At 40.1% G+C, this 288,358-nt stretch overlaps 3 protein-coding genes across 6 annotated transcripts in view; all 3 read left to right on the plus strand.

Moving 5' to 3' along the window:
* Positions 1-27,365: 27,365 nt before the first annotated feature.
* On the plus strand, positions 27,366-183,244 carry RAPGEF4 (Rap guanine nucleotide exchange factor 4; the record flags this gene model as incomplete). 4 transcript variants are annotated; one of them, XM_082483724.1, is made up of 31 exons in its annotated part: positions 27,366-27,430; positions 41,967-42,109; positions 43,255-43,343; positions 52,225-52,371; positions 103,407-103,479; positions 104,540-104,604; positions 127,594-127,647; positions 127,945-128,051; positions 129,928-130,049; positions 131,459-131,642; positions 137,745-137,829; positions 140,849-140,909; positions 141,643-141,719; positions 143,529-143,675; positions 144,974-145,089; positions 148,368-148,456; positions 150,726-150,814; positions 155,293-155,430; positions 156,744-156,832; positions 157,306-157,336; positions 157,581-157,659; positions 159,489-159,635; positions 160,855-160,952; positions 164,128-164,253; positions 164,671-164,849; positions 169,535-169,625; positions 171,886-171,936; positions 172,572-172,659; positions 172,996-173,060; positions 181,521-181,575; positions 183,117-183,244. In XM_082483724.1, 31 exons carry the CDS (start codon positions 27,366-27,368, stop codon positions 183,242-183,244), a joined length of 3,078 nt encoding a protein of 1,025 aa, XP_082339850.1. The 4 variants fall into 4 exon arrangements, with proteins under 4 accessions (XP_082339850.1, XP_082339852.1, XP_082339851.1 ...); XM_082483726.1 differs by lacking the exon at positions 104,540-104,604 and having other exon boundaries at positions 103,407-103,487; XM_082483725.1 differs by lacking the exon at positions 127,594-127,647.
* Positions 183,245-195,023: 11,779 nt separating this feature from the next.
* Positions 195,024-264,108, plus strand: MAP3K20 (mitogen-activated protein kinase kinase kinase 20). The gene is made up of 12 exons (XM_082483360.1): positions 195,024-195,187; positions 201,584-201,773; positions 226,919-227,006; positions 231,223-231,324; positions 232,125-232,190; positions 233,177-233,205; positions 233,321-233,458; positions 239,534-239,620; positions 243,243-243,317; positions 248,761-248,867; positions 254,605-254,740; positions 259,104-264,108. The coding sequence occupies exons 2-12, from the start codon at positions 201,615-201,617 to the stop codon at positions 259,467-259,469; spliced, it is 1,353 nt and encodes a 450-aa protein (XP_082339486.1). The 5' UTR covers positions 195,024-195,187; positions 201,584-201,614; the 3' UTR covers positions 259,470-264,108.
* A 2,801-nt stretch (positions 264,109-266,909) lies between these two features.
* The window catches only part of LOC309671987 (mitogen-activated protein kinase kinase kinase 20-like), a 23,267-nt gene continuing 1,818 nt past the window's right edge, over positions 266,910-288,358 (plus strand). Inside the window, exons 1-7 of the mRNA XM_082483359.1 lie at positions 266,910-267,144; positions 267,265-267,404; positions 268,583-268,645; positions 269,647-269,739; positions 280,842-280,958; positions 282,511-282,585; positions 283,652-283,802. Coding sequence (XP_082339485.1) covers positions 267,033-267,144; positions 267,265-267,404; positions 268,583-268,645; positions 269,647-269,739; positions 280,842-280,958; positions 282,511-282,585; positions 283,652-283,802 — 751 coding nt within the window. The 5' untranslated portion in view covers positions 266,910-267,032. The remainder of the gene's footprint in view (positions 267,145-267,264; positions 267,405-268,582; positions 268,646-269,646; positions 269,740-280,841; positions 280,959-282,510; positions 282,586-283,651; positions 283,803-288,358) is intronic.

A 288,358-nucleotide genomic window follows, 5' to 3' on the forward strand; every position in this document is an offset into this window, starting at 1 on the left:
GATTTATTGCTTTTTTAATATGAAGTCTACTGCAGATGCTATTATATTAGAATGGCACCTTTTCTATTTTTTTTTTATTAGCCATGATGCTTGTGCAGTATCCTTTCCCATTCTAACTGTTGGACCAAAAATTAACTCAGCTTGAACTTTTAGATCCTCAAAATCTTGTAGGGCCAGAAATGCTGTTGTCGTTGCAGATGATTGAGCTAGAGGTACTACATCATATATGAAAGCCAAAACAGATATTAATATAGCTGGAAGGTAGTAGTACCATTTTTACTTACTGGCACGTTGACTCTTAATGCGAGTTCCTGGTTTTAATGAGGAAATGGGGAAATAGTTTGTGTTAAGAGTAGTAATATTTTCTTTACTGCTGCTTCTTGTAAAGAACATTAGAAAACACCTGGCTTTCAAAACAGTTAAGTGTGTTACTTGTGTGGGGTATTGTATTGCTGTCATGCTCAGACAGGAATTGTCTCGCCTTCTTTCTTTCTTTTCCTCTTTCCTGTAGCTTGTATGTGTCATCTGAGCTGCATTACCAAAAATATAAGACACGTTTAAAAATGTGATTAGAAATGATTGAAATTGCCTTTCCTTTGGAAAAATAGCTTTGCTGAGCATGAATATAATAAAGGACTTGTTAAAGTTCTTCATGCTGTCTTTGGAGATCACTGATCATCAGGAGAGCTATTCATGATAAAATTATATGTACAGAAGAACACGGTTTGGAATTTGAACTTACAGGGCATTTTAAGCACATATTTTATTAGTCATTTTCTTTGCCTCAGCATTAGTACATGTGTAATGAAGATCTGCTTGTACGTAAGTAGTGTTTTGTGAGTGGGAAGAGAAGTTAAAGCTGGTGTAGTTAGTAGAGTTCCTGTTTTCTTTTATACACCCCCACACTGGAAATATTCCATAACTTTAAAAGCAAAACTGAGGTCAAGTAAAAGTCAGTTTTATTGTTGTTATGCTCTGGTTCCAACAGTTCTATATTATCATTGTTTGCTTTAAAATTATATTTTTGCGGGGGGGTGGGGTGGTGGAGGGGAATTGTTCTTGGTTTTTTTTTCATTGTTATTCACTTTATCGATCAAGCTTATTAGGTCTGGAGGTGAGGGAAAAGCCTAATGAATGGATAAAAAAATAAATAGGGAAATAAAATGGAAATAGCTTTGGGCCATGCTGATAGCATGAAACTCCTATACGGGCACATATTGTAAATAAGTGAAGTAGTAGCACAATGAGTAGGAAAAAATTCCATATAAGGCAATGGTAATTAAGACATTAAACCATAAATGTAATAGCTTATGCAATGTTCAAGCACTGCATTATTTATTTAATAAATAAATAGTTTTTACTTGCTTTTTATAACATATATATAACTACATTACATAATTATAATCTGAGAGGTGCAAATTTCAGTAGTGTGACCTATTGCCTCACCAAAGCAAATCCAAAAGATCCATTTGAAAACATTGTATTTGAGTAATTAAACAAGATTGATGCTTAACTGTGTAAAAACTTTTGGTGAAAGCAAATTAATACAAACTGAATGTGAACAAAACCAGAATGTGTCCATTCAGACACTGTAGACTCAGGAAATTTCACAGTTTATGAGGGAGGTTCATGTCTTAGCATGCCATCACTTGTCTCAACAAATCATGGGCTTGTAGATCTGGTAGAAACCTCCAGAAGTCACCTAGACCATCCTCCTGCCTTGTAATGGGATCAGTTATAGTTCTGCCATTAATGATAGCCATTTACCTTATTTCTTCCTAAAAAACCTTGATAACAGACAACCCACAATCTCTCCAGGCAATCTATTCCAGTCTTTCAGTACATGCACTGTTAAATTTCCCCCTGCCCCCTCAATGTCTAATTTTAAAATTTGTTCCAGTTTATTACTTCTTGCCCGGTGCAAAGTAGGCAGGGAAGACAATATTATTCTCCTCTTTACAATGGCCTTTTATATCTTTGAAGACTGTTACCAGGTTGCCTCTAGTCCCATCACACCGAAACCTTTCTGAAATACAGTGCCCAAACTGGGACACAGTGCTTTAGCTGTGGCCTGAGCAATGCAGAGCAGAGGGATTATTTCTCGTGCCCTGCAGGTTATTCTCCTGTTTATGCATCTCAAGATCATGTTGCCATTTTGCTTTTTTTTTTCTTGTTGAAAGCTTTCCTGTTTTGTTTTGCTACACTGTGCTCAGATGTAGAAAGTTTTTTTTTCCTAATGCATGCTAGATGTTGTACATTCCCAGGACAAATGTCAGTTATTTTTAAAATATGTCAAAAACAAATTCCGACTCTAATTTTAACCTTCTACATGCTGATTGTGAGCAGCACTACATGACTTGCCACAGACTCCAGCTGCCTTTTTTTGTCATTTTCTAGGCAATGCAAACACACAAAATGTTCTGATCTGGCAGCCAGAGCCTGAATGCTAATGTGTAGAACAAAGCATATTATATTTATTTATTGTAAAGAATAACTGTGTGCAGGCATATATTTAGATACTTTCACATAGGCTTTACATGGGTACACACACACACAAACACATTTTGTTGTATTCCATCCTATGGGATTAGAAAAGCAGAGTAAATGCAGAAGTGCTGGAGCTTGGCTGGTCCGTCTTACGCTACCCTGCTTAGGCTCCATTTTCCATTTGTTTTGGTGGAATCTGCTCAGTGCCTTTTACTTTAAGCAGCAGGAAGTCAACACTACATATTTCGTTCAGCCAGAAATAAAACTGAATTTTAAAGTCTTTGAACTCTCACCCTTCAGTTGGATGGTTCTAAGAAATTCTTGACTGAGTGCCATTTGTATATGGTTCCATCCACATTGGAACTGTTTCTTAGAATGTTTTTATATCATATTCCCTTTAAAGTTTTCCTTGACCAGTGTCTCAGAAGAAAAACTATTTCTTAATTTAAAAAATATCACAAACTGTTACTGATTTTCTGGTTATACAGACCTGTTAAATTCTGTAAGCACTGTCAATAGATTTAAATGTATCATTTTAATCTGAATACAAATTGGGTGGAGGTGCCTCAAAGGTTGGTTCAGTCTCAAAGAGAACTGCATCACAGGCAGTGGAGTCTGATCCAGCTCTTCCTCAACTTGATGAAAAAATTTCTCTGTATCCACACAGAGACTTCTAAATTTCTGTCCTGTGTACACAGACATTAATATCTCCATGGGCCTTTTGAAATCAGCTGGATTCCAGAAAGAGACCATACTTGTTTGGAATATATCGGCGTAGCAGAGATTTACCTATATTTTTTATATATATATATATAAAAATAGGCTAGCCTTCACTAGGTGCTACAAAGGTAGATGTTATTTCTCTTCAAGAATTTCCTACAAATCTTTATATGCAAACTTTCTGATAGACCAAAGTCATCTGGGATGAACTAATCATGTGGTACTTTGCAATGTCAAACTTTTTTAACATTTGATGCCTTTCCAAGCATTTCGGGAAGCACAGAGTAGAGTATCAGTGTGGGTTTGGCGTTTAGTAGTAGTGACCTGGAGCTATATGATGGGGGCACACTACTTTAAAAGAAATCCAGATAACTGATTATGAACATGTTCTTCCAGGAAGGAACACAAAGACAACTTCAAGAGGGCTTATAAATCTTTTCGGCTTGTCTGCTGGGAGACTTGGCTGCTCATCAGTCTCTCTTTTATACTTCTGGTTCTGAGTAATGCACTCGCTTCTAGTCATGTTAAAACAACTCCCTTTGTATATTTCCATAAGATGCATTCTTATAGTTCAGTAAAGTTTGTTTGACAGTTTGTTGAAAATACAATTGCTGAATCATCACTGCCTGTCTATTATGAGTAAATCCCTCTTACTTTTTGAACAACATGACTCATTTTGAAGGATACAAAAGGTATTTATTATTGTTATTGCTTCTAGGCCTAAGTGGTTATCCAGAGTTTGAGATCCTGCAGACTGTTTCTGTTGGAAAACAAGCTCATTATAAGAGCAGGGGATCTCTGTAGAGAACTGCATCGAAGAAAGTATGAGGGAGGATCTGAACAACAAGAAGCAAATATTTTTGCTTGTAGCATCACTGTGTTTCTGCACATAATATATGGAAGTTTTTCTAACAATCATCCTCCATTCTCTCCATTTCAAGCTGTATTTCATGTTTTCTTTGGTTTTTTTCCCCGATGTCTTGTGTTTCTCTTGTTTCTTCCTTACGCAAAGGTAAATAGATATTTCCCGAAATCACCTCTTCCCAGCGTGTTTAAAATCATTGCAGTCTCACATGTACCTTTGGCATGATTACACAGGCTTGCACTGTGATTTGATGCCTCTCTTCTTTAATTATCTACAAGACATTTGTTTCAGTAGCCTAACCGAACTTAACCCATGCAATTATTATTATTCTGTAGCAGCTTGGAAGAAAAGAGCACGGTGCCTGTGAGTATCACCTGGACCGCCAGCTCAGATTTAATATTACAAAAATTTAGTCTCTTTTCCTTCTGTTTTAGATGTTCTGCCTTCTCACTCTGTCCAGACCAGCAACCTTGCTATCATATGAGATTCTCTTTTTGTCCTATGTCCAGGTTACAGATTTGCCTGGTAAGTCTGTGAATTGCCTCTTTTCTGTGCACTGACCACCAAAATGCCTTACAAGATGGACTTTGGAAAGCCATATCAGTTCTGGACTCCAAAGGAAAGTAAGTGTGGAAAGGAGGAAAATTATGCTGCCATGAGACTGTGTCTCCCGACAACATGGAGTATACCATGCTTCAACTGAGCTATGAATCTCCATATTTCACATTGCTCAAATTACATGACTGTGAGCCTTCATGTCAAGCCAAAAATTAGATGTTAATCCCTGCAAAGACAACAAGGTTGCGCAGATCTGACTGGTCAAGCTCTCTCCTTTATGTCTATTCTGGTGGAATCAACCTGTGCGTTGGCCTAGGTGTTTCATTGTCCTACTGATGGCTGATGAGTACATGCACAAAGTGTTAAAACATGTTAGTTTTCTGTGGTATCCTGAGATAAGAAACCACCTTCTGTACCATGGGCCCTTTGAGTGAACACCTGAAAGTCTTGAGAACCAAACTCCAGACAGCTTTCCCCCATTCCCTGTGCTGATCCTCACAGTTTTTTCCATTTTTTTGCTTCCACCACCCCTTACCTCGTCTTTTTTCCTTTTCCCTCTCTCTTCCCCCTGCTTGGATCTCGGCTGAATGGTAAACAAGTGCCTTAACTAACTCTGCCTGTGGCCTGGTGCTATCTCTTCCCCAAGCCCCTCCTAAGGTTTAATTACTGTCACAGTCTATGGCTCTATCATAAATAATCTATAAAGCATCCAAGTCATCCCTCGCTCTTTTCTTCTTACTTGTATCACACGACTCCCATTAGTATACATGTGCTTCAATCCTCTGCCCCACTCGCTGTGAGCCTTCGGTCACTTGCCAGGAGGCAGAAAGGTGGTCTAAGGAGGCCAAGTTTGGATACCCTCACTTTTGTTCCCTGTGGGGCTGGAAGGCTAGGACTTGATTGTGGGAATGATGAGGCAGAGGAATACACAGTACTCATGTTGCAAGATGAGACGGTTTGGCCAGACAGCGGCGGTTTCCTCTCCTGTTTCAGCCATGACTCAGACTAAGCCAGAATCGTAGAATGTGTGATGGAAATTGCAAATTGGATGGCTACAGGCCAGTTACATCTGTAACTTAGTCAGGGAGAGTGCCCCACCTGCCTAAGGCAGATGATATAGTCTTTGCAAGGACCTTCTGTGTTTTGTACAATAATGAGAATCAATCAGAACCAGAAATAATGAAACACATGCTTTTCTAAACACCCCCTAGACCACAACTTCCTGGCACTGTTAGGGTCCTGCTGGACAGTGGCAGTTATTACATTTTAGCCAGAAAGAATGCTAATATTTTTTAGCAAATGGATGTTGAAACCCATGTAAAATGTTGTTGATCACTTTGTTTTTTTCCTTACACTCCCAATCCAGCAGTCTGTAATTCTAGCAGAGGTAAATCCCATTGTCAGTGGAATTTTCACCTGAGGAAGGTTTTTGGAAGGCACGTTTGTAGCAAACAAATGCCGACCATTCCTCTTCTCTACTGCAGCGTAATTATGTTACAGTGAAAGGCTTTTAACTACGAATCTGACTGAATTGCTCAACCCCCCTAGGAGACATTCCTGAAACATGAATTTCAGTCTGGCATGCTGAACGCACTGTTCCTGCAGCTGCTGCTATTGCTGACCAGACCCTCTGTAGGAGGAGAGCACTTTAAGACAGTAGTGGCAAGGCAGTCCTGAGAGAGTGTGGGAGAGAATGGTGCTGCTTCAAAGCCTGAATGGCATTGATTAAAAGCTTCAGTATAGATTTTAAAAGTGGTATAAGAAGTAGCAATTTTATACACGAAACACCCATCTATGTAATAAGAGTTACTGACTGTCATTCTGCTGACCACAGCCTTCTAACTGCTTCACTGTTCTGTTAATCAGAGTAATAGAATAAAAAAGGATGCACTTTTTAATTTTTCAGGTTAATTGCAAATCCCAAATCAATTAAATTCTGACATGTACTGTACTACTTACAGCAATGATTAACTGTGCATCAAAGATTGCCTTTTCTCAACAGTGTCTGGTTCACATATTTATTTAATGAACATAAGCATACAAAGGTGCTCATTACAGAGTACCTGTCATAATTTTTATATATTCTTATGAAAGCATGGTGTTGGCACCAAGGTGCTGGAACCTTTTGCTTTTCATCTTGATGTCCTGCCCAAAAGAAATGAAGAGGCCCTGTTGCAGTTCTAATTTTCTTCTGGAAAATAATAGAGAAACACACATCAAATAATATTATTCTCTTACTCTAAATAGCTGAAAGGACATACAGAAAGGACAGAAGACTTAAGAGTGTCTTTCTATGGATACTGTCTTTTATCAGCTCTTTATCTGATGTCAATTACTACATTTCCTTTGCACTTTCCCAAACTGAGTTTACTCTTTAGAAAGTTCAAATGATCATTTTAAATGTTATCAGTGCAGTTTAGGAAGCCCTGTGCTGTTCAGCATCCTCCCGTCCCTGCCCAGCCTGACCACTGTCTGAGCAAGGGAATCTTTCCAAGAACTAGTCCTAGCACACAGCTCTTTAGGTAGTGAAACACAGCAAACTGAGAGCAATGTTTTAATTCCCCATTGTATCATCTGTGTACCAGCACGTTTGTGTGATTAATCTTTTCTTCTGCTCAGGAAAAGGTAGGTGCAAACCTAAACAAAGCAATGGGAGACCAGATACTTACAACAAAGTGACTCATCTCTTTTTGGTCAGTGGACTGAGATGACAAACAAAAGGTTTCTGAAGCCTCATGACACACACAACCACTATCCTCCTTCTCTGAGGGTATTTCAAAGAACAGTAATGCATGAGAAAAACCCTAAAACTGTTTAACAGCATCTTTCACATAATCAACTATAAGCGCACTCAGGGCTGAATATTGTTCTGACAAGCAAAACATTCTAATGCACAGGATTTTAAGGTTGTGCTGGAAGATAAAGGGATGGGCAGGGGAAGTAGAAATTTCTGAAACTCTTTACTGACTAGTCTGATAGACCAGAAAAGCTGAAAAATGTTTTGTTACATCTCCCTTGCTCTCTTTCATAACGGGATCAGGATATCAAGTATGCAGGTTCTGGGCTGTATCAGGAAATCTGCCAGATCTCATGTGTTTCTTCTGCTTTCAAGCCTAGTAGGACTGACACCTACTTTTCTCAAGCCTGTTGAATGACACAGGTACTGGTTGCAGGGACACAAAGAACATTCTGGCTGATGGGATTATTTCTAACCTAAATGTGGCTCTTGGTTGAGGTAGGAGAAAGAGAACTTTTATTGGCCTGAAAACAAGTCTCAGAAAAGCTGCTGGACTGCAACCAAGGGGGAGGACGACAGCCTGAGAACACTAGGCTTATAATTCTTTTATTTCTCATTTGCACCATTTAAAATTCTGAAAGCTCCTTGTCTTGTTGGCAGGACTCTTTCCAAGCTCAGCCAAGAAGCAGCCTATTTAGTTTGCTTTTTGTTGGAGCTCTTTTTTGCCTATAAAAACATTTAGGGGGATGTTAGCTTATAAAGGTAGATCTGAACCCTTTAGAAACCATCATGTTAGGTACCTGTCTTACAGAGGTCCAATGACAAGGATAAAAAGAGCATAGAGAGGAGTTGTTCTCTCCCAAATATAAAAAAACCCTGTAAGTGGGAAATCTTATATTGCTATGATGTATGTAGCCCATACAAATGTGATTAATATATAACAAGGGAAGGGCCTGTGTAAGGTTAATTACTGTGCCTGAGGAACATGCATTATCCAAAAGAGAACAGAATAGCTGGTTACTCCTGGGGCTCTCGGTAAGCTAATCAAAATACATGTAGGTCAGCACTACTGTTGTGACATGTTTCCCAGGGCTCAAGATAGCTCAGGTGTCCCATTCTGTTGTCCAGTCTCTTAAAGAACTATCTACAATAGTTACTACCGTTGGTTAAAAACTTGTGGTTTTTTTTAAGTAAAAAATGTATTCCTTTTCAATGAAATTCAAAATAGTACCTTTTTGATGTCTGTGTCAAAACATGAAAACATAAACCAAGTTCTTTAGATGGCCAAAACAGATATTTATGTTTTAAAAATTTAGTTATTTTTTTAAATCTGAAACTGCGATAAAAAATGGTATAAAAATTCAAACTGCATAACTTGTTCAAGAAGTAATTATAACAACAAATGAAGGATTTACTTGAATATTTTTGAATGCTCATTCTGTACCCTGACAATTTGGGAAAAGAGATACGGTATTCTTCACACATATTAAAGTGATGAAGCAGAGACATTGTCTTTGCTTTCAAAGTGCTCAGCATATTTTAACGAGATGGTGAAATACAGTCATATGTGCAAGCATATTTCTTTTTTCAGTTGAAACTCGTATCTGTTTCCGTTTGAAAAAGATGAAAAATGTCTACCAGAGCCCCTCAACAACTAAGTAGTAGCTGTATATTGCACATTTCATATATGAATATATGTATTTTTCCACACTAGAGCTAATTTGATGTGACATCAGCGAAAAGTAAAACAGACTTCTTTTGCGGTTTTAATGACCTTTTGTTTTTTTCAGATTTAAGGTGCTATGACAAAAAACACCTCACAGATACAACCCTGCAAAATTCCAATAATATTAGCATTATGTTTTCTGACTTAGACTTTGCACATATTCCAAGGCAGCAACTCACAAGTTGATAATTTCATTTCTGCTTAAAATTCTGGACTCAGAACTAAATTTCGGGTGCAGCCCCCATTTTTTCCAGTGGAGTTGTGAACATATGATACTCCTTATGAACCCCTTGGTGACTATTAGCTTGAAAAGCACGTTTCAGTGTACTTTGCATACTTGTCTAGAGACAGCAGCAGAAATACTGGTGCAGATTGTAGAAACATATAATTTCATGTGGAATGACTCATGGGATAATTACCATGGCATTCTCATGGAACATGTATTACTGACCATCTAGATCTCTTTATACTTGAAAGGTATAGGAAAATTTTGACTTCTCAATAAATGCCTATAGATCTCAGTTGTATAAACCAGTACATATACCATCCTGCCTTTGAGAAAAGTGGCTTCCTGTATAATGCTAAATGCTCTATAATAATTCCTAGCTCAGGACTGAGTTGAACAGCAGCTCTGCTACCTTTCTTCATCCACTGAGACACAGAGAAAGGGGAGAAGGATCAGGATTAGTAGGGATGGAGAAACACTAGGACAAACATTTTGCACAACGTACTGCCTTAAAGTCACAGTAGAAGTTCACATTGCCAATACTACTCTAGTGTTGGGAAAAAAGTATTTTTGACCCGATTCAAGTGATGAGGTACTGAGTTAGGCACAGATGCAAACCTGTATTACTGGGATCGTAACATTGGCATTGCCTGTGAAGGTGTCCTTCTAAATCTCTAAGTAAAAAGCCACTTTCAGTTCTATAAAGAAAAAAGGTAATTAAAAAGCATGCCTCTAATTTATGCCTTATCTTATTCTCCATATAACCACATGAAACTATTTTAAGTTTTTGCAAACGTTGTGCCTGGACTCAGCGTTATCAAACTGCTCTACAATGTTTTGTTGTGAGGATGATTCAGTTTCATATTGTTTTTTTAATTTTTAATATATAACATATTGCAGATCAGTGAAATAAAGCAGCCAAGTAAATCTAGAAATCTAGACATTTTAGTTGGGGGGGGTGAGAGGAAGGCAGACATTGGTTAAATCGTGTTTCCGAGTCATGAATAACTGAAGTGTTGTTTCTGTGTTGCTTAGTTACAGTTTCTGTTTAGTTGGCAATGGAGTTCACTGAAAATATTTTAGCTTCTGCTCCTGACAGCAACAAATATGTGTTCACATGTAATTTTATAAACTCAAATACTGTTAAATGCACGCCTAATATACCTCCTCAAATGTAAGCAATGGATACCATTGCCAAGTTGCAGAGTCAACACTGAACAGCACAGTCGTACTCAGCTAATTACAAAAAGTTTTCACTGGTTGGTCCATTTCTTCAGCTGTTAATACTCTGCCCTGCCATATGCAGAACAAAGTTCAAGAGCAAACATGAACAATTTGCTAGTCTGGTTGGCAGAAGCCAGGCAGTACTAATGGCCTCAGGAGGCTGACACTGACTTTATGCCAATTTCAAATCTCTGCTCAGTCTCCCCAGTTTACCAAAAAAGCTACTTTTCCTTCCAGCCACACTGATAAGGGCAACATGCAGAAGCCTGGTATATGACTAATGCTCACCAAGTGTTGCAAGGCTTGAACGGAGGGAAATATGAAACCTTGTGACCCTGACTCAGAATAGCCAAACTCCATCTGCTCTGGCGCTTCAAATGGTAAGAACGCCTCCATTTTTTACTGTGGACATTTTTGGAGGTAGGGTAGGGAATGGTGATGATTTCAGTCTTGTTCATTTTAAGCTGCAAAATTTTCATGAAAATAACTGAAAAAATATCTGTTCTTAACTTTTCCGGAAAGAACTAATCTTAAGAGATTGAGAAAATCCTCAGATTTGAAGCTTAAGTGATGTGTTGGATTCAAATGCAGTTAGGAGTCTTAAAGTAACTGGTAGACAAAAGACTTGGTTGTATTGTCAGCTGAAGTAACTTCAGAGTTCACAGTAGCTGCAGGAGCACAAGATGTAAATAGAGCAAATGGGTCTATTAACAACGTACAGGCAAAAATGATGTATGAAGATGAGGGGTTGAATGACACACCACACATCGCTTGTTGTCAGGACTAAAATATCTTTGGAATTTTAAAAGTTGTCTGGGAGCATTTCACAGCTTGAGGAGTTGCATTCAACACAGTGAAATTCCATGAGATCCTAACTTGAAAAATAAAGAGGGACTAATCATAGTGTGTAAAATTAGTGGTAGCTTATCTTGAAAGGATCATATGATCACATTTTTATCTGCAAATGGAAACAGTGAGAACTACTTAAATATATACAGTTGGTGAACTTGTGGCAGAGTCAAACGATTATAACAACATTCTTTAACTTTCTTGGAGTATGAATCATCTTTCACATAGTTTTACATGGTAAAATTGTGATGTTATAAGTCATGATTAATTCCGTATTTTTCCTTTTTTTAAAAAACAACAACAAAAACAAACAAACAACCAAAAACCCCAAAACACAAAACCACGCGACTTTATCCAGCAGGGAAAGCTCAGAAACTGCAACTACAGAAACTCATAAAACTAGAGAAGAAGAATGAACAGGTATTATAGATTACAGCATATTCATCAGTGACTGATAGAGTCTTTTACATCAAAATTTGGTATGACCCATCAGCTGGTATTTGGTGTGGGGAATCATTATGACAGATATATTAAAAACGCCAGTGAAATATACCACCCATTCCTCCTCACACAAACTGTCATCCCTGAAATCTCACGGACATTTTTTCCCTGAAATATCAATTTAATCCTTCTTTCACTATCCTGAATACTTAGGTAGATTTAAAATGAAAAATATTAAAGGATTAGCATGATGTAGAGGAAATACTAGTAACAATTCACTATGATTGTGCAGTTTAAGTTCAGTTCAATTGTTTCGTCATTTGTCAGTCTGATAGTTGTCAGTTTTGTGCATCTTGTTGGCTTCTTTGAAACTACCAACCAGGGAAACCTAATCATTGTGTACCATGTTTACAGAATGGGTGCTTGTGGCTATTGTTAGAGGTCACTGGGTTTTTTTGGTGAGAAATTATTTATTTATGAAATTAAATAACCTTAATTTCTACAAATATGCTTACAATTGCTGACAAAAAGTAGGTTTATTGTCTGTAGTATCTTCCAGGTTTGGCCCTAATAAACTGGATGATAGTGTCAGAGACTTCTTGTTGCTTTTTAAACTATCACCTTTATAGTGATACAACAATAAAAACCTGAAAAGAAATTACAAAAAGAATAGGAATGACATCCCTGATCACATAAAGACTTCAGCATATGCATACTTGGCTCTCCCTATTCCACTGGAATCCAGGAAATTCTCAAATGTTCTAATGCTACAAATGTGTAAAAATTTTCAGAAACGAACGTAAAATGTTAGTTAGCTTCTGTGTGCTTTTTTAAATGATTTGTAGATCCTCTTTTACAACAGCTAGAATGATAAGTGAAGTAACAAACAGTGTTTGGCTTAGAATAATCTAGGAATATACTTCCATTGTCTTATATATTTAAACCAGACAATTATTTCCTAGATCTATATTTTTCTAGATTATTTTTTCTTGTTCCCATGTTATTTGCAGAAGTGTAGTCTCATACTGAAAGGCTTTCTAATCCTGCATTTGGAAGCAGGACAGAAGGTTGCCTTTTTTTCTGATGATAATGAAGTCAGAACATTCCTGGTGACAGCCAAAGCCTCCCTTACCTCCAGCAAGCTATTATTGTCCAGCAGCTTGTCAGCTGATACTTGTACCTGTCTTCAAACAAAGTCTGATTTAGTTTTCTCTAAATTCTCCAGTCTACGAAGATTTGCTATTTTTATCAGAAATTGAAGAAGCCCAGTTTCATAAATGAAGAAAGTTCTTTTCAGATACTTTGTTTTGAAGAGGATTTCTGGAATTCTCGACGTAAGCTTTTCAACACATTTCTCAGTCAGATGCTCTTTGCATTTCTGGTTTGATACACAGCTGTGCAGTTCACTTAAAAGTATTTATTCCTCTGTCTACTGTCTGGAAAGCTAAATTTAATTATATTCATCGAGTGAAGAATAAAAGCACGGACCATGCACACTGGTGAATGCAATTCACTTTACAAATTGTTTTTATGGTAATGTTGGAGAAGGTAGCAGGTATTCACTTTGCAGTGGTAGGAACAGGGAGAACAGTTCAGTTTCTTGCAGTGGAATATTAAACAGCAAAAACATTGAGAATAATAATGATCTTTCTACAAAGCACCACTAGGGTCACTTGGCTGATAAGGTCACTTGGCTACGCTTCTGAACTAATTCACATTCAGTTCCCTTTTTATTTAATTTATGAGAAATGTAAAAAGCTGTTGTTAAGATTGCATACAAATCCTACTTTACGCACCATAAGGAGATAAGTGGTTTAAGATAAAACTAAAATTAGAACAATAAAAATGCCAAAACCAAAAGGCAATAGTTGAAATTTCTAAACCAAGGCAGAGTAAAATTTAAAGAAAGAAGGAAAGTATTATCAGAAGAGATACAAATCTCATAAACTTCTTGCACTACAAATGAAGACAAGTGAAGCACAAAAGCATTACTTTCAAATCCCTCTTGTATAGTGTCTTATATTTGAGGTGTCTGCTATGGCATAAAATATTCTTCTGCCAGAAAATGAGCATCATTTTCATGAACTGTGCTTTTGAAATAATTGAAAATGTAGAATACATTAAAGTACATTAGAGCATAATATTAGTTAATCTGATTTCATGTGGTACCAGTTGCAACTGCAAAAGCGTAATGCGACGGTACGATCTATATCAAGCACATTAATCCTGTCAGAGTGCTTGTTAATAGTACCAAAATGCTGGCAATTTTTGTATCTACAAAGTGAATGTGTTTATATTTTTTGTACCCAGCAGCCTTAGGGTAATGGATTACAGATCCCATTCCACTTTCTCCAAAATCCCATGTAAGACAGTGATAAGCAATGTTGTTTGTGTCCTATGTTTAGGGTCTACAGGATCTACAGGGCCACTTCTGCATCACTTCCATGTGTGTAACATTTATATTCCACTCCTACTCCAATTTCACTCGGGTTAATGGCAAAACTTCTGTGTCCAGGAGAGCTTTTACTTGGGCTCTTGTCATCATATGGAAGCAGTGCTGCTAGCTTGGTGTGGATCCCCTATCATACTGCTGCTGCACACTTGCTTCCCATAAGAATCTGTATAAAACAAAAGCTTTCAAGGTTTTCCTTTTCCTGCGCCACACCCAGCCATTAGCTTTAAATAATATCTTATGGATAAACTTATATGGTCAAGATAAGATATTGGGTACCTGTGTCAGCTAGGAATGCATAACAGGTTTGTGAAGATAAGTAGCTCTGGGAAGGAGGGCTGACTGCCTGCTGGAGTGCGTTTTAACGCTGAGGCTAGTGTGTTAGTAAAGTACACAGTTAATAGAGGTAGATGCTTCTCACTAAATATCTCTGCTAAATATAACTGTATTAAGTCCTGTAGACTCACCAGTGAGCAAACATAAGAGCCCCACCGTATAAGTAATTAAGGTTACTACTCTAAAGCCACCTCTCCACAGCTGCCTAAGTCTGGAACTCATACATGCTTGAAGCATTAATACTAAAACCCAAGCACGTCCCCAAAACAAGGCTGTATTATAACATCAGTGTAGGTACACTTCATCACTGGGAATAATAATGTGACATCAAATATTTTCTTTGTAAAGAACAATACCAATAAACTAATGCCTGAAAATGTTTTGTAGGAAGTGAGTGTAGTGCTGCAGCATTTTTATATTAATTTGATCCTGCACCATGCTGTCCCTCCCTTCCTTCCTGCCCAACACTATTTTAGCAATATTCAAGGTTTTTAAAAGATCAGGCCAGAAATCAAGAGCGAGGACTTGATTTCCACACTACTTACAAATGGCAGCTGTAGGGCAAATACAAAATGTCAAGTGATCACAATCAGTGCCTTTTTTCCTACTGAAAAGACTCTTTCCGTATTCACATAGGGTAAACTCAAAGGAAATGCACATAAAAATGCATTTTGTCTTCATAGTATTCCTGTGGCATGGATAAGAAGTATTTAAAGTACAGCAGATGTGCTTCTGCTGTACAATGGAAATGAAGTCTTTTATAACATCTGTTTGAATATTTTTACTTCAATACATATATTGCTCTAATTGGACAGTGGCATGTTATCCTCATGGTCTTCCCCAGAGGGAAAGAATCTCTATGTTAGTTTCAAATATTTAAATGTTTTACAAGATTGTAATAAGGTGACATAATATTTCTTGGCTTATTGAAGGCAAAACCAAAAATGCCTTAAAAAATGAAAGTTGTACGATTTGTATATTTCTCCGGTTTGTCTGCTAGCAAATATTAACTGAAGCATTTTTGGTGGATTTATGTAATGTGTTCTCAATAGAAGGATACTGTAACCTCGTATGTTTCAGAGAGGAGAAAGCCTAGAATAAATCAGTCCCTCTGCCAAAGTGAAATGAGATGGGTTAGTCAGAGGCAATGTATGCTTGTACAGTGTACATCCCTCAATACTCAAAAACCTTAGCCGAAAGCCTAAAATCTTCTATGTAAGTAAGTCTGAAAAAGATCAACAATCGCAGTGAATCATCACTTTCCTTGTTTAAGTTTTCCTGGGACCATGCTGTAACAGGAAGAAATGTGCAGTATCTGTATCCCTAGTCACACTGATTTCACCCTAGAAAATTTATTAGGCTGTGTAAAAGGCACAAACACGACAAAATTCCCCAAACCTTTTAATTACATTGTTTAGAAATTGTTTTGGCAAAGGTGGGCTAACAAACTACTGCTATTTTGAGGGCCTAAGTTACTAAGGAAAGCAAACGTAGTTCTGTGAACTTTTCTTTTGGGAGGTCTGCTAAGGAGGTAAGGCAGAAGGAGGGTACATGTGCTTCTAAAAAATGTCTAGGGGTGACTTAACGATTTTTGATCAGCACACGGCTCATAAACTGACCAGTTTTTGCCTTCATGCTGGGGCTGTGCCACATGGCCATCCCTGGAGCCCAGGGCAACATGAGGGCTGTTGGATGTTCTGAATATCCAGTGAGGGCTGGAAGTATGACAATAAGGTCAGCTGAAGGCAATATTGCTGCGCTGTACTGAGGTCTAGCCCACCCCTATCCTGCTGTGAAGTAAAAGGATCACAGGGAATCCTGGACTGAACTAGGGATCCTCTTCCATCCTAACCTTCTGAGGTACCCAGTAGGTTCATTTTTATAGCTTTTGAACTAGAAGAAATATTTACATGCAGCAAGGAAAGCTGACCGCTATTGGTGGTCATGAATAATGTGTATCTGAACGATATTAAAATTGCAAAGTCAAGCACCCAAAATCTAGGAAATGACTGGATTAAAATAATCCATGGCCAATCTGTACATATTGATTGAAGTTATCAGTGAACAAATGCACTATGTTTCCCCAATGAACTTTGTTGCTCATGTCTTATGTTTAACTTAATACAGTCTGTTCAGACCTTATTGTGACCACAATGGCATCTTTATAAGCTTTTCTCTGTGCTCATCACTGTAGAATCAAGGTGCTTTTCAAATATTATTAACTTACACAATAGTGCTAGGAAATACAGAGGTATCACTGTTGTTCCCTCTTTTCAGATGGCTCAGTAGGATGGACTTAGAGACTTGAGCTCCAACCTCTAAAAGAAACATCCTGCATGTGTGTATTCTCACTGGAAAAACCAAAAACGTGGAAAGATTTTCAGAAAGAACATCCTTTCAGATCTCAGGTCCCTGTTTGAGACCAGGAAGACAATTAAGGTTCTTAAAAAAATGTCACCAGAATATTCACAATAGCAGAACAAGGTATATGTCCTAAGCTGTTTGGGTGACTGAATGGCATTGGCTGAGGCTTTCTGACAGAAGATAGACCCCAAATATTGAAAAATTCGGTTTAAGATCTTAAAATTTGACAAAAGCAAAAATGTCTGAAAAGAAGGTTTAAGTGTGAAACATGTAAAGCAACCTTAGTTTTGTCACCAACATCACCAATGGTAGCTCTGGCAGTACTGGCCACGGGAAGTCTGGCAGGTGAGGGCCCAGAATGTGCCTTCCAGTCCCATTTCCTTTTCCACCTCCTGTGGCTGGAACACTCCAACGATTGTGCAACAAACTTTAAGCTTTCTAGGAACAGTCATCTAAAACTAACTCAGGGAATTTTGCCTTTCGACAGGGGGCTGACTGTACAGGCCTTGACTTGTGAAGTACAATGCATTTCAAGATCCAGACTTGGAATAATGAAAGATCTATTTCTATTTCTCATATCTGTTTTATCTCATTTTATTTGAACATGAGCCAGCAAAGTGCCCTTGTAGCACAGAAAGCCAACAGCACTCTCGGCTGCATTAGGGAGAGCCTGGCCAGCAGGTTGAGAGATGTGATTATTCTTCTCTACCCTGAGGAACAGAAGACTCAGGGGGGATCTTATCAATATTTATAAATACTTGATGGGGGGTGGAATAAGGAAGACAAAGCCAAACTCCTCTCAGGGATGTCCAGAGACAGAACAAGAGACAACAGGCACAAACTGAAATGTAGGAAATTTCACCCGAATGTTAAAAAAAAAATACTGTAAAAGTGATTGGATAATGGAACAGACTAGATTGAATAGAAATAGAACAAGAACACAAAAATCAAAATGTCAAAAATTGTTGACATGGAATGAATCCCTGCCTTGTCAGGAGCAAATTGTGGTTATGGGAGGATGATACAAGCTGGCAGCAATTATGCAATATTTTGTCACTTCTCTTTCCCTTTTCAGGAACGCTTCCAAATGACAGATAGTTGATGAGCCATTAGGTCAGTGAGGAGGTGCTTCCTCACTGCATTTCTTGGCTGCTCCTAGAAGCCCAACTTCTTCTGCTTAGTGTCTAAGAGATCTTTGTCTCCTGTTACTTTCCAGTGGTAACTTCATTTTTTTCTTTATCTGGATGGAATTTTCTAAATGAGATTCTTCTCTAAGATCCTCGAAAAATTCAGATCCTGTACAAAATTTGGAGTCAATGAACTTCTGACCCAGGAATCTCTTTTCTTTCCATTCTGATGCTCACCTTTTACCCTCTTTTTTTGCCAGCCTCTCATTTGCTTTTTTTTCTTAGCATTTGTTTACCTACCCTTCCCATCTTTCCACTATGAAAGAAGCATAGAAAAACGAGCGCTTCAAGATAATTTAAAAGCTGCTGTCATTCATGAGTGTTGTTAATTTCAGGGGACAAGGGAGAATCTAAAATGCAGAATCTTTCTTCCATCAGGAAAATCGGAGAACACTGCAGACAACAGAGCATATCTGTGAAGATTTGCTGCATGTTGTTCAGGTTCCGCTTAAAGCTTTTCTCTAGAACCAATGCGACTTACATGTGAAAAAAAAAATGCTTCAAAATAGCTATTTATTGTTTTTATGCTACTGTCATGTCATTAACATATTTTTAATCCATCCAGGTCTCCTCCTGTTGTTTTTACACACATGAAGTAGCACCTCATGATTACTATTTGACTACCAGGCTACTATAGCTGGGCTTTCTATTACACAACTTCACAGCCTGTTTTTTAACCAACAAATGCCACCTGTCTGTACAGCCAGGATGCAGTCCACAGCCACCGCGGTTTCTTTCCCAATGTGTCAATTGGTTCACCTTTTTTTCTCAGCCAGAGTACATTATTAGGGCTGCCTATGCTGTATTCAGCTCACTCCTTAGCCATTTGGTCTGAATTATTTGTGTGCCTAAGCCTGCAAGTAAATTTATTGTAAGGTGTATTTTCAAAGCTGTTAAAAGAAGACTATAAAAATTATACATAATCTGAGGTGTACTGTGTCATTTTTACCACATAAATAAATGATTGAAGTTGTTGTTTTGTTGTTGGTTTTTTTTTTTTTTTTCATTTGCCTAATCTCATTATTCGTTTTTTATGAGTGTGTGTTGGTGCCCCCAGCAGGCTCTCAGAAAAACTAAATCTGTAATCCTGTGAACCAAACCTTGCAGAAAGAATAAACTTGTTTACTGTATTGTGATGAATAAAACAGCTGCACTGAATGCATATGAAGCTGCCCAATGAATTACTTTATAAATGTGTTGTCATGTGCAAATGTGAGTCACGTGATCTTTATTTATAACGAATCATACTGTGCTGTACAAGTAAATATAAAGCTCTGAACGCCTTCATTAGAGTACTCTTATGATGCTAATTACAACCCTGTCCTTGGAGCAGTGAAGAAAACCTATGTAAACAGGACAGTCTCAGACTTACTGAATCTCCTTGACTTTCATTGATTGTATTTATGAAATTATAACTTGCACTGAAATAATTTGTGGGTTTTACCTGAGTTCACTTTACAGAATTGGACTCATAGCTGTTTGCCTTCTTGACTGAAAGGATTTGCAGAAAACTAGAGTTAGCAGAAAATAATTAAAAGACATGTTTCTTTATTCACTTAAGATTACAAGTCATTATTTCCTGTAAGATCTAATTAAATTACATGTCCCAATTATATAGGACTCATTGACAAAGCTTTTTAGAAGTGTTTATTTTGTGATATGGATAATATTTTAATGATCTCAATTTTACAAACAAGAATTCAGCAGGACAGCTAAGGTTGCTCCTTTCTATTTAAAAAGACAGGCATTGGGAGCTAGAGAGGGAAGGCTATGGAAATCACCTGTGAACCACAGGACAAGAATTTTATTTGCCAGGAATTAAGAGTATTTTTTCCCTTGAAAACCTCTTAATTCAAAAGATAGGTGTGGTACTCACATAGATAAAATTCTCTACTACTGAGAGGTTGTTTCATGAATTATCATAAAGGAGCTCAGGGGGACTGCAATCAACTGATTTTATGCCACACATCTTGTGAATAATACAAAACCAGAGATAAATAGAAGAATCTCAACATTGCATCAGAGCTTTGTTTTTTAAGTACCTATGCATCAATACAAAAACAAAATTGTGAAAAGAATTATATAAATAGATATATTTGATTTCTGGAACTGATTGCTAGAAGAAATGTGGAACAGACTTTAGGAAAAATAAATTTCCTATAGTGATCAAGTAATGTTGAAAATGAAATCTACTTGAATGTAGTCGGGAAAGATCAATATTATGAAATTATGAATATTGTGAAAATAAGGGACCTAAGGAAGATCACCTTCTACCCAAATTTTCTTGCTGAGCTATTGTCTATGAGGATATAGTGACCACAGGGATGTTTAATGGGATACCTTGCTCCTAGGAACTCCCAGGCTTTCCCTCCTCAGACTCCACCCAGTAAAATGATGGTAACTAGTTATTTCATAATAACAAATTATGATAGCCTAATGTCTCCAATAGCAGCTGTAGCAAATCTAGGAGCAGGCCATGAACTAGTGCTCTTCCTGCTCAGAAGTATATTCATCTGTACCTAACAGAGAGAGCTGACGTTAAGTTGTGAAGATAAAACTTAGCCCAAACAGTTTAAAATGTGTTCATCTGGCTCTGCAGCTAAGCAAAACTACCTTTCCTTTGATGAAAATTTATGATTGTTGAAATACAGCAAAGCTGGCAAGGAAGGATAAAGGAATAAGGAATTATACATATAGACAACGAGAAGACTTTAATTTGCTTTTGTACCTTGGGTGAAAGAATGAGTGAATAATTACAGTCTAATGATTAATTCCATTAGCCATGGTAAGTTAAGTACGTCCCAGAGAAAGTGAGAAATTTGAGCTGACAGTGCGGTGCGGATAAGGTACAGTGAAGTTTCTAAGTGCATGTTGTTGTGTTACAAATGAACACTTGTAGGGTCAGGTCAGGCCCAGAGGCAGCACAGCTGCTTTCAGGCAGTGGGGAGCTGAAATAACGTACATATCAGGCCCTTGTGGGTATGTAGAGAGCCAGCTTAGTGCTTCATGGACCCTATTCCTGCGACTGGGCATAACGCCAGACCCTCTTGACCACATCTGTGATTCAGCCCCAGCTGATCAGTTCGATTCAGGTTCATTAAGAATCACGGATGTGTCTGTCCTGTACTCATGGAATAAGGAGCATGATGGCAGGCTGTGTGGATCCAGTGTGGCACTAAATTCTAATGCCTCCTGAATGTTGTACTTGTTGCCAAAAAGGCCAATGGAATCCTGGGCTGCATAGGGAAGAGTGTGGCCAGTAGGTCGAGGGAGGTCATTCTCCCCCTCTACTCTGCAGTGGTGAGGCCACAACTGGAATACTGTGTCCAGTTTTGGGCTCCCCAGTTCAAGAGGGACAGGGAACTGCTGGAGAGAGTCCAGCAAAGGGCAACTAAGATGATTAAGGGCTTGGAGCATCTCCCTTATGAGGAAAGCCCGAGAGAGCTGGGACTCTTTAGCCTGGAGAAGAGAAGGCTGAGGGGAGACCTTATTATGGCATACAAGTATCTAAAGGGTGGGTTGAAGGAGGATGGAGCCAGGCTCTTTTCAATGGTTCCAAGTGACAGGACGAGGGGCAATGGGCACAAGTTAGAACATAAGAAGTTCCGTTCAAATACACGGAAAAACTTCTTTACGGTGAGGGTGACAGAGCACTGGCACAGGCTGCCCAGGGAGGTTGTGGAGTCCCCTTCTCTGGAAATTTTCAAGACCCGCCTGGATGCAGTCCTGAGTAATGTGCTCTAGGCAATCCTGCTTTAGCAGGGGAGTTGGACTAGATGATCTCTAGAGGTCCCTTCCAACTCTGAAAATTCTGTGATTCTGTGATTCTGTGAAAAGAGACATAGCACGGTTTGAGTACTGGCCTGCCTCCTATCTTTGGCAACTGCAAAGAATTTTGCTGATAGTTACCGCATTGAAATTCCTTGTGTTGTCCTGAGTTGTGCATACAAAGTTCTGTTTAAACCCAGTATGTTGATGTGTCTGTAGATCTGAACACTAATAAATCCAAAGAACTTATGTAAAGTATTGCATCTTCAAAGAACTATACTTCATCAGCTAATTAATCTTTATAATACTCTTGTGACTAATTTAGAACTTGCTTATTTATTTCAATAGATTTATTTTTCCTGTGAAATAAGATTCTGAGATTCTGCCTTCCGTTCCCAAGCCCAGCTATCTCAGTCCTGACATAACTGGGGAAGTGGATTAAACAGAATAGCCCCATTCATACCTTCCCCTGCTCATCTAGTTTTGTAGGACTGGAATAATTTGACAAAAATCCTGTGGAGAAAAACCCTATTCAAAAGAAAGTAAAGTAAAAATACGAAACCTATGTATACCCATAATGTTGTCAACATTAATAATTTGAAGCATATTTCTTACTGTGTGGTTCCTCTGAGTCTTTTTGGAATTACTCTCAGGATATGGCCTTAGATTTCAGGTGTGCAAATCAAATGACCATCTGTTCAAAATGCGACTCCACAGAAAGGCTTTGATATTGGTCATCAAACAGAAAAATGTTTATAGCACTTCTGTGTAACATGCTGCTAAACCTGTGACAAGTAATAATACAAATGGTAACTGCTGCATCGTGTTTTCTTAATGAGAAACGGTATCACAGACTTATTGTAATTCACACTATGAATTTGAGAGTATTTTATTTCAAGGAGTATAAACTAATACAATCCTCCTTGTGTTGGGTCTTACTATGATACAGCCAACGCTTTTATTTTACATTCATTAGGAAGGACAAAGTCAAATAAGGATGGGTAGAATGATGCAGAACACAGCACTATATGCAGGGAATAAGCAATCCTTTACTGTTCAGAAAATCTGCACCAGGGGAGTGCACTGGTGGCTGGAAGCCACACGTTTCCCTTATGTACTCTCTTGAACACAGATGGCCAGAACTGAAGACCAAGCTTCTGAGGTTTTGTGTGTTTGCTCTGAAATTAAATTGTTTTAGTTGGCTAGCCACTGGGATGCCAATGGGCAGGTTATAGATTCTGTGTTCACTAATTCCTCACTATATCTGCACTATATAACTGCAGTTTCGTTAGTATGGAGTATTATACATAGCATCTAAAACTGCTGTAGAAAACAGGGCACCCCCTACTGTTCTTTGTTTTAACAGTATTATTGCAGTTGCTTGAAACTTCTTGAAGTTCTTGATATAATTAATGTGTAAAGAGGTTTCCACAGTAGCCCTCTTTTGTACCTTATTACTATGTAACACACACCTTAATAAATACATTTAGTATTTTTTTGAAGCTCTAACAACTACCATTTATTCTTTTGGTTTAGGTTTTTCATAGCAAGCTTCTGTTTGAGGGGAATTTATTTCTTTCTGAAAGATTTTGCGACAAGTATTTGTATTGGCAAGAAAAAGCAAAGACATAGTCAAGGTATGAAATTCAACATGATCTGCCTTGTGTGCCATAATGCAAACAATAGTTTGGACCCTACGCTTTCTGACTCCTAAGTCTTACAGACACAGGATAACTCGAAGGCCAGTTGATTTCTGGTTTTCTGTGGCTTAAGAGCTTCTGTATATCCTGTCACTCCTTTGTAAACTGTGGAAATTTAAAAGGCCAGCTGATCTTTCACATACCTCAGCTGGCAAACTTCCATTTCCCAGCAGCAATCTCCTTTGAAAACAGCTGCCATCCCAAATTTTTGGCCACATAATCAAGTCTCACAAATCAGATTGTAAAAAGTCCCATTAGCCTTATGTTCAACAGGGAGAAATTAAATCTGAAACATTATTGTGGAGTTCCACAAATGATGAAAAAGAAGGATTTGTTTCTGAGAAAGATATTTTCGCACCACCAGTCATTTTAATGATGCATAAACCTTTGTTTTCTTAGGTGAAACTTCACAAAAAGTGTAGTAGAAGGCATGTGTAGATAGGTGAGACTGAGCATAAACACATTTTTGGCCGTTTACAATGCTGGGTCTCAAATATCTTTCAGGTCATCTCTTTTTCACACAAGTGTGTAGCTTTGAAAAGTAATGAAGAATGGGCACTATGAAGCACCAAGAGGAGCTATGGTCCTTATACTAATGAAGTGTGCTTCAGCATTTTCCTTCTAGCATAAGCTCTTACTCGCAGGTGAATGGGCACTTGACCCCATTAACATAAGGCCAGTACTGTCAAATGATATGTTTTCTAGCCTTCTTATGGTCTGAATTCTTCGGAGTCACAGGATAATCTGCATTCTATTTGATTCGTCATGTGAGATATATACTGCTTATTTGGTACCTTTTATCTCAGGAGAACATGCACTGAGTCAGGGTCCAGGATTTCTGATTTCAGTAGTCAGGAGCTCCTGACATTTCTGTGCAGTTTGGAGACCCTTTTGTTGACACAGGCTGACCTCTGAGCCAATCAAATATTTATTCCCTGCTTCCTAGGTTTCTCCGAGAAGTTTCACTCATGTCTTAATCAGAAAGCTATGTGATTACTCATAATTCAACTGCCAGAGGTATATTTTGGCTGTCTTGCTCTAACTGCTCTGTAACTGAGACACTTCTGAATGAAGTATGGATATGGCCAGGGTTCCTAGCCCACTCTGGGCCTGTCTAGCTTGCACAATCCACAAAGTGTTAAATTCTTGTTTAGTGGTTAGTCCACAAAAAGGTACATCTGCCCACAGCCAGGCATTTGTGGAACATCCCCTTCATGGCTACAGACATTGTATTCCTTGGAATCGAAAGCATTGGTAACTGCAGAAGGCTGTCGGAGGGCAGGTAGGTTGCTTGGTCAAGGGTAGGTTCATGAGCACCAACAAAGGTTTTCGCAAGTTGGATCCCAGGAGAGCATTCCAAAGATCTTGTCTCTTCAAGCTCAGCCTATTTTCTTCTAGCCATCCGCTTACCAAAGAAATGTGCCCGCTTGCTACCTTTTATGGAGGCCTAGCCTGTCCTCTAGTGGTTGGGTCATTAAACATTATACGGATGGGAACGGACTTGACAGAGGCGGCTTGAGTGAACACTGAACAGTTGCAGCACTGTGGTTTTGCTGACTGAGCTACACTGTTGCTATGTACAAAATTGCTGGTACTGGTATGTGTAATGCTGTTTGTGTCAGTGAAACAGCCCGTGAGAAAAGATAAAGGCCTTCAGCTAGGAGTCATTTCTGGCTCCTTCTCAGGCCTGATGTCACTTAAGAGGAAAGAGCATCTACTGCAGCTTAAACTGGGATGAGGGGAGAAAGGGCAGTAAAAGCTGCCTTGTGTAATTGCTCTGGAAGGAAAACTGCAATTACGTGGAATAATGTGATGAATGTTTTATAATGGAAGTACAAAATTAGCAAGCTTTATTGATTAATCTGTAATGTACATACTATGTTATAAATCATTAATTTGAGAATTTAGAGTTTCTTACATTTAAAGCTCTTGTTCTGTTGGTTCCCAAACACTCACATATTGAGGAATGAAATCAAGTAGATTGATTGCTTCGATGCAAGAATTTATCATTTTTTTCCCCGTGGACTATAGCAAAGGAAGAGCTGCAGCTTTGATCTCACTGACTGGCAGCCTCTTCTATTCCTCTGGCACACACTTTAATTTTTTTAAGGCAAAATGAAAGAACCAGCTTTTGTGGCATTTTTCTCTGCTATGCCAATTTCTTAGCTGTATCCTCTCAGCAAAAGGGATTTGTAGATATATTTCCTTAGATTTTTCATCATACTGTTCAGTATCCTGATGTTAACATCTATTTCTGTTAAAGTGCTGAAGAAGCTGTGGCAACAATGAGGTTGTTAAAAGGTAGATGTGATATGTGATGTAGTGCATGTATGTAAGAAAATTACACTTGGTATAGCGAAAGAGATTTAGGACAGAGCGCAAAGAAGATAGCCCATGGAGAACTGTAAAAGGCACTGGCAAATTATCAGCATCTGAATTAATCATTTGTGTCCACACTGTAAAGCAGAGAGGAGTTATAAGCCTGAAGGAAGGCACAGTTAGAGTTTTACTTTGCTATCATCTACATGTAACCCCAAACATCCTGCTGAGATTTGTGTAGCTTCCTACCCTTCTCCCACGCTACTCAAGGCAGGTTGTGTTGACTGTGAGCTGAAGCTTATGGTTACACACAGATTACTTGGGAAGATATGATCTAGATCCTGAAATATTTTGTAGAAAATATTTCACATTTACAATATTTTGTAGAAAATATTTCACATAGAACTTTGCAAAACAGGGAAACCTGCTGCTCTGCATTCCTTCCTCTGCTCATCGCTTTTTAAATCACGTATGTATGTAAACTGCATCTTGCAAGCCATGCTATCACAACAGAAGGGTGTGGATGGTTTTCATTGTGTGCTAGACTCACCCTTCTCATGCTGTGTGTTGGGCTCCTTCCAATTGTTAAATCCTATTCCCAGGCTGTACTGTCCAGCTCATTTTCTCACCTACAATAAACCAGAGCCTTTATGATACAGTTTCATGGGTGATGCCAAGATGGACAGCAGGCTGCAGGAAGGCTTCAGAAAAATTCCTGATATGTGGACTGCACCTTCCTTCCACTCAGCTACTGTGGGTTTACTAATGGGGGGGACAGACACTCAGGGCTCTGGAGAGCTGCTAAAATGAGCTGCTTATTGTAACTAAAATGCCTGTATTCTCCCCCCGCCCCAGTCAAGGACATCTCTGGTGAAGCAAGGGCAGGGACCAGTAAGCGGGGTTCAAATGTGGGCACTGAGGAGCTCGCAAAAGCCGGACGACACCACCTTCCAGGAGGGCAGTAACTCCGCTCCTGCCTGGTCTTACACCCCTGCCCCAGCCCAGGGCTCCCCGCCTGGCGGCCGCCCCCTCCCCCCCCGGGCCGCTACCTGCCGGCTGCGGGGCGGCAGGGCCGGGCGTTCCTCCCGGCCGGGCCGGCGGGTGCCCCCGGGCGGCCGAGGCGGCGGCGCCAGGTCACAGCCCGGCCGCGGACCGAGGCGGGAGGGCCGCCGAGGCGGGCGGCGGCCGGGCAGACCCGCAGCCCCGCGCACCGCTGCCTGCGGCGGGCAGGGCGGGCTGCCGCGGGGGCCTGGGCGAGCCCATCGCGCCGTGCGCGGAGGGAGGGAGGGAGGGAGGGAGAGAGGGAGGGAGCGAGGGAGGGGAGGACGGACGGACCGAGCGACCGGCGGACGGGCGGGGGGAGCCGCCGCCAAGCCGGGTGCGCGGCGACCTGATCCCTGTCCAACATGGTCGCCGCTCACACCTCCCATGCCTCATCCTCCGGCGAGTGGATCGCTTGCCTGGATAAAAGGTATCGGCATCTTCACAGGAGCGGCTGCGGGGGGACGATGCTGTGTGCGCGTAACCTGCCCCCCTGCATGCGTGCATGGAAACATGTATGTATGTGTATGTATGTGTGTGTGTGTGTGTATGTGTGTGTGTGCCGACATCCCCCGCGCTCCCCATCAGATCCTGCCTTACATAAGGAACGTGCAGGTGGGAAGCAAAATGCCCGGAGGAAGCAGAGCCGGGGCGGCGGGGCAGGATGAGCGGCTCGAAATGCTGCTGGCAGCGGAGGGGTCGGGCAGTCCCCACGGGGGCAGCTGCTCTCCGCCGGGCTCTGCTGCCCGGAAAATGCCGCACGTGGTGGAGGAGGGGGGAGCCCCAGGGCGGGGAGAAGGCGACGCGGCCCAGGGGGGGCATGGGGGACCCGCCGTGCCGGCCATGGCAGACCCGCTGCCCGCGTCGTTCGCGCCCCAGACCGCCCCCGCCTCGCCTCGCAGCCCCTCACTTCGGCACACCACCCCCGCCGCCTCGCATCACCTCGGCACACCGGCCCCTGCCTCACCTCACCTCACCTCACCTCAGCGCGCCGCCTCCCGCCTCGCCTCGCCTCACCGCCCCGCGCCTCACCTCAGCACACGGCCCCCCCCTCCCCCGCCTCACAGCCCCGGGCCCAGCCGCCTCACGGGGCGGGCGGGAAAGGGCAGACCCTCGCCTCAGAGCGCTCCGTGGCACAAGCAGGTGCAGGACTGTTGGCCGGAGGTGGGGGGAAAAAAATAATATGTCCGCCCCGAAAGAGGCCGCCGAAGGCTCTCCTCCTCAGCGGCCACAGTCTCTTTTCCCCGCTGCGGCGTCCTGGGGGTCTGGCGGTTGTGTGTCCCCCCTCGGCCAGCACCGCGGGGGTGGGAGTTACGGCTGGCTAACCAGTGGTGAGGTGGTGTGCTCGCTTCTAAAAATACCGGCAATCTATTTATTTATTTATTAAATATATATATATATATATATTTGGAGTGCTTTCCCTGGGTGTTGCAGCAGAAAGTGAGTCTGGAGGTGTCGAGTTGCATGGCAGGGGCGGTTTGGACGTCCTTTGCTCTGCTCCGACCTTCTGCGCTTAGTGGATGAGTTCAGAAGTGAAGTCATTCAATTTCCGAATGCTCACTGAGTCTCCTGTAGTCTAGGAAAATAGTTGGCAAAAATTTAGACCATAAATATGCTATACAGTTCAAATAAAGAGATTACACGGCGCATAGAAGGTTGCTGCGCATCCTTAGCCAGATTTTGACAGGTGATGCAGCTCGGGGCTGCGCTGTGGAGAGAAGCCTTTGTGCACTCAGAAGGAACCTTCCTCTTCTCATCACTTCTGCCATTTCCAGCTAACCTCCTGCTGGTGCAGGCCTGCGCCTCTCATAAGGTGTTCCATACCAGTCCAGGCAGCAAACTGTAAGAAGCTAATGAAACTTTTGGTCTAGGCACCTACCACATATACTGATCCCTCCCTCTAACAGATGACTTAAAAAAAGACAAACCTTTTAGAGGTTAAACAATGTGTATAAATGTTGCAAGTAGTCTAAATGTAAAACCAAACAGAACTGGTGATGGTAACCTAGCCCTATAAAAACTGCAGTGAAGCAGAGGGCCTGATTCTCTGCTCTGTAAACTGACATTGAGCGGGTGTGAAGAAGCAGAGTGTGAGCCCCAGTAGTTCTAAATAGGTGATCCTGTAATTTCTCAGGTTTCTTAAACGCAGCACATTGTGAGATCTAAATTGTAAACTAAAACTCAGGGATTCGTGCTTAATGAGGCGCATAGCCTTGGAGAGTGAATGATGTTTTCAGGAAACACGTGAGACATTTCATTTAGAAATCTCTCTGCCGTTATATTTATATGAATCATAGAATCATCTAGGTTGGAAGGGACCTTTAAGATCATCGAGTCCAACCATTATCCTAACACTGCTAAAACCACCACTAAACCATGTCCCTCAGCACAATGCCTACCCGTCTTTTAGATACCTCCAGGGATGGCGATTCAAGTGCTTCCCTGGGCAGCCTGTTCCAATGTTGGATAAACCTTTTGGTGAAGAAATTTTTCCTAATATCCATCCTAAACCTCCCCTGGTGCAACTTGAGGCTGTTTCCTCCTTCAGAAGGGTTTGGTAACTTAATATTGACCATTTTTATAATGGGAATTTAATGACAGCTATTAAGAGGAAAGTTTTTTCCCCCTTTTTGTTGCTTGGAGTAAGCTAGTAGCAACAATTTGTTGAGTGCAAAGAATCCCTTCTAGGTGCCCTGAAGGACTGTATATTATTATCCTTCTTTTCCAGAAGGCAATCTGAATGTAGGACAAACCCAGGACATGAGAGATTGTGGTTTTTTCCCTTGGTCTCTGCTGTGCTTTGCTTTGTGATCATAGGAAATACACTTAAGCATTTTGTTCTGGTTTTCCATTTAAAAAATCCATTTAAAGGTATGTTGGAAAAGTACTATAGGAATCTAAGTACTATTAGATAAAGCATTTTCAATTAATTTACACGTTTGTATTTCTAGAGTGTATTTCTTTTCTGTAGATGATCTCTCAGTGTACTCATTTGAATTATTATGTAATTTCTATGTATTTTAAGCCTTTTAAAAAATCTTATAACATTTTCTAACCTGGGTGTAGATTCTGTAAATATAGGATCACTTAATGAGCCAATTCTCTGTAGGAATGTGTTTTTATTAAATAACAAAGATAGTTTTAATATGGTTTAGTTAGTGAATATATTTATATTTTCAAGAGGAAGGTAGTCCTAAAACTGTTATGGAATTTTGGGTAAGCCTCAGCAAAGACAATTAAAATGGCATGTAATGTGGATTATACAACTTCATTCTTTAAAAAAAGGAGAATTAAACTTTAAACAGAAATAATAATGTTCTTCATGTTTTCCCTAAGTCACATATCAAACTAGAACTACCAACATCTAAAATGACAGCACATATAAAAATGAAGAACCACCAAAATATTTCAGGATAAGTGTTATTACTATGTAGGGTATTGTGGGCTAGAACCACCAGTGCTTCGACCATGCGGCTTCCATGTGTGGTTACTAACTACAAAAGCCAAAGATCAACACTTAAAAATCAAATACACAGGACAGTATTTATATATGAAGTCACAAGTGCAAAGGTAAGAAAAAGCAGGAACAGAAAAGTTCGTAACACTGTGCTCTATCAAGAGTATTTTATTTTTGAAGGAGAGAGAGAGAGGATCAGCGGTGTACAACTGTACATCCTGGGTATACCTGGAGAAGTAAATAATTTTTCTGCTAAGGAAACTGGTCCTTTTATCTTTGAAGTAAATAGTTGCCTTATCACTGATTTCCTAGGGAGCAGAAGCATGCCTACCATCTTAGTGTTGTCTGTATGTCTGCTCTGCACGTAATTAAAAGAAAGTTGCTGATTTATGCAAGTGTGTATAATTAGCTCAGGAGCAATGTCTTCTCTCCTCTCATGGTTTCTTTCACACCAAAGGCTGTCTAACCAGGAAATTTCCACATCGACATAATCTCTACTGAATGGTAGACAAAGTATTTTTTACATAACTGTTATTTCTCTAAACCTGATCACAGTTATGAGTTCAGGTAAGTGTATTAATTGGATTCAAATACAACCTTTTTAATGATGTACAACATTCACAACAGTCAGGGTTCCTGGGATTTCATACCTGCCTATGGCATCTTGTGTTTGTCTCTGTATTAAATATAACCTTCAGTGGCTTAGCAGACTGGAGGAGCGGATCAGAGAGCAAAGCATGTAACTTTGCTAGCCTGGTGTGCTATAAACGTTATGATCTTTGCTCTGCTATTTATAAATTATTTAAACATGAACTGGCGTTTCAAGGACATATTGTACATACTGAGCTTTTATATCCTTGTCATCCTTGTTGGACTTCCGACTTGCATCATTTACATCTAACAAAACCAAAATAGAGGATACTACCTCAGATCTGTACCTGAAGCCAAACTCCCATAGATTCGAGTGTAAATTGAGACTGAAGCTATGTAACAGCAACATATTTGAATCAGGATTTGTTTTTTAGTTCATTGTAACATATACTTGAGGTGTAAGTTGTTTGTATGTGGTTAGTAGTCAACAGGTCTCTTGTGAGTATACCGATAGGCTACAATGAAGAACTGATATTCTGAAAGAATTGTTGTAAAAGAAGTATGGAAAATGCTTGTCATCTTCTTTAAGCTATAATTACGTCAAAGATAATAGGATATAGATTTATAATCGGGCCATATTGTGAATATTTTAGAATTGCTTTATGATGCTATTTTATTTACTTTAAAAAATATATTTTTATGTTTTTGGGAAAACATACACTGACTTCTATATATTTTAAATTTCTATCCTTGCTTATTATTAGTAACAAATCCATAGAAATAACTCCAACATTTTTCACGTAGTTTGGATCTGAACAAAACCATGTACATACACTGCAGCTCCTGTTGGTCTGTGTGCTTGGTGTTTTCTCTCTGTATGTAGTAAGTAGCTAAGCTGGTGTATGCTTGGATCAAGTGTGGGGTTATATCAGCAGCTGGCACCGTGGTGGAGGTGGAGACTAGGAGATGGAGCAGTACAGACATAGCCTAAGTGCTTTCTAGCATACATGCAAAGGCTCAGTCTTCTGAGACTGATGAATAATAACAAATTTATCTTTCGACATCATGCAACTAATTTTCTAGTCCAGTGCAAAGGTGCAGTCTTTCATGAATAATAAAGAAGTCCTTTTTCTTTCCATACCTCCTCAGAAAGACCAAAATAATTGTTAATATAGCTTGCCATAAGCTTGTACGTCTGTGCATTTTATTGAATATATGAATTCAAAATAACTCATAGTGAGACAAGGAATTGTGCTTTAAACAAATTTAAACTGCTTTATTCTCTGCTCATGGGCTTAGGCATTTCTAGTATCAGCTTCCATTTGTTACATGTGGTTGCAGTAAGTTACACATTTGTCCTACAGACAGGTATTAAGAGGGAGAAAAAGTGATTGCCCTAGCATACTTCTGTATAAACATTGTCATGGCCCACCAGTGCAAACGAGTACATGCATATGCCTATTAGGACATGATATATTAAAATTTAGTTGGTAGTCTTGTGAGGTGGCCGAATGATTGGTGTGGTACTTGTGCAACTGTAGGTTTTCTCTTTTACCAGATGATACTGGAAATTGTCATTGCTTGAGTAATTTCTGGCATGTTGTTAGGATTTGATCTCTAAAATCCTGTATTCTGAGCAGATTAAATTTCTTTTATAACAAAAACTCATATTCTAGCAAAGGATCTGGAGCCCTCAGTACAGGAAAGACATGGACCAGTTGGAGTGAGTCCAGAGGAGGGCAAGAAAAATAATGAGAGGTCTGGAGCACCTTTCCTATAAGGATGGGGTGAGACAGTTGGGGTTGCTTAGCCTGGAGAAGAGCAGGCTCCAGGGAGACCTTATTGTGTCCTTTCAGTACTTAACGGGGGTTTATAAGAAAGATGTGGACAAACTTCTTAGCAGGGCCTGTTGCAATAGGACAAGGGGTGATGGTTTTAAACTAAAAGAGGGTAGATCTAGACTAGATATAAGGAAGACATTTTTTACAATGAAGGTGGTGGTGAAACACTGGAACAGGTTGTTTAGAGAGGTAGTAGATGCCCCATCCCTGGAAACATTCAAGGTCAGGTTGGATGGGGCTCTGAGCAACCTGATTTAGTTAAAGATGTCCCTGCTCATTGCAGGGGGGCTGGACCAGATGACCGTCAAAGGTCCTTTCATACCCAAACTATTGTATGATTCCATGAATAAAAACTCAACAAATCAGCTAATTAAAATCATGCCCTCAAAGTCAGGTGGCCACCAGATATTTTTCAAATACAAGTATTTTTCTTATCCAGTGTAATATCTGTTTTCATCTGCATCTTACAATTTGCTGTATTTAACAAGCTCATCATTCTTATGATACTTCCTTTGTTCTGTTAGTCTTTTCTGCACTATATTTGTTGTGATCACTTACTACTCCTGCTGCTTTGTCAGTGTCCTCAATGAATGTTTCCTGAACTGACTTTCCACTTCATCTTTGAATTCAGCAGTTGTCAAAATGTATGTCAATGTAAATCTGTAGAAGTTATTTCGTAGTTGCTGTAAGTTTTAAATTTTCATTAGCTGTAACAATGCAGATCCTAAATTGGTAAGGGTGCATTTAGCATAGCGTATCAGCGGATGGCAGTGGCCAGAGTTTGAATCAAAGGATATCATCACTTGTGCATATTGTTCAATTATAAATTTCATTTGGAATGTATCTCAGAGTCTGTCTTCATATTGAAGTGCTTTTAATGTCTGTTACGAAGCTACAGTGCTGGTTAATGTAATTTCATCCAGATCTACTTCTGTCAAATGGAATTTTAACTGTCCTGAGCTCCAGTTCACATTTATGAAAGTTGGAGGGTTTATTCAATAAGATTTAGTCACACCCCGGTTGCAAAGCATGCACCATACATAAAAATTTTCATAAATGAAAGGAGAAAATTTCCTTGCAATTTTATTTTTTCTCTTGAAGTATTTTGTCTTCTAAAAAAGCATATGAAGATGAAAAAAAATCTTTTTATGTTTTGTTTCCTATTATAGCTGTATTGTTCAGGTAGTGTATTTTTAACTTGAGATAAATCTTTATGAATATCATTACTTAATAAATACGTCTTTTGACATTCCACCATTTATACAGATCTAAAAATTTACCTATTGGAAGGATGCATAATTTGTAGACCAGTGTATGTAAAGAAATGGAGCACACTTGATTGCTCTGTTTAACCCCCCAATAATTTTTCGGTGCATTAGACACAAATATAATTGAGTAATATGAGAGATGAGTGTGTAGGTAAAGGAGAGACCCCCATACTTGCATTCTTTTGGCCTTCACTGAGGAAGATAGAACTCAACTATTACAAATTCTGTCTGACTGCAGCTGACAGCCAGTCGGTCTGGCTGGTCAATCAGTATGTGTATGGATCGGGATTATATACAGCATTTCTTGTGCAGGACATGAGAGATTATCACAGGGGTTCTGAGTGTAGATAACAGTAGTAATTTGTTGGAAACTAAGCATCAGTGGTTTTACTTGCATTGCATTTTTTTAAACTCTATAATGATTTGTGTATCTAAGAATCCTAGGGAACGAGGTTTAAATAAAATTTGATTTCCTGTGTGTCAGAGGAAATGTGAAAACTGGAATGCCAAAGTCTCATAAAATGGAAATCAAAAGAAAAGAACTGTAATTTGATTATGGTTTCAAAGCCTCATGATGAAGCTTTTCTCATGAGAAGGGAAAGAGGAGCTGAAATGTGAATGCTGAAAACGTGGATTTGGTAATACTACTGTAACAAGTGCAAAGTGCCTCTTGGGGAGAGTTTATTGCCTTCTGTCCCCATGGAAGTAAACACTTATCTGGATGTTACTTCAGATTAACAGTAACATCACTTATATCTAGCACATAAATCTCTTACCACAGGTGTAAAGTGCTTTGATAGGGCACGGTTATCCCTTTCTTAAACTTCCCTTTCTCAAACTTCTCTTTCTCAAAGATAAATTAAAAGTCAAAGAGCCTTACGGCATTGCCTGGAGGAGAGAGGTGCTTCAGTGTTGTCCTGCTCTCAGTAAGGGAAAATGGTATCTTGGTGCTTGTATTCTTCTGCATCCTACCGCTTTGCTTTTCTGCGTGCTTTTCCCTTTCTGCAGGAAAGGGAAGGAGAAAGTACAGGGAGCGTAGAGGCGTGATCTATTTCTGATTCCTTGCCGTTCTTTCCTTGCTCATGTTTCAAGCAGAATATACTTTAAAATACTATTAAAATTCACCAAATAGTCCATGATAGTGGTTACTGGTTCCTTCCAGCTCATAGAATTTGCCTTTGCATCTGTAAATAGATGTTTTAGTTTCAGCCCAGAGGTGAACTAGTTTTATTTGTCTAGTATGTAGTGTGATACTGTTTTCTACAGCCTTGCCAATGGAAGAAATAAATCATATCTGCTCATCCTTCATGGACTGTTCATTGCTGTCTGAAATGCAATATTGCCCTTTTAAAGACTTAAGAAGAGCAAGGGAAGGGAATGGACCTCAATGTTTTCATTCAGTTAGAGCAGGGTTCAGATGTTACAGAAAAAGCATTTTAAAATTCTAGAGGCATCTTGGCAAAGAAGGCAAAACTACATATCTTCTGTTTTTTCTTTTTCAAGTGTCAAACCAATTATGAGGAAGAACCTAAAAAAAAGTACATATGGTAGAAAATAAAGTAATAGGTTATAGTTAGATAAACTCGATAAAAACAAAACAAGAACTCCAACTTGTTCTTCTAGATTACCACGTCTTTCACAGCATACATAAACATTCAAATATTTAATCTTAACACCACCAAAATAGTTTCTTTTGTAAAGCCATATATGCTACACATGAACAGAAATACTTGCCCAAATTGTATATGTGAAGAATTGTAGCAATTATCCTCTGTCTCTATTTAAACTTTGAGCTTGAATAGTTTGCACTTAAAAATATGAAATAGCCTTCTGAAGAGACACTTCTGGCAAGCTTTTTTATAATCTCCTTTTACAGATAGTCAAGCAGACATTGTCAAGAAAATTGTTTTATCTCTATAAAATACGTGCCTGAAATTTTCACAACCAAATAAATCAGGGGTAAAATATCCTTTAAAGAAGCTTTATTGACATAATTGAATAGAGATGTATAACTAGCATTGATGCTGTCACTTGTATATGTATGCTTTGATGTTGTATTAAAGAAGCAGAAGGAGAAGATAGATGACATGTTATGTGAAAATATTACTGTCAGATAAGACTTGTTATGGTCTGAAAAGTCAAATTAGTAATATAAATAAGGAGCTGGATAAAGCGTTCAGTGGTCAAACAAAGCAGAAAGGCTTGTAGGGTAGTGAAAATAAATTAAATACTCTTGCTTTTCATCATGTCCTAATAATTTTGTAGCCCTGCTTTGCAACACTAGAGATTGCCCACCTCACTTTGGCCATAGTGGAATGGGATGTCTGCACAGTACCCTGCTGAGATACAAATTTAGGGACAATCATAATAAATTGAAGATTGGAGGAGGGCTGTAGGACTGTCACCCATGTGTTATCCTTCATGGTAAGAGACACTAAGTGTGAAGTTTTCATTTCCAAATGAGTCATTCCTCCTGCATGGTTTTGTCCTGGCATTTGCTATGCTCATGGCGTGATACCTACTCAGTTATGGTTGCCGGGCCAGTTAGTGAAGGGTGGTTACTACAGTGGGTGGTTACTACATCAGCTGCTAAAGCTCTTTCTGGGCTTGTACCCTGCAGACAAGGCAAATAGAGATACAGCAGCAACTGCCCCACAAAGACACTGAAAAATTGGGAGAAAAAGAGTAAGAAGCTGTTTTTTTAAGCAAATACGATGAAGGCAAATATAATAATTCCACAGTTTGTTTTACTTCAGATTTATTTTAAATTGGGTGAGGCAGCCTAGGCTGTGTCAGCTTCACTGAGCAGAGTCACAGATTTTCTACAAGAAGGGTGGCCTTGCTTTAAAATGCTTCTACTCTAGCTGATATCTCTACCAAACTGTTGAGAGCAGAAGATTTTTAATTGATTTAAGAGAGTTGTCTACACTTTTAGATTCATCTATGGTCCTAGTCCATACATTGGGCTAAGAGGTTTCAGAAACAGGAGTACACTTAGGAAAGGACAGAAGCTTTAGTAGAGTCCAGTGGTAGTTGAAGTCTCACTGAAATGCTTTTTTTAACTTCTTATGCTCATGGATATCAAGTTATAGCTCTGCAGCATCAGCAGTGAGGGGACACTTCAGAAGCATACCAGCGTCAGTGTCACAGAACAGAAGAATACCAGCACTAGTTCAGCAGAGGGGGACTAAGCTCAGGGAGATTGCTCTCTAGTGTAAACAGCAGTGGTGATCACAAAGGAGTGACTTCAGACGATCTGATACGGTGTCTGGAAAAGCCTTTCCAGAGACTTTTGGAGCCATGTTGGGGTGTAGGGAGATTAACCTGCTTGGGGTTGACTTTTGAAGTGCATCTTCCTGGTTTGGGGAATGGTTTCTTTCTGGATTAATACCACTGCCTCCTATCTGTGTGACTACAGTGACATTAAAGCTTGAATAATTCTCCATCTGCCATCAGTAGTACTTTTCTAATTAATAGGTTTAATCATTAATGTTCTAAGGAATATATAATAATATTAGCTGTTTAAGTATTATTCCAAACTATGCTTTAAAAAAGCCAAGTTTACAGCAATTTAGTAAGATAGCTGCAATGGGGAAGTAAATTTATGTTGCCCTGTACTGATGTTGTTCCATGCTAGGCAGCTTGTACTTAGGAAATAGAAAACAAAATTTGGCATCATAAATAGCTTCACGAATGTTAATTTAAAGATGATGACAATAGTTACAATGATGATAATTTTATTAGAAAATACTTTGTAAAAAGTGATCAAACTTTGCCCGAGTCTTGCAGGCATGTGGAAAAGCAGTTAATTGACACCATGGTATTTCATTATTCTCATTATGCTCTCTCACTAAGTAAAACTATCCTTTTAAAACCAGTCTCATTGTTATAAATTATAAGCACTTGATAGAAATGAGTTTGAGTGCTACTATTACCGTTACACTGCAATCTGGAGTTTTTACAAAGGCAAAATTCCATGTCCTAGTAAGAACTAAGGGCCACCTCAGCTTGGGACACCTACTGTTAGTTAATTCCTTACTCCTAAACATTGAGGAAATTTCCCGGGAGCTCTGATCAATTCCAAAGGCATTGCTGTCAAACAACTTTCACCTAGTTCATTTTTATGCTTATTCATGATCTTAACAGAACAGCTAAATCTTAAACTATGTGGTTGTCTGTGTGTCTTATTTGAGAGACATTAAGTTGTTATTCTGGGGTACAGTTAAGATTCTGGCTGCTGCTGGTTGGTTTGCTTTTTTTTTGGTAAAACACAGTTGGAGGAGAAGGTGCCTTTTCTAAGATAGATTAATGGTTAAATCATTCACTGAAAGCCTCTCCCAAATTCTGGCTTTGTTTCCAAATGCGCTGGATCAAAATTTGTGCCCTTCCAGTAAAAATATTCGTGGAAATTTAGTTGCACACAGTAGTATTCAACCCAGTATATTTCGAAGAAAGGCTACTGAAACAAATGGGCTGCAGTAATGAATTATTAAGACACATTGTAAGGAATATAACAATTTTCAGATTACTACTATGCATATTGCTTAGAAGTTTGGATTCCTCTTTGCGTTTAGAGTGTGTCTGTGTGTCCCCTTCAAATGCCCACTTCGTGTATTCTAGGTGGAAGTAACTGGTGCTAATACAAAGCGCTGTAGCTCAGCTGCTTGCTAAAGTAAGCCACTAGGATCACACAACTTTAGTTTGCTTTTCCCAATAAATATGGAGTTTGGTTTCTCACTGCTGTGCTGATTAGTGTTTAAAACTCTGCAAAGCATGGCTCAGCTACCTCTGTGAATGCTTGTCCTTCCATGATGACTCACTTTATTGGGGTCATGAAGCAGTTTTGTCAGAAGAAAGAGCTTTTCCTGCAGTTCATCTTCCTGACACAAGACACTCCTTGCCACATCAATGGAAGTAAGCCCTGCTCTCACCTTCTTCTGAACTAGATGGAAACTCTGTCTCTTGAGCCTTCAGCTACTCTCAAGAAAAAAAGCTACACAGTCTATGAATTAAATCCCCACAAAGCTTGTCCTTTTGACAGGTATTGTGGTTTGGGCTGGACTGGCCACTAAAATGAACAACAGATGCTCTCTGACTTCTGTCCCAAGTGAGAGAAGAGAAAGAGAGACTTATGAGTTGAAAAGAAACAAAACTACTTTAATGAAACAGTAATAACAAAATAATAGAAAGAAAAGATAATAATATTAATAAGCAAATAATGAAATATAAACAATATATACAAAACCATATAGAGCTCCCAGGATGACAATCACATCAGTGGCAGGCACTGGGAAAATCCCAGACTGGACTCAGTGATTGACAGGAGCTGAACTCAGGAACTGGATTCAGGGGCGCACAGATCGGGATCAAAGGCAGCGTCCTCCTTGGATGCCGGCCATTGAAGAAAGCGAGCTGACCCTTTGATCCATCAGCTTTTATACTGAGCATGAGGCAGATGGGATGGAACACCCCGTTGGTCAGTTTTGGGTCACCTGTCCTGTCTGCTCCTCCCCGCAGGTGGAACCCCTCTACGCTCTTCCGCTTCTGACCCTCCAACAGGGCAAATAACAAAGTTAGCCGGCCTTGGGTGTTAGAGCAAGTATAAGCAGGACCCTCTCTGCACACCATTCCTTGGTATTAATTATAAACATCAGGCCTTATCTCTGCTAGAAGCCGACACCGGGAAAAATATGTCGTTAATTTCAGAGAGTTCAGTTGGTTAGAAGAGGGTTAGCAGAAAAGTAAAATTACTGAAAAGAAAATTGGTTTTGTTTTACCTCAAACCAGGACAACAGGACCAGAAGTGGAAGAGATTTCTGCACTCGCATTTCAGAAAGAACACTGAGAGAACAGTGTTGGTGAAGTTCATACAACCTGCTGCACGTTGTTTGCTAACCCTGTTTGGTTTTTCCCTGTCCGACTGCATCAAACAATTAGAACCACTAAACACTGAGATCCTACCATCTGTTCTATGCAAATGAACTGATGGACTTGAATGGAGTCAACTATGAGCAGTTGTATGAATGAAAGAGTCTCAGACACAGTTTCTCTAGGAAAAGGGGATATTCTGAGAATGATCTCCCCTTTTTTCCTTGTCGGGTTTTGCTGTTAATTTTGAGACTCCATAAATTAAGGGAGTTAGTGTTTCAAGCGCCAATGTAGTTTGGGTAGGGACCTTGTATAAACGTATTTTAAGTCTGTTTGCAAGCTGTACCTCCTAATCTTCTTAAAAGGATTTTGACAAGAGGGTTAATGCTTATTAGTACCTGTCAGCTAGCACACAGTTAAAAAAAAGGAATGGGTGAAAATCTTACTTGAAATATTTCAAAAGGGAGCTGTTGTAGTTGTTTGTAGTTTGAATTGGTAGGAGGATGTCACTGTTGTGTAGAAGCAACTGTATACACCAGAGCGTTATTATTTTCATCTGTATTTAATAATGGTAAGTTGAGTATAAATGAGGATAGAGATTTAATCCCTCCTAAACTTAATTTAATAAGAAAGATGAGAGACAGAGATTCAATGTGAATAGGACCTGGGCTTCTTCCCTGACACAAAGATTTGGATCCCTTAAGTCTTTGATTCCAAAGAGGAATCTTTAAAAAAATTCTGTTGGAAGGAGTGCTTACATTGTGGGCATAACAATAAGATGATAAAGGTATGTACGTGTGAACTTAGTCTTGGTTCATTTTAAGCTACCTGACTTCTGTTCATTTAGAAGCTCACTGGCTAAAAGAACAGTTTTGTCAGTAAAATTAATAGCAGCATTTGAGTGATAGGTCTAACGATCGCAGACAGTTGTCTGTCTTTCTGGTACCCCTTTATACATAAATGATTTTTGCATCTGGTCCAGCATGATCTAGGAATGTGCTATGCTTCTTTCTGTACATAGTGGTAGGCATTTAGTCTGTTATGAAAGAGTCTTTCTAATGCTGTCAGTTAGTGGTTGGCTTACCTGCTGGTTCGTAATGTTTGATAATCGCATATAAAATGTACATTATGGAGCTAATTTGCTTGAGTTTCATACACACATAGTAGTTTTCTGATCCTGCTGAACTGCTGGTCCACATGCTACTTTGTTGGAGGGAGTTCTACAATTTTATTTTTCTCGAAATCTTGGTTTTTTAAAGGTGTTACTGTCATAGATTTAAAATATTTTAAATATTTGGATTAAAACTCTTTACCCTTGCCAATGAAGAGTTAAGATTCTTGCTTGCATATTTAAGTTGTGCAACATTAAGAGACAGGAACTGCATGAAAGAGAATGTACTTATTGCAGTTGGCTTTCTTGCTTGCAAGTGAGAAGAGAAAACAGAACAGTCAAGCTAGTTTGTATCCAGTAAAAGGTGGAAGAGAGATGTGGATATAGGAGTTACTGCTGATATCTAAAGCTTTCCTTTTAGCCAGATAGAGAACTTCTATTTTGGGCATTGATTCCACAGACCTCTTGTATGTTTGGACATCTGTTTATTCGTTGTTCCCTTACAAACTTAAAACTATGTATCATTCTAAGCTCTTTAGGATAAGGACTGTATCATATATATTTTTACAGTAATTGCTACAACAGGACTTTGGTGCTAAAGGGGGCTTCTCGACACTGCCTGTGTTGAAATGATAATAATCATGCTCAAGTTGATAACGGACAGTTGGTAGGATATTTTGGAAGGGTTTAATTATGTACCTGTGAAATGCATTTGAATTGGTTTATATTATAGTATGACATTTAATGCAAACATTTGTAAGTTTAGTGCATGCAGGTGGGGATGTTCTCTCCTAAAGCCCTTGAGAATTTTGTCCTTTGTTTTCTTGCAGACCTTTGGAACGTTCCAGTGAAGATGTAGATATAATATTCACACGACTGAAAGAAGTGAAAGCTTTTGAGAAATTTCATCCAAACCTTCTCCAGCAGATATGTCTCTGTGGATATTATGAAAATCTGGAAAAAGGAATCACATGTAAGAGAGCTTTGTACGATGATCTATTTTATGTAGATAAAACTGGGAGTTAGGGGATTGTCTCTAGGAGATCAATGAGAGAGCACAATTAGTGGAACATCCATAAAAATGTTTACAGTCGTAGTCATGGGGGAAGGCAGGACTAAAGTGCTGCTTGCTCTACAAATACATTGTGTGGTGAATCTATGGTAACAAGGCACACATTATTAGATATAGGACTCTGCCACTGTTTTCTTGAAAGATTAGAAGCAAGTCATTGCACTATAACCTCATTCTTCCCCTGTAAATGTATTATTGATCTCTTTTGTAGGTGCTTTGTGATGTCAGGGGCAAAAGTATATCACCTAGGCATATCATTAATAGCATGTGGTTTGCAGTGACTCTGGATAACCCAAGATGGATTTGCAGAGCTGCATAACTGCTGTGGGGTGCAGCAGCTCTGTGCCTGCTCTGGCAGCTCACGTGCCAGATGAAGGTGGACATCTGTTCTTGGTCTGTGAAGCTGAGATGGAAATAAGTGGTGGTCCTGGGATGGGAATGTGTGAGTTCCCAGAGTTGTACCAGGGGAGTAGCTGATGGAGACCTGTGGTGTTTGGTAGCGTCTCAGGTACCCCTCAGGTAAATCTGGCGTGCTTTAGCCACACAGCACTGGGATTTGCTTAGAGTAATAGGAATTTTGATGCTCTGTAATCACACAGTTGGAATGCCTGAACGTCAATGTCCTGCAGTTGCTTCCAGCCAGAACCCTTACTGAAGTCAGTGGCAGCTGTGTTTGCATTGGAATATTCTGAATTTCAAAGGGACGTTATTCAGAAAGTATTTTTTTGGGGGGAGGAGGGGGATGTTGTTTGTTTGCCTGTTTGGTTTGTTTATTAACTAAGCAGTAAAAGAGAAGCAAACTGGGGAGAAGAGTGAAGAAAGTCTATGTGCTTTCATTGTTTCTGTAGTGTATTGACCAGTTTACTAAAATATGTGCTTTCCAGTGTCATTGGAAATATTACTGTAATAGTAAGTAAGTAGTCTGATATGGCAAATTCTATAGTGCCAGAAGTGACTACAGTAGTATAGTAATATGAGGGAAAATGTTTGTTAATGTTGCTAAACTTAAAGAGATAACTCTTATTTACAAGTTTTAATCTTTCCAGTATTCCGTCAGGGTGATATTGGGACGAACTGGTATGCTGTTCTGACAGGATCACTGGATGTGAAGGTTTCTGATACAAGCAACCACCAGGTAAAATATGTTTTTCATTGAAACCATCCAGTCAGTAGTACAAAGAAAGGGTGTGACTTCTGCTGACATATGACATACATCTTATGGATATTTTGTCTTACCACAAGCATGTTTCTCTGAGTCTCCTTTACTCTCAGTTGTCCTTTGTCTATGGAGGCAAATCATGCAATTGATTTCAAGAAAACTGAAATGTAATGCTCTGAAAAGGGGTCTACATTTTAATACGAAACAAGACTCCTCTGTCTTTTCTAATAGTGCCATACGGAGTTAAGGTAAAGATCTAAGAGATGTTAATTCATTCCCTGGAAATATTTTAATTCAGTCCTTGTTCAGAAAGTTCAAACAAAACCTACCAACAGTGCAGTCTGATAACAGCATACTGCAGTCTCCACTGTGAGAATGGTAAAGTACTATAGAATCATAGAGTCATAGAATGGTTTAGGTTGGAATGGACCTTTTAAAGATCATCTAGTTCCAACCCCACTGCCATGGGCAGGGACACCTCCTACTAGACCAGGTTGCTCAAAGTCCCATTCAGCTTGGCCTTAAACACTTCCAGGGATGGGGCATCCATAACTTCTCTGGGCAACCCGTGCCAGTGTCTCACCACCCTCAAAGTAAAAAATTTCTTCCTGGTATCTAATCTAAATCTACCTTCTTCCAGTTTGAAGCCATTCCCCCTCATCCTATCACTACATGCCCTTGTAAAAAGTCCCTCCCCATCTTTTCTGTAGGCCCCCTTCAGATACTGGAAGGCCACTATAAGGTCTCCCTGGAGCCTTCTCTTCTCCAGGCTGAATAACCCCAACTCTCTTAGCCTGTTTTCATAGGAGAGGTGCTCCAGCCCTTTAATCATCTTTGTGGCCCTCCTCTGGACCCACTCCAACAGGTCCACGTCTTTCTTGTGCTGAGGACTCCAGAGCTGGACGCAATACTCCAGGTGGGGTGTCACAAGAGTGGAGTAGTGGGGGAGAATCAGCTCCCTTGATCTGCTGGCCACGCTTCTTTCGATGCAGCCCAGGATACGGTTGGCCTTCTGGGCTGCAAGTGTGCATTGCTGGCTCATGTTGAGCTTCTCATCCAGCAGTACCCCCAAGTCCTTCTCCTCAGGGCTGCTCTCAACCCCTTCATCCGCCCAGCCTGTATTTGTGTTTGGGATTGCCTTGACCCATGTGCAGAACCTTGCACTTGGCCTTGTTGAACTTTGTGAGGTTGGCATGGGCCCACTTCTCAAGCCTGTCCAAGTCCCTCTGGATGGTATCCCTCTCCTCCAGTGCGTCTGCCACGCCACACAGCTTGATATCGTCAGCAAACTTGCTGAGGGGGCACTCAATCCCACTGTCCATGTCGCTGACAAAGACGTTGAACAGCACCAGTCCCAGTACCGACCCTTGAAGAACACCACTTGTAGTAATAGCAGAGTATTGGAACTGCTGCCATGTTTGTCTGTAAGTAATACCCTATTCAGTGTTAACGAATAGAAGAACAAGTAAAATTCCCCCCAGATTGCAAGCAATGTCTCAGTATCTTGGCACTCCTGAATTTACAAAATTGGGAATGTAGAGTAAATAATAGTAAAAAAAGGATGAGATATTTCTCGTGGAGACAGTTTCTCACCCACATTGTCTAATGTCATGCTGACAAGTCATCCACTTGCTGCTGTTAGCTGAGTCTTCTGGGAAGGCATCATGTCCCATTCCCTGCTCCCATGTTTGAGATCTGGGATCGTCCCATCATGTAGCTCAGCATGGGGTTGTACCTCTGACATGTGACTTGTTGTGCCTTCACATGAGTGGTGTAGCTACCTAGGACCTGAAGTAGAACACTACCTCTTTTCCCTCCTTTGATTGAATATAGCATGCAGGGGTGAGGGTGGGGAAGGGGTGGTGGGGGTGTATTCTTTGTCCAAAATTTGTCTGATTGGGGAAGGCTTCTTGCTCATAGAAGATTGGCAGAAATTGGATTTTTCACTTTGTTGAGCACTGCATCACCAGTGAAATTCGGTCAGAATGCAAGTCAAGGCAGCGTGCGAGCACAGGGTCTTTCTACTTGCAGTAAAATGATACAAAAGGAACTTCTTTCATCTCATTATCTTTAGCAACCTCTTCACTATACTAAGTAGAGACTGATTGAAAGTATAATTAGCTTATCATTGGTATTGTTACAATTTGGAGCAGTACTGGGCTCTTATGAGACCCTTTTCTGTGCAGGTCTAAAGCAATCAGGAATATTTTCCGGTGTTTGCTGAAAGATGGCACTACACTGTTGTTAAGGTCCAATGCTCTTTACTGAATCAGAAAGAAATCTATCCACAAAAGTGTTCTGGATGTGGAAGTTAAATTAAGAATATGTTTGGAGTGTTGATTTCGATGGAGGATGGAACACTTCAGCCTTTTAAGAAATTTCATGTAAATATTGTTTTCTGCTTATTCAGGTTGACTGCATTTTCCTGCCAATAGGAAACTAAAGAACTACAATTAATGTAGTGCTAGTTCTAGAAATTGTATTCTGCAGTAATTTCTTGACCTTGCGTTTCCTTCTCACAGGAACAATGAACTGAATTCTTACCACTACCTAGTTGCCGTAGGATACAGCCTCACTACCAAAAGCACAACAGCTCATGCATTTACCATTCCAGTGCTGGATAAGTTTGGTGTTTGGGGACTCCTAAATAGTATTTGAGTCCAGTATTTTCTCTGGTTTTGCTCCAGCTTGGAGTTTATACCATGTCCCTTCCCAGCTAGGGATGGATGACCAGTGCTTAAGATAGGGATGCTTGTAACCTGCCCTCGAGCACATTTTCCAATGACAGCACCCAGGAGCCAAAGCTTCCTTTGCAAAGTCATAGTAATGATTGATTGCTCTGCTGTTACTATTATACCATAAATGGCACTAATGCTAATGAGAAACTCCAGCAGAACTGAAGAGATACAGAAGTTTACCTGAATTCACAAGTTTAGAAGTTTGTATTCTCATGTGAAAGTACAGAAGGACTGTGCCATCTTTTCTAGGAATAGAGAAGCTAACTTTGTATTTAGGTTCCTATTGGTTAAAAAATCTTTAGACATGACTAATAATCTTTTAATATTTAAGATGAGCAGGAGATTGTACTAGATGACCTCCAGAGTTCTCTTGCAGCTTGAATTATCCCATAATTATATGATGATGCCTGTAGTGTTAATGTAAATATGGAAAATCAATTATCTTGATTAAAAATACATTAGTCCCACTTTTACTAGGTGTTTACCTGTCTACTTGGGGAAATTAAATTTCAGCAAGCCTGGGAATAAATGCATTGTGTGGCAGCTACCATGTGCTAACTCTTTATGCAGCCACCTTTGGTGTCTGGTAGCTTTCTCCCATTAAAAGTGCAGCAAGTTATTGTGCAATTGATGCTTACTAAGAAAGTCTTAATGGCCTTTGCTCCTACAGAGGCATGTTGTTACATGTCTTGCACTAGAAAATGTATCTAAATGCACTAATGGGTCAAGACTTTTAAATGTTTTAATAAACACAAACACATGTATTTAGGATCTCATACATAAAGCCTTGTTTTCATCTTGGTTTGGAACAATCCAACTGTTTGCAAAACTGTATTATGTCACAAGAGGGCAGTGTTAGAATACATAACAAACTGAGTACAGGCACTATTTAATACTAAAATGGCTAGTTTGAAAATCACATTCAAGTATTTACAGTATACCTGTTTGAAAGAGTTTGACCAGAGCAGATTTCTCTGTTACTGTTAGTTCTGTTCCACTGAGGCAGTAAAATATGCTAGTTGCTGCTGGTCGTGATGGTAATTTCATTTGCCATTGAAATGGGACACTACAATTTACAATACAGAGTTCTGACAGGATTACCCATCCAGTACATCCTGAGTGGTGGTTGGTCTGCTTTCTATACAAGTTATTTGTGAATTTTCTGGCTATTCAATGATCAAGAAGACACTGAAGAGGACTTTTTTTTTTTTAAGGTAAAAATGTCACACTATGAATTGCAGAGGTAAGTGTAATGAACTGTTTTGGTCTTGCCTCAACTTGTTTGTAACAAATACCCTGATAAATATTGTACTTAAAAGTCACACAAAGACTTAGTAAGTTGCCTTCAAAATAAATAGAAAATGCATCATTTAGATTATCAGAAAGAGGTCTTTACTCTCAGTGATGAATAAATTCTGAATTTAATTTTTATTTGGCACTGGTACTTACCAAGCTATATAGTAATAGAAGTTCTTCTTAGAGATATTCCTAGTTTGGTGTTGTCCTAAAATACTGCTGCCTGCCTTGTGTATGTTTAGTCTTTTAACTCTATTGTTAAAATGATCAGGTTCTGAAGGATGTCTGTTGGTAATGTCTCAGAATAAAGCTGGAAATAAATGCATTATGACAAAAGCATCAGTGTGGCTTCTTTGATAGATTCTGCAGCATTGTGTTTTACTGAATTAGATTGAGAGCCTTTTACCCCAAATGATTAAGATTTATATTCCTATCTGATAAAACGAGAAGGAATGAAGAGAAGAAAGACAAAGACTTAATAGCAATTTGATCAGCAATTTTGCTGTAGTCTGCCAGCTGAATCATAGTGTGTACTGGGAGCCATTTCTAGGTTATCTTGCCTGTGTTTGGGTGGAGTTTATTTAAGCTGATCAGATTTTAAAACCAGACCAAACTGAACACAGGGCATTGACTTTACAAACAATTAGCCTTTTTCATTAAAGCTTTAAAGGAGGAGCTGTGGGTGCTTGGGTGGTACAGCAGTGTCAGTTGTGGGAAGGTGCAGAGGACTGGGGATCAAAAGCCAAATAACTTAGTGGGGTTGTTGAGAAGAATGACTGTGAAGTAAGAGGTTCAGATGTCCACATAAGAAAGGGAAGAATTTTTTGGCTGTTTGAAACTGAAGACAAAGGAGGTATGTGATAAGATGAAGTGGAAATAAGGAAAGGGATTTAAACTGGACAGTGCTTGCAATACTGCTTTCTACATGTAATTGCCATTATGTATGCATGTAAATAGCCGTTATGTATTTTGGAGATAACCTATGTGAAGTTGCAACATAGATCTGTACTGTAGTCTGTAGTGTAGTGTAAATATGCCCAAGCTAGTTTTAAATTATTTAGTTTGAGCATGAGAACCACTCTACCTGTTATAACAGAGAGATTGGCTGGACTAATTTACTCAGCTGAGAAGCAGGGTTGTTGGCCTGTGCTGAGCTCCACAGTGTCATGGTTGTACTAATTTTGGTTTTGAACTTAGCTTATTGAAAGTTAATAAATAGAAAAATAATTTCATTTCTATCTGCCAGGTAACCTAGCAAAAAGTCCAGGATATTGCAGGTAGCTTTCAGAGGATCAGATAGAAAGGTATGGAAATAATGAATATGTTATTACAGTACAGTTAATCTGATCTGTAAGTATTTTAATTAGGAAATAGAAGAGAAGTTGTTCTCAGTCTTTCTAGAAGCATAATGCCTCCTTTAAGCAAATCGCTTTGTCTTGTGTAAAGAGGATGACGTAATATACGTCGGAAAACTGCAGTTCTAGTGTGGGAAGATATTTCTATGTCATCTTCAAAAGTAGTTTGATAAGGATTTCCTGTCTGAATGGCCGAAACATACTCCAGTGGAGGTAATGTAACAGGAAAATCACTTCATAGATAGTTTACTTTTCACATGTATACTTCGATTTCTCTGTTATACAAAGAAATTTTTGCTGAGGACAAACTGAACTGTGTCAAAGTAATAATAAGCAAACTTTTCAAAATGCCAGCTTTTGCAGATCTCCAATTAAACATGGAGATGGTATGGAGTCCTGGAGGGTCACAGGTGCAGAGGTACAAGGTGTAGGAAAATGATGAAATTAAAGACAAACTAGCTGCATCAACTCTCTTATAAACTCAAAATACTGAATAAACTAAAATTTCAAAGAGTGCCCAATCCCTTTCAACCTAGCATTCATATTTTTTTTCCTGTTTTCTTAATTTCTCTTTCAGACACCATGATTTTTTTTACACACAGTACAAAAATTCTGTTTGCCAGGATGTAAAATAAAGTGTCACAAGTCAGGGAGGAGCACGCAGGGATGTGCCTTGTGATGGTGAGTGAGGGAATAAGGCAGAGCCTTGTTTCTGGTTCTCATCCATTCCATAGAATGGTCTTATAAATTCAATAATGTTTTAGATTGATGGGGGTGGAGGTTTAACAACTCTTTCACTGCATGTGTCTCACCTGCCAGTGAGAGTCAGTGAAACTGAATACACAAACAGCCTCTGATATGAACCATTTTATAGTGTGTTCAGAGGACAGATAGCAATGGAAACAATCTCACCTTTTAAAGTCTTTAATACTGCCTTTTAAATAGCTGTGTGAATTTTAGCTGGTTAGCAGCAGCTAAAACCCCCTGCTGCTTCTGGGATTGCAGAGGGGAACAGCAAGTGAGTTTTGAGCTGCCAGCAATCCTCCTGAAGTCTCCAGTGAACAGCAGGAGATTCTTGAGTGTAAGGTTAACAGGCGTAATAGGAAAAGCACACCTGATTCCCCGGGAGGCTGGAGATACATAAACAAGGAGCAGAGAGAAAATGGGGCTCTGAAGTTTTGGAGAAGACACATGGGCTTGCTCCCTAGCTGGGTGCGAAACTGCATCTTTATGGAGAGCAATGACGGCTAGGGAAAAAAACTGAAAGAACTTTCACTTGATAGAAGCCTGGACTTTAATGAATGTAGATAGGACCATTCTAGCTCCTTGACTTAACACCCCACAATGTTAATTCATTTCTCAGGCTGAACAGCTGCCTAATCAGAAGTTGTCTTAGGAAGTAGTTCCTTAACCAACACCTTTCCTTTTCTCCTCTATTCTGTCTTTAAAGATATATTCTATAGGGTTGTAAAGAATCAAAAAAGGTGAAGCGTTTCAAAGGCATTTATTTTTTTTGGAGGAAGGGAAGGGAGTGAGAAAGAAGTTGGAAGATGTAAATACTGTTTATGATCCACCTAGTGGAAAAGTTTCTTTTTTCTGCCAACCTACTTGGTTATTCTGCCCTAAACAGAGACCTTTTATCTGAACTTTCTACATGAAGTTGAGAATAGTGTATTGGAGACCCGGAGATCAAATTTTGTGTGAGCAGTAGGCACATTTTCTCTGTAGATCCTTTGAGTGCAATTGTGAGTATGGTAGCATAGTGTTTCAGCTCTGAAAGGTAAGATTGTTAAGGCAGAACATTCATGTATAGCCTGTATTTATAGGCTGTTTATAGAGACTTCTGTTTAGGTGCCTAGGTGCTCATTCCCAAATATTCTTTCTTTTAAACAGTGCCTGTCCATATTTGCCTTCCTTGAAAATTTACTTCTGAGAGTTAGTAAATTCTTCCTAGATCTTTTCTAAGACATAACTGATTTTGTTTTCCTGAACACATAATTTTATATGGTTATATCTGTGTAAAAGCAATTTGCTATGGTTCAGGGAACTGGACTATTATGGGCATTTGTCTTTGTAATGCGATTATAAAGCTACTAACTCGATCTTAATAACATTTGCCTATTACCACTTATTAGATGCATGAAAGGAAAAGAATGCCATTTTAAACACAGAAAATGATGCTGAAATATGCTTATGCATCTCTCCTGGATTATCAGCCACAAGGATGTAGTGGATGGGATGACAAAATTTTCTGCTTTTATTTTTGTAGACATTTTGTGAATCCTACATTTTAGAATTAAACTGTATTTCGAATGTTGTATCAGATAAAATTAGCATGTGTATATATATGTTTAGGTGTATTTGTCTGTGTACATGTATGATTTCCTTAGTACAATGCAGTTTGTATCAGTTTAAATTTTTTAATGCTGTTGCTATTTTTTCTTTTTTGTTACTCAAAATACAGTCAGTTAAGGCCCAACTTTGAAAGAGACATACGTAAGTGTTCAGCTTCAAGTTTGTGCTCAGGAACATAGCTTAAAATAGAACATGTATCTGAAGATCTTGATTCAGCAAGTTATTTAATTTCTAGTAGTTTAATTTTTTTTGTCTGCAATAGCTCATAATTTATGTTGGAACTGTTACAGAGGAGTTCCTGGCCAAGGGGGGGTGATTTAGACATCTTTCCATCACATGAGTGGCATGTGCTCAGATAGACTCTTTTGAAGTGGACTTTACTGCATGTTTGGGACCATCCTGAATACTCTGTTCTAGTTGGTTTTGGACTCCAGTAGTTTTCTTGAAATCCCCAATTTATGTGAAAAAAAGGTACTTTTTTTTTTTTTAATCTGGCACTTAATCAGCAGGCATCCATTAACAATTGAGAGATTTACTGGCATTTTCAACAGAAAGGCCAAGAGTTGATTAAACTGTACAAATGTATTGTGTGCAAACCCTGTACAACAAAGAAATGCATTATAAATGCAAGAGAATATTATAATTGAAAGTTATGTTTACTGAGAAAACATAACAGTCAAATTTTCTTTCTGATGAAGGTAGCCTATATAGGGCAGAAATTTATATTCCAAGATTGCATTTCTGATGCTAGTTATCTTCTGATCACCTCCGACATTTCTAAAGGATCTCATCATCACAAAAGTCTTTAGATGTAGATGAACAGAAGTCAGAACTTTCTTCCAAAGTTGAAGGTGACTCATGTTCTCTGCTTTGCAGACAGAAATGTCTAATTCAAGTGATGGTCACAGAAAACAGCAGTCCTGCTTGCTTCCACATTGAAGCTTCCTGTGTTGTTAATAAGCATATTGATTTTTTTGTTGGCACTTTAAATTAATTTTCTTTTAAAGCAAATTGCTGAAGAATCTGAAGGCAGTGCTATTAGCAAATGTGACATAAAGACTCTTAAAACATCCTGGAATACTTAATGTGTGTCCTTTTATTTTTAATTCAAAGGATGCTGTGACAATATGCACTCTGGGAATAGGAACTGCTTTTGGAGAGTCCATTCTGGATAACACTCCTCGCCATGCTACCATCGTTACCAGAGAATATAGCGAGCTCCTTCGAATTGAGCAGAAGGACTTTAAGGCACTTTGGGAGGTAAATTCAGATTTATTTGCAGTTTATGCAGAAAAAAGTGATTTAACCTTTTAAGTGTTTTTAATGAAATATAAGCACATTTATACCGCAAGCAAAGTAATGATTCTTTTAAATTAGTTTGGACAAAAAAGAAAGTGTTTTTAGTTCTTTTTAGTGCTTCATATTCTGTGTGATTACAAGCTCCTGTATTTCTTTCTTGTGGGCTTCTTCTAATGAAATAACTTATGTGAAATTTCTGGTGGAATTTATTTGTATACTGTTTGTTTAGCCTTGAACTTGCTTTTATTGCCAGCATTTATGAGGAGAGTCTGTCCTTAATATACTCTGATATTTTAAATTATTCTCCTTTACTCCTGTCTCATTGCCACCTGTGAGGGGTTTAGAATTTGAAGGTCACTTAAAAATTAAGTTACTGATTACGTGCGAATTCCCTTAAAACTTTCCTTTGTGGAGAAGGTACTGCTGAGGTTCTTCATTCTGTAATCTGTGTGTACTTTGATATCCATGCAGAGAAGACTTCATTAACATGTTACTGTGCTAAGTTCAATCGGTTTGCATTTTTGTAAGCATAACAGTTGATTTGAAGCGTGTTCTGGGAATTGGAAGGCATGGTATTGGCCTGGCCTACACTATTGCCAGTTTTTACTGCCAGCTTGTTTTAAATGGTGACTGTACAAATTTAGATGTTATGTAGATCTGTCAGATGGTGTGACAGTGTCCTAAAGTTGCAGATCTAGGGACACCAACTGCATTTAAGAAATAGATGCTGGTTGTAGCATTTTAGTTCAGCTTGTCTCCTAAGTGCAAACAGATGGATTTTTTTTGGTTTTCTCTTTTCCTGAGAAAGAGCAGTATTGTGCTCCAAATAATTGTCCTAGAGCAGTACTAAAGTAAGGCTATCAGAAAGAAAATAAAATCCACAACTAGCTACGCTGACTGAGGAAACAGAAATAGCCTGTTTACAAATATGTTGCATTGAGCGTAGACCATGGTGCAGCATGACCAAGGCATGAAATGTGTGAATGAAACATGCTTCCCATTGAATGCTCTGACAATCAGATTTCATTCTTTGAATTACATAGCCATAATTTGTGCCCTTTTTTTGGCAATGTCTACAGCTAAAATAAAATGCTAGTAAAGTCTCATAGCAAATTTGAAGAAATTCACAGTGCAATATTTTTCTGCAGTTCATGCATTTTTCTCTACAGGAGCTGCATTATAGTTTTAGACCCTGGCATTAAAAGATTAAATATGCCCGTGGTCTCATCTGTTTTAACACATGCTACTCTTGCCAGTGTTCAGAATTTTTTAAAGTAGATAGTACTTTGAAAGCTGATGATGGAGGAGAATAAATCCAATTGTAGGTTTCTCAAGTAACTTATTTTTTTTAATTCACTTTTAGTTGGTATAAACAGAGTAATTTCTGCTATGTATATGATTTTCCTGTTAAGCATTCAGAGATTGTTAGTTTCATCTGAGAAATACTGGAGGAGTTGAGGTCAAGTTCCCTTTTTAAAAAGTTTGAACCTTAAAACATAGAGTTGTTTTAAAACAAAAATTCCGATGTCATTTGCTCTTTAATCACTACTACAATGTTGTTTCTAATAATTTGGCTGATATTGATTAGTTTTTGATGATAGATGCTTTTGGAAAAGGTTATGTCTGTTCAAAGTATTGGGAGCTATCATAGGGAGCATTAATGCACATCTGGTATGTTGCAGATTTTATGAAATTGTACAGTAGAGCATGTCACAGATGCTGCAGGTGTCAGTCACAGACCACAGTTTAGCTTTGTGGTGCTTCTTTGCCTTTTGTACAGTTTTATAGTGAACTTTTCATGTATTTTGTTGTACTTTCTTTCAAGGCGGCTATCCCTGTGCTCCTAGTGAGTGGAAAATTATGCCACGAAATATAGCTTTGCTGTTTAGTTTGAGGTAGAATTAAGTTGTTCATTTTTTTTCAAGGCAATATTTGTTTCCTTACTAATCCCAAAGCCTACATAAACTGCACCTAAGATATGATAAAGAGAATGGTCAAAATAGACAGAAAATTATTTTCCTAAAATATACTAGCAATAGCAGCAATCGTATATTATTGTTATCTGAAGAAAAGTAAATACTTTTTTCTCCCATGAAGAAAAGTAAGTACTCTTGTTCAGGGAGGCTTTTTGCTATGTTATGGATGCTGTGTTGTTCTGTATACCTTATTCTAAGATTCATATATCTTTGCTGTGACAAAGCCCATATGGGGAAACTGTTATTGATACAGTGGCATGCCATTCAGATAATTTTTCTTATTCGATCACAGGTATTTGTTATCAGTAGTACCATGGGAAAGATGAGAAAAGGCAACAATGTCAGTGTCATTACAATCCAGATATGGTTAAAACTAAAATCTAGTGCATATAAATATCAGCTCTCCAGATAATGAAAATTTAATTCCAGAAAGAAGCAGTTTCTCCATTAACAAAAAAAAAAAAAGTAGAATAATTCCAAAATAATGTAGTTTTAGAACAACCTAAATAAACTCTAGGACTGGAATTCTTAAAATGGTTAATGCTTTTATGAATGAAGGATTTTTATGCTTAATAATAGAAGTACAAAAAATACCTTTTATATATAATTAAGTTTTGGTGTGTTTTTTTGGTGTTTTTTTTTTTTTTCCAAAATTTACTTTTGGGGAAATGTACTTTATTCCCTCTTTTGAGGGAAAGAACAAATGAAATCTCTCTGTTAGCTGATTAAAGATTTTTGGCATACAGAGCATGGAAATTCCAAGACTGCATTTTTTAATATTATTTTTATTTTTAGGTTGTGAATACAATCTTGAAAATGAACCAGTATAAATTGATTCAGTATTGACTTCAATTTATTATGCAACTAATCTGAAATGATAGGACTAAGAGCTATGAACTATCTTCCTTTATAGTAAAAATTTATTAACACTGAAACCTACTGATGATGAAGTTCATGTTTGCAACAATGTTTTTCTACCACAGATATATGCAGTTCTTTCAAAGACAAATAAATATCCGTTTATACTGCTTATGAAAATTTTAGTATAAATCCTGAAACTAGATTTTAAGAGCAAGAAAGATAGAATACCTATTTTAGTTACTTGTAAGTTTAGAAAGAAGCTTCAGAATATCTTTAACGACGTATTATGAATTAAAGAGATTCTGTAAACTACATATTATGAATTTACAGATTTTTCTGAGTTTTGTTTAAATTGAAAAGTAAGTTTTCCTGTCTTAGCTGTATTGCGCTAAGAAACAATTGTATTGATAGAGTGTTTCACAGACCAGATGTGGCTTATTAACATGCTTAATGCGCAATATACAACAAAGTGTATTAATTTCTTTGGGTACAATTACAATTGGATCTACATCTAAAAAAAAGAGATTGCTACTTATAAACACACTTTTTTCTTTTTTATTGCTATTTTTCTGTCAATTTTATAAATAGAGAATCATAGAATCATTTCGGTTGGAAAAGACCTTTAATATCATTGAGTCCAACCATAAACCTAACACTGCCAAGTCCCACTAAACCATTAAATACTCCTTGAAGAAAAGATAGATATTCTTTATTAAAAACATAATAAGATGCCTTCTGTAATATACCAAACCACATACTCATTCAACCTTTTTTCTATGACCTTCATGTTTAACAGTCAGGGAATGCTGACCAAAACAAATGATATTGTCCTGTTAACAACAATTGCCAGTTGAAATGAGCTAGTTTTTTTTCTCTAATGACTATATCTCTTGAAGTAGCATCCTGTTTGGGAACATCTGTTGAACTTCTAAGCTTACTCATCCTTGGAGACTTGTTTGTATCAATGGCTGCTATAGCAGATTGGAGGTGATGAAATTTCTGGTTAGGTTCTCACACAGCTGAACACTGTTCCCTGATGAAAAAACTCTAGGAGGATATGGGAGTCACTGGTGATGTGCCTCTGTGCACCGATTGTCCCTGGTTCTCATCTCTGAGGAGCACTAACAAACATGAAAAATGTTACAACACTGTAGACTTCCAAGGTGCTCTATGAATCCGTACGAAGAGGTACTCTGTGTGGGTAAGAACTTGCTTTCCCTCTTTAGCATCAGTGAGTTAGTGTGGTGCTAGCTACCTTGCCCAAAAACCTGTTGCAAAGCACAGAGGAAAATACACCCCAAAATAAACATGAAAGCAGAAGGCTACGCACGAGGACCTCTGGTCATGCACATCCTGTTGGGTCACTGGCTTGCTCCACCCCTAATAGTTGGGTTCTTTTAAACTGAGTAGGAGTGAAATGAATGTATTTGAGCAGTGTTATCGTTACAGAAGTTCTCTGTAGTTCAACCTCAAGCTTTGTCCTTTCATGCAGTTGCAAACTGATTCAAAAGCAGACAGGAAGGGAGTGAATCTGCTGAGAGGTGACTTATTTTTAGAGGTCTTTCCTACCGCAGCGAATTACTCAGCCTTCCTTGGATAACATACAAATAACCAATTTCCTCTTGTGTGGAATAAGATTATGTTAGAAGTTACTGAACATGCCTTGAGAAACATTTGATCTCAAGTAAATGAAGAACAGCTATTACTTCGGTATGCAGTAACTTTGGAGAGAGGGAATCTTGGCCCCTATAAGGTCAGAATGAATATTTTAATTATTTTTTATTCATATTCAACGGCACTTACACGTCTTGTAGTCTGATAAGCAGTAGCGTAACTTGCTTCCTGCTTTTGCCCATCTGATGATAATTCAGAAGCCCTCAGCAGACTTCACGGCTCTGAAATGATAGCTTTGGGAGAAGCAGCTTTCTTATCGTCTTTGTTTTCTGAATACTGTGAATGTTAGTTTTTAATGAGCTAGTTTAAAAACTGATCCTCTGTCAGAAAAGGAGAAATTTTACATGCCGTTTCAGTGGAATGCTGTGTAGGAAATACGTGTATGAAATGGCACGCTGACTTAAACGTTGTAGCACTCTTCAGTGAGAGTTCTGAATAAGGCTTAAGTTCATCAGAATTGACACCACAGCTCTCAGTGCATTTCTGTGTAATATCAGTTTGTCTTTTTAAGGTATATCTAATAGTGTCCCTTGTATCAGGGTATAATATAATCTTATGCCTCATTTTATGCATCAGGATTATGGCAATAGGAATTATGAAGACACTGTAAAAATACATTAATGAAAATGAACATGTAAGGATTTTCATTTGATTTATCCATTTGGCCATGCTGTAAGTACTTTATTTATCAAAGTATGTTACTAAATCTCATGTAGGTGTTTTGCAGTGTGGTGTAGCAGGCAACATTTCAGAGAGGCAGCCTTTTCCTTGCCTTAGGCTGCTGGAAAATATATGTTACATTGTTACTTGAGAATTTTCTTACTTCTTTCTCTGGAAGACTCCTGAATACTTCAACATGTTTAAGGAGTATTAGGAATCTCATGTAAATGTCAGTACTTTATAATGCACCTTTTCACCAATGAGTATTCCATACCAGTATTTCTTTCCAGCTCATTTAAGTGAGAGATTAAATTTGATCTTAGAAATGAAATATTGGGAGGGGGGAATCAAATAAAAATCAGATTCATGTCCAGCCCCTAAACTATCAACTTGATTTATGGTATGCTACTCTGCCAGTTTATTACCCAGTAATCAGTTGCAGAAGTCTTTGCTCTGATTTACTGATTTCCCATAGGTGAACATAGTAGAGGTATAAAACTATAGTTAATAAAATACAGAATATTTAGCTTTGCAGGATGGATGATCATGTGATTTAAAATAGTGAAGTGCTTGGAGACCCACAAAAGTATAAAAAGGTTGTCATGGAACATTCAGCTGTCTTCACCTGCTTCATGTCACTCTCCATTGGCTGCTCAAACTCTACCTTGATGATTTGTCTCTCTAATGGGGTTTTATTTGAGAAATGCAAGTGTGATCAAATTGTAGCCTGCATTTGCAAGGTAGCTGGAATACTGCGTTCACCAACCACTCAAATAGCCATCTTGTCAGAATAAGGAAGAATTATTCCATGTTATCAGATACAGAATACAACACAGAAGGAAAACGTGGAAGGACCCAAGTGTGTGGAATCTGTTGCCTTATGCTGTCTGCAAATCTTCAGTTGATGACTAATTCAAATTTGTATGCAAAAAGAAAGAGATCTAGTGTGAGAGACATTGAAAAATGAAGTGGTGATAGGCAAGCAGGAGATTTTTTCCTAGAGTAACACATGGAAGGAGGAGGAATATAAAGAGTCCTCCTCCCCTCCCCAACTTTAGAATATGATGGTAAACACAGAATTGGCGAGATGTGAGCAAAGCTTTGAAAGTAACTAACATCCCACCTTCATACCTTCTGTGTTAATACTGATAAAGCAAGCTAGTAGCAGGGAGAGATTCCAAAATTGTTATTACACCAAGAAGTGGTGCCAGATTGTGCTCTCGGTTTTGCTGGTGTGAATTGGGTATATTTCAAGTGAATACAATACAATTGCTTTGATATATATGGAGTTAAGTAGGAGCAGGGTCAGGCCTTTAGTGCTGCTGTTATATTGGTTTTGACCATCCTGTAATATGGTTTTAGTTCTTTTTCTCTTGCTTTGCTTTGCCAAACATTTCTAATTTTAATGCTCTGTCTGGTAGAGCAGATTTAAACAAGTATGGAACAGTATTCTATCCTCGGTAGCCAGACTTCCATCAGAACAAGCCATGTTTGTCAGCATAGCAACACAGTGACTGCTGCTTTCATTTGGGTGTATTAATAACGTAACGTTTTAAAAAATGAATACAGATTTTGTAAGCACTGTTTATGACTGTATCTCCTAAAATAATCTTCCGGGCCATTGGCAGTGGAAAAGCATATCTGGGAACTAGATTTTCACTTCAGTAATGCAGCTTTCCTCTTGGCGTGATAGGTACTGATGGAAGTGTACAGGTCTTTTGATAGAATCTTGCTATGATGTGTTCTTTTCTAAATAATGGCATTATGATGGAAAAGTTTATAGTCAATAATTGTCCAATGTTTCAAATAATTTGCTGTGCCATTTTGTACGATATTCAATATTGTCAATGAGGCAGAATTTCTGCAGAAGATCAAGGGATCCAGTTAGTTTTAACTCTGGGAGTTTCCCTTTCTTTATTGATATCCTTGGTTTAAGGTGACAGACACAGGCACTTCAGACACCCCTGAAGCGACTGAAAAGATTGAAAAATAACAAGCTGATTGGAAAGGCCTGATCCTTCCTCGTGTCTCTCTGAAACAAACTTTCCTGGTGCATGTTCTTGTATGTCATCCTTACAATCAGTTTGCACCTCAGTCTCCCTGTTTATTCTGAATCTATTTAAATAGCAACGTTTTTTGTCTGTGTCACTGATCACTATGCGGGGGTGGAATAAGGCTTTGGAGACCTGATCTCTCTTAAACCATACCAGCATGTCATTTCTCTTAGGTATAATTCTGTATCACTGTAGTAATGCCCATCAGCTTGAAGCCCCTGTTGAATCCTGTTATACCAGACACTGTGCAAAACTATACTGTCATTCCTATTTACAGCCCTTGTAAATGTTTATATGTTTATTAGCACTTCAAAGAGTCTTAAATTATATTGCAGAAAGCTTGACTTATTTGAGGTTCATTCTTGGATAAAAAGAAATAGAAACATCCAGCAAGCGTGTCAGTCTCCCTGTTAAGTAATGTCTTTATTGGTTTTTCTCATATTTTATCGTGATTAGAGGTAAAGTTGAAAAATACGAATTCAACCGATTTTCAAGAAAAGATATTATTTTGATTAATTCCTAAAATATTTAAATTACAGAAGAACATCTGACAAACTGAAATGAATACACTTAAAGTCTGCAGATGTTTTTGAGGCTGCTATTTTTCTTTGAAGCTTTACTGCCAAACTTGCACTTTCTATAACCAGCTTTTTTATTAGCAAAGAAAGTGCTTTTCATCCTCAGCAGATTGTATTATTAAATGTGGTATCTCTAAGCATGATGTGCTAAATGGCAAAAACATATATTGCAAAGCACAACTGGGAGCCTATGAATCTTATTTCAGGGAGCAAACTTCTGGTCTTTCATTAGTTCATTTTTATTAGGTAAAAATGTTTTTCAGAAGAATCATAAGATTTGAAGCTTATAAAATGGTTTCTGGCTTTTTTCACCAACATATATTTTAACTATCAAATATGTGTCTCATTCTCATCTTTCACAGAGCGAAAACATGCATAACACAGAATTATGTCTTTGTAGATATGTGTTTGTATATAATCTACTATTTATCTAATATGTATTATGTGTATATATTACTACATTAAATTAATATTTAGCTTGTCAAACCTCTGTGTCAGATTGCCTGGAGCTGTGGTTCTAACTGAATTTGTGGTTGGCAGTGTCCTTCCCTGCCTTAGAATGGATACCAAAGTGATCATCTGCATAAGGCTTTGCTTACACTTCTAAACTTTTGCATTTGACACAGACTGTCTGTTCCTAAAGTCAACCATGGGATCATACGTGGATGAGGTTATTTTGGAGATTGATCCTTTTTGATCTTCTGGTCAGTGTTATCATCTCAATCCTTGGTTTCTTTTCAGATGACTCGTGCTTTTTCTTCGTTACACAAAAGGTTAATCTATTATTACTGGTTTCTCCAGGTTCTTGAGAAAAATAGTAAGCCCTTAGAAGCTTCCTTTTAGCAATGAGCTTTTGTTGCTTTACAGCAACGGATATGGTTGTGTGTTCCTCCAAGGCATTCCTATAGAATGCGTGCTTGCATGCTGCATTTGAATGGGTGCTTTCTGCTTGTACTATATAATCGGTCAGGCAAATAATGTGATACCATTTGTTAGATCAATGGATATGTTTTAATATTGGCATTTTAAAAAAACATTAGCTTGAACCCGCTGGCATTAAAAAAAGTTAGAGATCGTTGACAATAAGATCTGTGGCAGTGGAAGATCTTAGGCAGATTAACACAAACCAAAAGCAAGGCTATTGTATTATATTATATATTATTATTTTTTATTCTGACGGTCTTGTGTAGTTTATAAAATATTTTGTAAAAATACTGTAAAAGTGTTCACTTTCATGAAGCAAGAAAAATGAAACCTTAAAGTCCTATTTTGTGGCATGTAAATTCCTCCTTCCTTAAGCAAACACTACCCTTGACTGAGCATTCAAAACCTTAAAACTCAAAACAAGCTGAACCCCAGACATTATAAATCAATTAGGTGCATGGATTAATGAATGGGCTCAAAAAGGGAGTGCCCTTTGGTTGCCTTAGATAGTACAGTTCTGATAGATGTCTTTTCCTGGTCATAATCAGAGCTGTGAGGTTCGATGTTTGCCCCTTCCCTTAGACCGGTTCCTCCCCTCTTTTCATCCATGGTGAAACCCTACCTTATTGAAGTCAATGAGCACTGTGGGATTTAAACCCAAATAATTACTAATTTCTTCCTTCTCCTTGTATAATATGCAGCAGAGGCTGTTGGCTCTAGGTTTAAATCCTTTTTACCCTCTTCCCTTCTGTAACAGTTTCTATCCACTGACAGCTGATGCGACATGAGAGCATGGGGCTGGAATCACTCAAATGATTTTGTGGCTTAGTAATTCAGGGGTACTTAACAAAATCGTCAACCCAATACTTGTACTGAGGTAAATTGTATCAAAGCCTTACAAACTCCAGGCTTCCCAGAGGTACGCTTAAAAATGAAGATATATAGAAGTCTAAGACCTGAATATGGGCTATCTTTCCTGTGCCAGAGAATAAGAATTACAGGGCCCAGCCTGTCATCTGTGCTGATTATGGTCAGTTCCAGATATCAAGAAGAGAAAGAGATTTAAAAAAACCCCAAATAATCCATGTGTTTGCTCTTGAATCAATCCTTGTTTCAATCTGAGCAGTGGAACTCCAGCACTTACAGTTCTCAGGGTTAGTGGGTGTTGCTCTAATTGCATTAGTTCAGTGAGCTACAAAATTCCTAGAAATCTGTTCACCAGCAATGTGAAAATATTAGGCCTGAAACATGCCCCGAGGGGCCTGCAGGCCCTCTGAAATGTTTCATTCTCAAGGGAACATACGGAAGAACCTGTTCATGGATAATTTTTTTTCTTTCGGTGAATGATTGTTTATGCCACAAATATTCAAGAACAGCACATCATAAGGCATGTTCTCCCTCTATTTTCGTAGTCTTTAATGAAGTGGATGTTCACAGAATTTGTGTTTTCATCTAGTATTTCTGTTACAGGCTATTGAAATCAGTGGTTTATCAGAATTTGTGGATTCATACCATCAGTCTGGTGTGATGCTTAAGGCTCAATTTCTTTATCCTTCATCTCATGCCTGATTAGATAAGACCATTAGTGTATATTTCCTCTGAACTCTGCTTAAAATAGTTTCTCAGTTAAATCTCAAATGAAGAAGTTAAAAGAAAACTGAAACTCACAAATAAAAGTTTACACACTAAAAATCTTCTGACTGAACTTTACTTGTGTTTATTTTAAATTACCTTGATAAAATACTCTTGTTCTTCTAGATGCTGTACTTAGCTCTAAGCCAGGCTTGTATACCATTTGTTTGAGGGTGATAAATAATCAGCATTTAAAACTAAATCTTGCCATCCTGCAAGTACTTGTTGATGTAATTCAGCTTGCTTACATTTTAACCTCTGACCATTTCTTGAGTAATTTCTATTTAATTTTGCATTCCACCTCTCTCTTGACCTTTGAAAAATATCTTTTCTGACTAACAATGCAAACTATTTTCTTGGAGTATTAACCACTTCATTTTCCAAAATAGACAAACAAACTTTGTTCTGTTAATTTGCACAAAACTCTATCCAGACATTACTGAGTACAGGTTAGTAGAAACAGGTACAATATCATTATTTTGTTTTAGCATAATAAAAATAAGCATTCCGATACAATTTTTGTATGACCTGGTCTTTGAGAAATTGAGTCCTTCAAAGAAATCATGCTGTTCTGAAAAGACTGAGCTATAAGGGAACTTGTTTGAGTTACTCAGGCTTTTATGCTTAATTCTCTCTGGGGATAATGCTGGAAACTCTCAGTACAATTAAGGAAAGATTAAAAGCTCAGTACAGGCTTATTTTCTCTCTTCTTTCTTTCTGCCAATACCCTTCAAGTCTGTATCCTCTAGAAGCATGAAACAGTTTTCAAAGCCGTTTTTTTTTTTTTTTTCTGCCATAATTTCTCAGGCAGTTTTCTGGTATGTGTCTCCCACAGATTTATGAATATGGTTTCTCTTTCTGCATTTGCCACTTTTATTTCTGCTAGAATTTAATGCCAATTTTGTTGATCTCTGGTTAAGAGTTCATTGGTCATTTCTCCTTAGGTTTGTCTGACATTTAGATCCTATTAGGTAACCAGGGATCACCAAGCAGTTAGGAAATAATTCTTGCACTGCTGAAGTTGGTGAGAATTATGCCATCACTTAGTATTTCTCAGTACATTCGCTCTGCAGAGCTAAAGGAGTGAAATGTAGTAAAAGTGCAGACAATTAAGCAGATATGTCTGAATACACTGATGGAGTAGCAGATTTATTACTGAGAAGTTACCCACTCTATATAATGCTTTATCAAAGAGCTGCACTCCAGTCTGAGCATGTAATAGCTGGGGGATTTACCTATGCTGTTCTTGTGGTACTGTTGAAAAAATAATCTGCTTTGAGAGTACAACAGAAGTTCACATCAAAAATCTCATCTTTGCAGGTTGTTTCTGTCTGAGGTATTTACATACATCTGCCATATGGAGTTGCCTTACAGAGGGTGTTGCTTCCATCTGATCTCATATACAAAATGTACTTTGTGTCATTTTATTCTGAGACAGACTTTTCCTGTTTTAACAGGAATGTGGATTTTTATTCCTTTTAACCTTTTTGAAGAATTACTTGATATGATTTCAGAAAATGATGCATGCTACTAGCCGGCCCACAAGTACTGATGCTTGAATGGATTTTTGTCAACTTTGTACTCTAAAATTATGTATGTGAGGCACAGGAAATCCTGGAAATGCTTCAAGCCCTAGCAATGGTAGGAATATAGATTGTACTACCATAAGAATTCTCTAAGGGATTGATTTTACGTGGGCATCCATACTGTTAATCCAGGTATCATTACAGAATGGTAGGTGAATTACCTTTTCTGGTATCTATTAACTGGACAATGTCTTTGGATAAGAATTGAGTTAATCTGTATTGAATAAAATGTAATGAATGGTTGTGATACCCAGAAGCAGACCATAAATTATATTTTCCCTCATTATTAAGAAAATAATTCATACTGGTAGTATGAATTTTATGCTTTTTAATGTGCGAGAAAACACTAGACCCACAAAAAACAACTCTTGTGAGGTTCCGTTGCAAGTAGCTTTTGCAGGGAGATGGAGAAGTACTTTGTATTTGCCTACTCCCCCGAGGGAGGACAATGGCAAAGCTCTCCCTTTATGGTGGTATGTATATGTAGAATAATATCAAATGTCTAGGAAGAAATAGATTCTTGACTGTGATTTACTATTTATTCAACTTTAGCAGGTTTCTTCTGTCCTTGCCAATTAACATTTCTGTTGAATTTTCCTTTTAAGTATACCTTTACTGCTAAAAAGTTTTCTTTATTTCAGCCTATGCATATCTTTGTTGTCTGATAATGCTGTTGCCATATGTACAAAAGTAAATTATTAATTTAATATGCCAAAGAGCTTTATACAGGAGGAAAAAGAAACTCTTACTTTGAAAGCTGTTAAAGTAATAATGAATGCTATCTTTACATTAGATGTGTTCTTTTAATATGAACATTTTTGAATGGCTTGCTTTGTGTTAGTAGAAATTACTATAGGAGATGCCCATGTGATTGTCCCCAAAATCAGATTGCTCAGCAGGATGAAAATAAATAGTGATGTATATGGAAGTTTTGATAGTATAGAAAAGAAAATCTCTTAATGTTACTAGTTTAATTTTCGAACTTTAAACAGGGCATGTGCTGCATTACTGGCCATCAATTTGCTGCCTTCTGTAGTGGCACCTTTATCTTGGCCTTTTTACTGCCACAGCACTGCTCATCTATTTACAGTTGGCATTAATCACAAGCTGTGACATCAGAGAAGTGGGGGAAAGATATTCTTATTTTGTTAGATACTCTGCATGGTGAGAGAGCAGCAGCATGGATTAAGTATTTGGAATCTTAAAACAAGATGGTGGAGTTCCATTAAGTTGTGTTTACTCTTGTTAATAGTATATAGAAAGGCACAATATTCTTAAGCCAAACCTGTCCAATTACACTAATTTCATTACAATAATGGACAGTAGAATTTGTCATGCGTGGGGCAAAAGTCTTGACATACTGTCTTCTCTCTCTTGCTGTGACCAATACCTCCTATTTCAGAGAAGCTTGTAGAAGAGCCCTTGATGAACTGTTTATAAAAATGGAGTGTTAGCAGTGTAGCATCCTGCATAAATAAAAACCTGTCATGCTTCCTCCTCATCATTTTTCAAGAGCAGGACTGGTTCTGTCCCTGCTTTTGGAACTAAAATGATGACTTTATTTAATGAGATCTTTATTTCCATTTCTGTCATTCCTTTCATTCTCTTCATCTCCCCTCCGGAGGGTTATTGGTCCGTATTGTATGCTCTCTAAAGCTTTGTCTTTGCCCATTTTAAGTATCCATGGCAGAAGGCTTGTGAATGGTGCTGCTTTTGGAGAAAGCTTTCATGCCCCTCGGATGTCACCAGTATTTGTATCTTTCATTATTGCACACTGTGGTCATGTCTATGTTTTGCCATAACTTAAAAAAAAATAAATCACATAACTAACTGTTCTTAATTTTCCTGAAATGCCATCATGCTTCTTTGTATGAGCTCTCTGGAACACAAAATTATATGACCCTGTCTTTCATATATATCTGGAACATACCTAATCTGGTGTTTACTATCAGTTTTACATGCCAGAATTTGATAACTGTTGAGCTAACAGCATTTTGCTATTGTATTAAGAAAGGCTGTTACTGTAGTTAACTTCCTATACAGAGCTAGAAATGATGGCAGTGGAAGGTATGCTGTATACTCCAACTATGCTCAGGATGATTACTTCCTAAACTTTGTTCACTCTCTAGCCCTACATAAATGATGTCTCCATTGAATTTTTCCAAATGCATCTTTTCCTCACCATTGCTAATTCCCTAGGGACTTATGTATTATACTTACTTTTTGTCCAGTGTTTTTATCTTCTTCTCTAGTGTTTTCATAATATTTTATCAAGTTGTTTATTCTCCCTTTGAGATTATGAGTAAATAAAAAATCAGAACCCAATACCTCAGTACTTCTTTAGACACCTCCTTTTTATGTGTTGCCATGTTTCATTATCTTTTGTTTGCAGTCATTTAGCCAATTGTTAATTTGCATGACAGTGCTTCTACCCAGGCATTTTCAGTTTTTTTTTAAGATGAGCTGACTATTAAATATTTTACTGATATCCAAATATGTGACAGCTACTACATTCCTTTCTTCCACTACTTGAGTGATTAAAAGAAAAAAAAAAAAAAACAAGAGTAAGTCAAATGTAAAGCCTCCAACTGTTTTGCTGCTTTACAGATTTGTTTTTGTTACTATGAGTGAGGGCTCTCTGATCTAACTGTAGTAACGTTTACTGCTTCACTCCTGAAAAGTAATTTCCAAGTATTTTTGGTTTTATATTAGTTGTAAGGTACCTTAGTACGTGGTGCTAGATACAGACTGGTCTGAACTAAAGTGGTTAGTGGTGGTGTAACTTCTGTCATCCATGTACATTTGATGGCAAATAGCGGAAAATTACTGCAGTTCTAGTATTGTAAAGGTTTACAGAATCAATTGTGAAAATTCACTCTCAAAAGAAGGAAAAGTGTATTAGAAAACATGATATTGACAGGAATATATAATTCCAATTCTTTTTTCTCTTACTCACCTGTTTTCATTCCTCTCCCGAGTTATTCCTGGCTGTTCCAGGACAAAATTAACCACAGCATAAACTGGTGCAACCTGCATTCTATGATTCTTTGTCACATTTTGTCACATGCTAACATTTAAATTAAAGCAAATTAAGGTTTTTATGGCACTGCCTCAGAATCCTCTCTTATCATAATTATTGTTCTGCTACATTTGCCACTCTATCAATATGTACATCATTAAATAAATAAAACCCATAAATTCTGAATGATCTCTTGTCTCAGTGAATACTGTTGGTTACTCTGTAATATGATGAAGTATTTATTTCTACACGTTGCAAATGTATTCTCGTGGTTTTGGAGCATCCCTTTGTGCCCATGTTGCAAGAAACCGTGAGGAGGAAGGAGTGACCTCAAACTCACCTTCAGCTTTTTGCTTCATGTCGTATTTTGTTCTCCAGTCAAAAATTGTCTGGCTAACTGCTTAGTAGCAGCTAATCAAGGCCAGGAAGATAAAGTAGAAATATAATAATTATACACTATATTTGGAGAAGCTGCAACATTCAAAGTACGCAGAGTTGATTTCAGTGACTAGTAGAAAATATTTCCAATCCCCTTCTATGAAGGATTTCTGTAAATATTCAAGTGGAAGTATACTAAGTAACTTCATTCTGTTTTCAGAATGAAATTGCTCATAAGAAATTTTATTAATGTTATGCTTATCCCTCTGACATGGCTGAAACAAGTAACTCTTGTTTCTGTGCCCACTCAACAAACCTGATGCTTGTTGACCTCCTGACGATTACTCATTTATGTTCTCACAGTGGCTTTGATTTCCGAAAAGCAGTAATGTTAAACAACCGTAGCTCATTTTTCAATAATGTTTTAGTACTGGGTCCATCTCCTCTTTTGACTCTTGGCTTTTTACTAGTACATTGCCTTTACCTTTTGTAATACAGTTCTTTGAGAAAACTGCTTTACTGATTGGGATTAAGGGTGGTGCTAGGAAGCATAATCTTATAAAAGCTTTTCTGCATAGAAAAGTGAAGAAAAACACACCTCACTATCATGAGTTCTCATAATCAATTCAAGCTTCTTAAAAAAGAATAAAAATGTGAGAAGAATCCCCTACTGAAAGGAAACAGCGTACTCAGTGTGTCCAAATTTACTTATTCCAAACTTAGTTGCAGATGGAGAAAATTATGCCTAATGAACAGCTCATGGCATTGATCTCTGGGTAAGAAACCTGTCCCACATTCACTGTATGTAATGTTACTTCTTTACCTAGCATTCCTGTCTATATTTGCCAAAACAATTTTTCCCCGTTCTCTTCCCCCAAGTTGGATTTTGACCTTCTCTAAAGTTTTTTCTAAGTGTGATCTAAAATGTGCCTCTACATGTGGGCTTTTGAAGTTTAACTTTTTTTTTTTTTTTGTGAGGCCATATATGTCCATTGGGCAGATGCACTGTTCTCGATTGAGGAAGCTATTTCACCTGGCTGGGTTTGAAGGCTTTAAAGCTAAGTTTAGCTCTCTTTGTTATTAAATATACATTTAATGATAGATTCAGCATGCCAAAGATTCTTTAAGGGAAAACAAAGGATGGAAAACTTATATTGTTACGTTGCCATACAGTAAGACAGTTTATAACTGTCATCCTTTGTTTTGTCTTTAACCTGCAGTCTGATCTGATGTATGAAGTGGAAAGGACATTTCACAACACTGCCACTAAAATGCAAGCAGACATACAGGGGCATTTTGAGAAAAGTGAGAAATTCAACTTCATTGTAACACTGTTGTTCTAGGGAAAAACATGAGGTTGATTGTTAGCTATTTAGAAGGATAAAATGTAGGCTTGTTCTTTCTGTTTATTCAGCTTTTTCCAGTGATTCTCAGTACAGTGTTTGGAAAGTGGGTTCTGTAGTCCATGGGACAGCATATATTTAGTCTCTTCTGTTTTGTTCTTAGTTGATCCTTGCTGCTTATATAGCACGTGTTGTGGCTTGTGCAGTTTGCAGCTAGTATACTTCCCTGATTTTTAGGGATCTCTGTATTTCAAATCCCATCTCAACTTTTATTTTGAAAGAAAGGTCCCTGTTTTTCTTGCAGAGAGTTTTTCTTGTTTTCCCCTGCTGTTTTTCGTGCAGAGAGAGCCTTGAAATGTAAACTGGAAACCTGGGGTTAAAGTGTTCCTACTGATTTATTTTCCCTAAACATTATTGATTATTTGGTCTTCTATTCACTAAAGCTGGGTCTATACTAAAATTTTGCTGACAGGGTTGTGGGGAAAATGTCATAGCGTTAGCTTGGGAGAACAGGTTTTCTGTGTGGTATAGTTAGCCTAATGAAGGACTGGTATAAGTGATAGTTGTAAAGCAGCTTTTGCTGGCACAAATTATATTATCCCTAGGATAATTTGCTGACTGAAGTTAGAATGTAGGGCAAGCTCTGAGTTGGCCTTTTGAAACTTGTAGTATATTCCCTTAATTTTTCCATGTCATGGCAGTGCTCCATGGGAGGAATGGGCTGCCACTGATTAGACAGAGTACCAGTGAATTCCTGTGTTCTTCCCCATGGAAAGCCTAAGATTTGCCAGCTCTGCTATGCAGCTATTGTGATTATTAGCTGTAAAAGAGACAGGCCATATAAACCTGTCTCGTGAAGACCATAAGTCTTTTTTCAATTTTCTTCAAGGCGTTTAATTTTACCCTCTTGTTTTCTCCATATGCAAAGTGAGAAGATAGTATATATTTGTTTCCTGAAAGCTTTTTGATGATTGTTGAATGGTTGCACAAGCTATAAACATCCAGATGTATCATATGCAACACTTACTTGAACTCACAGACTCTCAACTTCTGTGAGGAGTTGCCCTTTACTATATGCTTTCTTGGGGCATCAGCACAAGCCGCTAGGTGCCCTTTCTGTGATGGGACTCTGTGGCTTAAAAATTCTGGGATTTTTTTTTTTTTTTTTTGCAGTTTTTGCTAGGTTCTAGATGTCCCCCAAACAATAATCATCTTATCATTTAACCTCCAGAATGCTTCCTGCCTGTCTCAATCTAATATTTGACATTTTAGATGAATCAGTCACTTGTATAAGTAAGCACCCTGATATCTTATCTGTGGTTTTGAGAACCTACATTTTTTTTTTACCTGCATGTATTCATTTGCTTGAAATTAAAGTGGGCTTGAAATCAAGAATAAATTAGAAGTACATTTAAAAGTCTGCTTTTTAATGTTTTTTTTTTTCCTGAGCAACACCCTCTTTACAAAACATTGTTTTGTTCATTTCTTTTTCCCCCCAATTAGCTGTCTTCCCTTTTAGTAAGGTTTTAATGTGTTTTTTTTTTCAGTAGAGAAGTCATGTTTAATTAAAAGTTACTTGCATGTTTTCAATTATAGATGGTAATTTGTTTGACTTTACACTCTCAATTGCCTTGAGTAATTCCTGTAGAAATACATATAATCAATTTGCATGTTTGAAGTATTAGTGTGCCATTTGCATAGCTTGTGTGTAATACTTAGGCAAACCACTGGGGCTTAGGAAGGCCAGATGTTGCTTTTTAGTGGCAGTGATATGATGGCTATTCTTTCTTCTTTCTGCTGAATAGATATGGAACCAACTTTGTTGAGAGAACGGGAAATTATGTTATCAAACCAACATGTTTCAGTAAATGATTGGGAGTTAAGCAAGTGGGCCAGCAGTAGTGTTATATTCGTATTTTTGCTTGACATAAGTCAATGCAGATTGATGTTGATTTTTACTTCATGGTCTCATGTAGTGTAGCAGAGAAAATATATATTAACACATCCCAGTTGGCGTATGTCAGAATTCCATCACAGATAAAGCTGTTGTAGTTTTTAGCTGCTGGAGATGAGATGGTAGGAGGTTTAAATTTTATTGCAACCGTGTGTTAAAACCACAGTTTGTTTGGTCTGCTAAAATAAATTCAGTGGGAAGTCCCTGAGTGGAACGTAGTATATATGGTTCAGCTCCCCCATGTTTAGAAGAGATGAACTCAAACTGGGATGGGTGCAGAGAAGGACTACCATGGTAAGGGAGATAGAGTGTCTATTTTATATAAGACTAAAAGAGCATGTCTTGGTTAGTTTGTTGTTGTGAATGCTGATAGGGAATATGACTAGCATTCAGGGGAAATAAACTGTTAAAGAACAGTGCTGCTCAGGAGCAGGTGGGTGCTAATGCAGTCGGAGTGCACGTTATAAGTTTCTTTCTAACTATCAGAGCAATGACGTTCCAAAATGGGAACTAATGGGAGTCTGAGGGGCAAAAAAAAATAATGTTTAAAGTGGAATTGAATTTTTTTGAGTAATTTTCTGTGTGTACCTGCAACAGCAGCTGCAATGCTGTTTCTACACTAGATTTCAGTCTTTTGGCTAACATACCTTTTTCCTAGTACAATGAAACCATGAGGTTGAAATTTTGTTTCAGTTCTTAGAGAAAATGGGTCCTTACAACTGATATTACCTTTAGAATTGACAGCACTTTTCACTTTCGTTTGCCATATCCATGTCACGGTGCTTTTTGTTGGTGGAAGCCTGTCTCACCATTCTGTTACCTCTTTGATGTACTGAATCTTGAATCCTTTTTTGATATTGTAGCATGTTTCTCCACAAAAGAGGTGTGGTTTAGAGCACGGCTAGCAGAGTAGAGCTATTTCTTTAGGGCACCGTCCTGAGGCATAAGAGTTGGGAATTTGAATCTCATTACCCAGAGGAGGCAACTGAAGGTACAATTACTGCTCTTTGGGTGAGTCCGGTCCTGAGAAGGATTCAAAGCCAGATGGAAGCGCAGCACCCCAGCTCCATCTTTCTTGAAATACAGATCTTCGCTTCTTTGAATGTGTGGTGGTAGGCACCTATCATCCACAGAGACTTTTCAAATTCAAAATGACATGATGCTTACTCAGGATTTGCAAGGAGCTGTGTGAAGGTTGGGAGGGCATGAGGTTGAAGGTACATCAGCTCCTCAGTGTTTCTGTTTAGCCAGCTGCTGGCAGCTCAGCACTGGGGGTGCTTTGAAACTCTTTTCAGGTACCTTTCCTCAGGAGATTCTCACTCTGGCTTCTGGATGCCCTTCTGCAGCCACCCGTTTGACTCCTTATCAACAACTCACAAAAAGAGGAGGAAAGCTGGGGAAGCTTGAAGAAGTCAGGTGCAGTCCTGCACCTAGATCTAAAACTGCCTTTGTAACAATTCTGTGCTAATGACTATGGTTAGGTCTTTGTTACATTCGGTCCCCGAGGTTGCTGTGCTCCTGTCGCAGGTGTAAAAATAAGTATATGTAAAATCCAGAAAGCACTTTGAAACGGATGTTGCCACATTTTGCCACAGTAGACTTTCACATTAGAGTAAAAATAGCCCCTCTATGGTTTAGGGTTTATTATAAAGTAATGAGTTAATTCTATTTCCTTTTTTCTTTCTTTCCTGTTTTCCTGTTTAAGGTAAGACACTCCATGTAATGTTTTTTCTAAAATGAATGCTGATAATAAACAGAGAATAGGTCTTTATGAGCAGCTGATTTTTTTCTGCTATTCAAATATTACTAAAATTTAAGCGGCACGCATTTCTTGTTTAATATTCAGGTATGGCATTTGTTTCTTAAAAACAGAGAGGCATACTTATCTTCTGTGATCAGAAAGAGGAGCAGCTAGGAACAGCAGTGATGTGAGTCATTTTGACAGTGAGCAAACTTGTCAGAATGTTCACATTTTCAAGACTAGATGGTCTAAGACATCCATTTTTTCCTAAATATTTTTCAAAGTCCTAATGAAAATTTAAACAGCTGTGTCTCACGGTGTCTTGAATTGAAAAGATCATAAATTAACAATTGCAATTCACTGCTAAAATACTACTGGTTTACTGGAAAGTCAAAATAGTAACAAGGTTCAGTCAGGTTCTTTGTAAGACTTTTACTAGCTGAATTCGACAATCCCACAGTGTAAAATACGTCAGTCCTAGGGAGAAAAGAGAGAATTTGTAATGAACGCATGCACTGTAAGGCACTGAAGTAATTTTTAACCAACAGAGCTTGTATGTTAAGTACCTTTAACATATAAGGTACTTAACTTGCTTTTTTTCATAAGCTCTGTTTGCATTAATTAATTTTTACATTGTTCACTTCTCCAGGATAAACTAGAATTTCACTGCGTGCGGATAATATCTTTGTGTAACACTTTGTGTTACAAAGTGAAAATCCCATGTTTTTGGCTGAAATGTTGGTGTATTACAGCCGTCTCTTGCCTAGGGCCATCTGCATAGGAGAATATTCCTTTAACAGAATAAATAACCGAAAGACTATAGCAGACTTATTGGAGTCATTCTTTGTATGTCTGACTACTGTTCTTGCCAAAGATATTAAAAAAGAGGCTCAGTGGATAAAAACATGGTATTTGTGTGAGACTACCTGCTTTGCAATGGTTTCAGAAAGAAAAAAATATTGTGCTACATTCACTGGCTCTTTAATTCGGATTGCCAATGATAATGCAGAGTCTACCGCTAAAGAAAGGTAGGATGCAGAAGCAGAAACATTAGTGCTAATCTGCTGCAGAAGGACTAGATAAATCAGCACAGCTCTCATACATCACTAAGAGAGAAGCTGATTGCAACTTGACCATGTGCCTAAGTGGTCACATCAGCAACAAGAACGGAGCATGGATAAAAAACCTAAAATGTACCCCTAGGACTACTTGCTGTGCAGGACCTATAATAACACATCAATGTAAGTTTAAGATTTCTTTATTTTTTGTTTCCTTCTGTTGTAATTATTGTTGTTTACAAGATGATTGTATTTTTATTTTGCATAGATTTAGTGGAAATATAATGGAGCGAAGTATAATACTAAGCAGATAATAGTTTGATACTGTTTATGTCTGTGAATAATAATGGGCTTTATTACTGTGTGTCTCAACATAGTTCCTTCTTTGAAGATGTTTTAATATTTAATCCTAACATTCATATCTCAGAAATTGAGTAAGGTTTTGGGTGAGGTGATAGTGAGATCTCTCTTAATTTCTGTCATCTTACATTTCAAAATGATTTGAAAGACAGAAGGCTACAAATATATATATATATATATTTCTTCTACCGTGATAATTTTTGCATTTTTTATTCTTTCTGTTAAGAAAAATGCTGATAAATAGTGATTTCTGTGGAGCTTTTTATTCCTGATTTAAGTACAGATGGTAATTTTCCTACAATTTTTAAAATTTGTGCAATGCTTTAATTTAATGTCACTTAAGCATCTGCAAAAAGGGAAGGCAGGGATAAGATGGAAACTGAATAAGCATTGATTGCTAGTCTGAAAATTAAATTTTAAAAGTTTTTGCAGTAAATCTGATTTCAGTTCATTTTTTACTAAATTAGATTATCATATTGAAATTGAGGCTACTATACAGCAAACAAATGTGTGAAACTATCCTGGATCCCCCACATTTCCTGCTGTATCAGACTATAAAGATGTTGTTGATTGTAGCTACCCAGGAATACTTTAACTGTAGAATTCAGTGCAGCATGTTTAAATAATGCATGGGAAAATAAAAAAGAAAGGTGGAATTTTACTGTTCAGATGTTAAGGTGATGCTTTGTTCAAAGAGAAAAAATGTATAGTAAAAGCTATTGATGTGGAATCTCGGGCTCTCTCTCATGGCTTTAGGGAAGGAGGCAGGGAAACCCAAGACAGGTCTTGCTATGCAGTCTGAAAGTGAGGGAAATTTGGAAGCACTTTTTTTTTTTTTTTAATAAAAAATACCCCACCAATAATGCTTTATTTATTTACTTATTTTTAGGGAAAGGTAGCGGCTTCAAGCAAACCAATTTATGAAATATGAAAAAGGACTGAAGGATGCTTCAGTGACAGGAACTTGATAAAGTATGTGTAAAGATACAGAACAACAACCATTTATTTTATATTGTTGTAGCTATGGCCAAATGTAATAACAGGAGGCTTAGACGCAGAAGTAGCCTCTGTGTGTTTAGTCTACAAATGGTTTATTTTTGTGGCAATTGGAAAATGTAGGGATAGTTGTATGGCGATTGTCCCCTTCACAGAGCTAAAATACCCAGAATGTGAGCCGGTTTCATGTCTTGAGACACACATATTTTGTGTAGGTCTTAACCAAAACAAAAGTTAAGTTATTAATAGTTGCAACTTCACTACAAGAATGACAGATGGGAATGGAGAAAGGGGAAGGTAAAGCTTTATGGCCAAAAGGATGCACATTCTTCCCAGCAGAGTAGATAACCAACCTGGCCAACTGGCAGATGAAACATGGACCAAGTGCAGAGTTTATTTTTGTACAAAATATGCATATGCACGATCACACAGGCTCTCGGTTGTACTCAGGCCCTGAAGCTGAGGTCCCATTGGGAATCCATAGCTTTAACAGTTTGACTTACAAAATAATAAACACAAAAAGAGAGGAAAGCTGTATGGCAATAGGAAGCAAAGAGGATTGGTGATTTTTTTTGACCTCGTTACTTCTGTTCTAATGCACCCAATGTGGTATTAAGTTGTAAACTCCATGGCAAAGATTCCTATATTTTTGTTCTGTGAAATATTCTCCTTTCACATGTGACACAATAATATAATCAATCTGGTTCCTCTTAATGGACTTGGGCTTCTGTTGGTTAAATAAAGGCATCCTTTTTTCCTGTGATCTGTATTTGTTGGAACAGCAGGAGATTATTCTGGTTTACAAAGATAATGAAACAAGTAGATTTCTTTTTCTTGTAGCTGGACACAATTTATAAAGATTCCTACCAAAGTTATTTTGAACAGTTAGAAGTGCTATGTCTGCTAAGATAGTATACAGTTGTGTTTGTATTGTGATCTTAAAACAAACATTTGTTTCTGTGAAGTCTCATAATGCAGTCACACTTAAATTAGATGCTAAATGAATTGCATTGCATATGACAAAATTGGACTTAGGTTACTGCTGCTTTTAAGTTTCCTTTTTAGTTGAAGAGACAAAAGTCTATTGAGTACCTTTTATAGGCTGAATTTGGTCTTGGATGCAGTTTCCATTGGTCAAAACAAGGCACATACTCTTTCTCAGCATGAAATTCTGAGTTTATCTATTTATTATGATGAGTGTTTCACTGTTACCTGTAAGCTCTTTCACTAGACTCTGATCTGGTCTTCATTTCCACCTTCAGTTTTAGTCAAGAAACTCACGGTAATTATATTTTCTTGTACTTTAGAGAAAAGTGTGCTAATGGACGCTAATCCCTGCACTTTCAGAGCTGCAGGGTGCTCACTGATGCCAATTTCAGTATATTGAATTTGCTTATGCCTATGATATTCAGGCAAACAACATACAAAATATTCTTGCTCCCATTGAGTTGAATGGAAGAGCTCCTATTAACCAAAGTTACCAAGGCAGGGCCTGAAACCTTAAAGCCGCATAAGCCCTGTGGTGGTATCTCATACAAACAAAAGGCTGTCCTGAGAAAAATACCTGAGTATAACCATAGGGGTTCAAACTGGTTTGATTAAATAACATTTCTTCTAGTTTTCTGTCTACAAAACTGTACAACTTTCACTTAAAGTTTAATGTTTCAAGTCTGGCCTCTGCTATCTCTGTGTTGGTCGCAAAAGAAAACTGTATGGCCCCAAGGAGAGGCCCTCCAAGTTCTGTGAATACCAAAGCAGAGTGCGTACTGCTGTATTGCTGCAATGAGTATGTTGTGCTCCCATCCTGAAACTTACCAGTTCTGCTGGCCAGGACAAGGACTGACATGGCTTTCCTTCTTTCTGCTCCTCCTTGTCTTTTCTGGCCTTTCATCACTTCTGATAAAAGGAGACACGATTTTGCACCTATCCCAAGAGACCAAAGAACTGTAGATCTTTGAAGTACACGAGAAAAGCTCCCATCTTGCTTTATGCACACAGGCCTAAGAGCTCATTGATTTCTTCCCTGAGTTCAATAATCACTAATCCATCCACTGAATTGCGTCTGGAATATCCCATAGCACAACCAACTTCCGGCATAAAATGTTAACTCACGAGCTACAGTGTATAAAGTAGCCACACATCAACTCACCTACTTTGAAAGCACCAGTTACCACCTGAAGTACACTTAGAAAATTGTGATGAACGACTTTGCCCTCAGACAGTGTTGCACATGCTGTGAGGAGAACGCATGTGGTAACTGTCTCAGCAAAGTGAACTCTCAACCAAGTATCATTTTCTTCTAGGGAAATAGCGAATCTCTGGAAGGAGCAAGAGAATTTTGCATGTAAGTTGACTTTAAAAGAAATAGTACCAATTACAGACTACAAGAAAACCAAACAATTTATACCCTGATTGGGTCCTCTAACTAAGTCTTTGAACCTGTGCTGAAAACCAGTTAACAGTTATAAGCTATTATGGAAGAAGATCATACCTGGAAAGGAATTTCCTGGGTACCTCCCCTCCCCGTTTTCAGGTAGTCTTCCCAGCCTTGCTAAATGCTGCCTCTGAAGTGGATTTCTTCCAGAACGTAGTGAACTGTATGGCATCAGACTCTGCTGGGGCACACACAGCAGCGATCTCAAGCAGATAGCTCCTAAGGACAACCACTTGTCTGATCTTTCAGTCTTGTTTAAGGGAGGCTTATAATGAGAATATGTTCCAAAAGGGGATCATGCAGACTGACGTCTAAAACTCTGCTATTTGGTGAAAATCATAGACTCCTAATTGGGGTGACAGTGTCTCGTGAAGTTTTGTGAAGGTTCTAACAATTTTTGTTACCTCTCTGTTATTATCCTGGAACGTAAATAGTTACATATTGGATAACCATACGGATGATGTGTTAGTGTATTTTAAGAAGATTGCTCAGATGGCTCAGAGCCCGTAATGGCAATGCCAGGATTTTTATGTACTGAAAATCTAAACAAATAACTAAAAGATGGAGGGAGCAATCACTGAAAGGAAGAGTAAGCAATAAAAGGTAGAATTGACCGTTAGCATCGGTGACAGAGATCAAGGCCATGGGAGAAATATAGTGTGACTTCTCGTACTACACTTGGGCCATGTCCCAATTAGCTTTCCAGTTTGAACTGGGGGAACAGTATGGGTGCTTGTTTCCAGTCACAGTACTAGGCTGCCAGTGCTCCAGTGCTGTTTTTAAAGCTCCATGTTCCTGCTTCTGTTTTGTATTTCCTCAGCGACTCCAGCTGAACTGCCCAGCAGAAGGGGTGCATTTTCATTGCAAGGTTGCACTTTTCACTTCAAGTCCATACAAACCCCATTTCTCAACTTACCAACTTACCATAACAACTTTGTGCGATAACAAGGCCATTGAATAACCTGACATTATTTTCCTTGCACAGATGATGAGTGGCGGGAGGAAGGAAGGAGACAGAAAGAAAAGTGGTAGGAATAATGCAAGGAAAATTCTTGAGGGACTTCTCCTTCAGGGAGGCGTCTCTCATAATTTTTGTTTGGTGCTTGAACACTGCTTATACAATATATACATAAATTTTCAGTCTGAGTCAAAAAGGATCTTGTAACCCAAGTCCACTCATTGGACTGTAATTGTAACTTCACTGAAGGAAAGGAACTGTTTGAAACACTGACACTTTCATATTTCAGTCGAGATTTATCATGATCTGTAAAGCACATACATAATTCTTATAACAGGAAATCTTCAGATGTTTTAAACCCTGGCAATTTTTCATCCAGCAAAGAGATTTGAGAAATACCCAGGCAGCAAGGCTTCTCTCAGACGAGACAGAGTGGGCTGTTTTATGTCAGGAGCTGCACTTCCTACTTTGCTTCCTCTGCCAGAAATTCTCTTGCCAGAAACTCTGTCATTTCAGCTTTTATCTGTTTTTGAGGGGAAGGAAGTTAACCATCCCAGTAACATCACCATCACTACAACACTACAACAAAAAATCTGCAGACAGTGAGAGGCTATGGAAAACTGATAATTGCACACAAATGTATAATTTCCCCAGGCCACGATAAGCAGCGATAAAAATGCCAGCTCCATTTTACAGCAGGGAGATACTTCAGTACAGATCTGTGCCTTTAATGTTAAAGTAATCTGTGGACAATTCTGAAACAACAGGGTGCTAAATATGTTTGGTTTATGTCTGCTGCTACTTTTGCTGTATTGGTACATATACAACTAACTACTACAGCCAGTACCATGTTCTGGTACTGGATCCGTGTCCTTGAAGGAACACACAGGCACAGGTTAGATTTTTCAGGAGCTTAAAAAAATTAAACGTAATCATGAAATTTTTCAATGTTAGGCTACAGGAATCAATACTTTGTCCTCTTTAATCCAGATATGTATGCACAGACCACATAGGCTTCAGTGGGAAGGCCCTTGCAGGTGTTCGACGGAGAATTTGACCCCAAGGGTGGTTGATAACTGAGCAAGCAAGCTGGAAGCTTAAGCACATATGAGGCGGCCTGTTTTATATACCACGTGATAACAGCGTTTCTGATTGCTGAGTTCTTTACCCTATGGGTACTCTATGTTAGTAGAGAGTATTTGAATGTAAGTGTGGAGTTCAGCTTCCTGAGAGTTAGTACGTAGTGCTCAGCAGTCAGAAACCTCTCTCAATTTGTTGCTAGTCATGTTAAGAATTACTGCTGCGGTGAATGGCAACGTTCCTGATTGCATCTCAGTCAAATGGGCTATTCTTCAGAGCAATCCTTTTCTGGGGAAGAGAATATCCAGGGTCCGGATTTGAAGTCTTTTGCAGTTTTGGTGAACTCACCAGAGAAGAACAGTCAATACTTCATGCAAGTGTAACGGCTGAAGGTCTGTAATGTATTTGCTGCCTATGCCAAGAGGCAGTCGGTGAATGCTTGCAAAAGGAGTTTTTTGGGTGAGGAATAAAAAAACATAACAGAGAAGAGGCTGTGCCAGGGATTAGAGTAATGTATGATGTATCAGCTTTTTCACCTTTTTTTTTTTTTTTTTTTTTTCTTTCTTCAAATTAGGATCTGTAGTGTGCTAGTAACGTCATGGCAATGATGACTTGATGACTAAAGTGGTCATTATCTTTGTTGTACATGCATTATAGCCAATTTTGAAAGTGCCTAGCACCTATCCAAAAGATTCAGTGACATTTACACAGCAGAGGTAGTAGTAGTGGTAGTGGTGTGGATTGTTGCAAAACAAGAAATTTGAGCAGGGGTGAAGCACAGACTTTCTGAAGGAGCTGGAGCACTGGAAGACTAACAGAAAGCTGTTAATGCATTATAGCTCTCACTTCAAATGTACAGAGAGCACGTGATCAGAAATACAAGCCCATGTGCATTCCTTGTTATCTAAGAACATCTCTTCCCATTGAATGTAGTCTTGAAGGCACTGATACTGCTTTTCACCCCAATATGCTCTCCCTAATTCACTGTATTTTTACTCACATATGTATCTAAAGTCTTCCAAATAATCTTAAGAACAAAAATCCTGGGCGGAAAGGATTTTATAAAAAAGCTGGATGTTAATGCTCCAAAGGAGACTAGAGTATCTCCTGGGATTAGTGAGTAGGTGGGAGGAGTTGATTGCCTCAGGCATAGCCCAGGGCCGTTAATTCCAGATAGTCATTAATCCCCCCCTAATGCCCTATGCTGATGCCACAGTTCCTGTTACAACAGAAATAGAAAGCTGACTGACCTATGGACTTTAATGGGTTATGTTATTCTTATAAAGATTGATTATATTTCTAAATGCTGATCACTATAGTGTTGGACAGAGTTTCAGTTTGTAAGCTTCGTGTTTTTTCAGAGAGTTAATGGTTGGTTTGTTACTCACAGGAAGCCTGCAACAATGTTATTAGTATTCCTTTCTGTCCTAAATAAATCTTGAAAACATTGTAGCCTATATGAGATATGCTCTGTGTATTGCATCCTGGGAAAGCAAAATGCATATAAATGCTCTCTAAAGGTAATAAGCATATATATTTTCATATTTAGAGAAAATGAAAATTGAACATGTGGTTCCTTTACTCTGTGGTTGCCATGTAAGGCAAAGTGCAGTCTAAGTTGCATTTATTTTAGTTTTTAGTTTGATTTAAAAAAAAAATCCTGAAAATTTAATGAATTTGTTTCAATACCCCAAAAAATGGTTATAACAGACAGACTAGTTATAAACCATTTATAAGCAACGGCCATCACATGCCCTTTACATGCCTGCTTATGTACTCAGAACTACACAATAAAAGCATTGCTGAGCAGATCTTAAAGTGCAGGAGGAAAAAGTTCAAGAGCAAGAGGCAGCTCCCAGCTTAGCAGATCATGTGAACACACATGACTCTAATCAACACAGAGTTTAGGTAGCAAACAGCAGCTGTGAGAATTTCCAAAATGCTAGACTTGCCTGTCTGTTTAATTTTTCCTAAAATATTTTTTTTCTCAAGGAGAAAGTTATTATTCTGACCTTTACATAGAGTCCTTCTTTGTCAGGGATCCCAAAGTGTTTTACAGATGCAGAGATTTAGTACTGACATGCACATGTCAGAGGGAAAATTAACAGACTGACTGCACCACAGTTGCACAGAACTTTGGCAGTGCAGAAGTATGACTACAGATGGGCTTCACTACTAAGTTCCCTGAAAGACCAATACAGCAATACTGCGTAGCAGCTCAGGTCGGGAAGTGTGGGATACTTTACTCAGCTGAAAACATAGGTGAGTTAACAATGCTAGACTCTATGAGAACAACAGTAAACGGCTTTAACAAGAGAAGAAGCAGCAGCTGAGCTCTCTATAATTAGCACTTGTGGTGAATACATAGATTGTATTGCTGAAATGTGAAATTCCAGCACTACATTGATTCCAAGAAAGAGGGTATGAGGTTGTTTGAGGGCTGATTTAGGATAAATAACCACTTCCTAAAGTGCTGTCTGTGTTCATTATTTACCCAGCTGGGCCTTGTTTAGTTTAGGAGTTCAAAATCTATCACAGCAGAGTGTTGGGGCATATTAGAGCAAAAGAGGATGCTTAGGATAGACTGTCTTTTGGTACACTCAAAATGTCTGAAATTTATAGAATATATTCATAGGAGAAGTTGTACTTACAGTTAAGCAGTGGCAGTATGGAAGAAGGTTGTTTTTTTTCCCCCCACCTTATATGTGAATCTCATTGACCCACGTGCCCATCTCATACACATAGAGGGGAAAGAACCTAGAGCCAACATTCTTTCATTTTAGAAAGACTAGTTCTTTTCCATCCAGTTATGTTTGCTAATTCTAACATTTCAGCACCTTTCCCTGAGAACCAGTGTTTTCAGAATGGGTGTGTTTCAAATGCTTTATGTCGTTCCTTTTCCTTCCTCTGACTTTACTGTTATAGTTTGGCTTGCTGCTGTGCAGGAGGAGAGATGAGGGAAGGAGGAGGTGGTAACTCACTTTGCCCTGCTTACTGCCCATTCTCCGCCTTTCCACTGATTCAAAATAAATTCTGTACTGTTTACAGAGCTGTCAGAGAAAAAGAGGGGTGGGAGGGAGGAAGAGGAGAGGAGAACAAAGTGAGAATGGGAGGAAACCTTTGCCCTCTGGGGTCATTGTGAGGCAAACATGCATCCATTCACCCATCTGGCAATCACTAATGTAAATTAGACCATCTTAGTGCATAATGAGGATTCACTGTCCTACAACTGGGAGTTAGCTAATAGTCTTAATTTAATTTCTCAGTTACCCAAGAATTTTTAAAAACTCAACAAGTTAAATGAAGAATTGACTCAGTAATCTAATCCCTTAGAGGCTGTATTTACCAGGTGAATCAGGGGAGCTGACTGAGGTGATCCTGATCTTTCACGAAGGTATGGGTGAGACTTTATCAAGTACTCCCCGTTGGCCTAAGCAGTCCTGCAGAAACGCACAGGGGATTGTGCTAGCCGGCAGTGCATGCATGGTACTGAAAAATCCATGTGGAATTAGGGGTTTGTGTCTTTATCGCAGAAACCTGAAAGCAGTTTCTTCTGTTATGATTCTTTTTCTTAGCGGATCTCCTGTCTGTTAGCTTTGATTGTCTGTGGGGACTGGAATATTCCAGACTTCTCTTTCAAAGGTTGTTCTATAGATAGGAGTGTCTGAAAGTGAAGGAAAGGTGTATGGAGCTCTGTGCAGACCAAAGTTTAAAGTCTGTTGGACACAGATGGAGGTCTGCAGTAGCAATACGTACAGGGACAACTGGAAACTACTGGGCTAAACCCATCCAAAGATAGTAGTTACTTCCTGCGCCCTGTCTGAAATGTTCCAGAGAGGGACGAGCAATCCTTATGTGCTCTTTCTAAAGAGACATGTCACAGCAGTTTGATGCTGACTTATTGCTATTTGAATTTGTCTGGTTTGAGTTTCCTTTTTCTTTGAAAGGACTTTTTTCCAAATATTTTTAAACTTCCTTCCTGATGTTTGTCTTTTTTCCAGATTCCAAAATTAGATCAAGTCACATTTCCTCATGGAACTTCTGCTGCAAGGAGGCATTGAGCTTTTGCAGCCCCTAGTCTGAAGGTGCCTGCTCCAGTGGATGACCTGCACTGTCATGCACGCTGTCCAAAAACAATTGGACAATGGCAAACTTTAAAAGTTAATGCATGTCCTGATTACTGTCCCATCCCCCTCAGCTTGTGCTTTCTGACTCTTGCTCGATGTCGCTGAGTCCTATTTGTTCAAGGTACTATTTAATCCATGACTTGCCTGCTGTGTTCTCATTTTACCTGTTAAATGTTAAAGCAAAAACATTATTTAAGAATGGGCTTGTCAAAGAGAGCATATCTTCTCCCTTCAAAGACCTCTAAGCATTAATATTTGATTAAAATGTGACTGCAGCATTAACATGGGTGCCCTGTGTCTTTTTGTAAATGAATGACTAGCAAACTTGTGGACTGTCTAGTTTTTAATTGGCAAATTATTCAGTGAATGCTCCAGGGGGAATTGCAGGGGAGGCTGAGGAGTTAGTTGATTTTTAGATAAATTCATTACTACTTTTATTCCTAGAGATAGTCTGAAGATGACTAAATCCCAAGTATATCAAATGCATCCACAGATTCAGTTTAAATTTTCTCTAGGGAAATGAGGAAGAGGACATGGGATAAAACCCCAGGTCCTGACTTGGGCAGTACCACATCAAAACCAGGAGGTTAGATTTGTGGCCATGTTAGCAGTGGCTGTACGTATGGCCCATGCAGCTACTGCACCATTCTTTTTGCCTGCTTCTGTTTGCCTGCTGCTTTCTTTATGAACTCCAGTGAATGGCTGCTGATAAAATCTGCTCTCAAAAGGACTTGGAGACCAAATGCCTGTCCATTATAATACTCTGATAGATCAGGACAGGCAAATCTTTAGATATTATTATATGCTCTACGCAAGACTCTAGGACAGTCAGTAAGGAGAGGGAAAATAATGGGTAGGCTTACTGTACAATTACCTAAACACTACTTAAATACAATCTTAACACTGTATCAATCTGCTGGAAAGTACCATGGAATGGAGTACATGGAATGGGCTCCATGGGGACATGTGAAGGGGTTGGGTGTGATCTGCATTTGCACTGGTTCTTCAGAAAGAGAATTCCAGGATAAGAGATTTATAGACAGAGTAACATCATGCATTGTCACTCAATATCATCAGTATCTGCTAAAAAGTTTTAAAGCTGAGAATGTAGGTAATTAGATGCTGATGAAGAACAGACTGCAGAAGGGAGGGGAGAGGGTTGCAAGAGGGTGGTATTGAATAACTACATCCATTATTGACTTCAACTCCTTGAAAAATACATTAGATGCAGTTGTACCTGAATGAAAGCTTAGCATTTGAGATCTTTGTTGAAGTAGGGCTTACTATGTTAGGGGAAAAAGAACATTTCCAAAAATGTTTTGTTACAACTTTTTGTAGTTTCAAGTTTAAAAAAAGTGCGGCTGCGATGACTTCTATAGCTAACATAAAAGTCTCAGTGGGTCTCCAGGTGCACTCCTCTCTTAGGACTCCCTGATTTTAGCCAGCAGCTTTGGTTTTACTAATATTGGTGATTTCTGTCACCTCTTAAGAGGACACTGAAGTGCCAGGAATGGGTTTTCCAACTACCTGCAAGATATATTTTGAAACACCACAGAAAATTTTTGAATCTGGGCTGACCTTACTGTTGGGTAGCAATGCTGCAAACACAACAGACTGGCTGTCATTGTCCTTGTAGGGCTGCTCCTCCTGGAAGTTTCTAGGATTGGTCATATAGCCTGGTAATAAGACATATGCAATAGGACCTCATTCTCTTTAACATTAACAATTTAAACTCAATATCAGATGTATGTATCATGTACCCTTGTAATTTAAATTTTAATGGTGTGCACCATCAGCAATAGAATTTAGAAAAAAATGCATACGGTAGAATAAATTATTGATCTAACCAACTTGTTTAGACTCCAGGTATGTTGTGTTGAGTTTGGACAGAATGGAGTCCTGGGAGGAATATGTAGTCCCTGTAACGCTACTGGACAGATTTTTTTTTAGTCAAAATGGAATTGTAATTAAAATTCTTACGGGTCTTTCACTGATGGTCTTGGCCATCCTCTGTACAGAACGCTTCTGAAATGCAGTTCATCATAACAGACTTTCTTCAGCTTTCCCCCAGCTTACTCACAGTGGGAAAAGGTTTTCCAGTTAGCCAGGAGAGCCTTGTCAGTCCCTAGCTTCTGGTTTTGAGCCAGCTTGCTTGCTGACCCTTAGCCATATTCATCTCCCGGGGAGACAGTGCTGGCTTGCCAGACTGGAGTTGCCCTGAACAGCAAGCATAATGGTTCAAATTAGGGCTGCTGTTTTCAGAAGCTGCCTCTGACATTAAAGGAAACAGAATTGGCCCAGTGCTTACCACTTTGGAGAAGCCATCCTCTTTGGAAAAAGCATTTTAATTCTGAATAAAACATTGGGTTGGCTTTTAGCTCGTGAATAGCACTTTATTCCACTTCAATAAATATCAGTACCGACAAGTAACCACATCATGTCACGACCTTACGTAAGTGCATGGCAACGTTCCAAGTAAATTTTGGCTTTTATTTCCACAAATGCGTAGGACAGGTTTTTGTGGGTATTTGACTGCTAATTAGGCAGTGCTTTTGCATTCAGAGGCTGTAAAACAATCTGACAGTTACCGAGGCTCCATGGACTAGTCCTGGCTTCAGACACTGACAGTATCTCAGGTACTTCCTTCCCAGACTCCTCCTGAAGAGTTTGCTTCTTCAAGAAGCACATGACAGTTGTTTAGTGTTGACAGAAAACTGAAGATCTAGAATTCTATGGAAAGGTTTGGAAACCAATATTGCTTTATTAACAGGGAAAGTTCAAGCAATTAAAAGTCAATGGAAGACAAATGCCCTCTCATCCTACTTGTGGTCTCTAGAGTCCATGAGGAAGGGATTTCTACCAGTGCACAACCAGGGAAACAAGTTTTCTTCTTGCCTCACTAGGCCCCTGATTCAGGCGATCTGCTTTCTGCTCGGACAACTGAATGAAACACCAAATGCCTCATCTTTCTGCAACTTTAGAAGCTTCTAATTCTACTGTAAGATGAGTCCCAACTGGAAGTTACGTGCCCTTGTCATGTGCTGTCATTGCAGAGGTGAACTTCTCCATCATGGTTCCCTTCTTAAGATTGTATTTGAATAGAGGGTCATCTTCACTTAATAAACCTCTTATTGGAGTTGGAGGCTTGGTAAAGATAGGAGTTCATAGTCTCATATGGAAGTCCCAAGTTGTCATATGCTTCTTGTGGGATTGTTAAGAGGGCCAGAGCTTAGGTAACTGTGTCTCTGAATGCCTAAAGATCTTTAAATTCTGTCCCTTGGGTCACTGAATGTTAGTGCTGCGTAGTCTCTGAAATGCCTAAGTCATTGCTATAAATGGAGCACGGTTGCTTAAGTCATTCTGGTGCTTTGGGAAATTTTGTGCTCTCAGCTTGTTTACCAATTAAATATCGAAGGTTATTTTGTTGCGGATGCTTTTGTGTAGGCTATCACTCAAAATATTAACACTAGAAAGTGTAGACTCCTGCCAGATTTCTCTTGACATTTTTTATTTAGTGCAGAGAAAAGCAGATTGAGGTTCGTCATTTAGTGTTTGATGGAAGGCCCTCTCTCTCTCAGTGCTCTGTTTCTATACAGCAATCAAAACCCACATACTGTACTATATTCTGCCAGGAAATCTGCTAACCTTTCATATAATATGTAATAGGTTTTATAACCAGTGCAGCAGAGCTGTTTTCCATACAGGAGGATTTTCAGCTATTTTTTTCTGCTGCCTTGGTAAGATTTGCAGTGGTTCTTTCTACAGTGCCAGATGTTGTACATAAAACAGGAAATTATATACTGTTCTCTTGCTTATTGAGCAGAGAGAAGAATCTACTTTTAAAACCTAGCTGGGAGAGGTTGCTAGAAATGCCAAGTTTAAAGAGGCAGATCAAGTGTGGGAGATGAGAAGGCAAGACAAAACTTGCCTGAATGTGACGATGAATGCTAAATCTCAACTGAAAGACAGTTGATGTACTGACATTAAAGGGAATGTACTGAATATATAATCATTGTGGATATATGCAAGGGGTTTTGTATTGTAAGATAATCAAATGAGTAGTTCTTTGTACGTACATTTACTGACACTGGTGGGAATCTCAGGAGAGCTCTAATGATCTATATTTAAAGAGATAGCAGGCCAATTACATACTGTAGCATTTGGCTGTCTATTCCTGAAGGAATTCAATGTCAGAATAATATTATTTTGGTGAGTACTTCTATGAGATCCTTAATCTACATCTCTTGAAGCATTTTACAAATATTAAGCACTTAATTCAGTAGCACTCCACTGGGCTGCGTTCACAGGGATGATGATGCACTAATTATAAAGTTCAAGTTAAAGAGTCCCTCACGAACAACGCTGGTGCCAAAGTGGTCATACCTGGCCTGCAGGTTCTTTCTAGTGGGCCTATGGCTTTTTCCTGTCAGGTACAGGGCAGCAGCTGTTTGGCCGCTATGCTGCCGAATAGCCAAGTCCCTCCTGCTGCCCCTCAGGCTGTTTCAGTGTCTGCAAACTGGACTCTGCCACCTGTCTGTGCAGGAAGAGAGTATGGCCTGGGCTGCGTGACAAGGGGACACCGCAAAACTGCCCTCTGGATGCTGTTGCTGCAGAGATTTGACCATTCTGCTGCAAGGCATGGGAAGAGAACCACAAAGGAACACATCAAACATAGTATTAATTCTCATTAGTAAGCAATGCCAAACCATGTGACACTGAGAATTACAGTTCTAAGGGGATACATCTTTTATCTTTCAGAAACTTCTAAAACATACTGATAAATTCAGAGATGATTCAGGTCAGGCTCTTTGTAGCATTTTCTACTAGACAGAGCCATTTTGGGAGTTGTTTATAAGCATGTGTGTTACTGTTCTTTGTACTGGTTAGGGTGATGGTGAGAGATCCAGATAAAATTTAGCTCTGTGCAAGTTAGAGAAAAGATAATCAACTTTCTACTGGGACTGCTGCTCCAACAACGAAAGTGACAGTTGAGTCCAAAGTCTTGTCACTTTTACCTTCATCTTCTGGTAGCTTGAACCAGCTTTTCTGGCCACCAACATCTCCTTCTGCTACTGGTATACCCTTTGGGAACCTCTCTTGAATAACATCTCTGTTGCCTGGTATATGAGCATTATTTGAGTTTGACGTCTCTTGGAGAAAAGTCACACTGGCATGAAATCAGAGTAACACATTGGTGCATCAGACCCTTAGTTTCTGTCTTGAAGCAGAGCATATCAGTAGGCCTGGGCTGGCAGTGTCAGTCTTGCTTGGCATCTTAGTTAGTTTTACATCTGCTCTTTTTTGCTCTTTTTTTTTTTTTTTTTTTTTTATTAAAATGGTACCTTTGAACACTTGTAGCGATTTTCCTTTTTAAGAGGCCAGATTTGATCCATGCTGTTGTTGACAAATTATTCCCTATGAAGTATTTGGGCACTGACACTTTTTTCTTTTTTTCTGGATTTTCCCACTTGTCTCTGTTTGCAGGAAGGATTAGGTCTGTCTGAAGGTAGCTCTACTGACAGTCGCTGGGCGCTGCAGTCCTCAGTAGGTCTGCAGGCCTGTTTATGCTGCTCTTTCTAATCATGTCAGATTTGTAATACCTGTCAAGTTTGCTAAACTTAGGTGATACCAGTGATGTGAAAACGTTGTGATTTCACCACGAGAAAACACCACCAGGTGTGTTTTTCAAGAAAGCAGCAAAAGAATGTCATACCTGGTTCATAGAGCTTTTGTTTACTGCTTTTGGAACCTACTGTGATTTCCTAAAATTTGGAGGAGAAAACAGTATCTGAAATTCTTATGTGGTTCTTCTGTAGCATCAAGGCTGTGGTTGGGGGCCTTTTAAATTCTGCACTCATCCACATTACCTATTGATAAGGCAATGCAACAGAGCCTGGGAATAGAAGAGGGCCAAGACACAGCTGGAACGTAGGCTGTCTGCATGTGGCTCTTCCCAAGGATGACACTTCCTTCTGCAGAAATGAACAGCAAATCCCCTTAAGGCTACAGGGTAGTCAGACTTCATATTTCCCAGTTTGCATGGGTTTTGGTTCAAGTATCAGTTATGGTGAGCGAGTGCCATGCTTGGGAATACGGCAGAGGTCTCCTGAGATCTAGTCTTCAGTACTAGTTAGTGGAAAATATGCCTTCCTATCGAAAGATGGATTATATCCAATGTGTTTGATTTTTATTACAAAATGGTTTGCAAATCTTGTTATTAGTATGGTTTTAGAGTTGTAAGTTAACAGAAGAATTCTATGAAGTGGGTTTAGATGTGAAGGCAGCTTTTTCTCTCTGTTAATGAAGCCTTGCTTAAAGGCTGTTCTATAATTACACTTGTGGCTTGGTGGATAATGCCTTGTTCTCATATGCAAGTCATTTGATTCCTCTGGTGCCTCATAACACTCAAGAAGCTTGGACTCTTGCAGTGTGACTCATGCTGTAGCTTATTTTATTGCATATTCTATATAAAGACTTTCTTTGAACGGTGAGTGGATACACAGTATCAAAGTGACAATAACAAGCTTTGTCTGTCTTGCTTCACAACAGAGAAAGAGCCCTACAAAAATAGACTGAAGTACAGGTCATTGCAAATTAGGTAGCCCTTCAATTAAGAAGTGTTCTAAATGTAGTATTACCAGTGACCTTGTCTTGTCTTCTAGAGGGACTGAAAGTCTCATCCCAGTGTAGCAATACACTTGCTTCAAGAAGTAATCATTCTTGTTGCTGTCAGAAAAGGGGTGAAGTATAGCAGATTACTTCTCAATAAAACCTGCCTCTCTTCTGTCAGGAGAGCATAAGAATGCCCATGTGTGTTTTTCACCACCGCAACAGCGGGCAATGGCAATGCATTCCAAGCCAGAGCTGCCTGTTTCAGATGCTCAGCACCTTCAATACTGGTGTCCACAAAAACCTGAAAAATTGCAAGTTTAGGGCATATGTGCCTGCTCATAATGAAAACACTTAGAAGAATTGCTAATAATAAGAACTGAATTTGCAAAATAAGTTTGGGATATAAATGTAATCACAGTCAATTAAAATGATTGAAAAGTTTTTCTGTGAGTGGAAGGACTGAAAAAGCTTATTTCCTTTCCATTTTTGCTCTTTTCTGCCACCAATACTTACCATAACTTCCATGATGTATCTACTTGATGGTGGACAATGTATGTGGTGTTTGGAGTTACACCTTCGAGGATTAGCCAGATGGTGCGTATGTACAGAGTGCTCAGCTGGCTGTTACCCAGGGAAGTGGGTGATGAAGAGTTCTGCCCGCTTTTCCCTTAGTAGTGACACTATATTTGGGACATCTCTCCTGCCCCTAATTTTTCTTTAGCTTCTAGGACCTTATTTGAGCCCTATCTCAAATTTAGTTAAAATTTTTCCACTGTCTTTGTGCCCACAGCTGAGTTCAGGAAGCCTGGCACATTGTGGCCACAATTATAACACAAACAACAATTAAAGTTTGTTTGGGTATGCTTTTAATGAGAAGGTTGGGAAAATTACCGGGGACTGTTCAGTGTAAGAGAAATGGACAGAAAGATGAGTGGACAAGATGCTCTGTCTTCTCAGCTGCTGCTGCGCAGTCAGACCCAGGGTTGTTTACTGCGTCTTTGCTAGAAGCAAGGCCTTTTTAAAAGGAATTTTGTAATGTCCTTGTTGAGGCTCTTTGAATTTTCAAAATGTACTTGTGCAATATAAATCTTAAACAATCCATTCATCTTCATTTGGTAATCTACAGAAATTATTTAAAATCGTAGTGCAGTAATATTTTGCACTGTTATTTTTCCTCCTCTTCTGAAAACCAATATAGTTTGCTCTCCATGTAAAAACAACATATTTATCTGCTACTGCTGTTTGCTTTGTGTAAATATTACCCCGTGTAATACCTCGTTTCCAATAGGTTTGGAACAAGAACAGCTAGGGTTCATGAGAAGCAGGTGGTGGGGCCTCCCCAGCACAGCCTGGTGTATTTATTTTAATACCTTTTTGTCATCCTTTAAACAAACAAATAAAACATGATTCCATAAGGAAGGAGCAGGAAATACAAAGATATCTAAGAAGTGAACAATTGAAAGCAATGGACTAGAAAGATGTTCTGCTTTCAAAATTAATGATCTACTGTAAGTCCTAGCTGTAGTAAACCTATCCATCTGGTGAGGTAGGCTGAGATTTCAATATGCTAATTGAATTATTTTTAGCCATGTGCAAGGGGGTACCCCAGAAGAAATGGCTGTTTGCCCAAGTGGAACGGAAACATAAAAGTTCAGAAAATGTATTCAGTTCCTAGTGAGCTTTCTGTCAAATAGATAACTTTTAAAACCCAGTATAAGTTTTAGAATATATTTTTAAAAGCCAGGTCTTTCAGCATGGCGAACTAAGTGCCATGAATGTTTCGCTGGGAGCATATTTTCGCCAGTTTGACAGAAGTTGTCTCTCCCCCAAGAGGCTAGTTGGGGCATTTGTGCTGACAGGTTTTGGATGCTTGGGCTTGGCAAATTGTTTCTGGAGGAATCTTAGTGTAAGAATCAGCTTTTCTCATCGCCCCTCAGATGTGGAATTTCCTTGCCAAATTGCCTCACAGAACTGCTGTGTTTTACATATGTAGTATATGGCCAAGTTTAATGGTCTGTTAGGGAGTTTGCAGCAGCCCCCTTTTTTCTCTTACAGTTGATTGTTTACAGTCTTCCATCATCATCATTTGTGTAGTCCTTCCACCTGAACTTAATAGTAATAACTGTGTCTCTTTGAATCTGGTTATGTCTAGTTAAACCTCTGGGATAGTGTTGGCTCAGTTTCTTTATTAGTTGCCTCCCTTTTTGGTGGTATAGCTTTGGTGCGAGAATGTAACTAATATCATTCTTTCATATGGGAGAGTGTTTCCTAAAGCATTTTCATTTCAGCCTTTGAAGATCTGTCCTACAATGGATGCCAAAGCTGTGAACTTCTTGTTCTCAGTTACCTCATGCTCCAATATAATCTTACTTGCTTTATGTGAACAAAAATCCCTGGTGAAACATCCTCTTCTCGTATTTAGTTAATTTGTGCCATTCTGCACCTTTTGTGCTGTGCCACTTGCCCACTTGCATCCTGCCTCTAAGTGCACTGTGAGCCTTTCTGGACAGGAGGAGGGAGAGACAGGAGCTGACCTTTCATTTTATGTGTAGAGCTTAGAAAAGCTGGACCCCAGTCAAGCTGAGAAGGGGACTGATATGATGTTGCACTTTTCTCCTTCCACCCTTCTTTCTTTTTCTGGAAAGATTATTCTTCATTTTAGTTCAATACTTTACCCTTCGTTATCTTGTGAGTTTTCTCCATTTTTTCCATGTTCCTCTTGTTTCATTTTTCTCTTTTGGTTATGTGTAGGTTCAGCCTTAAGATCTCTTTACTATTTTTTCTACTTAAGAAAATCTACAGTGCATCTTCATTACTGCGCCCAGCTGCATATCTCAAATGCTGTTTTAATCTTGATGGTAGATAACATGACAGATCATAGGGAGAATGAAGGCTGATAATGAGGAATAAAAATCAAGGTGACCATTTTTTGTGATTATATAACGTACTCTGAAAGAAAATCCCATTCAAAAAATGGAATAAATAGAAAACAAAGGCTTTTTAACACAAAATTCCTGCCCACACTGAAGTGTCAGCTTAGTCAAACTGGGCTACATGCTTGATACTCCGCTCAATTGGAAAAAAACCACTATTTGAGTTATTTTTAAATGGTAACCAAAATAATTTGGATTAATTTTACCCGTCTGAATTAATCTGGGAGAATGTTCTGTAATTTCTTTAAACAAGTCCCTCCTCAGAATCTCAGAGTGTTTTCACTCTGTTTGGCTTATATCATTTTAATCCTTTACAACTCATGTTTTCTATTCTATTTTCTTCTAATTTTGCTTATAATTGACATCCTGGTGCCACAAGCTAAAAAATAGCAAGCATAAACAAAGCTTCACTATGGAAAATAGAGATTAAGCTTGTGATTGGAAAATTGTCTGAGGCGTGATGTTGTATTTTCTGCTGTTCAGCTCGATCTGCAGAATCTTTAAGCCTAAACTGTCTCAACAACAGCCAGATTTAAGGAGCGTAGCTTCTGCCTATTGTGAAATTGCTTATCTTTTTCTAAGACATCAACAGGTAGAACTGCTGTTTTGGTGGCAATAAGAGAGAGGAGGGAGATCGTTTATTAGCCATATCCATCAGCCAGGTCAAATTGTCTCTTTTTCTTTTTTCTTTTTTCTTCTTATAGTTGTGCCCTCTTCCCTGAAGTTTCTCCACTCCTTGTGATATCTCATCTGTTCAGTGGACTGAAGGAATCTGTTTAGGCTATGTATTGTGCTCCCCTCCTACCCTTCACCCATTGCTCCCTAAAACATTTTCACTTCCTTCCTTCTTCTTTCTTGTTAATGTTTCTTTCCTTTCTAGCATTTAACTTCCAGTGGGACTTTCTTCCTTCTTTCCCATCTCTGTGTGCCTCCGTTCCTCACTGTCCTCCCTCGTGATGAGGTTTGAAACTATTTCTAGGGCTGAGGTGAAATGAATAGTGTTACTTTACTTTTTGCTGAAAGAAAGGATCCTGTGAGAAACAGCCACAACAAAACTCTGGCTTGGAATCACAGAACAGCATTTGGTGTGTGGGCTTTTTTAGTCTTGGTGAGGGATGGGCAGCTAAATAAAGTGTCTTTGGTTTGAGGAAGTCACTTGCACTGACTCCAGGCAGAGGGAAAAACCTTGAAAACTGCCCCGTCCTCATAAGGCGGTTGCACTGCAGATTGTTAATGCAGTTTACCTAATCCCTATGTTATGGTGCAGCTGAATCACCATTATTAAAGTTGTTTGCATTTCAGTTTGATAAAAGTCAGTCATTGTAATCCAATATGTTTTGTGATCTTCAGATAAGATGCTGTTGTACAAGTCTATCAGAACAGGCTCTGTTTCACCGGCCGTACTGAGAGCTTCAAACACGAGGGCCACAGGATGTTGGCCTGTGCATGTCAATGTAAGGCAGTATAACCGTATAGCACTGTGCTACAAAATAGCTGAAATAGTATTCTGAACTCCAGTGCGGAAGTACCATAGGCAGCATTTAATATACTACACTGTGCATTAAGGGGACTCCAGATTGATCCATGAGAGATTTATGCTGGCAAGGTAATTCCAGTGGTGCCATTGCGATGACTGCTGGCTGAGTTGGAGGCCCAGGTATTTTGGGGTCCTGTTAAGTGATGTATTTTCTGTGTCGGAATACGCTCTTTTCTGTGCACTAGAAGGAGTAGACTATGTTCAATCATATTTCCTGAATGATAATTATTTCATTTGTCTTTAGGTTTTCCCCTCTTATTTTGTATTGTACTTGTTTTGATTTCACAGCAGTGTTACTGAGTGAGCCGCACAAGCTGCTTTTAAAGCAGCTCACACTGTAATCAAAGTAGTATTTAAAAAGCGTTGAAGAAAGGCTGATGTTATAAGGGAAATTTCCTTGTATGTTTACTTATTTACACTTATGAAATATCTTCATTATCGTTAGGCACAATTGAGTAGAAACAATCACTTAGAGGGATTATGCGTGAAAAGGAAGCCTTTAATATTAGAAGCGTATTGGAAGTTGATATGCGCTCATTTCTGTGTGAAGCAAAAGCAGGCATTAGACTGACCCCACTGAACTCATTAAGAGGTTTATATTATTGTAAAGGAATTAATATTTAACCCAGAGTTTCCTTCCAGATGAAAACAAGTTTCTAGACCAACATACTTCTGTGCTTAGAGATTGTAAATATGAAAAGCAGAGTTACATATCAGCTCAGCATTTGCTTTTTCTTTCTTTGTTTCAAATTTCCTTGTGAAAAAATACAAGGGGAGGGAAGAAAATAAGCTTTTTGTGAACAACGGATAGAGCCACTGCTGCACACAGTGTCAACATAAGGCCAATGTGTCATTTCAGTTGCACTTAAAACCTATTTTTAGGACTTAAGTACTGCACAGACCTTGTGGTGACCTTACAGAATTTCACTACAGAGGAGCATGACTTCAGCCCACTGTCAGAGCACAGCCTGCACTGGGAGGTTTGCAGCTTTTCTCTATGTTGGTGGTACATACCTAGTTCCGCATACATTTCTTCAGATGAAGCCTTTTCCATAACATTCATGCGAAGATATGCTGGTTGTGTGCATCGGGCCTTCTGTATTTGTAAGACCGCTGTCTCAGGGTGGAACGATAACTTGGTTTAGAGGCTCTTGCTGGCTTCTGACTTCTCTGGTACACACAATCCTTGCTTTTTGCTTGCTCTGCAGGTTAAGATATGTAGTCAGAAACAAGACGTGTGTGGCTGCAGTTACAGAATTTACCATTCTGTCAAAGCACTTTACAAACATGAATGTCTTCCTCGTGTGACCTTTTGTCTCAGCTGAATCTCTGCTCCAGAAAAATGCTAAAGATCAGTTCAGGGAGGCATACCATATGGAAGAAATAGTGTAGGAGGCAGCCCCGTAGCTGCCCAGGCAAGGAGCTGAACAAAGCCAACCTCATCCTGTATTGGCAAGTCTCATATTACCTGTCTCTGATTTTCCTTGTACACTGTCTTCTTCCAAAGCACACCCGGACCAAGCTCACCTGAGAAAGCGCATCTTTGCTTCTCCCCTCATTAAAATAGTGTATCTGAAAATAGGAGGTGTGGCTGCCTGATGGTAAAAGGAAGCATTTTGTCCCCAGAACTTTAGGAAATTGTTCTTGGAACAGGTTTCCCTTGTGCCTGAGCCATGAGATGACGGCAGACTTAGCTTGATCTAAGCGCTGTCAATGTAGGTTTAAACGTTGGCTGTAGTGGTAAGAAAAATTGTGTTAAAACAGTACTTTTTTTTTAGCAGTTCTGCTCTTTGTTTTTGAGACATATCTGATGGCTTTGCTAATAAAGATGCAGGTTTACAATTGTTAGCATCGCAGAACAGTTTGAAGAGAAGTGAGCTTCTGTTTTGCCACTTGCATCATTCAGAAAATTCCAGTGAAGGTGTGATTTGCTGGCTCTCTCCTACAAGTGATAATGAAAGGGGAAGAAAGGAGAGCACAGCCTGATTTTCTGATCTTCAATTGAGTTTGAAGCACTGCTGCTGACAGTCATCATCATCTGATTTTAAAGTGAACAAATTCAACACAGATATCACTGTGAAAAAGTAAATATGGAATTGTATAGTGCTCTTTTTCAGCCACTTTTGAAAACTTGAACTACATGTCAAAGGCAGTTAAATTGTTACATTTATTTCCTATAAATACATATCTATTCTATGGTTACACAAGTGTAATAAAAGAACAAACATAAATCAAATGGACTGTTTGTTCTTCTTTATATATTTGCTTTGTGCCCTATGCAGTCTTTCCCACCCCTCCCAGCCAAGTCCTGTCTCCACCCAACTGCATTTCCTGAGTGGATTCCTCTAGGAAACAGAATTGGAGGACTGCATGATGTCATTTCTATATTTAAATTAGATGGAGCAGAATAGGCTGTGTAATTTGTTTAATCATTGCTCATGCTCTAATTTCCTTGGATTTGATTTTTTGCAGTGCAGTCTTATCTTCGGGTTTCTATCTGGTAGCCAAGTCTGCTATTTGGCATTATTTCAGGGAGCTGGGTGCATTTTTTCTTTTCAACTAAAACTCAAGGGGATTCTGTGATCAAGCAAATTCTGCACACAGAGCTTTTCAAGCACGATAAATTGATTTAAGTGGGAATGTGACAGAAAAATATATGCTTCCAAAACAAAGAGATCAAATAAAACCTAAAGCATAGTTGATTAGAGCCATGCAGAAACACTCAGAAGATGGTAAATAGGTAGATGGAAAAGATGCAGATTTATCTGCTATTATATAAACTGTACTAATTCTGGGATCCGGATTCAGCAATTTCAGTACAGGCATTTCCTGTATTTGTTTTATCTAAATATGACTAAATGGTGCTTCACTTCTGCTATTTCAGGCCTTGTCTATCTCATTTTAATGACTTGATAGACTGACGTATGCAAACCAGTCTCTGTTCAGTAAGTCGTGGTAAGATCATCAGAATCACAGAATCATAGAATGGTTTAGGTTGGAAGGGACCTTAAAGGTCATGTAGTTCCAACCCCACTGCCATGGGCAGGGACACCTCCCACTGGACCAGGTTGCTCAAAGCTCCATCCAGCCGGACCCTAAACACCTCCAGGGATGGGGCATCTACAACTTCTCTGGGCAACCTGTGCCAGTGCCACACCACCCTCAGAGTGAAAAATTTCTTCCTGGTATCTATCTAAATCTACCTTCTTCCAGATCTTCACATGGTTTATTTTCTAGTTTTCCACAGTACATAAAGATATGTTTTCAGTATTGTAGCATTATTTTTTTCCTAATTTGTCTTTATCCTTTCCTTTAGAAATATCTCAATTCTGTTCTCTTACCTATACTGTGAGTGACAGTGAATATATATATATATATGTATTCCATGAATGACAAAGGCAAGTATTTAGTAATATGCAGGATACTTGATGTTCTAGAGTGAAGCACCAGCTTCAAGGAATGATTTACTATCCAGTGTTAAACAGCCATGGGTCAGGTCCTTTTTGCGTTATCCAGTTAAGTGGCATTGACCTGAAATGCATGGAAATTTTCTGATAGAGCTTGGTTAGAAGAAATACGCGTACTAATTTGTAAATGTACTAAGAAGGCAGTATCTGTAATCAGAATTATGCCAGAGACTTCTGTGGGTCTCAGCACATACCACACTATTGGGCAGTAGCAAGTGTGTTGTTTGGTTTCCCCTTTGTAACAATATTTGGGTAAAAAACAACTATGAATATGATTATCAGTTATTTTTCTGGTGAAATTCTGTAAGAACATTAGGCACTTTTTATTGGAAAACACTAAGAGATAGCAGGCAGATGACCTGTCGGTTCAGTGAAGAGCAATCTTTGGAGCATCAGATCTAAAGGCAAAGATCTAGACTTTGAGACAGTAATCTCTGCTTGGTTTGGTGGGTGAAAAGAGGATCCAGAGATCTTCAGGGGCTCTTTCACATCTCTCATTGTTCTGGAGAAAAGAGAAGAAACAATGCACCATGGGAATGACGCACCCTTGTGAGTAATGCTCACAAGGGAGGTGGTTCGTTGCCAAAATGGTATGACTGGTGCAGCCAACTTAGAGGAAGAACAGAGTTGTGCTGAGCGCATCAGTGATCAATTATTTATTGTTAAAAGAAAACAGAGAAGCTCTCCCACATTGTCAAGCTACAGCATATATTCCCCAAGAGAAACTGTTACAGGAGTATGGACAGCTAGTACAGGAGGACTGCAGAACTCAGGTAACAGTCAAAATAACAGCGTCTAATAGAACAGTTACACAAGGTTCTGAAAAGCATGTGTGGAAAGGGCACCTTGATGTTTGGCCTAGGATTTCTACAACCGAAATGAATTATTTTCTGTTGCTGGCAACTTTGCAAGTAATGCAGGCTCTGCCGTGGCACCTTCTCTGCTGCCAGCGGTAGGCAGAACAGGAGGCAGCAGAAGTGCATCTGGTCATAAGTGATACCATGGGTTGAGAGCGTAAGTCGGGGATAAAGAGAAGGAGAAAGACATCATGTATTGAACCAAGCACCTGTTGTGGTCTACAACACCTGCTCCAACGTTGCAAGACACTTACTACTGTCCGGCCACATGTAGGTTTACCTTGGGAAGGGGAAGCATCAGAGGCCTGACTTGACTTCCTGGTGCTACAAACCATCACTGCCTGCGTCCTTATTACACAACCCATCAGGCACCCTTTGCTGATTGGAGAACTGCTGTGCTTGGGGGAGTATCTGGTGTGGAACCTGCGTTCAAAACTTTATACTCAGGAGGTCTTCCCTTCATGAGTTCTGAGTCTTTCCCGTTCGAGTGCTGTGGTTTTGCTGTGCAAAGCACATGGAAGACGGCAAAGGCTTGTCTATTTTCTTCACATCTACGTGGCTTGTTTTGGAGTGTTTGTATTGTATAGATCTCTTTTTTGCTACTTTTCCCCCTTTGAACAGGTATTGGTTCTTCAGTACTTGCAGCAGAAGAGAAGGGATTAACTACAAAGACATATTTTATATACCTTATATACACTAGAAAAATTCATAAGTAATTTAGACATAGCTTGCATCAGAGTTATAGTAATTGCCTCTAAACTTTAACATATAAAAATTTACCAAATTATGTTCATGGAGCAGAAGAAAATCTATAGTAGTCATGAAAACCTCTGAGACTAACTGCAGTTAACTACAAATAAAGTCTAAATACAAGCGTGCGAAGGAACACAGTGAAAAGCCTGACAATGAGTGGCCTTAAAACCGTTGGGATGAAAATTCCCCCACAAGCACCTCTCCAGTAAGGCAATGGGCGGTTCTCTTTCCTCCTTTTCTTCCATCCCCAACTGTTCCTTGTCAGCACTCTTCTGTGCTTTAGGCTATAGCAGTGGCTGAAAAGGTCATGTTAATTTTCACCACTGCATGGATACGAGGCGGTCAGCAACTGGAAGAAAAAATACTGTCTTTATTACTGGTGCTGTCAGATTAGATGCAGGAAGTGTCTGATCTTTAAGCTGTTGCATGATAGAGTTTATAAAGTCGTAGAAATCTGGAGACAGAGTGAATAGGTCACTGAGTGTAGTTTTAAAACATGCTGTCATGTTGGATTTACAGAACTAGAAGACTTCTGGTAATAAACAAGCTTATGATGATTTGATAGCTGTTGTTGTCTTTCATAAGGAAAGCCTTTCCAGAGTTCATACCACCAGTGGAATACATTTTCAAAAGCCTTTTGTAAATATTTAGTCTGCTAATCTTCAGGATGATTTTAAATGCCACCTACCAGTACAATTTAACTTAGTGCATTTTCTTTTCATTTACAGACATTACGGTAACAAGATAGGTCTCACAGTCAGTACTGTGTTTTCCTCATTATCTCAGCTTTGAGAGATCTCATGCCTGGAACTTCATTACTCCATCTGATACTGCGAATCTCTATGCGGTTACTTATGTCTTTCTTTGCATACTTAGGTTTCCCAGCAAACACTGTTTCCCTGACTTCTTGACAAATAAGTGTCCCTTGACATTTAATTTGGCTGATGAAGTGACACAATTTTAGGTGTAAACTATACCTCCTATGTCAGCCCACACCCCCCCGAGGTATCTTCCTGGGAGACTACACGTAGGCAATCACATCAGCCTTCTCTCCAGATCCTCAGATATAGAAAGTAGTTTCATTTATGCTGAGGTCCCCTGGAGGAGTCTGAACAACTCAACTTTCTGAGGGCATGTCTTGAGTTAGTCCCTCTTCTGGTAATGCTGCCTGAACTCCTTCACATGCAGCACTGCTCACGGGTCTTGCTGTGTCAGACTCATCCCATGGCAGGGTGGGATCTTCATGTGGAGGATGACAGAGCTGAAGTCCGTGGCAGCTTGTGCTTTTGTTCCTGGTGGCTTTGGCATCCTGAGCATGAGGTGGGGCTGAATGGGGTTAGGTGCATCCTTTTTTTTTTTTTTTTGTATGCGTAATTCCAACTTATTCTACCTGCAGACATTTTTGTTAAGCTAGGCCCCAAAATCTTTTGGAAATCATATGGTGTGTTCTATGTTTTGTTTCATGAGAAGAATAACCAGGAAAAATGTTAGAGAATTAATCAGAAGGGAAACTGCCGTGTAGTGCATGATGACTGTGAATGTGGTATAGGAAAGAAAAGAGAAAATTACCATCTTCCTACAATTCAAGTTCCTTATCAAGGTGGATTAAATGTGGACTAATAATGTATTTCTTGGAAAATGTTATTTTCAGAAAAACAAAACAAAGAAACAAATATCATCTGAATGGTGAGGAAGAACAAAAGATAAAAATCCTACACAATTTGATTTTATCATATCATAAGTGAAACGTTTTTTTCCATTTCTAAATCACATTTCAAGACCAAATTCAGTAGAAGGTAGAACAAAACATTTATGTACTGTTTGAATAAAATGTTATTTCAATCTCTTGTGACATGCTTTCCCTTTTTACATTTGGCCAACCAAATGAGTTTTTCTCTTGTTTTATGTGTGTGATTTACTAGTTGAATTGAGAAAATAATTATTTCTCGTGTTCTTCCTCTTACTGAGTTCCAGGCGTAGGACTGGATGCAGAGTAGGGGAAAGTGAATGGTTTGGGAAAGAAGATAGGAGACTTTTATCCTCAAATGAAGTTGTATTTATTTTGTGTGGCTGACCAGGGATATAACATAGTTTTGCTCCTACGAGTTTTCAGCTGGATTATGGGTGAGATTTAAATAATATGTTACTAAGCTTTAGGATGTAATAGCTTGTCTAAAAATAGGATTGGATTATTAAGATTAATGTAATCTCTGTAGCTGTTTTTATTATTTAGAATGCAAGATACTCAGTCTTTAGTGCTAGAATTGATGATACTTTCATATGCATTTCTAAGAAAAAGAAATGTTAAAAGGATAATTCAAGCATCTGTTAAAATCCAGCAGAAAACATTTTAAAAGTGAATGCATCCAAACATCTCCGTAGAGCAAAGGATAAAACTTTAAAATAAAAATTTTACTATGGGGGAAATTTTCTGTCTCAATTATTACGTGTGCTTAGTTGAAACCTACCTGAACTTCAGCTGGTTGGTTGTTCGCGTTCAGCTCACTGCACACCCTAAGGACCGCACGACACATTTTATTTACGCTGATCATCAGCATCCCTGTTGCACAAGCTTGTTTTCTGACAGTTCCAAAAGGGAATTATCATTGTTTACCCTTAAGCATGACATTAATATAATATGATTGAAAACAAAAACGTCTCACTTATTCATTAAATTATTTGTATTTGATAAAAGGACATTTTTCCCTTGTTGTTATTTTTTAGCTTCTGTGAATTTCTTAAGCCCTAGAGAGAGCTTCGAACCTTATTGATCATGTCACCAACGTTCACTGAAGAAAAATACCAGTTCCTGACATCAGTTACAATTATGTAGTTTACAGTGGTACAAGGAATGTTATTTTTGCAGTTACAAAGTTTCATGTGATAATACAGTTTTTGTGAGTGTGTATACAGAACATGAGGCTGGGTTTGTGTGTTTCATAACCTCGTAGTTTCTGAAAACCAAACTTTGTGTATTGGAATTACATGCTTAGAGTTTTTGCACTAAATCCCGTATCTGACACCAAATCTGACACCAAAATTGTAGCGGTACGTGATTCTCATGAATCCTTAGTTAACAGCCTTGTCTCCATCCCTACCATAAAGTAGCTTTCTAGCCTGAGTTCAGCTGAGCTTTAAAACAGCCTTTATGGGAAATCACAGAACTAGGTACAATTTTGATTTATTAGAACCCTCAAAGTCACATGTTGGGGAAGATGAAGGAGGGAACTGTTTTACCGCAACTTTTGATAAAATAAAGGCAGCGTGCTGCAGTCAAGAAAGCAGGCCTTGTAGCGTTAAGAGTAAAGGGGTGTCTGACTGCCTCAGATTGCTTGTGTGCATGTGAAGCACAAGACGGCAGATACACAAATGTAAGTACCACATCGTCCATTGAATGGCTTTATACATCTGTACCTGACTGAATGTGCCATCGCTGTCTTTCAGAAATATCGACAGTATATGTCTGGACTTCTTACTCCTCCTTATGGTGTTATGGAAACTGGCTCCAACAATGACAGTAAGTACGTGAAGATAGGCATCAGATGTTAGAAAAAAAGAGAAAAGAGAAGAAAGGGGAAGATGAAAGCTTTTGGATGTTGGGATTTAAATATTAAATCCAATTCAGTGTTATGACTGTATTAATACTGCATACAGTAGGAAATACTTTGGAACTTGCCTAACTGCATTCCCAACTGTATAAAAGTGTACACAGAGCTGTACACAAATCTGCAGTATGAGCCAGTCCTGTTGACTAAAGCATACTCTACGTTGTCACATAACATTTAACTGGTTACAGGTGTTGCATGAATTCCAGGGAACATGGCAATGAGTCCTGCTAGTAAAGTAAATTTACAAACTGGCTTAGTTTTTTTAGTTAGGATGGGCTACACAACTTGCTTGGGAACCTAGGTTAGTGTTTGGGCAGACAGCCTGCAGTAGGCATGCTGCTGTCTGACCTTAGTTACATAGCTAAATAAGTTTGGCTACGTCTCTGCCTCATGAGCACCTGTCAAACTGTGGGATAGTGCTGTAGACGTGAATCCAAGGGCAGCCTTTGGAACTCACCACTTCTGTAAATCAAGGTACTTTTATTCAGTTGTCAGAGGATTGTTTAGATGCCAACCAGGACAATATCCGATGGCTAGCAATTGCATCTGCAAATTTTGTCCCATATGTTACGTGTTCAATATGTTCTGTTTGTGGAACAATAGCATAGCATAGTAATGCTAGTGAGTGCAAACTCAATGACACATTTGACTTCCAAGTACTATAAAACAGATAATGTTAAATGAAAAAATATAAATAATTCCTGTGTTCTTAGTTCAGATATTAAGTTGTGAGAAAGTACTATGTTTAGCAAACTGTTTATAGTATTGACACAAGTTAGCTTTTTGTCTTTTTTGTGTTCGTAAGAGAAAATTTTGTCTGAATAGATGTATTTTGCTTTTAAAAATCGTAGATTAATGTGTATGTTATCAAAGTATTGAACCCTCTAATTCCCTATTCTATTGATAAATATATCCACTGTTACTTAAAGAATGTACAGTATGTATTTATTTTCTGTATTTTGTTTTTAGGAATGCCAGATAAGGACAGTATGTCAAGCGGTGCTCTTTGCCAAGTTTCTAAAAATTGTAATAAGGTAAACCACACCTAGTTTTGCCTCTTTTTTTTGATGGTTGTGGGAGATTTGGTAATGAAAGATACAAAAGTACAGCACTAAATTGAAAAGAACGAGATGCAAATCAAAGCATGTGATTGATGCATGTGAGTACAGTATACAAATTATAAGGATGTTTAGACATTGTGTCATATAACTGGAGAAAACAACTTGTTCAGGATCAGCATTATTAGAAATTGTACTGCTGCCAAAGTTTGTGTTACAGTCTCGTTGTCCTATCTTTGTCAGAAAGGTGTAGAGGGTAAGGAAGAAAAGCAGCACTGTGACAAGACCAGTGCGTAGCCAATGGAACATAAAATTCATGATTAAATCCTATTTTAAGGCTTAACTGAGTCTTAACTGATGCATAGGCATTGTTCTGGCCCTTTGCTCAGGGTGAATTTTCTCCTGTGTTCAGAAAGCAGCTTTACGTCCTAGTTCCCCTTTGTAAAATCGTTCTGTGCCTTCAGTCTCGCCAGATGAGGATCCACATGAAAGAACTCATGAATATTTCTATGCTGTGTTTAAAGTAATTATAATAGTGAGAAGAAATAGTATCAGGCGTTGCTGTAAAGATTAATAACTTTTAGATTTTTTTATGGCAGGAATAGAAAAGTTACAGTAATAAACAGATGGTTGGATGCCTTCTTTCTGGACATAGGAGGTCTTTAATTGGATGCATTTGTGTGATGTTTTTGAAAGGGTAAAAGTATTTTTGTTACACAAAAAACATCTCTTGACAGCAGATAAAGACAATGAATATTTTAGCGTGTTTCCTTAATGCGAAAATAACTACTTCCACCTCTCCCTGTCTGTCTGTCCTGCTTCCTCAAGGGTACTGACCTTTCTTAATTGTCACATTCAGCCTTTATTAAATGTATAAATGCAACGGTACGCAGTTCCTTTTTCTAGAGTCTTATTCACTAATGCTATAATACTTCCTGACACAGTCTTAGCCTGGATGAAAATAAACATTTTTCCATGCACTGAGTGATAATTCTTAGATGCTTAGATAGCACCTTTCATTCTGTAAGCATTTTACAAACACTTATGAGTTAAGTCTCAGCGCTTCTCTAAGATCTTGGCATTTCAGTGCTACACTTGGAGTTAAGCCAGATCAGGGGTCTTGCTTGACCTCTTAATGAAAGCACCGGGCATAGAATCCAAACTAAAAGATGTTGTTGTGTTTTCTGAAGCAAATAGAGGTAACAAACGATAGAAGTAACAAGGTGAAAACAACCGTCTTTCCTAGAAGGTGATATCCCCCCCAGTAACGGGCAGTGATGCTCAACTAAGGATGGTATACACTTTCAGGTACCAAGTATTTTAGAAAGTGAGCAAAGTTTAGTGGTTAATACTGCTGCCAATATCTGGGCTTTTCTAGCACAGCAGGACTCTTCCCGCACAAAGTAATGTGCACCTGGGTAGGAGACAGAACTTAGCTGGGGCAGGCTCAAACTGTTCGATGACTTTTACAGGAATAAGGTCGTTTGCAAACCATATTAACTTCCTTTGCCAGACAGATATATAAAACAGCCATCCTTCTCCCTCCCACACTGTACACATTTCTGTGGAGAGAAGCTGAGAGAGTAAATATGTGACAGATGCTTGTCACCTTCTTTCATCCTGGAGGAGCTCAGACAGTTCCATGACAAATGTGGCAGAAGAACCTAGACAGCATAGAAATGGTTTGTGAATCCTAGTTCTGTGGTTTTGCCATATGGCCATGGTTCTCTTAAATTATGTTAAGTGAAAGGTAAGTGCAGCAGAGATAAATACTCGAATAGTTTGTTCACTGCATGCAGGCTTCATTCCTGCAATTTTAAACTGTACAACTGTTATAGTGCTTACACGACATGTCGATCATCATGCCCTGCAGTCAGTTTTGAACGATCAGGAAGATACTGGGATTGCAGGACCAAATTCCCAGAATTGTTGCCAGCTATTTGAAATTCAGAGTAACAGTGTAGTAGAAAACAGCCCTGTGTTTGTAGTTTTTATATATTTTTCTTATTTTAGGATGATATATAACTGTTAAAGTGACTACTGCATCAGGGAAGGGCATTCATCCAGGGAAAGGGAAGTGTTCGCAGGACATCTTTAGACTACTTTATATCTTTAGATTGCCAGAATGATGTCTGTGGGGCTGGCAGCAAATACTGCCCGGAGACCTGCAGGCTATGCTGTAATGTACAGAAAAAGACCGAGTGAGGAACTTTCTGAGATTGAAAGTTCCTCAAAATCTTTCACACGGCAAGAAAACATTACACTCTTAGACAGAAGGAAATAACATAATGTCTTCAGTAGTTCTGATCTTAATGATGCATTTATGTTGGGGGGTGCGTGTGTTGTTTTAATTTTCCAGGGAAGTTTATAACTACAAATAATTTGCTTCAAATGAAATTTAATATATTCCACTCTTGAAATTTGAAATGCATGTTTTTCTCTTTTAGCTTGTGCCGAGTCTTTTACAAGCACTGTAATAAATGATTTTCCATATTTTGTGATTATTTGAGTTACCTCTTCATAGCTCAATTTTTTTGTCCTGTCACATCTATTAGTTTTTGATGAGTAACATAATATTTTTCTTTTAATACATGCCTTGAAATTTTCTCACCATATGGGGATGTTTAGTTTTCCTTGTTCATTAAAATCTATAAAAAAAATCTGTTTGGAGAAGGCAGCAAAGAGATTTTCTTTTACCAAACACAAATTCATTTGCATTTAGTGTTACATTATTGCACATCATTTAATGCAATATAGCAGTTAAATTGAGCATAAAATACTGAGACAGAGTATGCTACTGTCCTCAGTTGTATTTTGAGGAATGGAAACACAGTCAGTTTAAAGCTGTCTTACATAAAGGAAAATAACACAGCTTCGATCTTTTTAACTAGTCAGTCTTAATATCTGTACACCAGTCTCTCTAGCTTTAGTTTTGGAAAATTCTCATGGGGTAGAGTTGGATATAGCTGGCTCTGTGAGATGAATATAACCCTAAAGCCAAAATGACAAAATCAATAATAGTTTCAAATAGATTTTTGGAAAAGATACAGAAGAGTACTTAGAACACAGGGGAGGTCGAGTTCCAGCATGCAGGCGGAGTAGATAGTGGTTCTGTTTCCATATATTACCAGCAGAGCTGGCAGCAGGGTTGCACGGTGCTTCCCGCTACAAGATACTGTTCTTTCAATTTGGCCACTTTTTTACTGCTTATGCTGAATTTGCCATGCTGAGAGTATGCTTCTGGCTGATTTTTAAATTGAAATGGATCAAACCTCTCTGACATTGAGGTTGGGGGAAAATACATAGCACATTTTAAATAGCTTTTACCGGTGATACACTAGCAATCCTGTCCTTTGGACTAGGAGCTCCACATTTCGGGCTTGTTCTGACAGTAAGGAGTGCCATTTGCGACCCCCTAGAAAGTAAACCATATTGTTAAGCCTTGAAAAATCTCAGTTAGAACCAGCTCACTACAGGCTCATTACAGCTTTACTGCAAGCTTGTGCACACAGGCTGTGCGTGTTGCGTGTGCAGAATTCCCACACTGTTCGTCTTTGGTCCTGGGCTCCTTGGGCATTCCTGTGTTGATGCTTAATGGTGTGGGTTTTCTCGCAATCACTCATTCGAGTTGCTAGAGTAACATTTTGATTGTTTGTTCTAGAGCCAGACACTAACTGAAAGCCACAGTTGTCTCCCCTGTGCTTTTCCACCCTCTACTGGTGCCCAAGTAGGAAATGAGTAAAGAAATAGCCCATTCTTCTCTGGAGACGTGAGATATATGATAGTTTTAAAGAAGAGGGCATTGCAGAAATGAATTGTAGAGACACAGGAATGAATGCGGGTAAGAACCGAGAACAGACCCATTGAGATCATGAATCTCCACTCCCCTACGGAGTGTGGTGCTGAATGTTTTTTTCTGCTATCAGTAAATGTCTTAAACTCCTTTGCTAACTGTGGATGCTGTACATAAGAAAGCATAGGAATGATCCACGGAAAGAATAGGAATCTGTGATTAATAACAATTATTCTATTTATTCAAGTAGTTGATACTAAAAAGGTCCTAACCCTGCTAGTGATCCAAATGGAAGTTTTATATTATTTTCCATAATGTAATCTCCATATTGCAGTTTGCTAAAAGAACCCTCACATCCTCAAGAAACTGCACCAAAAAAAAAAAAAAAAATCTGCTTGAAAGGAAGGCTGCAAAATTAATTGCTCAAAAGCAGAGAATTTCAAGAATGGAGGCTGACTGAGCAGTGTTAATGAGGTCCTCTTATCCATGTTTGTTATGGTACAGACTTCAGTTCTTCCTGTTTATTACGGTACAGACTTTGATTACCTGCTTACATATATTTTTCCTGTGACGCACTCAATTAAAACAACGCCTCACCTCAAAAACCATGCTGGCTTTCTTTTTGTACAACTTAATCTCTGTGGCTGTTTAAAACCTACATAAATTTGTGCTTTCTTCATTGAAAGCATACATCCTGAAAGGGGGAAGTGCTTCTTCATCTCCTTTGTACTGAGGAAACCATACTGAACACAAAAGATAATATAAGCAGATTAAGTTGTGTGAATTCATAGTCATTCTTGCTATTGGGTGAAGAATACATCTTTTTTTTTCCCCCGAAATCTCTCTCATGCCTTATTTCCGTTATGTTCCCTATATATGTCTTTAGGTTTCTATTGTGATAACGAGTTGCAGGAGCTCCCCCTAGTGAACGAAGTAATATTCGATATAGCAAAGCTCCTATAGGATGTGCTGAAACACGCCTCTGAAAGTCACCTTTTCATCCATCTTCTTCCCTGGTTAATTTGATGTGATAAAATATAGATTCATTTTCTTCACTGAAATTTCAGTAAGGCTTAGGTGCCGTGCTGATTTTTATGCATTTAAATAATTTGAGTGATTGTGAAAACATGATTTGCCATTTTATCAACTCTAAATGCATTTAATAAAATTACATTGGAAAGATCTTTCAGTTGACAGAGAAGGACATAATCTAAGTGTTAATCCTCAAAATATTGCAATTTTCAACATTTCCAGGCAAATGAATATTCACTTATTTCAATTTTCAAGCACTTAAATACAGCTCTGGGCATTTGAAAGTACACTGTTTGTAAAGATGCCATTACAATTCACTAGATGCAGCCTTGAAGAGCCCACACAAGACACCAGTAATAATCATGTTCATTCACCATATTAGCTGCTGTAGCAATAAACACAATAATTTTACTTCTGATTTCCCTATATTTCAATTTACTTTTCCCAGATGACCGAGGAGAAAGCTTATCTTTTAACATATTCAGTAGATTGTCAAATGTGGAGTTTTTAGAGCATTAGCAGAATGCTAAGGGAAATGTTCCACACGCTCATGAAATTGTGAGCCTACAAGAAAAAGTAAAAAGAGCAGGAGAGCAGGCAGTGTTCTAGCAAGATTATAGGTGCAACAACAAGGTGTTGGGAAGTGGTAACCTCTCCAACATTCACATGAAAACTGTGTTATAACAGAACTGATTTTCTGTGTGGATGGTTTATATAACTGCCCCGTGATATGTGCGCGTTAATTCCTATCCTTTCTTGGGATCTATGTCAGAGCCAGTTCTCGTATACAACGTTAGCATAGGGTTAAAAAAATAATTCCCTTTTATTTTCTGTTTTTAAAGTGGTCACATAAAAGCAGTTTGTGCGAGTATTTCTAAATAATGTCTTCATGCAGTCCTAACTGTACCAATTACTTTTAGGGGCTGCTCTGGTATTTTGGCACCAATTTCACATATGTGAAAGTAATTTGCTTAGAGGTCTGTTCAAGTTCTTCAATTTGCTCTAAGTGAAAGTGCTCAGGGTTCAGTCATTATCACAGCCTGTAACAATGTGGCTAGTGCAGAGGCTGTGCATATAGTCCCTGGCAACGAGTCACATGGCGACAGCATATGGCAAGGGAGATAACAAAGACAGGAGTGTGAGATGAGTGGGAGTCTGTGAAAAATACATTTTTCATATGTTAGTAATGAACTGCATGAAAAATGTGAAGGTCTTTATATGTCATCAGAGCTCTTTAATGTAAACAAAGTTGTTAGTGGGTTTGCTGGCTTACGTAAGTAGGCTTTGCATAAATTAAATTGTTGCAGAACCACCAGGGAAGGTTTTGGTACATCACTATCTCCAGTTCCAGCCATATGGAGGTGATACACAACTGTAGGCTTCTCTTCCAAATGCCAGTGTGAATAGCGAGGCCTCAAAGAAAAGCTTGCACTACCCCATCTTCTGTTATCCAGTTCAGCTACCTGATAATCTATGAAATATCTAAGACCCATGATTTCATTGTGTACCCTGAATACTGGAGACCCTAATGGCAGTTTCTTTTGGGAACAGCTTCTTCTGCTGTACCTAATCCTATAATTGAGCTCCAATCTGACCAATACAGAATTAGCCAGAGTAGTCCCAATATGAAACCTGCAGATGCTATTAGTGATTCTCATTTGATCTATTATTACTAAACAGGAATGAGTATTTCATTGTGGAGAAAAAGAACAGAACACTTGGTCTAGGTTGTTGTTTATGTACCAGTGTATGTGTCAACATAACTTAATTTCTCTTCAGTGCATACTTGATCCAGTTGAGGGATCCCTGGTCCTTGAAGCCCTTCTGTGAATTTGGAAGAAAAAACGTGGGCCCTTCTTTCAGATTTCATTGTGGTGGTTCTAAGGACAGCTCTAAGAATAAATAGAGCTTTCTACAATGATAGCGAGATTGGTAAGAGACGGAGGCAAGACTTCTCTTGGTAGACGAATTAAACTTTTTACAGAAATGGGCAGAATTTTGCAACCTAGAGATGATAAAGGAATATTTTTATTTTAAATTTTACCCTCACTTTCTAAAAGCAATAACAAGGATCAAATATATGTCGGTATATTTCAGTTTTAAAATATAAGCAAATTGCCACATTTGTCTTGGGAGAAGATGAATAATGGAAAACCAGAGAACAGTGTCCAATAGCACAGCACAGCTGAATTGTCAGCACCTGAAGGCAGAGCCTCCCTTTCCTGTCACAGCTGCAAAACATTCCAAAAGCAAACACTGCCCTTTGCTCAGGAATGGAAAACCAAGCTTGGAAAAGCGTGTCGGCATCTGTATCCTTCTCGGATACAAGTGCTGCAATGACTCTCTGAGTCGATGTGAAACTCCCTGCAATGTCCAAATCAGGGTAGTGTGGGTTTTATCATGAGTGAGGAGTGAAAAGATGAAGAATGAGAGGTACAGGAGAGAGAGGGAGACCTCCTCTGTTGCTAGAAGAGCAATCCAGATGCTCGAGTCAATGTTTGAGCTAAACTGTATGAGTTTTTAGTTGCATGGCTTTTACATCTGAGTATTAATACTTATGATCTCCACAGTATTTGTCTGAATGAAGAGTCCCATCAAGCAGTTATTGTTGTTATTTTGGTGCTCTCCACTTCTCTTGCCTTTTTTTTAATTTTTATGTCAGCATTTATTGCAATTTATGTGTACTGTAAAGCCTTGTAATTCTTGTTTGTGCTGGGTGCGGTGATGCAAAGGAGGGTTGGAGGCCTCTGCTACAGAGAGCTTGCAGTCACAGAAAAGGTAGAGTGACTGTCAGAGTGGGAGGACGAAGTTCAGAAACCAATAGACAAAGGAAAAACTAAGCGATATGCATTTCTTGTTTAAACTTGTAATTTGGAGGGGATCTAATTCACACTGGTGGCCGCCTAGCAGAGTAATCAAGTACTCACCTCCTCCCTGAGTAACCTTCTCCCTGCAAAAGGGTTACGGAGGTGCTTAGGGTAGCCTGGGAAAGGCAATTCGGCTGAAGAAACGTTTTCCCTTTCTGGCTTCTCTTGCCTAGCTGAAGGAGTGTTGCTTTCATAGTTTAGATAAATAAAATAAATAACGGAAAAATAACAGAAATTCCTAGAAAATGCTAAATTTGTAAAATACTCAATATTGTGAAGTAAGTGTGGGACCTTCTTTCAAGAGGAACGTCACTCAGTTCCAGTTGTCTGGGGAAACAGCATATTGCCTTACCTGCCAGTGCTGGCAAGGGCAGTCTGATAATATATACTGGGGAGTCACATTCGATGACTCTTGCTCCTTGGCTGTGTCTTCTGTGTGATTCTGTCCCAACCCATAAAAAACATGCACATATGCTCCATTTATCTCTTGCAGTTGAAAGGCAGAAAGAGTGGGTAATTATACTGAGAAAAAAAGATAGTCCTTTTCAAGGTTCATGTCTTCAGACAAATCAAGCGTACACAAGTAACACATTTGGCACTTATATTTGAAACAGCAAAATGAATTTTTTCGAATCTTGTAATTATTTTCTCAAGTTTGGCAGAAAAATTGGATCGGGGATCTTAAAATCAGATTCCTTCTAGTCACTCAAATCATCTCTTGCAGAGCATTTTGACTGCCTGTCCTACAATGCATGCTGGAAATTGGTATTCCACAAAGTCAATTATAGTTCTGAGTCAGTAAGAAGTAATCAATGTGTCTGATCTGATCATTTAGCAGCATCTTTTTTTGTCTGTGCACAGATGACAAGAATTTGAGAGGTTAATAAATAGTGGGGAAAAGCTGTCCAGTGATTTTGTTCTTCCTTTTGTGTTAGCTGGTCAAGAACCAGGAGCCCATTGTGCTGGCTCCGTGCAAAGACCACCACCACCACCAAAACAAGTGTTTGGCCTGTGGTGTTCATTTAGAGCCATTCTGAGTTAGAATTGCTGAGGCAAAAATGTCAGATATCTACAGCAGCCGAAAACGTAATTGGACTATTATCTCCAGTGATGGTTAAGGAGTAAGTGCAGTTCAGGTGTTTAAAGATTTATGATTTATGACTTTTCATTATTTATTCTTTTTGTAAATTTCCTGCTGGAAGAAAGCTTGGCACAAGATTGTGAACACGTTTGATCTTTGTGTGCTTTATCATCAGTGATGCAGCTGTCTTAAAATTAAAGATAGCAGTTAGTGAAGAAATACAGATCCACATAGCCGAGTTGACTAGTAGAGAAATGAAAAGAATACATAATTCAGGTTCCAAAATAAAAATGAAAAAAAGGGTCTTACTTCCAATACCAGTTATTACACTGCTTCTAATTAGGATTACTCAGCCACGCTTGTTTTCATCTTGGGAAATGAAATTATATAAACAATTTTTATAATAACCTTAAATATTAACTGGATGGAGAAAGAGCCAGTAGCTTAACAGAGGAGAATTATGATTAGGTGTTTGTAAACTTCTCAGTCCTGCGTTGTCCATCCTCGCTCTTTAAGGTAGCTGACTTCAAATGCATGAATCTGAGGGGGCTAAAGAAACATCGTCATGCCACTCTTTCCTTGCAGCCTTTTGCACAATGTCTTAGGTAGTTACTTTTCACCCAAACACGTTTTCTAACGCACATGAGGGCCAGCAGTGACACCGGGAGCAGAGATAGGAGAGGGCGGCTGTGCAATAGGAAGATGGTGGGAGCATCAGGTCCCAGAGCAGAGCACATTGGTGCCCAGGGAGAACCGCAGAGCTGTGGCTGCCCTTCCACCGCAGCTTCCAGTGACCTGCACTGAGATGGTAGGGCACTTGTCCTCCCCCATGTCTGCCCTCCAGCATCCCTTTTCTCTGCAACCAGCTACGGGTGCCCTCTCCTCCATCACACTGACGCTCCTGCTTCCCTGGTGGTAGGGTTGCAGAACTGTCAGAAACACATAAACTTTTTATCCGAGCTTAATTTTCTGCCCTTTTGGATGAAAATTAGCTTCCTGGCCAGGGCTAGCACTAGCAACAGGGCAGAGCCTGGGTGTGGGGTTCAAGGAGGGGATGGACCACAGCGGTGCTGTTTGAGGCTGCTGTGAACTGTCTGCAGCCTTAAATGTTTAACCTCCACACAAAGCACTACCAACTCTGTCAGCTATGAACTGAGACTCTTTCCTGCCTGAAACTGGGCATTTCTGCTAGTGCAAGTCAGCTGCAGGGGAAGCAGAGGGACAACTGGCAGGGGATCGTTTTTTCAGGCCAGCCTGCAGCTCCATTGCAATTCACAGCTAAATCACAAATGAGTCTGTGTGATTTCAGCCTCCTGTGTTTAAATACAGATTTGTATAATGTATTCTTGTTATTGCTGTAATATACATACAGATCCAGGCAAATATTTGTTCCTCTCTCCCTCCTTCCTCTTGAATTGTCTTAATTGTGTTCAGAGCCAGTCTAGATTAGGGATTTTCAGCTTGTGGTCTGCAAACTGCTGGGTTCTGGCAGCTATTCCAAATGAGTTTGGGAAACGAACCTAAGAAAAGCCTATTGTCACTCGCTGCGCAAGGTTCCTCATCTTTACTGGCAAAACTAGAGGGGTCCACAAGATAAAGGAGCCCAACACCCCCCCTCCCCTTTTGTTTCCCCCAATTCTGTTCACACTCTGCTGTCAGTGTTAGCTTCTGCGGATTCCAGGGAAATGTTGGAAAAAAACTGTGTCAACAAAACTGTAGCAGTAAGGTTTCTGGCGTTCCTTATACTGTAAATGCATAACCACTGCTCCACAGCAGTCCTGGGCCTGTGTAATAGAATGGCTTTCTCATCTTCCTGGTATACTGGTCCAAACTGGGGGAAGGAGGAGGGAGAAGAAAACAAGGAGATTGCCTCACTGGAGCTCCTAAATGTTCCTTAGTCTGTTCGGTTTCTTCAGTGTTACAGACAGTGTTCTTGAAATACTGTCTTTTGTGTTTTGTCTGGCTTTTCTGCTATGAGGTTTGGGGTAGCGAACCTGGATTGCTGCCTGGGAAGTGCTGTGTGACCTTGTGCCAGTACAGACACAGGACAATCTTCAATAATGCTGGACTTCACTGTACCAGAAATTCCTCTCAGGAGGATTCATCTTCCTTTGCCCAAGACAGTCTCCTAGACCAACTGTCATGGAGAAGCTGAAGATCCCTACATTATTGCAGAAATTATGTTTTTTTTAACACGAGTTAGCTGGGAATACTCTATGTACGTTCAGCATTTCCAGGCAAGCTGGTTTGGATTACAGTAATTAAACTTCTCTGGAACAGCAAACATTCTCACACTGTGATTTGCTTAACACAATGCAACAGTCCTTATCGTTTATACAGCCCACAAAGAGTCACTAAAGAGTCAATTAAGCCAAAGAAGATTTTGAGATTATGTTTAAAAAGGAGGTGAGCGGTTGACAGATGGCAGGGACAGAATTTCAGCCAGACGAAGCAATATTTTTAGCGATGATGTGAAAATTAATGCCAACATTAAAGAGAAATAGGAGAATGGATATAGATTACAAAATATATACAGTAGATCCCTTTCCATTTCACAAGGACAGGACTGGTTCTGTGATATCCCTAAAAGCCAGACATCACAGAATTTACACAGCTTGGGCTACATACAGAGAGAGGTAAAAAGAGGTCATCTCTTTCAGAAACGTACTATGGTGAATTGGGGTGTAAAGAAATGTGGTTAGCTAGGGAAAATGTCAGGTAGAGTAATTTCACCTCTTCACATCAGTCTTGGGTTAATTATTGCAGTGTTCTGTGTGCATTTGTGGAGCCAATTTTTTCTCAAGTTGCAATAAAGATTCATTTAGCAACAGAAGCAGCTCAGAGTATGTTTAGAAATGTCTGTCCCGTAGTAGTTACCAGGGAAGATGAGCTGAAATTCAAAACAGTAACAACAAATGTGAACAAGCCTGGTTTAAATGGTAGCAAGTTAGGCAGCTGCAAGCTCTGTAGGAAGTTAGGAGGAGGGAAGGAGCAAATTTACAAATATGAAATATTTACTGTTTTTCGATGCTAATTTTTGCTCAGATTGGCAGGATTTAATAGTATTATTCTTTTACTGTTTTCTTGGGGAATGCCTACCGTTCACACAGATGCACATTAACTCAATGTTTGTATTTTATTTACTGATTGCTCCCATTGCATTATGGAATTAATGTGAAAAATAGGGCATATTAATCCATGTTGTTCAGTTCTAATAATTTGATTCCAAATGCCTTTGTACATTTTTAATCAATACAATTACTGCCACTAAGGTATCTGAAGAACACCGAATTAACTGATGAACTAATACAGCAATGAGTTTCATTTCATGCTAGTTAAATGTGTGAGACCACAATTGGATTTCACTGTAAAAGAAAAAGAAAAGCTCTTACCCTTCATAGCCAGTATTTCCCCCCTGAATTTATGCTGTTGGACTTTGCTCATCACTGAGTCAGATGATGATATGCCCTCATAGCAGGAGGAGGTAACGATGTTGATGGGTTGCCCTCAGAAGATGCACGCTGTCCCTCGTGATCAGGTCCTTTCTGTTTTGGTTAGATCTGTCTCGTCATGAAGGTTCATTGTGGTTAGCAGACCTGTGGCAGTGCAAATGCATCCCAGTCAGGAACAGGAGCTGTGTCTTGCATCAGAAGCACTAGAAAGAAGAGTGCCAACCTAATAAGACTACAATCCCATTTTGAAAGCCACCCAACAGATAAAGTGCACAGTCTGAGAGACTTAGATGAGACAGGATAGGGAGCAGGTTCAGCACATCGGCACCCTCCGCTTTGACAAGCTTTTTGTAGACATCATGGGAAATAGAAGTTTTAAGGAAGATAAGGTTGTTCTGTGGATATTTGCCAAGAGCAGAATGCTTGTCTTTTCCACCGACGCACAAATATGTAAATTAAACAGAAGTGCTTGAATGGTTTTTATGTTTGTGACAGGAGACAAAGCTGTTGAAGTAAAGAAATACTTGGCGGAAAGAATAATATTTGTGCTTTTTTTTAAAATGTGTTCTGGTCTAGCAGTCAGTGTGGGATTTCTTTCCTCTGTTTCCTTTCATATACTACAGAAACAACCATTTACCTGTTTTAGGAAATATATTCTATGTAGATGGAAAACATCGACATAGATCATTAAAAATCTCCTGTGAAGTAGGATAACGGGTGTTGCACTGGATATTGTTAGATCATTCCTTCTCAGTTTCAATTTTAGCAAAAATTTGTTTCTGAAAAGAATGACAGGAAGAAGAATAAGGAGTAGATAGGGCAGCTGGAATCTGAGGCAGATGTGCTGCACTCCTTCGATATTTCTTCATTTCATGTACATTCACACAGTGCACTGTCCTGAACTCGGAGAAGAAGGAACGTGGAATCACCAGAAGAGACACAAAATGCGTTTAAATTAACTTATCTTCCAGAGAAGCCTCTTCCAGAGGCTTTACCTTGTTGCTGACCTTCCCAGGGAATTCAGGAGGTAACCTTCAATGCCCTCTAGCCGTGTATCACTTTGATGACTTTTCCTTTCTGTGTTAAAAAATCATTATAAAATGCTCAGAATGAATTTGTAGACACTAGACTTCCAGTTGCAGCATTCAGCAGTGTTTTCATTTTCTCGTCACTAGCCAGAGATGTGAGTAGATACTGTCGTCCCTGTTTTATGGATGGAGAAGTCGAAATACTCAGAAGTGGAATGACTAGCTGGGGTCACACAATACATAAACCGCTATCACCCAGGAGACAGTGGTGCTCTTGCCTCACTTGGGTGGCATGTTGACTACAATGAAGGCAAGAGTTTTACCACTGATTTTAATAGGTTCACAATTTCACCCCCTAATTCGCACTCCATCCGGTTTTTGGCAACCCTTATGTTTGGCATGAAACCACTTCATACAAGATTTCACCGTCTGGTCCTCAGAGGGCAGTTCTGGCACCTGGATGTGATCAAAGCATAGGAGAGCCCATGCAGTCCTGTTTGTCTAGGGGTGTGCCTCCTGGGAGACTTGGGAAGTGAAAGGTGTGTGCAGAAGTTATAAAGGTATCTGGAAACAAGTGACATAAATCCTCCAGAAGATCATTAATCTTTAACTTCCCTTCAGTTTGCCTTTTGAATAGTTGCTGTGTACCTACAGCATGGGTGAGAGGCAGGTCTTAAAAACCAGTAACCTCACTGCCTATTATTTATCATAGTTTTTCATCTTCATCACTATAATTAGTTTCTCAAGAAGTAAATAATTTCAGGTAAACATACTGTTGAAGCCATAGATGTGAAGAAACCAGTAATTCTCAAGAGAGACAATGAAAAACACGCTTTATTCTTTTGTAGGTTAAAAAAATGAAGCAGCAGAGAAACGTGTGACAACGCTGGCTTGAGATTCCTTATGACAACTATAGTCACACCTCTATCAGAATATCAGGAATGCTCATGGCAGAGTTAGCATTTTCTGACATTTTATTCAATGCATGCAGTGTAGTTATAGCAGCTGTTTCATTGTAGCAGGGAAGTAGAAAAATGACAGGAAAATAAGACATCATTAGCCGTGTTCTGGGGGGTTTTGTGCACTGGTCATAGTCTGTTTCAATATTCTTTTTCCCTTTGACATTCGCAGTGAAGTATCATTTTTAGTAATGGCTGAATCATTTTGTGTTAAAAGGACGGACATTTACAGTTTGTCAAAGAAACGTTGTAGAAGTGTTAATAATGCAATTTCAATTTAACTTCCTAAAATAAATTTGCTACACTGATTGTATTTGAGAATTTAAAGGGACGCACTTTCCTGTTTATGCTATTAATACATGTAGATTACTAAAGAAATGCAATTTTAGAATGTATTTTAAAATACAGCTTAGTCTTCACTTTGTATTACATTTAAAGAATATAGATTTAAAAAGTCATCATTACTCTGAATATTTTGATAGTAGCCCATTCATAGCATTTTACAAAGGTAGAAATTATTAGTATTCCTCTCTCCAAAAAGGGGAAAATGAAACACAATGTGATTACATTATTTTTGCAAGGTCATGCAGTCAGAAAAAAAGAATAAAACTGAGCTGTCTTAACCACTGGTCCTGACAATTTCTACTAGTCTATTTTGCTCAGTTGAGTTAGTTAAATCTATGGGTATTTAAATTACATGTGCTGTAGTTTTATGAAACTCAGAGGATTTTTAAAATGTGATTAATTCCTATTTCTGTGGAAGTTCACTAATTTTGCAAACATCCTTGTGACTGTGTGTTCTGTCCATACCTTGTACCGCTTCCCACTTTTGTTGTTTATGGATGTTTCTTAAGAAACCGTATGGTAGTCTTTTGTGAGCATCAGTGATTTGAAGATGCTTTGGTGATACAATTTTAGACCATCTAGACTGGCTACAGGTTCTTTTAATGCTTGCATCATTTGGTAAACATATAGGAAGAGCAGAAACAAGTGCTTTTTCTGGCTAATTTGTCCTTTGTTAATTGCAAAGTGTTGCTGAGTCACCTGCAGTCCTGGCATGACAGCAGTCATCGTCAGTTTTGGGCTTTTCCAATTAGGAGACAGCAGGCACTTTGCTCTTTGGCTGCCAGTACTGTCTGTGAAGAGCGCTGGGGAGCACAGGTTGGTTCTCTCAGCATTTGTGGGGAGATAGTGAAGAGGTGACTGAAATGTTTCCAGCATGGGAGCAATGATTGTATTTCTGTTTCCAGTTTTCTTGTCTTCTGGAGGGACGTGATGAGGTCTCTCTGCAGATACTACTGTGGTCTGGGTTGGACAGAGCTCAGTCCTGGTCATGTGTCCCAACCATCAGAAGTCCCTGTGGCAGGCAGTGTGTGCCAAGGTTTCTTACGGACTGTGCCCCTGGAGGGGTTGGTTAGAGGTCAAGACATAGGTTGTTTTCTGACAACAAGCGTTGGTGAGTGTATCAGCATGTTCTACATAGGGCTACTCCAGAGATCCAGCCTAAGCTAACAGAGCACAGAAATTCCTACAATATCAGTTACATTTTCCTTCAAATTTTGACAAAAATGCTTTTCAAATGACCTTTTTATGACAGGATCTTTGTCCCGCTGCTTCTCTGATGTTTTTCAGCAAGCTGCATTCACTAAGTGTATTGTTTTACCTGCAGCATCCTAGCAGAGGTTGGTGCAGTCTGCATAGAGACACTCTTTCTCAGCAGATGGGAATAGGACCAATGGAGTTGACTTGAGGATACTCTGTCCAAGACTGCTTTCCACCTGGAAATGGACGCCCACAGCTATGATACTGTATGCTCAGCTTTATGCCTGCTATATGGTTATTCTGTAGCATTGGAAATACTGGTTTGTATTGGAAAAAGAGTCATCTCTATAAAGGCTTCTCATCTTTGGAATTCTTATCTATGCCTTTGGTCTGAAGTAGCTCAGATAGATGACATATTACAAAAAAAAAGGCAACTTTCTGGAAGTGGTTATATGGATTTGAGAAAGAATGATAAGAGTAGAAGGAAGAGGCATTTCGTGGAAGGGCTGTGGGAACTTTTGCTAATTTTCAGCTGTATCTTACTGACTGGCTATACTTTCAACAATACTGTGGGAATGGATTTTTGTATGTTTTATTTCCTCCCATGTGAACCAGGCAGGGCACTGATACCCTTTCAGGAGATGAGTACAAGGATATTCGAGAATGACAGTCATAAATGGCAGTCATCAGAAGTCATCTGGAACCCATAAAAGCTAAAGATGCAGAGCTTCCTGAAATACACTTAGGAGAACCAAATGCTATGGGTCTGACTCAAAACCCCTGGAGTCAATTAGGGATTTCCCAGTGATTTCAGTGGGCCCCAAATCGCCAATGGCAGTAAATACTGAGAATGTAAAACAAACATACCTCTTAGTGATGTGGCTGTTGCTGCTGCCACCTTTCCACTTGTGTGGCTTTTGTCCTTTGTTTCTTCTGGATCCCTTGCCAGCCAGCAGGAAAACAGATGTCACTTGCAATTCTTTTCAGTGTCCCTGTTGGAAATAAAGGGATCAACAGTACTGCACAGGTTTATCTGATCACCCTGGTAACCTCACATGCCATGCTTAACTCCAGAAATACAGAAACTTGTTCTCTGTTCAGAGATGAGCTACACTGACGTCATGGGAAAAACATGATTCTTTGGCTTTTGTTTTATTTGATCTTAGTTCTTTGCAATACACATTTCCTACGTTAACATTTGAGAGTAGTGATTTAGGTCCCCTCCATCATTTGATTAATTAGATCCAAATTGCTGCAGATCTAAAGCATTCATTCATATGTAAAGGCTCAGAAGAAACATCCCTTTATGGCTTTTAACAAGGGGAATAGAAAAATGTATTTTTATAAGAGATGTTCTTGGGTTTTATTTGGCAGATTCAAATAACTTGACAAATACAGACCTCATGTTAGGTCTCTATTATTGTTGTTCATTATATTATTTATTTGTTTGCTTGCTCAGTGATGTAAGAAGCACAGAAATAAAGGCAGCCCTTGCCCTATAGTTTTTAATCTAAGGCCTATTTCTCCAGAGATTAAATGTGTGCATATAATTATACACATGAATAGTCCTATTTAAATTTATGGTATTGCTCTCACGCATAAATATTTGAATCTTCAAAGGAATGGAGGCTAAAATTAATACTTTCTGTGCTTCATGGCAATTTAAACAGGGAGTTTTGTGATTGGCTTCATGAAGGGTTTGTTTGAGTGGCCCAAATGTGAATCCATAAATGTACAGATATGGATTTTGTCAATGTCTCATTTTGTCTCAGTTTCTTGTGATCGTTTTCTGCTTCCCCCTACCAACACCTGCAGCTTTCCTTTCTCTACCCTCCAGACCCCTATACACCTTCTCCCCTACAGGGGGGATCAGCAGATCGTGTTAAACTCTCGGTGTGTGCACTAGTCGGAAAAGGGCACGAGGTAGCTAAAGATCAAGATGGTATTGCTGTGTTGCTTTATCTCATGCTTAAGGAAAGCTAAGAGCACGTTCTCTTGTAACCACTGTGGCCAGGAGATGGGTAATAATTTGTAAACTGTACTAATTGGCTCACACATTTCAGCTCTTCACCTGATAAGTTTTCCCTTATTCAGAAGTCCTGAAAAATGTGATCAAGTAGCTGCAGTCATACAGCTCCATGCAACATGTATGTACTTTAGTCACATTCATTCTTCAAAGATACCATAATGTGTTAAGAAGGTAATTAAACACTCTGCTTACTCTCTGCTGTTTTACAGGGAGAGCTACTTCTTTCTTTCCAAGTGCTTTCTCAGCACCCCTTACTGAGAGATCCGAGATTGTAAAGACTTACAAAACATTTCTTGGACTTCAGCCAAGTTGTGACTATTATCCTAAGATACAATCCCTTATAGAATCTTTTTTTTTTTTTTTTTTTCTGACAGGAAGTTGTTGCAGGAGCACCGTATCTCCTATTAACTAATTGATGTTACATTTCTCTGCCTTTGAAGCATGGCTTGCCTTTCGATAGCAAACTCAGCCCAAGCCCTGTGGTTCCATTTGTTGCATTTCATCTCATCGCTACCGCAGTCAGAGTTCACTGCAGTAGATTTGAAAGGCTGTAACTTTGGGGGGGACTCTTTGCTGGGCATGTCTTTTGGGAAGTGAAGTTACTGAACAAAATTGGTCCTGTTTTGCCTCAAACCAGGAGAGATGGTTTTCCTCAGTAGGAGTGACTGCCTTGCTTTCTTGAGTCCTGGCTTGCTGTTCTGGGGGTTGTGTTACTGATCGTCTCTTTAAGCACCACCTTGTGGTTGAACTAATTTCAGACGGGTAAAGGTGTCCTCGAATATTGCACAGTGACACATAGTGAGGCTAAAAGGTACTTCAGGAAAGCATCCAGTCCATCCCAGAGCCACATGCACACTTCGCTATAGCTGTGTCACTCCTGACGGATACCTTACACATCCTCCCAAGCCCCCGAAAATGGAGGAACCACACCTCCCTGGCAATCTCTGCCAGTATTCACTGTTTGCGCTGTTAGAAAAGCTTCACCGGTGTCTAACCCGAATCTTTCTTACAGCAATTTAAACTCTTTATTTCCTGATCTCTGCACGATGGACCAGATCACTTCTTTCTTCTTTTCAAAGGCCTTTTAAATCTGAAGACTTTTATCACACTTCTGCTAAGATGTGCATTTTCCTTAGCTGAACAACTTTGATTATTTATGGTGTGCTTTCTGATTATTCTTGTTGCTCTCCTCTAAATTCTGTCCAGTTGGTTTAGATGCTTTTGAAGTAAAGTGGGCAAATGAGACACAGTGCTTTAGGTTAGGTCTTATCTAGGCTGACTAAAGCAGAACTGCATTATGTGTATAATCTGTTACTACATCCCAGTACGGTATTTGTTGTTTTCACACAAGTATGGCACTGCTTACTCAGTTCTGTTTAATATCTGTTATAAACCTTGTTTCTTTTTCTGTGGAGCTGCGCTAAGACATGTTCCCTACCGCGTCTTTATCTCGCTGATTCTGCCTGCTTCAGAAAAGTAGTCAGCACTGTCTGTGTTGCATAACAGCATCATATTTTTTTCAGACCAATGTCAAAACTGTGTCAAATTGTAAACTTCTTCTCCACTGTATGTGCAGTCCTTCCCATCCTGAAGTTTTGTGCAGAATCAATCAGTGTACGTTTCTACTTTATCCCATCTTAATATTTAATACTATCAGATGTGATATATTCTTGAGAACACTGCTCAGAACAGACCTCTGGTATGACTGCCAGTTTGACTTTGCTTCACTGGTAATTGCTTTCAAAATATACTTTTCCAACTGGCTTCGCACCTATTTTGTGATAATTTAATCTGCCCTTTGCAGAAGAGAGTATCTTATGAGAGAGTGCCGAAGTGTTTCTTCCCTAATCTATCAGTGTTGCTACCCGGTCATGGAAAGAAGTTGGTTCAGTGTGGCGTGATTTGTTCTTGATTAATATACATCACATGTGACTCATCTCCCTGTTCTTTTCCAGATGCTTACAAATGGACATTTTCTAGGAAGACAAGTTAAGCTGACAAGTCTATATTCTTTCAGCTCCTCCTTTTCCCATATTTCTGTCTTCTGCTGCCTTCCTTAGTCCCCAAGACTTGTCAGAGGTGGCTGCTGATGGTTCCGAGATGGCTGCAGCCCTCTTTAAATTTCTTCGAGCTCTTCAAGTTTCCTGCATGAAATCCTACAAACCCAGCCAATCTGAAAATAGCTAATTTACGTAATATTTTCTCATCCATTCTCTTGTTTTTTCAGGCTGAGATTTTACTCCCGTCACTCTTCTACTTAAGATATTAGCCATTTCTCTGCCACTGATCTTTCTGATGAACACTGATATAAAAAATAGATCAGCTGCTTCTGGCCTTCTTATCTGTCAATAGATTTGCCTCTGTTGAATAGTAGATCAACACTTTTATTTTCTTTGTTTTACTACAGCGGTATTTCTGGAATATTTTTTGTACTTCTTGACGTTTCTTTGTAGATCTGTCTCATTTTATACCTTTGCTTTTCTAATTCTGTCATTTGTTATTCAATTTATTTTTTATACTTGCCTTTTGTAAACCCCTACTTTCTCCTTTCTGTGCATTTCCTTCTTGTATTTCAGTGAAGAGCTTTCTTTAGCTAAGTTGAGTCTTTACTACATCTTCTAGCTCTGTGCTAGTATATATTGTATGTGTGGTTAGTATTGTTTCTTTAAGTAACTACCAGTTCTCTTTAACTCTTTTTACCTTATGCTTGCTCCACCATGACCTGCTCCAGGAATTTAGCTATCAGTATTCTGGTTTTGTGGAAATTTTTCTTCCTAGTCCATTGTTTCTGGTTTGATGTTCTTACTTCCTTCTGTAAAGTTCTGACACTGGATCATTTCATGATCACCTTCACCCAAGTTACCTTCTGCCTTTGCAGCTGATCCTTCTGTATTGGTCAGGATCGAATGTAGGTGGACAAGCCTTCCTGCTGCTTTCTGCAGATTCTTGTGCTGTGCCTTAGCTTTCACCTTGGGTTTTTCTGTACTTTTGGGTTGAATCAAATTTCTTCTAAATGCTCTCTTTTATTCTGTCTTGATTCGGATGGGAGATTTATTGACAGATCTTCATCCATATTCAGTTTTTTCACCTATTAGTTTTATGCATTTTTGTTGGAGCTTAATGGAAACTCTAAAGAACAAAAATGTGTATTCATTTTCACTAGTCTATTGCTGTAAAAGTCTCTTATATTTTTTGTCTTACACATTTTATCTCTCCTTTGAAGTATATTCCTAACTAGAATTAAAAACTGGAAGCTAGGTTGAGTATATTGTGCTGTATTGATTTAAAAAAATAATAATCTTTTAAGAATATAGAATGTAAAAATAATATTCATAATTACTTCAGTGCCAATTTAGCCAACCATTTAAGTATATGTTTACCTTCAGTCTCATTGAACTTGGTGAGGACTCGAAATCCTTTTAAAAGAAATGGAAGCAAAAATTATTAATAATCAGAGTGATATATCTGACTTCATTGTTTATTTATATACCTGTTTGAAACTGTTATTCAGTGGTTTTGTTTGCATTAGAGTCATCTTTCAAAAGATTCTTGCTATTCTTGGCATGCTGTACCTACAAATGTAGACTGTCTAAAGCATGTTCCACTCAGTTCCAGAAACCCAGAAAGATTGAGGGATGTTCTACTGCCCTCCTGGTGGGACAGAAACGTTTATGACTTAAATGAGTCTTTGAAAAATCGTTGACTTATTCATGAGAAATATCATCAATCACAATTTAATTGTACTGGTTTGCCTTTTCGGAGACTGCTTGTAAGGTGTGAGTAGAAATGAAAAGCCATTTGCATCGTTTGCCATATACAGGCCTCTCCATTAAGATTATCTTATCTTTATTGGTTTCTGTCATGTGCTTCCCTCATTTCCACCTTCCCGGCTGACCTATAGTCTCCTGGTGCATTTGTAGCTCCTAGCACTATTTAATTACGACAAGGACTTTGTCACATCATTAAAATCCTGTGGGAGCTAACGAACGGATGCCCATCTTAAGAAAACCGATACCCGGTAACGCAGCAGTACATGGCATGTGTTTCACCGTACTTCCGACCCAACTGTCCTGCCTTTGCTGTACAGGTGTAAGGGAGCCGTGGCTGCTATGGGCCGAGGTGCAAGATCTTGCCCTTGTGGGAGACCTCTGTGTTCAGTATGATCTCCCCTGTCGGCAAGCCCAGAATGCCAGCCAAATTCAGCCCTCATGTCATGTCTCCTTACATTTCACAATAGAAGTAAATTTGGTCCATGCTGTTAACTACCAGTCCCAACAAAGCCAAATGTCTTCCTGTCATTCTGAGGCGGCTGCTGAAGTTCGGTTTTGTTCTCCTTTGTCTCGATTTCTACTGTCCTTTCACCCTCTGCTTTCCTTTTTCCTCTGTGTTGTGCCATGTGCTTCCTGTCTCCCCTCTCCTTTCCCCTGTTCGGTACGTGCCTGTTTTCCCATTTCTCTCATCCCCTCCTCTGCTTCTCTCTTGTAGAGCCCTGATAGTCTTCCCTTTGCAGAACCAAGTCACCTGCTCTACTCTTTTCTTTTTCCTTCACCAGCCCCTTTGTGAAAGTCCTTACCCAGGTCTCCGCGAGTGGCCTGCATGCTCTTGCATTTCAAAGAGTGGCTATAAAAGGGTTGCCAGCCAAGCCGATGGTAGTTTAGAAAAGACAGATAGTGGGAGCAGAGCTTTTTCTTCATTCCTTTTTGTTGTGCTATGCTGTAAGGGAGAAAAGAGCTGAATAGAAAAAGGTGCTGAAGGAGGAGAAAGTTTCTGTGGTGGGACACGAGGGCTGAATGTCAGAGGCAGCTGCGTGCGGAGGAATGCGGTTGTGCCCACTGCGGGTTGAAAGCAGCAAGCAGAAGAGCTAGCTATGTCCGTGTAGCCTCAGGTCTGGTGTGGTGTTTGGGCATTGCACACTTCAGTAGTACTTTGGAAAGCTTAACATGCATTTGTTATTCATCTTCACGCGTCATGTCACTGGTTTAATTTGCTGAGCGTTAAGAGCCAAGTTTGTCTTTATGATGTCTTCAGAGACCTATTTCTACTCGCATCCCTTGGGCAGAGCTTGGACTTACACATCATTCTTTGTTTTTACAGATTCTTCGTTCATTTCTTTTTATTTAGCCTTTATTTTATTTTACTGCTCAACCTTTAAAAATGTATTTAATTTCATTTTATTTTTCAGACACCTCTTATTGAACCTCACATCTCACATCGTCCTACTAAAACCATTACACAGGTAATAGGAAATAGGTGTGTTGTAGACGTAGGCCACTAGACAAGTGAAAATAACTCCTATATCCAACAGAGTAATGTGTATAAGCTGAAGTGATGCTTTCTGTTAGATGTGATAAGTATGTGAGACTTAAAATCCCAAGTATATACTACATTGCTCTGCGAAAGTAAGCATCTGTGCAAGGACTTTTAATTTAGGGAAAAGAGAACTTGTGTTTTGTTTTGCAGAAGGCAGTACAGAGATTGCGGACAGTTTAAAATCTGTGTGTCTTGGTCCCTTTTTTTCTCCATGATCACCAAGGTTCCTTCAGAAAAGATCCTCAGAGCTGGAAAGATTTTGCGGAATACAATTCTGTCCCGAGCCCCTCACATGATAAGAGATCGTAAATACCATCTGAAGACTTACAGGTGTGTGAGCTGATTGTATAGAGGTCTCTGAATTTTTATGCCTGCCATCCTCTGATTTGTGATTTATGCCTTACCATACTTGCAGGTCTCAAAAGGTCTGAAATTATTCTGTGATGCTATTTGAGTCTGGATGTTATGCAGTCTTTAATGGGCCTGGTAAATCTTTTCTGAAGTAATTTGGCTGGAAATTGAGTCCATGATTGTGAACAGAGCATTCACATACAAAAACTCTTCCAAAGTTAATAGCATAGTTAGCTGGAATATTCTATGCAATATCAAGTTAAAATGTAGATTCTCTTCTCTTCGTATATCAGTAAGGGATAATAGGAAAGTTCACTAATATATTATGTTACTGTACTGATTGCTACAGCAGAGTTGCTCAGTGTGGAGTTGTGAAAATTCACCTGGTAAGAAACATTCCTTATGTAGATTTTCTGCTATATTTAAAATCTTTTTTTTTTCACTATATTGCCAGGCTTTCTTATCTTCCTGCTGGTGGCAGCACTGTCTTGCCGAAGTGGGATAACAATGGCACTTATAGACTAGGAATCTGAGTTCAAGGCTTAAGAAACAATCAATCTGTTTTAGTGTCCAATGTTTAAATCAAATACCTTATGCATTATTCAGAGTATATTTAAATAAACATTGGTTTAAAATATCCGAGTATGTCTTTTTCTAAATAGTAAATCAATATGTTGCTGATCCGCTTTTGAGAAAAGTGCATTGATTTTCCATATTTCAGTCCAAAAAGTATTTAGTATGATGCAAGGTATTTGGATCCTGTGAGTTGATCTGAGAATATATCATCATATGACATTGCTCATTGTTCTAGAAAAACAAAAGAGCATGTATGATAAATGAAGACCAATGCAGGTCCAAACAACTGCACTATTTTATCTTACACATAACTGGGAAAAACTCTTAGTGTTGTATCTTTGGGGTTTTTAAGTAGGGAATGCCAAAATTTAGATTGGATCCAGGTGAGGGAAAGTTTTTTCATGAAAATGAGATTATAACTGGAAGAGCATTATTTAAGCTAAGTTTCAGCAATTTCAGAATTATCTATTTCCTTGGTCTCTGAAAGTGATGCATGAAGTGTGGAGCCATGAGAACCTGTTGAGAAGGACTAGCCAGCTTCCTCTCTGTTCTGTGTGTGATCAGTTACAGATTTTTAAGTTTTTGATCACATTACTTACTTGCTTCTGTTCTGCTGAGCTAGGGAGTGTTATGACAAAGAATTTTTCTTAGTGATCATGTGGCTTCCGCCCCCCACCTTCTTTGGGTGTTCTCCAGAACTTGAGGCCTGCTGTTGTCTGCCTCTGGGTCAGTCAGGATCTGCGAGGTGACATGACAGAGCCTCAGAAACACTGTAGACCTACCATGTCCACAAATACAGTGTGGCCGGAGTTGGGTTACAAATGGGGGAACACTCTCATAACACTTACTCTTCCTGTGGAGGCTGTTCTTGTTGGCAAAGCTTTTACAGTGTTAGATGATTGTTTTCATGCAGGAATCTGAAAAGCGTGAGGCTTTTGCTATCCAGTGGTATATAGAGAAAGTTTCCTTTGAAATCTGGGTTGAAGGTTGTTGCACTGGTGCAATAGGTTTTGTACCAGGTGGCACAGGCTCGCTCTGATCCTCTGAACTTTGCATTTCTCAAAACACTTGTTGTTGTGCTGAGGTGATCTTCTCAAAACTGAACAACTTCACTGGTATTTCAAGCACATAGGCGTAGATGGTGACATTGTGTTTTCTGTAGGGAGATTTGAGTAAGGTTATACAGAGTTTCAGATACCACTGTTCTTGGCAGACAGTGTGTGATCTCTCTCTCTCGGCTGGCTCCCTTTTCATTTCTGTCTATTTATTTGTCCTTAAGGCAATGCTGTGTGGGGACAGAACTAGTTGACTGGATGATGCAGCAAAGTACTTGTGTCCATTCACGAACCCAGGCTGTTGGCATGTGGCAAGTATTGCTGGAAGAAGGTGTTCTTAATCATGGTAAGATAAAGAAAATCAGCATCTTGACTAAAACATGGGCAATGTGTGACATCAGTGCCTCTGTAGATCTCTTTCATGAGAAGGAAAGGGATCATGAGCCCAAAAGAAATGCTGCAGAGCAGCCTGTTCATTCATAAGTGCAAGTGCAACACACAGACAGTATTATATGAATCTTGCTACCAATATACCTTTTTAACTTATGAGAATATAGAAAAGTAAATGAACAATTTATAATGATAACTCTAATTATAAGAGTACACTGGCTTGTGCTTATACTGCGGGAGCTGGATAGCACTCAGGCTAAAGCCAAGAGATGCATTACCGTACACAAAACTGATCTTCATCAAAGATTTGCAGCATTCGGAAGTGAACATGAGCATTTGTGTTTGCTCAGATCCATAATTTTGGAATGTTTTTCAGTGGTTTTGGAATGGTTCCCAAATTTAGAACTCCAAATATTCCAATGCAGAGATCTGGGATTTTATGTTAGTTTTCTGACTGTATTTTACATTGACTTTCAGTTTCCATTTGGGAGGATTTACTTGCTAACAGCCCTCAAAGGGTAGCTTTCCAAAGCAGTTTTATTAAGTTCAGAAGAGCAGCTCTATTACAGTACACTTCCATTTATCATCTGTTGTACTTCCCATATCCCAGGGAAAAATTGCCACACTAAGAAGATTGTTTCTACCACTTCCTTACCCTAAGGGCTCTAGCTTTAATTCCTGCCTAATATTCCCTTGAACTCCCAGGGGCAAGCTGTTACAAGGTGCATCACAGTAACCAACTCAACACATCACTCTGACTTGCTTGGAAGACCAAGGGTTTGTCCTTCACTATATCATAGCCTGCCTTTAGAAGTCTTCTCTTGGTAGTCTTTCCATTAGTTCCCCTGGGATTGTATCTTGATGATGTACATTTCTGGTACATCAGAAAGAATTTAGATGCTTCTGTTACCTTTTAGCCCTGTCTGAAACCTGTAGGGCAAGGTGTCCATGCTAGAGAACACCTCTTCAAAATTCATGATGTAACCGTTTCCCCGGGGGGGAATTGTTTGCTTAAATGAAATGGTTTGAAACAATAAGAACAAACCCAGATCTAATAAGAAAGAAACCACACACATACACGCGCGCGCGCACACACACACGCGCACACACATGCATGTATGTATACACACCCACACCACACATAAAGAGAAGCCTTTTGGAAAGTATTTGTACTACACAATTTAAAAGTGTACCCATCAAGCTACATAATTTGGACATATGTGAGAAATAAAGGTGTTTCATACTCTTGTAGTTTCTCTGTAGCTTTCTTTCCCTTCCTAACTAATATATCTGTGACATATATGATGCTACACAGACTTCTACAAGGTTAACTTTAATGAGAGCTTTATGTTATGTTGTTTTCAGTGGATCAGGAACACCACTTTCAAGACAAATACTTATTTTATCGATTTTTGGATGATGAGCGTGAAGATGCCCCTTTGCCAACTGAGGAAGAGAAAAAAGAATGTGATGAGGAGCTACAGGACACCATGCTGCTTCTGTCTCAGATTGGGCCAGATGCTCATATGAGGATGATTCTCAGAAAACCGTAAGCAGATTAATGAGTTAATGTTATACATGGGCCTTCCTTGTGACATGGAAACAAGAGAAATCTACATTTTCTATCAGGCATCCTTTGGCCAGTTATTTCACTTTGGTGCTAGTTTGTTCAACCTCTAAAGTTTTAAAGTCCATATTTAGTCATTTCCAGGCCTTATTAATGCTTATATGTTGAACTGTGGGTTGAGAATAACCATCAAAGGCCATGAATGCCATCGTACTCACCTTGAGGAAAATGCTGCATTATAAGTTTTTATTTCATTTCTGAGTCTTCCCAAAAGTGAGTTGCAGGTAATAGAAGAGTCCTGCTCCATTAACACTTTCTGTGTAGATGAGCCATTCAATTAACTATGCTGCTTTCAGTTATTGTGAATGAGTAGAGTGGTAGGATGGCAGCACAGCAGGTACCTTTCAATTACAGTTGTCAGTGGCAGCCATTAATTAGATTAATCCTTGGTAGAACTTTATTGAGTTAAGATAGGCTGGACTTGGCCTGTTGTAGTTTGCTAGCAAGGTACGAAATGTGGCTCTATAACAATTCTTATTGTTATAAAATCAATACATTGAAAAATAAAATGCTTTCTGTACCTAGGCCATGGAGAATGTCTGCCTAACCTTTTCTTAGCTATCAGATTGTGTCCTCTCTCTCGTCGGTTGGCTAACCGTCCTTTCAGCAGTACATTCTGGTCACACTGAAAACTGTGCTAAAGGCCTTTTTTACAGGCAACTTCATAGTGACTTCAAGCAACCCGTATAAACTGTGTTTGACCCTCCATCAAAGGCAACCTCTTCATTATGCAGGTAGTGTTTAGGAGCCGCTGAAGACATATTTTACTGCTAATTAAGCGCACTGAGAGTAATGAATTACTTAAGGTCCTCTTCACTACAGATTTACTTGTAAAACAGTCAGTTCAAGAAAGATAAGTAAACAAAGCTGGATCCTGCTCCTTTGAAGCCATTGGGAAAGTTTGTCTTTGCTATGGGATAGGATTGGGCCTTGCCTACAGTGTGAGAACATTTTTTATACTAAAAATGTTTTGAATCCACTTAACACAAGTGCTTGTTCCTATTCTGTTTCCATCTGTATCCTTTCCCCGCTCCATTCTTGGCCCTCTGTTGTCTGTTTAGATTGTAAGCTCATTTAGATGACACTTTTCCAAAACCTTGCTAAAAGCACTGAATTTCAAAAAGTGCCATCAGATATTTGCGCTTATAAAAATAGGTAGCACCTCCCTGCAGCAATAGTTTTAAAAGTATAAATTCTCTTTCCTCTGTTTATTAAAGGTCTAGCCAAACACAACCAAAGGACCGCTCACTCCCTGTCACAGAAAATACATAGACAAACTAGACTGGGAGCACGGTGCTTCTATAAACCCTTATGCTGTCAGGGAAGTGAGGTGTTTTCTCCTCACAGAGATGTCCTGCGCATTCTCCGCTGAGGAGCTGAAGAGGGCTTCTTGCACCTATGAGCAGATGCCAATCATTAGTAGCCCATGACCAGTGCTGTGCGTGCTGTGGCCCTGCACCTCTGCACTGTCTCCTTTGCCTCAGGGTGACTGAGCAGGTTGGCTCTTAGAGAATTGCCCCTTTAGGTTATTATGGTTTTTGGCTGCCTACTACATTTGCTTTCCATCTTGACCTTCAGAGCAGCCACTGTAAGTTTACCCTGGCAGGGTCAATGTTGATTATCACCCACACTCCTTGCAGAGAGCTGAAGGGCTGGAATGATGCTGTGGAAAGTACTGCTTTCCCTTCTGTGTCGTCACTTGCACAGCATCATCTGAAAGAATATTCATAGGAGATTTTTCATGCAATATAGTGAGGGGAAAGAGGTTTTCTCAAGACTGGCAGCCATCTGACATCTCTCCCTATCCCTGTCCCTGAAGGTGCTTATTTTTGCTGCCCTTTGCTCATGGAAGCAAGCTTGTACTGCCAGGCACCATATTAACTACTGTTCTAGTGTTCAGTTTACATAGGTTATGATTTTGCTAGTTGAAAGTCCACCCTGGGCTGAGCTGCATCAAAGCTGTTAAAATCTCCATGAATCCTCAGAGTCCTGCTAGTTTTGACTAGGCACTGTTACAGCTGCCAAAAGTTCAGGGAATCGTCAGGGCTTCAGAGACTCTGGCTCTAACTGACCCAAGCAAGACCCACAATTTTCAAACTAACACAGCTGCATTTTATAATAGTAACCATTTCCGGAGAGGTTGCAGAACTCAGATAATTACCCTGAAAGAAATAAGACAATATTCTTTGATGAGAAGATTACTTTGAGAATTTGATTGTATAATGAAGCTGTTGCTTTGAAAGGTACTTTCTATTGTTCAAAATCTGAAAATCTCTAGCGAAAAGTGTCACTTGTTTTGACAGTCGACTTAAAAAATTCTCTGTTTATTACATTAACTGCAGCATTTTAACTGTCAAACTGTGAAAGAATGTTCTATAGTTTAAAAAACAGAATAGAGCTCAGGGAAATTTTTGGCAGGCTCTTGTTGCTATTGGGTGGGGTTTTTTTCTTTGGAAACACATACACTGAATGTGAAAATAGCTTTTTGTGAAGTAGCAAACATAGCTCTCTGCTCCTTATAATGCCTGGAGCACAGGTGCAGACCTTGAGCAGGTCCCTGGAAAAAATATTGTAGAACTAACACAACTCTTCGTCACAAATGTTTCAGTCCTTCAGTGTGAAAATACATCCTGAAAACATTTTTCCTGTTATTTTTATTTGTTTTTAATGGTGTTCAGATATAGCTAACTTGATGGTAAACTCTAATTAAATAGGATGCTGTAATACAAAGCTAAACACCACAATAACAGAAGTCTCTAAAGGGAGAATGATATTAATCAGACAACAGTATTTAACTCATGATGTTGTGGATTATATTTTTTTTAATACTCTAGGCTACAGTAAGTTAGCAGTATGACTGAAACAAAAAAATTGTGTTACATATTCATGGTGACTTCACTCAGCAAATTTTTTTCTCAGTACAAAGAGTATTTGATTCCACATGTGATCAGTAATCAAATTTTAGTGTCACTTATATAAGTAAGCTTGACAGGATGCTAAGGAGAGGAAGTGAAAACAAATCTAAACATGGTAAACAGCACAAAAAAAATATATATTATAAAATATAAACAAATATAATCCTAGAATTACAATTTAATTATCGCTAAGAATCTATAGCTTCTTGAAGGTCTTGTAAAAATTGAGCAAGATATATTTATTCTCTGGTTCTTAAAATTTTTTATTTAGATATTTCACCCAGCTCCTAGTAGTAAGAACCATATTGGATTTCTCCATAAAGCCTGTATTAAGTTCCGTAGTCTTTGGTGGAGTTTCCGGCCAATGATATTTAATAAACTAAGTGTTATTTCTGGGGCAAGAAGTACAGATTATCTTTCCACATATCAGTTCACTGACATTTATGGGTATTATATGTGGTAAATGGTATGTATGAAGTTAATCAAGGAGCACCGATTCAAGTACAAAGATTACATAATTAGCTTGTATGCTAGAGTAAATGAACATGCATTCACTTTCACGCTCAGACACAAGTAGTAGGTAAAATTATTAATCTCCTATATATTCTTTATGGTACTTGAAGACAAAATTTGTTCTCTGGAAATGTATGTTTATTTGACATATAATCACTATGTTATGGTGTCTCTGATCTTTTCCTTTGTTCTTATTATCTGAGAATTTTCTGGTTAGCTGTACATATATGGTTTATCAGTGGCAAAGTACTATGTTACTGTCAACACCTTAGTCACAGAGAAGCTCAGTGTCTCTGACCTTGATAAATTCTCCAAACACTGAACAGTTTTTATTGATCACTTAATATGACCTGAGTTCTCCTGTCCATTAATGTGTAGCCCTGTTCTGTACCTATTCCATTTATTATCCTGTCTATAACCAGCTATTGCTGTTAGAATGTGTCCCCTGCAGAAACTAGGTCTTTACACAGCAGGATCCTACAAATCAACATCAGTGGGTCACCACACAGGTTTTACAGAAGCAGTGATGCCTAATATCTCTCCACGTGACATCTGCAGGAGCAGAAGTAAAGACTGGGTACATCCACTATAGATTGTCAGTCCTCCCAAAGTGCTAACACGGGAGGCGAATGGACATACTGAAAAGAGAGTGTACCCTTTTGTCTCGATACAGAGATGAGATACTAAGACATCATCCTTTTATATTTTTATTTCATGTAGAAATTTTTTAATCTGTTATGCTGTGTTTTCCGTTTTCCAAGACATGCTGGTTTTGCAAGCATGTAATAAAATGAAATTTATTGCTTCCTATGGGAAGTGTTATTTGTTAAAACCATTAACCTGTGTTTCTTAAATCTCTAGTGAAAGGTAGCTAGTACTGACTTAGCTTTATTCTGTACTTAATTAAGCTGCTACTCCTCCACATAAATCACTAGGAGTGGCAGCCTACAATTTCAAGCCAGATTCAGTAACAGTAAAGAGTATTTTGAGTCACTAGAGGGCATAGCAGTACCAAACCAGTTTCTATTTCTCCCTTAACAGTTTATTCCATTCTGTATGAGAAAAGAATAATTTCATCCAAAACGTTTTGGGGTTGGTTTTTTTTTTTTTTTTTGTCTAAATTGGTCTTTAATCTGGGTAATACTAAATGCATGTCATTGGTAAGTGAGGAACAGAAGAAAAATACAGCTTGTTTAGCAGAGATGTCAGTTGTCCTTATGTTTTCTGTGGCTTCTTCAGTACTTCTTTCATCCAAAAGAAGTCTCCATCAAACTTCTTTTGCAAAAAGATGCAATATAACTCCAGAGTGACACAATTGCTGGGTGCTCCCTCTACCTCACACATGATTTAGACAGACTGTTGAACCAAGAGGTGATTAAGCAGAAAATCTGTAGAGCACTGTATTTCTTTATATGACTTTTGTGATCATCTAACCTTCTCCTTTGAAACTCCTGCCCCTGGACTGGGCTTCCTGTATCCCATTTCTGCACATCTTAAATTTATCCTCTCTGCCTTCTTATGGACTAGGTTGCTCTTTTCTTCTCTTCTTGGCCATTTGATTTAATTACTTATATTCTGCTTTTCACATATCTAAAACATTGTTTGAAAGGACTTAGTCCTATAAAAGTAATTTAGGATAAAGCTTAAAAGGATTTTTTTCTGTGTTGTGCGTGTACGTAACTCCAATGCGCTGTCTGAAATTATATCACAGGTGAATTTGTCCTTTTAGAAAACAAACTTGTATTAGACACTTTAACTGAAGAGAATCTTGTGAATGGGAAAAAGATTAGGAGTTACTCACAAGCTCCTGCGACTCCTTCTCATGAGTACTACTTATTAGGTCCCCCATAGCGTCTCTGACACACTGCAGTCCTCAGAGTATTTGTGTCCTTTTTTAGCAATCAGAAAATTTTCCGGTGTGTGGACTACAGAAATGCAATTATTTCACTCACAGTGGCAGCCGCATCCCTTGTTGTGCTATAGGAGAATTATTCCTTCATCAATGGCAGCTTCTTGTATTTTTCAGTGAGAGAAGTGGTTCACACACTACTGAGTGGTTCTTATTTACCTTTGTGGCTAAACAGCAGCACTCAGCATTAGTTTGATAGCAGTCATTTACTGTCCTCCAAGATGCACTGCTGCCTCTTCCAACTCATGCAGAAATTCACGCAGAAATTCCATGACAAACCACTACTACCATCTGTTTGCTACAACTAATTAGTACCACACGTGAAATACAGTGCAGGTCCCACACTCAGGAGTTCTTTTGAAAGGAACAAATCTTTATGTACTATTTCTGATTTATCTGACCATTTTACATATAGAACACTTGATTTCATCAGGAAAGCTGCCTAATCAGGATCTCTCTAAGGTGGTTGCCATGGCTGCTCCTCGGTGTCATTCAGGTGGTTTCATAGTGCTTCCATCCTTTGTGTGTTTCAGTCCTCCACCCAGAACCATCGTTCAGTCCCTGTTTAGTGAGGATGTACTCTTCAGTAGACAGTACAACAGCATTTTATGTTGTTTTGTACTTCTCTGAAGTGTTTATTTTGGGCATTAATTGCATTTTGCTGTCCTTTTAATCTTCCCTCTGTAGGCCTGGCCAGAGAACTGTAGATGACTTAGAAATTATATATGAAGAACTTCTTCACATTAAGGCCTTATCTCACCTTTCTACCACAGTAAGTATTTTTAAAAATATAACTCATCACTAGAAGGGGGATTGAATTTTGACTTCTGGTACTTTATTAGAGTTGGAGCGCCTACAACCCTTTCTATTTATACTTACCGTGCAAAGAAGTTATTCCCACCTGTGAGGACCACCCAAGCACTATGCAGATGTAGGTTGTCTTTTGGATATCAGATATAATTCTCTTCATGTGTTTCTGCACAGCCCCTACCTTGCTCACTTGACACAGGCGCCTTCGTCTGGGTCCACACCTGAGTTTAAATGAAGGTGCATGCAATCTGACCTGACACCTGGGACCGTGGCCCTAAAGAATTTTGCAGAATAGATGTCTGATATTTGAACCATAAGAAATCTTGGCTTGAACCAGGAGGAGGAATTACACAGTGCAGAAAGGTGTACTGTGCAGTGCTGGCTGGTTGGAGTTTGGCACTAGAGCGAAGGGAACTTCATCAGCCACCTTCTCTCTGAGTGGGCAAGAACAGTGCAGAGAACCAAGAATAAATGAAATAGAGAAAATGCCTGGAGGAGAGAATGCAACTGTTTAAAGTCTCACCATCGTTGACATGCTGTGTAGGCAACTGAAACAAGCTTTACAGGGTAGCAGCAAGATGTGGGTGCTTTCAGAAAAAGAAAGCTGGTCAGAAAGTAATTTCTGTGTGGCAATAGCTTCTTTGGAAGCTCTTGATCTTTTCAATAATTCTCAGGTAATTTGAGCAGATGCAGCTAATTATGAAGCTGCATTACAGAAAGATAGTACTCTGTGGAAACATGTAACACCTGTGTTTCAAAAAACATTGAGCTGGTAACAGAACTAAGAGGGAACAGCCAGCCAAAATTGTTAAGCATCTCTGGGATGTAGGAAAAAAGTATTTATAGAAAGACTTCTGTAAGATCCAGAAATTACCCTTTTCAAATAAAACAAAAGAAACTACCCAAGACAGACAGATACTGAGAAGGAGTGGAGAACAATCTTGATACTACAGACATAACCCAGAACAAAAAAATCCAAACCACAAAATATTTCCAGCTCAGAAGAAATTCAGACTTGAGGTCAGAATCCGCAGCAAGTAGCGTATAGAACAAGGATGGCAAATGATACAAACTGCAAGAAATACTTGGCATTTTGAAGAATTGCAGTTGATTCCACTGTTTTAGTAAGAATTTGGAAATGCCAGCCCATTATGTGCAGCATGAACTAAAGCAGAGGACAGAAACCATGGCTAGCTTAGAGGAAATCTTCAGAGGAGCAACAGACAGCATTGAGCCTATGAACCAGAAGATTAATGGTCAATTGACTTGAAAGCAAATAGAATTTTTATTCATTTAAGCAAGGCATAATTCCTAAAGTAATGAGTTTTCTAGATATGCCATGAGCAGCAGGAAGTAAAATGGATAAAACTCAAGTTGCATGGTGATGAACTAATCCCTGCTAGAGAAGCCTGTAAAGTTCATATATGAATGAAAAACAATTATATAATACAGTGTAAAAACCAAATCAAATTCTTGGCTTCGTCGAGAGGACTCATTGACTGCAGAGGCAAATGACTGAAACAACTGAGAAGACATCTGAGGACGTACATGGATAGGAACGCTTTCTACAATGTGCACAACAGTGCTAATGGGGTTGTGTTTCCTGTCCTTATGAAAGTGTCATTGCCTTCAGGCAGAGGTTATAAGAGTTTGGTGAGCTAATTGTTACAGAAATCACAGGCCTGTGGGTGCCTTCACTGGTCAGTATACTGAAAAAAACTGTCCAAACACTTCTATTTATCCCTCTTCTTCTCCAGACTGCAAACAGGGAGTGCTTTGCACTGGCTGTCAAGAAAGAGTTCTGGGAGAGGTGGCTGGTGTGGTATGTTTGTGCTTGGTGCCTCTTGCAAAGGCTTGGTGGGTGCCTTTAGCGCATCAGAGCCTGAATTTGTCCACCCATCTTAGCAGGTACAGCCACCAGACTCCCATCTGGGTTGTGTCTGGAATTTGAGAGTTCCTCCCCAGGTTTTTCTTCATGGCCTAAAAATTGTTTTCATTTAAACAATTGGGAGAATGGTGTGAAAATACTACTAATAAATATATGCTGGAGACAGCTTTTGACCTGTATTTGGCACGGTTAATTTACATGGCAGTACCTCTGAAACATGGATTGTCACCAGCTGACATTCTTGAAAAACAAGAATCCCACTGCTTGGAAATTGGCCTCCAAGTCCTTGGAGACTTGCGGTTGTACGAAGAGAGGGATAAAGCACATAGGAAAACTCAGGATAATATGAGGGTCCTAGGGCTGCTACTATTTCATGAAAGTATCACTAACAGTGTTTAAAGTGAGAAAAAGCGGTTTTAAACAGTGTCTCACTGGAGGCAACTGCCCAGTCAGTTGTAAGAGCTAATCACACCAGAGTAATACAAACCCAGCGAGGAGCAGGCTGGCACCAAAGGCAGTGTCGCATTCTTCAGTTCTGGAAGAAGTAGTGAGCTGGACATTTTGCCTGGGAAGCTGTCAGGCGTGGAGGGGCCTCAGCAGGACCAGATGGCTCTGCCACACAGCTCGACGCAGCAGAAGTGGCCAGACTTATGTCAGTAAGGGAAAGGGTACTGATTTCTTAGGGAAGAACAGGAGTAGCACAGAGCCCCATGGAGTATCTGACAATTGCTAGCTATCTTCTCTAATAGATTAGCTGTTACCATTCGAAATTCTCCATCATGTTAATGTTATTTGTTAATGATGGCTTCACCTGTGTGTGTGTATGAAGAAAGATGTGGAGACTTGTATCTTAAAGATGCTCTTGTCTAAGCCATTTGGAGCCAGGAAATGTAGGGGCTCATGTTCTGTAAAGCCAATCAGTAGGAAAGAGGACATCAGGTGAGGCAGCCCATTGTCTGGCTGTGTGATCTGAATGAGTGCTGAACGATGCAGAGGGAAGGAAAGCAGCGACTGGGATATAGTATGTGACTTCCTTTCACCAGGAAGAATAAGATACATATAAAAACTATAATTTCTCTCTCTTTATTTTAAGGTAAAGCGAGAATTAGCAGGTGTCCTCATTTTTGAGTCACATCCCAAAGCAGGAACGGTCTGTAAGTAAATGAAATCCTGTCAGATCTTCTTTCTCATCTGTGGCATGAACATTTAAATTCTTAATGTTTAAATGACAAGATCAGGACTTGGATGCACTCTTCAAAATTGACTGGCACTCAGTGTTTAAAACCCGAGGTAATAGCTGTTGGATTAGTCTGTTGCTGATTGCAGGGACAGTACCAATATCAATTCTATATCCTTGGTTGATATCACCTACAATTTGCATGTGGTTTTACCTAGAATTTTGGGTTGGACCAGTCTCTATTTAAAACGTGTTTTAATATTATCTTTGTGTTAAAAAAAAAAATCTTGCTGCACAAAATAAAGGTTTTAAGATGTTAGATTACTCATAATTATTTCTCCAGAGTTTTAGCAAATGAATGTCAAATTCACAGCCACTAGAGAACTGGGTTAGAACATGGTGCTACTGGTGGGATACAAATCTGTGTAATTGATAACCTGACATGTATCGATAAAGTAGTTGTTGCAATTGTCATGGAAAAGAAAAGCAACTTTCACATCAGTGTAATAAAATAATTACTATATAGGTGTTTTGGGTTTTTTTTTTGTATAATCTGAAGGCAATTGCTAAATTGTAGTATGCCCTTTTTCAAGATAGACATTAATATGACTGCAGTAGAGTTACCTTGAACTCTACTGAGTGCAGAATCTGGCTCATTTATATTTTGAATCACTATATTCTCACCATAAAATCTTTTCTCTCTCTTGTAGTATTTAATCAGGGAGAAGAAGGTACTTCTTGGTACATTATCCTAAAGGGATCGGTAAATGTAGTCATTTATGGCAAGGTATTTTTTTCACACCCTTTTTATATGATTCTTATTATTTAAATTGTAAGAGTAAATTTTGAAGGAATACGGTTTAATTTAGAGCAAAATTTCTTTGTCTAGGGAAACAAATTGAATGTAATTTTATTAAGAAATGATCCAGTGGTTTCACTGATTATACTTCCAGTTGATTGCTGTATAATTTTGGGATATATTACACACTTTCTGAATATAATTCAGCAGAGTTACATCAGTACCTTTAGGACAAAGTAATTTGCTGGAATTTGGTGAATTGCCAGATTTCTGTCTCATGGAGATTTTGCCCTGTCCCTTTACCACCATATTATCTTGCATTTGTATGACTAACTTTTCTCGTGCACGTCAGGCATGTCGGACAGAAGTACTGCTTTGTGAGTAGTCGTTCTCAGGTGGGATGAACCCCTCCCAAGTTTATGCCAGCTCTTCATTTTAGTTAAGCTATAGACTGAAAAGCATCTCTATTAAATTTCCGGTTTATGAGATAGATTTTTCAAGGCAAAAAATAGGACTTTGGTACACAGCAATCCCCAGAGTCTTTAAAAATCCCTACTTCCTGTTATGGTTTGAAGAACCTGCAATTTTATTGTCGTTTAGGCAATTAATTTGTCATCCAATGACCCCCGCTCACCCAGGAAGGGGAATCAGGAAAAACAAGGAAACCCAGGGGTTGACATATAAGCAGATTTAATCAAATAAGACTAAATAATTAACATTAATAATACTAAAGAATCAATATTGATCCTGATACCAATATAAAATATACAAGGATTGTACTCAGCCAGCTGTATCAGTAGGAAGCTGTGAACTCCCAGCAGTGGACAGTAAACGTTGGACATGGCGAGCACTTCGGTTTTGGGAGGAAGGGAAGGCCCCAGCTGTCCAGCACCAGGGCAAGAAGTTCTCAGGCTTGCAGCCATCAAGGAAGAGCATCAAGGAACTCCTCAGCAAACTTCCTAATTTATATTGAGTATTACATTCATGGTATGAAATAATCCTGTTGGGCATCTTGGGTCAAGTGCCCGGGTCTTGCTCCTCCTCATCCCTGCATCTGACTAACTCGAAAATGTTGAGACCTTGAAACCTGCATACCATAGCTGGCTGTGAAGTAAATATTTTCACAAATTCAGACAATAGAGTCTTCTAAAAGTACAATTTTCCCAGGCATTAGAAGAGACTTTACTGAAAAGTAAAATTACTGAAAGATAAATTAGTCCCATGTTGCTCATACCAGGACACTTCCCTATTGATTTCTCATTCAGTGGCTGAGAATCGTCTATTCTGAACACCAAGCATTTCACCAAAATCTAGCATAGCAGCCCTGATGCTAACTCTGTTTCTAAGTAACCCATATTTAGCTACATTTTTTACATCACTGGGTGGGCCAGATCCTCTGTTACTATGAATTGGAGTAAATGGAGCACTGCTGATTTACACCAGTTGAGGATGTGGTGTTATATGTTATTTCTGCAAACTTGATATTATTTTTTAGGGCCTCTATAAATAAAAAACAAACAACTCAACAACTTTCTGTCTTCAGCAGGGCTAGAAGAGTCCTTCGAGCTGAATGTAATTTCAGAGAACAAGCCAATTCTTTTCTATTCTTGCCTTTCTTTAGTAATAGTAATAACCAGCTATCAAGTATTGTTTCCTAGTCATTATTTTGGCTGTTGATTTCCTGCCAAATAGATTTGTTTTGGTATTTGATTGTGAAGTCCGGTGTTTGTACAAAGACTTTCAATAGAATCCAGAGTAATGATGGGTTTCTGCATGTAAATGTTTTGCTCTGTGCAGGGTGTGGTATGTACTCTACATGAAGGAGACGATTTTGGCAAGCTAGCACTTGTGAATGATGCTCCCAGAGCAGCATCCATTGTTCTGCGTGAAGACAACTGCCACTTCTTGAGAGTAGACAAGGAGGACTTCAATAGGATCCTTAGGGTAAGAGTGGGAAGGGCTGCCCCGACAGCGTGATCTCAGAACTTGCAAATTTTTCTAGAGTTTATCTTATTTCTGTGGATATATTGATATTGATAACCTTGTTTGAAGTGTCCCTAATTGCACAACAGAAATCTGACAGTCTAGAAGATCAAGTAAAGACTATATTAATCATCTTTCCTCCTTTTCTGTTCCTAGCTCAGCCATGAAAATGGGACCAAATGGAATCTTTTGTCTCTTACATTTCTGTGGTCTAGAATTTGTCAAGTGCTCAGTTTTTCCTTATACAGTCCAGGATTTCTGGGTGATCTTCCACCCAAATACTGAACAAAACAAGATCTCCCGTTTTCCCAGATAGGTCAGTGTCAGGTACCTTAAACTCAATAGTTTCAAGCCAGAATCAAGTGGCAAAGTAAATAAGCTACAGTAAATAAGCTACACAGATGTCTTTATCATAGAGTCTAGAAAGATATTCCCAGACTAATTTTAGTTATTCATGTTAGGGCAAAGGTGTTCCAAAGTCCAGCTGCAATTCTGTAAATACAGGCTGTTTTGCAATCATCCATAGTATAGGAAGTCAAACCCAATATCATCCTGTACTCAAATGTATACATGCCCAGTATTGCAGCATTAAAACCAGTCCAGACAGAGTACTCTGCTAGAAAAAGTGACATAAGCTTGTGTTTACTGTGCAAATGGGAACAAAGATCCAACTGACAGTAAGGCTGGGTTGGCCTTGGAGACTCCCAACTGATTTAGCTTTGGTCAATACTTCAAAGAAGATGACAGGCTGTGGTCTTACTGATTTTCATTTATGTTATTTGAATGCACATTATTTAATTCTTTTTTTCTTTTTCTACTATGATCTGGTAGTAGAAAATGAAAAGTTTACTGACAGTTTACTGAGCTATTTTTAAGTGCCCTTTTCTTTTTTTTTTTTAAAGAGAAAAGTCAAATTACAGATAATAATGTTCATATACAAGTGGGGATAGAGATTACATTTCATATGGAAAGTTTGGGGGAGGGACTCCGGTTTTTGGCAAACGTTTTTTCCTTTGCCATAGCCAGAGGTTTTTCACCTGGTTCTTGCTCTAGTTCCTCCCACAATTCTCTGCCTCTTCCCCAGTGCCAGTGCTTCCCTCTTGATTCTGCCTGTAAGAAAAGCAGAATAAAGACAGGTAAATACAGTGGAAAAGAACCAACCTCAGTGTCTTTTGTGTTTGAAAGTCATGCACTTTTTCAGAGTAACTAATCAGCCAAATCAGGTGCAATTACTTTATTAAAAGCAACTTGTCTTGCAGGATGTGGAAGCAAATACAGTAAGACTCAAAGAACATGACCAAGATGTCTTGGTGTTGGAGAAGATCCCAGCAGGAAACAGAGTTTCTAATCAAGGAAATTCACAGCCTCAGCACAAGTATGTTTTCATTCAATAGTGCAAATGTCAGACAATGATTAACCTTTTCATATGGTATTATTATCCAAACAATAGCATATTCCCCCTTTCTGTGGAAGAATGCAGCATATATAAAGTTTTCTTTTTCTTAATCATCATCTGATCACATGCCCCATACTGGATATAATATCCATTTTCAGCAGCACACCAGTTCTATGTCTTTACACAATAATTCTCTAAAGATTTCACTGTAAATACTTATCTCGTGTAATAGCTTTTAAATAGACTGCACACGGAGAATGCTGAAACCCTATTAAGCTGAGCTACTGTGTAAAAGACGTGAGGAAAATACATTGTTTTACTGTTAAGTACAGATATTTTCATTTTGGATTTTGAGCTCTGGATTCTAATAAGAGTTTGCTAGGTACAATTTATATACAAAACGAAGATCTCATGCAATGAAAGCCACACAGCTTATCTTACAGAATAGGTTTGCACTGTAATAACAATATTCATTATATTTTCTTTACTTTCTCACTGAGAGGGAAAAAGTACAATTCTGTTTGGATACTACTGTGATAAGAGTACAGTGAGGCTATTATCATTCCAAATGTTGGTAAAACCCCTAAAGGCTTTCTAAATGTGTTATTTGTAAATGGATGCACAATTTTCTTCAGAAATGCTTGAACAAGTCCAACAAAATAAGCACCAAGAAGTTCTGAATCCTTTACCCTGGGCTTTACTTTCTCTCAAAGCAAGAGCTAATTTACTGTGAGATATTTTGGGTACAGTGTTTATGTGTTCTGGGTTTTCATATACCTATTTTATCTGCATAAGGGAATAGGAAGATTTGTAAAGGTCTGTGAAGGGTTGAATAAACCATTCCTTGTATTTTATATACAGATTTCACATATTTAAAAACCTGATGTTTCATCTTTCACTTGATCTATTAGAATAACAAATTACGCTACCAGGAAAACATGTACTCTCACAACAATTGTTTTTAGTCTAAATGAGGGGAACTTGACTGCAGCCAGTGGATTTGCATCATCACCTGCAATGCACAGCAACTTGGTCATAGATTTAAATCCATTTTCTTGATTCTGATATATTTTTCATGCTTTCAAAAATGAAATTTTCATTTAAACATATTCCAAACACTACCTTCCTTGCAAACTCTTTGCGCCAGCATTATTTGTATTATTTAATATTTTCTTCTTAAGAATTTGATAAAAATAGCTTAGAGATATTTATGGTCCCTGGTTAAGTTAGGCTGTATTTTAGAGCTTACGTTCCAGGAATATTTTCAGGTAAAGCTCAAAATTTCATTCCTGTAAATATTTTATGCATTTGGTCAACTTTTGAGTACTATAAATGTGCCAGCAAGGGAGCTTTTGCTGATAGCAATCACAAATAGACATAAGCTACACAAAAAAGGAAGCTACCTTGAAAGTTCACTGCCTGATTTTCAGCAGTCAGATTACTTTGTTAATAGTGTGTTGGCAGTGTCTTTTTGTTCAAAATCTTTTGAAGTGAGCTCAGTGGTTTTGAAAAAGACCTTTTTTTTTTTTTTGTTTCTTTTTTTAGTAAATAAAGTGGCTACATTTATGCTTGAGAGTACAAATTGAAGTTACTGATGTATTCTGATTTCCAGAATGTGTTACTGGAATATCTCAGTTGAGTGTTCAGTACTTTTGAAAATCACTGTGCCCAAAAAAGAAGCTTAACAGGGACCTCTTCTTAAAGGCTTGCTGCTTTGCCCTTAATTGAGTAGCTTACACCTCTGATACCTCTTCAGATGAGCTGCCTTTTGGACTTTGCTCCTAAGCGGGTACTTAGCATTTACACTGAGAAATGTTCTGCATCCAAAAGTTGTTCCCTGAGACATCCAGTCAACCAACAAACTAATTTTCCTCATCTTAGTCATGGGGAAAACTTCACTGCGGGAGCAGATCCTCTCAGTTGCAGTTTGGATCCTACCGCCTCCTCTACTGAGGAGGCATAGCTCCTACACAGCCCCCCGAGCCATGCTTTCAAACAGTGACAGTTTCGCTTCGAAGGACTAGCTCTGAAGTTCTCGCTCCCAAGATCTAACTCTTTATGGGTGATCACACTCATGCAGGATGAATTCGGTAGCCCTGCAAGTCACTTCACTGTTCATTTTCACTTTCATATTCAGAGTACAGCAACCTGTGATTTCTCTGCTTCACTCACTTAGATACTTGGTTAGTATCTCTGCGAGAATGTGCACTGGCTTAACAAGTGTTTGTGTTCTTGGGACATCAATACAGTTCTTCCAAAGAGGTTGGCAGGTAAAAGAACTGTGACGGTCAGTGCTCAAAGTGAGGAGGAGCTCCCAGGAGCTCAGCTCCACCACTTATTTCTCAGCAGGAGCAGAGTATCTTCACTTCTCGGGGTTTTTTCTTTCTTTCTTTCTTTTTTTTTTTTTTTAAGTTTCATACTTTATCAGTTGGATTCCAAAAAAAAAGAAAAAAGATGCAAAGATTGAAAGAATGGAGGGAAAGATAAAAAAATCCAATCTGCAAGAAAAGAAAAAAGAGATGACAGGACAAGTTTAGCAATATCCTATGATATTCTGCTGGTACTGAAAATCTTGCTGATGTTTTTGCATGAAACAGAAAACCCTGACTATTGCACTGGTTCTCTCACCTCCCTAAATTTGCTCCAGGAAATGGTACAATCCTAAGTTTATCCACTTGAAAAACTTTCTTACTTCAGCTATCTAAAGCATTGCACAAATTTGAAGATACAATGTGCTGTTTCACTATCTGCCCCCATCTTCTCAGACCAACCCCTGTCAGTGATGCTGAAGGAAATCGTTTCCTTGCTCTGACACTGATACACACCAGTTCTCATTTCATGCTCATAGCAAGTCTGTTAAGACCCTCTAATGACTGCAAATTGCTATCATTACTGAGATATTTATTCTCAGTAGAGGAGCATTTCTGATTGCACTTCCCAAGGTTTGCACCAGTGCAGCTTTGCTGATTGCGGTGTAACTGTGGTGGTGTTTTACTGGAGTACTTGTGCGGGGTGGGGGCCATCTGCCATCTCGCTCTCCGTGGGTAGGGTGGCGAGTGTTATTGCTCCCGTTTTACAGGGGGAAGCCCACAAAGATTGTGAATGGTTTTGTCCCAAGCCGCACAGAGATTCTGGTCAGAGCAGGTATTTGTACTCTGGCATTCATCACTCCTGGTCTTCTCACTGGTACACAACTGTTTCTTGATTAGCTGTTTTGCCTATGAGATATTAATTAACTGCTTCTTTCCCTCCCTCAGGTATATTGTGATGTCAGGAACCCCAGAGAAAATTTTAGAGCACTTTCTAGAAACTATGCGCCTTGAAGCAACTTTAAATGAAGCAACAGGTATTTACATGACAAAGGCTGTGTTATTATTACTGCATAAGATGGTCTTGCTGGTGGAACACTGCAATGCGATGCTTTGAAAAGCAGCTAGTGGTAGTTTTTCCCAGAATGAGAACTGCTCGCTGCTCTGAAACAAGCCCAAGAAAACCTAGGCAATCCAGAATTAAAGATAACAATTCTCTGCTCCTTGCTCACTCTATTGTATTTGTACTTTCAGTTCAGAGTAGAACAGCAAAATCTCAAAAGGTGGCAGTCATGACTTTAATTAGGCACAACTGTAAGGCCAGGACAGAGCATGCATTATCACCTGGCAATAATGGTACTCATACTTCTCGATCTGGATGTCACTTAATACTGTGAACTAGCTTGATACCTCCAGCCATTGCATTATACTAGTATAGGTATTCCTGAATTTTCATATCCATATCATATTTAAGTATCAGAATTTAAATTAGTTGTCTGTGATACCTTCCCACGTGCAGGGAAAGAAGAATTCTTGCTTAAAAGAGAAGAACTCAGCACACGATGGGCCAAGTCCCAAGAATGCAGGTTGCTACAGCTGCACTTAATATGCTGCTTTTCATTAGTGTACAGAGAACGGAGAATTTACATCTAGGGGTATAGATATTTGCTGACTTACTATTTGTAAGTATTTTAATTTTTAAAGAGAGTCAGGCACAAAAAAATCCTCCTAATTACGATATGCAGAGACTTTTATATTAAGCTACATAATATGGCTTCAGCAAGTTCTTTTTACATTGCAGATGTCTAAGAAGTATATATTCAAAGGTGTTAAATCCAGTTAATCTGTTACTGACCTCATAGTATTGGAGAAGGCTGTATAGTGGTCTATAAATGGAAGAATTTAAAGATTACAGAAATCCTTTTATGGTGTGTGTTTTAACCACTTTTAAGAATAAAAATGATCCTTTTCCTAGATACCTGTTTATTAGGATTACAAGCAGAATATTGTTCTTTAAGCCTGCAAGTATATAATCACAAGTTTACTATTCACAGTATGCATGTATTATACATTTTTCTAAAACAAATTATTTTTTAAATCTTTCAAAAATTTTCCCCAAAACATCCAATGACAAGATTATACCTATATCCTAATGAGATACAAAATGTTATAATTCAGAAACAAAGCTATTTGTAGGATATAGAAGCTCAGAGAGCTGGAAAATCGAATTTTTAGTTTATGCATTCTTTAATTTAAGAACACTTAAAATCCACTTTTCTCTGGCTATTACGCAAAGAAAAAGTCCCACCCTTCCGGAGGTGAGTTATGTCAACTGAGAGATATTTTCATATATGAATCATGGTGGAAGCAATGATGTAATATTACATTACACTGTTATCTCCCCGTATTTTTTCTGACATCCCTTCCTTACGAGGCTTTTAAATATTTCTCTTATCTCAAAAGTTGCATTGTAGAAATGATAATCCAGGGTGTTGTGTTTATTGTTTCTCATTGATTCCATATCAGACTTGCAGAGTTTAAAAGTAAAATAAAGTTTATTCGCACTGCCAAACTTATTCTGGCCTCTGCAGCCAGGCTTTATAAATCCTTCTTGTCACAAATATAAAGACAAGACAAACTGGGTTTTACACCAGCACTATCACAGATGATTTTAACAGAAAAATTAGCTTGCTATTTTTTGCCAGAGAAAATGTCAATCATACTGTTCATATATATTTTAATGTAAAAGTAGCAGCTGTGATACTTTGAACCAAATAAAATCAGAAATTTGACTGTCCATTTACCTCTTTTAGGCCTTCTGCTTATTGCTAGGAAATCAGCAAAGAATTAAATTATTTGCCTTCTCCTGTGTAGTATATACTAAACGTGCTTTCTGGTATTGTAGTTCCCTAAAGCCAAATGCAGCAGCAGTTCTTAGGTACCCAGGTGTGGCAGGCCTGATTCTTCTTAGGCTAAAATCACTTGTAGAGAAGTATATCCAAATATTTCACTTTAGCACAGATGGTGGGGTTTTTGCTGTGCCAAATTTCCCTTTGGACACAGGCAAATGCCTGTCAGCGTAAGTGCAATAAAATTCATGCAGACAAGAATAAAAGGTTAATGTTTCAGCTCATATTTGTTTGTTCCCCATTTTCATACTTAATGCCTGCAAACAAAGTGCAAAAAACCCCTTTATTATCTGCAGAGGGCTAATAAGATATTTTAGCCGAAAGAAAACTCATCCTTGTGATCCCCAAGTTGTTTGCAGGGGCTTAATTGACTGTTTTCTTTCTTCTCTTTTCACAGATTCTGTTTTAAATGATTTCATTATGATGCACTGTGTTTTTATGCCAAATAGTCAGCTCTGCCCAGCCTTGATGGCACAATATCCTTTTGTAAGGGAAAAGTTACTTCCCTTTAACAGCTATCCCTATCTGTGATGAGACTGAAGCTTCTCTCTCTCAGGAAGTACATCCCGTTTCCTGGAGGCTGTGCCTTGTGGTAGGTTCTCTGTGTCTGACTAACAGCTGTCCGTAGCTCAACTCTGAAATGGATCGTGTATACCCATGATGAGATACAGCCCCCGAGCATGAAAACTCTCTCTTTCCTGTGCTGCTTACTATTCCAAGGGAAAGAAATATACTGTCGCTCCACCAGATAAGTGAAATTACATAAAAGTTTGGATTACCCTTCCTGTATCCTTTCTGTCTGTCTTTTTTTTTGGCTGAACTACAGCATCTAGATTTTAACTTAGATCATTATGTTTTGGTAGTTTCAATGGTGCACTTCATAGATTACAAGCTGCAAACTCCTCAAGCAAAAGGGTGCCTAAACTAGGAGAATAATGAGTAAGTAGTTCCTAGGTGCTGTCATAATAGTTATGAATAAATATCATAATCTATAATAATACTCTATAGCAAATGTTAACAAACTACAAGAAACTTCAATTGCATGCGAATACCTAGGAGATGAAAGCTTGCAGTGGATAGCATCGAGAGCTGGAGGTGATTCTCGTACTGTCTACATGTTTTACAGAAGGAGTCTGTGAAATGTCCATCAGTCAGTTCCTGGCAGGTCATTTAGTTTGGGGAGCTGTTGGGCACTAAGAGTTTTCCTTGTGCGCAGTGACTTGAAGCTATCAAGTGACTGGGAGCATTAAATAAGCATATAATGTTTTCTGTTTTATAGACTTCTGACAGGGGTATAATAACTTCAATTCCCTATTTATTTTTTTAGAATCAGATTGGTGTGAAAGTGTGCTTTCCTTGAAGCTCAGCAGGGCGAGTGACATCTGGGAAAGCTAACACCCTGAAACCACAAAATAGAGCATCGTGTCCTTGTCTGGCAAGCTTGAGAATCCATTTGTGTTACTCCTAGCAAGGACAGTAATTGTTTTGAAAACCTTTGGACCCATGAAACTGGTCTGCAGAAAATTGTTCGTATACCTGAAACAAAGACATTTTCCAAACCCACATAGTTTTGGATATCAAAAGTATTATAAAATGCTGTTGCTGACAGCTTTGAGAGGAGAAGAAAAGGACAGCACTTTTTATGTTTGGGGTTTTTTTTTCTGATTTATCTAGCTCTTATTATTCAATCAGCCCATTTGAGTCTTGGGCTTGTCTATCCTCAGTTATAATGGTATACCTCCCGATATCCAATAACTGGGAAAATCACATGCATAAGCAAAATGTACCTCATTGTTCACAGGGGAAAAGCTTTCCTGAAGATCAAAGTGATAGTGGCACTTATGTGTATGTATTCACTCGTGATGAAATCTATTCTGGAGAGGAGGCGAAGACCATGGTCTTAAGTGGGTCATGGCAGGCATCGTGCTAATTCTTTTTAGAGAGGAGGAGGAGGGCTGGAAGTAACTGGTATCCCACTGCTTTAGTGTCAGCTTTTCCTAGAGCTGAATTATTGTTTATTTGGTCTGTTCTCAATATGGGAAATCAAACTGTGCTCTGTTGATTGTACCATTGAAATTTATTGTTAGAGTTGAAAGGCTGCTAAAAAAGCTTATCTTTTTTAGCAAAATCACTCTACAAAAATGTTTGCCGGTGCTGTGAGACTAAGGAGAGATTAGTTATGCTCAGTGAGGAAACTAAAATAGAAAAAGAAAAAGAAGAAAGGTGATTCAGTCAGAGACACTGGTTTTGCTCCAGCTCCCAATTTTGAATCAATATAAGTCTATTTGCCTACACCCACTTAGGATAACATTTTAGCTGGCAGCATGCAAGTATGAGTAGAGCTAGACCACAGTAGTGCTTTCAAGCATAGTACAGGGTATAAATTATTTGTGTTTTCACTTCTTTTACAGGGGCATTTTCTTGTCTGTATGTTCTTTAATTCTGAAAGGAACAGACAGGTGCACCATTCCAGCTAAGTAACATTACTGCTTGCTGCGGATTCAGTGTTTATATTGTGCTGTCCCTTGGCACACCATTTTTTTTAGTCATTAAAGCATATGGATCCTGAAATATTAAAAAAATCACATACTTCTTTTTTATAGGGAAGCAAAGGACATGCTCCCCTGTCCTGGATCGGGACAGCAGCCCTGTGTGTTGGACCAAGGCCCCTGTTTCCCTCTCTTCTTCACAGGGATGGAAATGGACATTCTCAGAGCTACAGCTTGTGAGAAGGAGGCAGGACAAAGTCCAAAAGAAGACTTGAAATAGAGTAGCACCTCCGAAAGTGCACTTGGTATAGTGCAAGTGTGCGAGCATGTGTGCAGGTGCGCATCTTTAAAGGACTGCTGTAAATATTTACAAAGTATAAACTCCTCTTTTGCTCTCCCCTTGGCTCCTCTTTTGTGAACATCCTTTAGCATGTTTCTCTATGAATGTTTTATGAACCTCCTTTACCAACATCCCAGCAAAATAGTTTGTGTTCTACTGTAGTAGTGGGTGCTGATTTTGCCACAGCTCCTGATATGGTTAAGTGTTCCCACGCAGGGAAGAACAGACTTCAGAATTGCTTCAATTTCCTAGCATGTGCCAGACATAATTAGAATATATATATTGAACTCTAACCATGTTGATGTTGATAAATATTTTACAATTATCTGACACTTGTTGCAAGTATACGTGATGTTTTACTTCTGATTGCAGTCTGCAGTGAAGCTGCATCCTCTAAGTCCTGTAAAAATAGAAGAACCGTTCATTGACTTTCCCTGTGATGTTAATGAAAGAGCAATTAATATAAATAAGCAGTAAAAATACAGAAAAATTACCAGTGCCTGTGGTGAGTCAGTTAATAAGAAAGAAAAAATACATTAAATAATTGCAGTATTTGAAAGGTAAAAATGGCATAAGAAAAATTACGCAGTAGAATATTAAACTTGTGCCCTGAGACATTAAAGCACATAGCTTACCATGTGTTATTTACTTCTTCTGACCCTTTGACTTATGTACTCCCATAAATGTATGGGCATGTTTAGTGCTCTAGTCATTTTAAACCTTTCTGAATGAAATTAAAATGCAGTTTTCTAAAATTTTGTCAGTGAAATGAGTGCCCCAGTAACCTTGGTAGCATGCGAAATCTCTGCAGGGGTTTTGGGCAGGAAGATCATTTGGAAAGTGTGAGTTAATAGATACGTTTTCCCATTATATTTTGTTAGTATAAAGTATGTTAGCATTTGGTAGAGAAATGCTTGTAAATGAGAAACTTAAATATCTCAGATAATTTTGATTTCTAATTAGTATTTTAAAATCTTTTGTTAGATTAACTGAAAGTGCAGGTTGAAAGGATGCTGGACTTCACTGTGAGTGAAAGAATGTCACTATTTTAACATTAATCATTGCGGTATAATTCGGAATAGTATTATTCATGACAATCCAGAATCAGGATTTTGGTATCTGGGAAGAAAAGTTGAAGATGTAACTGCAGTCATTCTGTGCTTACTTCACATTCAGCCATCGCTTATTGGGACACAGTTTAAACATATATTGTTAACATCTGATCAGTGAGAAGTAGGCACACAAATTGTCATATCCTGTTTCTGCTGGGGATTCTTCTTTTCGCGTAGGTTAAAGGCCGAAATTGTCTCAGTTTATTGCCCATTGTGCCTTTACTTTTTTCTTGGTTTCTTCCCTTCAACAAATGTTACTTTTTGGTCTTTTTGCTATTTGCATATTTTTGTAATGTTCACATTTTGTTATGAAAAAAATCAGTGAAACGTTTCCCATTTTTAATTATTGTTTATCACAAGTAATTATCACAAAGTATTGTGTCCCAAATACACTATATTTGATAGAGTGGAAACTTGTCATTTCCTCATATGTAAAATGAGGCTACTACAGAATTTATTGTTTTACCTCATGTCTCTATAGTCAGTCTAGGCTGTAAACTTCCAGGTCCCCCTACCATAATGGGACTGAGGGTTTCATCTTGGGCTACAGTAACTTCTGAAAATAAAAGGAGTGATACTGGGGGTTCATTCCAGTAATCTTCCTCAAAAATGGAAGACTGGAATTGTTAATAAACACAAAGTGACATTTTTCTTTTTCTCCAACCATCTCCAAAGAAGAACAAGGAGAAATATCCTTCTTCAGTCTCCACAGTTAATCCTCTTCTCTGTTGTTCCAAGTGTCATTTCTGTTCTGCTCCCCTACAGCAACCGTCTCTGTGGTGGGATCGTGATCATTCCTGTGCTCTTTAGAGAATTCACTGTCTTTTTACTTTTTAGTATGAACATGAAAGGTTCGCAAGTCTTTATGCTAGCAGTAGTCAGAAATCAGAAGTATATATTGGGAAGTTATGTTTGACCACCCTGAAAATGGTTTGGAAGTCAGTTGTTTGTGAATTCATACTGGGTTTGATATTTTCAATCACTGAGCATTTTCCTTGACACCGTGGCACCTATCATGCCCAGCCTTCCCAGGGTACAGAGCAGGAGAAAATGGATTATGCCCTCAACAATAAAAGGCGAGTCATTCGACTGGTTCTGCAGTGGGCTGCTTTATATGGAGATTTACTACAAGAAGATGAAGCAGCAATGGCCTTTTTGGAGGTATAAAGGAATTGTTGTGCCATTGTACTGAAAAGTACCTACCAAGCAAGATAAGCTGAAAGCCTGTTCCCGGCCTGTAGAATTCTGTTATGAACTAAGAGAGAAGTGGGTCATTTCAAAGTGCAAACTCGTAACTCTGTTTTCTCAGTTTTAGCTGCAGACAGTGTACGCACTACAACAGTGCTTGAACCATTGGCAGCCTCCGGACCTCTGCGCATATCTGCCGGAGTTGCAGACCCCTTTCAAAGCGCTGTGTGGGTAGATGGCTTTAAAGCAATAGATGAATTTGCTGGTTTTAGTATTTTCCTTCTGAATAGTTCAGAAGCTCTACAGATTGAATTGAGGGGCTGTTTATGCCTGCCTGAGGCGTGCCAGGAAGGAGCTGGAGGGTTCTCGCTCTACAAAACCAAAAGTCCTTTCCATTTGAACGAAAGCTCTACTGCAGCTATTGGAACTTAAGATCTTTGTCTTCAGAACACTTCTGATCCCTTAAAATAACTTAATTCCTCAAACATTGGCTGTAAGGTCTTTGTGGTTGGTGCCATATCCTTGTATTTCTAAGAAAAGGTGCCATTATTATTACATGTTGTGTTTATGGAAAACAATCCCATATGTTACTGGCTGAATGGAAGTTCTTGCCCCAAAGAGCTTGAAACTGAATCTAAGATAAGAGTTAGCAGAGGGGAATAGAGAGGGGCCTTAAGTATGACAGACATATAGCAAGCCCACATGGGAAATCTTTTCATAATAGGCAAGCTCTGGAGACAAAAGTAATGTCTTTCATTAGTCCAGAAGTTAAAGTTAAAGAAAATTACTAGTTGCAAGCACATAGATCCTTCTTTGGCTCTGTTTTATGTAGGTGTGGCAGGAGGAGGTTTGAGTAGGGTTTAAGGGAGGGTAATACTGTAGTGAACTGGAGTAGCTGAGAGTTGATAACCAAGTAGCAAACGAACCACTAAGGACTAACAACAGCAGTGATTAAAAACCAAACTATTATGCCAGATTACTTGTGAATTTTATAGTCATTGTCCTCGATAATCTGAAAATGCAGTTTTCACACAAGCAGTCAGCAGTTACACAGTGAGCTAAGGAGCCTCATCAGGCTTCCCTTCTGCATGTGTAACTCCTGCTTTAAATCAGCTGGAGATAAACAAGTAGAAGTAATAGAGGGTTGGGCCCAGCATGTGTTCTTCTATGCAGATTATCATTCTTTATCATCGTTAAGCTATCAGATGTCATCTCATAATCCTCTATCCAGAGTACTGCTCATTTACCCCTATAGTTATTTAAAGACTATTCTGTATCATTTACAGGAATTTTATGTATCTGTATCAGATGATACTAGAATGATTGCAGCACTAAAGGAGCAACTTCCAGAGCTAGAGAAAATTGTAAAGCAAGTGTAAGCACAGTTTTTGCTTCTTTCCTCCCCTCACCCTTTTTCTTAGTAAATAGATGAAGAAAATTTATTGCTTATATCTATTAAGAATACATTCTATGAATGGCCCTTTGTCATACAAGACTGAAGGTTTGCATGCAAGCTTGTTTGGATGAATGTCTATGGCCCTCTCTTTCCACATCATGCTTGCAAACACCAAACTCTCATTAAAAGGTAAACAGAAGCAATAAGAAATTATGTACACACCATTGAAACCAAATTGGATGCTTATTTCATGCTTACGTGGACTTTATATAGTATTTTCCCTGCCTTGGTCGTAGACTAACTGTGGTATCATATAGTCGTCTTTTCATATATGCAAACACGAATATGTCAATAACGTAGTTTGACAAGCGGACATATTCTATAGGTGATTTTGTACACAAAGTCTTCCAGGTAATATTTAATTATATATTCTATGCTTTACCTTTTTGTAGTTCTGAAGAACCTAAAGCACCACAAAAGAAGGTAACATGATTTATTTGTCCATTTTTTAAAGTAAAAGCTTTAGCACAGCAAATCCATAAGCATCTTCTCTTTGGTAATCATGGATATATTAAAACAACACATTGAGAAATAGCTTTTAACATTATGTGTCAAATTTTGCATTACTACTCTTTCTCGTGCCTTAGATAAGAGACCTATTGTAGTTCATGTCTACCCCATAATGTTTCTTTTTGCATTAATGTGAACCTTGATGATTCATTTTCAGCACAAAGTTCTTCTGCAGCTGTTCAACACAAGCGATGACAGAGCACAGAAACGCCAGCCTATCAGGGGCAGCGATGAAGGTGAGTTCCTTCTCTGCAAAGTTTTCTTGAGCCATTGAGATTTACTGTAAATTTGTCTCTCTCAAAAAAAAATGGTCTTAAAATAAACAAAACTACCTACCTACAGTTTTGAAGCTTGGCCTAAAGCAAACTCTGTTTGCTTTTGCTAGCCCAACATTCTCCATCATTCATTTGAAGTGCCCCTGGTCTTTTCCCTCAATTACTTGTGCTATCAAACACTGTGCTTCCTCAGAGGAAGATGGAAAAACCTTTAAATAAGGAGTGAACAAAACAGGTAAGAACCAGTACAGACAGTGTCCATGCAGGTAATGGCGGTGCAAAAAATAGTGGGTGCTGAAGGTCATGTTTGAGCCTCTGTTACCCCTACGTAGCTTGAGCTAACATGTACAGCTGTTCCTTTGCAAGATAGGAGTGGTGCAGATAATCATGCCATGGATTTCTGCCCTGTGGCACACAGCCTAGAAAAGAAAATCTGCTGATTTGCCCTATTGCTATTGTTTGATTCTCTGAAGAGATGAAGGTAAAAAAAGCAGTGTATCAGAATATCGTTTTCAGTTGTATTGGCTTTTCACAATGTCCTTTACTTCAGGCAGGCTGAACCACTGCTATGCGAACAAAATCCTGAGCTCTGCTGATGAGATCTGTTCATTGTAAACAACAAACAGCCCCTTAAAACTCATAAATCTGAGGATTTCTTTGCAACTGCTAGGGCCAGTCTCTCAATGGTTGTTTTGCTGCATCTTTATCACAGAAAATAGCTTCTGCTTCAACGTGTTTCATATTAAAGGATAGCTCTTGCTGGCGAACAACAGTAAAAGTAAGGGAATTAAATGCAAGGTCATATAGCTGAGAAAGCTGGTGGCATAAATCAAACCAACGGAAGAGCCAGTTCAAAAGCTGAAAGTAACAGCATATGAACAGCAGACATTCTGCCAGGCATGCAGCTTCTGTTGTCCATATCAGTGTTTTTTCTAGGTCTACAAAGAGTGAAACAGTTGCTGCTGCCAGGGAAGTACTACTTGTGTCTGTGTGGACAGGCAGTAACTGCCCCTTCCGTATGGCTGCACCTTTCTCATTCGTAGGGCAGGCAGCGCAATGAACACTGAAAATCCGTGGACAGCTGTAACCTCAGGGGCTGCTTGGCTTGGCTTGACAGCTGAGCTGAAGGAGTATTTTGCTAACTTCTGTCTTAAATCCATGTCACTTTATGCTGCCTAGCTTTTTGCAGGCTAATGTACTATCATATTGATTTCTAGGCAGCCAGAGGCCTGGGTTCATGTATTACTCTGGGAGCCAATTTGTACCGTACACTCAAGTGTGTTCTTATTATTAGGGTATTTTTCTTTATTATCTACAACATTCTTGATTCAGCAATTATATACTTGCTTGTAAAAAATGGTTTGATTTAAGTTCTGATTGTAACCAAAGCTATTTTCAAACCTATTTTGTAAATATGAAATGTTATTTTCCTGTAATTAAGAGAGTTTGCAGCCAGTTTTCCTGACTGGTGTAAAGAAGTGTTGATTTGAAATATTATAATGTCTGGAACGTAACAAAGTGCCAGATTAAATTGGCATCCATAAATAATGTGGCAATACTGAAACACTAGTACTTCAGGGTTTACTAAAAGCTCTGGGAAATCAGAGATTTCTGTACTAAAAATTGTAGAATATCTGAGGAATGGGGAGCTTTCAAAACTGTAGTGGTTTATTGTTGCTTTATTTGCTTCACTTGTGAGGAGTGGTTACTGAAGTGAAAATAATTTGTACAGTAAAGTCTCTGTGGTTGTTACACACGGCATACACAGCGCAATCTTTTTTTTTCTTTAGTTCTGTTTAAGGTGTACTGCATAGACCAAACCTATACGACTATCCGGGTGCCAGTGTCTTCCTCTGTGAAGGAAGTGATCAGCGCAGTAGCAGATAAGCTGGGTTCTGGAGAAGGCCTCATCATAGTAAAGATGAGTTCAGGAGGAGGTACTGTATTTGCATCATCTTAAGCGCATCTCATGGTGAAGCAGAATGTCAGGAGGGACTGAAAGATTAATTCAGTCAAGCCTTTTATATCCACGTGCATGTTCAGCTGGTACACAGGTTCTGTCTTAGATCCAAGTCCTTTCCCTACTGCAGGCACAGACCGGAGCACAAATGGGAGACGGGAAAAATGGGGAAGCTTGTGTATCTGCATGTTACAGAGCAGAGCTGCCCCATTTCCTTCACTGTAAGACTTGTAAGAGTTTTTTAACAACAGACATAGGAGGTAAGCATGGATAATGCCAAGCTAGACAAATGAATCAGCAACAGCGGAAAACACTGCAGTGCAGACGTTCCAGTAGTGGTCGCTACCATTCTGGCTGCTCTGTCCATGCAAACCACTACTGAGCAACTTATTGCCAAGCCCACTGACCCAGTGCTGGCCAAGGGTCAGGAGTCAGCCCCCTGCTATAGGCTGTGGAAATGGGAGAGTAACTGCAAGGTGAATTCGACTGGAGAACTGGTGTTGCTGAAGTGCTCTGGTTGAGTACGACTGTGTGGACACACACAGAGCTAATGAGAGCTGTGTTGGAAGGCATTTTTGCAAACACTGATGCCTGCCAAAACCAGCTCACTTCCTGAGAACTGACACCAGGCGGGTGTACTTTTTGCAGTTGCAGCAAATTTTTATTGTCAGATTTGCTGACAGCCAGCGCATGCTGGAAGAGACTGTTTTGTTAAGTTACTTCATTATCTTTTCTTTACCTGTGATGTGATGTTCTTTTAGAACTGCTGTAATGAGATTTGAATACAGTTGCATTTCAGCACCTCCTTGTGCAGTTACTGTCTTCCAAGGCAATTTCTATTAAGAACAGCTCTCAAAATGTTTACAGCTCAAAGAAGAATGAATGGAGTCCCTAATTATGGCTGAATTTTTGCAGGTAGTTTCTAGAGGTGGCAGCACAGGCTTCTTGACCTCTCTGTTCAGTTTGGGGCTGGGATTCCAGTTCGGTATGCCAGATCTGTAGGAGGCTTGTTTGGGCTGAGCTTGTTGTCACATTTCTTCAATAGAGAGGACCTTGTCATCATCTGTTGTGTATCCTGGACATCGGTTTACTGTGCAAAATCTGTTCCCAGGAGGGTGATCTGTGCAGCTGTTGGATCAGTCGTGCTGTAAATTCTACATGTACATAATAAACAACCTTCTGTTTCATGTTTACAGAAAAGGTTGTGCTCAAACCTCATGATGTTTCAGTGTTTACAACTCTCAGTGTTAATGGACGGCTGTTTGCTTGCCCACGTGATCAGTTCGATTCATTGGTATGTATGTATGCGGTTCTCAGAAAGTTCAGTTCTTCAGTTTATTTGAACACTTGGCTTTTTTTGCATTATCAATGCTTTAGGTAAGAACTAGTGGAAACATTCACAACAAAGGGCTTGTCTCAGTGCTATGGGATGAGCCCTGAAATTAAAACAAGGTAATGTTATAGATTCCAAAACTAGAGCAGAAATCCATCCGATCTACATGACAGTTTTTGATCCCAGTATTCTCTTTGTCACACTGAGCATATAGGAAGAGCTGAATATCGTCACTAAGACGTGCAGTAATTCCTGATTGCAGAACTATTTCCTCAAGGCCACGGGGATATATTGTTGAAAATAGATGTTACCAATTAAAGCATTCTGGAGACTTGAGTCCAACAGTAAATTCCCTAAAATTTTTTCTTTCTTAGCCGCACAAAATACTGTGTCAAAATCTCAGATGATTCTAAGTAGAATCACAGAGAATATTCCTGGTAGAAAGTCTGTTTTTTCTTAAGTAGAATTGTTCATAAGTACTTACAGTAATTCTAACGATCTCCATGGGGTCTGCTTTTATAGAGTTTGATTTGACTGTACTTTTTGTTCCTTTTATTTCATTAAAAACAAACGTCATTGCCAAGTCATGTCAGCATGAACTCTATTACTCCTAGCCTTGTTTCAGCCTCCTGTATGCTTTTAACAAGCCACTTAGTATGTATGCCTGATTTCTTTTATAGATATGGTAAAACCTATGCTTTGCTGCTGCTTTCAATTTAGTAACCAGGGAATGCACATCCAGCGTACTGTAGTTCCATGCAGAGATACCTCTTGTTCAGTTTATTAAATTCTGGTGTTCCCTTAAGGTTAATTAATCCAGCCAAGTAGATACCCTCATGGGGCATGCTACTCTAAAGCAGGGGTGTTGCGTCAGTACAACTACGCTGGGTACTTTTATATGGCTCTGCATCGTCTGTGCAGACATACCTTTGGCAGCAAATTGTCGTGACTTTCTGTGCCTTTTCCCCTGGGCTATTTACCATGGATCGAGTACTCAAAATGCTACGGGGAGCTCTAAAATACCGGGCAGCAATGTGCTAGTTTTCATCAAGTGGACTGACTTCAGTAGGAATTAGGGAGGAACACTCGGCGCCTTTAAAAAGGCTCTCAGCACTGCATAACAGAATACATCCCCTTACCAGCTGCATTTTTTCAAAGAGGTGTAAACAAATTGAAAAACGTTACAACCTTACCTCCCTCCCAGTTTAATCCTTTCACGTTCCAATTTCTGGCTGCTGCCTGTGCATGTACAAGTGTTCACATTACACTGGGCAATTCCCATGTGAAAATTGTTCTGGGTTAGATGAATTTTCAAATATGCAATGACTTTACATCTAAGTGCTTCTTTCCTAGCCTTGGAAAATATGTGTTTGTTATAGTAACAGCTATGTTGTGTTTGTCTCCAAATAGGGGAAAAAAGCCCTCTTTCAGTCTGTGGGCAATTCTCTTTCCACAGATTTCTACAAATTAGTTTTTTCTACACAAAGCTGCTGTACTTTTAGTTCATACTCTGTCTTAAACTAAAGAAATTTTGTGTTTGTGCAAATCCCAGTTCAGAGCAATCTGCAGGCTGTTATAAGATTGATGGCTGTCCTGATTTTTTTAGATAATAATTTGCTTATATATACTATTTTTTAAAATTGTAGTTCGAGCTTTTAAGGTAGTAATGCCTGTGGTTTAGATGAATTATTTTTAATTAGTTTGTGCTATGATGATATTTGAAATGTAAGTTTTCCCTAGAGTACAAAGTAAGAACTCGTACAGAAATAAAGCTCCTACATACTGTGTGTTACCGAGAAAGTGACTTGATGTACTAATCCAGTCAGTCCTTTTAAAATTGGTAATATAATGTTCTTATACGAAAGGGGATTCGTTTAGTAAGCTTATTTTTGATATTGTAGTGTGTAAATATGGTCTGTTGATTTTGCAGACTCTATTGAGTTTGTAACTCAGAAAGGAGCCTGTTGACAATTCCCTGCTGTGTAATTATCTAACAAAGACCCTATGAGAAATTGAGAAAGAAACTTGTAAGTGAACTCTACTGCCCTCTCCTGGAAACAAAACAATTAAAACGTGGGTTCACAGGAAACTTTACTGATGTAACTTATTTGAGTTTGCAAGAGGGTTGGTTGGTAAATACTACAATAAAGCCACCTACATGTTTTGAAAGTATAAGGCATTCTTAATTTTATAGGCAAAATGCGAAAATAAAGTTAAACTTCTCCTGAACATGTGCTGCTTATTGAATTAGTTATGCTTTTACTATGCCTCAGCTATTGTCTACTGGATTTGCAACCTGAATCTTAGCAGCGTTGATTCAAAAACTTTGACCCTAATATATACGACTACTTCAAATCTGCCTTGATCTCAAGCCCTGTTTTAAACCTCTCTTTAATATAAGATTTACTTGTGTGCAAAACTCATTTATTGGGTGGTGTGGAAGTGTCTTTCAACAGTGTCTTTTCAACTTGAATGATTTAAAGTTTTCTTTCTCATAAGACTATGTGCATATAATTTTAATTAGCATAGTCAGGAGTTTTGCTATCACAAGTAGTACATTCCTGTTCTGTCAAAGAGAAAGTATGGGGCTTATTTTATAAATGTTCAGAAGATCTTGCAATCACTGCAGATTTCTGTAGTATGGCAGTGTAATAATTCTCATCATTCGAATCAGTAATTTGCAAAAGTATTTGGCTTGTGCTTTGTGGCCTAGTTATTTGCGTAAGTGAAAAAGGAAACCGATAACAAAAGCTTTGTGGAAAGACCTATGCTCCTAAACAAACAGACATGCTTTAGTTAGCATAACATGTATTGAAGTATTTATTTCTGGCTTCGAATTTTAGAACAATGCTAAAAATAACACACTGAGAACAGTCTGGTTTATTTCCTTACAGTGCCTCTGAAAAGCTTCCAGAATTTTCCTGACTATCCTGTGCATAGTGGATACGATTTTGCACAGGACTTCTCATTTCCTAATGCCAGTCTGTGATTAAAAGCAAATTTCAGTTTTACTATTAGAAATATGCTTAGGAAAGTGGTCACACTGAAAAAAAAATCAGAAATATTATGGAAGAAAAGCACCAATCATGCAATTTAGTATTTCTAACATATTTTTATACCATTTTTCCATTTGTAGGCACCATTACCAGAACAAGAAGGACCATCTACTGGTACAGTGGGAACATTCGAACTGATGAGCTCCAAAGACTTAGCACATCAGATGACGATTTATGACTGGGAGCTTTTCAACTGTGTGCATGAGGTATGAGGATCCATCTATTCAGCAGATTAGAATCTATTATAAAATGTTTACTTGTACATTTAAGGGTTGTGCATTATCTGCAAAACTTTCTCTAACCTCGATTTTGAAAAATACTACAATAAAGCCACCTACATGTTTTGAAAGTATAAGGCATTCTTAATTTTATAGGCAAAATGCGAAAATAAAGTTAAACTTCTCCTGAACATGTGCTGCTTATTGAATTAGTTATGCTTTTACTATGCCTCAGCTATTGTCTACTGGATTTGCAACCTGAATCCTTGCCATGTGTACAGCAATAAACGTAAACTGCAGAGCAAGTTTCAGGCTAGATACTTACCTGGTCATTCTTAGCCTTTTTCCTCTGTCCAAAAGATGAGATTTCTAAAAAAAAATCCCCAACTGTTTTCTTTTTCCAAGCTGGAATTGATCTACCACACTTTTGGAAGGCACAATTTTAAAAAGACCACAGCAAATTTGGACTTGTTTTTAAGAAGATTTAATGAAATTCAGTTCTGGGTGGTCACTGAGATTTGTCTTTGCTCTCAACTCAGCAAGCGTGTTCAGCTGTTAAAGAAGTATATTAAGATAGCAGCCCAGTAAGTATACAATCATCTGTGAGCTGGAAATGAGGTTCGGTATGGTCAATTTGTTGTTATTTTTCTTTTTTATTTTCAGACAGCCACACACAGTAGAGGTTAAAATGTTCTCTATTTCGCAATTCTGTCCATTTCGTTATAGGGCTGTATAGAACCTTGTTAATATATATTCTTCTTTCCTGTCCTACTCGCCGTTGTTCCTTGATCTGTGATCTCTTAGGGCTGTGTTTTCACATCAAATTTGTGAGTAAATATATTTCAGTTCATTAGGAGAACCCTTCATTTAGCCTTACATGCATTAGGAAATATTAATATGCAGATTGGTACATATTAACAAAACTGAGCCTTAATTTTCCTGAGAACAGAATTATTTCTGGTGCTGTTCAGGAAAACTGTTCTCAGAATTGCCACAAGTGGGAAAACCGAGAGGTGAGAGCAAAGAGATGTAGTATGGAGATAACGAGGCTCATGTTACCTTCAGTCTGCTCGGGATATTTTTCTAATACTTTTGTTTGAAATGCAACAATGTTAATGTCCTTTTTTGTTACTAACTGCTGGGTCTGAGGTTGGATAGCAGGCAATTCTTGCCGTCTTCTATTCTTTCATTCGTATTAAAACTTAAACTCTTTGGAGCCTTCAAGCCAAAGATGTTGGCCTTGACTCCTTATCACTGAAGTCAAGGGCAAGGGTGTGACTGACTTCAGAGGGAGCAGGGGCATGCTCCAGCCCTGCAATGATAAAGTTTTTTATCACTGTTACCCTCTTCCTTCCTTTCCAGTTGGTGGTGTATTTATTACATCCATCGCTGTCTGAACAGTTTGCAGAGGTATGTAGTGAGGAAGTGCCTGTTTAAGTGTTTGCCTACGACTTTGGGCATTGCGACTAGAGGCCTTTAGGCTGTCTTCCTGAACAAAGGAGTTATTACCTGCAGTTGAACCATGCGTTTTTAACTTTTGCATCGTTAAACGTAGTTGTGTGAAAGAAGAGATCACTACTACTGCTGTGATGCCGCCCTCCTCCCAATTAATAGTTCCACGTAGCTGAAATCAGTGTTCACACGGAAGCTCTGCATCAGCGTGCCTCCCTCCTCTGGGAAAAGCCCCCCTCTGCAAGTACCCTCTTCCTTCCGGGAACTGCTTCGGGCCCTCCGGTCGGATTACGGTTGGTCGAAGCTGAAGATTCTCAAAATCTAGTGGTAGGCATGCAGCATCAGGTTTATACTCAGAACAGAGGACAGAATTTACCTCCTTAGTTTCTAAAAATAGGAATGCCGCTTATTCCATTATCTCATTCGAGAGAGCACGAGTGGGAAGCAAGCCGCCAGCCTGGCGGGCTGTGTCCAGGAGAGGGCAGTGGCACCCACGCACAGACGCGTCGGGGTCTTTTCTAAACTCAGAGGCGTGAAATGGGAAAATGTTGAAATGTGGTAAATTAAGATATAATAGTAATTTCCATAAACACTTGAAATCAAGTATCCTAAAAATTACAGATAAATATCTCCTTAATAAACTGCCCTAGCCTGTGGGTTCCTCAGTGTCATGGGTTTAATCCTATGCTATTTGCAACGGCCTGACAACCTCCTGTTTACTTCCATGTTTCTGGTATCACTACAACGCTAAAAATAAATAGCTAAAAGCGGTCTGCTCTGCTGAGTCCTCTTTGTCTCCTAAAAGCGGACAAATCTGAAGCACAAGATTTTCCTCCGTACAAACCGAGCGGGCAGGTTTAATTGCAGCCGCTGGAAAGGCGCTGGGAAGTTTTGCCAGGCTGCTGCCCTCTGCGCAGTGCTGCCATGGTAACAGGTGCTACAGCATGCGGTAAAACAAACACAAAGTGCACCGAAGTTAGAGGGGAGAAAAAGCCAAGAAATTGGATCAAAACACGCGGGCCCAGGCCTTGAAGCAATATCTTTGAGGAAGTTTTGCTTGTGAAGATCCTTGAGACCTAATGAGAACTTTACCCTACCTAGAAGTACTAGACTCATTAGAAAAGTGTTCCGGGAGAACAGCTCAGTGCTGCACTATTAATCTTCAGCATGACTGGTGGTAACAAGATGCCTTGCACGTACCGGTTTTCAAAAAGATAACCGTCACCGAGAACCCTGTTTCAATTCTGTGACGGGGGGCTCAGATGATATTGCAGAAGGCGCATCATTTTGTGTCTGCCACCCCGCGCACCCTGTGATGTGTGCTCCCTGTCTGTGCGGGCAAGCGCGAGGCCAAGTGCCGGCTCCAAGTGCTGTGCATGCGTGCTTTCAGTTCCAGGAGCTGTTGTTGCCTTTGCGTCTGCTGGGAAAGGATGTAGAGGTTACCAGGTTCATCTCTTTTCTCCAGCCGTTGTAGGATTAAACTTTCAAACAAAGTGGAGAAGCGAACTATATTTCCTACAGGGAGTTCTTCCCACATTAATTGTATTAGAAAGGCCTTCTACTTGCACATACTCTTATGGATATCCACAAACCCAGTTTCTGCATATTTCCTCTTTGCAGATATACCCACAGGCTGTTTAGAGGCTTTCTTGTATATCACTGTAATCAGATGGTTTCATTCAGTTTTTGAAAATCGTGCTTTCCATACACATGCATATGTTATAAGCCCTAGGAGCCTGTGAGAAATTTTTGAAGGGTGTGTGTTTACAAGGAAAATGCCAAGATGAAGTAAGTACCAAAGAGATTTTAACCACCTGTGTGTTTTTGTTAGAGACAAGAGTGTGTGCCTATGTGTGTGTTCACAGTTCGTACTAATAGGGAGATTTTTCCAATACAGTTTGTTTTGGGAGGCAGAGTGACCTCTGCTCTGAGCACACTGTGGTGCTTTAGAGGATCCACTTTCTGACATTTTACAGGCAGCATATATGCAGTGGAGCCACGCAACACTGTTTATCCTTCCTTACAGTGGTCCTCTATCTGGAACTGAGCTATTTAGCATAGAGCCTGTAGAATTTACGGAATATTTGGTGTAGAATGTCATACATCTAGATGTATTTTAACAGGGCCTTTGTCAAATTACGTTGCTTAATAGGGTATTTGGCAAAACACTTCCCTTTTGAAATGAAAGATAGATTCAAATTACATATTGCAGATACATTTGCAGCTGCCTACTATGTTCGAGCACTACTGCTGTGTTGTACTAATTATTTTTACCATGCCGCAATTTATTCTCAGTGTCACAGGCACAGATATCCCTTTCTGGATTTAGTTGTGCCTGGGGAAGAAGTTATCCCTGACAGCCTATCCTGGATGCTTTTCATCCTTATCTCCCCTCAGATCCACTAACGAGGCACTCCCTGACCTGCTCTAGTCAGAATAAGTGTGTGTGTGGGGGGGGCTTTAGGATTTCAGTTTATCTTTGCTAAGCTTGCACGCTGTACCTAATCTGATGTGGGAGAATTTGTACGAGCAGCTCTGCCAGAAGATCTGAGGGGGCAGCAGTCTCCAACAGACAGACCATCAGATGGGAGAGATTGTTTTTTCACGTGCTCAGTGTTCACACAGTGCAGACACAAGTGAGACCCGGATCTAAAGGACTTGCCCACTCAATACATACAGTCTGGTGAAATGCAGGGACAGAAAGAACAGAATAACAATAGGGTGATGTGGCAATTATGGAGTTGGACAGTAGGATGTGATGATTGTACTAATTTCATCTGGAGCTGAGGATGTGTTAGAGGAGCTAAGAGCTTCAGCGATGAATAAAAAAGTCTGAGAATCATAGCTTAAACCTCGCAAAAGTTTTCTTGGTAAACAGCAAAATAAGCAGAGACTGAGGTTCTGAAATCAGATGTTGGCAAATCTGTTGTGAAAAATAGCAAATTATTTGCAGGAACCTAGTGAGACACAGATTTATGAGATCTAGGCTTTGTTCTCTCTCTTCCCTTCCCATTGAGTCAGTGAACCACCTAATGCCGTCCCGGCTGAGCAGTTGTGTGGGCTGTTCGTGTCAGATTGTGTCTACTCGTGCATGTGGTGTATTGGATCTTCCATAATACTCAGTTACATGTTTCGGTTTTTCCTGATTGCTAACAAAAGTTCTCCTTTGCATCAGGGATGAAACATGACCTAGAGCTCCTAGTGCCCAGGACCTCTTTAATGATGGTGGTAACAAGCAGCAGTTCTTTGCTTGAAACATCCTAAAGAGTTCCAGAATCTAGAAGTTAGAAATCATATACGGCGAGAGAGGTCACTGGCACACAGGCATCTCTAGACAGCTGGTCTTCTCCTTTTAAAAATACTCAGTGCCCCTGTAAACTGCAATGAGGATTGTCTAGGGACAGCTTCCAGCATTCGATAACTGTTCAGAAGCTGTCAGCAAGTTCTGCAGCAAATGAGGTTGTAAACCAGTTGCTTCCAATGTTTCTGGTATTCCCTGGGACTGAATTGAGCCCAGTTTCAGGACTGTGTTTCTGGGTGGGGAGGAACTTCAAAGACTCCTTTAATGTCCTGCCGAAGCTGGCATCCAGTGAAGTCGAAGCAGGAGGTCATTTTAGGAGGGAGGGGAAAGGAGCCTCCAGAGTGTGATGAATTACTCACGCATTGGTATAGTGGTGTGCCGCAGGCATGCTGTCCAGGGCTGCCCAAATTCAGTCACATCTATGTTAGACACCTGGGTTCAGCTCTCTTCGGGTTGTCATGTGTGCTTCTGTCCTGAGTGATACATCCAACTTTAAACCAGCCCTTTCTGTTTCAGCTGTAAAGAATACAAAAATCTGAATTCCTTTTTTGCTATTATTATGGGACTGAGTAATGTTGCTGTGAGCCGTCTCTCGTTAACATGGGAGGTAAGTCTTAGCTAAAATCTAATTCCAATAAGTTTGACTGGGATTTGTGCTTTTAGTTAGCACAAACATGACTTGGGCCTTTATTATTGATAAAACGAGATCTACTAACTCAGCTCCTGAGCAGAAGCCTTTAGCTAAGGCTGACAATTTTTATTAGTAAGGCCGTGTACCCATAGATGAGTTGAATACTCACAAGCAGTTAACAAGAGTGACAACAGCAGCTTCTGTTGATGAGCTAAACCGCCCAACAGGATAAGCGAGTTAGCCAGTTAAGCTCTTACATCAGCCCATCCTCTGAATTTACTGATCATTTAGTGAGATCGGTCCATAGATACTTCTCTAAAATTCATCCTCTGTTTATACATATTATTTTCTGGTCTCCATACGGACTCTGTTGCCCTATTAAAATGTGGGTTTGTCCTAACCAGTTCCGGTTTTCTCTCTGACATGGATTCCCCTGCTTACTGTCAGTTCGGTCTTCATTCTCAGAGCTTCCGCCTTTTTCTGTGGCTTTGCTCTGTTGTATGTGAGTATATAAAAAGGGCGCAATGTCCAGCAGGGTGAGGTAGTAAGCACATGTAACCACTAAGAACATAATGGTTGTCAAAAGAAGTGCAGATTTGAATATGTGTGTATTTTGTTCATTAGAAATTCAAAATAGTCAGCATGACTGAAGTCATTGGTGCAACTGAGACCAAAATTTGAACACCTTTAAAAAAGTGCTGTGAAATAGCAGATCAGACTAACGCATCTGAGGAGACACCAGTCCAATTTTCAAAAGTACATGTTGCAAGTGGTGTATATACAATCGGTGCTAAAGACAAAGATTTGCAGATGAGTTTCTCAAAATAATGAGCCTTCATTTGTGGCTACTGAGAGGAATAGTTGGGATATCTGAGACAGTACAGGAGTAGCATGAAGAGAGAAGAGGGAATTAAACGTATCTACTACATACCACTATCTGAAATGGGCACAGGGTCTGAACTGGAGGGGCATAGATGATTTGTAGGTGTGGGGTATGAACTTAGGTTCAGGGGAATGTTAATCACATTCTGGTTCTGCAGGGCAGCCAGTTTATAAAGAGAATCTGTGCAGTTTGATTTTTAGCCAGATATATATACAGAATATACTTAAAAAAACATATCAAGACCTGATTTTTGCTATGTTATCATGAATTTACATTAGATGCATGCACAAATTAGATATTTGCAGGTGCAAATGTCCAATTATACTACTTATTTCACAAATACCTAATCTGCATGCATATGCAAACTAGGCACAGAGTTGTTCACACACATCATTAAAAATTAGGCCCTTGCTGTGGCACAGTGTAAATATCTTGCTAGGGTACACACTCCAAATGTAGAAAGTATTGCAAAAAATCATTTCTGCACTATAAAGTCTCTATTAATTTTTAATGTTACCTGCTGCCAGTAGCAGTCTGATTTAATCAGCAAATTTAGAGAAATTTCTTATTAAAACTAGAAAACTGACATATTCTGAGTGTGCATAAAACATTACTGTGCTCTCTGAAACCAATTTATAACATATCTTACAGTGTTTATAGTAAAATTATTTCATATATAACATAACATGAGGGGGAAAGAAGATATTTAGTAAAGCCCATCTCATCGCAATCACTGCATGATCAACTGACCATGATTTATTTGTGTAGGTATTGTGGACTGAAAAACTATTCACTAATTTATATCCCAGAAAGCAGTAGAGGCCCTTGGCTGCTGGGCATGTCTCAAGAATTTGAGCAATAGTTGGTGATACATCAGCATGAACAAAAAACCTCATGGAAATGCCCAGGCATGGATTTGAATGTTGCAAGGGCAGTTCATCATAGGTATGAATAATTAAGCTGAGCTACCCCTACGCAAGCTGTGTGTAAATTATATTTTCAGATAGGCTATAAGCAGGAATGTCCTGAAACCGTTGATTTGAACTTTCACTTACATTGTGAATTCAGTGATTGCAATGTGAGCCAAAGAAAAATCTGAATCTAAACATCCTAAAGGAGTAAATTCAAGTTGGGGTTTAAATCAGGATCCAGGTTTCATGGCTGGTCCCGTCTCTATTTATAATCTGGTTGCTAGGAGACGTGTTGTATTTTAGATTAGCACATTGTTAGAAATATCTGGCAAAAAGAGCACTTTCCTGACTTAGGGCGTTGTAGAAGGAACTAGCATTTACAGTAAAATTACCACACAAATTGGATTTAATTAAGGTTTGCTATTTTTGTTTTTATTAACAGAAACTTCCAAGCAAGTTCAAGAAGATCTATGCAGAGTTTGAAAGCCTAATGGTGAATAGCAACAGATCCCTTATTCTATGCACAATCTGAGCTAATTCAGTTTCTGAGTAACTGATTTGAATTCCTTGATTCAGAACATTTTATATGTCCTTGTTTGACTTTAAGAAGTTTATGATCCCATTTTAGAGCTGCTAAAACAAGTATGTATGACTAATAAATTATACTCTTAGGAACCTACTCTGAGAGAACTTATGTACCACTCAAAGTTAATCTGGAAACTCAGAAAAGCTTTATCACATGTTTTCCGATAGTACATATGGGAAATTACATTTTCCAACCTGGATTTTTCCAGGCAATACATTCTAGTGTTACAACATATGCAGTACTGGATCTGCAGCTGCAAGGAGGGAGGAAAAATGTGTAGTTCCTTTTATGAACAATTTTTTTGTAATCATATCTTACCTTGTTATTTGGCATGAAAAAGTCTATTTAGCAGCTGCATTCTCATCATGTAAGCTATATGGGAGAATGATAAAAGGGGTCTTAGTTTGCAGATGCACTTTTAAAGTGGCAGGAGAAAATAATTATTTTAATAAATGCCATGACATCTAAATGAATGCTTACAGTGTCTCAATACATATAATAATACATACTAGTAATTATTTGATTTCTCTTTTTTTCTTAAGGATCCATCAAGAAACCATCGGGCCTACAGACTTACCGTAGCTAAATTGGACCCTCCAATAATTCCTTTCATGCCACTACTTATAAAAGGTAAGCTTGGATGTTCCCAGAATTATTAACTTGAAAGCTATTTGTCAAATATTTGAAGAATAAGAGTAGCAGCAAGAAAAAGCAAAAATCAATCTCAGTGTGAGGTATGATCTTTTTCCATTATAAAAAGCGTGACACAGAGACAAGAAAAACTGCTTTAGTACATCTGAATATCATACCTCAATTTTACTAGTCTCAGAAATGCTGCAAATTAAAAACTAAATGTTTGACTTTTATAGCTGCTTCGATTTTTGTAAGGGATAGATAAAACGTTCTGCTGTTTTGTATGGCCATGATTCAGTAATGGGCTTTTATGTGGCTTTTATTTCTGTACAGACATGACATTTACTCATGAGGGAAACAAGACATTCACCGACAACCTAGTAAACTTCGAGAAAATGGTATGTATGATATATTTGAAATGAAAATTTAAAAAGACCTCCCTATTCATGAGTGAACTTCTCAACAATGACTTCCAGGGCTAGAGGCATTTAAGGCAGGACCAAGAGCTGGCAAAAACAGTCTGCGTTGTGCACAGTGGTTGGGGACCTCTGGGTTTTTGGAAGACCTCACAGAGGTGGAGAAGCAACTGCCCACTGATCCATGCACAGCCAAAATGTTTCCTAGGAGAGGCAGCAGCAGTGACAGGAAGCAGGGCTGTTAGAGACAAACAGCCAGTTTGGGATCAGGCTGTGATTTTAACTGCTGTTCCTTCAAACAGGACTGAACTGCCTCAGGCTAGGAGAGTTCTGCAATTGGTCCTCAGAGAATTAAAGGCGCTTTAATACAGAATGTGCACAACATCTTATTTTCTTCTTTCCTTTAACAAGTGAAAGGAGACTTCTGTGACTTGATTGCTTTTATACTGGAAAGAGGAATCAACGATAGAAGGTTAGATTACACGCAAATTTGATTTATTATGAATGTTTCACCTAACCTCTCATAATTTCAAACACTGTTGTCAAAAACTGTAGGCAAGCGACTTCCCATGGCAGAAATCTCAACTGAAACTCAAGTTCCTCAGCAGTGAGGAAGCAGTTTTCTTGGTTGCTAAGGCCATGTTCTTAATTTATGTGGTTAATGACACCTACATCTGAGAACCAGGGTTAGCCAAGCCCAGCTATGAGCAGCTGCACTGCAAAACCAAACCTGATTTATTGTTTTTGCAGTAAAGCTCCATTCAGCAGCCATGCCAGGGCATATCTACTCTGGCACCTATATCTGCTTGTTCTTAGTACTACAGTAACCAGAAGCACTCCGTGGTTATTTCCACTGCGCTATGGATGAGCTTTTCTTCCCTGCACTGATACCGCAGAGGGGAAGAGCAGAGGACTTTCAGCTCTTTAGAAAACTTCACAGTGATCATCATTCTGCGTGAATTCTTCTCTTAGATTTTAGTCTGTAGCTCCAGGACAGCCTCTGTCCTAGGATGAAAATGACCTCCCTACTAAGCTGAGTCTTTTTTGTGGGTAAATAGTAGTGCTAATGCCTGAGTAAGGGCCTGACCTCACTTTGCAATAATGACATTCTTTAATTGCATACGCAGACGGTACTGCCATCTCCTTCCAAAGGCCTTGAACCTTCTACCTGCAGAAAAAAGACTTTTTCCTGGACTACTTGTTATAATTAGATAGATAAATATATACCTTTTAGTGTAGATAGCAAATATTTCGGGGAAAACAAAGGGATCTCAGACTTGGCTGGAGCACCTCCAAACCAGGAGGGATGGCAGCTGCATTGCTATAGCCGTGGCTATGGGGCTGGCTCTATGTTCTCCACCTTACTTGGCCTACTTAAACCTCCTGAGCCAGAATATCTGGTACATCCACACGCCTCAAAGCTGTACACCTCAGGCTCTTCTTTATGCCTGATTATGTATAAAAGCCATTACAGGAGTTAGGAGCTCTCCTGTGAGCACTTGCCCATAGACAGAAGACATAGACTCAGGCTTGTCATTTAGAAATGGTCCTGCACCACTCTGCACCAAGTTTGGCACTCCCAAGGCCAAGACTGAATTTTATGGCAGCTTACACTGACCTATAGCTAGGCTGCTGCAGGTCTTCCCTTTTGACGCTAGTCTGCACATTGCCTTATCTTCAGAAGTATGTTCTCTCCAGAACATGGATTTACTAGTAGCACCCAAAGTTTTTAAATAAAATTTTATATGGCATGAATGTAATACCACCCATTTTGATCAGTAATCAGAGCTTTGAGCATTTCCTTTAGGGGGGGGAAAGTGAAGATCAATTAATGTTTTTTGATACTGTATATTTTTCAAAGAATCAATATAATGTCTTATGGTCCTCCATGCAACAGAAAGGGAAGCGTTCTCCTTTCTCAGTATTATAAACCTTTCTTCGGTTAGCATTCTACCTAAAAGCTCGCTTTGCCTTTTCTCCAGGCCTTACTACAAGTATATCTTTTGTGTTTTTAATGTTCTTCACTGGCTATTCTGCATGCTTCTATGGTGTTTTTACAGCTTCTCTCAACCCATAGCTCTTCAAAGAAGCATGTATTCAGATTCCACCCACATAATTCATTCAAATCCTAATGTGGACCTGGCAGTTTTTAGCTTTTTGCATGTGTCATCAGGTCAAGCAGAGAAGAAAAGCTTTACTGTTAAACCTCAGTCGCTGCCGCCTACTTGTGTTAAGCTTACAACTGTCATATCCACACATAATTGCCAGATATTAAATAGTGAAGACAAGACCACTCAGCCAGATAACACACAGATAAATTCAGCTCTCTTTTGCATACGTATAAACTCATGGTAAACCTGTGATGTTATTCTGCCATTTTCAGGAGAAAAGCAGAAACCAGATTTCCTCACAGGAATCCTGTCCTGCCATTTGTTGTTTCTGCCTGTTTGTTCTGCCGCATAGTGTTCTGTCACAAGCAGATGGAGATACCTGTGAATACTGCTGGGAGCCACTCTATTACTGACCTCTCTAAAACATCTTCATTCTTTGGAAAATTACTTCCCTTGATGCACCCTAACTTTGATGCTTGCTGAAGTTTATGAATAAAAATATCTGGGTAGTTGCCACGGGTGGTGCCATTTGCCACCGGAGGAGGTGGGTCTCTCTGTCTCTCGTGTAAGCACAGTGATGAAACTGAGAACAGCCTCTGGCATCGTGTCTGCATTCTCACCACAGAGCTCTGATCCCGACAGCTGATGTGCTGCTGACAACTTTATTCCTGTAACTGGCAGCCAAAAGTAGAAGTTTGATCTAGTGGCATCTCTTCAGCTGAAACAGCTTCCTTTAAATCTTTTATGTTTTCTGATCTTTCTGTTATTATTTATATTAAACAATGCATCTTAGAACAAGCAGGAGCTGTCAGACAGTGTCTGAGCCAGGAGTTCCCGGAGTGCCAGAAACAGTGAAGCCTGATTTCCTAAACGTTTGTTTCATGGCTGCCTGAGCTCTGCTCAAAGCTTTCCTCGTGGCTGGGGCATGTGTGGTTTCTTCATGGCTGGGGAATTCTGTGTGAATAGGCTTTTGTCATAACATAGGAACTTGCACTACAGCCTTTTCCCTGAAGGAGACTGGAGAAGAGGGCACTTACACGATCTTTCTCTTGTCCACAGCCATCTATTTTCACAGAAAATTTTAGGAGCTTTCTTATGTTTGAAAACTCTGGGTTCTTTTTTTTCAAATTTAACAAAATTATCTAGAGAAGAAAGGAAAAACAGACAGATGGTGTTAAACCACATTAGCCTAGTTTTTTTAGCGAGTCAAGCTAAAAAGGAAAGGGACCAAGTCGATTTTTTCCTGCTACACTTTCTCATAAATCAGTATTTTCAGAGGTGTAGTGGCACAACTGTGGTATTGGCAGTAGTGGGGTGGCATCACTCTGCAGAGCATTGCTGAGCTTTACCTGCTGCTGTCTTTGTAACTGCCTGCTCCTTCTTCCCCTTCCCCATCTCCCGATCCCCATGGATGCCTCTTATTTGGAGGAGGCTGTGAGGAGTGGGAGGGCAGGGACAGCTAGCCAGGGAAGAGAATAACGTGGTAGAGAAACGGCTATGTGTACAGAGGGAAGTTTGTAAGTGGACCCATTTGGTTTGTACAAGATGTGGCCAAACAATATTGAATGTGTCAGAAATAGGTGTACTCTTGGTATTTGCACTGTACTTGTGCTCTTTACTATGCCATTTATTGCATGAAGCAAGGGAGGGGGTGGAGGAAACAACCATTTGGCCTTAAAATCCAGCCTGGTGCTCGTTATTTATACTTTTATCAGTAAGTAGACGGAATAACTAAATTACTTGTATTAGTAATATAAGCATTTGGTAAAAGGCTTTGTCTTCAATACCAAACAAAATGTGGTTTTAGGGAAGTATTGAAGGTCTTTTATTTATCTCACTGTAAGAAGCTGATGGAGACAAGGTACAAGCTGTTTCCACCTTAGTGTTGCTCAGATGTACCTTCTAGGTTGGCATATATTCCATGACCTTGTGTGGTAAAAACTACCTGCATCTTTTCTCCTCTAGTGAGTTCACAGTAGATGTTAGTTCTAAGTGTTGCTTTAGAAGACCCATCTGTGTAAAAACTGAAGAGGTATTTGTCATAGAGGAACAAGGAATGAATGGGCTTGTAAAGTTTTTTAAATTGTTTGGTTGTAGTTTGGCAGGTTGAGGACATTTTGCGATCTGCAAGATGGAAGACAAAAAGATGGCAGTAGACAGCAAACACAGTTTGTGATGTAGAATACACATTTGTCTTTTATGTCCATTAATGACCCTCTTTTAAGGTGAAGGAGAACCCCCCCAAACTGTCAGTAGTATTAGTTCCTATAAACTCTGTATGATTTAGCAGATACAAGACAACCTACAACCTGCAGTGCAGTACATGGCAATATATAACATTCAAGTGACACTGCTTTTATAGCTATATATTTAGAAAAAATTTAAAAAGCCCTTTGCTAGAATTATGTCTTGCTGGGGAAAGAAGAGAGAGTAAAGTGAGGAAAGTACTGAGCATGACTCTCCTTAAGGACAGGCAGTATTTCATACTCTTGACCACTTACTGATTTGTACTTTTTCCAAACCTCAGCTGCATAATCTTGACTGCCGGTACAGAATTTTGTATTCATAGAGAGAGGGAAGATGCAATTATTTGGGAACTTTATCAGTGCCATTTCTCAAGTCATCAGACAGCCTGAACAAAGATCACTTTCTGGGGCACCACCTCCATGTCGCACTACCCAGGATGTCTCAGAAATGGCACCTGTAGAGGGAGCAGAAGTCACGAGAGAGCTCTGAAAGTGCTGACCTGCCATAGCAGCACAAGGCAGTGCCTTGATACTGGCCACCGATGCTTCTTTTTGTCAAGCCTGTTCACCCTTCAGGTGTGAAATGAGGATTAGAGAATCTGCGCATATTGGTTTTCGGGTTTTGTGGAGACGAACAAAAGGGAATTCACACTCTGATCCTTATGCAAAAAAAGGGCAAACATTCTTTCATTTTTGGAACATAAAGATTATGCAAAAAGTGTGTGACTAAAGCCCTTAGTAGTTTTCTATGGCATATATGAATATTTATAACATTTAGAAACCTGGGTTTGGAATGGATTAGAAGATAATGTGCTGGCCTGCTGCCACTATTCCAGACTGCGTAAAACTTGAAAGGGTATTGTTGTGTATATATAGCATGCTGGTGGTAGTGGCTGCTTGTTATATTATGCAGTTGGTTCTATTTCAGAAAGGTCCAAATTTAGGTTTGTATGGCTTTTCGATAATGGTCTTTCTTAGCACAGCGAGTAAACAGAGGTTAAACTTTGCAGGTATTAACTAGAGGCAATCCTCTACTTGAAGAAAAATTGTAAGGAGCTGGCAATTAAACTTCCATCTGGACATTTTCTCTGTACATGATTCTAGTTTTCTTCAACCAAAAGAAGACAATCCAACTTATCTACAAGAACCAGGAAGGGAAATTCACTTTTGCTTCACATGCTGTTTTTCTGTTCAATTTGCACCTTCCGAGGAGGCGCTTTTTTGCGTTTATATTAGAAAGTACAACAGCACTTGGAAAAAAACAATGTGAAAGGAGCTCTTCAAGGATACATAATGCTCCAGAATCTCCCCATTGGGTTGTGATGCTGTCTTCTGCCCACAGTTTCTCCATTTATTCTGCCTTAACACCCACTGCCTCATTCCTTTGTGTTTCCTCATTGCCAGGATACTTCTGAATGCACAGATTGAATGAGATTATCCTCAGGAATAGGCAAAGTAACTCCTTAAAATGAAGCCTTTCAGCCAACTGAAAGAAGCCAGGCAGTTCAGGCTTTAACCAGAAATCGGACAAGTTCATTGCCACTTTGGTTTTCCTTGCTTGGAATAGCACATATAACGAGAAATTCAGAAATAGTGATAACTTTTTAAAAACCTTCGCTACACACATAATTTGTCTTTCACTACAATACAGCATTACAGTACTTATTCTAAACGCTATACTTTTTTTCAGAACAAATTCCCCACATAAAAAAGAGTAAAATAATTCCTAAGAACACCCTTTTTTGATAAATCTGTTTTCATCTAAGAAACTTAATACTAAACTAATCAAACACTGAACCTACAGTCTAGCTCCAAAGATCATTATGAAATGAGGCTTCAAAACCTAAACATTTACAGATATGAAAAAATAGGGTGTTTATTAACAAACCATCTATAAAGCACATCAAGCAACACCACCTGTCTTCATAAAAGTGAAGTGTCCTTAGCAAAGCTTCCCTTGAAGTCAGACGCTCTTGAAACTTCATCAAGTTGGCTGGTCCAGTTACACTTTATGGTCTTTCCTTGAAATAGTTATTTTAGGGGAGTACTTTTTGAAATGGTATAAATCAAAATAGCAGCATCACATTACAGAGTGAAATATGAATCCCTAGAGTTATGAAACATTCTTGTTTACATGTTCATGGCGTTTTGATTTTCATTTGATTGGGTTACACTTGAAGAACCAACACTGTAATATGCAATGTGTTCTGTCTCAATCCAGGATTATAATGGGTGCTTATCTTTGAGCGTTTAAGAGGTTCCACTGAAGTCAATGGGGCTTCTTCGTATGCTTAATGCTAAGCACATATGAGAATGTTTGCAAGGTAACCGCCTTAGAAAATCTGCCTACTGGTAATGGCTTGAAGAAGTATGAAAATTAACATAGGATAAAAAGTATTCTTATTTGAAATCTAGTTATTTTCCATATACATATGACTTTAGGAACAATATAAGCAGACCCATATCCAAATTCCCTACATCTTTTGGGAACTTGTGTTTTAGAATTAAAATATTTTAGATCAGTTTCAGAGTAGTTACATTTCATTTGGTTATACAACGTGTAATCCACAACAATGTAGTACATGATATATCAATACTGTTTCTAATGCTGACCACCAGCCATACCCATTTCTGTATGCTTGACAGTGCATTAAAATGTCTAAGATTATTCAGTATGTGTGTAGGGAATGTTTTACATTGATGCTTCCCACTTCTGGAATGAACGAAGGTATATTATTTATAACATAATTTGCACATAGGATTATAATTGTGTATTAATTGTGAGGGGAGTATGCCCTAAGTTTTACTGTTTACTAGGAAGAAATATAACATTCCAGTCTGTGAGGGCTTATGACCGGCTTGTTAAGCTCACACAAAGAGAGGCTATGAAGCAGCCTGGTGAGAGCATGCTGTGTTAAAACAGGTAGCTGTGTTGTAGTTGTTGGACCATGCTAAAGTGCTGGAACAAACTTTAGACTCTGATTAGGAACAGCCTTTCCCTCCTCTGCTTTTTCTTAATCTAAGCAAAAGAAACTGAAACAAATGTTGTCCTTACAACAGTGATTGAATCAAACTATCTAGCTAAGGAACTCCGTTTTGCTGCCGAAGCTTCAGTTTATTTGTTATTATGCAAAACAACTGATTTTGCCCCTGCACTGGTGGGTGTATTACCTGTGTGATGCTGATCACACAAGCGAGTTAAAATTTTGCAGTCCACAAGTAAATCTCAAATGTTTTACTTCATGACTTACCTTCATTTCTGTGCTTAAAAACTATTGTAAAATAGCAAAATGTATCAATCTATTTTCTCACCTGAGTGAGTGAAATGATGGCTTATTTACTGAAGAGCAAGCACAGCCAAGAAGGACTGAAGTGACTTCTGTTTTTTTTTGTGAATTGCCAGTAGAAGTGTCCACCAAAAGTGAATCCACTTTTCAGGTTGGGTTAGATACACTTGTGAGAGCTAACACTGTTTAACAGGTCTGTTTGCCGAAACTTGCCTGCAGGGCCACAGTTCTAACAGTGGCCTTCTCACCTGTGAATCAAGCATACTTCCAGAGGGAATCAGTGAACATACACCCTCACGTGCTCATTTTACACTGTCATTTTCCAGGAGGGCTGCATTTTAGACTCAAACTCATGGGAAAGGTAAAAGTTCTTTAATTGCTGAGTATGTTCTAGAAATGGCCTTGTTGTTAGGAACCGATGGGCTTAAAATTAACATGTGTACGTACGCCAAGGTGTTCTACATGATATTCCTTTTACTTTTTAATGTGGGAAGATGGTATCAAAGAAACGCACGTTCAAGGGGCTGATTTTCATTCTTAGTTAAGGTCTTTTACAGCATCCAAGCAAGGGAAAGGGTTCTCTGAGCGCATGTAAATTACCCTCACGCTCATTTAAAGCCTGCGTAAATGCAAATCACACCCTACATATGAGGGTATCAGCATTAAAATTATATTTTCATTCATATGACTGCTTTTATTGGCGTATGTCTTCACACTCAGGCACAGTTAGGTGCTTCGTTTAAATGATGATGAAATACAGTGCTTGTTCTCTGATTGCATACCATCTTTTCTTTCCAGCGCATGATTGCCAACACTGTCAGGACGGTGAAATTCTGCCGAAGCCAATCTTTCAGTAAGTGTATTGCAACATCTGCACAGTCAGCATTATCATCAGTAGCTACAGTAATTACAACTAATTCTGTGTGTACCAGAATTTAAAAGCCTGGTTTCCAGTGATTCTTCTATGTTTGGATCCTCCGATGTTCCACCGGGTGAAATATCTTTCAGGAAGCTCTAATAAGCCCCATCTCCTCCATCTCTTTTCCAAGCACGTGAAGGGAGCTAAATATCTGTGAGGTCTCTACACATCTGTCAAATTAGAATTGGTTGAAATTAGCCACTGGGTTCAGAAGTGGTTGAAATAAGGCCAGCAGACAGCAGCACACAGATACACGCAAGATGCTTGCTTGGATAAACCCTGTTTTTATAGGAAACCAGGCCGGAAACATGACGTTTATAAATGACATAACTGCATAAGGTGATGAACTTAAAACCTGTTTGTCAGTATAATTACCAGAACTTAGTTGAGGCCATGTAAGATGACGAAGCTGTGTGATCCAACAGGCTTGCTCTGTGGGTCTCATCCCATCTAGGTGTAGTCAGTCCCAGTCACACTGGCATTTCTTCGGCGCTTCATTCATTTTGCCTCACAGCAGCCTTCCTCTTTCTCAAAGAACAGAATAAATAATATAAAACAATGTATTTCTAGAAAAGTAGTTTCTTCCCATCCGGGTCAAAGCTTAACTCTAGAAGATCAGTTAAGGGAGGTTTTGTTTTTTCTTCCACCATCAAGTTTTTTCTGGCTGTGTATCTTTTAATTTTAATGTATTAAGCACTAGTGAGACTTACACATATTCAGAAATGGGAAGGGATTTTCACTATACATGATGTAACAAAATGTCAGTATATAGATGTACTGTATCTAAGTCCCATGCTTTTTGTGTGTGTATGTGTATTTATATATAGGAGATGCTTCAGTATCTTTCTTTACGAGAAGTTTAAGTTACCTAACACATATTTCATTAAAACGTAAGCTGCCCGCTGTGAGGCTGAAGATACTTAGATTTGAACTCAGTGGTATTTCATAATTGTTGTTGGAGTAGGTATAATGCGGCTATGTTAAGTAATGTAAACAAGTAGTACATTTTGAGGCTTGAATGGGTCAGCCACTAATCGCTACAGCGTTACAAATATTTAATACTGAGCTAGAAAGGGGAATATTTCATGAAAGGAGGCTTAAATCAATTATATAGTTTTGAATCTGTGCGAAAGCTGCTGGTTCAAAAGCTGATGGGCAGCTTTGAATCATACTAGTTAGCTATATAATTTATAGCTGTTGACTGGTAAGGTGATGTATAAAACTGTAACCAAGGGCCATCAATTTGAGCAAATGTAGCCAAGGATATCTGAGAGAGAAAGTTAATTTGTGAGGTTAGTAACCAGAAAGACTATCAGACATGGAGGAAAGGTTTCAGAGCGAGCAATCTCTAAATATTTTCTTTTTAACTCACCAGGATCTGGCGTTTCCTGTGACAGCTTGTAAAGAGTTATGCATTCTGTTCAGGCATTTGTTCATTTAAGTGTATCAATCCTACATCGTTTCTCTTTCACCAGATCCCGACGCAGCCCTAACTAATAAGAACCATCAGGATGTTCGGAGCTATGTGCGGCAATTAAATGTGATTGACAACCAGAGAACTTTATCACAGATGTCTCACCGACTAGAACCGCGTCGAGCATAAACATTTGAAGCAATGATGAGAAATGATCTTTTATCCTGTCAAGGTCACTTGTTAAGAACTTCACTTTCTCTGCTACCGCACTGCCACTACAAAAATAAGCAAAAACATATTCTAAGGTCTTAGGCAACGCACAATGTACCAGCCTGTCAGAGAACTTTGGCTGGGGAAGAATTTATACACTGTAGCTGTACGGGTGGCCATGTTGTGAACTGTTAATTCATCTTAAAGTGTAGTAAATGATTTCTCATATGGATAAAAAAAGGCAAAAGATAAAATAGAATAGTTGGTGAAAAATGCACAAAAAGCTTCTAACAATTCTAAGGGAGGTAGTGTTTTTCCCTCTAATTAAAAATCCGTATTTTATGATTTATTCTCCAGGTCAGGACCAAAACCGATCATCAGTTTAGCTTGCCCAGCTACTGTTGACCTCAGCAGAAGATGTATGTAAGCATCTGATGAAAAAATGTAGGTTCAAGAGAGGTCCAAGGTATAGTTCCATTCAGAGAAGGCTTACAAATATTTCCATTTGAAATACAACAGATAGACTAAGGAAAATTTCTAGTCTTAATCGTACTGCCTACTACTGCAAGCAGTGTGGCCATTTCAGAAAACTGACAGGACTGAAAATATTTTGAATGATAAATGTATTAATCTGTGTTTACATTTTCCTCCTTTTTTTAAACTGCCAATCAGGTTTTTACAAAATTCCATTACGATAGTAAGGTTGTTGAAATCAATAGCATAAAGGTAGCAAAGGACTGGTTCAAAAAGAGCACAATATGCACAAACGGATTTCAAGAGAGTAATTTTCTGGACATTAAAACCTTAAACTTCAGCTATAATTAATTGTGGCTGGTTAACACATATCTTCTGGTCTTAAGCATTTACAAATATCTTAATTTTCAGCCAATTGTTTTGCACTTTCAATAGACTGTAAATAAATGTTAATTCATTATGTTCTGGAATATTTATTTATGTAATAGCTATTGTGCCAAAATAATTCAGTTTTATTTATTTTGTTTAGCATGTTATGGGAGTGCAGCTTTTGTCTTTATACTTTGTATGCATTTTATGTGTAGGAATTGTGTGATGTACGTTTTCTGTAAATAACACGCAGTACCTTATTAAATGTCATTGCTGGAAAGGTTTAGTCACTGGCCTTATTTGCACTTTCAGCTTCATTCCCGCATAAATACCGATGCTATTAATTGGCTGATACAGCAAACTTCGCTTGTCGTTTGCTGAGCCTCAAACCCGCAGGTAGCCTCCATCCGTTGGCATATGGACGACCAATGCAAAGCCGGTCAGATCCATCCCTGCCACAGGGGATGGCAGTCTCGCAGTGATGTAACGCTATGGTTTTATTAGCTGGTTTGTTTAGAGTTTCTAAGGAGGCTCCCTACCCTCCCATGTATAGACAGAAAACATTCAAATTTGAAAGGTTTAAATGAAGAAGGGACGTATGCTTCATTTTAGCTATCTGACGAATTTGTCCTGCTCGGTGTCTAATGTGAACGCTACAAGTTACCTTATCTTGGACGGGATTTTGCCTCAGGTTGGCGACATCCAGTTGAGACCTGGTGGCACTCTAGAGGGCTCTAGCTTCGGTCACCTCAGGGAGGTCTATCAGGTCCTGCAGCCATGAGGGAGGAGCTGATGTGCCGTGTTCCCGTTCCCCTCCAAGATCACTTGTGCTAGCCTGAACACTCCACGTGCCGGCTGTGCTCCTGCTGGGCAGCACTGACGGTGGCCAAGTGTGTGCCGAGGGAACGACGATGTTCAAATGGCAAAGGCTTTCCTATTGCGTTCACACTGGCTCTGCTCTGCGAAGCAGGATGTCATAAAACTGATTAAGCCTGAAATTACAAGTTGCAACTATTATCTCATAATTAAGCTTCAGAGATGACCTCATTGATATAGCCTACGTTTTGCCTCAGATACAGAGTATACTTGGCATAGAGCAGGACTGTGTGGAGTCAGTATATGCATAAAGATTTTTCTTTTTTGTCTGTAAAAATAATTGCATCCTTTTAGTCAAAACATAAATTCTGCAAAAGCGTGAGAGTCACCAGGGAAATGCTGACACATAAACCACTGTCTGCTCAGTACCTGCATTCTGCAAAGGAAAGAATTACACAGTTAAGAAATATGCTGCAGCATGATGAAATAATTTATTTTAACTTTGCTGTCTGACTAGAAGTTCAAGATGATTCAGAGGAAAACCAGCTAATAACATAGAGACAAATTTGTGTCTTATTATTTCAAGTGAGAAATATTTCTTATTTCCATTTGTACTGCTCTATGAATATACTTCATATGGCTTTTTCAGATACGGAATCTTCCCAGAAGCAAAGTATGCAGTAGAATAAACTGCAGGGACACAATTAATTCAAAAGACGTTTTTATCTTTACAATCAACTTATAACATTTGTGAGTTCGTGATTTTATTTGTTCCAGATTTGCTCCTATTGTTTGCACTTTCATTTATTTCTGTGTTAACTGGTTTATAAAGCTGCCAAGTTTCAGCTTGGCTCTGCACATAGGCTGATCCTTCATCCGTTTAGTATGTTTTTATCCCCTTGGTTTATTCTTTTACTCCTTAGAACCTCTAACTGTTTTACTTATTTGTTGCCAAACAACCTCTGTCATGTAGATATATCCCGGTGATACAAAGAGAGGTTTTATGGCACCTCCGTATCAACAAATGAATGCAGTTTACCTACTCAATGAAACTGGTATCTGGCATTTTTTAATTTTCCAATAAAGGGTGCTGTATAAATAACAAGTGTTGCTATCTCTGTATCTAACTCATTCAAGTGCCTCAGATAGTTGCTATGGTGCTGATCACAGTCTACATACCTAGAGGTTAAATGACTAGAACTACCTTCTGGCTCTGGGATCCATACTGGGCTTCTCTCGCTCCCTGTGTTGACTTTCCAGCAGGAAGGCGGCTGTTGATATATTGCTCCAGCTGTATGAAGTCTAAGCGGCTGTTGCAATAGTGTGAAGAATGAAGAGGAACTCGGGAAACACTGAAAAGTCAAAACGCCCATACTGTCTTCACCCTGTGCTTACAGCTTCAAGTCACAACTTGATCCTGCTTCTTGTGGAGAGACGCCCCTTGTCCGCTGACTCTCGGGGCCAGTCGGTAAGCCCAGGCTCCGATGCTGTGCCAACTCAGCCAAGGAAAAGAGGGTCGGGCAACCCCCAGCACCACACAGCTCATGATCCACGCTGCTTTAGTTGTAGCACTCGGCCTGATTTTGACCCATGCCAACTAGCACTGCACGAGAGTGTTTGTGGAGGAGCATGCACCAGGGAACATTTCCAGGGGGAAATATGGACAAGCCTGTCCAGCCTGTCTCCATGCCCTGCCCGCAGTCCTCCAGCGGGTCCCAGGAGGCTTCACCCCTCCATCACAGCCGCTTGCGTGAACAGCATAAACACTGCAGCACAGACCTCTCCTTATTTCCACAATGCGGACTGAAAAAATATGAAATAATGATTATGCCTGAGGGTGACGGGTCGTACAATGCCGACACGGCCGGTCCATGCTACTTGGCCTCCCGCCCCAGAGCCCCCCTCCCCCTTTTATTTACAGGCGGAGTCATAGCTGTAGTTTTTACATGAGAGGTGACTGGGAGGCAGCGTCCGTGATAAATATCCGCGGCTGGGGACCACAGAGCCGGGATGGTGACACCTTGGGCATTTTGGAAAATGTTCTGCTTTACAGGGTTCCACTGCTGACATGTTTTGGTTTTGTTCTCAAGCAACAGTACAGCGCACAAACACCTCTCTTTAGGGCTACAGACCCTAAAGAGTCACAGGGTGGAGCTCTCCCCTCCCCTGGCGCATTTCGCTAGTGTTGCTTTGTTAAGATTTGCCGGTTTTCTCAATGACCAGCCCCGATGTTGGCCATCGCTAGGCAGAGCCATGGGACAATGGTTAAATGCGGGGAGGCTGAAGCCAACATACCAGGAGGCTACTACTGTTTGGGAAAGGCAGGATCCAAAATATTTTCCCCAGCCATCTTGTTCAAACCTGATCAGCCACAAAGACACGGCAGTGCCAGATGAAAGAGTTCAAGTGTATTTGCAGGACTCTGCAGAGGGAGGGTTTGAGTTTTTTCCTCCTAAGGAAAATGCTGTGAAGGCGCACAGCCTCTGCAGACCAGGGACAAAGAGAGAGACAGAGACAAAAAAATCCCTCTTCTCAGAGACACACTGGCAAAACAACCCTTTGAGTGCAAGAAGTTTAAATATAATTTAGAAATCTTACGAAGTAAGTTAGAGAGGAATCAAAAGGTTTAACCTGCAGGGGTACCAAAAGAGATAATGAATTTTGCTTTTTTTTTTTATTTTTAAAAAAGTATTTCAAAAAATCTGACAGCAGAAAATTATAAGCCTAAATTGTTAACATAGCTTCTTAGTAAGGTCAACTGCATAATATACAGTACCTTAACCTCTTCCAGCAATTTTTAAACACCACGCAGCTTAAATAGACTACTTCTGAATTCAGCGGTATTTCTTCTGGGAGCTCTGAATGCAAATCAAGAGGTAATAGTGGAAGAAAATTAAAAGATGTGCTATTCTCATTTCATTTTTTGTACTGATAATAAGGAAAGCAGCATAGAGAGTGATACGGCAAAGGGAACCTCTAACTTGAATAGCTTTTCTTTCACTGTTAATCTGAAATGCATTACACCCTGCCTTTTCAAATAATCATCATGTTCTTTACTGCAGCCTGCATTAAAGTTTAGCAGGCACAAGCAGCAGCTGTCACCAGAGGTCAAGGTATTAGCAATCAAAGAAAATAATGACCAGATTAAAAAGTTATCATTAAAATTACTAAACCAGAAACTTTTACAACAGCTTATCTTCACCCGGAGCACAAACAGAGAGCGGCGCCGTGCCTCATGGGCCGTACCTGTGCCCAGGGAACCGCCGCCACCCTGGGACGTCTCCCGGCGGCAGCACTGTGGGGCCGGGCGGCCCTTGGCTGGGGTGAGGGCACAGCCGGCCTCAGTGGCCAGAGGGGACCCTCACCTCGCCACCTCTCTTGGGAATGGGTGACACTGCCGCCCAAACCAACTCCTGTGGGACTGGGAGCTCCCCGACAGGGCTGGTGGCTAAAACCTGATCTCCAGCTTCTTGCCGTGGTCAACAGCTGTGGTCAGCGTGCTACAGGAGCACCCGGGGTTCCTCCTCCACGCGCGTACCTGCACGCCAGCCAGTAACAGGTAGGGCTGGCTCTTACTTCACCTGCCCCATGCACTGCTTTAGCAGTAAAATATAGCTCTCATATGGCACCTAGCTAAGGAATGAACTTGTAAATTCATAAAATAATGTAATCTGACCACGGTCTTGGCAGTTTATGACTCAAGCGATGTGGGGACTATTGTAAAAATGGCAAAAAAAAGAGCATGTACAGCTACAAAATCTACCTTTTACATCTAACTGCTGAAGGATTTTCCACAAAGTGTTCGTTTTTTGTAGGTTTGGCACTCAGAGGTAATTTCTGAATGCAAAATAAACTCAGAAAACTACATGAAAATGCATAAAGAACGCATAATTACTGACACAAATTGGAATATTTTTCTTGGAAACTCCATGTAACAAAACTGTGACACACAGGGGTACTGGTAAGTGACTGACCTTTATTTCCTGGCCCTAATCCATTTGGGTCAGAGTGACAAAAAGCAAAGCCGTTGTCACATGGCAGGGGTCAGCCAGTCGTGTTTAATTTTTTTCCTTTTTTTCCTTTCAAATGCAAATAAAGCACATTACCAATGAAAATAATGATTGTAAATGAATACCTCAATTAAAGGGAATTTACATAAAGATACATAGGATAGAGCTGACAGTAGTTACTCCAACATCGTAACAGCAGACAATAATCCATTTCCCAATCAACTTCTGTCAATAATCATAAGCTTTCTGCTCTCCATGGTTTCCTCATTATAACACCACCTCTTGTGTTTTTAAATAGTTCTTTCTTCAGATGCTGTCCGAGCCATCGAGTGAATCCGCTAGCTGTATTTGCCGACTCTTTGTGGTTTTTCGCAGGTGTACATTATTTCTGCGCAGGAGTACTGTCGGCAGCATTGTGGATGTTCGCAGATAACAGAGAGCCAGTGTTGCCTTGGGTTTTCTTTAGATGTCCTCATTCTCTGTAGGACTGACCCTTGAGGGCTGCGGTACTGGCAGGTTGCTGCCTACTGTCTGTTTGAAATCTAACATTTCCTTCCATTTGTAATTCCTGCCCTAATGTTTCTCCTGTTCCAGTTGTCTGGCATGTAACTCCTTTGTGATGCTCCTGATCAGTTAGCACGGTTGCCAGGAACTAGTTAGAGGTTTGCACAGATTTTTTTTTCTTTTTTTTCCTTCCTGTCACAACTAGCCATTGCTAATAGTGTGCTAGCCTTTGGGGGGGTTGACCACCGTTTTTTGGAAACACAGGCAAAAGGACTGAGATGATATGGCTAAACAGATTTACCTAGAATAAGGGCTTTTCTGAGGCAGTCTAATATTATGGACATTTTCTAGCCTTATTTCATCTCTAAATCCAAAGAGAAAAAGATGTGATCTTCAACAGACAGATTTGTTTCTAATTAAAGTACTCTGGACTAAACAAGCAGCAAAAAAATGTAAGCTACTAATACTATAGTACATGATTAAAAGGAGCTAATATTTTCTTTTTAGTTCAAACTGACTCCCTGTCAATGGTGGCCAAAGTTTTCACGATTCCAGTCATTGCCTTTACTTTCCAAGAAAGGTAAATGTACCAAATCGTTAGATACTAATTAGTTTTAATAAAGAAAACTGCATGGATGCTTTAAACCAGCTGTTGAATGTTCTTCTTTTGGCGGTCCTCCGAGGTGGAATTGTGCCTGCCTCTTGCCAGACTCCCTGCGACCGATCAACCTATTGGAAAAAAAGGATGAAGGAAATGAAGGGACCATTGCTTCGGCGGAGCTCGCAGTAGTGCGGATTAGAAAACACAAGCAGGCACAGCAACAATGAATTCAGTACAGCTTTAAAACAAAGAAAAGAGTGTTAAGCCATATTACATTTTAGAGAAAAAAGGTGCCAAAATTGGAACAACAAATTAAGTCTGTTGGACCACAAAATTTAATATAAGAAGGAGCATGAGCTATATATATAATTAAAAGTATGTAATGAAATGGTAACTGAGCAGAGTACTACTGAGCAGATTACAGCTGAGCATAATGTTTGGCTAAAAATTGTGGTGCCAGTAAAAGATAAGAAAACCATTCCTGTAAAACAATCAGGAAATGTAGTTCTTGTTAATATTTTGCCATCTCATGGCTGTCTCATTGTTAACGATATTGACATTTTTGTGGAAGTTATATGTGCTTTTATACCACACATGCCAGATCAAAAGACAAATAGTGTACACGCTGGAGCCTGCCAGTTCTGAAAACCATTTTGCACAAAGCAGGTATTTGATCGACATGTAAAACACCCATCGCACACAAGCCTTCTCTGCCACACGAATGCCTGTATTTTATCATTCTATTCTGTACTTAATAATTACGTGCGTGATAATTTTATAATTAATTCATACTTAATATTTTATAATAATATGTTTATGATTTTATGTTAAATACACAATATAGGCCCTTATTTTTCTCTCTCATACAAAAAGACAGGTGAGAAAATAACAGTAGAAAAAAATACCAGTTGCGTGGGTGTAGGAGACGTACGATGGTTAGTATGGGCTCTGTCTTTCTTCAGTCCCCACGGAAGTGGAGAATTAGCTGTTACCCGCAGCGGCCCAGTCCAGCAGACAGGAGTCGGCCCCGGCTGCGTGGGCACGGGGGGCTGCACGCAGCACCAGCCCGGTGCTGGCGGGTGCACGCTCACCCTGCCGTTTGCGGCAGGAGAGGCAGGATTGCCTCTGAGCCAAATCCAAAGGCAGCTCCTTAGATTTTCCACTTGCTAGAGCTCGCTGAGTCCCTCTCTCAAAAAGACTACACGCAGCTGATTTTGGCTAGCAGTACCATGCGAGTTCTCTTTTAGTCGTGAAACAAACCCTGGTGGTTCCCTGGGTGTAACCGCAGAGGCGTGTGGCTGCAGCGTATCTGGACATACCTGCACGGACTTCACGCTGGACAGCGCAACTAAAAATAATGATGCAGAGAGGGCTTTCAGGCCAGCTACTCGTGAACCTCTTCCAGGTCCCAAACCTGATGGTACAAATGGCATAAAATTAATGTTACCATATTGTTACTGCTACTATTGCTCAAACTAGCTAGATCAACACTAGCGTATGCTCGTGCTTTGTCTTCTACAGGAATGTGCGTACAACCATCCGTCCTAGTATACCCCAGGCACGACCCCCACCATGTTTTCTGGCCGATTTTTAAACTAGAAATGGAGGCGAGCCATATGAGCCAGAGAAAAAGTGCTTCAAAGAAACCTCAGTAGTAAGCCTGAGCTGAACTCTGAGCCAGGCTTGAAGGAGAACTGAAAAATACGGAGCAGATGTCCACCTGCAAATTATCTGTGTCTAGAGTTTCACGTACAGTTTAAGCTGGCATAAACCTTCGCTACTGCTAAAAAAGCACTTCCACGCTCCGTCCCCTCTCAGCTGCTCGTATCAGCCCTTGCTCCTCTCCCCCCTTTGCGCTGGCACGAGTCTTCATGCGATTGCCCAACGACCTGCGTTCAGGTCTGGGTGAAAACTGATTGCTTGTCCCTGCGGTAGCGTCACCTCGGCAGCCCGGTTCCCCATGCGGCCGTGCAGAAACCGTGCTGGCAGCAGGCGAGGTGGGCAGCGCAGCCGCAGGAACGGGGCTTGTCAGGCAGGGGAGGGGTGTGACTGCTGCTTTTGGCAGGCAGGATGATTTAAGCCGCCTGGACGTACGCATGAAACTGTATTTTCCATGTTGAAAGGCGGTGAGGCGTCATTGCACGCCCAGTGTGGCAACGCGATGTAACGAGGAGATTCATGTGAATTCTTTCAACTCTGAAATTGAGTTAAAAGTTGCTAGAGCTGCCTTTATCCTTTGCCAATTGTTGTGGCTTTACAATAACTTCTGTTAGCTTTTAAACATTTTCTTTTTCTGCCTATTCCACATAAATGGAAGGAGCCTGAGATCAAGTTCTCCAGAGCTAACGTAGCGTTTCTCAGTTTGAATTTGCTGCCTCAAAAAGTGGGGGAAACCATACCATCATCTGTTTTATATGGTATTACAACCACCCGAGAGACTCCGATTACTCTGGTTTCTGATATTTTCTAGCTAATTTTTTAGTTCTTGTGATAACGGGAAAAAAACAAACCACCTTGAAAATATCTGAAGACTCACCAGCCAGAGGGCAGAAAGAATACAACCCCCCCAAATGCACACCTAAAACCTCGTTGCAACAGTTCCAGCTTCACGGTGGTGCAGCACTGGAGTTGGACAGTCCTCACACGGGCTTCTTCGCATTCGCTCTCTTGTCCTCCAACCCAGCAAGTGCAACTACGTGTTTTAAACAGCAGCATGTTAACACAGTGCCTGATGCAGACTCTGCACTCCTGCTCTTGGAGGAGAAAATATTAACCACCCCCTCATTTCTCATGCACCACTGGAATCGTTTATTCCTTTCTGCAAACCAGGGCCTAAAGGCAAACATGATAAATTCCAGCGCTGCAGATACACAGACCTGGACAAAACACCTGGACAAAGTCCTCTAGGCAAGACACCTCTGGATGCAAGTACTCTCCTCTCTGAAGCAAATGCCTATGAATTGAGTGATTTAACATTTAAATAGATTTTAAAATCATTTGACTAATTGGCAATTGCCTCAGACAGGAAGGATAAACACAGTTAGTCACAGCATTTAGGAGACTAAGCATGTGGCACCTATCTTCCTCCAAAGCATGAGTTTCATGTGATTTGCATTTGATATTTGTGATTTCTTTTAAAATGTGGCACCTTTGATTGACTTTGCCTGGAGGCTTCTCCAGACTCATCAGCAGATCGGTTCACAACAAAGCACGAGCACTCTCAGATCAGACAGAAAGTGCCTGAAAGTGCCGCATCCAGGGGAAGCCGGAGCCTGCCGATCTTCACTGCTTCTCCGGGCAATGCTGAACCTGCCAGGTGGGTGGAAGGGGGTCACCAGCACCTGCGTTTCTTGGCACCTTCATGTACTTATTGCACCGAGTGCTTAAGATCTTGCAGAACTTTCTTCCAGTTGGCTATTATGGCTCAGTGAAATAACGTGTTTTATTTTATGCCCAGAAACGTATACTTGTGCTCCACTGTTTTAAGTGCTTTTTACCCTCCCTCATGCCAAAACAACACACCTTGGGGAAAAGCCTCTGATGTTTCTGAAACTATTGTATCTGATTCATCAGTAATGTCTTCTTCCATGATTCACCTTGATACCATACATCTTTGTGATGTACAATTAATGCATATGATTCAGTGTGATGCTGCACACCTCTTTGTGATTCATTGCACTACACAGCTGATTTTTATACGGCAGATCTACACATACACAGAACAACAGTCAAACAGGAGAGATAACGAGGAGCCGAGGCTCTCCATAAACGCAAACCCACAGTATACAGACACCAGTAGATGAGCTGGGGAGTGCGGGGCAGAGCGGTGATGGGCATCGAATCTTGCATGATACTGATACAAAAAATGTACTGTTACAGCCATGTGATGCATTTGCTTCAGTAGAAAAACTGTTTGCCCCCGAGTCTTTTGAGTCACTTCCTTCAAGCGTGACTGCCTATTTTCAATTGGCAAAAAGTTTTCCGCAACAGCGGACTACCTCAATGCCATTAAAATGTTTGGATAAGGAAAGGTCCATGTGGCTTTGGAGCATGGAGGTGGGTTGTCTCTGTCTTTCTCCTGACCTGGGGTGGCCATCCTGAGGGTGGCTGGGAAACATGGACAGGGGATTGGGGGGGTGCACTTGCCAGCCAAGTCCTCTTCTTCTTCCACATTCCTAAAAGGAGGACCGCCTATAGCGGCACAACCTTCTCCCTTCCTCCTCCTGGGGACCTCCAGACCCTCTCACCGACCCACATCAGCTCGGCAACCCCAGGTGACATCCAGCACTTAAAAGATGCTGCTGCTTGTGATAACACCATCCCAGCTCTGGTGGCACATGAACAATGAAGCAGGTTTTTAAAAAATCACCATCACCTGGTCATTTCCGTAATAATTTTACATAAATTTAGCTATGTTGCCCGACCCTGAAGGAGGGAAGGAACTCGGGCTTCTGAAGCTGTGGCCGCGGCAGTGCAGCACCGTGCCAGGACTCCCTCCACCCGCAACGGCAGTGCCACGCTGGTGAAACAAAAAACACCTGTGCTGACAGGGCCTGCCCTGTCCAGAAGTCTCTTCTTAAATGTGGGGCGCTTAACCCCCAGGCAGACACCCTGCCCCGTCGGAGACCATCCTCTCCGGGTCCGTGGGGCCAATGCCCCATCCACCCAGCCCCACCGCCAGCAGCCGGCTGCCCCGTTACTCCTCACGGCGTCAGGGGCCCGGGCGGTGGTCACACGGCCTTCCTCGCCTCACACGCCCTCGGCCGGGGGCGAGGTGCTGCCGTGGGGCCGCGGCCCCGCCGGTACCTGCCGCCTCAGGCCTGACGCCCCGCCGCCCCGCAGGCCGCCCGCCCAGCCCGGCACCTCGCCCCCTATAGGCGGGGCGGCCGCGCTGCCCGCTCCCCTGAGGCGGCGGCGGCGGTGGCCTCGCCTCCCCCGCGGGGCTCGGCGCAAGGGCGCGGGGTGGCGCCGCTGCGAGGCGGCGCGGGGGCGGCGGCGGCGGCTCCGGCTCCAGCTCTGGCTCCCCGGCACCAACCGGAAGCGCAGGGGACGGAGCGGGAGACGCGGTCGTGCCGGTTCTAGCCTCCTTCGGCGGCTCCGGTGATCGGCGCCGCTCGGGTCCCGCCAGCCCGGAGTCCCTCGGGGAAGGTGAGGAGGGTCAGGAGCCCCCCCGCCACGCCCGAGCAGGGGGCAACGCGGGGGAAGGGGGGCGGTGGCGGCGGCGCGGCCGGTGCGTGTTTGGCTGGGCGGAGGGAGGCGGCCGGCGGGGGCGCGAAGCGGTGCGGCCGGAGCGCGGGTCGGGACGGGCCGTGGGTGTCCCCGCCGGGTTTGACGTTTACCACCCGCTTGAAGCAACTTTGAAAGTCCTTGGAGGGGAGGCGCTCGGCCGTACCGGCGGCACGGCCTGACCTTGCGTCGCCCCGCGGAGCAGCCGCCGGCTCAGTCCGTCACCCCGTCCCCGGGGGGGGGGGGCGGTGGTCCCGCGGGCCCGCGGGCGCCGGTGGGGGCCGAGCCGGGCCGGGCACGGTGGTGTCGGCCGAGGGGCACCCGGCGGGTTGGGGAGCGGCGGCTGAGCGGGGCCGGCGCCGCGAGGGGAGGGTGCCGCCAGCGACTCTCCTCACAGCGGGGCGGCCGCGGGGCCGGGGCGGGGGCCTCGCCCGCCCCTCCGCTCCTCAGGCGGTGGTTCCGAGGTGTGCGCTCCGCCGGCACCTGCTGCGGGTTTTTATGTTGTTTCGGGCACAAAATTCCTCAGGTTGGGCTTTGAGGTTGGACTTTCCTTCTCCTACGTTGTTTTTTTTTTTTTTTTTTTCCTTTTCCCCCTCACTTTTTAAGTGAAGTGGTATTATTTGGTTTGTTTGCTCAAGTTAGTTCTTTTCCACCAGTGTGCCTTTTTTTTTTTTTAGCGTGTGTGTGTGTGAGCCGTCCCGTGTCCGCTCTCTCCAGCCTGCTTTGCTGTGGGTTTTAGTGACAGAGCCATCGGGAAAGCCATGGATCATAACTTTTTTGTAAATTCCAGAAGCAGAAGTAATTTGAAAGCACCGGATTAACTGGGTCACGTCCTGAAAACATCATAGCTTTCCACCAGAGGCACGCGGTTAGTTGTTTTCAGGACTTTGCCCTGAAATTGTAAGTCCTCAGAAGCCTGCCTGTTTTATCTGTCCGTAATGTGCTTTGCGTACTGGTGGCTGCGCATGAATAGTGGTGACCCCGGAGAGCCCGGCTCGCTGACGGAGGAGAAGGCAGAAACGCTGACAAGACCGAGGCCCCGGCACCCCGCAGCCGTGCCCGTGCGGGGACCGAGCTGCAGGTTTAGCTGCCTTCTCTTTCCTGCGCCTTGTCGTGTGCGTACTCCTGGCAGACATCACTGTCGAGCTATAGTGTGAGCGAAGTGAGCAGTTTAGGGTTTCTCCGAGGTAAAACGTTTTCTATTTAAAGTGAAGCCTTTAAACCTTTCAGTCTCTGCCATTGACACAGCTCAGGCCGAAAATAGTTCTTTTCCTGAAGTACTCAAACTGTTTAGGCAGAGTTGAGCTCTTTTTCCGTAGTGCTGATGGTTATATAAATTCAAATAAAATTAGAAATGTTATTAGTGGAAGGTATGTGGAATTCTTCGGTTCTGACAAAGGACAGGCTCAAATGTTGTTGCTTCTGTAACTAAGGTAGGCAGAGCCATGCTTCCATTCTCACCATCTGCAGGGCTGCTGCTCAGTCTGATTATGAAAGTTTAGGAAATTGTAGGGGTTTTTGACTTGCTGGGAGATTAGAAGATTGGGATATATTTAATTTGGAGGTGCGCTTGGAGTTTGTTTGCATCTTATCCATCAGCAGTTCATGATATGATTAAAGGATCTTTTATTTATAAAAACTTCTTTCTGCAATATCTCTCATAGCTCAATATCACTATGACTCCTTGTCAGTTTTCTGTTTAGACAAGACAACGGTTAACCACGTTTTGGGGTTTGAGTGTTTTTTTGCTGTTGTTTTTCTTTTTTTTTTTTTTTTTAAAAAAAGCTAAATAAATATGCTGCTGCAAAAATCCAGGTTGATATGCTCAAGGACTGTAGGCCATGTTGGATACAAAGGATGATTTGGGTCTAAAAATGGATGGTCAAAGATCCTGAAAGCAAATGGGCTGTTTTGCCAAATAAGGAAACTTGGCACATTCTGCTGTGTATTTTAAGATAGCACAAGTGTAGTGTGCTACTACTTTATTGGCAATATGTTGGCAGCGTGCCCTCCTGAAAGAAGCACTGAATCTGCTCCGTGGAACCACACAGTGAAGTGAGGGCAGTGAGTTGCCTGGTTGCTCCCTTCAGTAAATTACAAAGGGCTTTCCTGAAGTAATTGGGTATTTAAGCGGCGTCAGGTGCATGTGCAAAGATGAGGGATGCAATTTTCAGTTCTGCAACCACGCACTAAGCAAAATATGAGTTGCAGTTGCTGTGCAATTTGTGCCAAATTCTTTCCTGCCTCCTGCATCCAACTTGCAAGTCCTAAGTGGAAGCTCTCTATGCTCTGGGGTCAGTAGCTGCATGGCAAATAGGAGGGTCTTCAGTCTTTTACGTGGAGTAAAGCAGAGAGTTGGGCATGGCAGCACTTCCCCTGCAGCACAGGCTGTTCTTGGGGAACTGGGAGGTATGAGTGAATGTGTTGGGTTCTGCCACCATCGCTGTGCTAGGATGCAGGGCAGGGCAGCCTGCGGCGGGCTCGGTTTGCAACTTGGGGACTCCCTCACCTTGGGAGGGTTTGGGGGGAGCAGTAGGCGTGGGACCCCGGTAGGGTTCTGGGGAGGGACCCCCGCACCGGTTACTTTCCAAGAATGCTGTAATTACAACAAGCCAGTGATGGCGGGTGGTTTCCTACACCGAGCACTTATTACTGTACTGAACGGAGCTTGTTGTGGCTTAATAGCTTGCTGCAAAGTGATTCTGCATAATAGGGACCTGACATATTAAATACTAATGTTAAATAATGTTAAATAGTAACCTGACATGTTAAATACTGCTAAATGCAGCTCAGGTCTGTTTTTTTTTAGCCTGAAATTAACAGCTTCTAACAGCATGCTCAAATAAGTTATTATGAGGAAAAAAAAACAAACCCACACAGAAGAAGATGGAGATGCACTTGCATGATTACAAGCTCATGTTAACTATTAGAAATAAAACAAGAAGGAGAAAGTTCCCCCCCCTCAGGCCCCAATATCCCATAGGAATAATTGAAAGAACCAGCAGTTGAATTATTTCTTCAAATACCTGTCATTCACCATTTCTGAACTGTCACATTTTCATTTCATGGACAACAAGCAGCAAATTCAGTCGATGTAGTGTTCCCTGCTCTTACACGATGATGGTGATTAAACACTCAGAACTGTGTTAGTGGGGAAGGAGGGTGCTGACGCCAAACTTTCGTTACGCTGCGTGTGGGGGAATTGCCGTAATGCCCCAAGCCTAGAGACCCTGTTGCAGAGGACTTCTGTCTTGACTGCAGAAGAGTAAGATGCAAAGAAGTGCCATACATTGGTGGAATGATGCGCTTGTCTTGGATGCACGTGTAACGCTATGGAGTTTTATGAAATACCTGATTTTTTTTTTCCCCCTTAACCAATGGTGTAAACTCAGATTGTTAAGTATCTTTTAAAACAAGATGACAAGTTAATAACTGTGTGTGGATTTGTCACTTGCAGTTGTTGCTCTAAACAGTTGTTTTCTGAAACATAACAAAGGGATTGGTCTGTCTAATTGAGGATTAACTACCTTGCATCCGAAAACATACAGTAATATTTAAACAGGTCTGTTCTTTCATCTAGAAGGAGAAAACTGTATACCTAACTTAGGCTGTCATTAATTACAGATCTCTAAATAGTGTTCCATGTAAATCTCTTGTTTTCTCTGGAAAAAAGCATCTGGAAGAACCTGACACAAAGCAATGGACCATTCCGTAAATTGTATTACTTTATTGTATGCTGGTGCCTATAGCATCTGCAGCTGATTGACTGCTGTAGATAAATTTGAAATTGGGAAAGTGTTAAAAGAATGAACATTAGCTTCTGCAGATGCTTGTGTGCCAGGCACTGCATTGCGACTGCATAAGTGTTTAGGTAAGGTTTTAAGCAGCAAGGAGGACACATCGGAAAAGTACTCCCTTGTAGTTATCAAGTGTCTGGTGTGCATGTTGTACCATCTTGAGGTCTTGTTTTCTGTGGAATCTTGGAATAACATCTTGTTCTATGTTAGCGTAACTTTCAGAAGTCAAATCATTTACTTGTTTATATGGATTATTTGGTTCTTTTGGGTGAACAATAGTTTAAAATAGCTTGACAGCTCTTCAGAACTATTGAATTCAGACAGTGAAGGCCAGAAATATTTGGGTTTTGCGATGTATTTTTCTTTTCAGTTGGTTTTCTGTTCCTTCTGTCATCCCATCTGTTATCAGCTGTTCACACTTTCCTGTTAAATTTATGCTCAAGTCGATGCATATGCTTTTGCGTACGAGTAACATTACTCTTCTGAATAATTCTGTTGTCAGTAAGGAGATTATTCACTGTAGCATAATTATTCACGTGCATAAAGGTGTGCAGGGCTGTGGACTTACATTGTGAGGTCTCTGGGTTGGGAAGCTGACCTGTTTTATTTGTCTATAAAACGTCACATATGTTTGAGACACGGTGTACACAGTGTTAACTTGGAGCAACTGCTGGAGTAAACGAGGCAAATGAGCTTTTTTTCTGAAGACGTGCTAATTAAGTAGCACTGGCAAAGAAGCAAAAAGTTAAAAATGCCTTTGCTGCCCTCCTGATTTGCAGGAGTAACCAATTTCCTTTTCCTTGAGCTTTGTATAAAGAAAATGCATGCAGGGCAGTGAAAAAGATGACTCTTAGATAGCAGGAAACCTAAAGACAATGACGACAAGGTTAAAACAAGAAGAAAAGGGCAGCAGGAGAGTTCAGGCACTTGTATTGGGGAAGTAGCCAGTAGGGTACTGGATGAATGGACTTTATTTCACGTCTCATGGGTAACCCCTGCTCTGACTCGCAGGGCTGGGGAAAGAGCGTTCGTGTTCCCCCACCCAGAGCTTTGCAGGCTGGCTGTCCGTAAAAGGCGTGCAGGAAGCCTGCTCCCTCCCAATGGGATGCCTTCTGTAAATGTAGTGAAGTTATCACGGTCTGGTGAGCGTTTGCCTTTACCTTTATGGGTGGTGAAGATATGTAAAACGAAGCAGGCAGTTTCAGGAAAGGCTGTATGTAATCATATGGAATATGTAGAAAAAAAAAAGTTGCTGTCAAATGATATCTTAAAATTTTCATCAGATTAGCTGTACGATCAGGAGAGCCGGTGGGGGTAAATGATGTCTTTGTGTTTGTTACAGAAGGGACGAGGAGGGGTTGGCAGTCGGCAGTGGTGGGTGTATTGCAGGTGCATTTCCCAGCCCCAGGCAGCATGTAATGTGTGGATTCCATCTCAAAAAAGCCCTGTGGATTGGAGGCTCCCAGAAGACAGTATGCTTTGGTACTATAGTTAGACCGGTATAATTGGAGGTGTAATTTTCACCAGCAATCCAAAACCTCTGTGTCTTTTTTTTGGCTTGTTTTATTCAAACCCATCTCTTTCATTTTATGCTGATAAGTTTACGTTCATTGATTGCAAGTATGGTAACTTTTGATGGTAATTAAGACTAGTTTGTCTAAACTGGTGCATCTGAGCCTATCCCGCAGCAGGCTTGCAGATGGTTCTGGAGGATGCCATGTCCTGCAGTCCCTCCCACTAAGGACGTGGGGCTTCCTGATCTTAACACCATGAAAAAAAGAAACCTAAAATTAGGCATTGTTCATGCATTTAGGTGATAAAGTTTCTTGCAATTCACTACGGGCATAAGCCTTATCGCTGTGAAATCTCTGAGAAGGACGTTCTGTTCCCCTGGCAGCCGACGTGGGATCATCTCTTGAAACTGCCGACACCAGCCCTGGCACAGGCTGCAGAATTTCCCATGTTCTAGCCCAGATGAATTACCCTGTCCTTGCGCTTTGTTGTAACACGCGAACAGAACTGAGTCACTCGGGAAGAGACGTCGGCTGTGGCCAGGTTTTCCCACATCCTTGCGCGGAGGACTCCTGCCTCGTGCCCTGGCGCAGCCGGCGTCAGCGGGAGGGCCGGCGTGCCTGGCGTGCCTGAGCTCCTAGGCAAGCTCGGAGCGAAGAGCGCGCTTCCCCTCCGCCGGCGCGCTTTGCTGGCCTCGGGGAAGGCAACGGCGCGCCTGCCTTTTGCAGAGCCGCTTCCAAGGTGTTCGGGGAAACGTCAGTATTGCTCTGAGGAATATTTTTAGTCGTTTCTGTCTCTCAGCTGCTCCTAACAGCTCGTGCAAATTATGCAAACATTTGCACAGCCTGTTGGAGTGCGAGTTCCCAGGCTCTTCTTCTCCTGCGCCCCATGGATTTTACTGTAGTGTGTTTACGGCCACTGGTCTCTGGTTTTGAGGTGTCTGAGTGTGGGTAAGAAAGTCCGTAAATCCACGGAGCATATGTGTTAATGAAAGCTTTTCTCTTCACAGGTTTTGCTGTGGTATATTTTGTCATTATGAGATGTCGTCTACCAGTGCTTCATTTGTGCAAATTAGATTTGATGACTTGCAGTTTTTTGAGAACTGCGGTGGAGGGAGTTTCGGGAGCGTCTACCGAGCCCGATGGATTTCTCAGGACAAGGAGGTGGCTGTAAAGAAGCTGCTCAAAATAGAAAAAGAGGTAAGAGTTTACTTTTCATTCACTTTGCTGTGGAAGCAAGGACAGAAATTCTTTTCTAGTGTCTTCCATCTTCTAGCTAATTGAGGCAAACTACCTTGGGCTTTTTGTTTGTTTAATTACAAAACACCATAACTGGATGATGTTACAATAAAGACACACTGAGGGGGCCCCAGCCGAGGCTTTCTCCGCTTTAAAGCGTTATTGTGTTACTGTTTACTGTCCTCCCCCACTTTTCTTGTTTAGCAGCTCCTTCCTGTGCCTGGCCCTGAGGAGGAGGAGAGCTAGCTGCACCTGTGGAGCTAGTAATTTCCCGTCGATACTGCCGGGCATGTTGCTAGATAGGAAGGGGTGGTGTTCACTGTCTCTGCCTGCTTCTGTTTTCCACTCTTTACATCTGGTCTCTTTAAGTGCTGTGATTTGTGTCTGTATGTTCACTATAGGCATAGTGTGTGTTGCTCTGCATTGTCTCTTCCCTGCCTGCTGCAGGTTTTGATCTGGGGCTCCAGTAGCTCCAAGTTAGTCACAGCCGCACTTTGGCTTGGTCTCATCTTGCAGCGAGGTTTAGGCCTAACGAGTCACCTTCCCTCATGGCATCCTGTGCGCCTGGAAAGGCAGACGGGTCCTTAGCAGTCCTGTGGGAAAAAGCAGAATTAACTTACTGCACCTTTACCAAATAAGGTTGGTCTGATTTTTTTTTTTTTTAAAAGATGTTTAGGTTTACCTCAAATCGTCTTGACCCTCAGCTTTGTACAGTCCCAGCAGAGAGAAAGCATATGCAATTGTCACAGCGCTCCAGTCTGCCTGCTGATCACCACCACCGATGCAGCAGTGAGGACAGACCAGTGCAGTGATGGACAGCACAGTTACTGGACCGCTGTTCCAGCATGACTATATCTAACTTGTATACAATATCCTCAAAGTATTTTAGGAGGACAGTTACAAGCTGGAGGACAGCAGAGCAGTGCTAGGGATAATATGCTTGGTACATAATCAGACACCAAAGTTCATCCGCTGCTGCAGCAACCAAGTTAGTGTGATTACGTTATGCTTAGTGATGTGATAAGTGTGTTTGATCATGATTAAGCAAGTCGCTGTCTAAAATAATGTGGAAGGATCTCATGATTTTTCCAGGATGGTGGGACATGTACACCTTCTGTCCAATATCAGATTGTACTGTTATCTTTATTGCTACTATATGTTAATTTCAAAAGATATACAAAGACAAGTAAAATCAGTGCTGTGAGGTATCAGTAGTGCACTCCTTGAAAATCAACTGGTTGGCAGATCTCAGTAGTGGTCAGTGAAGTAGCTGTATTGAATAAGTGGGCTTCTGACGGGATTACACAGGAGTCTATGCTATACCTGTTGCTAGGTACTTCAAGCATTTTTCAAAGAAAATTTAAAATGAATATTACTACATCTTGTGATGGCATAAACCTTAGTGGAATGGGAAATGATGAAGAAAGTAGGACAGTCATATGTATTGCTTGACACAGTTGGACCATTCAACAAAAATATTTTTTTAAACCAGCCAAATACAATGGTCAACTTGTAGTAATGTGGAACACAGGTTGCACACTAGGAAAGGAAACTGCCGGAAAGAATTTAGTATGATTTAAGGGTTTATCTAGGTATTAATGAAGGCTTGCAACTCATTAAGAGCTCATACCATGGTGCTGTTAGGCAAATTAGATTAATGCGCTTGCATATCCAGATGAGGATCAAGTAATTTGTAAGAACCAGGCGTGCTTTATCTTGGTATGTGGCACTGGGTGTTGATGGGTGTGAAATGGGCGTTAGGCAGTAGATGCAGACCTGGTTCTGTTATGTTTAAAATAATATAAAGGAACTGGAGGGGCAGCCCGTGGGGGACTGCAAAACACACTCGGAGTGGAAAGTAGAGAGGCTGTGCAGGGGTGTGTGTCAGAAGGAGGTGATGGATATCATCCATCAGGATGAGTTGAGAAGGGGAGCAAGTGCCTTCCAGCACAAAATTGTTTATTTTGCTTCAGACTGGTCATCATTTGCAGCTTAAACTAACAGGATGGGTTGTAATTGGGAGCAGCTTGGTGTGGGCACCTTCTCTTGAAATTTTTCTGGGGCAGCAGCAGAGAGGCAAGTGGTGATGCCTTAAATAAGTCTAGCAAGTTGTGCCAGAACTTGTCGGTCAAAACACCTAGAGAATTAAAAAATGAGAGCTTGTTTACGAAAACTGCATTTTCATGTGGAGAAAATGATGGGCTCGTTTAATCTAGTGCAAAAAGTTATTACAAGAACTAATGGTTCCGATCTGAAGCCAGACAAATTAGAATGGGAAATAAAGCACAAATTATAAGGAGTGAGGATGAGTAACGCTTGGAGCAGACTACAAAGGGAAGGAACGAAGGTGGAGAATCCTTTCCATCTCTTCATGTCTTCACATTGAGGTGTCTTTTTGCAAAATTGTTTTTATCAAGTTGTTAAGCTCAACACAAGGGCAGCTTGCTGAAGTATAGTGGCCTGTGATGTAGCAGAGGCCAACCTCGGTGGCCTAAAGGTGTCTTCTGACCCTGATGGCTGTCAGTCCATTTCCATACATAGTATGCAGTATGTTTGTCTGTAGTGATGACAATAATGAACATCTCTGAACTGTGCTGAGAAGTCAATCGTGGGTCAATGGCTTTTCTGATAGCAATAAAAAAATAACTTGCCATAACTGTGTTTAGTAGGGATTTGGATGGTTTGTGTTTAGTCCAGAAAACTAATTGTCACCCTTTCTGGTTTGTTTGAAAGGAAGTGTCCTTTTAACTTCATGACTGATTGTCTTGTATTTCTGTTAACTGCTGCCAGTAAACCATAACAACTGATTAAAGAGAAAACAGAGGAGAGTTGGGAAAAGCTTGCTCAGAGGAATTTCATGCTAGCCGAGTCCAAGGGCACAAGCCAAGTCAATAGAGCTGTGGTATCATTCTGCAAATATGTTGTATCTGTGTTTCATTTTATTAAACAAGCCAATCAAAACCAGCAAAGGTCGTGAAAGCTTTATATTAGCCAACTGGCTAACAAGTTCTAACATGTGAAACAAAGCAATTTTTGTTCCAGTGTATAGCAGCATATCATACTAAAATACGTGCTCAGAAAAACTTACAAGTACTTGGAAGGGTGTTGCTCAGGCAGATTTCTTCAATTTGAGAAGAAGAATTTGAGAAATGGGAAGACCTTTGCAAGGCCCTAACTTTTTATAGCCAGGCAGTAAAATATGACTGTATGGGAAGAGGTGTGTGTTTATATGTATAAAATATGGCTAAATACAGCTGAATAGGTGTGCTGAAAGAAATAAATATGCTGCGAGGCCTTGATTAGAGTATCAGATCTGAAACTCTGGACAAGACTTCTGCTGATTAAATAATCACTCAAGACACGCTCCTATAGTTTAAATAACAGCAAAACCAAAATTAAATTGCTGTTCTACTATGTAGACCAACTGCTTTAGCAGTTTTAGTTTTTAAGCAAAGAGTTCCTTGTGAATTGTTTTATGGAAAAATCAAACTATCAGCGCGATGCTTATGATGCATGTGGGGGGAGTAGAAATATAGTAGGATGTGTGCTTGTTCTTTTTGCCCTAAGTGATAATTATGTGCACTCATTGAAGAATTTCACACATTTACTACTCAGGAAGTTATTTGGTATTTTTGTGGGTGATTTATATGAATTATTGGATAAACCCATAATTTGGCTCCCACTGAAATGGGTGAGAAAGATTGGGCCCAAAGGCCTTATTCTGCAAATTGCTAGCAGTTCTTTTGACTCCATTGTCTTGAGCAGATAGCTGCTGGACCAAAATGTTACAACCTGTTGTTTTATGCCTTGCTGCATTAGCTTTTCACTGAATAACACTCGCCTCCTTCGATTGTCTGTACATCCCTGAAGTTCCCCTGTTATTTGTCACTGCTTTTGAAGGCTGTGCTTTTGGTGGCTGCTTTTGGGCAGCTGGCATCTAATCTGGAGTGTGGTTCTTCACCAGGAGATGTATTACTGCTGGAATTTTACCTGGAATTTGAATTGAATTTTTATGTCACTGCTCTTTGGAAGTACTCTATGATCCATGAACTGTCTCTATGCTATTGACGGACAGCAGTATTGCATCTGATTTGCTTGCTTCAGCTGTTACAACCACAGTACTTAGGTACAAGATGGTTTGGTTTCATGCAGTACAGCTGTTCCTGGATTCCTTCAAAATGCTGGCGGTGGTCTGTGCAAACTGCAGGAGAGTGGCGGAAAAAAACCCAGTAAAATGTAACTGTAATCTTATTGGGAAAAACTTCTGGTGAGCTAACAAAACTAACTTGTGGATAAAAGATGTTAAATTGAGTAGGATTAACTGTGCATGCTTTGTTCAGTCATGTCTGTGCAATGCATTTGAATTTTATGAGGCTCAAAAATAAAAACATGTTTTTACTAGTTTCGATGCTGTATTGCTGGAAGTCTGACTACCATGGAAATTAATTTTATATTGTCGGGTTTTCTTGTATGTAATACATGTGCAATAAGCCTTAGGGGATCTTTTAATGCTTCATAAAACTTTTCATATGGAATATAATGTAGCCTGTTCACTTTTTTGATTTTATGATCCACTTCTGGAAGGGACTGTCCAGAAAACATGGATTGTGCGTGTACCTTCAGAAGGGGGTGAGTTAAGTATAACCACATGCATGTCACTGGACTTACCTCACTCATGTTTGTAGTCCTAAAAGAGAGCGTGTGGTAATTTTAATGTGGGTCATGAGAGTAAGGACTGGGAATGACTTTCAAGAGTAACAAGAGCAAAACAACAGAGTAAAATAGAATAAAACAAACCAAACCAAACTGAAATTGATACTTAGCCCTAACAGGACTAAAAATAGTAGATGTTCTTTTTGCTTGCAGTTTATAGCTGGTACGGGTGCTTGGGTGCCAGCCTTGAATGACTCTCCGCACTGGGACCTGGATGTAACGAAGGGCAATTTTGATGCTTTTTTATTATTTTATTAACTCTTTCTAGGAGCTCCTACTCCCTTATCCCTCTCAGGCCTGAGTCAGCAAGTATTGAAAGTGATTCAAGGTAATATCTGCCAGGAAATGTCTGGATTTACCTGGTTCCAACATGGAGCAGGGGGATGACAAACCTCATGTTTCCAACCTGTGGTTCCTTTGGTGCAGGTGCTATTGCTAATGAACGGTGAGAGAGGGCTTAGGGTGTGTGCTATATAAAGGTATGTAAGGTGTAGGAGTCAAATATATGAACTTTCCAGAGATATCTGTGCTTGTATTGGAAAACTGTAGAGTTCACAAAAGAAAGGAGAGGTTGTATATCCCTTGAGTAAGTGATCTCATGGGAGCCCTTCCAGCTTTATATTCATTTAAAGAAATACTGCTGTTATCTTGTTAACAGCTAAAAGGAAATAAAACTGCATTTATTATACCAGAGGGGTGTTTTAAAATGTCTTTGTGTTTTACAGAGTGGTTGCTTTGTAGGGTTTTTTTGTTCCTTTTTATATTTTGGTAAAGGAAATGTCTTAGAGCACTCCTCTTGGTGCTGACTGGGGTATTCCCAAAAGGTATCTAGAGGGTACTTCGTACCCTTTCTAGACTGGAAGTTGTCACAAAGGGTTCAGATGCTCCAGGTGTTGTATATTCTGTATCTTGCAGAATAAATTGTTTTGGATAGGACAGGCTTCTGCAGTAAATCTGACTGCTTTTGAGTTTGCCCTACTCTTGGCTTTCATTCAAGGGATATGTTCTGGAGGACTTCATTTTGTAAATGAATATAATGTTTTCAGGTGTCAGTAAAGTCACTGCATTAGATTTTCTTGGTGCTTTGGATAAGACTGTACTGTAAGTGTCGAGTGTCATGTGCGTTGCAACCAAAATGATATCAAAGCCCACTGGTATTTGAGAGAGACCAGTATAATGAAAGGTGATGTAGCATTGCCAGAATCCAATTATTCTTGGGAAGAGCAGGCTTTGGTTTCATTTTGCCCGTTTTAAGAAGAAACTTCATTCCTCTGCGTCTCTGCTCCCCCACACGATCTTGGAAACATAGCAATTCAGACATAGAAACATTTTTATTTTGCTACATTTTATTGTAGTAGATTTTTTTACTTGTGTATTTAAACACTTTTATATCAGGTTTTTCATTAGATGAATAACAACTTTCAGAGTTGCTTCATGTAAATGATGAGTATTTGTAATATGAGTTGTGTGGCTTACTGAGGTTTTTTGACCCAGCTTAATTTGAGATTCTTACTTACACAGGCTTGTGTATACACTCTTAATCCTTTTAAATCAAGCCAATTTTGTCTTAATTTGATTTAGACATCAGCTTCAATGAAACTGGCATGTCAGGGCTCAGACTGGCAATCTGTGGCTTCAAAAGTTATTTTGGGTCGGTTGAGATGTAGTGACTGTCAGTGTTGTCATCTTAGCTTGCAATAAATGAAAAGCAATTTCACAAGTGCTGGCTATCTTGCTGTAGCCCTATTCAAGAAGTTACCCTGTCCTCATTTCATCAGCTAAATCACCAGATTTTGTACTGACATTGTAAAGGGTTAAGTGCATGACCTTGTGTTGACTGGTGGGCAGCTTTGAACAGTTACTAAATAAACAAACTTGATATGCAAGTAAATTAGTAGGCTAAGATACAGGATATTTGTTTGTTGCTTCCTTTCACTGGAGTCTTGAATTGCCCTAAACTTTGTCAGCTTGAAGCAAAATTACCTTGCATGTGCTGCTGGTCAAGAATACCTGTGCAGCTGCCGTAGCTTAGTTGAGGCACAGGAACTTACTGTGTGTCTGATCCCAGGGTTAGGAACATCTCTGTGAGATTTGGACCCTTTTGCCTCAATTATCTTTAATTTTGGGTTTGTTTGTTTTTTTTTTTTTTCAGAAGGTGCAACATCTGCAGGTGAACAAGTTTTTATGCTAGTTTCCTACAAATTATGAATAAATGTTGTTTAGAATAGGGAGAAAATCTGCCTCTTGTTATTTAGAAAGCGCTCTTTCTTATCCTTTTTGCTATCCACAATATGCAGCCTGTTAGGATATTATTAAATCTTCATTACTTTTGTAATTAGTTTAATTCCATCATATATTGTCTTAAAAATTATTCTGTCAATCTGCTGCAAATTTTTGTTTGACAGTGGGTTGCTCAAGTTGCCAGTGGATACTTAGCCTCATTTAAGGGTATTTTTCCTTTTATTTTTATTTTAAGTTTTGCTCTAGATGTGTTTCTCCCTTTTCTGTTTTCTTTTTGCATGTGCTCAGTTATTATTTATAATTTGGAGTAGAGGTTGTGTTGCTTATTTCTCCATGCCAGCAACCCTTGACATCAAATGGCAGCTCTTTTGTTTCCCCTCCCACGACATTCTCTGACCCCGAGCTTCTGTTGAAGTGATCAACTGCAAAATATTTTTGGATGCCTGAGCTGTCCTGAAGCTTTGCTGTAGAAATCTCATGGAAGAGATCCTTTTCTCTCAAGGTGGTGTTTTAGGCTGTTGTGGGCCCAAACAATTGAGGGTTGGTTTAAGTTAGTCTTAGGTCTACATTTATCTAACTTAAAACAAGGTTACAGTGCAAAATCACGTGGCAGGTGAGACCTAGTTGTAACTTTAGAGTATGGTAAGTGATTAAATGTTTGAGTCTCAAGTGCTTTGAGGGACAGCTGACAATTTAAATGTCTGTAATCTGCATTGAAATCTGCTGGTATTGCAGTCCCTTGGGATTCTAATTAAGTAGTTTACACTCACTGCAGCACACAGAATGACGAATTACTGTTTCTGGTAATACCAAAGTTGCTGTTCAGGTGTCTGGAAGCATTGTTTGAATCTAGCCCAGTTTCTGGCTTGTTGCACGCCGGTGTGATGGTTCAAGCAACCACCTGGTGCTGGAGTTGATGTGATCCAAGTCTGGGATCGTCAGTCTCCTGGAGGCCATTTTTCACAGGTGTATCCAAAGCAGAGCATGGGAACCACAGGCTTTGTTTGGGGACCCCAAGCTACCTGCCACACACATGGTAGCAATGGAATTTTGAACATGTTTTGTCCTCTTAAGAGGGCAGTAAAACATTCAGTAGGACTAGGCATGCCCTCCTTTACTTGCCTTTTTTTCTCTCCTTTGTCCTTAATTTTTGACTGGCTGCACATAAGGTGTCTGGGGCACAAGATTTCATTGAAAACGAAGTTGAAGAAAAAAAAAACCCCAAAACTATATATCCTAACTTTAAGGGAAGCATCAAAATCAATCTTTTTAATTGTAATAATGCAACTAAGATTGCAAAAGATATTTCCCATTTACCTATTGCCGCTTATGAAGGTGCTGATAGAGAAAGTTTCCTTTTTAAGAAACTATAATGTAAGGCAATATAAACAGTCACAAGGAAACATTCAGACCTGTTTATGTTAGCTGGAGGCTGCAGGGGAGCCCAGAGAACAGCTTCAGCATTAACTCTTTCTCTCATACTCAATTAACTGCTCTAACACACGGGGGAGGCCAATACGGGCAAACACGGAGCTGCTTTTCTGATCCATCTGCCTCCAAACTGCCCTGTTTGTCTTTTTAAATGTGTTTCATCTGCTACAGTTCAGCTACTGGGAAAGAATCCTATTTGCAAATACCTGTTCATTTATTAGATTTATGTGTAGTGATTCTGCATAATTTCTGTTTAAGAAAGCCAGCTCCACTGGGAAACTAGGTGCCTGGAATGACAGTGACCACTTCTGTGCCCCCTCAGTCCCCTCTGCAGCTCGGCTACCCAATGCCCAAAGAGCAGCGCAGCCTCTCGGGCACAGGAGGGTCCCCCCATGGCTGCAGCTCCTCGGTGAAATAGTGCCTGGCCCCTGGATGTCGCTGGAAGGGGACAGAGCCACACATCTTCCACTTCTCTTCTTCTGCCTCTGGTTGCTCATTTATTTTACTCCAAAACTTTTGAAAACTGAGGTTGCCGATGGCTAAATGTTGTAAGCAGGGGAGAGAAAAAAATCATGTAATGATACACAAAACCCAGAGCTATTTGGTCAGGTGTGTATCGGACACTTGAGTTTCCAGTAGCCGCATCAAAAATAAGCATGGTATGTAAAAACCCTTGAGCTGCTGTAGGAGTGGGGAAGCTATCGGTAGGCACAAGAAGACAACATGCAGTTGCTTTGTACGAAGTTGATCTTTGGAAGGTAGAAAAAACAAAAGGCGGGAATGTAGGCTGGGCACGTGTTGGCTTTTCAGTGAAAACTGAGGCACCCTACAAATTTTTATCTGGCAGAGGCAGAATAGGAGAGGCAAGTAGGTTGTTGTTCTGGAAACTTGTTAAAATAATCTAGTTGCTGCATCCTTGAGTGAGCGAGTGACATTTTCCAGGAGGATTTCTTTTCCTTTTCCTTGGATGAATTGCAGAGCAGAGAAAATGTAGTGTGTGCCTGTACGCAGCTAGAAGGGCAAAAGCACAGAAATCACTTTTTGTCTAATCATATAATAACCTTAATTTTAGTAATGTCATGCATTGGAGGCAATCCTATCAATGATGATGGCTTATAAGTAGTGATTGGTGGTTTTTCTTTTTGGTGAACTCTCTACTTTTAATCTCTTAAACCGAAGAAAAGGCTTTTTACTTTGACCTCTGCGATGTGTCTGTGTATGCTGAAGTGTTGCATGTGATGTAAGTAAGTAACAAAAGACAGATAAAATCCAGAGTTGTTGAATTGCTCTTCCTTTTGCTTGTCACCTTGCTAGTACCTCCTGTAAGAGTTTGCGAGGGCCCAAAAGGCAAGTATAAGACTCAGAACCCCACTCGTTAGGACCACACATTTTGGAGTTCTGCTCTTTACTTTTGCTTTTTGGGTTGTTTATGTATTACTACCAAAGTCTTTATCGCAAAGTCTTCTCTCCAAGCCAGTGTCTCATCTGTCCTGTGCAGAAGTTGGCAGTAATGTGGTTTCTGGCGCTGTGTCCCAAGTGGTTTGCTCCGTTTCCATTGCAAACTGCTTCCCTGTTAGTGCTGCATTTCTGGAAGGAGTCCTGCAATTTTTCACTGACTGGGAATAAAGCTCAGTCCTCCTGGGGTAAACAAGCATACTGTTGTTACTTAATAAATTTGAAATCTGCAGTATGAAACCTCCTGCCTTTTCATTACTGTGTTTCTGTGCTATACTGTGAGAAGGGAGAGATTCCCTGCCCGCTACGGCTGTTACAGAGATGAACATGGAGTAATGGCACTAACGGGGTGTCTGGCTTAAGAAATTCAGGGCAAGTGACACTTGATTCTGTAATGACATTGGCATCGGCTGTTAGCTCTAGTGACATGGTCGTTGCCTTGAAACTGTGACCTGAGTTCCCTTTTTGGGAAAGAAAAAACCCGCAGACCCATTTCAAAGATGAGGGCAGCTGCTTTGTTTGTCTTTTAAAATCTGTATGTCTGCCTTTTTGCTTGGTCAGTGTTTAGAACCATTAAAAAAGTAAACGTGACATGGGGACTGAGATCCTGCAGCTAGAGCTCTTTTATAATTACATATTCAGCTACAACCATACAAAGGAAAATGAGAGTCCCTTTTCCTTTATGTACCGTATTTCAGTTTTCCCTTAGGTTTAAATTGGCATTTTGGACTATGTTCGCTGGAGCCACTGAAGAGCTTATCAGAAAAGGAAGGAAACAGAGGGAGGGAAAGAAAGATAGGTTTCCAAATGACAACCTTTTGAATAGTCCGAGTTCAATCCCTAAAACAAAAAGTGGAATCTTTTTTTTTTCTAAATAATGTGCTCTACAGTCTCACCTCTCATCTTGAGAAACATGAAAGAGCAAGTAAAAGAGATGACCCAAATCACAGAGTTCCTTTGAAAGGAGAAATTCAGCTGTTTTGAACACTTACAATCAAAGGAAGTGGTTTCCCTAATTACATGAACTATGTGAAAGCTCTCAGAATAGCTCTTCCACCCCAGGATTCCTTGCACTTTAGAAGTTTGCATAAAAGCTCACATGGAGAATCAGATGCAAAGTGTTTGATTCAAATTTTATTAGGCAGAAGTGAGCATACATTCATATCTCTGGGTTTGACAGCTGGTTGGGTTTGGACCACAATCCTAGGTTTGATGGATTTTAGTCCTATACTTTAAAATCTTTCACTCTTCAGGTTCTCCGGTGAGACACCCCTTTCAAGAGAAAAGTGGAAATGAAAAAATGGAGAAGGAATAGAGGGGTCCCTTTGTGAGCTTTTAGTTGAGGATTCTTCACCCTGATTAGGCTGTTCGTCGTTGTGAAAATCCATCCCTATATGCAGCTTTTAAAAGAATGAGGAATTTTACTTCCTCTCATTTTAAAGAAGCTGTATATCTTCAAATATATATTTGAAAGAATTGGGATCTGAATTCTACAACTTCAGTATTATTCTAGCACCACCATTTACTTCAACCCATCAACATTCTGAATTCAGTAGAGAGTTTGAAGAAAATAATGCAGTATTTTTGTAAGGCTCTTATACTTTGTGCTTTCTTTTTGTACATACACAATAATAAAGGTATGTTAGTCGAAACTAAACAGTGAGGACATAGGAAGAGATTCAGGACACTTCTAAAGATCTCTGTTCCTCAGGGTTTCCCTTTCAAAAAAAAAAAATCTTCAAATTTTTGCAGAGTGTAATTTTATTTTGATCTGTAGGAAATGTCTTTATTTCTCAATCAGTTTATTAGCTAAAAATGTAGCTAGATTTTTAGCAAGAGTTACGAGCATTCATTACTAAATTGTCTGTCCCAAAAGTGCTAAAGATAGGTATCTAATCTTTATCTAGCAAAACCTAAAAATTATTCTTCCTTTCCAAACCATCTCTGAAACTAACAACAAGATGCTGTCCCTGATGATACAATATGGAATAATTAATGGTTGAAATATTAATAAATAATATTTGCAAGGTTTGCAATAATATGCAAGACCATCACAGTTGCTCACCATTTCCAAGTTGGTCTTATACTCTCCATTTGGAGCCAACAATGGTAATTATGTTCAGATTTGATAAAGACAGAGATAATTGATGAAATTGGCCTTGAGGAGAAATCTCAGAGCCCTTCAAACTCCAACAATTCAAACTCAAGAAGGAAAGAAGGGTTATGCCTGCCTTCTGGATATGTAGGATCAGCCAAACCCTTTTGATGGTAACACTGAATACTAATAACAAGATATCGCTAACTCTTATTTGAAGAGAAGAAGAAATGCTTCTTTGAGTGCTTTCTTCCTGCCAATATTTCATCTTTCTTGGAAGAGGCTTAGTCTTCCGAAGCTCCATTTCTTCTTTTTTTTTCCAGGCAGAAGGAAGGAATTTTCCTGGAATCAGGGAATTGTCTTCTAGAAGTGAACACCCTCAGCAGGCCAGTGGTGTTGCAAGTGAAGTGCACAGCACAACAGGGGATATGTGGAAAGGGAGGGGAAATGTCATTTAGGTGTATGGCACTTCGACAGGGTGGAACAGAGTTCTGGCTGTGCCCTCTAGAAAGATGTGTCTTGGGCAGCGAAGCTTTGTGATCAGTACTGCTAGAGGATCAATTTGCTTGGATGAAGGAGAATGCTTGAAGTCATCCCAACCTTGCTTGACCTGCAGGTGGCATGGAAAACTAATTTGCTCATGTCTGATCCTTGATAAGAGTTGACTTCTCCCTATATGGAAATTAAAATCGTCCTCAGATAAGTTTTTGCATACCTCTGGCATTGGAAAAGGGAAGCTGTTGTATATGTAATGCTGTTATTCTTCCAGACCAAAGGAGATGTTGCAGGGTTGAAAGTGCGCTGTGCCACCAAAACAGTATGCGGCTGTTTGGATCCAGTTTGTGAGGTCAGTTCATTGTAGTGAACTTTGCCAATCTAATCCTTGTCTTACTTGGAGCAGAAACCAAACAGTAATCATGCAAGGGCTACGGGCATTGCTGGAATAGGAAGAGAAATGCCAATTCTTTTTGTTGCATTCAGTTTCAGACCGGAATTTTCATTAGCGGCAGCGCGTTGCCGTCTTTTTGGCTTTTCAGGTACAGCCTGTGGGAAAGAAGTTTCATTGGTGATGACGTGACCCCAGTCCTGAAGTTCTGTGGGGTCGTGTAATGCAGCGTTCTCGCTTCCTCTTTGCTGTTTTATTTATGGCAGGTCCTTGAGAAGCACGGTGCAGGGTGATGGAGGAAGTAGTGCAAGTCAATTGTTTTGTAATCACAAAATACGTGATCTCCATTTTCTAACTGGCCTTTTAAATGTTCTTAATCCCCCATTGGGGTATGTGTGTGGTATTCCTCTCATATTTATTTCTGATGTGTCTGGAATTTTTCTAATAAAATGATGGAAGACAAAATTCAAATGAAGGCCGAAGGTCCAGATTACTGGTGTGGAAGTAGAAACTCGCAAATGGAGAAACGCCAAAGCTGAATGTGGTTGCAAGATGTTCTTTCCCTTTACACATTTACCCTAAAATGTCCTGTGGTTACAATGTGGAGTGTTATTGCAGTACTGTTATTTTTACGTTTAACTGTCTTCTATTTACCACTTTTTCCTACATCTGTATTCTTTTAGAAATTTTGGTCTGTTCATGTGTGTGTTTGAGCAGTTCTCAGAAACATTTTGTATGTGTTGGAGAATGAGAATTAAGGGCATGCCTGTGATTTTTCCACATTTCCAAATTTCCAACTGTCCTTAGAGGAAGTGCTCCTGGCTTGCATGTGCTCTGTTCCACCAAATGATCACAAAGGAGTTGGAGCAGGTCTTGGGCTTTGTGTTCTCAGTTTGGCTTATTGTTCAGTTTTGCTCTTTCTGGTGTGTTTGAACCGCAGAGCTGAAGTTGCAGCACAGACACGGGTAGAGGTTACAGTACCTCTGGTTGTTCTGTTGTAACTTTGGGGAAGGAACTGGTTTGGGATACTGCTGTTTGGTTGGAGAAGAGCAGTGAGAAAGTCAGACTTCTAGTTTAACTTGGTATCCTGTGGTGATACAAAGGCTGTGTGAGTTCTCTGCTCCTTGAAAGTCTGCTGTTCATGAAACTCAAAGCCACTGCCTTCACAGGATATCAGGTCACTCTGTAATTAGTCTCTGTCGCTCTTCTAGGTAGGTTCTTCTAGATTTCCACACTCTGCAGATGATGGTTGATGGTTGGATTTGATGATCTTAAAGGTCCCTTCCAACCTAGACAATTCTACGATTCTGTGATTCTACAGAGTTCAGAGATACTGGTGTTCAGGTTAATGCCTTTTGAACAATTTATTTTGAGGCTGTGGTATTTATTTTTTACAATTTATTTTGAGGTATTCTTATATAGATATGGTATCAACATAATTAAAAAAAAAGGTTTTTTTTCTGAAAACAATTTTTTTGTATAAGAAGGATTAGAAATGAAATAGTTGTTATTGACATATCTACGTAAGCAAATATCTATAAAGAAGTCTAGATAAGATAAGGACTTATGCATACAAGGAATTAGTCAGAGGGAAGTAGGGGAAAAGCTGAAATTACATGTCAGAAATATATAGTACAGTAAAACTAATAACCGTGGTTTTACGGCACTAAAACCAATTTTTAAATGTTGCTAGTTTTCCTCTAAGGGTTTTATTTTTGGCATTGTTTTATTTGAAATTTTTTAGTCTGAATGGAAAAAGATTGAGCTACCATGAAGGTAGCGTGAAGTATCCCAAAAAGAAATGAACAGTGGATCTACTTTGCATAAAGGTAAAAGCAATTTTTCAATCTTATGCAAAGAAGAGTAACATTTCTGAAAAGCTGGTATGGAATTTATGTCCTGAGACTTCAGTTTTGTTGGGAATGGAGACTCTGATCCATAGTGGTCTAGGTGGTAGTGTGGACACAGATAGCAGAGCTCAACAGGAGCTCTCTGTTCTGGCTATCGCTTGATGGCATGGTCCTGGCTGAAGGGTAGAAGCTTAGTTGGAGAAGGTACAAGTCAGATTTTGGTGGAGTTGGGAGTCCTGTTTTCTCAGAGACTGTTCTTGCTTATGTTCTTGCCAATCTCGGCAAAGTGATAGGGAGATGTGGCTGTAACCTGAGGAAGGATGCTTACTGCTTAAGTCATGGTAAAGAGAAAGAAGGCTTGGTAGGTCACAGAGACAGCTTCCTGCTCTGGGTTCAGGAAGGAAGGTGATCTGTTGCTAATACATGGTAAAACCAAAACTGGAAGCAGATTCACCATGGAAGCAGAAGATATTTATTTCTGATAAGAAGTAAGATTCATTGGTAGCAGAAGTCTTCACCACGATTCATGGTGCATTATTTAGACAGTTGCACATAAAACCATGATGTGCATCATTCAGATAATGCACAGCAGTCAGAGATTCAGACTGTGACAACTCATTTTCTTGAAAACCCCAGATTTTGTGAGCTTGTGCTGTGGCATAGGTAAATGTAGCATGAAAAATGCTTCTCATGTGGAGGGCTCTCAGACACTTCAGCAGAAGAACATCTGTAGTTGGCAACTACTTTCTCTCTTTACTTTTTTGCCAGCTGATCACAGCCAGAATTTCTGTGCTGAAAGTTTTGTGTCTTTTTAAAGTAGGTGGTCTCTGAGTAGAGAGCGATTCTTTGCTCTTCTGCAGGGGCCTAAGTGATAACTGAGGAGAGATGTTTACAGATCTCTGATGGCTCATGTGGAAAACAAAACCCCACATGGTTCCCCAGCAGTTGCTGTTAACATATGACAGGGAGGTAACGCATCTTGTGATGTGCTGTTTCATGAGGGTGGGCTCAACCTGTCTGGTTGAGGAACATTTATTGGAATCCCCGTGATTGTTACAATTCCAGAAAGAGAGATCCCCATCGAGTGCTGTCCCTGTCATTAGCTACAGTAGGTTGGATTTATCTACTCTAAGACAGGCTTAAAGTGAGCGCTCATCAAGAAGGTGATATTTTTTTTCCTTGGTTAAATTACAGTTTTCATTATTAAATTTGAGAAAATACTTTAATGGAAAGGTCATAGCTGCTTTAGAGGAGTGGATCAGGATCCATGACTATAGATGCTGTCTCTGTTGGAGTCTGTGCTAATTGCTCAGCAAAACCCATGGTATAATGACATTAGACTTGTTCTTCCAAGTTATCTTATCCAGATTCCTTACTAATACTCCACAGACCTCAGAAAAATAAATGCTCTAGATGGATATGTATGGACATGCCCTTTTTCCAGATACCATTTCTTTGACATTATTTTTGCCTTCTGTTGCTCCTAAGCACTGCAAGAGACTCTTTGAGAGGGTATTGGTTTTACCCATCACTGTTGTACCAGAATGTCTTTCCAAGAAGGCGCTCGTGAGACCTATAGTGACTTTGATCTCAGAAATAATTTCCTTGGATATTTTTCCATTTGTTGAGTCTGGAAAGATTCCGGTGTTGCATATTAGCCATGATACCTGCTCACCTGTGGAGTGAGCAGGGAGTCAGAAAGTTTCACGTTTTTTTATTCCCTTGTATTTTAGAGATACCGTGGGTTTTGTTGCTGTACTGTATAGTCCAAGCAGTTTTGTGTTCAAAATGATTGCGAGTAAATGGGAAGATTTCCCAACATTGAGAAGAGAAATGATGATTGCTGAAAACTGCTCTATGGGAGCTCAGGTATTTCAAACCTGCTGTTTAGCCCACTCATCAATTGTTTCTATTCAATTGCTGGTATTGCTTTGCAGCTGGAGGCAGCTTCTTACCCTAAATCTGCCTGATAGAAATATTTGTAATATTGCAGGACATTGCTCATTTCTAAACTCATACCCCATTATAAATACATAGTTTATGCATGTTTTGAAGGGTTTTACTAACTGTGAATAACACCGGTGAAATCCAAACTACTCTTCTTGGCAGATCTCCCTTTATCAGGTACCTTAATATTAAACGCTGATATGGTCTCAGGCCATATGCTGCAAAATGTAAGACTCCTGTGGGATATGTTTGAACGTTGTGGATTTCTAGTTGAAATCTGTGTACAAATGAGTTATTTGTCCATGATCTTTGTGCTTTTTTTTTTTTTCCTTTTTTTTTTGGGGGGGGGGGGGGGGGAGGTAAATGACAGTGTAGTTGTAACTACTAAGTGTCATTTTCAAGCTTATTAAACCTTCTGTAAGGGTTTTCTGCAGAAAGTGCCCTTGCTTAGTTTTATCCTAAATGTGGCAGCTTCTGTTAACAGCCTCTTCTCTCACTGATAGCAAGTTTTTAACCCCCAACATGAGGAAGACCAACACCATGATCCTGCAATTGCTCAATTACTGCTGGGTGGGCTCCATGTGGTTATTGTGCTCGGCTGATGTGTGTCAGTGGCAGGATCAAGCCACTTAGCTTGGTGTAACTCCCTCTTTCTGCGTAAGGCAGGAGGTCTGCTGCCACGAAGGGACCAGCCTGCTTTCTGCGAGCTGAGCAAGCCTTTGCAGTGTTCTGAGAGGGATGTTCTGAATTCACTAGATACTATTCCTAATCTCGTAGCCTTCAAATTATCCTTAAAATTGCCAAGTTATGTGCAAAGGGTGCTATAAAAAGTTATAGGAGATTATAAAACTGGGTTTTCTTTTCAAATGGTCAATATCCAATATATTTTACTACTAACACGTCCTGTGGTGTTCCTTACCTCCAAAAATGCTCATATGCATTTGCTATTGCATGGTGCAAATGAAATATTTTAAAGTAAATTACATAAGATGGGGTGAACCTGTAACAGCACATAATAAATTTATGTCCATATTCCTTCAGTGTGGTACATTATGACAGTTTAACAGAATTGACGTATATTGGTCGTGTGCTTTTTTTTTTCTTTCTTTAAGATTGCAACCTAAAAAGTCAATCCAAAGTATTTAAAGTGTGTTTCTACCACAGTATTTCCAAAAATGAGATTTGTGTGGTGATAGAAAACAAAGGGTTTAAAATAATGATAAGATGATTATATGGCAATGAGAATTTATTGGTTTCCTTTATATTTCCACTTTTAATCTCTGGGATTTATAACAGTGTAGGACATAATATTGGATGCAAATTTGATGCTTTGAAACATTTGCTCAATCAAAATGCTTTTAAGTACATGTTTTGGACATCATTGTAGAATACATCTACAATGTAGATGTACTCAGGAGAATTTAATTCTGTTGTTTACAGAATTGCTGGTGGCATCAATCTGAGAATGTAATTTAACCCTTCTTTTCTGTGTGGTTTGTGAAATAGTATCCCTGTAACACCAAATACATGGCTGTCTTCTGAGACATAACAAATGCTGACAGAGTTTTGACTTGTCAGTGGACTATAGAAAATAGCTTTTATCTTGGATAAGTGATCCTCTAAATGGATACTAAAAAAGAACCCCAAACTCACACAGCTTTAAGTGATATGCAACCATAGTTTTAAGAACTACGACTGCCTTTTGAAGGGGGTGGTAACGCGTTTGTGTTGGGAGGGTGCCCACAGCACTCATCAAAGCATGTGGTAACTGCTTATTTGCAGTTAAAAAATCTCACTGAGGATTCTTTGGCTTTGCCATGTTCATGTGGTTTTCTTCTTGCTTTGTTAATATCAAAGACAGTTTAATAGGTTCAACAAACATTCTCTGAGCTGGATAATCAGTGTGCTTTGCTTATTAATAGCTTTCTTCTTGGGGACCCCAAAGCACAAAGCCTTCTTTTTTTTTTCCTTACAAAAATTTATGAAAACAGACAAAACAGTAGGCAAAGTCCTAATTTTTTATTTTGTATCTGCTTGATTTTCTTTTTACTGTTAAAAACTAATAATTGCATGACATCCCTGCTGTAAAATTCTTCTTGGTAGTTTTGTATTTCTAAAATTCTTTATGTATCCATTTATTTTTTTGCATATTGAGAGGAACGTTTGTTAGCAATGTAGAACATTAGTTGTCTAAGACTATGGCATGATACTAATCCAGAAAGAGCTAAATTACATAAACTGTTTCTATATCCTGCTCATTAAGAATTGTATTCAGCTTAACTTTCGAAAGTACAGAAACAATGAAGTAGTAAAAATTGTCTGATGTGGATAATTTCTGGCTTCTATCAAAACCTTAACTTGATTTAAAAAGAATCATCGTGAGGCTGTATAATATTTATGTTAAAGCATGTAAAAGTATAAATACCTTGTGAAAAAGTATGCACTTTTTTTGGCTTAATGATTTATCAGTATTATATTAAAAAAATCATAAGCCTGTAGGATTCTAAGATGCATATTTTACTAGTGTTTTGTAGCTGAACTGTAGCTTTACATGCTGATTGTCTTAGTATTATGTCTGTAAAATGATGTTTTGGGCTCGTTTACCTAGAGAAACTAGTGTATTATAATAAAGAGATGTTATCCCTTATTAGCCATCAGTGAATTTACAGGAGAGTGTTCCTGAGACACTGGAAATGGACACAGACTGAATGTATTTTAGTGCAGGAATCTGGAAATAAAGGTTTGGGATTGATTTCTGTTAGCATTCTATATCTTTTTTTTTTTTTTTTTTGGTATGTGGTTGTCGGTAAATAGAACGATTTTAATAAAACATCAGCTGGCCTCTTCCAGCTGCCCTTTTATTAGACTGTAAAACTCCCTAAGAGTAGCTAACTCGCAACTCTCCCAAGAACGTGACAGAGGTCAAAGCCTTTAAAATGCTACAAGACTTAGGAAAAAACGTGTTTTCAAAGCTGTGTCTAAGTATCTCCTTAATAGACATGGCAAGCATTTTTTTGGAAAAGTAAATAACCAAACTATTGCACAAGTTAATAATGAATATTAGAAGGCAGTTAAGGAAGTTGTATTAATCGGATTCCTTAAATAGCTAACTGTGTCTAACCCTGTAGTTTTGCATGGAGCAGAGGTGCCTCTTGCTGTGCAATTAACTGATTTATTGACAGGAGAGTTGGTTGGCTGCTGGCTGACCTGATGGTCTCACAACGGGCTGCAGCTATTTTCCATGTTAATTGTAAACCAGTGTGCTCAGACCAGGGTGGGAGGATGGCCGTACTTTGCCCTCTCCAGCCAGTGGCTCCAAAGGGATCTGGAAGAAATGGTGATTTAAGTTGCTGTGGGCCCAGTTTGGCTGGACCCAAGCAAAAAATTCTTTTTAATACTGAAAAAGCTCTGTGGACAGATGTTCTTTTGCAGATCCAGCTGTGCTGTGGGAATAGGCTGCTAGCCCAAACCCTTGATCACCTCTCTTGACTACAAGTATGAGTGTAACAATTTTCTAACGTATTTCCAAGGAGGACCAGAGTGACTAAAATATGCTGAGTCGTTTGGTCTTTGCTAACTTTAGCTGCCTTGGGATAGGGAGCTCTAACAAGAGCAGCTGTGGCTGGTATGAGTCGCTGGCAGGCAACAACACAGCTGTACTCAAAGTGCCTCCGTCCACATCCTTACTGCCTTTGCAGCCGCAATTAAAGACTTGACGATAGGGCCTTGTCTGTGTTCCCAAGTTACGCCAGCTCAGCATCAGGTGGCCGTTGCCCACATCTGCAGTCAGCCCCGACCTTGAAGATCTCGTCAGAGCTAAGCTGTGTTTGCTGCTCCTACTGCACTGGCACTGGACAGAGCAGAAGCAAGCTCACACTTGTGTCGTCCCGGTGAGCTCAGGCTTGTGCTGCCTGTAACGAGACCACGCTGTCCAGGTAGCTCACTTTGCCCCCTCATCTGCTGCTGGCCACACTCAAAATCTATGTTCATGGAATCATAGAATAGTTTAGGTTGGAACGGACATTAAAGATTGTTTAGTTCCAGCCCCCTTGCTATGGGCAGGGACACCTCCCACTAGATCAGTTGCTCAAAGCCCCATCCAACTTGGCCTTGAACACTTCCAGGGGTGGGGCATCCACAATTTCTCTGGGCAATTTGTTCCAGTGCCTCACCACCTTCATGGTGAAAAATTTCTTCCTGATACCTATTCTAAATCTACCCTTTTCCCGTTTGAAGCCATTACCCCTCGTCTTATCACGACATCCCCTTGGTGGTTTCTGTTCAGCAGTTGCTGGACACAGACAAGACCTAGAGGAGGACCCTGTGCATACCTGCTGAAAATACTGAGGATATGATAGTTGTTTGTACTAGAAGGTTAAGAGCAGAACTAGCAGATATAGGGGCAGCTGTAGGGCGATGTCAGTCCTAGATGATGTAATTGACATTTTCACATATGTCAATAAGCAGAGATTAAACAGGCATAAAAATAAATTAGTCGTTAAGCACAGTGATCTAGACCATGGTTCATAGAACACAAGTAGTTTGTACACTGAGGGATTACCTGAGTTCCTAAGTCTTATAGTGTAATTGTCTTATGAATTGGGTTTGATTTACAGTAACACTACAGGAGCCAGTGAGAATTAAAAGAAAATGTTTTTAGTGTAATTTGCTCTGACCTTGGATTTCATGATAGTGGTTGAATTATATAAACAGTGGATTAGGTTTGTTTTAGACTTCTGAATCCTTTTGCTGTCAAGAAATGGCATCTAGTCTGTAATTCCTTTCAGCAGGACTCAAGAGAGGGACGTAATTTCACCCATACCTGTGGTGTAAGTACAGGTTGAATGATTTTAGCGTGGTTTGATGATCAGTACCAGTCTGTGACTAAGCTTATCATGGGACTAAGCATAATATTCGACTCCACTGCAGTCACCTTGTGTCTCTGACTGTGTCTCTGTGTTATATCCAAGGAGTTTGTATTTATGTGTTTGGGTTCTGCTTTTCCTTCAGCTGAGCTCCTTCTTGTTCTGCTTCGATCCAACGTTAAAAAAAAAATAATAAATACCTGTCTTTCACACAAAAAAGTAATATAATAACTGAAGATTTGTTACTTGTCACCACCATGGCTTTAGGAAGGAAACTGATGTTCATTTAAGTTGCATAAGAAGATAGCAGCTTTACCCAAAGGAAGTGAGTGTGTCCTGCCCGAGGCAGTGAGCTTCTTCAGTGGCCTTTAGGCAAACGGATGCATGGCAGGATTTTCTTCCAGGCATTTAGGAATTTTGGATTTAAGTATGAGTTTGATGCTTAAAGGTAATTCTAAATATTCTTGTGCCTAAGAGACCTTTGAAATACTGGTCTTTAACTACCACTTTGTAATTTGCTATCTGAAAGTCAGTCTTTCATTGAAATGTGGGACCTTCTTGTCAAAAAAAGTACAAAAGCTTCAAAGATGTGGATTGACTTGTATCTGGTTATCACTGTAAGGAATAAGTGTCTTTAAATTGGCTAATAGGGTTCATAGCTGATCTACAGCAACTGAAAAGAGCAAAACATGAAAGGAAAAGTCTAGAATTGCTAGTGCTAACAACAGTAGAGTGATTAAAAGTGTTTAGAAAGGATTTCTTTCAGAAGTAATGTTCCTTAGAAAGAGTTGGCAATTTTTCCCCCCTGGTTCTTAATTTGGGATATCTGTGGGCAATTAGGAGGTGCCTTTCCTTGTTCTTAGATGGAAGCTTGCTTTGGTGTCTGTTAAATCACAGTTTAGAGATGATGGAATTAGCCATGGTCAATGCAGCATTTCTTCGTACTCCTCGAATGTGATTGTAGCGTGTAATATACTGTAAATAAGATCATCTTAGAAAAGAATTATTTTTGAATCTCCAAATAATAAAAGCACTGTGTGTCAGTATGCCTGTGACAGCAGAGGACTCATCCTTTTGGCACGATGCTCCTATCTTGGTGCTTGTCCATTTCATGGTAGCACTGGGTGATTGGTAGGCCTGGGTTTTGCTGGTGGTGTGGCTGCAGTGCAGCCCCTCCTGTTCTCCAGTGACTCTGGTGGACTTTTACTGGATCCAGCAACATCTTGTGTGAGATGGAGGACAGTCACCGGGTTCTGCACATTGCTGCAGTGGAATAGGGAGCTATGGCCCTTGGATGTGCTCATCATGTAGCATTTTTAATCATTCTCTAAAAAGATTAATCTAGTTCTACTTCTGTATCCAGGATCTAAATAGGTTATGCCATGGGAAAGTTAAATGTGAGACCAGTCAATTTAATTCTAATGACCTGTTGAGGTACATGTATTGTAAACACCAGCAGGTGGTGTGCACAGTGCTTTGAAGACATGGATTTTTAAGTACTGTACAAGAAGGTAGTTTTATTCCGCTCCTCTTGACCAAGGTGTTCAAGAAAAGATAGTCTAGATAGTTTGTCTAATGTTGTTTGTTGCCTGGTATTCCTGTCTCATTTCTAACAGTATTCAGGTAGGTAGGCAGGAGTATTAGGTCTCCTGGTTATCCAACAGTAATACTGATATGAATTAGAGGACATTCCCCAATTTAATATTTTCTAAAGAAGATAAAAACATAATACAAAAGTTCTTGAAGTATAGGGGTCTTGCATTTGCTAGCCCATGGAGATGGAGTTTAGAATGACTAGACTGTCATCTGCATCCTCCAGGCAACTGAAGGAGGTTGGAGGTAGAGCTCGTGAAATGGGCAGTGCTGCTGCTGCTGGAGTTCCCTGCCTTGGGAGGCTGGTGGGGCTGCAGCTGGAAGGCGGAACTCCTTCTGCTGACAGATCCCTTGTTGATCTGACAGATCCCTTCTCAGATCCATTGACTGGCTGTAGGAGTCCTGCTGTTTACCTGCAGGTGAGTCTTCCCACATTTGCTTAGATAGCTGACAAATTATTTTGTGGACTGGTGGGTGAGTCAGTCTGCAGTATGATTTGCTGGAAGCAGTGTACATTTGAAAAATTACTTTTCTGGTATTGTGAAAAAAGGTGACTCACTTCACAGTAACACTGTTTCCCTTGCTGAGCAGACTAAGCAGCATGAAGAGCTAGTGCAACCCAAGTGAAGTTCAAAGCTATAGTTAAAGATTTAATTGAATATGTGTAAATGTCGGTGCATTAGCTAAATATAAAGGTCTTATTTCAAAACTGCGTTGAAATTACTTAGAAAAGGCTTTAAACAACAACAGCAAAAAATTGAGCCATCTGATACCTTTATCTGTAATCATGCAGTTATACACACGTATCATGGTACAAGCTATAAACCATAGTCCAAAAAAAATACTGTTTTGCCATGTCTATACATTTATTACAGTAGCACTAGCTGGTGTACCATGGTTTTCTGCATCAAAGTTGCTGTAGTCTTCCTGTTTTCAGTGAATCTACAAGGCCATGAAATAATTTAATTGGCAGCTATCTAAGCAAATGTGGGAAGACTCACAAGACTCACCTGCAGGTAAAGAGCAACACTCCTACAGCCAGTCAACGGATTCAAGAAGGGATCTGCTGGATCAGATACTTTTGATAAGTTTAGAGGAGTTAATTGTGATTTTGTTCTTGTTAAATACTCTTGACTGGTATAGAGTTAACATAATCTCCAAGTCTTAAAGTAATGCATTGCTGTCGAGGAGAATATATAATAGTATATATCTGTATTTGCATAATACATATATTTGTGTAAAAACTTGTGTCTAAAATCTCTTGAGTATTTATTTTAATATACTACAGAAGTGAAACTGTTGAGTCCTTGAAGGAAACATCTGACCTTTCTCTCAAAAACCACAAGGACTATATGTCTTGATTTCTGTGGATGCATCCTCATTCTCTTACAGTCTCTTTCTCAAACCTAGAAGCATTGTTCAAGTGGAATTTGAAGGTTTTGTATATTTATCTAGAATTTCCAAACATCTGCAGCCTGCTCTGAGGAGCAGTTTGAACTGCATTGCTGGCTCTTTGGCAATCTCAAGCATGCTTGCTGTGTAAATTCAATTGGACTGTACAGCGCATGCCTGGAAACTCCATGTTTCCAGTAAACATTGGATGGAGCTGCGTGTGCATGGTATGCCCTAACACCCTGAACTGCTGGACTCGCTGAACCCATAGTACTTTGTGCATAAACACAAATTCTGGATAGGACTGCCGCAACTCTGCCAAAAATCCCAGATCTTACTTTGATCAAAGTTTTCCAAGGCCTTCAGTTTTTCCAGAGGCTTAGCTTTCTACATCTGTGCCTTGGCCATGAAAGAATAGTCTGAAAAATTTTATTTCCCCCCCCCCTCCCCCAGACATACTAAGCGTTCATCTGCCAAACTCACTTATGAGGTTTTCAAATGCCGAGCATTCTTGGACAGTCTTTCCTAGATACCTGTGTGTTTATATATATGCGTGCATACTCGCTTGGATATAAAATAAACTATTATAGTAAATGCTCCATTCTTAATTATCGAACTTGTTTGTTTATTTTCAACAGGCAGAAATACTCAGCATGCTCAGTCACAAAAACATCATTCAGTTCTATGGAGCTGTCATTGAACCTCCAAATTATGGCATAGTTACAGGTAAGGACTTTGTATGACCTTTGTCTTGATTTGGTAAAACTCCAATGTTACAAGGTATTAGCTTTACCCAATTTCAGTGTTTTTCTAGTTGTTCTGGCCGCCTTTGAATGTTAGAGTGCTCAGCACCATCTGCCTCAACATAAATGGGAGTGCTGGAGGTAGGAACCAGGCTGGGAGCACGGCTGGGAGCAACACGGAGACAGTTGGAGCCTGGGGTGTTCTTAATGCACAAATTCAGCACTGCTTTAAATAGCAACGTTCACTCTGTTCTGTGAATTGCTTTTCCATTTTAACTGATGTGTGACAGAAGTAGAGGTTTTCATGATAAGGAATTCTGGCAAGTTCTGTGAAAAGGGAAGGCTGAGAGCCTGCACCATGAATTGTACCTGTATTGAAAACAGGAGAATCTGCATTGGGAACCTCCCAGCCATGGGAAGAGCTTGAAATAGAGTCAAGGGGTTATTAGACACCATAAGACAATTCCCTTTATTTACTGGAACTGAGGTTTCATTTGTTCTGGCATTCCTAGAATTATGCAGAGGTTGGTTTTTGTGGTATTGGGTTTTGTTTATTTTTGTTTGTTTGTTTGTTTTCTATTACCACTTTAAGCTTCCTTCCCTTATCTTGGGAGTTGGTCCAGATATAAAACTACATTACAGATAATGTCATTTCTCCTGCTCTGTATGAGAGAAACTAGGTAAGATGGTAGTAGAAAACAAACCCAAAGCAACGAAATCGACAGTCTGCCGAAACAGTGTTCGGAGAGGTAAAAGCCATGAAAGCACGTGTTAGGATTGGCATGTCTGCAACACTTAAAAGAGTTTGAAACTAAGAGTAGTCTTCACACGTGGCACAGTCTAATACCAGTTTGAAACACTGCTATTCAGGTTTTTATTGGTTCTCAAATGGTGGACAGAACCTGTGAAAATTCAATTATTTCTACCTGTCTCTTAGATGTCCGATTATCACGGTAGATGGCAGTGTAATCCGGTGGGAGCACATCTGAGATACAGCACTGTTCAGAGCATGGGGAGCTTTATTTACAGGAGTTATCAGCCTCCTGGAGGTCACGGTATTGCAACCAGTACTGCAGAGGTGCACGGAGTCAACACAGTCTACACTACTCAGAGGATGCAGTGAAAACAGCGTATAGAAAGGAACTTGAATACCTTCTTGAAACAATAAAAATAATAGAAAGCCAATAAATCAAGTAATGTACTTTTACTATAATTTATAACATAAGTGTAATAAGTGTAAACCAGCAAGCAGAGTAACAAAGGAGATGTGTAATCAACAACTTAGGATGATGTCTGGATCAGAAAGTCCTCAGTTTGATCTCACAAAAGGTCAGCGTTCGGAGGACATTTGACCTGCTTGCCAGTCACAGGACAGACAGCAGCTAAAGTCGTTCATTATGTCATTGGGAATGGGGACTCTTTAACCATCTGTGAGAAGGAGACTACGCTGTGTATTCCAACCACTTTGTTACTTGGGGAGCTCCGATTCCACTGTCGCCAAAGAAAAAAAGCTTTTCTTAACAAACTGCATTGGTTCTCCCTGCAGCTTCCAAGGAACCCAGAGTCCTGTGGGTTGGAAGAGAAGCAGGGCTCCATTTCCCCACACCATTTTCAAATGAGAGAATGGCTACTGAGAAAAGAAATGTTAATTGCACTTGAAATATCTTTTAGAGGGATTTTCACTCTTGTGACCTTCTGGATGGCCTTCAGTGTTGCAGACTTAATCCTGTGTTTAGTCAGAGATCCATTTCTTATGAGGGAAAGTCCCAAACAAGAAGAAATCCTGCAAAACTAACGTTTCTTCAGAGTGATGGAGATGAGGGCATTCAGCCAAGCATTGGCATGTACCGAGTATTAGCTGCAGGTAACGTCTTATGTGGGATTGTCAGAGTTCTCTGAGAAAGGCTACATCTGCAGTCAAAACGTGTTTCCCTGCTGGGATGTACATCAGTGTTATCACTGATCATCCTGCTCAGCGAGCTGCTAACGTGGATCACATCATTCTAAATGTTACTGGCTGTCTCTGTCAACAGTGGTCTCGATGCCTAGCTTTCAGATCTCATTTTTGACCACAGCTGCGTCCTCCCAAAAGGTTCTTGGAGCTTGTGTACCCCATCCACACAGAAGCATGCAGTGTATCCCACAGCCCATCGTGTGGTGCGTCCAGTCAGGCATTCGGAGCATTTCCTTCTAAAGCAAATAACTCTTTTCCATTATTGGCAGAAAATGATCCTCGCGATATGATTTCAAAATCCATAAGCTCCTAGTAAAAACCTGTGGCACAGTAAACATGTAGAAGGAATACTGAAGGATCGAGCTTTCTTGCTTGAAGCTTGCTTGCCTCCACACACACAGAGTGGCAAAGGGCTCAGGGAGCTGGGTTGTCCCTGACCCTGGTGGATCAAATTATGCATTGTAAAGGCATGCAAAGCGTGCAGCCAACCTATTCCTGAAGAATCCATTTATAAGACAGATGATGACATCATGGGTAAAAAAAGCTTATGTTTTAATTGAGGAAATGTGCAGGTCAGCAGCTTACTCCTCTTTCGGTGACATCAGAAGCAATGCTTCTGTCTCCTGCAGAGCCTCCTTTCAGCAGGAGGTCCTGCAGTAATGATCTAAAACTAACTTGCCACTTGAGTGTTTACTTTCAATGGACTTGTTTTCTCCTTCTTTCCTTTCATTTAGCACTGGAATCTTTTCATATGGCCTACCATGTTCTAGGCTGCAGATTCAGTCTTGTCCCAGAGTTTCTTTCCCCATGCAGTGATCTCCCAGTGGTTTTTATTTCCTTGATGAGGAGCAATGGTTATTTTTTATGCATTTAGCCTATCATGTATCATTCGTTGTTTATTATTATTATTATTAACAATTTGGATATATTTCATGTAGTCTTAGAGGGAATGATTTTGTGGTTGCATTGAAATGGCTGAAATGAAGCATTTCAGTTGTATACCAGCTGGTTTGCCACATTAGGTATGAAGATTTGGGGAGTCTTGTAAGTAGGTTTTAAATTCTGCCCAAGAAGCACACTGAATAGACTTGGGAGAGAGGGACAAAAGGCTTGAAGTTGCTTCTTGCATCTCCCTGGTCTTTGTGGTACTTGGGCTACACTGGGTGGCATGTACCCACTCTGGCCTGGTAACCACATAGAAGAAAATGTATCTGCTGCTTAAACTCACAAACCGCCTGTTGTGTTTTTGGTGAAATGTGAATGAATACTAAATAAGCGTAAGGCTTATTTAATGAATAGTAAGCAGAGGAGCTACAGCCTTTAGACTGCTGAACACGACCTGCAGCATGTTGAAATCTGGCCTTACCTCTAGCTTCATCCTTCCATTTTTTCATGAACAAATGATTTGATCTACTACTCTGTTCCTGCATGGGGAAATAGGAAAAGATATTTTCAACTTCCCTTTCGACTTGCAAACCCTTTCTTCCTAACAGAACATTATATATTTAACATCTGGTTTTACTTGAAAATTAAAAAAAAAATCATCCTTTGTTACAAGGCATTATTTATACGCCGTGCTGCTCACCAGTGGGGAATATCCTCTGTCTTTGGAAACAGTACCACCAAACTCATCTGTTTAACCTCTCTTCTGATCAGGAGCGTCAAGTTCACTGTTTAAACATGTAAGAATTTCAAATTATATAAAAGTGGCACAGTAGAGGTTTCAGTTGTCTCCACTTTCACACCTAAATGTGTGCAGGTGTAACTAGCTTGTTATTCCAGCTCTCAGCCCTCTGCAAGCTCTGACATTCTGACTGGATTTCATCTGCCACACTTGCAAACACCAACAAGGCAAAAAACCCCTTGTTTGTACCCATGTAATCCTGCTGTGGATTTCTGTAGGTGTACTTGAGAGAGGTTAAGAAAAAGGTCTGTTGATCCTGAACAAGGAGCATCCAGAACCTTTTCCTCCGGAATTTGAACTGTTTTGCCTGAGCTTTCTCAGTGCCGAACCTTTCTGATGTCTTTTCATTTTAATGTCTGTTGTTACATGATTTTACTTACTGATTGAACTACCATTCTCCTACTACACTACTAATAATATTAGCTGCTGAACCCAAGTTCTTTGTCATTAAGCTAGAGGTTGACTGCCTTCTGGAACTGGCAGAGTTTCCACGAGATCTTTCAGTTTAGATGCAATGTTCAGAAATATCATGTGAGTGAGTTTGTTGTTGTTTTTTAACAGAGTATGCTTCTGCTGGCTCACTGTTTGATTACATTAATAGTAACAAAAGCGAAGAGATGGATATGGATCATATCATGACCTGGGCAACTGACATAGCTAAAGGTAAGCAAGATGGGTGGTGCATTACTATCCTACACAGCCAGCAAAGTGCACAGCTGGACATGCTTTCCCTATGAAGTCAGGAAAGTCTTCCTATACTTCTTATTCAAATTGTAAAAAAACCCAACCCAAACCAAACCCATCAGGAAAAAATGTACCAAAAAATCCCAAACATAAAAAATGCAAACCCCATTCACTGTGCTTTTTAATGTATTTCTTGGTTGTTATGAATCCAAAATAATTTCTGGAGTGAAAATTACTTCTACAAGTGAGTTTTACTTCTGGTTTGCCCCTAAGTCCCAAGAAGATAATTTTGCTGGTGTAGAGTAATTATGAAGTAAAGTGCATAATTATCCTTGTATTTGATTTGAATTGGGACATTTAAGAAGGGCTTATTCTCAGCAAACATACTGAAATAGTTCATATAATAATGCAGAACAAGCTGGTTTTGTCCTTTGTGTTCTCTGTGACCACAAAAGAATTAGGGTAAATTAATGAACAAACAGTAAATTCATATCTTGGCTTCCCTGTGTAGACAATACCGTAGAGAAAATAACTAAATACAACATTAAAGAGCATTAAGATACCCATATAGATGCTCTGAGAGATATATGAGCTTTGTTTAGTGTTTTTTACTCAAAGTAGATTGTAGGAAGCTTTGCTTCTCCTGCAGCGTATCAATACGGCATACAGGTATGCCAGCTCATAACGAGGACGATTAGTGGGAACCAGAAAACATGACTGCTGATAGGTGATGACCACGCTCAGCCTGCCTAACTAGGTTGTTCCCTTCTTTTATGTAGGAATGCACTATTTACACATGGAAGCTCCAGTCAAAGTAATCCACAGGGATCTGAAGTCCAGGAATGGTAAAGTAGCAAAACACTGAAACGCTCTGTATTTATTGTTACTTGTTAATGTAACGTTTAAATCTGTACCTGAGCTTTGTGAACATGTGGAACTAACACCTTGGCTAACATCAAGCTGTGCTAGGAGTTCTTGAAGTACAGAAGAGCCTGTTCCCTCCTCTCCATCCTGAGCCCGTCTGAGCTTTGTTACAGTCCCTGACATCATTTAGAGCACTGTGGAGGGCTCTTTCAATTGTGTCTTGCTGACCATGGTTGTACCCATCTTACCAGCTGTCAGACGTTGCCTGGACACTCCTCACTTCCTTTTTCTGTTTGGAAGGGTTGAGTACCAGGAATGGCTGGGAGACACCAGACACAATAGACTGGATAAGGCCTATTATTTCTTATCTGAAAATCTTGTCTTTACTATGGCCTGTTTTGAGGTTTGACAGTTACTCATGCTTTTGAGTAATATGCACTCAGTGTTGAGCTGCACTGGTTAGTCTGTACTTGGCAGTTGACGACTGCTTAAGAAATTTGCTGAACACTGCCTTTTAACTGAAACTTGCACTATGAGTAGTGGGATAGGAGGGACACAGGTTTTAATAATGCAAACAGGGAGATAATAGTCAACAAAAGTCTAGATCTCACCTCAGTTGTAAGTTTTTCTCCTTTTATTAATGGATCTTTCAGAGAGTTTCTTGTTAAACCTAACTACATTGGGGAGAATGGAGTTTATCTGTATTTTTAGCTACAGTTGCCTTGCTGTCTTTGAACTCGGCAAGGCCTGAAAGGTTTTGTGTTTGTTCAGAGGCTTGCAGGTATTCAACAGATTTTCCCTAAAGCTTCTCAAAGAAACCAGGACAATCATTGCATGTATGCATGTTCGGGTGCTGGCTCACCGTAGGATCATTTTTCTTGATAAAATGCAAAGTCTTTTTGCTGTGAAAATGTATTGTATTTATTTTTAATGGCATTCTTGTAACATATTGCTTTTTCATTTTCAGTTGTTATAGCTGCTGATGGTGTGTTAAAGGTATGAACACTTCAATTATTTGTAGAGAGCTGCTGATACTTGACTCAGTGTTTTGATGCCTAATGAATGAGGTTGATACTCTAATATCTGTTTATTTTTTATTTATTTTTGCCAGATCTGTGATTTTGGTGCCTCAAGGTTCCACTCCCATACAACGCACATGTCATTAGTGGGCACTTTTCCATGGATGGCCCCAGAAGTTATCCAAAGTCTCCCGGTGTCTGAAACATGTGACACATACTCATATGGAGTGGTGAGTGCCTCTCATTCCCCTACGTGTAGTAGCAGATCTCTAGTGTGACAGAACTTGTGTGATGCAAGAACAACAATTCTAAATAAGGTCAACAAAAAATATCACACTTTATTTCAAATCTGACCCATAATTTATAATTATGTGCTTGAAAATGGTAGGAAAACAGTGACTTGCATGTTTAGTAAGATCTTTATCTGATTAGACTAGCAGCATGCCAGTGTGGGAAGTGCATGCTTTACTGCAAGTATTCAGTGTATGTCCGAAGGCTTACAGGAGCCACTGAACAATCTGCATCATGAATCTCTGCTTGTGTTTTTTGTGGAACAGAAGAGAAAAAGGTTGTGTTGCAATAGGTGTGTAACAGGATGAACTCATTTGGATTCAACTTTCCATAAAATGGAGTGTCACTGATTTTTATATTAAAAAGCAAGCCTCTTCTCCGTGCTTAATTGTTTAAAAGACCCTGCTGTCGTTAGCTGTGAGAACAGGGACCGTACCTTTTGTGGAGGTAGAGTCCCCATCTAAAAGTATAGCAAAGGCCAGCATGGCTTTGCCATTTTTCTGGAGGGGGAACAATCAGTAATAGTTCATCAGAGTGTCAGGTTTGCAGGTAATGTAATGTGAATTATTTGACTCTGTCCACAGTTAAACTCTAATTTGGTTTTGCTCTGCAATACAGAATAGGCTAGAAAGAGCTAATTGTGTGCCTAGCCCCATAGCCTTTCTCTGACAGAGAGCAGTAATGAGTACTTCTGGGGAAAAAGGAAAGGCAGCGGGGTTGTAGTTTCTGCGTATATCCGTGTATTAAGCATTTTTGGTTTTGAATTCAACGGTGGGTGGCAGAATGAGGAATTCTTTCAGTACCTGTCAAGTATTGCCTCTTTCTCTTTGATAGATGTGAGGAAGGCACTGTGGTTTTAAGCTAGCACCTATGGCAGTACGCAGCTAAGCTGATGTCCCAGTGAAAGGTGACTTAAACTTTTTGCCAGTCAGTTGTTTATAGTGAAAATAATATATGAGATGATGTGGTACTGCTTACAAATTAAGGTTGAAGGTTTGCAAGGAGGGAGAGAAAGCCTATATTGGCAAACTCAAAATTCTTGCTTCCTTAACTGAACTAGGTCACAAACAGTAAGAGAACATAAGGTAAGAAATGTAAATGTTAATGTAAACTGTTACTGGAAGCAATCACATATTATCCACCGAAGGGAAACATTCCAGTTTCAAAACAAAGCAAAAATGTTAGAGGAGAAATTCCAAACATGGTCTTATAGCTCAAACTGCTCACATAGTCATCTTGGTGAGAGTTGATTTCAAGTAATGTTCTAGAAGTGGGAGAAGGTATGAAATTGTTTAATACCTTAGCATGTCAACTATTATCAGAGCCTAGTTTATTTTTAAATAAATAAAAAATAGTTTATTTTTCCTCATCCAAAACTTAAAGCTCCTTTGGCAGTTCTGTGCTTGGAGGTAAAAGTCAACTACCCTCTGTATGAAAACAGATTGGTGTTGCTAGAATATTTTAATGTGGTTACAGGTGTATAGTGCTACTTTAGTGTGCCTAAGAATATTTGACCCACATTTTTTAATATTTTTTTTTTTTTAACTCATGTGTCCTACTGTGGGTAGAAGCTTATGAATTCATAAGCACTTAGGAATGAATTCGTCTTTTTATAACTCCAGTCTTGGAACACCATCGTTTTCAGAGGAGATACAGGGGTAGAAATGAAGAATGGCAGTGGCCCAAGATATCTGTTGATGAAATTACTGACATAATGGGGTTATACCAGCAAGAAATTGTCCGAGTATAACATTGAAAGTTGGAATCTCCTTGTAATAAGTGTTAGACTATCAGAGAGTTAGCTAGGAGACTGAAAACAAAAAATCTTAGAAAGGGTATTTTTGTCTCTTCAAATGATCATCATCTATAAAAACAAAATTTAAAGAATTCCTTTTCAAAGTGCAACACTTGCCAGCAGCTTTTGTGCTAGAGAGACAAATCTGCTTTTCTTCAGTTAAAGTCCTGTTAACAAAGAACAGAATCCTTTCAAATGTAAACTAGTAAGATGCTAGGAATAGATATTCTGTTTGATTCTGTTTGCAATATTTGTCATCTTCCCCATGGTTTTCTTTAATTTCTTTTATGCTATTATTTTTTTCCTGACTGGCTTTTCTTTCTGCCATCCAGTCTGTGATTTTAAATATTCTGCTTAAGGTGTGTGAGAGCTTTTTTCCATGAAGCGTCAACGTCTTTCTGCAGCCTTATAGGTCTGAGTTGCTCCTCAGATGAAATGAATTTTTCTCTTTGTGACCAGTTGCATACATGTTTATAGCTAAGGTTCAGATTAGTTTGTCCTGCTCTTCACGGATGGTTAAACAGGTCCGTATATTCTCTTTGAGATATATAGTAAATAATTTATAATACTGCCATGCAATGCTAAAGCAAAATGTTCCAGGAGACTTATTACAGCACAAAGGCAGATCTTGCACTTTCCTTCAGCCACGCTGTAATTCTGTTTTCTAATCCATTTCCAAATCCATACTCTAAACAACAGATACCAAGTGTTACAAGTGATCAACCCAGAAATTGACTCGCATGTCATTGTGTGTATTGCTCAAAAATGATTCTTTGCTTATCTTCCAGATACAAAAGTATATGTGGAATGACAACATTCACTGTAAAAGCTGTTTTGAAATCAAAGAGATATGCTCAGAATATGCTTTTGTGGCAAAATTGTTTGTAGTGCACTGCACTGTGGGTGTGTGTGTATCAGTATAAACATGTTTAATCATACAAGGCTTATGTGATGTAGCTGAATGATTTTAACACAAGAACAAAAAAGTAAACCCATTAATTGGCTATTGGTAGCATAGAGACTGCCGTTAAATGTGGCAGCTGTTATGCTCCTAGCAATAATTCATACATTGCTTTCGCTATGAGAACATACGTTATTTATAGAGGGAATGTTGGCCAGCTCCAGGGGTTATCCCTTGTTCTTTTTGAAAAAAGTTATGAGATCTTTAACATCCACTTGGATCAATGCAAAGAAGACTAACCTAATTTTCATGCCTAAGGGCAGTACCTCTAAAAGTGCAACACTTTGCTTATGCTATACTTCTGCTAATCGTGGCTCCTGACCCTTATCTGTGAGGACTTTCCTACCAAGAGAAAACACTTTTTTTTTTTTTTTTTTTTTTTTTTTTTTTAGAGAAGATGTTCCGAGTGTTTGGTTTTTCTCAAATTACTCATTTGGATGTTCCCTATCCTATATGGCACTTTGAATCCTTGTTGGCTTTGCACTGGGGTGGGGATATGGGGGTTTTGTTTTTTTTTCCCCATTTGGTTGTTGTCACATAGTTAAGAGGATAAGAATTGAAATGCACAGCTGAGCTGACAGAAGTGTGTGAGCTTTTTCAGGAGACCATATAATTCTTATTCTCAGCTTCACGCGTAGGATGAACATTCCTACATTTGTCTCTCCTTTCTGTTTCTCTGTGTGTAAAGAAGAGCCCAACATCTTCAGAGGCCACAGCTTACAAACCACTACATTAAACAATCTTGCTTTGTTTTCCATCATTGGGTCTAGCTTGGCTGTTTCTCTGTGAGCACGTTGTCTCTCATCACAGAGATGTGATGTGTTCAGGAAGGCAGTTGATGCTCACCATCAGAGATGGGAGGGGAAGTGAACCATGTCAGTATCAATTAAATTACACCAGAAATGGAAAATAGATTGATTTCCATTTGAGGTGAGCTGGGGAGCCAGTTCTGAAAATGAACATACCGTACCTTGCAATGAAGAGGCCGGGGTAAGTCAGATTGAGGTGCCTATTCTGCGGCTGAATGACCCTGGGGACAGGAAGAGACAAATAGGAATGCAGAAGGTACCCATTTGCTGCTTTTTGAAAGCCTGATAATGCAGTCATTCACCTTAGCCGATGATTCAGGGTAGCTGATTCATGAGATGGGGTTGAAGCTCCTGTAAAACTGAAGATAGAGACATGTCGCCATTGGAAGTAAAGCCTTTATCTACACCATTGGCCTGAATATGAAATTTACATTGTTGTTAGAACATTTTCTAAACCTGTGTAAATAAATACAAGGTTTTATGATATCTCACTTTTGTATCTTTTACTTTCTTCTATTAATAAAAAATAAGGCATTAAGAAAAATTCTTCTTATGATGTCAGATTGCTGTTTTTCTCGTGAACTATTTGCGATCATGAAGTTTTAAGCTAGCACTGTTGGCTAAGAAAGGCAGTGAACCCTACAGGCAGTGGAAATAAACACTAAAGGTGTCATGATAAAGGAATTCAGTGCAAAATGTTCTGCACAAACTTATGTGCATGAATGAAACTAGACAACCCTTACAATTTACAGTCTTCTGAAAGAAAGGTAGCAGAGCAGTGGAGTTTTCCTGCTCAAGGATCTTGAAGACATTCAGCATGTATTTCATTATGTTCTTTACTTGGAAGATGTATTTAGATACTGCTCTATCTGATGTGCAAACTTGAGTTTCTTTGCAGTGGTATCCTGGTACAGCTGTACAGATGAGATGTTTCCACAAGGCTGCTCAACTGCATGTTTGATTTGGTCCAAGGGATTTTGTTTACAACTGGCTATTTTGTACACTGTTTTGTTGTCTGAAATACATGGAACTGCTAAATTATTTCCTTCTCTCACAGTTAAATTTCTCTACCAGTAGAGAGGTGATAATTGGAATTATAAATTGAGGTGCCTTTTTTATTCCTTCTAAAAGGAATGAATTGACACAAACAGGAGAGTTGAATACCTCTATGATAGCTTTCCCCATATATTTCTTATTCTCAGGAAAACTGTCCTTTTACTTAGGTTTCCAAGGTACCCTTACCTTTACTAATCAGGCTTCTGACTCAAGCAGAATTATTCAAATAGGTCTATTGATGGAGTACCCTGTTCACTTGATTAAAGGCCCAACTCTGCTTCAATGCATTTTTTCTGCTTGAGCAGCATCTGCCAATATTCTCTCATTTTCTTTCTAATTGCCTTCATAGCTGGCCAGAATCCATTCAGAATGCTGTAGCTGGAATAAACCTGGGTACTAACTCAAATAGTGAGGATGTAGAGACTTGCATAAGGATCATAATGCATTTGGTCAGATCCCACGTAAATGATGTCTTTTTTATTGATGTGCTGGGTATATGAGCAGAAGAAAGAGTTTGTATGTAGATATTTGTAACAAGATACGTATATGAAGGTTCTGACTTAAAAAATAATAAAAAAAAAAGACATATACAAGTGAAGGTACAAAGTGCCTTTTAATGTTGTTCAGCTCCAATATGTAGTCCCAATGGCAGAAAAGCAAGTTGAATTCATTGACTTGAAGCCTTTTTGGTGATGCCAAACTCTTTTGTATAGAGTAGCTTAGATTCTTGGGTATTGTGCTATCAAAATGCTAAAAGCATGCAAAATTAGGACATCTTTCAATATCTAAGGACAGTGCATCTATAAGATATAGAGGAGAACTGAGTAATTTTCTATATATGTTGTTTAGTTTAACGTAATCACATACTTGGAGATAAACAATTACAGTTTTGCTTGAAAAATTGTATTTCATATTTTCATAGGTATATCATAGGAGCAAAATAGCTTTTGGATCCATATTCTGACTACTGGGAAGCACTAGTTACAGTCATATAGAAATATTTTTAAATGCAAAATGACTACAAAGCAAAGATGTGTCTAGTTGGGGCTGAGACAGAGAGGAGTTCATTGTCTTCCCAAGTCTCAACTGCCAAATGTGAACTTTATAGTGTACAAAGAAAGTAAAAAGCATTTTCCATTGCTCTCACAAAACTGCAGGCATTAGACCCCACACAACCCAGTTTATCATCTGGGCTTTTCTGTAGAGGGAAAAAGCAGAAACGTTCAAATTAATTTAGTGAGATGATCTTGCACACAAACACTGGTCCAAGTTCCTGCAAATGGAAACTGGTTGCCTGATAATTGGATACAGAATAGAGCTGTATCAAGGTTTAATAATGTATTTAAAATACAAAGTACAGAAATAAAAATTCTTTTCTTTTTTTCTGTTCCAGGTTCTCTGGGAGATGCTAACAAGGGAGGTCCCCTTTAAAGGCTTGGAAGGATTACAAGTAGCTTGGCTTGTAGTGGAAAAAAACGAGGTAAGACTACGTTTCTACATTCAGGTACATAGATCAGAAAACAGTATTGGGGTTTTGCAAAAGACTTTTTCATCTTCTTCAAATTGAAAGTAAGTTCACGCGTATGGAAAGATTAGCAGTAGGAGCTAACACAAAGGGTCAAAGTGATGTTATTCCTCATGAATGGACCCTTTACATCTAATTGTTGCAGCTTCACGTCGTGATGCTGTAGATCAAAAATTGTACAAGTACTGTACTAGTTTCTCAGTCTCAATTGTAAAACCTAGGGGTTTGTTCTTAGTGATGAAAGAAGCCATTGCGTCCAAGGTAGGGGAACAGTTTAACTCCATCTCCTGCGTTTAGGACATCTTTTTACTGGCCGGGAGTTGATATATCTGTAAGAGACCTTCAGCTACTTCAACTTAACTCTCCCAGCAGGAGTCACTATAGTACAAGAAACTGCCGCTTAGATGAAAATTTCAAAAATAAAAGAAGAAAAAATAGTTTTAAAAAAAGAGAGAAATTACAGTTTTGCCACCTACGTTCAACACTACATTGAAGATGAGCTCCTCACTGGTATCGGCAAGGCTGTGGCATAGCTGCAAGCCTCCTCATGCAGAGTCTTTCCATTTCAAAAGCACTTCAGTGGTGTAAACACCGTTTGTACAGTGTCCCCAGCCTCGCTTTTCTTCTTCTCACAAATTGAGGCTTTCAGTTAGTTGGACATGTGAGCGTATATCTGAACACATAGTCCCTTGATATCAAAGACAGTAACTACATTTAAAAAACATTTAAAGTTGTGACTGTACCACACACAGACAAGCATGGAAATCCTCCACAAAGATGAAACCTCCTCTATCTAGACACAGCGGAAGCTTGGGAAACATTACAATGGTGAGGCAGTGGCTGTACAATACAGCTTCCTATTATTCTACATAAACTGTTTCTCAAAATGCTTCAGAGTTAGAGGAGTTAGGTTTCCTCCTCGTAGTTTAATATTTTTTGTTGGTGGTTTTTTTTCCCCTCTATTTATATTTTTTTCTTCTATTTGAGGACTAGGTTAATTCCAGTGAGTGATACTGTGATATACCAATCAGTTGGAAATTCTACACTAACAGTGGAGATTATGAATGTGGTCTTCTACATTGTTTATCAGAGCAGGAGGCACAAAGAGGCTCTCCTGGTTTAGGAAAAGCCTCATACATCATTTTGAAGGACTGAACCAAAAAGACTTCCTGACACCAACAGTATTTCTTTGCTATGCCTACCAACGGTATTTCATTCCTATGCCTAACACATGCAGTTTTATGTAAGGGCTACAGTGTGGCACTGGGAACGTTGTAAAGAGATGTAGTCATACACTGAAAGATGTCAGAGGGTACAACACACATTTCTCTACAGTTTTCCAGAGCAAGGAACTGTGTAAAATACAGTATGAACAAAATGTGGACATGATGACTATTTTACTCATGGCTGAAGAAACCTCAGGGGTGACATTTTCAGAGCCAGCTGTTTGTCTGCCAGGTACCACTAGCCTGTTGCTACCATCTTCTTTGGAAGGGTGCCAGGGAGCTTAGAGGGCATTAACACTTGCTTACATGGTTTTTATTTTTTCTGGCCGTGACTTAGGGAACATGCCCAGCATAAGCCTTGTAAAAGTCAGCTTGTGCTACTTTTCTTCATAGTTTCTATCCCAAAGCAAGTGCGAGGGTCAGGTTCTGCTCTCAGTTCAGTCTGTTGACATGAATGGGGTTGCATGGTTCCAGTTCACAACAGAATTGAATCACCGTTGAGCTAGTCCTTTATTTTTTGCACTGCAAGGCTCTTGTTAAAATCAGTGTGGGACTGACGCCAAAGCGTAATTGCGTAGGGTGAAAAATCCCCCTTTGCAAAGCCCGAGCCCAACAAATGAAGTGAATTTTAGTGCTTCTGTACGGGTCTTTTTCAACTCTCTGCATAATTTCACAGTGTTGTTTTTTTTCTGATAGAGTTTCTATATAATTATATATATTTTTTAATCCAGAAAAGAAAAACATGAGAGTTCAGATTATGCTAGGCATGATCTCATAATAAGTTACCACTGAGAAATGTCATCTTTATTATAATATGACACTTTTGGAACCTGCTGCGTCTGTATTACATGACAGATAACGTTCTGCACAAGTGAGACACACATAAATGGTGATTGTAACTGATTTTTCCACCTCCTGGAACAGTGAGGGTTACAAGCAAATACTGTAGCAAGACTAGTCAGTGTATTTTTAGGCTAATGACTCAACCAGAGATCAAGCACCAGTACAGTTTGTTTATGCATTGTACAAATTTCTGTGTATTTCTTGCACAGAAAGCTTTGCACCTTAAGGTATTACATTATTTTAATAATCGTACTCCTGCAGTGCCCTGGCTGTGTGTCTCATGTTTCCAGTTTTCATAGTGTTCAAATGCTGGTGCAGCAGAATTTGTTAACTCTTACTTCGGCTGCTATGGCTTGTAAGGCTTTGCAGGTCACATTACAGTAATATAATGGTACAATTTGACATAACTTGCTCTGCTTTGCTTCTGAAATGCCAAGAGTAGGACAGATCAAAGGGCCTTCTTGGCAGGTTGGTCTGAACAGGACTGTAATGTCTGATTCTCACCTGTTACAGGACAGGGAACCTGTTTTCTGGCTTGACCCCTCTTATATTTGGACCCATTTTCACTGAGGACTGTTTTTTATGTACATTTTTTTTTTAATTTAGTATGAAACATTTTGAAGTCAGTTAACTGCCTTAGGGAGCGCAGAGGCATCTCCTTATATGTGTAATGTTGTTGGGATGCACGTTTAATCTCAACTGGAGAGGCTTTGGTATTGGGCTGTGTGTATACGAGAATGGATTTGCTTTTAGACTCCCCAGTGTGGAGGCAGAGTCTTTAAACTAAAAGTCCTCTAAGGCTGACTGAGGGAATCTTTTCATGGTTTAAAACTCTCAGGAAAGAAACCAAACAAGCTTCGAACTAATTCTCTGTGGTTAGCGGTCCTGGCTATAACTAGCATCTCCTTGTCCTCAGTCATCAGGAAATATTTATATGAGTTCACTGTGCTCTGTGAGTGCTCTCCGAGATCTGCATGTCCTCATTAATCCTTCTGACCACGGGCTCATGAAATGTCTCTTGGGTCATGTAGAGTTTCACTTAACTCTTTTTAACTCGCTTAATGTAATCTAGAGCTCAGCCATTTGTTACATCAAAAGTAGTATTGTACAGCTGGACCATCTGTGTGGGAGAAAGGAATTAAGGAGGCTGTACGTTACACCTATCTTGACAAGCATCTTGGAATACCATGCATTAACCTCCACAAACTATTAGCATTAAAAGTTGTTTGGCTTGTTTTCACATCCTTGTCACCAAGCTTTCTTAAGCAATTCCATTTGTGCATTTGTTCCATTCCTCCTTTATTGGTCTATTAATTAATTTGTACATCTTGCTAGTGTTAGTAGTTTTGATTTTTCTTTTTAATATGTCAATTCTTAGTTTTATATTGTGTTTAAAAGAAAGAAGACTGTGTTTTACTACTTTTAATTGCATTACTTTTATAGGAAATCTATTAGCAGCAGCTTAAAGGGAGATGCTTCCAATAACTGCTACATTCTCTCTCCTTTAGAGATTAACCATTCCAAGCAGTTGTCCCAGAAGTTTTGCAGAACTGATGCACCAATGTTGGGATGCTGATTCAAAGGTAATTTAATTTGGTTTTTATTTCTACACCACTACCACCTGCCTTGTTTGGCTAAGTGTTAGTGTTTCTCTGGGGGACAAGTCCCAGCTGACACCATTGCTGTATGCTAGTAGACACATTTCTTCACAAAGGCAGCTGAGACTGTCTTTAATGTGTTTACATATTTATACCAAAATGTCTCTCTCTCCCTTTTAATCAAGAGTTACTATGCTACTAATTTACCTGCCTACTAAAGATAAAGCCTGTAAATAGAGTGAGATGGCAAGAATGTAGACATTTTGGAGTGAGTTAAATTGTTCTTACCTATTTTCTTTCAGTAGTTAATAGTTAATCTTTCATGGATGTATGTGAGCATCACATGTGAAATACCTGTTTCAGGGTCCAGCTTTGATGACTTCCTTGTGTTGAAAACACGTAAAGAATAGGTTAATCCATAAAATGTGGGTAGGAATGGCAGCAACACACTAACGTTAAACCTTTCCTAATCTTTTCACTTAGGACTTTGAATGATGAGCTTTATAATTACTGTGTTGTAATAATATAGTAATAGAAATACTGTAATATACGGTTTAACTGTGAAAACAGAGTAAAAGTACAAGTTAGAGCCAAACCATTGCCACTATTAATCTGCCCCTATGAGAATAAACGAGAAGGGAAATTAAAGAGAGTGTTTACTCAGTGAAAGGTTTTGTAGATTGTGGGAGTTACCTTTAAATTGACCCTGCTACCAACCTGTTGTACATAAAACTGGCTGGAAAGAGCCTGTGGGCATACTGGCTTTATTACCAAGCATTAGCATCCTTTTCCTTTGCCTATGAAGGTAGTTGAGAGAGGGAAGGATAGGTAAGGAAAGGAAATTATGCTTTTTTTCTGAAGTCAAGACACCAGCAAGAACTTTGTTCATTTAAACTCAGAAGAAAGATAGCTACTATTTCAGAGAGACTACAATTAATCCCAAGTGCTTAGGTGCTATGAAGCTAGAATTTACCACCAGAGAGTAGCTATAGAAGAGCAATACGAGAAAGGAGATTTCCCTTCTTGGTTTCCTGGCTTTTTTTTAAGCAAGGAGATGGATCGGGAAGCCTGAGATCCGTCATCAGTGTGTGGTTTCCACATGAACACTCACTTAAATGCCATTGTGCCGTATCTCCCTCTTTGTCCTCTCCACAGAAGGGAGGGGAGAAAAATGCTTTGAATCTACAAGTAGACTGTTGTAAGTTCTAGGTCAGTAATTACCGAAGAGCACTTTCCAGTGGTAACTATGTATCTTTAATAACTACTCCCAAGCATCAGCATGGCTACTAAATACCACAGAATAAGAATTATTGGAGCTTCTTTTCTGTAATCGCAGCACATACTGGATCAGCTCGCTCTCTGGCTATATATAAGTGTCCAGAAGGCTGTTGTGGTTTTTCAAGGAGAGGGAGGGGAGGGATCTGCATGTTGTAAAAGAAGGATGCCCAGCCAGCAGGCTGAGTTCAGTCTGCGCAAGCAATTCACCTGGGTTTGGGCTGGTTCCTGGTAGTGTTGTTCCCAGAGGCATCTCTGATCTACGCAAAGAATGAATCTCAGGTTAAACGTTTGTTTTTTTTTCCAACAGTCTGCTCTTTGCTACTTTTTTCATGCAGCTTCTCTTCTCTTAAGCAATTATAAATGCTTTTTTCACATGACTGAAATGGAGTAAGCTCTGGTCACAGTTTGGGCATGTGACTGACTTATTCAGTCACGTGTTGGGAAAGGATCGCTACTTACAGCTCTCAAAATGCCTTGATAAAAGGCTGTGTGGCCTGCATGAGCCAAAAGATGGAGCACGCTCCTCTGAAATACTGCTCTGTGTAACGTTCCTTTTTCGCCAGGATTAGCTTTAGAAAATCAGCTCATCAATGCATGAACAAGTTACTGAAGGTCAAGTGGGGGTGAGCTTGAGGATGTCAGCTGCTCAAAAGCAATTGCTACTGTGCACGCTTTCAGCCCACAAAAAGCACGAGGTATCTTTGGGTTGCTTACCCCTGAGAAAAGAGGGATGTGCATTTGCTGGGGGGCTAAGGAATACACTTGGAGAGCTGCTGCAGAGCAGCTGGAGTGCCAGACACTGCTCACACTATAACTTCCTCATGGGAATAGACAGCTATTAACTTTGCTTTGAATTCTCAAGAATTTCTTCATACGTGGAGAAAAATGTCTGTAGCGCATTGCTCCACATGATATTTGTAATGGTAGTCTTCATAAAGTTTAAACTGTGCTAGTTGAAACAAACAGTCCCTAGTGGGTTCAAAGCATTTTACTAAAATGTTAATTAGCAATTATTTTAAATTAGTAATTATTAAAAACCAATATCTGTTTAAGAGACAATAAGTCTCTTAAATAACTACTTCCACATGTTAAAATCCCTGCCAAACAAGCTGCTTTTGCTTGGGTACTAGATAATTGTACAAACAAGGTTGCTCATCACTAATGCCTTTGTTTACTGGGGATACTTGCTTTTGAAACACAGGTGAGTGGTTCTTTCTCATTTCATCTGTTCCTTCAGTTTAATCCCCACTTTAACATTAAAGATATTTATAAATTACTGGATGTTTTAATGGAAATCAGAAACCTGGGAACAGAGAAGCAGCAAGAAAGGAAAGGCGTATGGATTAAATATCCTGGTTTTACGCAGATCTGTTTAGTAAGAAATACAGAGTGGAAGGAAATGGTGAAAACACTAGCCAGAATTATTTCTAGAGGGGCATATATTTTAAAGATTTTTGTATGAGACATCACAGATATAAAGGGAAACAATTTTCAAAGGCGACTCATGCTTTGATATTTTAAGAATCTCTTAGTAGGAATGACTTGAGATGCCTGAGTTTCTGGAAAGTGCTAGGCAGTCATCCACTGGAAATAAGACTTTTTGTAAAAAAAGCTTCTCAGCTTGGGCTCCCAGTTGCAACAATCACTTCTTGCCGGTTTTAACCAAGGCATCAGTCTGCACTTTACAGTACATTTATTAAATCTGAAATTATCCTTGTCTAGGGGTAAGAAACCAACAAAACCCACATGGCAGTGTAGGCTTCTGTCTTCATGTCAGCTTTGCCTCCAGGGAAAGCTGGTACCTGTAAATCTGGTACCTGTAAATCTGGCAGGGTAGCTGATAGCTGTTCGTAGAAATGGCACAGCCAGAGATGTACAAGCTTTGTTAGTACTGTGTGACCGTGCATTTGTTCCAGCTCTATTGCGCAACTCAACAGCTCCTTTGCCTGCAGTGTAGGACCCAGAGAGTGTATGTTGCTGCTCCTCCCAAATCAGTCGGTGTTTCCACTTGCCCTTGGTAAAAGCGCAGTTCTCTGTCATTATCCCCACTCAGGTTACTCCAGGCGGGCCTGATAGCAGTGTTGACTGTGCTCACTTAGTGTCAGCCCTGCCCTGTACTTCCCAGCGTATCCCTGAGAAAGAAGGACCAAGCAAAAGTGTTTTGTAAAAGAATCCCATATAAGCCATAAAATACTGTAATTAATGTAGCATGGGGATGTTTGCCCTTCATCTCTTCCTGAAAACAGAATTAGTTTAGTAAAGGCACATTACGCACCTACCAGTCCATTGGACAGTACTTCGCAGCAGCAGCATCCTGGTGTATTGGTGAGGAGCCACGATCTCCTGTCTGGCAGCTTCCTCACCATTTGGGATACTCTTGAATCGCCTCAACAGTTCATACTCAACTGGGGTGGTTACAAGAGATGCAGCTGTAGCACCAAGAGGGGTGTGAGGGCTGTTGGAAGGTTCTCTTCCCCAAAACTGCACCACAATTGCCTGTCCCGGTTGGTGCCAGTGATGAATTTTGTGCTCTGAACCCCATAGTGCAGCACAGTCCCTGGTCAGAGAGCTTCGTGCTCTTCCAGGGCGTGTTCAGAGGGTCTGCTCAGCTGTGCCAGGTCCAGCAGCATCATGTGTGTAGCGGGACGACTGCTGCCTCTCTCCGCTTCCCTCGTAAATGCAGGAGGACCCATTGGGCTTCCACATTGGGGTTAGATCAACAAGTGCAAGGGATGTGCTGCTGGATAGGCACCTGCTACCATGCTGCTCAGCATGCCCAGGTTGCTGCTCCGTGGACGCTGGGCTGGGGGCCAAACTGCAGAAGCAGATGGTGGCGGAGACAAGCACTGTCTGCTGCGAAGAAAATCTGCTCTGCATAGCTCATCCAACTGCCCTCTGCCTGAAATCATGGAGATGGACCAAAAAATGATAGACAAAGCCTCCAGCTACAGCCGAATAGTGCAGCGTTACAGTATAAGAGAGCTTGTCTTTTTTTTTTGTTATGCATTTGACACTTTTTCATGCTGTTTGACATTTAAAATAAAGAAATTGTCTTTCTTTTATAATGTGGAAATCACTTGGATCTTCCTGGGAGAGACACCTCAGCATTGTTCCTAATTGTTTTTGTGCTCCCAAATTAAAATGCACGTTTTAATTGCGGCATCTGTAATTTTAGCAGAAATGGTATAATTACAGGCACGATAGAGAGAGAATGTGCATCATCCCCTTATTATGTATCTACATTTTGTTTCAACCTTTTGTCTCAACCTTGTCTGGGGTCTGTCAAACAGACTAACAGAGTCAGCGTTCTTTCAAGAAACATTTAACTGTGGCTTTTTCAGTTTTCAGTTATTATCCTACTTCATAGATTCCTTTTGGGACTAAAGGGAAAGTAGAAAATACAGAGAAGTTTTAACTGCTGTCTGTGACTGTTGAGCGCAGTGGGTGCTGGATGGAGAGCCCAGGAACAGAAAGTTCAGTAAATGAGCCCAGGACAGAAGAGCACAGGCACTGCTGACATGAGCTCTGCTGCCAGGCGAGACACCCTCGTCTAGCCTCAATCTTCCCTTCTTCCCTGGCTGCTCCTGAGGTAGCTAAGGGAGAGGTCTTTCTGGAAAGTCTGTCCTTCTCTGAAAGAGGGGAATTGCAGTTTTTGATGGGCAGCTAAATAGCTTGTTCACATATTAAAGTTTGGGTTGCTACCTATAAAAGGCCATCAGTCTAATTACCAGTTGCTAATGGATCCAGCCTTCTCTTTTTGGCAGTATTTTCCTTTTTAGCTTGAGGAAAACTATTCTTTAGAATTAAGAATCTTCATGGTTATTGATGCTACTAATGTTGGTTTTGGTACTCAATAAGACCATTAAGGTTTTACTGGTAGATATGACAGACTAAGCTAAGGTTTGAGTCCTGCTAGTTCATGCGACTCTTCCCAAACTGACCTTTTCTTCAATGGGAAGAACAAAAAAACCCTCACAAATTGACAGTGCTCTTGTAGGATGCTGTGTTCAGAAGGCAGCATCCCCATTTCTGTTGCTTGCAGTCTTCTAGTTGAAAAATTCCTGCAAATAATTTTATATGCTAATAGTTGCATATGAATGCAAATGCTGTGTTTTGGTTGTGTTTTTTTATTTTTATTTTTTCTCTTCAGAAAAGGCCATCTTTCAAGCAGATCATTTCAATCCTGGAATCCATGTCAAATGACAGCAACCTTCCAGACCAGTGTAACTCATTCCTGCATAACAAGGCGGAGTGGAGGTAAGTTTCCTTCCTCCCAAGATGAAATAATGGGGTTTTTCCTTTGAAATGGTGTGAGTCCATATTCTTCAGAAAGACATCAGACTCTGGTGTATGGGTAGAAAATATCTGCGCTTGAGGTATTTTTAGAACATAACTTACCTTGTTGTTTTTCAGGAATGCCCAGAATGTTGTGAAACTTGTATTAGGAGCCAATACACTTAGCTGTACCCTGTACTTATTATTACACTGGTTTAGGTATCATGGTATTTATGGTTTTGTGATTCACATCTTAAAACCATTTATGCGTTTTCAGTCAATAACGTGAGGGCAAAACAACTCGGGTATATGTATGTTTGATGCAATTTTCATAGAAAGCGTATAAGCATATGTTTATACTTAAAAAGGTTAAAAGGCATACATTTTTGAATCATGACTCCATTTGTCTTCACTTGTATGTGTTCTGCCATTTTCTGTGCATTCTCTCCTTTATATTGCCTTTGTGTCTGCGCATTCATCATACGCCCAGGCCAGCCCTATTTCTGCATCATACGCCCAGGCCAGCCCTATTTCTGTGTAGTGCCTGACATTGCTTGAGTGTATGATTTTTACCTTTTGCCGATTGTAATATTTATTCATAAGCGATTATAAATGGATATGAGATTTGAGAAAATTTTATTACATCACACAGTTTTACAGTAAAAGTTTCAGCCTATTTCCTGTATGCGCCAAAACCTTTTTTTTTTTTTTTTTTTTTTTTTTAAAAAAAAAAATCCAACTGTCCCTGGAGATTATTTGTGAGTTAGATTGCTGCCTTGCGGTACATCCTTCTGTTTGGAAAAGAAAATTGAAAACAGATCTGCACAGGCAGAAGGATTTTGAGCAGACGATCGTGCCTCGGTCTATATTAAGCGGCGTTGGCCCCGCTCCAGGGAAGCTGGGAGCAGAGATAGGAAAAGATTCCCTGCCTGCACTCAGCGAGGGAATCGAAGGAAAAGTTGGAGCCGGGGGTTGGGGGGGGACATGGAAACGAGGCTCATCTCAAAACCAGCATCCCAAATTTCCTGCGCGGACTTCCAAGGAAAATCAAGACGTATAGTTTTAATCGGGCGAGTGGAAAAAGTGAGCTGGCAGTGGGAGGCTCAACAAACACCCCCCCCGCCCCGGTCACATGGAGGGAGTATAAATAGCCCGTCCCGGGGCCGGGACCTCTCCTGCCCTGACTCAGCACCGCGCCGGCGGCAGCACCGACGCTTCGGGCACCGGCGGCGGCGGCGGCGCGCCACCTCCTGGCGACAGCGGCGACCTGCGCCTCCCACCGGCACCGCGGGGACCGCTGCGGCCGGGGTGGCCTCTTGCGGAGGGGGCTGAGAGGTTCCCACCCTCCCCCCGGAGCAGCCCCTTTTGCCGTGCAGCGTTACCTCTTGCCGATACCCGGCTCTCAAATAGTTGTCATTGATTTTATCCGTGGTGTTGCTTTTACAATAGAGCAGGATGCTCTCTTGCCCCCCCCCCCCCCCCATCCATATTGGGACAAATGTCGGGTATTTCAAGTATAAAAACGCATTTCTTGGCCACCTCAAGAAGTATTTACTCAAACTCTGGACATCATACTGTGGTTTTGGTGGCAGACAGAATACAAAGAGGGTTGGAAGAAAAATATCGCCCAAGTGAGGGGTTTCTTATCCATTCCTGTATACTACCAACATTTATTTAAAAGATTAGCAAGTACTCAAATTCCTTTAGGAAAAGCAAATAACTACTTAAAGCTTGCCGATATAGCAGAATAAAAGCTGTGCTAGTTGACATGCGGTAACATTAAGCTTCTGTTCTTTTACTAAATTGACTCATTTCTTGCAAGGAGTGTGACTCAGGTAGCCCAAGTATTTCTTGCAAATTCTGTTCTGATTGCTCAGATGAGGAACGGCTAACAAGGTGTTAATGAAAAGCCATGTAGAAACAAAAAGTTCTTTGGCATTGTCAAGTCACGGGAAAACTTCTTACCATGGAGATTTGTGCTAAAGGTAAATTTGGCGTTATTTTTGGAAGAATAAATACCTTGGAGACAAGGAACTATAAGAGAGAAAATACAAATTCATGACGGAGCATGCTTTGCCTGAAAGGAAAGATGATTTCTGAATTAAGTTGAACTGAAACACAAAGTGCAGAAAGAACACAAATCGCGTGGGGACTTGCTCAGAAGCTGGGTAAGAGGGGCACTGTCTTACCTGAATTCTGGTAACGGCTGCCTTCCCTGATGTGGAAGCTATGTCTTTATGGAGACAGTCATGAAGGTTAAGCCAAATTAACAGGAAGTATGCAAAAAATATGCAATTTAAAGTAGATGAAAGACTTGTATGCATAAAGTGATCCCAAGGGATAAACTAAAACAGACTAAGACCATTTCTGAGAACAGTTGCACACAAGTTTAACGTTTTATATTCTGCGCTGAAAAATCTTTGCCTTTACTTATTGCTTTTTTTAATTGTATTTTTTTTTGTCACATAGTGATTTGCAAAGAGGTAGTTGGACCAGCAATAGGGAAGGAATGAGATACGTTACCATGAAATAGGCAATTTTAATGAAGCCTAGCTATCAGAGCCCTGGAGAAGAGTGGGCTTGGGAAAAGCGAAGGTTATGCTTGTTCTTTGAGGGGCCTCCAAATTAGTGACCCTGATACTGCAGTTTCACAGGGATACTGCTCTTATCAAAGCTCAGACAAGCTGGATTACACTTTTTTTTCCCCACTCTTAAAAAAAGGCAATGTGAGGTTCTTTTTGTATAGAGGCGTGCAAAAAATGCATCTGTAACAGTGAGTAACCAGTCTCCAACCTCTAACTGGCTGGTGTGAAAACTGAGAGTGGGCTGAGTCTATGCATGACTGACAGCGGTGATAAGATAAACGACACTGACCTATGTTTAATGTGGTCTTATTCGCAATATTTACTAGCCTTGATGTTTGTATCAATAATACATTTTAATCTGCCTGTTCTGTCATTTCCTTAAAGTAATTCAGTATTTTATTTCCTAATTGTTCTACCCTTCACATTTTTGTTATTTAATTGAATAGAGACACTGTCTTATGACTAAGTTGCACAGGTCTTCCTTATGTTTTAAGTTCATGTTCCGTGATCTCTTTGGAGCTCTTTCTCAAGTCACTTTTATTACAGTAGGAAAAAATTACTGTTGAAGTAATGATGTTCCAATTCAGTGAGACATCACATTTGTCTGCATTTAGTCATATATACTAACAGCATTACTCCTTCCACCCTCTTCCCACAAGCGACTGTTCTAATGATTAAAATACTCTATTAGTGATACTTATATTAGTGTATCAGTAGCAATTCAAGACATACAAACGAATGCCAGTCATTGTTTTTAATCTGTGACTGTTTATCGTTTATCGTTTCGAATAATACAGTATACATTCCTCAGTGTCACAGAATGAGATTATTCTAGAAAAGCCAGTACACTCAGACTGCAGAACTACAGAAGCAAACAAATCTACATGCCCTACCATGTATAATGTTTCAAGCTGCTTCATTTATGAAGTAAGACTCATTAACTGGGCAATGTACGGTAGCTTTCTCTTTAATTACACAGTTTTATTATACAGTGGCATTATTTTTCAGAATGCAACTGTTTTTGCAGACTGACCTTTTATTATAAGAGAAGTTTCTGTCTAATGAAGAGAGGTAATTACCACGCAAAATAGACTTTTGATGTATAGGAAGCTATTGTTACCAGGACTTTCATAGTGCAGAATGTTATTTGAAAGAGAACCTTAATTTACATATTTTAAAAATTACAGAGTTGCATATTAGTAGCAGTGATGCTAAGAGACAAACTAAGAAAAGCAGCACTTGCAACTATCCTCTCCCACAGTAGATCGCATAGTATATGTTGCACCTGACAGAAAGGATTTATGACAGGGAGATGAATGTTTGGAGTCACTTTCTGACCTTCTATCCAGAGCTTTTTAGTTTTGTTCCTTTATTAGGATGGATATTTGTTTCTTTATTAGGATGTGTGACCACTTTCTACCCACCACTGTGATCAGCCCTGACCTTTGCATGCCTAAATATGAATTTTGCTTGAAATCTGAAGCATAATCATTTTTGAATGAGAATTTTGCTTGAAATCTGAAGCATAATAATTGTGAGGGGCATTTGTTCTGACCACCACATCGAACAGCTCGCTCAGCGGGATTTAAGTGTGCTAAATGCCCTTGCCCCAGGTGGCTGATTTTTGCAGTAGAATTAAGCATGATGGTGGAGTTTGCTAGTTCTCCCAGCTCTGAATCCTTTCCCTGTACTTTGTAACCATTACTCTCTGACTGAAATGTCTTATTAAAAGAAGAAATCTATAAGATTTGGAACATTTAAATGATTTAATTTGCTTAAATAGGCTATGTGGGTATGCATTTTCCAACATTGAGAGCCTGAACTCCTTTAGGTTGATGCTGGAGAAGAGCTTAATCATTCCACACTAGGACAGGAGATTTACAGGAAGAAATACTTTCTTTTTTATTCCCCCTGCCCCAAACTAACTTTGTTAGTCCTTTTTGAAAACATCGAAGGAGCAGATTTTGTTTGTAGTATGGTTGTGAAGGGGAAAAGTTGTGAAAGTTTGAGCAGAAGATTTGGCATTGCAGAGTCTCGATAGCAACCTTCAGAGCTCTCTTTAGGATCTCTGTCTTCTTAGGAGCGTGCTCTCTCTAGGAGGAAAATGAAGCACTGTGATTGACTATTCCCACAATGCGAATAGGAAATGGTTGAAGTACTAGTCAGGACACAGGTGGCAGGCTGTTTACAGTCTCCCAAACAGTCATAGAAATGGTTTGTTAAATGCAAATGCAACCTCTGATACAAATAGGAGGTTTTTCTGTGGTTATCCCACAAGCAAAAAATGTGGCTGAATTTAGTGCCAAAATTCTTTTTCTGTACTTTCTAGTATTCACCCATGCATTTGGAGTGCAAAACTTTTTAAGCTCTTCTCCAAGAGCAGTTCAGTTCATGTGTCCGTCAGAAAGCATGTCAAAAGAAACCACTTTAAGGGATGATGTACATGCAATGCAACCCAATAAGGACGATATCTGAAGCTTCTTGGAGTGCTGCCTTCTCTTCCTGCCATTCTTATTATTCACGCCTTTGCATGTATGGTGAGAAGCAGAGAAAAGTACACCAAATTCTCTTATTAACTGTCCCTAAATTGAGAAGCTTGTATTTGTAACCATTTACAGGGTTGGGTCATATCATGGTTTATGTTCTTGCTCTTACATCTTCCCCTAGAGAAACAGGAAGGTAGGTGGGAAGGACAGCCCACTGCTGCTCCTGTGTATTTTGAGTATAAGTCCAAATAATATTTATAGCCAAGTTATAAACCCAGGCAAAAGGGCTTCTTAGACTGCCGTTCTTAATTGACCAGTTCTTAATGCGGTTTCTTTATGGATAAGATTGTATTTCATGATGTTGTGAGAAAGACAGCATTTTTAAAGTTTTTAAAATGTTATTATATGGCATTTTACTCTTTTAAATGTTGTTTTTCTTCAACTGAAGGTATTATGGTTATTCTCAAGTATAAACATTGCCAGTTGTTCCAAAAGCTCTGAAAGGCTTTGCATTTGGTAATTAAATGAACTGCTTGAGTTAGTATTGTACTTTTCAGCCTTTCACATTTAATTAACATTCAAGTGGGAATTATGAACAATTTATATCTGTCAGGAAAAGACAAGACGTAACAAATTGTCTCTGTGCAGATGTGAAATTGAGGCAACCTTAGAGAGACTAAAGAAACTGGAGCGTGATCTGAGCTTTAAAGAGCAGGAACTAAAGGAACGGGAGCGACGTTTGAGGATGTGGGAGCAGAAGCTAACCGAACAGTCCAATACTCCTGTAAGTAGACAATAATTCAACCTTTCATCTTTCTTCAGAAAGTATTTGGAGCTTTGTCTGTGTAAATCTAAAGACACAACAAGGAAATAGTGCCCCTGTTATCTTTAGTTGTTCCTTTGGGCCAGTTAAAGTCTATTTTATTAATCACTGCAAATAACTATCCTGTTTTTAAAAAATTTCATCCAATACGTTAGATATCGAATATTGCTGATAGTTCATATTGTGCCATGGGCACTTAAGTAGTTTCACAGTGATTTAATTACAGTTCTCAGCTTTAAAGGTTGATTGCATGCAATAAATTCATTTTTCACCTAGAAAGTTGTTGACTTTAATGGATGCAGGATTTGTTCTTAAATGTAAGAATCATTTGTTTCTTGCAGAAGAAGGCTTGAGAAACCTATGTAGATTTTTTTTTTTTTTTATTCTGTTCTTTTTCTTTGAGAAGAAGCAAATTGCCATCCTGTGGGAAAAGGGGTCAAAATTTGAAGAGCTAATTTAGGGCTTTGTTCATACTTATAGTTAACACACTTGTGCTGGCCAGTTATTATCTGTTAGGATCGCCACATTTCTATTAATAAATTGAAGAAAAAAACTTCTTTGGATTATCTTGAATTTGTTAACGAAATATGCTCTTGACTACTGATTGGCAGAGGGAGGACCACAGGGTTAGTGCATGGCTAGACATATCACAACAGAATTCTTGTTAAGAAAAATACTTACATTACCTGCTTGTTTTTAAAGCACTAGCCAAAACAAATACCAAATTGAGATTGCAGTAGCATATGATTTTCTTATGCACAATTTTATGCTACTTACAACCTTGATTCCAGCCATACCCATTTATGTACAACTTGTTTTTAAGGCATAGCTTATTGCTATTGTTTGAATTAAGTTGCATTCATGTTCCAGCTGTGAACATGCAGTAATGCAGTAATGAAGTAATGAAATCGTGAAGAATGAATGTTTTCTTATGTGCAGATACTGTATGTTCTCAGTAGATATCTGTATGCCTGCTTTAACACTTGCAAACTTCCAGTAACTGAGCTGTGGGCCATCATCTATCCTGAGCACAGCATGAGACACAACCTTAATGAGCAAATCTTTTCACGAGCAAGACCCTAGGGTTTTTTATGCTGTACTTGCTTATGACTTCTACTTTTCACTTAGAGCTGGCATTGCTGGAAGAATAAAGCATTGTGCTAAGGCCTATTGTGCTAAGCATGAACTGTCTTTCTGCATAACATTAACCCAACTCTCCTATTGCATTTAAATGCAATTTCTTCTAATAGGGAAATATAGATTTGTTTTTTCCGTAGATCTTTAGTAAACCGTTACACAGAACGGCTTTAAAAAATGCCCTTTTGTTGGAAAGAAGTGACATACAGGCGAAAATTGGCTTGTTCAAGAAGGATTGTTTTTTTCATAGCAAGTGAAGTTCTACAAGGTACTGGTTATGAATATAACTATGTTTTAAATTCAGAGCTGAAAACCATTTGCAAAATATCCCTGGGCGTTCTGTTTGCAAGCTCTAATCCTCAGAGTCAAGTGTCTCCCTCCCTCCCGTGGTTCAGGGTATATCTGCTCAGCAGTGTCAAACTGGAGGATTGCAACTGGGAGATGCACTGCTCGATTTTAAGCTACCTTGGCTATAAAAAGTGTTAAATATATGGCAACCAGAGCTAGTAACACAGCTTAGGGTGCCCACTAGCCTTATACCTGGTTCTTAACCAACACCGGGCCTTGTGTCTTAGCTGGTACTGTCATCCCTGCTCTACACTCTGCAGTCAGTTCCTCATTTTGCTCTGCAGCAGAGGCCAGCAGATACTTTGAAAGTGGTGTGCAGGAGGAGAAACTCAGACCAAGTGAAAGGATAACAGGGAAGCTGTCTCTGCCACTTGTTTCTCCAGTGTTGTAGGGTTGGTAGAAGCTTCATCCTGCATGGTAGGTAGCTATGAGTGGCAGGCTGCTCCTACTCCAAAGAATAAAGTGTAGCTTTACACACATCAGTATGAGACAAGGATGAGGCCAATCTTTAGTAAACACTTCTATGAATGTAGTGTTTCTCCCTGCTCTTGTTTTGACCCTGTTGCTGCTGTCTTATACAACAGACACCTTTGAGTCTGATCTCTGCAAATTCCCTTTGTTCAGATCTCCAAGAGCATCTTGCACAAGGGAATCTGGAGCCTTTTGGAGGAGTAAAATATATCCACAGCTGTAGTGAAATGGGACACTTTTCAAAGAGGACCTGACTTTAAGAAAGGAGTGTTTGTAGCTAAGCTGAAGCTCGTATTTAGAGCAAGACAGTGAGAAAGACATGAAATCCAGATATTTATCTGTGGTGCCATGCACCTGCAGGTCATCATTTAAGAACAGTGGCTTGTACGCAGATTGGGGATCTCAGCCATCTGTAGAAATCTCTTTATGATTGTTGTTGCGTGCAATGCAACACCAAAGGCAGGTGCTGTCACAAAGGTTCTGTCCTAAGTTCTCCAGATAATGAGATCGCAACATATGTAGGAAGTAAGGTGATTATAACTCACAAAATGAGCCACAGTTATGGCCCATTTGCAGCTTACCCTCTGCCAGGCATTGTACAAACACTGACCCAGAAACGTGTTTTAGGGGAAAGCTGTTTTGCAATTTTGTTGATTTTTTTTTTTTTTTTTTTTTTTTTTTTGGTAGGGAATTCTTCCCATATGTCAGGGGATGCTTGTCCATGCATCTGAAGTGACTAAACTCCAGTAGTTGATGGAAGACCTGCCCGGCACTGAATCATGTGCTGGGCCTCTCGTTTCTGTGACACAATCCTTCTCTTTCTCAGTAGGAGCTTTTGGTGCCCTTGATCGGAGTAGTGCTCTGGTGATGGTGTAATTGTTTTTTCCTGTACAGCCAGATGTACAGAAGCTTAGCTGCAGGTTCTTCTGTCACTTAACAACTGGACACACAAAGAGTATTTAGGGCACCTTCTCCCGAACTAGTATAACTTTAATTTTGTTTCTTAAACCATGATCACTAACTTTTGTTAACCACAACACAAATAGAAAACCTATATAAGCAGGGAAAACTCAAGAGGAACAAAAGACATATATTGTCCTTTTTAATGACAGCCAATTTGTCAATGGAAGTGGCTTTGCCAAGAAATGGGCACTCTTTGAGCAGCCTGGCCACGAAGCCTCCTGTGGTACAGACCTGGGCATCACTATAATCAGCTCTAAAACCTGTTGTGACCAACTGCCGTTGACTCTTCAGCCAGTATTCTGATCAGGTTAAAAAAGATGTGGAAAACCATGAGCTTTGGGCAGGTTGTTTTGCAAACAGCTTTGGAAAGAAAAGCCAGTTCACGTGTCCACACATAGCTCCTATGCTGTTGCTTTAGTAGGTATTTTAATTTGGGATGAAACTCCTGAGTTTTTACTCCCTGTGGAGAACAGGCAAGCGTGTCACAGAGGTTACTAGCCTGGCCACTCTGAAGAAGCGTTAATCATTATTTAGCTGGGGAGGGCACGTTTCATTTGTTATTACAGACAGACTGGGTCAGGAAAATGGCAGTCTCTGTAGGTGAAGATTAAATCAGTAGGGATTTAATATGAGGTACAACCAAATGGCAGATATCTATTGATATCACTAAAAAAAAAAAAAAAAAAAAAAAAAAAAGAAAGAAAAGGCAAGCAAGCTGAAGAAGCTGACCAGCTGACCAAACAGGCCCTCTTCCCCTGCCTGCTCCTCCCTGGGACAGCTTCCTGAAGCAAGGTGCTGGTGCGGGCTGGAGGCCAGTTCCTGTGTCCTTTACACTGGTGAGAGGCTCGTTTCCGATTGCGGCTGTCGCAGGGTGACCCCTTCCTCTCCTTTTGAGCGTACGCTCAAAGCCAGTCTTTGCATAAATAATACTGCTGCTGTTGTTTCTGATATTTAGAGGGCTGCTACTTCTGCACCAAACTTTGGGAGCTTGTTTGAGTTCTCTGATCTTAATGTGATTTATTCTTCAATCCTGAAAGGTTCAATTAAGCAACTCATTCAAACTTCTGTTGTAGCCGCATTGCCCTGGGCGCCAGTCCACCTGGCTGGGAAATGTCACGTTCTGTTTTACACTGTACAAAATGAAGGATTGAAGAGTTCGAACCTTCTTTTGTCATGAAAGCTCTGCTACCTGTGGTTCTTGCCATGCGACTCAGTGATTTTGCACTTTTGTTTAAGAACAATGACCCCAGAATGAAGCTGTCTGGTTAAATGAATTCTCTGTGTTTAGATTCACTAATCGTTGTGCTTTCTGTTGATTGCCGACTAATCTGGTGGTGTCTTTTTCCTCAATTTTTAAATTGGTTCTAACTTTCACTTTTGCTCTGTCCTTTCCTTCTTTGAATAGTTTTTCTTACCTCTTGCTGCAAGAATGTCTGAGGAGTCTTACTTTGAATCTAAAACAGAGGAGTCAAACAGTGCAGAGATGTCATGTCAGATCACAGCAACAAGTAACGGGGAGGTAGCTGGCATGAACCAAAGTCTGAAGGCCTTGATGATGACGGGCTTTGGGGATATCTTCTCTCTGAACCAAGCAGGATCTGTCCTGCATTCTGGAATGCAGATAAACATGCAAGCCAAAAAGAATTCTTCTAAAACCACCTCTATGAGAAAAGGAAAGAAAATCAACATGGCTTTGGGTTTCAGTGAATTCGACTGGTCAGATGACGATGATGATGATTATTTTGATGACACAGATGATAGCAGCGAATGAAGTCAGTTATAGAATTAACCCTGAAATCGGTTTTAGCAAAGCAAAACAATAAAGTTTTAGAACAAGAATCCTGTCAGTTTGGTCTGTTTAAATCCTGTAAAAGAAAAAAAAAAAAAAGGACATTTTCCAGGCTGAGCATGTTTGTGTGTAGAAAGACATGTTGCTTTTGTTTAGATTGTGCTGACTTATTTCTGCTTTGATGAAATTTGGAACTAAACTTTCCAAACTAATTGAGATTATTATTTTAAGAACCGTGATTATATCTATAATTCTTGATGCCTGATTACAGAAACTATGGCTTGATAAACTTAAGATCTGAAAACATTGGGGAAAACTTCAATGCCTTTAATGCCATTAATGTACTTCAAATTTTTCTTTTGTGTTTTTTGTAATTTCACTTACCCCTTTAATTGTCAATCATATGAATATACTTGTACTTCCAGATTTGCTATTCTCTACAATCCATTCTTTCTTGCTGTTGCAGTGAAGGGGTTTGCTGTGTTTCTAATTTAAAGCCTTTTTCAAGGCGGCATTGTGGGAAGTCACAAATGGGTTTCTAGGAAGAGAGCAGCTTGGTTGAGGGGTTAGTTAAATACACAGTTTAAAAATTAAATAGCAGCAGAATCCAGATAAACCCTGTTAGTAGATGATTTTTTTTTTCCCCTCACGTGTATGTGCATGTGTATATAATTCACTTTAGCAAAGCAAACTGCAGTCTGCATCTATTATCAGATATGGTCATCTAGAAGCTAATTTTTAGTTATGTTGATGTAAATCCAGGAAGCCTTATTAACGTTGGACTTATTCTTGCACCCGAGAGTAAAAATTGGTGTTAGTAAATTTTGATTTGGTTGCATCTCCTAAACTGGGTGTGTTACCCTTATGAAAGGACAAAGAGAAGCCACAAGGACGTTTCAACTTGGGCCCTACTACTGTGGCTTATGTGAAATTCTCCGTGATGGTGGGAACGTGAGGAATATTTACTAGTCTCCACGTACCTGTTTTTTGCAGCTAAATCACTTTTAAAGTATTGCCACTGCTGTTACGACTTACCATAAAACTCAGTGTGTAACAATCTGCTGCAATAATTGCCTGCCAGGCACTTATGTTGAGAGCAGCAAGTACGTTTTTCCTGATGACCCCTTTAGTGGTGATGCAGAAGGAGGGAGGGAAAACGGTGCTAACACAAATGCAGGTTAGAAAGGAAGATGATGTAAAATATTTGCCCAAGGAAGAAGGGCAGCATTTCAAAAGAAAAACGTTACTGTCTAGTTCAGCTGTAGTGGGAATAAGCCATCAAAATTCCATTCTCAATTACTGGAGGGGTTTCTTTTATGAAAACTTCTGTTTTTGAGTGGCTTCTTTAATTATAGGCTTGCCTGTTACACAGCTCTAACCTACATATTATGGTGAGTGTTTTTGTAGATAGCTTAGAGAAAAATGGATACATTAGATAACAGCAGGCCTGAAATCATTACATGTTCGCTCAAGAAAAGAGAAAGTTCTTTGAAGGAGTTTTTCTAGAGTGACGAGTGGGCACCTCTTTGGGTTGTGAGAGAGAATTGTTTTATCCTTAAGCATCAGCACTCCACTCAGTTTACACAGGGTTAGACCTTCCAAGATGCTTAATTTCTGTAGGATGTGGTTCCACATTCCAACTTCTTCCTAACAGTTGCAAATCCATTGGCTTGAAGTTAACCTTTTTGTATCAGGAAGCTTTTTCTCATTACAAAAATGTAATTTAAAGGATGTAATAAGTTTATGGAGTATCTCAAGGAGAAACTTGCTCCTTCGGCACAGGTAGAGATGGCTTCTTAGGTCCATCAAAGCAACCTGATTTTAGAGAGAAAAAGGGACATTGAAGGGCAAATAATTAAATGGAAATAAGAGCAAATAGGCTGTTTCCAGTGCAGATTTGTACTATTTTTGTAAGTCTACGTCTGCTAACGCCCACAGCAATGACACTATTTTTGTAACTTCCACTTTGCACCCAGGAAAATTTGATGGATTTGTGTAATCTAATGTTGTGTAATCTAATATGTGCACTTTAGATTTTAAGATGTGTGTCATTGTGCATAAATTACTGTACCACATAAGCAGTGTAGGGTTGTACAGCTTTAACTCAAAATGAAATTTGGTTCAGTACATTTAGTATTCAAAAAAAAAAACCAAAAAATATGTCCGTAACATTAATGTTTTGCACTTTTTTAGCATCTGACAATCTTGGAGCATTTCATGCATGTTTGTATTTGCAGGGATTTTAACTCAATTTGTAAATGTACTCCATCTTTACAGAAGTAAAAATAATTTTTAAGTAGTATGACACAGGGTTTCGTAGTTGCAAAATCACAAGATTTAAGTCTGTCTTCCGAGTTTTGTACTTACCCATGCGTGTAACTTATTTCAGCAAAATATCATCAGAATTTTTAGCATGCTCATAGGAACTTCAACTATATACTTAGTTCCAGTATTTTTCAAGGAAACAAACACCAATTTATTTTTCCCTTCCCTTTTCTGTCCCCATACATTATTTGTTAAAGCAAATTAAGCTACATTAAGGAAAAATGTAAACTGTTGTAAAACTTACCTGTGTGTTCAAAGTAGCAAAGGTCTCTGAATTGTGGAGAAAGTGATAACATGACAAACTCTTCTGATGCAGTTCCCTTGAGACAGTGTTATGCTTAGGTTATTAGCTATGCTTATTAAAAAAAAAAAAAAAGGTATTGATTGCATTTTTACTTTCCTGTGATGACTTTCATACCAAATGTCTCCAGTTCACAAGCCAAAAATCATATGTGAGAATCAAGCTGTGTTGTTTCTGCCTTTGATGTGCTTCTCACTAGATAAAGGTTTTGAAAGTGGCTCTGGTGGGCAGGTATGTTGGTTGGAGGAGGTCAGAGTCTTCCATCTTCTACACCTGATTTTGCTCTGCAGTGCAACCCAGTCTGTTTTCTACCTGTATCATCACCAGGGTATCTAGATCTCCACAACAATCCACAGCCACATAGTGTGTCAGCTTATGAAGGCATTAATCAAACCCAGAAGGTGTTTCTCTGGCTGCTCTGGGCTGTGGGCAAAGCCACGAAATGCCTTCCCATGCCTCGTACACCTCTCAGCACACTAGTCCCCACCAGGCCTTTTGGGATCCCAATTTTCTCTACTTTACATAATGCCCTGGAAGTATCTGCAGTAAAATTATATTGCTGAATTTGACAGAGGAAAAAGATAAGAACCAGGCCTGAACTTCTCATTTTTACCGGGCTGTTGTATTGCCAACATTGATTCAGATGGGTAAATGGCTCAAGAGAAGAATGGTGAGGATCAGCTTTTGGCTTGCTTAAAGATACAGCGTGAGCTGGGACCAAAACAGGATGCCCAATTCCATTTCTTTTCCTTTGGCAGTGAAGAAAAAAATGGACAGGGGATTTAATGGAGTAAAACTTTTGATCTAGTCATTTTTTTAATGTCACGCCACTAATTCCTTGGAGTAGCAAGTGTCCTAAGGTACGGTGTGTAGGTGTGCTGCATCCCCAGCCAAGTTGCGTGCTGCCTGGCGTAGAGTTTGTGCCCTCTAGATGGGAAGGGCTTCCAGGACGTGAGGTCCGGAGCAGCTTCTTGTTACAGTCATGTTCTTGACTTGTCATTTGTTTATTGTTCCAGCGGTTTTGTTAGATGTTGGTTCGCTTTCCTTCTGGGTTTTAAAGTGATTATTCTGAGTTAAGTATTTGATGCAATAAAGATTTATATTGCTCTCAGCAGTAGCAGTAAATCTATAGCATGCATATAGCTGTTACGCCTTCAGCAGCGTTACTGTGTGTCTTTAGTACTGTAGTTCCTTTTTCTGTAATCAGGCAGCTTTTACAGGTTTTTAATAAGACCTCTAACTTGACAGAGGTTTTAACTACAGTCCTAGGTAGAACATTCAGGTAGAAAAATAAGTTTCATTTAGTAATTTTCACAGCCCTTAAAATGCACTGGTAGGAATCTGGAGGAGAGACCTTTCCCTTTTCCCCCAGACTTCGACTTAGTGTACACTGTAAAATCTGCACAGAGATTTCTGATGTGTGAAGATTTAAGTTTAAAACTGTAGAACCAGCAGCCTTCTTTAAACATTTTATATTGTGTGCTAAATATTCATATGCTTTTTAAAGTCAGATATAGTCCACTGCATTTCTTGCTTTTGCACTACTGAAAAAGTTTTGTACTGAATACTAGGAGTCAATGCTACTTACGCTTCCCAAGTGTGAACCGGTGAAATTTGAATAGAAAATATTTTCACGGTGTTAGAAAACTTCAGTCTCCCTTCTGAAAAAAACAATGCTGAGCGCAACGCCTGTGCCAAAACTCTTCTGCTGTAAACTGAGTATATCATTTGTGTGGAACATGTGATGTTACACTTCTGTGTGGTAAAACCTTGCAGCGTCAGTTATTCTCTTTATTGCACTTGACATATGATGTCTTGTTTTACTCACACTGTGGATTTGATTTTTCCAGTGTAAAACCAAAGCAAACAAACAAAAAGTCATGCAATGTATTCAATTTCCTCAATTGGTGTCATAAACTTTCTTTTGATGTGAACTTTTCCTTTGCTTCTCTTTGTTCCAAACTTCTATTTTGCAATAAACATTTTGACAGTAAATTTTATGCATCTGTGTCCCTGTGTAAAATGCTAGTGTTTCAAGAGGTTCCTTATTGTCTGCTGGTTTAAGTCACTTTTTGCATTACTCACTTTGTGACATTTCTCCTTTATTCTCCCATCTTCAAAAAAACAAACAAAAAAGTATTTAAATAATACAGAACGTATTCTGCCAGTGGTTATATTTAAACATGGGAAAAGCTGAAAAAAATCCATTGTGCAACTAAAAATGCAGTATTGGACTTCTGCAGTAAATGATTTGCTTGTACAAATTATTGTACCAGGCTCCTTCTGCAGCACCAGCCGCTTTGACTATAAGTATCTACGGAAGGCACCATCCTCTGCCTTCCTAAGGATGTTTACGATTGCCATGTGCCCTCCCTTGTGCTCAGGTGTTGTCCCCAGCACTACTTTTGTCCCACAGCATCCTGCCCAGGCTGTGGGTAACTATTAGCATAGGGAATGTCTGACTTAAGAGGAGGTCGGTTGAGAATATTGGCTGGAAGTACGGCGTAGTACAGAGAAAAAGTCAGGAAGGTCTCTTTTTCTCTGGCAGACACATCTTCCCATCTGCCACTTCACCCTAATGCCTTTGGCTCTGTCCCTTTTGGGGAAGCAGTGGGCAAAGGGGTGGGTTTGAGGGTCTGCTAGGTCCTCCTCACAGAGGTGGAATCAGCTGGTCTCATGGATGGTTTGTGCCCAGCAGGGTTTGGCTGAGATGGTGGAGTAGGAGGAGGAAGGTCTGAAGAGTCTTCAAAGTGGGGTGGGCAGCAAAAAGTCGTAGATATGGAGGCAGAAGTCAAAGTGTGTTGGGCAGTCACAAGACCTTCAATGGGGGTTTCACAGGGATCCTGCAAAGGCTGAAGGTTGTGGGTGGACCCTAGTCTTGTGCCTGGAGAGCCAGGGAAGTGCTCAGGCTGGTACATAGCAGGCAACTCTGCTCTGTGGCTCGGTGTTCAAGTGGACACAGGCAAGGCTGAGTGCCTGCCGGGGGGACCATGCTTGGCCTGGGTGGGGGCTGGAGAGCTCATGGGTGAGTAGAGCTCTCTGGAGGAGGTCACAAAGCCTTGGAGGCTGGTGGGTAACCGAGCTGAGTCTCTCTTGAGTCAATGTTATGTACATCGAGTAAGTTCGCAACTCCATCACGGTATTGAGCCTGTGGGAGACACTGACAGTCGAAATACATATGTACCAATTAACATTAACCCTTTAGCAGGATAAAAATGCCAAGAAGGTGAAGCTCGGGATACCATATGCTTGAATGAGTAGAATGGCAATCGGTGTTACAGTGACGTCTTCTCCTGTGTTGGTTTTCAAATCATCCCAGAATTTCGCTTAACGCAGCCACCCTCCTGTGCATCCTCCGTGGTTTCCTTGTGCTTCAAGAGCTGACACCATCTTGCATACAACAACGTGTGCCCTGCCTAGGCTGCAGCTCTGGGGGACGCCGGGAAACGCTGCACTCCCCCAGCCTCCGGGGAGCAGATACCAAGCGTTGGCAGAAACCCAAAAGAGACTTGTCTGTACAGGAAAACTAGCCACAGTGGCCCGACTCCAAATTCTGCTTTCACTGCTGTCTAGTGACAGTTTTCCTTCCTTTCATGGAAAATACCCACCGTTCGGGAGAGAGTCCTAATCACAGCGTTATTTTCACTGCAGAAATCAGGTGGTACCAAAGCCATAGCAAAAGCAAAAACCTTCCTGTAGTGTCAGAGCCGAGAGGAGAGGCAGCTAGAGAGTCCCTCACCATCGGATGGTTTACTTTTGCTTCCTAAATTCTTTCTATCAGAGATCTGCTGATAATTTTATCTACATGAAGCGATGGGATTGATTTAGCACTGCCACCATGCTGTTGGAGCCAGCCTGTGGTCAGCATGAATCCAAGGGTTTAGTGTGTCAGGATGAGAGTCGCAGCCTAAAGTCCTGACCTTTGCAGGGGAAAAGGAACTGAATAAAATTGGCCACCAGAGTAAAATTTGGGTGAAGGGGAGAAAAACGGTCAGACGGTTTTCTTTTCAATTCGTATCTCTCACACAGTTGCTGCCCTCCTTTGATATTTGTGCATGGACCGAAGAAGATGTGGTGAGTATTTTGTGTCAATGCGGCCAGCCTTGCGCTGCTGGAGCTCTCTAACAAATTACAGTGGGTAAGGAGGGAGGGAACGCCGGACCAGAATACCCAGGTGAGATTTTACTGATATTTGTTGGGTGAAACTTGCATCCCAGAAAGGCTTTGAAAGGACCATGAGTAAATTAAGGACTCGAGCGACCTTTATAAACCAGCCACATTCTCCAATGTCCATAAAATAGGTGGGTGTTCCCACCAGGAGGGTGCTCCTGAGTGAACATTTAAGGAACATGGAAGTGCCCCAAGACCAGTCTAAGCAGACCTGTCCTGGACAGGACAAAATGGGTTCGAAGGTTTTATCCCGCTGTGTGCCACCAGGATGGCAATTAACTGATAGAAAGTTAAGGGTTTTTTAAGGGGTGTGGAATCTCTCTTTCATACAAAATAATGGCATTGAGTCTTTTTTTACCCTTTTATTCAGTTAAAATGCCAAACAAGAAACATCAATGATTTCTCTCTAGCGTAGTGATGTGTCATAGTGATTTTAATGTCCCATCTAGCACCCTCCTCGTGTTGTGTGTGATGGGGTTGTTTAGCTAACATTTACTGAAGGACTGTCTGGAAAGCCAGTGGAAAGGCCGTAATAGCCCCGGCTCCTTAACCTCAGCCCTCCGAAGCAGAAGCTTAGCGATCATGCTCAGTCATTTCCGTTGTTCTTCATAACGGTAAACTGAGGAAGGTGGCTGCAAAGTAGAAGGCAGTTTTAAGAAGCTGAATAGAAGTGTAATCGCTTGCATTGGTGAACCTTGAGTCCTTTAACCCAAAGTTAGAAATATTTTTAAATTTTGTTTTAGAAAAGAATGATTACTTGTGAACTCCAAATAACTATAATATTAAATTTTGATAATGTGAACTTCAAGACTGATTCCTCTTTTTTGCAGTTTTTCTGGATGCAACAACTTACTAGAAAAGGTAAAAGCTATTCATATGTACCTTCATATTCACATTTATGAATATATATACATTTGCTCGTCTTTTTCTCCCTCCGATAAAGCACCCTATGGATTTCTGAATAACCTCTCTTATTTTAAGGCGATACTTCTGGTGAAATGAGTGTCTATGCTAGCTTGTTTAAGGAACATCATATCACTGGGAAACGATTGCTTCTTCTAGAAGAAGAGGATTTAAAGGACATGGGAATTGTTTCCAGAGGACACATCATCCATTTAAAGGTACTTAACCGCATATGTTGAATGTTGCAGTAGGTTATAGTATGAATATTAAGGAGTCTATATTGGTTTTCAGTAGTATTAACAACAAAAGAAGTTATAAAGCTAAATGGAGAACATGTTTGGTCTATTAAAAAAAAAAGAGTTACAGGTCCATATGGATCTAGAATCCAAAGCAACCTGAGCGTTTTATGAGGCATGAAAACGTGCTGTGGTCTTTATACTCCTCTGCAGTTTTTGGTTTTCTTGTGGGCCGGACTGCCAGTACCACTAAAGCTGTGCCTAGGAGGGCCGTTTTCCCAGCGGAAAGCTTTGGATATCTTCAGAGAGATCTTCTCCCCAAAGATTTCTCTTTAGCTGAGGGAGGAGCAGATATGAAAACAGTTATTTGAACTGAAATCTCTGAACTTCTCAACTGTCACATCTCTTGACTAACAAAACTCCGTTAGACAACTTTAAAGCCGGTTGATTGACAGCCAGGTTGCTTTGCTCTTAAAGCTTTGTTTCATGGTGTTTTAAATACCTAATGTTTGTAATGAGTTAAGAAAATCATGGTCTGGAAAACGCGACCGTGGCAGCAGTAATAGTATTAATACTGGAGCCACAGGAGAGAGTTCAGTTGCCTGGCAGCCGGCTTTGGAAAAGGATTTCTCTAAAAGCAGCATCTATAATTCTGTTGGGTCTCAATGATTTTATACCACAATTTACTAGCAAAGAGATACTTGTATCCTAATTGCTAGTCCTGCAAATTTAGCTTCATAAATTGCACAGATTTATTCCCCTTTTGCTCATCAGCCATTTTTTCCATACCACACACCATTACTGATATATTTAATTTACGTTTCCTACAGGGAAAATTATTGAAACTTAATAAAGTCAATAATGCCCAAAATGAAAGATTTCAGCTTCCTGGGTTGATTGAGCGTAAATAAAAACAACCCAAACAACCCCCCAAACATCTCTTTCTCTGATTAAGCAGATCTGATTCTGAATGCAAAATGGGGCTGATCTACCATGACAGTTTCCAGATCAGGGCTGTATTTTAAACTCTTCTCACATGCCCTAATGTATCCACAATGGAAAACAGCGCACATGGAGTTGCACTGTTTTTCCTGCTGGTATTTGCAGTATGAGATACTGAATAACTCTCCTCTGATTTTGTTGATTTTTTTTTTTTCTAGACTGCTATTGAGAAGTTAACCCACGACTACCTAAATCTGTTTCATTTTCCACCATTAATTAAGGCAAGTCTCAGTGTTTATATAAGAAGTGCTTCTCGTGTTGGTATGAATATTTTACTGTTCTCATGTCTCAACTTTCCTACCGTTTGCGGGAGGGCGAAGCAGCCATTCCTGCAGAGGGTTGTGACAGATGTAGAGGGTCAACAGCAGCGATGGGTCACATCAGAACAAGTAATAGGGTAATAAAAGTTGTTTTCAAGGAGGCTCTGAGATTTTATCGGCAGTATTAAATTAAGAGACTACTGGTTGCAATTCCTTTGCTCTCATTAATCAGAAATTACTCTTAAGAGCCATTCCTCTGAACTAGCACCACTGACTGCACCGCCAAAGAACGGCAGACCCCTGGCCCAGATGAGCCCATCATTCCTCCGTTTGTAAATGTTACAGGAGAGAAGCGTAATTTATAATGTCTGGTCACCCTTGTGTTAACCTGGTGGTTTTCTGATATCAGTAACAAGAGCCATGCAAAAGGGAGAGACTGCCTGGGAACCTTGGGGTTGCCAGAGCAGATATTTGCCTGATTTAATTTGGTGAGCTAATCAAGCAATTCTAGACCCCAAAGCCTGAAGTAGCTTTTTTAGTGGTAATTTATTGCACAGCTATAGAGTGAAATCCACTTAAAGTGAATTTACGTGCAGCGAAACTCTGTTCCCTGAAGGGGAAAATGAAAATCGGGGCTTTGCCGATGTGCTGTGCCGGCTGCCATTCTAATGGCGGTGGCTGCCACGACGCTCACAGCGGCACCGTGGTGCGCTGGAGCGGCTCAGCCGGGAGCAGAAATCACGGAGCATCTCCCAGGTACCATCCGCTGCACGTCGTAAGCCCACACAGAAGCCCTGGCCCCTCTTGCAGCCGTGTGGTCGGGGCAGGGATGGCCCCTTCCTGCTGCCTGCCCGACCTGTAGCATCTGAAAGGCAAATTCTTACTGCCCCCAAAGGCCTTGGTCCTGTCTCCCATGGGATTTCGGGAGATATGAAGTCTCACCTTGCCTTTTTTTTTGGCAGGATTCTGCGGGTGGAGCTGAAGAAAACATAGAGAAAGTAGTGAATCTCGAACTTGTTTTTGGTTATCACTTGAAGCCAGGAAATGGTCCAAAGGTAAGCTGGGAGCGCTCGATCGGTTGGTTTGGTTACCTTTATAGACACTACCCAGAGGGTCTAGTATCTTCTGGACACAAAAAGATAATTTGCTGCGAGAACCTTTGGGAGAGTGCTGACTAAATGTCAAGGTGGCACACGGCGCTGCATCAGTGATGGGGAACCGCACCCCAGAGCAGGTGAGGAAGAAAAGAGTGGCGCCGAAAGCTCTGACTGAAAGCTTTTGGGTCCTCATGATCAATTTTTCTAACCATAATTTTTGTAATTCAGACTTTTGCTTTGTTCCTTTTATCCCAATGGGTGTGAAATAACAATCTACGTATGCAGCAAAACCTATTCAAAGGGGGGTCTTTGATTCCAAGGGACAGTTGAGCAGTGACATACGCCTGATGTTAGCGGACAGACTATTACTTTTGTCTCGGCAGAAAGGTGGTGTCTCTTCGTGCAGCCGAGAGGAGTTTGGAAAATACGTGGCATGCGTGGCTGCCGGCTGGGGAGGACGGGACTCGTCCTGCTGGTGCTTGTGTTCACTCACAGGACTGGGGAAGGAGGGAGGGGTCGGTGCAGCACATTGCAGACGGCAAAACTACTGTGCGGCGGCTGGTGAAAGGCAATTACCAGCATGCCACATCCTAATCAAACTGCAGCTCCAAGCCGAGCTGGTTCAAGGATCTCTCGTTACGCCCTGTGTAACGGGAGCGTTGACGACTCCAGATGTTCCAGCAAAGCATTTCCACCAGGTTGTCTTTTCTCAAGAGTGAGGTTTGTCCCATGCTTTTTGTTTTCTTTATCCAGCCTGCCGTGGACTCTGAGTTCAAGGGTTTTAGAATTAATCATCTATGTGGAAATGGTGTGCAAAGCATTTCTGAGTTAAGAGTCAGGGGTTGTGACAGCAGGATTTGTTTCCTTTTGTGTTTGACAAATCTGCATTGTGTGTCCACCCTAAACTTGTGGGTGGCTGACTTTCATCTTGTGTTATCTGGCTGCTTTGCTTTCAGGGCATATTGTTTGCAGAAGTCTCTTGATTTCTGTACTTGGTGGTGCTTGCAGAGAAAGCATTTAGGTTTGTACTTAGTAGGAACTTGGACTCGTACTGAAATCATTTCATCAATGTGAAAAAGCTTTTTGCTTTTTGTCTGGAGATTTCCTTTTTTTTTGTTTGTGTCTTTTATCCTAAGCACTTTTTTTTCTATGAAAATCTTCTTTATCACTATGTGAATTACTGAGACTGTCTCAGTGTTCTTGAATGCACGTAGCTTATGATGCTGTACAGCTACTTTTCTTCTGTCTGCATCCTTCCTTCTCATGTGCAACTCTACAGGGAACTAAGAGTCCATGAAATAACTCGTATCTCCCTTCCATTTCCAATAGTGGTTGTGAGCCATAGCGCGAGGAGGTGGGCAATCCTCCCCAGGAAAGAGCAAGAGATGGAGCAAGTAGACCTCTTGAGTGTTGGAAAGAAATTCAGGTTGCAATAATGCCTACTAAGTTTGAGGACAAGTAGATGTTTAAGCCATGATGGCAAAATTTGCAAATGAGAGAGTGTCCCAAAGTCTATGGGAGAGAAGCTGAATTGCTACAAGGGGACAGGGCTAGCTCGATGGGGCTGCATAGCGCTGGCATAACCTTTGTAGGTCTCTGACATGCCAACTGAGAACACTTTTTTTTCGGTCCTTCCTTCCCCGTGACCTCCTAATTGGTCCTCTCTGCTCTGTGTGCTGCTGGGCCCCTTCCTAAGGAAGCCGTTCCCTCTGCAGCCACGGGCACGTGCCAGGCATGCCTGCCCTGGCATCCGCCACGCCGCAGCGCCCGTGGCCCTGGTGCCGTTCCAGGGAACGTGCTGTTTGTCACCTGAGTTTGTCCGGGCTGGGAACTTCTGTGTGAGGTCTGCTTACTAACTCATACCTGCCTTTAAAGGTGTTGCGGCTAAGCCAGTTTTAAAAACTGGACTGGAAGGAGTAGATTGACTGAGCTTTCAGGCAGGATGTTAGGGCCAGCGCGAGCACGGTGATTTGCATTAAACATAACACTAACAGAGTCTGGTGTGGTACGTACAATACAGGAAATTTGGCTAGCTTGCTTCTTTGAAAATCCCTGGACACAATCTTCTAGCTCCCCTAGAGGCTGCTTTAAGCCAACTACTGCTGCCGTCCAGATTTATTCCAAAATGAGCTGGAGGTACTGGGTAAACCAGGATGGAAGTGTTTAAACTTCTTTTAGTGTCCTGTTTTTGTAAAAGGTGCCTGTTCTTGTAAAACTGGGTCAGCAGAAACACTTGGGATCATACCTTTCCGCCATCTTTATAGCTAAAAAGCTGGCCTACATCAGTTTAAAAATAAATTTCTCAAAAGAACGTCACCCTAATCAGTCCCTATAACCGGCTGCTTAGCTAAGAAGCATTTCTCCTGTTTTAGCCGTGAGGAAAAAGAGGCGGTAAGTTTAAATCTGGGTTACGAGTTGCGAACGTGTGTTCCCCAGGGGATGAGCAGACCCTAGACCTGTGTACATCAGGGGAGGTTATTAGGCTCAGCCGGGAGCTGGTGCGGCGCCCCAGGAAGGGCTCAGTAGAGGGGAACAGTTTGTGCTGGGGGGTTTTACCCCAGGCTGGCTCTGCGCTGGTGTCCTGAGCTGAGTTCCCTTTAGTGCTGGTAGGTCATCTTCTGGTGTAGCTGCACCTGGAAGCAAGTTGGTCCATACGCTTGGAGGTGGCTCTGCCAAAGCATGGGACAGGATGGACATGTGGGACAAGTGCACGCTCCTGATCCGAACTAAAGTTGTGGTGTTGGTGCAGCCGCGGTGTGCAGCGTGACATACCGCAATGCCACAGGGCATAAAAGTGCTGGATGAGCTGGTCCAGGACCCAGAAACCGTTTGAAGGGTGCAGGTTAATTGAGATGATCTGGCTGCTCAGAGCACAGCACCGTCTCAGGTGTGAAGATGGTTCCTCGGGGCACAGATGTCCTCTCCCTGGCGCTGCCCCGAGCCCCGTTGGCACAGCCAGTGCACCTTCTCCATAAGCAGGCAGAAATTTAAGGCCATTAGGAATGGCCGTGCCTTTTCGCAAGGATCCTGATAAATATACTTCAGGATGACATTTGAATGTTTAGCCTCGTCTGTGCACTGAATGAAACATTGACTTCCCAGCACGCGACTTTACTGGCCTCAGGTTTGTTATCTAATTTAAACCGCATCTTCTAGTGGGGTTATGTTGGTTTCCACCAGCTGATGGATGCAGTCATTTCATTACAGTTTCCTTCCCTTTTTAGCTGCATCTTTGGAGGTGATGAAAGCTCAGTTGACCTTTGTGCTCTCCGAATGCATCAGGAGTGAGCGCTGCAAAGCTAACCTGGTTTTTAGAGGTTTCTTTTCCAACTCTTGTAGTTCGAGTTATGTGGTTACTTCCATTCACTTCCTTTTAATGACCTTTCTGTACACAATTCCCACTGAGCTGAAAGGTGATAGATTTAGACATTTTGTATGATTTTTTTCCCACAAATTAAAAAAAAAAAGGGGGGGGACACCAATTAACTCCAAGATACCAAAGAGGGTAAAAAAACAAACCCTGGCAATTGTGGCTTGAGCTGATTCGCAGAACTGCAGAGGGAATTTTCAATGGCTTTCTCATCCGAGGTGGCTCATTAAAATTTCCCAATCAGGGAAAGATGTCTGAGCTGTGTCGGCGCCGCACTGATGAATCATCCAACCCCTTAAGAAGGATGGTTCACGGTCTTTTTGTCTCCTGTTGATGCATTCTTTAGTTTTGGTCCTCAAAAGGGCAGATTTCACCATGCCTTTGAATGTTTTCATTTTTTACTGAGTGTGGCACAATCTGACCTATATCCAAACACAAAGCCTTGAAGTTGGCTCACCATTTTGCCTTATTTTTCCCCGTTACCTCTCCTTCCATTTGACAAGGTAAGGAGCAGACCCTCTTCAAAACCATCTGCTAACTGTGTGAACTATTTTCTAGCCTTGGATATCCAAACTGGGATATATTTTAATGCCATTATTTAAATGTGTAGTGCGAAAGTGAATATAATATTAAGGCTTCTTTAGAGAGACATTGAGACCAGCTCCTCATGTGGAGAAACACGGGCTGGCAAAACGCAGGCAGTACCAGACAAAACAGTGCTGAAATTGTTGTTGCAACTGCAATGCAGTTTCACAAGTGCTTGAGACCGTTTCTGCTGCTTCTTCCTCTCCACCCTCCCACTACATCAACACTGACGAAACCTAAACCTTTCTTTACTTTCTTAAAAATAATTCCTGGTTCAGACAGATGGGATGTAACACCACCAGTTTAATTTGCCGTGTAAGGTACTCCTCGCATTACAAATGTGGCAAAAAAGAAAGCAAGGGCCGAGGTCTAAAATTTAGAATTCCGTTTTTGTAGTTTTTCAGTTGTACGTATTCCCCCTGCTCTGTAGGTATTTAACCCACTTCAGCAAGTAAAGCTGGCAGAGGAATTGGTTTTATCTGACCCTTCCTTTGCAAGGTACTTGCAAGTCCCTTGACTTTCTAATGTGGGATTATTTAACCTTATCTCAAAACCTCATCCTTTAAAGCCTCTCTCTTTAATTACATCTCAAAGCACAATACTTTCATTACTGAAGGGTAATAGTTAATGTAAGAATGAGAGTAGCTGTGTTTGTGTGCCATTTTCCTAGATTTGCTCCTGTTCTAATAAGCAGTCAGTAAAAGAGTAAGTACTTTGTGAAGGAAAAAAATATTACGTAAGCTGTAAAATAAAACCACGGCCACCTTTAAATGTAACCAGCACTATTAAGAACTGGTTAATGGAGCCAGCTGAGGAGGTGGATCAGTGGTGGGGTATTGGAAGTTTAGTGCAGGTGATCTGAGCTCCTTGTATTTTCTTTCAAAGAGGCTTTTCTGGATCGAGTATTGGTTTTACACGAGGTGGAGCTGGTATAACTCCTTCACCTCCACTGGGATTGCTCCAGCTGTAGCGTCCATGTGTAACTGAGATCAAACTCAAGCCAACACCTTTTAAAATCCTTGTGTCAGCAGTGCTGAGCCAGGGATTCCCATCAGAAAAGATTGACTTTTCCATAATCCTGAAGAGGCGTACAGACTTTTCTGCGAGGTAATTCGCTCGCTTGACTTTGTAGACTTTTTAATCTCAAGCTTTATACCTTGGCCACTCTGAACTAACTCGCTGCCTTCCACACGTTGTCTCTCACGCGTGCAGCCTCGGTCACGGATGCGTCTGCAGGAGCACAGACAGGTTCCCGGTGGTCTCTAGGCTTGAGACGCGTCCTCTCCAGACGAAAGCCACGTCCAGCAGCACTGCCATGTCTTTCCTGAGTTCCCGTGCGCGCTTGTCCCCGCTGCCAACGTCCCGCAGAGCTGACAGCCCCCACGTGTGAGCTGTAGCCTCCACGTACCGCCCTGCCATTGGTGGGGACGTGGTGCCTGCGGGGCTCCAGCACGTTGTTCCCAGGAGCGGTCAGTGGGGAAATGCCACCAGAGGACAGGGCTGGCTCGGACAGCAGGGGAGGGCACCCGCGCGGCCCTCAGGGAAGGGACCCGTGTTTTCCACCCTTCCACCTATACAACCCCGCTGTCGCCAGCGGGCTGCTCACGTGGATGATGAGGCCTGCGACCGCAGCAGTCCCCCTTTGCTTCTGATCACACGGCAAGGGCACCTTTTGGTAAATATGACGGGAAGGCTCAGGACTGCTGTTAGCGCAGAGCTCTCCGTCTCGGCAAGCCGCTCTTCTCGGGCCACCAGCCCCCAGCACGTAGCAGCGCCTGGTATTTACCATTGCGTTCCCCTCCGTGGCGGCACAGAGCTTCACAGCGCTGGATGTTAAAGAAAGGCTATATTTTGGGTACCGCCGGGTGGTCTGCGTAGGTGTTAAAAAGGCCTCGTGGTTCTCCAGGCGAAGCTCCAGCCAGCCGGCGCCCGTTGCCTGGCGGAGGAGCAAGGGCTCCGGCTTTTGGAGGAGGCACCCAGGCAACTGATAACGTAAATATATCTTTCGCTCGCTTTGTTTCTGAACGTTTTAAGGCCATCTCTCTCGGAAGGCCTCCCCTCCGCCCCTGTTTTTTTCTGCCTGCACAGCTGAAACAAAACCGGCGGTGGAGCCACCTTCTCTCGCTGGAGCCTGGCTGGCAACAGCCTGCCCTGACCTGAGACACCAGCCATTGTTAAGGGTATAACACATTTACATATTTTGCAATAAAACATCAGTTATTTGCATTACTGTGTCAAGTTTTATTTGATTCTTTCACCTAAAAATGACTCATTTTCCTTTCTTGTATTTTAAAAACCAACTACTCTAAGCTTGTTTGAGAATAATCAAAAATTGCCCATTTAGCTAGAAGTCATTTTCTTTTCAAAAGGCAAATGTTATTTAATCTTTCAGCTGTTCATTGTGCCATCATAAATACTTTCTTTTCAGCACAGTTGTGGGGACTGAAATGAGCCCACTAATTGCCTCCCATTTCGACTGACATGTGGTGGTTTAGTGGAAAGAGAACACAGCGGGGAGAAGGAAATAGGAGGCTGAGAAAATGAGAGCTAATTATTTTCACTGCCTCATGTCAGGCTCTGTGTCAGCCTTGTTTTTACAAACTGGAAGGTTTAGCACTAAATAAAACAAACTGGCGTCATGTTTTTATATACTGGCAGTGTCATGGAAGCAGCTGCACATCTCAAAGACAATATAATGCCTGCATTCGCATGGACACCATCTGACAGCCACTGTGAGCCACTGCTAATGAGGATATCACAGTGGTGCCAAGTGAAAGGTGCTGAATTATGTATGATTCTTCATCAGTGCAGCAATAGTCCTGTACATCATTATGAGACATTGTTTTGCTGAAGAGATTAAAACATTCTTAGTTCCAGACCCTGCAACCTATACACGCTACAAGAGGTTATTAATGGAATTTTTAGGGAGAGTTTCTTGTGGATTTCTTTTTGGTTAAAAATATCTCATGGGACAAAGCCGTGGTGGGTCATGACACTATATATATAAAGAAGAGAAGCAAATTAACCATAATTGTGTTATCTTCCTTTAAATCCAGAATAATAAAATATAGTGTAGCAGGGTGATACATAATGATAAATAACCCAAGTGCTGTCACTAGATGTTCAACTCTAATGCCTTTAAAACAGCAGGTTTCAGCAGCTGAGATAGATAATAGCTAAGAATGTAAAGGAGCTTCTGGGGACCTAAATCATCAACATGCTACTACTTTTAGTACCAGCATGACCAACATTTTTTTCGTATTTGTTTCATCTTGCGTTACATCTTACTTTTCTTCTAATATCCAGTTGCCTGCTACAATGCTCTTTCCATTTTTCCTTCCATCTTAAAAAAAAAAAAAAAATGTTTATTGCAACCACTGATTTTAAAATGATTCCTGGCTTTGGGCCTCCTCAAAAAATGAGGTGTCTCCCCAGCAAGAGTTTTAAGCTGTTGTTGCAGGAGACATGTTTGTTATTTAAAGCCTGTGCCTGATCTCTTTTCATTTCCCTTTCCGTTTTTCTTGCAGTTGTTAGTGCATATGGGGTTAAAGGAGTATTGTCACCACAGTAAGCAAGAGACTTAATTTTTAGAGTGTTCTTGTTTTCTGTTTTGAAGCTGAGGAGAAGTGGCTCAAAATACACGTGTGATTTGCTTTTCCTTTCCAGAATCATTTGCAGAGGCTGCTCATTTATTGGCTTTGTCAAAGTGTTATTCAGAAACGTTTTTCACACAAAGTTTTACTGGTTGTGCCTCTCGGTTCTGAAACTAGATTTAAAAAAAACCAAAAACAAACAAAAAAAAAACCAAAAAGCTGAAATTCTTTATTTAAATCATAATCAAGCAGGTAAATATTGGGAGGTATTTTAATGCTTGAATTACAAGATGCCCAGGGAAATCTCTTTGAAGGACTTGGGTAGGTATATTTATTAACCAGACAGTTGGAACAAGCCATTTCCAAATTATTTTCCCACATACGTCTGGCACTAAATGTGGTCTCGATCCAAGAAATCTTACAGCTTCAGTTCATCAAAGAATTGACATACATGTTCTAGCAAATTTTTGCTTAGGTGGCTGAGCATCTCTCTCCATTCATTGCTAAATAAGAACCTTAAACTCGATTGGAAAACAGGGAAATAAGTCCCTTTTTGCAGCAGACAAATCTCACATTATTTACTCTGTGGCTGAACAAAATAGTTACTAAGTTTGTAAGACAAGTAGCCGTCTACTTATCTTAGATATTTCCCAAATGCCTTGATTTAAAAGTCACCTAGACACTGTCTTTTTTCCTTCCTTTTTCTTCCTTCCTTCTGTGTTTCTTTCTGTCTTTCCTCTTTTCTGTTTTTCTCCCTGCCTCTCCTCCCCTTTCTTTCCTCTATTTATTTCCCTGTCTTTCTCTCTCTCTTTCTCTTTCCCCTTTCCACCGATGATTTTACAATGACACAAAATGAAAACCTTTCCAAATAAAATGAGACACGTGTTTTTGAGTGGGCAGAGAGGGTACGTTTAGTGTGGTAATTTGCCCTTTTGGTATCCGCGTGGTGTGGCTGGAGAGGACTCCAAGGAGGGCCGAAGGTTTGGGGGCTGGATTTGAAGGACGGGAGAGAGTATTTCTTTCTCTGAAGCTGCAGTTCGGAGCCGGGGAAGGCGGTGTTTGTGCAGGGCTTGTGCATCCACAGCTGCGTGGGGCAGCCTGATTCGTTGCCACACGGAGAGGGCTCCTGCGCGCGCGGCGGATCCGGCGAGGGGCCGGGCGCTGGCAGGTGCCCACCGCCTGCCAGACCCTGGATTGACACAGCTTGTCAGCCTCGGCTTTAGAGATGGTCGTTAGATTTACGTTGTTTATTAAAACGAGCTCACGTTTGTCAGATCTGGTCTGTAGGGAGATGTGGGAGTGAACAGCACAAAATCCTGTGTCGTGAAGGCACAGGAGGCCTGGCACAAGGTGCAGCTCCAACTCATGGGTGCTTGGCACTGGTCTCACGGCAGGAGATGCGCCGAATGAACTGGAAGATAGCGTTTCATGTCAACGTTTTGTTCTTTCCTTGTCTCAGGTGTTTTTGTAAAACTTCCTAATGTCACCAAGTATCTTGTCTTGTCTTGGGTTCAATCTGCAATAGGGAATCCAGGTAGTATGAATTTAGGAAGTCCTGCAAAACAGTCTGGCAACAAGGACATCATGGGGCAGGGAGAGGAGCACGGTGTGAGAGGTGAAGAGGAGTCAAAGACAACTCACTTTGCTGTTGCCGTTCAGTTACGTAGCACATACAGTCCTCAGCCAACATCAAGGCCAGTGTGTTGCACTGTACCTACCTGGGAAGAGACAGGTGTAACCCTGGGTTGGCTGTCAACCCCAAAAAAGGAGGACAGAAAAAGGACATCCAAAGAGATACAGTCCGTGATTAGGAAATGGAGGCACAGGGCGACTTCAGCACCTTATCAGGTTGCGCAGGAAACCCATGGCAGAACTGCAAACTGAACTGGGCGCCTCCGAGCCTCCGCGCAGTGCCCTGACTGCTGGACCGTGGTTCCCATCGCTCAGACTCGCACTGGGGCGGTGCGAAAACCAACTCACACGTCCACTTTGCTCATAAAACGCGGAAGCTTTCTGTGGGGACAGATGGACACACAGGGCCAAATGCTTTCCTAAGCATAATTTGTTGTTGCGGTTCGGAAATGATTATACTCCAGTTTTCTTTTATCTTGGAATTGCCAATTCAATGCCTGATTGAAAGCTTTGAGACTTCTGAGGGCTGAGCTCCTACGTTGCATTTATGAGAGATGCACGTGCAAACACTAGCAGATAATCGCATGTGCGAACGGATACTTTTTAGGCTGCTGTACGTTTGTGTGTGCAAATAACTGCTTACGCAAGCCCTTGGCCCCAGGCGGCCATCTGTGTCCCCATTGAAAGTTTTTGCAGTTTCTGAGAAGAACTGAGCAGAAGACTGCTTCCCGCAGACACTGAGGCCGTACCTGCCCAGCCGGCAGCGTGCGGCAGACACAGACCCTCCTGAACCCCTGGCTTGTCTGGAGGAGGTCCTGTCTTTGAAGGGCAGATCCCCTCCTGCCCGCATGGAGATGGAGACGCTCTGCTTCACTGCAGCCCTGTTGTCCCTCAGGGAACTGATTTTTGGAGGAGCTCAGCGCACCAGGCAGTATCTATTCCCCAAAGAACCTGCTGGGCACACCAGCAAATGTTGCCTGGTTGGCACCATGGACAGGCAGCCTCCGGTCCCCAGCGGGAGCCTCCCTGGCCACAGGCGCAGACCCTGGTCCCAGCACTCAGCCCACGCGGGGTGTCCTGCAGAATGCTGCCAGCGCTGTCAGCCTCTTGCAGGCACACACCTGCACAAAGTGTTGGATGTTGACCCCATGTTCAGCTTACGGCATTATTTAAGGATACCTTTCATTGCTTCGCTCTATTAGACTCACGGTGATAGTTTTCTAAGCTGAACTTGCTTATAATTAATAGCACGATTGGAGGTGAGTGGGAGCTGAGGATGCTCAGTGCCTCGCTGGGCTCTCAGTATCTGAAATAATTGAGCTGTAATAACCAGCTCATCCTCTTGCCCATTATCTGAGCAACTGTCTCAACGGTGTTTCACCGGCCCTCTGTGAAGCCTGTGAGACCGGGAAGATGTCCCTGGGGCTGGCTGCCAGCACTGGCTGTGACCCCGGGTGATGGCTCCCACCGCTGTCCTGTGCCTCCGCTGCCACGCAGGTGTGCAGAGCGCCCGCGCCGCCCGCTCCAAGGGGCTGTCCGTGCAGGTGGGTGAAGCCACCATCCTCCTGGGGCCCGTCAGGGGGAATCCACACCGCTGAAGACATCCAGACCTGTCAACATGGCGACTGTCTCTCAGGGTGAACTAAGAGGAAAGCAAACAAGAGAACCCAAAGATTTTCCATTATCAACATTTTTACTGGAAAACGTGCATATCCTAAAATATGTATATGTTCCTTGTCTTTGTCATTGGGTTATTTTCCCCCCCCATATATTGAGGATTCTGTTTTGGGTTGTTTTGGCTTTCGGTTTTGTTTCATTTTGGGCTTTTTTTTTTTTATTTGTATTCTAACAATCCAGCGTTCCTTTTTTATTATTCATAGGATTGTAAATGGAAAATGTACATGGAGATGGACGGGGATGAAATTGCAATAACCTACATAAAAGATGTGACATTCAACACTAACCTACCTGATGTAGAGATTTTAAAGATGACAAAGGTATTTACAGCCTTAAAGCTTTCACGAATTCACAGATCTCAAACAAAGACATTAAAATACCACAGCGGTCGACTTTTGTGCTTGCAGAAGCTCAATCTCTTGACAGCTTTTAAATAAAATGCACATTTTAAACAGATTTGTATCATAATAGGAGTTAGGTATTTTGGTTCTCTTTTAAACTGACAATAATGTTAACAATAGAAAAATAAGAGAAGGAACTAATTTATATTTTCTTGTTTTAATTCCATGTTATATCCTGTGAATTTATTACCCCTTTTAAAGAAAAGAATGTTCAAAAAATTACTTTCCTTTTCAAGAGAAGAAAGTGATTTAAATGCTCCAGTTTGAAACTTCATGTGATTTGTCTGGGTTTTTTTTTTCTTCTCTCTTTCTTTTTTTTTTTTTTACATGGTTTTAGAACTTTTACATGGTTCTAAAACTCCCTCTTTCATGCAACGATGGTTTGCAAAGACTGAAACCCGTCAACAGACAGTACATCACTGAACATCTGCAATTCAGTGTCACTGGGCATTTTACCTTATTTCAGAACCTGCCTGTAAATATTTACCAGACAGTATTTAGACTGCTTTTACCCTAAGCAACAGAAGTTTTGTTAATGCAGAGGGCATTCTGTTTGCTGTTATTTTAATTGTTTGGTTTTATTAATATACTCCACTTGATAACAGCTAACAAAATAAATTTGTAAATGAGCAAATATACAGCTTTGTTACCAATTAGAATCATGCTCTAAATGTGCACTGATAAAAAACCCCAAACTACTGAATGCTTTTAAGGGGGAATTTTTGGGGCAAAATTTTGGGGGAACCTTTCGTTTTTTTTTCTAAGGCAAAAACTGACAATCAGATTCTCAACAGTCAGAATTTTAAGGTACATGTGAAAATATGAGTATTTGCCAAAAAGGATTCTCATATTTAATTCACACTAAAACTATTTTTATAGTTAGTGATTTCTGGAACAACAGTTGTGATTTTTTTTAATTTGCTATTATTATTATTATTATTATTATTATTATTATTATTATTATTATTATTATTATTATTATTAAATAATTTTCTGTTTAAAATGTCCAACATGGAAATTAATTTTTTCCTTTAAAAAAAGAAGCTTGAAGTTAAATGAACTAATAAACAGATACATTAACTTTTCACATAGGTCAACATTTTTATATCTGTCAGGGAATATCTCTGAGAATCTCTAGGTAATTGTTCTTGCTGGCCTCTGTGAGTCTAGCAGAAAACACCTGTACATGCACAAAAATGAAAAAGGTTTATGCCCCCATGAAAACATTCCATATTGTCTTACCTACTGTCTGTTATTTATAGAAATCTCTTCTCAGCTTCCTTTTGTAAACAAGGAAGTAAATAATTCCAAAATATATGGCTTTGTCTCATGAGATTTTAAGAAAAGCATTGATTTTAATAATATGGAAACGGATGAAAAAAGGCAAATGTTGAAAATATCTTTGGGATGTTTCAGAAACAAGTCAGGAGGTGAAGAGCACCTTATAAAACTCCCACCATGTTTTTTTCAGCCACCATTTGTAATGGAGAAATGGATTGTGGGGATAGAAGAACATCAGTCTGTAGAATGTGTTGTTACGTATGAGGTAAGCTCTAAGAAACAAATAAAAAAATTGTTTATCCAAGATAAAACCTACATGGGAGGTGTGGAAATAGCATCCTCTGGCTTTGTTATATCCTATAATCAAGCCTCAGCAGCCTGTAATTAATTGTAAAATCTAAAGTTCAGAGCAAAAGCTGAATGAGGTTTACAGACACAATGCCCTCAGACTGCTGCCTGGGACGGCTCTTTTTCCCAAGGACGAAAGCTCCTTTTGCGTGAAGTGGAATGGTCAGTGTTGTTTGCGTTACTTGAAGAGACTGTGTTTTTTACCTTTTCAGTGAAGTGCTAATTAGGAGAGCTGAGAAGCAACAGGAGAAGAAAAAATAAAAGAGAAGTCAAGAGTAAAATAAGATAAAATAAAACCCGGAAGACAATTCAATGTGGTAGAAATTAGCCTTTGCAAAAAGAGGTTGCAGTTACTTACAAAAGTGTTTTTAGAAAGACCGCTGCTGTGCATCACAAGGAGGCTCATAATTGAGATTCCAGCTCTGTCCTGAGCAAGGATTCAAGCAGCGATGGAGAGACAGGGAAATCCTGCACCTTGCTTGCCTGTCTCAGAAACGAACAACAGTAGTTCCTTTCAGCCTGAAGTTTCTCACAGGAGCCATAGGCCTTTAAGAACAAACTGAAGAGCTTGGTACTCCAGGAAAGTTTTGTGGAGGGTCCCCCTGCCAAAATACCTTCTTAGTCCTACATCTTTTAGCAGAAAGCAGTGCCCGTTTGATGCTCACTTTAATATAACTAGTAAAATACATTTTTGTGTTTGTAGAGGAAGGCCTCCAGATCTTTCCTCCACATGGTACATGAACTGAAACAGTTATTCACTACCACATTTTTAGCATAATCACAAAATACCAGCCAAAATTATCTGGAGTCTAAAAATACTTGAGAACTGGCTGAGTGGTTTTGCAAAACAGACTCTGTAGTGAAAACGCTGCTGCCGCCCAGGCACTAGTGGAAGTTCCCTCGTAGGAGAGCTTAGTGGGTTGTGTGTCGTTGTGTCCTCATGTGCATTATGTCCTCATGCGTGTTGTGTCCTTCCTGAGCAGAGCGACGTTAGAGCTCCCAAAACCACCAGGCACATCCAGGCTATCTGCTGGAGCAAAGTGAAAGCGCAGGACGAGGTCGAGACAGTACAGCTCATGATACACACCTCGCTCCCCAACTCGGAGGGGAATTCACGGAGGAGATCCGACTCAAGTAAGTCAGTACAGGCAAACTTTATTGCTGACGTGGGCAAGTCGTATACGGGGAGAACAGGAAAAAGTCAATGCCGTTATTCTGTTCCAACAACACAGCACCATCTTGCAGTGTCAGCTGGCGTTGTGGTCCCTGTGATGTCTTTGCAGATGCGTGCAGGAGCACCCTGGCACGTCTGACTTAGCTTAAAAGCTAAACTTTGGCTAGTAACATGTTCTGTATTACCATGTGATTTAAGGGGGATGTCATGGTTTAATTCCAGCCGGCAACTAGGACCACGCAGCAGGTTGCTCACCCCGCCTCTCCACCAGTAGGGTAGGGAGAAGAGGGAGAAAAGGAGGGGAAAGGAAAAAGAAACAACTTGTGGGTTGGGATGAAGACAGTTTAACAGAACGATAATGGAAAGGGGAAATAATAATGATAACGGTATAAGACTATACAAAATAAAGCAATACAACACAAGTTGCTCTCACCACCCAGTACTTGGTTGCCCAGCCCTTCCTGAGCGGTGATCACAAATCCCTGCCGCTGGCCAATCCCCATTTATATACGGAGCGTGATGTCAGTGGTATAGAATATTCCATTGGCCAGCTTGTTCTGTCTGTGCTCCCTCTCGGCTTTTATGGGAAGCTGAAAAAGTCCTTGACTAATGTAAAATATCACCTGACAACAACTAAAACAATATGCATTATCAGCATCATTGTCATGCCAACCCCAAAACACAACAGCTACTAGAAAGAAAATTAGCTCTGTCCCAGCTGAAACCAGGACAGAGGGATGACCTGTATGCTCCTACAGGAAGCACACTGGAAGCAGTCCATGGCGATTAGCTACAAATCTTTGGTCTGCAGTAGTCACTTGCAATTGCACATCAACAGCAGACACAGAGCTCAGATCCTTCTGGTCCAAAACCCCGAATGCTTCACATCTTCCAGTAGTAAGCAGCCTTAAATACAGATACTTTTTCAACCCTGTCATGGTTTCAGTTGGGATGGAGTTCATTTTCTTGCTAGCAGCTGGTGTGTGGCTATGTTTTGGATTTGGGCTGACAGCAGTGTTGGTAGCGTACTGATGTTTTTTGGTTCTTGCTAAGCAGTCAAAGCCTTTTCTGCTCCTCACGCCGCCCCGCCAGCAAGTAGGCTGGGAGCGCACAAAATGTTGGGAGGGGACACAGCCAGGACAGCTGACCCCAATTGACCAAAGGGTTATTCCATGCCATATGACATCATGCTCAGCATATAAAGGTGGGGGAAGAAGAAAGAATGAGGGGGAGATCAGAGTTATGACATTTGTCTTCCCAAGTGACCATTACACGTGGTGGAGCCCTGCTTTCCTGGAGATGGCTGAACACCTGCCTGCTGATGGGAAGCAGTGAATTAATTCCTTGTTTTGCTTTGCTTGCGTGCACAGCTTTTGCTTTACTCATTGAACTGTCTTTATCTCAACCCATGAGTTTTCTTACTTTTACTCTTGCTATTCTCTTCCCCATCCCGCCATGGGGGGGAGCGAGCGAGCCGCTGGGTGGTGCTTGCTTGCCAGAGTGTGTTAAACCATTGCAAACCCCCTCCTTGGATCGGGCTTGGGTCAACCTTTCAACCCCCTTCAGTGTAGAAGATCAGTGGGAAAGGTGTTTCTGCCTGTGGTCCAATCTTCTTCCCCTCTCTGTTGGCATATGTGTACACATCCACAGTAGACTTTCCACAAAGGCAGGTCTGCTTTTCTCCAAAGACCTGCTTGTGGAGGCTGGATTGGGAGATCAGCAAGAAAATTTGCCCTTCCCCTCCAAATCTGCCCCTCTTCACCAAGACAAGAGAGTGCTCAGCTTTGTGGAGCCAAGTGTATTGGCATAGCAATAGAATTTGGACTGAATTATAGTGCCCACACAAAGTGTGCAGGGCCTGGGTGAAGACCCTCATCCAGGGTGTCAGGAAAGGCATCTCTGGGAAAGGAGGCAATCTCACACACCTCTTCCCTTTGTCTGTTGGGAATAATGGAGTTTTCCACAGCTGTTTTGAGGATTTGGGGAGCCAGTGCTTTCAGCAGCTTTTATCCTGGCTTTCTCTCTCTGCAACCCAAACTCAGCAGGAGTGCTTTGGCCAGCTCTTACCTCCTGCTCTTGGCCACCCAGTGCACAGGCAGCTTTCTACAGATGTTGTGCTCAGATACAGGACACCTCCTGGAAGAGATGTCTGGGTGCAGATTGCACTTGCTCTGGCCAGCGCTCTTGCAGGGGGGACACACGTACCAAGGCTGTAGCCTCAGAAGCTGCACGTGGGGTGGCAAAGGGTCCCCTGTGGGTGATATGCTGTTTTGACAAGTACATGCAGTCAGCCTGGCAGACCCCACGGGTGCTCCTGATGGCCTGCTCTGCTGTGAGGAAGAGTGGAAATCTTCCACAGCACTCTTCTTCCACAGCTCAGCCTGCCCCTTTGGGCCAGCCCTGGCTCGTCATTACCTGACTGCTGAAATAGGGTTTGTTATGGCTTCTGGGGCTTGACTTGTTCAGTGAGATACATTTAATAATACAGTGGGCTCTACACTGCCGTCTTCACTTCCTAGCTGGAGTATGCCACTGACATAGTCAAAATTCAACTCAGTTGACTCTAGCACAGTTCTGCCTTTGAGCTCTGCTGTTCTTTTTGTAAAGGTGTTTGTAAAGTAAAGTAAAGAGTAAAGCTGTTTTTCTGATTGAGTTCACAGTAGGGCTGCCAAAATGTTTGGGTTGGGACAGCTGAGGGGCAGCACAGGAGCTGGAACAAGATACCAGTCAGCGGGGGGTGAACTTCTCCGATATTGTAGCACTGCTGCCAAATGTAGAAGAGCGGCCTTGTGATTCGAGAGGTGCTGGGTTTAGACTGCAGACACATCTAGAATGGGTGCTCTTATTCCTAAGCATTTGTGATCCATTTGCAACACAACTGTGTTTTGTAACCTAGAGCATGTCGGAAAAGATACGTCGTCACTGCAGATAAGCTCTGCTGATGGAGGTTATCCTGGTTTTGGGATGATGAGCCATACAGCCATACCAAAGCATGGTGTTGTATCTTCACAGGTTGGCTCTGCTGCAGTAAGCTGAGCTGCTTTCATTTTTTTGCGGTGGGAGAGCTTGTCTGTCCCTCTGGCACATGGAGGAGTTACACGAAGGCACTAATGTGTTGTCAGCACCCAAGTGAATAGGCACAGTTCAGAGGAGGTGGGTTACCAGCCAGCGTGAAAGCTGCGCCTCAGCTCTAGCAAACCTTCTGGCCTGTCTTCTTTACCAGACCACCTACCCCAGGTTTAAAACACCACCAAATCCAAGCACAAAGGTAAGGGTAATACCTGTCTAAGAGGCTAAAATAACCAGCAGTGAAGGTACTACCTCTGTGGGCTGCCGCACAGAGCATTTAATTCAGTGTACAGAGTTGGTGGCTCAGAGACCATATGAGGGAGAAGCCCCCCAGCCCATGAGAGGTGAGACGCAGCCCCACAGGGCACACTGGGAGGTCCCCGCTGGGCAGCTGGTCCCTGGGCTAGTGACTGCAGCTGGCAGTAAGGAGCAGGGGCTGAATAGCCTGAAAGCGCTGAAGGGAGCTCCTTGGTCAGGACAGCATTGGCACTGGTCCCACAAGGCCTGTGGTGGCCACCTGAGAGCTGAAAACAAACAAAGATCCAAACTCAAGTCCTGAGCCTGCTGCTTTCAGGTTTATGAGGTCGATGTTTTACATCCACACCCTTGGTAGGAGGGCACGGGGGAATGGCAGAGGAGATGGTATCTAGCAAGTACATTTCATCATGCATGTTTCTTTTGAAACTGTGGCTTTCAAGGAGGTTAAGAAGCAGAGAAGGCTATTCGCATCTGTCTGTGTGAAAGGAGGTTCATCTCTCAGTGCAGCTGGAGCTATCTGCTGTGGCGGTGTCACATTTGCACTTTGACAGGACAGAGTTTCCTTTTGACATATTTGACATTAAATTGAAGTGATTTAAATCTGTTGGGATTCAAGCAAAGTCTGGGGAAAGGAGGAATGGAAGAGACCATCCATTACGTCTTAACAGGAGCAATCCTAATGAGTACAGAGCCGCTACCCAGCTCCCACAAAACTCCCCGTGGCTGATGCGGCGTTGCAGCAAGAGGCAGATGGGCCACAGCATAGGGAGTGTTTCCCTGGAAAACCAGCAACAGGCGAGAGAGGAGCTGGGGTCCTATGCTGAAGATAATAACATTTTGGTCACATTTATGCTGGCAGGGTTATGCTTTCCTGTTGGAATTATATTAGCAATCCTTAAGGACAAATCATTCAAATCTCTCTAGAGCAAAATTATTTAAGCTGCTCCCCGTAGGTTTTTGGCCAGAGCTGTGGCCTCGAATAAGAGGAATTCCTGGTCTCTGCTCTACCCATAAAGTAGCAAACCAGGGAGCCCTCGCAGTTCAAATGGAAAGTTTACAGCTATTGTATTTGCTATAGGCTTTCATGCAAACCACAGGACTGACTTTCCAAAGTGCTTTAGTCTGATCTCTGGGAGCTACAACTTTTGTGTACGACCCTGGGGCTGTGACAGTAGGTGTGAGGGAACCG

The sequence above is a fragment of the Vanellus vanellus genome (assembly GCF_965231255.1).
Source record: "Vanellus vanellus genome assembly, chromosome: 5".
Taxonomy (NCBI): Eukaryota; Metazoa; Chordata; class Aves; order Charadriiformes; family Charadriidae; genus Vanellus; species Vanellus vanellus.

Bases quoted from the DNA above. Each gene is read 5' to 3' on its own strand.
- MAP3K20 (XM_082483360.1), top strand. From the start codon at position 201,615: ATGTCGTCTACCAGTGCTTCATTTGTGCAAATTAGATTTGATGACTTG. The intron at 243,318-248,760 runs GTAATTTAATTT...TTTTCTCTTCAG, and splicing joins GTTGGGATGCTGATTCAAAG to AAAAGGCCATCTTTCAAGCA. The intron at 254,741-259,103 runs GTAAGTAGACAA...TTCTTTGAATAG, and splicing joins CCGAACAGTCCAATACTCCT to TTTTTCTTACCTCTTGCTGC.